Source organism: Cetorhinus maximus, chromosome 38 (genome assembly GCF_964194155.1).
Source record: "Cetorhinus maximus chromosome 38, sCetMax3.hap1.1, whole genome shotgun sequence".
Classification (NCBI taxonomy): domain Eukaryota; kingdom Metazoa; phylum Chordata; class Chondrichthyes; order Lamniformes; family Cetorhinidae; genus Cetorhinus; species Cetorhinus maximus.
In genome coordinates, this window is record NC_135916.1 from 1,224,162 (window position 1) to 1,504,006 (window position 279,845).

At 43.4% G+C, this 279,845-nt stretch overlaps 52 protein-coding genes and 1 long non-coding RNA gene across 53 annotated transcripts; 43 read left to right on the forward strand and 10 right to left on the reverse strand.

The window, feature by feature from the left end:
* The first annotated feature begins 2,020 nt into the window (after positions 1-2,020).
* Positions 2,021-2,674, forward strand: LOC144672421 (histone H1-like). Its single transcript, XM_078534265.1, has one exon. The coding sequence runs from the start codon at positions 2,021-2,023 to the stop codon at positions 2,672-2,674; it is 654 nt and encodes a 217-aa protein (XP_078390391.1).
* Positions 2,675-3,575: 901 nt separating this feature from the next.
* On the forward strand, positions 3,576-3,887 carry LOC144672391 (histone H4). The gene has a single exon (XM_078534237.1). The coding sequence runs from the start codon at positions 3,576-3,578 to the stop codon at positions 3,885-3,887; it is 312 nt and encodes a 103-aa protein (XP_078390363.1).
* Positions 3,888-5,216: 1,329 nt separating this feature from the next.
* Positions 5,217-7,821, forward strand: LOC144672352 (histone H3). Its single transcript, XM_078534199.1, has one exon. The coding sequence runs from the start codon at positions 5,217-5,219 to the stop codon at positions 5,625-5,627; it is 411 nt and encodes a 136-aa protein (XP_078390325.1). The 3' UTR covers positions 5,628-7,821.
* A 12,570-nt stretch (positions 7,822-20,391) lies between these two features.
* Positions 20,392-21,048, forward strand: LOC144672506 (histone H1-like). The gene has a single exon (XM_078534348.1). It carries the CDS (start codon positions 20,392-20,394, stop codon positions 21,046-21,048), a length of 657 nt encoding a protein of 218 aa, XP_078390474.1.
* Positions 21,049-22,203: 1,155 nt separating this feature from the next.
* LOC144672491 (histone H4) lies at positions 22,204-22,515 on the forward strand. The gene has a single exon (XM_078534335.1). The coding sequence runs from the start codon at positions 22,204-22,206 to the stop codon at positions 22,513-22,515; it is 312 nt and encodes a 103-aa protein (XP_078390461.1).
* Positions 22,516-25,318: 2,803 nt separating this feature from the next.
* On the forward strand, positions 25,319-25,630 carry LOC144672396 (histone H4). The gene has a single exon (XM_078534242.1). The coding sequence runs from the start codon at positions 25,319-25,321 to the stop codon at positions 25,628-25,630; it is 312 nt and encodes a 103-aa protein (XP_078390368.1).
* A 1,334-nt stretch (positions 25,631-26,964) lies between these two features.
* On the forward strand, positions 26,965-27,375 carry LOC144672364 (histone H3). The gene has a single exon (XM_078534210.1). It carries the CDS (start codon positions 26,965-26,967, stop codon positions 27,373-27,375), a length of 411 nt encoding a protein of 136 aa, XP_078390336.1.
* Positions 27,376-27,818: 443 nt separating this feature from the next.
* LOC144672441 (histone H2AX-like) lies at positions 27,819-28,278 on the reverse strand. Its single transcript, XM_078534285.1, has one exon. The coding sequence runs from the start codon at positions 28,276-28,278 to the stop codon at positions 27,886-27,888; it is 393 nt and encodes a 130-aa protein (XP_078390411.1). The 3' UTR covers positions 27,819-27,885.
* Positions 28,279-42,595: 14,317 nt separating this feature from the next.
* On the forward strand, positions 42,596-43,252 carry LOC144672469 (histone H1-like). Its single transcript, XM_078534313.1, has one exon. It carries the CDS (start codon positions 42,596-42,598, stop codon positions 43,250-43,252), a length of 657 nt encoding a protein of 218 aa, XP_078390439.1.
* An 863-nt stretch (positions 43,253-44,115) lies between these two features.
* On the forward strand, positions 44,116-44,427 carry LOC144672490 (histone H4). The gene has a single exon (XM_078534333.1). It carries the CDS (start codon positions 44,116-44,118, stop codon positions 44,425-44,427), a length of 312 nt encoding a protein of 103 aa, XP_078390459.1.
* Positions 44,428-46,174: 1,747 nt separating this feature from the next.
* Positions 46,175-46,585, forward strand: LOC144672355 (histone H3). The gene has a single exon (XM_078534201.1). It carries the CDS (start codon positions 46,175-46,177, stop codon positions 46,583-46,585), a length of 411 nt encoding a protein of 136 aa, XP_078390327.1.
* Positions 46,586-61,239: 14,654 nt separating this feature from the next.
* On the forward strand, positions 61,240-61,896 carry LOC144672499 (histone H1-like). The gene has a single exon (XM_078534342.1). It carries the CDS (start codon positions 61,240-61,242, stop codon positions 61,894-61,896), a length of 657 nt encoding a protein of 218 aa, XP_078390468.1.
* A 1,173-nt stretch (positions 61,897-63,069) lies between these two features.
* On the forward strand, positions 63,070-63,381 carry LOC144672489 (histone H4). The gene has a single exon (XM_078534332.1). The coding sequence runs from the start codon at positions 63,070-63,072 to the stop codon at positions 63,379-63,381; it is 312 nt and encodes a 103-aa protein (XP_078390458.1).
* A 1,334-nt stretch (positions 63,382-64,715) lies between these two features.
* On the forward strand, positions 64,716-65,127 carry LOC144672366 (histone H3). The gene has a single exon (XM_078534211.1). It carries the CDS (start codon positions 64,716-64,718, stop codon positions 65,124-65,126), a length of 411 nt encoding a protein of 136 aa, XP_078390337.1. The 3' UTR covers position 65,127.
* Positions 65,128-65,568: 441 nt separating this feature from the next.
* LOC144672468 (histone H2AX-like) lies at positions 65,569-66,028 on the reverse strand. Its single transcript, XM_078534311.1, has one exon. The coding sequence runs from the start codon at positions 66,026-66,028 to the stop codon at positions 65,636-65,638; it is 393 nt and encodes a 130-aa protein (XP_078390437.1). The 3' UTR covers positions 65,569-65,635.
* A 14,924-nt stretch (positions 66,029-80,952) lies between these two features.
* On the forward strand, positions 80,953-81,609 carry LOC144672449 (histone H1-like). The gene has a single exon (XM_078534292.1). The coding sequence runs from the start codon at positions 80,953-80,955 to the stop codon at positions 81,607-81,609; it is 657 nt and encodes a 218-aa protein (XP_078390418.1).
* Positions 81,610-82,472: 863 nt separating this feature from the next.
* On the forward strand, positions 82,473-82,784 carry LOC144672380 (histone H4). The gene has a single exon (XM_078534225.1). It carries the CDS (start codon positions 82,473-82,475, stop codon positions 82,782-82,784), a length of 312 nt encoding a protein of 103 aa, XP_078390351.1.
* A 1,747-nt stretch (positions 82,785-84,531) lies between these two features.
* LOC144672356 (histone H3) lies at positions 84,532-84,942 on the forward strand. The gene has a single exon (XM_078534202.1). It carries the CDS (start codon positions 84,532-84,534, stop codon positions 84,940-84,942), a length of 411 nt encoding a protein of 136 aa, XP_078390328.1.
* A 14,769-nt stretch (positions 84,943-99,711) lies between these two features.
* Positions 99,712-100,368, forward strand: LOC144672497 (histone H1-like). The gene has a single exon (XM_078534341.1). It carries the CDS (start codon positions 99,712-99,714, stop codon positions 100,366-100,368), a length of 657 nt encoding a protein of 218 aa, XP_078390467.1.
* Positions 100,369-101,531: 1,163 nt separating this feature from the next.
* LOC144672392 (histone H4) lies at positions 101,532-101,843 on the forward strand. The gene has a single exon (XM_078534238.1). It carries the CDS (start codon positions 101,532-101,534, stop codon positions 101,841-101,843), a length of 312 nt encoding a protein of 103 aa, XP_078390364.1.
* A 1,333-nt stretch (positions 101,844-103,176) lies between these two features.
* On the forward strand, positions 103,177-103,587 carry LOC144672384 (histone H3). Its single transcript, XM_078534229.1, has one exon. The coding sequence runs from the start codon at positions 103,177-103,179 to the stop codon at positions 103,585-103,587; it is 411 nt and encodes a 136-aa protein (XP_078390355.1).
* Positions 103,588-104,052: 465 nt separating this feature from the next.
* On the reverse strand, positions 104,053-104,551 carry LOC144672400 (histone H2AX-like). Its single transcript, XM_078534245.1, has one exon. The coding sequence runs from the start codon at positions 104,510-104,512 to the stop codon at positions 104,120-104,122; it is 393 nt and encodes a 130-aa protein (XP_078390371.1). The 5' UTR covers positions 104,513-104,551; the 3' UTR covers positions 104,053-104,119.
* A 17,703-nt stretch (positions 104,552-122,254) lies between these two features.
* On the forward strand, positions 122,255-122,911 carry LOC144672507 (histone H1.2-like). The gene has a single exon (XM_078534349.1). It carries the CDS (start codon positions 122,255-122,257, stop codon positions 122,909-122,911), a length of 657 nt encoding a protein of 218 aa, XP_078390475.1.
* Positions 122,912-123,787: 876 nt separating this feature from the next.
* Positions 123,788-124,099, forward strand: LOC144672399 (histone H4). The gene has a single exon (XM_078534244.1). The coding sequence runs from the start codon at positions 123,788-123,790 to the stop codon at positions 124,097-124,099; it is 312 nt and encodes a 103-aa protein (XP_078390370.1).
* A 2,002-nt stretch (positions 124,100-126,101) lies between these two features.
* On the forward strand, positions 126,102-126,512 carry LOC144672389 (histone H3). Its single transcript, XM_078534234.1, has one exon. The coding sequence runs from the start codon at positions 126,102-126,104 to the stop codon at positions 126,510-126,512; it is 411 nt and encodes a 136-aa protein (XP_078390360.1).
* An 815-nt stretch (positions 126,513-127,327) lies between these two features.
* On the reverse strand, positions 127,328-127,787 carry LOC144672451 (histone H2AX-like). The gene has a single exon (XM_078534294.1). The coding sequence runs from the start codon at positions 127,785-127,787 to the stop codon at positions 127,395-127,397; it is 393 nt and encodes a 130-aa protein (XP_078390420.1). The 3' UTR covers positions 127,328-127,394.
* An 11,172-nt stretch (positions 127,788-138,959) lies between these two features.
* On the forward strand, positions 138,960-139,616 carry LOC144672422 (histone H1.5-like). Its single transcript, XM_078534266.1, has one exon. It carries the CDS (start codon positions 138,960-138,962, stop codon positions 139,614-139,616), a length of 657 nt encoding a protein of 218 aa, XP_078390392.1.
* Positions 139,617-140,500: 884 nt separating this feature from the next.
* Positions 140,501-140,812, forward strand: LOC144672379 (histone H4). The gene has a single exon (XM_078534223.1). It carries the CDS (start codon positions 140,501-140,503, stop codon positions 140,810-140,812), a length of 312 nt encoding a protein of 103 aa, XP_078390349.1.
* Positions 140,813-142,381: 1,569 nt separating this feature from the next.
* Positions 142,382-142,792, forward strand: LOC144672388 (histone H3). The gene has a single exon (XM_078534233.1). It carries the CDS (start codon positions 142,382-142,384, stop codon positions 142,790-142,792), a length of 411 nt encoding a protein of 136 aa, XP_078390359.1.
* An 814-nt stretch (positions 142,793-143,606) lies between these two features.
* Positions 143,607-144,072, reverse strand: LOC144672448 (histone H2A-like). Its single transcript, XM_078534291.1, has one exon. It carries the CDS (start codon positions 144,070-144,072, stop codon positions 143,680-143,682), a length of 393 nt encoding a protein of 130 aa, XP_078390417.1. The 3' UTR covers positions 143,607-143,679.
* A 10,396-nt stretch (positions 144,073-154,468) lies between these two features.
* Positions 154,469-155,125, forward strand: LOC144672458 (histone H1-like). The gene has a single exon (XM_078534301.1). It carries the CDS (start codon positions 154,469-154,471, stop codon positions 155,123-155,125), a length of 657 nt encoding a protein of 218 aa, XP_078390427.1.
* Positions 155,126-155,992: 867 nt separating this feature from the next.
* LOC144672397 (histone H4) lies at positions 155,993-156,304 on the forward strand. Its single transcript, XM_078534243.1, has one exon. The coding sequence runs from the start codon at positions 155,993-155,995 to the stop codon at positions 156,302-156,304; it is 312 nt and encodes a 103-aa protein (XP_078390369.1).
* A 2,862-nt stretch (positions 156,305-159,166) lies between these two features.
* On the forward strand, positions 159,167-159,478 carry LOC144672382 (histone H4). The gene has a single exon (XM_078534227.1). It carries the CDS (start codon positions 159,167-159,169, stop codon positions 159,476-159,478), a length of 312 nt encoding a protein of 103 aa, XP_078390353.1.
* A 1,366-nt stretch (positions 159,479-160,844) lies between these two features.
* Positions 160,845-161,255, forward strand: LOC144672450 (histone H3). Its single transcript, XM_078534293.1, has one exon. It carries the CDS (start codon positions 160,845-160,847, stop codon positions 161,253-161,255), a length of 411 nt encoding a protein of 136 aa, XP_078390419.1.
* Positions 161,256-162,140: 885 nt separating this feature from the next.
* On the reverse strand, positions 162,141-162,572 carry LOC144672459 (histone H2AX-like). The gene has a single exon (XM_078534302.1). It carries the CDS (start codon positions 162,531-162,533, stop codon positions 162,141-162,143), a length of 393 nt encoding a protein of 130 aa, XP_078390428.1. The 5' UTR covers positions 162,534-162,572.
* Positions 162,573-166,087: 3,515 nt separating this feature from the next.
* LOC144672381 (histone H4) lies at positions 166,088-166,399 on the forward strand. The gene has a single exon (XM_078534226.1). The coding sequence runs from the start codon at positions 166,088-166,090 to the stop codon at positions 166,397-166,399; it is 312 nt and encodes a 103-aa protein (XP_078390352.1).
* Positions 166,400-180,671: 14,272 nt separating this feature from the next.
* Positions 180,672-181,188, reverse strand: LOC144672529 (uncharacterized). The gene is made up of 2 exons (XR_013574114.1): positions 181,153-181,188; positions 180,672-180,785 (listed from the first exon to the last, which is right to left on the reverse strand). It is a non-coding gene; the product is annotated as an uncharacterized LOC144672529 (long non-coding RNA).
* Positions 181,189-183,296: 2,108 nt separating this feature from the next.
* Positions 183,297-183,968, forward strand: LOC144672423 (histone H1-like). The gene has a single exon (XM_078534267.1). It carries the CDS (start codon positions 183,297-183,299, stop codon positions 183,966-183,968), a length of 672 nt encoding a protein of 223 aa, XP_078390393.1.
* An 862-nt stretch (positions 183,969-184,830) lies between these two features.
* On the forward strand, positions 184,831-185,164 carry LOC144672478 (histone H4). The gene has a single exon (XM_078534321.1). It carries the CDS (start codon positions 184,831-184,833, stop codon positions 185,140-185,142), a length of 312 nt encoding a protein of 103 aa, XP_078390447.1. The 3' UTR covers positions 185,143-185,164.
* Positions 185,165-185,797: 633 nt separating this feature from the next.
* Positions 185,798-186,262, reverse strand: LOC144672340 (histone H2AX-like). The gene has a single exon (XM_078534192.1). The coding sequence runs from the start codon at positions 186,260-186,262 to the stop codon at positions 185,870-185,872; it is 393 nt and encodes a 130-aa protein (XP_078390318.1). The 3' UTR covers positions 185,798-185,869.
* Positions 186,263-217,257: 30,995 nt separating this feature from the next.
* On the forward strand, positions 217,258-217,974 carry LOC144672424 (histone H1.3-like). Its single transcript, XM_078534269.1, has one exon. It carries the CDS (start codon positions 217,258-217,260, stop codon positions 217,972-217,974), a length of 717 nt encoding a protein of 238 aa, XP_078390395.1.
* An 895-nt stretch (positions 217,975-218,869) lies between these two features.
* Positions 218,870-219,181, forward strand: LOC144672385 (histone H4). Its single transcript, XM_078534230.1, has one exon. The coding sequence runs from the start codon at positions 218,870-218,872 to the stop codon at positions 219,179-219,181; it is 312 nt and encodes a 103-aa protein (XP_078390356.1).
* Positions 219,182-220,986: 1,805 nt separating this feature from the next.
* On the forward strand, positions 220,987-221,397 carry LOC144672447 (histone H3). Its single transcript, XM_078534290.1, has one exon. It carries the CDS (start codon positions 220,987-220,989, stop codon positions 221,395-221,397), a length of 411 nt encoding a protein of 136 aa, XP_078390416.1.
* Positions 221,398-222,205: 808 nt separating this feature from the next.
* Positions 222,206-222,665, reverse strand: LOC144672472 (histone H2AX-like). Its single transcript, XM_078534316.1, has one exon. The coding sequence runs from the start codon at positions 222,663-222,665 to the stop codon at positions 222,273-222,275; it is 393 nt and encodes a 130-aa protein (XP_078390442.1). The 3' UTR covers positions 222,206-222,272.
* A 3,554-nt stretch (positions 222,666-226,219) lies between these two features.
* Positions 226,220-226,531, forward strand: LOC144672386 (histone H4). The gene has a single exon (XM_078534231.1). It carries the CDS (start codon positions 226,220-226,222, stop codon positions 226,529-226,531), a length of 312 nt encoding a protein of 103 aa, XP_078390357.1.
* A 17,078-nt stretch (positions 226,532-243,609) lies between these two features.
* On the forward strand, positions 243,610-244,263 carry LOC144672426 (histone H1-like). The gene has a single exon (XM_078534270.1). It carries the CDS (start codon positions 243,610-243,612, stop codon positions 244,261-244,263), a length of 654 nt encoding a protein of 217 aa, XP_078390396.1.
* An 895-nt stretch (positions 244,264-245,158) lies between these two features.
* Positions 245,159-245,562, forward strand: LOC144672488 (histone H4). Its single transcript, XM_078534331.1, has one exon. The coding sequence runs from the start codon at positions 245,159-245,161 to the stop codon at positions 245,468-245,470; it is 312 nt and encodes a 103-aa protein (XP_078390457.1). The 3' UTR covers positions 245,471-245,562.
* Positions 245,563-246,804: 1,242 nt separating this feature from the next.
* Positions 246,805-247,215, forward strand: LOC144672453 (histone H3). The gene has a single exon (XM_078534296.1). The coding sequence runs from the start codon at positions 246,805-246,807 to the stop codon at positions 247,213-247,215; it is 411 nt and encodes a 136-aa protein (XP_078390422.1).
* Positions 247,216-260,090: 12,875 nt separating this feature from the next.
* LOC144672463 (histone H1-like) lies at positions 260,091-260,747 on the forward strand. Its single transcript, XM_078534307.1, has one exon. The coding sequence runs from the start codon at positions 260,091-260,093 to the stop codon at positions 260,745-260,747; it is 657 nt and encodes a 218-aa protein (XP_078390433.1).
* An 893-nt stretch (positions 260,748-261,640) lies between these two features.
* On the forward strand, positions 261,641-261,952 carry LOC144672496 (histone H4). Its single transcript, XM_078534340.1, has one exon. It carries the CDS (start codon positions 261,641-261,643, stop codon positions 261,950-261,952), a length of 312 nt encoding a protein of 103 aa, XP_078390466.1.
* A 4,378-nt stretch (positions 261,953-266,330) lies between these two features.
* On the forward strand, positions 266,331-266,642 carry LOC144672486 (histone H4). Its single transcript, XM_078534330.1, has one exon. It carries the CDS (start codon positions 266,331-266,333, stop codon positions 266,640-266,642), a length of 312 nt encoding a protein of 103 aa, XP_078390456.1.
* Positions 266,643-267,975: 1,333 nt separating this feature from the next.
* LOC144672427 (histone H3) lies at positions 267,976-268,386 on the forward strand. The gene has a single exon (XM_078534271.1). The coding sequence runs from the start codon at positions 267,976-267,978 to the stop codon at positions 268,384-268,386; it is 411 nt and encodes a 136-aa protein (XP_078390397.1).
* A 465-nt stretch (positions 268,387-268,851) lies between these two features.
* Positions 268,852-269,311, reverse strand: LOC144672445 (histone H2AX-like). The gene has a single exon (XM_078534288.1). The coding sequence runs from the start codon at positions 269,309-269,311 to the stop codon at positions 268,919-268,921; it is 393 nt and encodes a 130-aa protein (XP_078390414.1). The 3' UTR covers positions 268,852-268,918.
* Positions 269,312-279,845: the final 10,534 nt, after the last annotated feature.

Genomic DNA, 279,845 nt, shown 5'->3' on the forward strand with positions numbered 1-279,845 from the left:
ACTTAATCTGTACCGTGTTGTATTTGCTATCGCTAAAATACTCACCCACCGTCACCTCAGCCACCTGTCCGGCTTCATTCCCCCGAATTAGGTCCAGCCATGCACCTTCCCTTTTTGGACTCCCGACATATTGACCTAAAAAGTTCTCCTGTACACATTTCAAAAAATCCACTACGTCCGAGCCCTTAACACTATTTATATCCCAATTAATGTTGGGAAAGTTGGAATCACCTGATATAATTACCCTATTGCTATTCTTTTTACACAACTCCACAAACAGTGCACATAGTTGCCCCTCAATTTACCGCTGACTACCTGGGGGTCTATAATTAAAACCTAATAACGTGGTTGCCCACTTTTTATTTCTTAGCTCAACCCACAAAGTTTCATTTGATGCATCGTTACTGCAGTAACTGACTCCTTAATTAATAATTCTAAGCCTCCTCCTCTTTTACCCCCTCCGTTGTCTCACCTGAAATTTCAACATCACGGAATATTGAGCTGCCAATCCTGCCCTTCCCTCAACCACGTCTCAGTGATAGCTACTACACCACAATTCCAAGGGTTGCAATCCACACCCTCAACTCATCCGTTTTATCTGCAATACTCCTGGCACTTAAGTTGAGGCCATCCAGCCTTGCCTTACTCCCTTGAAGCTTATTGCAGCTGTACTTCGTCGCTCATGGTTCTTCTACTGGCTTATGATGTGTCCCCATTCTGCTAAAATTCTGTGTCCCCTCCCCCTGCCGAATTAGTTTAAACTCCTCCCAACAGCACTAGCCTATCGGTGTGTGTGCCTTTCTGTCTCTGCCTCAATCTCCCTCTATCTATCTCTCTCTCACTCACTATTGATTCTTCTCTTTCCTTGCTCTCTTGCTCCCTTTCACACCCACATCTCTCTACTTCTGGTGCTGTGAATGTTACTGATGCTGTTACCCATCCTCCATTGATATGCGTGACACCGTTAGTGTTCATCCTCTCAGAAATTCAGCTCTGAAATTTCATTTGATTATCTCTAATAAAAAATCGAAGTGTGTTTTGAAAATCTCTGTCACTGCCAGGAATGTGACAATCCGCGAATGCGCGTTAACATATAACTGGCCTGCTCTGGTTGTTGAGGTAGGGGTACATTGCAAACTGTGAAATTGTGACCTGTCAGTTCAAGAGGAGCAACATAAACAGGGAGATCCGGAGGGACCGGGAGCAGATAATTTATATTGTCACCTGGAATAAACATCTTGATGTGAGCTATTCAGATAATAGCCTGAAATCACATATGATTGGTTCCTTTACGGAATCTGCGAATCAGACAGTCTGCGGCTCCCATGTCTCAGAGTGTTAGATGTTTTTTTCTGAATTTACAATCTACGGAAAATTAATAGAAAGACGAGCAAAGTTCGAAAAGAGGGGCAATTCTGTCCTGAGACCCTTACATTTGATACTAGTTTCAGCCTGTGAAGGTGCAGATGTGAACATTGTGTAAGGGAGCGTTGGAAATGGGCGGGCGAGTCAAAGGAATGAAACTGTGTTTGTGTGTCCGTGCTGATCATGAGGTTTCCGAGACCCGCTTGCCTAAAATAAAAATATTTCCCTTTCAAAAATTCCACCTGTTCCCCAGCTTAACCCCGAAGTGAGATTTCAAGAGCATTTCTGAGTTGTTTTCTAGATTTCAGTCTAAGAGTAGAGGACATGTCAGAGATCGGGTGAAGGAGCCGCAGTAAATCAGGTTTAAATCGAAACTGGAGCCTTCAATTCGCGTGAAATATTTTCGACAGCAAACATTACAATGTCAGAGATAAGATGGATTTAGTCTGGGACACTGGAGAGCCGGAATTTCCATGGAATTGGGGAGTTTGTGAGGAGAGAAAAACACAGAGAGGCAGCAGCAGCCTGGAGCTGACAGCAGCCTGTCTCCGCCCCGTCCGCTCGCTGCCTTTAAGTTGCTCAGTGCCGCCACCAGCGGCTTCATTTCTGAGCCCGTTCACATTGACAGAGACACTTTTGTGCAGAGTCCCGGAACATGACCGATACTGCAGCCGCCGAAACGGCTCCTCCAGCCGCTCCCGCCGCACAGGTCAAGTCTCCCAAGAAGAAGAAGAAGGCGGCTCCCCGGAGCAGTGCAGCCGGTCCCAAGCTGGGCGAGCAGATCCTCAAGGTTGTGGCGGATTGCAGCGATCGCAAGGGGATGTCGCTGCCCGCGATCAAGAAGGCGCTGCGCGGCAAAGGGCTGGATGTGGAGAAACTCGGCTCCCAGATCAAGCAAAGCATCAAGAGGAATGTGAAGAATGGCTTCCTGGTTCAGGTCAAGGGCACGGGCGCCTCGGGCTCCTTCAAAGTCCCTAAGAACACAACCCCGGGGAAAGTGGGAAAGAAGGCGAAGGCAGCAGCTGGTAAGAAATCTCCAGTGAAGAAAGCGGCAGCCAAGAAGGTGACAGCAAAGAAAGCAACGGCCAAGAAAACAGTCAAGAAAGCAACGGCCAAGAAGACTCCAGTCAAGAAAGCAGCGGCCAAGAAATCCCCAGCGAAGAAAGCAGCGGCCAAGAAAACAGCCAAGAAGGCGGCAACTCCCAAAAAGCCGGTGAAAAAAGCAGCCCCCAAGAAAAAGTCTCCGGCCAAGAAGGTGACGGGCGTCAAAAAAGTGGCGAAAGGGAGGGCCAAGCCCAAAGGGAGATAAGCAAAGACAGGAAAGAATGGAAAGATCCCGAGTAAATTGTAAACCTCTGAACCCAAAGGCTCTTTTCAGAGCCACCCACATTTCACATGAAAGAGTTGATCCCCTAATCATTTGATCTCTGTCTCCGCGCTGCGAGCAGTTTTCAGATGGAAATGTTTCTTTATCCTTCCACTTAAATCCTATTTTCCCGCTCAGTCACTGACACACTCTCCACCCGTCCCCTCCCGCACTGTGCAATAAGACACAGGGATATCCTTACAGCTCCCTAACCGGGATGTGTCCCAGTGCATTCAAAGTTTATCTTTTCTTTATTCACATTTTCAAGGTGAGAGTCTGCAATGGAGTGAGCATCGCTCAAATGTCCCGTCTCACAACTAAGGCCCATACCTGTTGTTTCTATAATTCTGTTGGAAGAGATGTTAGGGAATTTCTCAATCCCTTTTGGCAGCCTGGAGGGGAGGGTTCGGGGGCGAGTCTAGAGTTGTGTTGGTATAGAATAGGAGAGGGATTGAAATAGATGCAAACATTTGACTCTTGATTGAAATGCAGTATCGAGGGGGGAATATTACTGAGAGGATTGGATTTAATAAATTCGATTTTCAAAATAGCTGGTTTATGATGTTGAAATATTTCAGTTACGTTTAAAGTTTTCTGTTCAGCTCTCTTCAGAATTTGATAACTAAATGTATTTCGGGCAGGCAGGAGGAGGGACTGTCTGACCAGAGACATTGCCCTGACTGTCACTCAGGCTGTCTCGCCCCGCCTCTGACACACACACACACACACACTCTCTCTCTCTCTCTCTCTCTCCCTTCCTCAGTCAGGTTGGGGCGGGCTGTATAAAAGCGGAACTTGAAGCAGCTCCCCACTCATTCAGCAGCGATTTGACTGAAGAAGAATCATGTCTGGCAGAGGGAAAGGAGGCAAAGGACTGGGGAAAGGCGGAGCAAAGCGGCACCGCAAAGTGCTTCGCGATAACATCCAGGGCATCACCAAACCAGCCATCCGCCGCCTGGCTCGCCGTGGCGGTGTCAAGCGCATTTCGGGCCTGATCTACGAGGAGACCCGCGGGGTGCTGAAGGTTTTCCTGGAGAATGTGATCAGGGATGCTGTCACCTACACCGAGCACGCCAAGCGGAAGACGGTCACCGCCATGGATGTGGTGTACGCTCTGAAACGCCAGGGCCGCACTCTCTATGGATTCGGCGGCTAAACAAATCGACCCGACTCTCTAACAAAACCCAAAGGCTCTTCTAAGAGCCGCCCACAACCTCACATTGAGAGCAGTGACCTCAGAGCGGGAGAGGGAAAGCGAGATGTAGTTCATAAAAACATCTTTTTCATCTGCGCATTCTCCATTTGGTATTCTATAGTGAGTTACACAAGGTTTCATGGTTTAATTTCGTTCGGTTTTCAGGAATTCACTTCCTTTCAACCTCCAGAAACCCGATTCCCAGCCTGGCTGAGGAACACGACAGATTCCAAACTAACACCGAGTTCACAAGATAAAGGCCATCATTTCTGACACTTTAATCAGGAGTAACTATTTTGGGACCCATCATTCTCGCTTCATCGCCCCATTATTACCCTGTCTTTTTTCTGCGCCATCTGTTCCTGGGTCTTTGAGACATGACAGGGTCTGGGAGGTACCAGTATACCAGCTTTATATGGATCAGCCTGTATCCATGCTGCATGTTGTCTGGTTCCAGGAAGCAATGAACAACTTTACTCTGGCCTGTATCAGGGCGATCAATGAAATAACCCGAATTTAAACGGGAATGTAAGGCGAATATTGAGAGGCTGATTGAAAAATCTGACTACACTTAATCACCTCGATTCTGCAACCCAGGACGGACGGAAGGATGTGGAAGATCTGATTTTGCTGCATGGTTTGGACTGTGAAGATACATTTACGCACGTTGTGTAAGATAGTTCAAATATATAAACTTAAGAGATAAACTTGATTTACAGAAAGGGTGCGCAATCCGCCCACACACATCGCCTCCCCTAGCCATAAAACACTAGAAACAAGAGCCAAGCCATTCTCTCTATAACATCTATAGGGCTTTGACCTGAATTAACCGATAACGTTGATCAGGTTTATATGGGAGTCCAGAATTCCGCCCATCAATAGAAGCTTTATACCAGCCTGCTGTAAACCGATCAGGGAATGAATGAGAATTTCATCCGTGTTCGAAAGCAGGAAGTCGGAGCTGGGACGAAAATGGGTCTCGCGAACATAGAGACATTGTGATATTTGTCCATTCAGATTGATGTTATCAGCATTCAAACTAGGTTTATTTTAATTTCAGTTACTCGTCCCTCTGAAATTGGCGGGCATTTTGAAATTGATGAACTGTCAGTTTCTGCTCCACCAATCAGGGCCCAGGAATCCAGTCAGCCCGCTGCTCTTTTCAAATTTCTGGGCGGGATTGCGCTGCATCCAATCAGGACAGGAGGGAGGTGACGGACATGTCTTAAATAGACAGACACAGAGCGGCTTGATCATTCTCAGAGTCTGTGTTCCACAGCGTTTGTTATCATGGCCAGGACCAAGCAGACAGCGCGCAAGTCGACCGGAGGGAAAGCTCCCCGCAAGCAGCTGGCTACCAAAGCTGCCCGCAAGAGCGCTCCAGCCACGGGCGGCGTCAAGAAGCCCCATCGCTACAGGCCCGGCACTGTGGCTCTGCGGGAGATCCGCCGCTACCAGAAATCCACCGAGCTGCTGATCCGCAAACTGCCCTTCCAGCGCCTGGTGCGAGAGATCGCTCAGGACTTCAAGACCGACCTGCGCTTCCAGAGCTCGGCCGTCATGGCCCTGCAGGAGGCCAGCGAGGCTTACCTGGTGGGGCTCTTTGAGGACACCAACCTGTGCGCCATCCACGCCAAGCGAGTCACCATCATGCCCAAGGACATCCAGCTGGCCCGCCGCATCCGCGGGGAGCGCGCCTAGACTCACCCTACCCGAGTCTAGACTTACACCGAGAACCACAAAGGCTCTTTTAAGAGCCACCAAGTCGGTCAGAGAAAGAACTGCGATCTATTGTTAAAAGACGCCACCTCTTCTGCATATAATTTCCATTTTTTTTCACCCTATACCTTTCCTTTGCTGCCTTTGTTGGGCTTTGGAGAGACGGTTATTTTATTATTCCAGGAACGTTTTCCCAAGTAGTGACAATTGAGGAAAACACACATCCCATTGGCTTCTGCACATTATCAATCACATCTCTGTTTGAGTGACCAATGTGGAGGATCCACGCATTCACTTATTTTATACCTTCGGGAGGAATGGCGGTGCGATCAATGCTTATTGGTCCATTTTATTACAGCTGCTAATGTTCTTCCTATTACCAATCAGATCCCTGCATGATTCACCAACGTGGAGCCGTCACGTGGTTGACGTCCGAAAGTAATGGCGCCAAATCGTCAGTTACCGACCCATTATATATTTCAAATTTGCAAGACCGCCAAAAAAATACGGCACAAAAATCGTAATAGCTAATTCCCTTTTTAAATTATAACAATGCGCGATTCACCCAACTCTCTCCATCTTTTGGACATCCTGCAGTTTACCTGTATCTGTTAGTTTCTGACTTTTGAGTGCGGAGTTTCATGTAGCTGACATGAAGCAGAAATTAAAGGCGCCAATTTTGCAGGAACCGAGCCTTTGTTTTATTGAACATTGAAAAGCCCGCCTAAACGTGTGTAAAACGAATAATTAATTTGATACAGAATATTGCCTTAACATATAACACAGTCATTTCCATAGTTTAAAAGATTGGTCTCCCTTATTGCACTATATCATATTTGATCACAAGCCCCAAATTGGCTATTAAAATCCGGAATCCATTCGGGTTTAATCTCGGACCGTTTTTCCAGTCCTCTTACTTTATGTTCAACAGATTCTGGCATGTGAATATGGGTTTTTTTAGGACTCTCTGCACCTTGTATATCATTGTCCATTCTTTGAATATGATGCTCACTTTTCAACTTTTTAATGTAGCATGTGAACATGGATTTTAATCAGGACTTATCAGTTGTTGACTGTGTATAAGTGTCATATTCCTTCTGTATGTATCAGCCTCTGGTGCTGTGTATGAATCTTGCTAACCTTTGTTATGTGCCTGTTGTGGTTCTGGAAATGGCTGCAGAATTAATACTCTAAATGTAAATTTTGGACACTGTGGGCATTGAATTCGTTTTTTTCTTTCACCATATCTGTTAAGAATTGATGAATTGTGTGTTTTATTATGTGTTTTCACTTAGTTGAGTACTGTGATAGAGTTGAATTAATCCTGTACCCACCAGTGTGTTGTATTGTATGTGGATGAATACATTTTGCCCTCTGTGTAGGACTCTGTACTGCTATGTATGGAAGAGTGCATTCATTCTATCTGCAATATTTTCTGGTACTATCCGTGAGAGAGGGATTCCATCTGAATCTGTCAATATCTGGAACTAAATGTGAGAATGAAGTTGATACGGATCCAGCCAAGCTGTTTGAGAGCAATATTTTTTTGTGTGTCAGTCAATCTGGGCAATTTTATGTCATTGTGGGTTTTTGGCTCTGCGTCCTTAAGACTTTTCTAAAAAGATTTGTGTATGTCTGTGGCTCCTGCTCTCCATTTAATTCCCTGCTACTCTGTATGTGGTTGAATAATGCATTGCTTCCCAATGTATTGTTTGTTTCTTGCTCTATATTTATTAGTCACTTAAATTGATGGAGTGTGTATTCACTCATTTAGCTGACAGTGAGTGTGATTCATTCAAATTATCCCTGTATCTGCTATTGCATGGGAATGTGCCACTCTCTGCATGTCTTTCAGTGCCTGGTACAATGCATGATTTTGGGATTAAATTGTACATGACAGCGTCCGGTAAGGTATGTGTTTGTGGAGTTATTTCTATAATGTTATGGCCTCTATGATTCTATATGAATGAGATTATTTTGGTATACTTCAGTTTCAGGTAGGCTAAGTGAATGTGGGGTTCATTATTTATCTTTCAGCCTTGGTGCTTTCCAAGAGTAAGTGCTAAGGGTAAACAAGAAGTGTTCAGAGAACTTACATTATGATTCTTAGTGAGAATATTGATATGGCACGTGTTGTGTATTAAGGTCTGTATTCATTAAAATTATATTTTACCTTTATTTCAGATATTGTATGAGATCTTTGGTGTGGAATTTAATATGTTGTTCTGTGGGGCGTCTGTGTACATTCTTAGCTTCACATATACAGCTGATTGAAATGCACAGATTTAATGCTAAGACTCCACTCTTGTGAAAGGAATGGATTGTCTTGCAATCTGAAAATGTTTTTGGATAAGATTGATGGGCCTACCATTCTGTGACACTCAATGAGTGTGAATTGGGGATAATATTCTGTCTCCCCTGTCGTGTTTGAATGTTGTATTGAACATGTCTGCCCATTTTTGGTTTAACCTATAACATGGGTTCTACCAATGTTATAGCCATAGGTTATATTCTGTAGTTGCATCGGAGTTCAAGAATGGTACTCAATTTGTAGCTCTGTGAAAACAATTGTGAATAGCTACTTCCCCCTTCAATCAACTATATAGCCTCACATGTAATTGATGCAGTTTGTAGTCAAGGAATTACCATTGTACCTTTATTCATGCAGAGCTTTTCATAGAATCACAGAATCACACAGTGCAGAAGAGGTCCTTCAGCCCATCGAGTCTGCAACAACACGTGAGAAACACCTGACCTACCTACCTAATCCCATTTACCAGCACTTGGCCCATAGCCTTGAATGTGATGATGTGCCAAGTGCTCATCCAAGTACATTTTAAAGGATGTGAGGCAACCCGCCTCCACCACCCTCCCAGGCAGCGCATTCCAAACCGTCACCACCCTCTGGGTAAAAATTTGTTCCTCACATCCTTCATAAACCTCTTGCCCCTCACCTTGAACTTACGCCCCCTCGTGACTGACTCTTCAGCCAAGGGGAACAGCTGCTCCCTATCCACCCTGTCCATGCCCCTCATAATCTTATACACCTCGATCAGGTCGCCCCTCAGTCTTCTCTGCTCCAACGAAAACAACCCAAGGCTATCCAACCTCTCTTCATAACTTCAATGTTTCATCCCAGGCAACATCCTGGTGAATATTTTGTTAGACTGCTATGAAATATATAGCCCTGTCTAAATTCTGAGGCACTGCTTTGCATTTTATTAAGTACCTTACAGTGAGCTATCTTATTTTCTGTTCTGGCTAAGAGCAGTTAAATAATATCTGATGAGAATGAAAGAGTGAATATGATATTTGTTGTGTATTCTGTTAATCCTTTGATATTCTGCTGGATTAGATGCTAGATGGATATATAAAGCAAGTTAATGAAGACTCACCGGATCTGTTTGTCTCTTGGATTGAACAGTTGTCTCTTCCCTTTGAAACAGTGTGGGAATGAATGATTATTTATTTGTGACAGTGGACATAATGACCTGGCAGCATCTCTGTTCTCTGTGAGTGATGCTGCACCTACCTTGTGTTGGAACAAGCTCACTTTTCATCTTGCTTATGTTATAACTTTTATAGTTATCACTATTATGTATCCACCTTAGTTACTAGCCTCATCTGTCAATGCATAGCATTGTTTGTGAGCTGAGATTTGTTCACTTCTTTTTAAATTGATCCTTTCAACCATTTTATGTTTACTATTGTTTCCACTCCATATTAATTTATTAATTTGCAGGCCTGTACTATTATTTGAGTAATGTTTCCATTTTTAAAAATGAGGCTGAATTTCACTTTCATAACACATGGGTGATAAGATTATTTTGTCATCTTATTTGAATTAGGATCCCCTTCTTTTCTGCAATTAATTCTATGAATTGCATGTAAAGTCACTGGGATACATTTAGGTATTTTAACCTGTATCAAATATATTTTTTTCTCTGGAATGGAAGTGTGATGTTGGTCTGTAACTCTCAGGCTGTATTTGCAATTACACTGCACGTTAATTTTGTTGTGAGTGAATGACTTTTTAAAAAATCCATCCATGTCTTTTTTTTTTAGCATAAGATGTGTTTCATTCTCTATTTTCCAGTTTTCTTTTAGATAATGAGTGTAAGTTCTGTATAATTGTGTGCATTTTCAGGTATGTGAGTATGATTAGTTTTTCTCCTCCAGTTGTATTTATTAATTTCTCAGAGGCTAAAATGTGACTTTGCCATGGTACCTGTCAGTTACTGGTAAGTGAGTGCTGGTGTTACACTGTCCCTGTGAATATCTGGTGTATGAGCATTACTTTGTAGCACTTCATTACTTGCAAGTGACTTTTTTTTCTCCCTCTATCTGTCAGTTTGTGGCATGTGAGTTTGAATGTGTGTGTTGGGCTTACTTGGCATTTGACTGTTTTGTTACGTGTCTGCTAAGTTAATGTGAATATACACTTTTTTTTTCAGTTTTTAAAATGTAAACATGTGTTTGAGTCTTATTCCCGGTCTCTGACATGAAAATGAGGAAATACCATAAATGTTTCAGATTTTTTTTCTGTATGTGTCACATATATTCTTTAATCATTCGTCTCTTGTAAAGAAATTCTAAGATTTACTCAGATTCTCTCAGTAAAGTTATGTCATTGTGTGATTGTTGAACTGTGTGTGAGCCTGTCTGTGTGTGTGTGCCTGTCTGTGTGTGTGCGCCTGTCTGTGTGTGTGCGCCTGTCTGTGTGTGTGCGCCTGTCTGTGTGTGTGCGGGGGTGTGTGTGTGTGTGTGCGTGTGTGCGCCTGTCCTTGTGTGTGGGTGTGTGTGCCTCCCTGTGTTTGTGCGCCTGTCTGTCTCTTTGCGTGCCTGTCTGTGTATGCGCTTGTCTGTGTGTGTGCGCCTGTCCTTGTGTGTGGGTGTGTGTGCCTGTTTATGCTCCTTTTGTCTCTCTTATGTGTGAATGGACTTTTCTCTCTATCTGTCATTTTTCAATATGTACTTGTGCACATTGACTGGCACTCACAAGTATCTGGCATGGTGTTAAAGGCTAATTTTGTACATATCCAGTTTTAGCCATTCTCTTAGGATAGCCTTGGCTTTAAGTTGTAATATTCGGCTTCTGGTATGGAAGTGCACATTTTACCTGTACCTGACCCTTTTAGATATGAGATTCTGGTACTGAAATTGTCTGCTCGTTTCTAGCCTCTGATGTGAGCATGATTTTTACTTTTGTTAAAGTTAGCATTTTTAATGAGACTCTGCATTTACTGTGAATTTCAGTATCTGATCTACGATTGTGGATTTTAATCAGTCCTGATTTGTTTCTGTTTGGGATTGATATCTCTGTTATAGGAGTGATATATTCCATTCTGTTATTGTCTCTTTCTAATGAGGTGAACGATCCTTTTTGATCAGAATCTGTTTAATTTGGTGCCTGAATATGGGATTTGCTTTGCAATTGTCAGATTTTGACATGAAGGAATGTTTATAATCTGTAGCAAAAGCAAAAACAAAATATCTACAGGTGGATTCTTGAAATCTCAAGAAAAAGGAAACACAATTGCTGGGAATACTGAGCAGGCCAGACAACATCTGTGGAGACAAGAGCTGAATTACCCTCCACCTGAAAATTCTGATATCAGAAAAGGTCATTGAACTGTGATGTTCACTCTCATCCTGTCTCCACAGGTGTTGGCTTCCTTGCTGAGTATTTCCTGCATTGTTGGTGTTTCTTCCTCCCCCTGTACGTGTTAATTTCCAACAAGTGAATATGGCATCACTGATCACCTGCCAATGTCTGACAAATATGTTTCACTTCTATTCTGACAGGGTTTCAACGTAGAATTTGGTGTGCGTGTGTGCACATGTGCATGTTTCTAGAATGGAAGAAATTTATTTTTTCTGCACTTTACATAGAATGCTATGCGAATGTCAGTTCAGCCTGTATCTGTCACTTTTTAACATGTTACTACGAGTCTTATTCTTTACCTGTCTATGAATGGGGATTTTAAAATGCACCTAGTTATTTGCTGCTGTGTGACTTTTTTCTTTTATAGATGTTTGGAATTAATTATGGGTTTTTAAAAAAAATATATACTTTATTCAAAAATTATCTGAAAGAACATTTCTAAATCGCCATCACAAAAAGTGCAATCAGATTCAACTTTTACACATGGATCAAGAGTTGCTTCTATACAATCAATGAATATTACAATCAATTCAATATGGTCATTACAGGCAGTCAGACAGCGCAATGATATTGGAGTTATCAACATACATCATGTTGCACTTTTGAGGTGTTTCAATACTATTACTATTCAGTGCAGATATTTTTTTGTGAGCCGTACAGCTTTACTCTGGGAATTTAACTCTCTGTAATGCACTTGTGGCTATTACTCTGCACCTGCCAGTGCCTGACATGTGAGGATGCATTTTGCATTCACTGTTGCTGACATGTAAAGCAAATTTTACTACTTAACTCTCAGTTACTGGTATATAGATGTGCAGATTTTATTCTGTATCTGTAATTCTGTGATATGTCAGTTTGATTCATTTTCCTGTTGTTTGGCTCAGGGTCAGAAATATGAGCATGGAAAAAAAATATGTTGAAACACTTAGGCTATTTTAAATGAATGAGAATTTAATTATTTGCTTTCAATCCCCAGAATGAGAATGTGCCCTATGCTTATCATATTCTTGTATGTGAGTATTGTCTTTCCTCCAGGTCTGTATGCACCTTGTAGGTCATGGTCGGTTTTGCTGTGAACATGTCAGCCTGTATTACTTGATTGTGATGTTCACATTGCAGCTTTCAATTTAGTGTGTGAGCATGGACCATTCGCTCCCTCCCCCCAACCCCTCAACCCAAACCTACAGATTTTGATGCATGTTCATGTGTGATTTTACCGTAGCTATCAACGTCTGCTTTCTGGGTATCCATTTTCTTCCTATTTTTAAAATTCTGTTATGGGAAACTTGATTTTATTCTACACCTCTCTATCGCTGGTATGTGTCTGTGGTTTTACAATGTAAGCATCTGCCCCTGTCATGGGAATTCAGGTTTCTTCTGTATCTGTCAGTCTCTCCTACGACAGTGCTGTAATGTTATTTGCCGTACTTGTCAATATCTGCTTTGTCAGTTAAGGTTTAACCTATCTTGTTTGTAGAGATCTGTTGATATAACTATTAGTGAGTATATTGCCTGGCACGTGATGTGTATGTGTGTCTGTCTTAATGAATATGTACTTTATCATTATCAGGGGGAGGCGATGGTGTTGTGATGTTGTCATTGTTGTCACTATTAATCCAAAGACCTAGGGTAATACTCTGGGGACCCGGGTTCGAATCCTGCCGAGGTTTGGCGGATTGTGAATTCAATAAAAATCTGGAATTAAAAGAATAATGGTGACCATTGTCGATTGTTGTAAGAACCCACCTGGTTGACCAATGCCGGAAACCTGTTGTCCTTACTTAGTCTGGTCTACATGTGGTGTTGTGTTAGACCCACTTGGCCACTCACTTGTAATAAACTGCTAAAAAGTCACAAAAATGGAATGGAATCAGATGGACCACCCGACACTGACTGAGGCACCGCAAACAAAAATGACTAAATTCAGCCCTGTCGACCCTGAAGGTAGATGGGAACACCTCCAGCTAGAATTTCCACTCCAAGTCACTGAACGATCCTGACTTGGAAATATATCCTGTTCCTTCACTGTCGCTGGGGAAAAATTTTGGAACTGCCTCCCTAACAGCAGTGTGGGTGTACCTACACCACGTGGACAGCAGGAGTTCAAGAAAGCAGCTCACCACCACCTTCTCAAGGGCAACTAAATGGTGGCACAGCCAGAAAAGCAAACATCCCGTGAATGAATTTAAAAAAAGATATTATATGGGATCTTTGGTGTTGAATTTATGGTGTTGCTTTATGAATGCTGGGTGCACTCAAGGATTAATTCTGTAAATTTCAATCAGCTTTAATACCTGGTATTTAAATTACAGGCGATGTTCTACTCTTGTGACATGAAAGGGCTGCCCTTCAATCTGATAATGGCTGTGATTGTTGACTGCAATTGGTGGACCTGCAATTCAGCAGTACTGAGTAGGAGTGTACTGTAGTAAAATTATTCCACCTCCCCTGAGTGTCTGACCATTGGATGGAGCATTTGTACCTGGGTTTGAGATCAATTTGAGCCTGACTATTTCTGTTCTCAGTGATGGTGGAGCTGATGTTCTGTCTGTATCTCTGCACTCTCGGAGTAACATCGTGCCTGCTGTCAGTTAGAAAGAGGTGGCTAGACGTTTATTTTTCCTGGGATATCATCAGCTTGAAACTGATCCCTTCATTGATTTGCCTGGAGGAAGAAACAAAAGTCTTGTAACACAAAATCAGCAGAGGACATTGAAAGACAATAGGTCAACATAATCTTTCAACTGACAATAAATAAAAAAATATATATCTAGATGCAAAACATAACGATACAATAAATACTACAGTGTCTGATTCCACGTCAGCAACCTGCTTTGGTAGTTTTCAAGCAAATGAGTGACACTCAGAAACAATCCACATCTGTCTGGCTCCAAGGGTGACACTCCCCGAGGATACAAAGACAGTTCAGATATCAATATCCAGCTCTCAGCCGGTGCTAAAATGTTTATATCTTAATAGCTGGTGCTTCCAAAGCGTGACCCCTACGTGGTTACTCTCCTCCTTACTCTCTGCCTGTTACCACTGTTCACTGTCCAAATGCCGACAAGTTGCATGAATCAGCAGCTATACTTGGAATATGCATTACAGGTTTGAGGGGAGAAAATCCCAATAGTTTACAATTGCAGCTTCCTCAGGTTCTGTCTCCCTCAGCAGGGCCACACACAGCCCCAGAAAGGCCTCTCCCCGACCACCCGCTCACTCCAAGTTCCGGAACACGTTCGCGCTCCGCTCCGCCTCTTACAAACAGCCCCCGGTTCCCCCTGAACTTACCCCGAGTCAATGATGATTTCTGTGTCCACACTGACAAACCGGGGCCCTGCTGGAATCAGAACGCTGTTTACTCGCTTACCCGGGCCCTAAGATTTCCATTTCTATCTGTTTGAAACAAAGGTCTCCCGTTCACTGAGTGAAAGGCCCTCAAAGGTCAATTCTTGGGAGAAATGAGGGGCGCATGCGCTCTTCTAGCCATGTCTGAGAAAACTGAGGGCAGCAATGCGCATGCGCTTCCCTGGAACCAACGTCACAGAACAGACGTCTTGTGCTCCGCCCCTCAGTCAATGTTCTCCAGCTTGAGCATCACAATGGGTCTGTGTGGAACGGGCAGAGTTTCAGGCAGGTGGACGATTCCTGTATGAAGCTCAAACTGATATCGCTCCCTGCAGCATCTTAGCTGTTCATTCACCGGTTTAGCAAATCAATCCGCCCAGTGAATCTATGTCAAAAAAAAAACAGAATTACCTGGAAAAACTCAGCAAGTCTGGCAGCATCGGCGGAGAAGAAATCAGTTAACGTTTCGAGCCGTCTCAATTTCTCTGCTCCTCTCACCCATTCTAATCTGTCTCTCTCTGAACTCACTGCACTCCGTTCTCTCAGGTCCAACCCCAACATTGTCATCAAACCCTCTGACAAAGGTGGTACTGTTGTTGTCTTGCGCATGGACCTCTACCTCGCGGAGGCTGAGCGTCAACTCGCAGACGTTTCCTCCTACCTCTCCCTGGACCATGACCCCACCACAGAACATCAAGCCATTGTTTCCAGGACTGTCACTGACCTCATCTCCTCAGGAGATCTTCCTCCCACAGCTTCCAACTTGATAGTCGCCCAACCTCGGATGGCCTGCTTCTACCTCCTACCCAATATCCACAAACAGAACTGTCCTGGCAGACCGATCGTGTCAGCCTGTTCCTGCCCCACGGAACTCATTTCTCGTTATCTTGACTCCCTTCTCTCTCCCCTTGTCCAGTCCCTTCCCACCTACATCCGTGATTCCTCTGACACCTTATGTCACATCAACAATTTCCAGTTCCCTGGCCCCAACCGCTTCCTCTTCACCATGGATGTCCAATCCCTCTACACCTCCATCCCCCACCAGGATGGTCTGAGGGCCCTCAGCTTCTTCCTTGAACAGAGGCCCCAACAATCCCCATCCACCACTACTCTCCTCCGTCTGGCTGAACTTGTTCTCACACTGATCAATTTCTCCTTTAACTCCTCTCACTTCCTCCAAATAAAAGGTGTGGCTATGGGTACCCGCATGGGCCCCAGCTATGCCTGTCTCTTTATGGGGTATGTGGAACATTCCTTGTTCCAGTCCTACTCCGGCCCCCTCCCACAACTCTTTCTCCGGTACATCGATGATTACTTCGGTGCTGCTTCATGCTCTCGTCGGGACCTGGAAAAAATTATTAATTTTGCTTACAATCTCCACCCCTCCATCATCTTCACATGGTCCATCTCTGACACTTCTCTTCCCTTCCTTGACCTCTGTCTCAATTTCTGATGATAGACTGTCCACCAATATCCATTACAAGCCTACCGACTCCCACAGCTACCTCGACTACAGCTCCTCACACCCCGCTTCCTGTAAAGACTCCATCCCATTCTCTCAGTTCCTTCGCCTCCGTCGCATCTGTTCTGATGACGCTACCTTCAAAAACAGCTCCTCTGACATGTCCTCCTTCTTCCTTAACCGAGGTTTTCCATCCACAGTCGTTGACAGGGCCCTCAACCGTGTCTGGCCCATATCCCGCGCATCCTCCCTCACGCCTTCTCCTCCTTCCCAGAAACATGATAGGGTCCCCCTTGTCCTCACTTATCACCCCACCAGCCTCCGCATTCAAAGGATCATCCTCCGCCATTTCCGCCAACTCCATCATGATGCCACCACCAAACACATCTTCCCTTCACCCCCCTTGACGGCATTCCATAGGGATCGTTCCCTCCGGGACACCCTGGTCCACTCCTCCATCACCCCCTACTCCTCAACCCCCACTTATGGCACCTCCCCATGCCCACGCAGAAGATGCAACACCTGCCCCTTCACTTCCTCTCTCCTCACCGTCCAAGGGCCCAAACACTCCTTTCAAGTGAAGCAGCATTTCACTTGCATTTCCCCTAACTTAGTCTACTGCATTCGTTGCTCCCAATGCGGTCTCCTCTACATTGGAGAGACCAAACGCAAACTGGGCGACCGTTTTGCGGAACAACTGCGGTCTGTCCGCAAGAAAGACCCAAACCTCCCTGTCGCTTGCCATTTCAACACTCCACCCTGTTCTCTTGCCAACATGTCTGTCCTTGGCTTGCTGCATTGTTCCAGTGAAGCCCAACGCAAACTGGAGGAACAGCACCTCATCTTCCGACTAGGCACTTTACAGCCCAATGGGCTGAATATTGAATTCAACAACTTTAGATCTTAAACTCCCCCTCCCCCCATCCCCACCCCGTTTCTTTTCCCCCCCCCACCCGCTTTTTTTTCAATAATTTATATAGATTCTTCTTTCCCCACCTATTTCCATTATTTTTAAATCTAAAACTAAAACCTTTAGTCTTTCCACCCCACCCCCACTAGAGCTGTACTTTGAATATCCTGTTTTCCATTCTTAATTAGCACTTTTCTCAGACAAAGACCACCACCTTCAACACCTCTTTGATCCTTTTGTCTGTGACATCTTTTGATTATCTGCTCACACCACACCCTCAATGTGTCTCTTTCCCCCCCCCACCCCACCCACCTTAAACCAATTTATATTTCTCCCTTGTTGAAACTATGCTGCAGTTCTGCCGAAGGGCCATGAAGGCTCAAAACGTTAACTGATTTCTTCTCCGCCGATGCTGCCATACTTGCTGAGTTTTTCCAGGTAATTCTGTTTTTGTTTTGGATTTCCAGCATCCGCAGTAGCTTTTAGCTTTTTGTTTTTATCAGTGAATCTATGTGTTTGCTGTGACCAGGCAGAAGTTAATGTCTGGTCTTAAAAGTCACTGTTTAATATAATCAGTTTGAACCTCTCAGTCACTGAGTGTCAATTCGAACATTTTGTGTCCAAAGTTTAAAGAGAGCTCCAGAGGTTATGGATCATTACATTTCGGATACTATTCACCTCACCCACTGGCATTACTTCTGTTTGTGTGATAGAAATGTGTCTGCCTTTGGCCCAGTAATAGCTGGAGCTGAATCACGTCATCTCTCACCTCTGTGGGTCTGTCAGTTTTAAATTAGTTTTCCCTATCAGGTTCAGAATCTTCGGTGTTTCAAAAAGGAAACCTCTCAATCTTCTAAGTTCCAATGATTAAAAGTTCAACTTGTTTATGATTCCCTCATCAGCCCACAGCATCATTTCAGGAATCTAGTCAGGAAAATTCACTGAATAATTTCAATATAATTATATCCCTCTCTGGTTCTAAAAGATGTTTGGGACAAAATTATTAATTATCATATTTTTATAATCTTTTGAAATAATTATAAAATGTATGCCTCTATCCGATGATAGATGCGAGGGCCACTCATTGCTATATTGACACGTGGTAGCAATGGAGAGAGCGATTTCTCTGTTTCTCCCTCCCTTGCTCCTTTTATCTCCTTCACTCTTGCTCCCTCCCCCCCCCCCCTATCTCGCGACTTCTGTTACTAATGTTAATGATAGGTCAATATACACTGGCAATGTGAACACTCGCCCCGTGTTATGAGTCAGAATGTTACTGTTCCTTCTCCTCTCGGAAATTCAGGCCTGACATTTGATCTGATTACTAAATTGATTTCAGGTGAAGAAGAGTCAGACTGACTCGAAAAGTTAACTCTGTCTTCCTCTCCACAGAGGCTCTCAGACCTGCTGAGTTTTTCCAGCTATTTTTGTTTTTGTTTCAGATTTCCAACACCCGCACTATTTTACTTTTATTTCATCGGATCATCTCCAAACAAAAATCAAAACAAACTCTGAAAACACCTTTCATTTTCAGGAACGTGACTATGCACGTCTTTGTGTTCATATATAACTGGCCAGCTCTGGTTGTTGAGGTTGGGGTACATTGCAAACTGTGAAATTGTGACCTGTCAGTTCAGGAGGAGCAACATAAACAGGGAAGTCTGGAGGGACCAGTTGCAGTAAATTTGTATTGTCACCAGAAATAAACATCTTGATGTGAGCTTTTCAGATAATAGCGTGAAATGACATATCACAGAATCACACAAAGTGCAGAAGAGGCCCTTCGGCCCATCGAGTCTGCACTGACACGTGAGAAACATCTGACCTACCTACTTAATCACATTTACCAGCACATAGCCCATAGGCCTGAATGTTATGACTTGCCAAGTGCTCATCCAGGCACTTTTAAAAGGATGTGAGGCAACCCGCCACGACCACCCTCCAAGGCAGTGCATTCCAGACCCTCACCACCCTCTGGGTTAAAAAAGTTATTCCTCACAGTCGCCATGAACCTCCTGCCCCTCACCTTGAACTTATACCCCCTTGTGACTGACCCTTCAACTAAGGGGAACACCTGCTCCCTATCCATACTGTCTATGTCCCTAATAATCTTGTACACCTCGATCAGGTCGCCCATCAGCCCTCTCTGCTCCAACGTAAACAACACAAGAGAATCCAACCTCTTTTCATAATCTAAATGTTTCATACCAGGCCACATCCTGGTGAATCTCCTCTGCACCACCTCCAGTGCAATCACATCCTTCATATAATGTGGCCACCAGATTGTACTCCAGCTGTAGCCTCACCAAGGCTCTATACAACTCCAACATGACCTCCCTACTTTTGTAATCTATGCCTCGATTGATTAAGGCAAGTGTCTCATGTGCCTTTCCCCCACCCCACTAACATGTCCCTCCACCTTCAGAGATCTAGGGACACACACGCCAAGGTCCCTTTGTTCCTCAGATCTTCCTAGTGTCATGCCGTTCATTGAATACTTCCTTGTCAAATTACTCCTTCCATAGTGTATCACCTCACAGTTTTCAGGGTAAAACTCCATCTGCCACTTATCTGCCAGTTGACCATCCCGTCTATATCTTCCTGTAGCCCAACCCACTCAACCTCGCCGTTAAACACCAATTTGCGAATGAGACCATCTACGGCTCCCATGCCTCAGAGAGCTAAACGTTCGCTGAGTTTACAATCGACAATATTCTTCATAGAAAAGGGCGCAAAGTACGAAAAAGAGGAGGAATTCACGCCTGAGAGATTCACATTATTGACCGTTGTTGCCTGTAAACATGTACATCTGAACATTGTGTAAGAGAGTGTTGGAACTGGGCGGGCGAGTCAGAGGAATTAAACTGTGTTTGTGTGTCCGTTCTGATCATGAGATTTCCGAGTTCTGCTTGCCTAAACTCAAAATATTTTATATTCAAAAGTTCCCTCTTTTCCCCAGCTTGACGTCAAAGTGAGATTTAAAGACAATTTCTTTGTTGTTATCTAGATTTCAGTCGATAAGTAGAGGACATGTCAGAGATCGGGTGAAGGAGCCGCAGTAAATCCGGTTTTAATCGAAATTCGAGTCTTCAGTTCGCGTCAAATCTTTTCAACAGCGAACATTACAATGTCAGAGATAAGAAGGATTCAGTCTGGGACACTGGAGAGCTGGAATTTCCATGGAATTGGGGAGTTTGTGAGGAGAGAAAAACACAGAGAGGCAGCAGCAGCCTGGAGCTGACAGCAGCCTGTCTCCGCCCCGTCCGCTCGCTGCCTTTAAGTTGCTCAGTGCCGCCACCAGCGGCTTCATTTTTGAGCCCGTTCAGATCGACAGAGACACTTTTGTGCAGAGTCCCGGAACATGACCGATACTGCAGCCGCCGAAACGGCTCCTCCAGCCACTCCCGCCGCCCAAGTCAAGACTCCCAAGAAGAAGAAGAAGGCGGCTCCCCGGAGCGGTGCAGCCGGTCCCAAGCTGGGCGAGCAGATCCTCAAGGTTGTGGCGGATTGCAGCGATCGCAAGGGGATGTCGCTGCCCGCGATCAAGAAGGCGCTGCGCGGCAAAGGGCTGGATGTTGAGAAACTCGGCTCCCAGATCAAGCAAAGCATCAAGAGGAATGTGAAGAATGGCTTCCTGGTTCAGGTCAAGGGCACGGGCGCCTCGGGCTCCTTCAAAGTCCCTAAGAACACAACCCCGGGGAAAGTGGGAAAGAAGGCGAAGGCAGCAGCTGGCAAGAAATCTCCAGTGAAGAAAGCGGCAGCCAAGAAGGTGACAGCAAAGAAAGCAGCGGCCAAGAAGACTCCAGTCAAGAAAGCAACGGCCAAGAAGACTCCAGTCAAGAAAGCAGCGGCCAAGAAATCCCCAGCGAAGAAAGCAGCGGCCAAGAAACCAGCCAAGAAGGCGGCAACTCCCAAAAAGCCGGTGAAAAAAGCAGCCCCCAAGAAAAAGTCTCCGGCCAAGAAGGTGACGGGCGTCAAAAAAGTGGTGATCGGGAGGGCCAAGCCCAAAACGAGATAAGCAAAGACAGGAAAGAAGGGAAAGATCCCGAGCAAATTGTAAACCTCTAAACCCAAAGGCTCTTTTCAGAGCCACCCACATTTCACATGAAAGAGCTGATCCCCTGATCATTTGATCCCTGTCTCCGCGCTGGGAGCTGATTTCAGATGGAAATGTTTCTTTATCCTCCCATGTAAATCCAATTTTCCCGCTCACTCACTGACACACTCTCCACCCATCCCCTCCCGCACTGTGCAATAAGACACAGGGATATCCTTACAGCTCCCTAAACGGGATGTGTCTGAGTGCATTCAATGTTTGTCTTCGTTCCTTTATTCACATTTTCAGGGTCTGCAATGGAGTGATAATGGAGTAAAACCCCGTCTCACAACTAATAACCATACCTTTATATTTTCTCCAATTCTGTTGGATGAGGTGTCAAGCGAATTTCCCAATCCCATTTGGGGGTGTGGAAGGAAGGGTGAGGCTTGAGTCTAGAGATTTGTGTGTATAGTATATTACAAGGATTGAAATAGAAGCAATAACAAAAACAAAAATACCTGGAAAAACTCAGCAGGTCTGACAGCATGGGCGGAGAGGAACACAGTTTACGTTTCGAGTCCTCATGACCCTTCAACAGAACTAAGTAAAAGTAGAAAAGGGGTGAAATATAAGCTGGTTTAAGGGAGGGGGGTGGGACAAGAAGAGTTAGGTAGAGGGCCAGTGATACGTGGAGATAACCAAATGATGTCCCAGACAACAGGACAAAGAGGTGTTGAAGGTGGTGATATTATCTAAAGGAATGTGCTAATTAAGGGTAGAAAGCAGGACAAGCAAGGTGCAGATAGCCCTAGTGGGGGTGGGGGTGGAGTGAACGAATCGAAACAGGCTAAAAAGTAGAGATAAAACAATGGATATAAATACATTTAAGAATATTGGAAATATGTGGGGAAAGAAAAATCTATATACATTATTGGATAAATAAATGCGTTTATGGCAGGCAGGAGGTGGAGCTGGTTTACCAAAGACGTTAGTTGTGTCTGTCACTCAGTCTCTCCCGCCCCGCCTCTCTCTATCTCTCTCTCCCTTCCTCAGTCAGGTCGGGGCGGGCTGTATAAAAGCGGAACGTGAAGCCGCTCCCCACTCATTCAGCAGCGATTTGACTGAAGAAGCATCATGTCTGGCAGAGGGAAAGGAGGTAAAGGACTGGGGAAAGGCGGAGCAAAGCGGCACCGCAAAGTGCTTCGCGATAACATCCAGGGCATCACCAAACCAGCCATCCGCCGCCTGGCTCGCCGTGGCGGTGTCAAGCGCATTTCGGGCCTGATCTACGAGGAGACCCGCGGGGTGCTGAAGGTTTTCCTGGAGAATGTGATCAGGGATGCTGTCACCTACACCGAGCACGCCAAGCGGAAGACGGTCACCGCCATGGATGTGGTGTACGCTCTGAAACGCCAGGGCCGCACTCTCTATGGATTCGGCGGCTGAACAAATCGACCCGACTCTCTAACAAAACCCAAAGGCTCTTCTAAGAGCCGCCCACAACCTCACATTGAGAGCAGTGACTTCTGAAGGGGGAGAGGGGAAAACAAATCTTTGTATTTTCTTATTAAGAGGCACTGCTTTGCCACCAATGCATCCTCTTTTCACAATACCATCGTGAGTCCCAAAAATACCTTGGTTTAATTTAGATCCGTTTTAACGAATTACCGTCCTTTCTACCCGAGGACCACGGCTCTACCCAATGTAATGTCGAATTTCATCAGGAGTAACTATTCTTAAACCTTTTATTCCCCCATCGACGCTCTAATTTTATTTTTTTTCCCCATCGGTTTCTGTTCCTGGGTCTTTGACGCATGACAGGACCTGGGAGGTACTAGCTTTATGTGGATCAGCCTGTATCGATTCAGCATGTCTGAACAGAGCTTTATCCTGGCCTGCCTCTGAACAATCAGATAAAGAATCCGAATTCAAGACGGGTTATAAGGCAGACATTGACTGTCTCTTGCTGCCGATTATATTCAGAGCATATTTTACAGCCGGCGTGAATCAGACCAATATCGATTTACAGACTTGAAAAGTAAAACTACCCTTAATCACCTCTATTCTGCAACACGGGCCGAACAGAAGGTTTGAACAGATAGATGTTTGATGGCCGCCCAGGACACGATGGACTTTTTCTATGTTGTACAACTTTATTACTCTATCAGAAGGGAAAACTCTGCTTTTGGCGCTCGGTTTGGACTATACTAAACATGCATTTCTGAATAATTGTGGAAGAGAGTTTGAATGAAAGTGGGGTATTGGATAAATCCATTAAATTGAGGTCCGCCGGGCAACGGCACATGGTTGTGATGTACAGTCAAAGGCCAAATGTTATTCAAACCCAACAAATAATGAAGCCGGAATGAGAGAAGGATCCAATTTCCGCCAGCTCATTTCAGCTAATCCAATAATTAGAACATCAAAGTTCAACAATTTAAATTTCGACAGATACACGGTTTACATAAACGGTCTGCAAGCCCCCCTCCCCCATAAAGACCCCACCGCGCACCCATTCACCAGCAGAAACAGGAACCATACCATTTTCTCTTAAACATCTATAACGCGTTGACATGAATAAACCGAGTCGGTTGATGAGGTTTCTGTGTGAGTGCCAAAATTTCCCCCATCAATAGGAGTTTTATTCCAGCCTGTTGCAAACCGATCAGGGAATGAATTAGAATTTAATCCGAGTTCCAAAGCAGGAAGTCGGAGCTGGGACCGAAATGGGACTTGCAAACATTGAGATATTATGATATTTCTACTTTGAGATTTATTTTATCTGCCTTCAAACTAGGTTTATTTCAATGTCAGTTACTCGTCACTCTGAAATTGGCGGGCATTTTGAAATTGATGAACTGTCAGTTGCTGCTCCACCAATCAGGGCCCAGGAATCCATGCAGCCCGCTGCTCTTTTCAAATTTCTCGGCGGGATTCCTTCTTATAAATCCTTCTTATCTCTAACACTGTAATGTTCGCTGTCGAAAATATTTCACGCGAATTGAAGACTCCCATTTCGATTTAAACCTGATTTACTGCGGCTCCTTCACCCGATCTCTGACATCTCCTCTACTCTTAGACTGAAATATCGAGAACAACAAAGAAATTGTCTTGAAATCTCACTTTGGGGTTAAGCTGGGGAGCAGGGGGTGTATTCCTTTGGAAAATATTTTTATCTTACCCAAGCGGGGCTCGGAAATTTCCTGATCAGAGCGGACACACAAACACAGTTTCATTCCTCTGACTCGCCCGCCCACTTCAAACACTCTCTTACACAAAGTTCACATTTAGAGGTTCATTGGCAACAAGATGAACAATTGTGAATGTCTCGGTAGAGATTTCCTTCTCTTTTCGATCTTTGCTCCGGTTTCTATTTATTTGCTAACATTAAACACTCTGAGGCATTGGATGAAGGGAAAGATCCCGAGCAAATTGTAAACCTCTAAACTCAAAGGTTCTTCTCAGAGCCACCCACATTTCACATGAAAGAATTGATGCCCTGATTATTTGATCCGTGTCTCGGAGCTGGGAGCTGATTTCAGATGGAAATGTTTCGTTTTCCTCCCACGTAAATCCTATTTTCCCGCTCACTCACTGACACACTCTCCACCCGTCCCCTCCCGCACTGTGCAATAAGACACAGGGATATCCGTACAGCTCCCTAACCGGGATGTGTCCCAGTGCATTCAAAGTTTATCTTTTCTTTATTCACATTTTCAGGGTGAGAGTCTGCAATGGAGTAAAACCCCGCCTCACAACTAATACCCATACCAGTATATTTTATCTTATTTTGTTGGATGAGGTGTCAGCGAATTTCTCAATCCCTTTTGGCGGTGTGGAGGGAAGGGTGAGGCGTGAGTCTAGAGATGTGTGAGTATAGAATTTTACAAGGATTGAAATAGAAGCAGGCATCTGACTCTTTATAGAAAGTGTAGTATTGAGGGGGGAATATTGCTGACAGTATTGATTTTAATACGATTTTCTAAATAGCTGGTTTATGATGTTGGCGTGTTTAAGTTACTTTAACAGCTTTCTGTTCAGCTCTCTTCAAAATTTGATAAATAAATGCGTTTTTGGCAGGCAGGAGGAGGAGCTGGTTTACCAAAGACGTTAGTTGTGTCTGTCACTCGGTCTCTTCGCCCCGCCTCTCTCTCTCTCCCTTCCTCAGTCAGGTCGGGGCGGGCTGTATAAAAGCGGAACGTGAAGCAGCTCCCCACTCATTCAGCAGCGATTTGACTGAAGAAGTATCATGTCTGGCAGAGGGAAAGGAGGCAAAGGACTGGGAAAAGGGGGAGCAAAGCGGCACCGCAAAGTGCTTCGCGATAACATCCAGGGCATCACCAAACCAGCCATCCGCCGCCTGGCTCGCCGTGGCGGTGTCAAGCGCATTTCGGGCCTGATCTACGAGGAGACCCGCGGGGTGCTGAAGGTTTTCCTGGAGAATGTGATCAGAGATGCTGTCACCTACACCGAGCACGCCAAGCGGAAGACGGTCACCGCCATGGATGTGGTGTACGCTCTGAAACGCCAGGGCCGCACTCTCTATGGATTCGGCGGCTGAACAAATCGACCCGACTCTATAACAAAACCCAAAGGCTCTTCTAAGAGCCGCCCACAACCTCACATTGAGAGCAGTGACCTCAGAGCAGGAGAGGAAAAGCGATATGTAGTTTTATATAAACACAGCGTTTCCATCTGCGCATTCTCCATTAACAATATAATCGTGAGTCACACAAAATTCATGGTTTAATTTAGTTCGGTTTTCAGGAATTCGCTTCCTTTATACTTGCCGCATCTCGATTCAAAGCTTGACTGAGGAACACGACAGCTCCCAAACTAACACCGAGTTCACAAGATAAAGGCCATCATTTATTACACTTTAATCAGGAGTAACTATTTTGAGACATATCATTCTCGCTTCTTCGCCCCATTATCACCCTGTCTTCTTTCTTCGCCATCTGTTCCTGGGTCGTTGAGACATGACAGGGTCTGGGAGGTACCAGTATACCAGCTTTAAATGGATCAGCCTGTATCCATGCTGCATGTTGTCTGGTTCCGGGGAGCACTGAACAGATTTATTCTGGCCTGTATCAGGGCGATCAATGAAATAACCCAAATTTAAACGGGAATGTAAGGCGAATATTGAGAGGCTGATTGAAAAATCTGACTACACTTAATCACCTCGATTCTGCAACCCAGGACGGACTGAAGGGTGATGTGGAAGATCTGATTTTGGTGCATGGTTTGCACTGCGAAGATGCATTTACGCACATTGTGGAAGATAGTTCAAATATGTAAACTTAGATATTAACTTGATTTACAGAAAGGGTGCGCAATCCGCCCACCCACATCGCCTCCCCCAGCCATAAAACACTAGAAACAAGAGCCAAGCCATTCTCTCTATAACATCTATAGGGCTTTGACATGAATAAACCGATAAGGTTGATCAGTTTTATATGTGAGACCCAAAATTCCGCCCATCAATAGGAGTTTTATTCCAGCCTGCTGTAAACCGATCAGGGAATGAATGAGAATTTAATCCACGTTCAAAAGCCGGAAGTCGGAGCTGGGACCGAAATGGGGCTCGCAAACATTGAGACCTTGTGATATTTGTCCATTCAGATTGATTTTATCTGCCTTCAAACTAGGTTTATTTTAATTTCAGTTTCTCGTCCCTCTGAAATTGGCGGGCATTTTGAAATTGATGAACTGTCAGTTTCTGCTCCACCAATCAGGGCCCAGGAATCCATGCAGCCCGCTGCTCTTTTCAAATTTCTGGGCGGGATTGCGCTGCATCCAATCAGGACAGGAGGGAGGTGACGGAGATGTCTTAAATAGACAGACACAGAGCGGCTTGATCATTCTCAGAGTCTGTGTTCCACAGCGTTTGTTATCATGGCCAGGACCAAGCAGACAGCGCGCAAGTCGACCGGAGGGAAAGCTCCCCGCAAGCAGCTGGCTACCAAAGCTGCCCGCAAGAGCGCTCCAGCCACGGGCGGCGTCAAGAAGCCCCATCGCTACAGGCCCGGCACTGTGGCTCTGCGGGAGATCCGCCGCTACCAGAAATCCACCGAGCTGCTGATCCGCAAACTGCCCTTCCAGCGCCTGGTGCGAGAGATCGCTCAGGACTTCAAGACCGACCTGCGCTTCCAGAGCTCGGCCGTCATGGCCCTGCAGGAGGCCAGCGAGGCTTACCTGGTGGGGCTCTTTGAGGACACCAACCTGTGCGCCATCCACGCCAAGCGAGTCACCATCATGCCCAAGGACATCCAGCTGGCCCGCCGTATCCGCGGGGAGCGCGCCTAGACTCACCCTACCCGACTCAAGACTTACACCGAGAACCACAAAGGCTCTTTTAAGAGCCAACAAGTCGGTCAGAGAAAGAGCTGCGATCCCTTGTTAAAAACTCCAGCACCTAAAACCCTCAAACCTACAATTTATTTTCTTTCCTTCTGTTTACCCGTTTCCCTCCCTCTGATGCATTTGGGGTTATGAGGTGATTCCGTTTATATTTGTTTGTAATTTTACATCATTTAATTGGAAATGGGATGATTTAATTATTCAAGAACGTTTCCCTGAACATTGTCAATTGGTCATATATAGATGCAGCACAGACTCCTCATGTCTGGAAAAGGCAACAGCACCAGCGTCTCGTTGTAAGCAGCGCTTTCACAGATCGCATTAGAAATATAATGTCATTCCGAATCGATAGGGATGTTATCGCACATGCGGATAGACAACAGGTCGCCCCTTTCACTGATTAAGTGAGTGGCTCTGAAAAGAGCCTTTGGGTTCTCAGTTTAAAGAATGGTCGCTTCACTTGGTCTTGGTGGCTGCAGAGGCGCCGCTTTTCTTGGGCAGCAGCACGGCCTGGATATTAGGCAGCACCCCGCCCTGAGCGATGGTCACCCCTCCCAGCAGCTTGTTGAGCTCCTCGTCGTTGCGGACGGCCAGCTGCAGGTGCCTGGGGATGATGCGGGTCTTCTTGTTGTCCCGGGCCGCGTTGCCGGCCAGCTCGAGGATTTCAGCCGTCAGATACTCCAGCACGGCGGCCAGATAGACCGGGGCTCCGGCACCCACACGCTCAGCGTAGTTCCCCTTCCTCAGCAGCCTGTGAACGCGGCCCACCGGGAACTGCAGTCCGGCCCGGGAGGAGCGAGACCTGGCCTTGGACCGAACTTTCCCACCGGTCTTTCCTCTTCCAGACATGGTAACAATCTCACAAGCACTTTCACAGAGAATGCTGATATCCGCCTTCTTTCAGTTCTCTTATACCCTCAGGAGGAATGGTGGTGCGCTCAGAGCTGATTGGGCAATTATATTATAGCTCATAATATTCTTCATGTTACCAATTAGATTTCTGCCTGACTCACCAATGCGGGCAAGCAACGTATGAAGTCGGAAGTTAAGGGCGCCAAATCATCAGTTAAACAAACGATTATATATTTCAAACTGGAAAAGACAGACAAAAAATTAATCGAAGGAAATATCGCACAGAAATCGTCTTAGCTAAACAAAGGACAATTCCTATACAAATCGTTCTAATGCTTAACATTAAAGCAGTTCTCTTACAGAATGTTAGAAGGTTTCTCGCTCTCGTTTCCTCGTCTACAGTTTACCCGTAACTATCAGTTTCTGGTTTTACCTGTGGACAAGAGGACAATAAAGGATCCAATTTACCAGAATCCAAACTTATGTTTTTTTCATGTTCGTGAGTGTCAAGAGCGGAGTGCACATTTTTTGGCGTAAATTTGCCAGTATTGAAACAGAGGCTTCCCACACCGCCAGGGCTGATACGGAATGAATTGATCAAATCAACTTTTATAATGCTGGGGAGGGATAGCATCTTTGAGGGTTCAAAGATAGACTCTGCTTGATTACATTTATACAACAAGGCAGGGTCTACCCTGAAGCAGCAAACATACATTGTATTCCAATCCAGCAATAAAAATGAAAATCCTCTGCAGGCTATGTGATTCTGGGATTAAGCCTAATCATCATTATTTGTTACTTAAATGTAGTTTTCGCTCCCTGAAGCTTTTCTTCCGAAATTGACATCAACGATATATGTTTTTGTTTTTGTCTCTGTAACATTCAGTTTTAAGTCAGTTTGGATTTTATCTGGTGCATGTCAATCCCTGGAGAAAATTTTATATTTCATTCGACATATATTGCTGCCACCATAAGATTATGCTTCTATTCTCATTTTAATCCCGACATTATCTGTTAAACCCTGCTATGGGTGCATGGAATATCTGTCTGTTCATGATAAATAAATGGGAACTTTAATCTGAAATGTATAATTTTCTAAAAAAATAAAGCAGCGTAAAAAACAGGGAATTACAGACTGATTAGCCACCATCAGTGGTAGACTTAATACGAGAGTCCACTCTGTGATAATAAGAGACTTTGAAAATGTCAAATGGATTGGAGAAAGATAGCATGCGTTTATGAAAGGGAAATCATGTTTGACAAACCTATTGTAGCTTTTTTGGGAATTAAATTGCAAAGTAGATAAGGGAAAACCAGATGATGTGGTCTATTTAGATTTTCAGAAAGCTTTTGTTAAATGCCCACTTAACTGGTTTGTGTACCAAATTGAAGTGCATGGGATGGGGGTTTGGATTGGCATGTACTGAGAAAGGATTAGTAAACAGGATAAAGAGAGCAGGAATAAATCAGTCTTTTTGAGAATGGCAGAAGTTGACAAGTGGTGTGCCACAGGGATCAGTGTTTGGGTCCCAGTATTCAGAATAGACAAGAATGATTGTGATGAAGGAAGCAAAGATAATATTTCCAAGGTTGCTGATGACACAAATCTAGGAGGGAATGTGAGAGATGAGGAGGAAGTTAAAATTGCCCAAGGAGATTTAGATAACTTGAGTGAGTGGGAAAAAAACATGGCAGATGGAGTATAAAGTGGCTAGATATGAATTCATCCACTTTGGTACGAAAAACAGAATGGCAGAGTATTATTTAAATAGTGATAGGTTGGGAAATGTTGATTTACGAAGAGACCTGCGTGCAGCACATGATCACCAGGCTGATTCATGGGCTGGCAGGATTGTCACATGAGGGGAGAATGGGCCGATTCGGACTGTATACACTCAGTGATTGTAGAATGAGAGGGCAAGTATTTGAAATACATGAAATAGTGACAGCGCTGGTCAGGCTGGGTGCAGGGATGATGTTTCCTCTGGCTGAAAGGCCTAGCACATGTGTTCAATCTCAGGATACGTTGTAGTCCATTTCGGGCTGTGTTGAGGACAAAGTTGTTGACTCATAGGGTGGTGAACATGTGATTGAGTTGCATTCATTTTGTAACCTCCAGTATCTTGTATGTGAACGTATATATAATTCCCTCCATGTATCCGTGATGTTTGCAAGAGTGGAACTAACTCTATTTTTAATATTTTAATGTGCTATCTCCAAAAGTGAGATTTCGTTCGAATCACTCAAAATCTGGAACCAAATGTGAAGTTCCAATTGATATTCATATAGTCAACTGCTACAAGTATGTTTTCCTTGTGTGTCGATTGGTGACATATTGCCTGACTGTAGATTTGGCCCTGTAACATTCGGATTTTCCTCATTGTTATGTTTTTAGTGTATGTTTGTGGTTTTATCCCTGTATTTCATTCACTGGTACTTTGCATCAGATGGGGATAATTCATTGCTTCTCAGCGTCTTGTATAATCTGTGAGTTTGGCCATGGTTCTATAATTGTCAGTCTCTCAAACTGAATGTGAGTGTGTAATAATTCAGTCTTTAAGAGCAACGAGCTGACAATGAGTGTGTGATTCATTCCACTGAACTGTGCATCTGGTTTGTATGGGTATGTTCCACTCTCTGCATATCTCTCATTGTCCTTTACAGTGCATGATTTGGGGATTAAATTGAACATGACAGTTTCCAATAGACGATGTGATTGTGGGGTTATTTCTGTATTTTTATGGTTTCAGCTATTCTATTTGAATGAGATCTTTTCTGCCTCATTCAGATTCAGGTAGTGTAGTGAGTGTGGGATTTATTATAAAGCTTTCAGACTTGGAAATTTGGGTGATTAACATCTGCATCATGGATTTTTGCTCCCCAGGCACAGTGTATGTGGGGATAATTATGTAGTTGCCGTTCTCTGGTATGCTTTGAATTTATTTTTGTTCTTATAGCTGTATTTGATCTGTGTTTGAATGTGTGAGTAATTTTGCACCTGAGAATTCTGCCCATCTAAGTATATACAACTTCTCTCTCCCCCCGCCCCCCCACCTTAAACCAGCTTATATTTCACCTTTCTCCTAACTATGCTTCAGTTCTGCCGAAGGGTCGTTATGACTCGAAACGTTAACTGATTTCTTCTCCACCGATGCTGCCAGACCTGCTGAGTTTTTCCAGGTAATTCTGTTTTTGTTTTGGATTTCCAGCATCCGCAGTAGCTTTTAGCTTTTTGTTTTTAAGTAGGTATATTATTCAATCTGTATCTGTTTTTCTCCACTGTTGCAGGTAAGTGTGAGATAAGACTATATCTGGACTTTTAATGAAACGTGTTGGAATATATTTTTATGAATCCCTCAACATAGCAGTATTTGTTAACCTTTGGTTTAACCTATAACATTGGCTTCATGTGTTTTGTAGTCACAGGTTATATTCAATAGTTGCCTGGGATTTGTGGAATCACATTTGATTTTTAGCTCTGTGAAAACAATTGTGAATATTTAATCAGATACACAGCCTCATATGTAATTTGTTCATTTTGTATAAAGGGATTGCTGTTGAATCTTTACTGATGCTGCCATTTTTGGTGTGAAATATATAGATATGTCTAAATTCTAAGGGACGGTGCTGCAATTTATTCTGTCCCTTCCAATCAGTTATTTCTTGTCTAATGAGGCTCAGAATAATTAATTAATTTCTGACCAACGCAACACAATATAATTAAATCTGATATTTGGTGTGTTTTCTGTGAACATTTTGATTGATGTATGCTCCTCTCATCTAGGTTACTGGAAATAAAAACAAACAACAACAATAAAATCAGACTCTCCTGCTCAGTTTGTATCTTGCATTGAAAAGTTGTCACTTCCCTTTGAAACAGTGTGGGAATGAACAATTAATTGGTTGTGACTGTGGACATAATGACCTGGAAGTTTCTCTGCTCTCAGTGAATGGTCCTGTACCTAGCTAGTGTTGCAGCTAGCTCACTTTTTAACCTTGTTCATTTTGTGACTTTTGAAGTTGTCACTATTATCTACCTTTGTCACTAACATCATCATGCAGCAGGAATACCCATAGCACAGCTTGTGAGCTAAGATTTGTTTGTCTCTTTTCATGTTGTACCTTTCAACCATTATTCATTCCTGATATTTCGACTGCAGATTGATTTATTAATTTGGAGGCCTGTACTATTATTTCAGTAATTTTTCCATGTAGAAATATGAAGGTGAGTTTCACTTTTGGAACACATGGATGAAAATAGTATTTTGCCATTTTTATTTGAACAGTGATATCCTTCTTTGCTGGACCACTCCTCTGATTGCATTGACAATCACTGGGATGCATTTAAGTATTTTATTCTGTATCTATTGTTTTCTGAGATGAAAAGGTGAAAGCTTTGTAACTGTCAATCTTTAAGTCTCATAACAATGCACATGTCGAATTTTGTTTTGTCTGATTTTTCTCATAAATAGTTAAATGCCAGGTTTGTTGTCATCTAAGGCTGTGTTTCTGTCTCCATCTGCCAGTTTTTTTTATGAGTGTGAGTTTTAAACTGTCGGGTGTGCTTTCACATATGTGAGTATGATTTCCGTTTCTTAATCTGCTGCTGTATTTATCAGTTTCTGGGATTCTTAATGTGACTGTGACTCAGTAACTTTCAGGTTCTGGTAAGTGATTGCTGGTGTTAGAATGTCCATGTGAATGTCTTGTTGTTTTACTTTCTAGCACTTCCTTACTTGCTATTGAGCTTTTTTCCCTCAGTCTCTCCATTAGTTTGTGGCATGTGAATGTGAGTGCTATTCTGTATCTGTCAATAACTGCATTGTGAGCGTGAGTCATAATTGCAATTGCCAGTTTTAGGTATGTGTCTGGAATGCAAATGTGAATTTTACACTGCAGTTCTCACTTTTGAATGTCTGAATGTATGTTTGAGATTACTTCACTGACTTTGACAATGTAACTATGATTATTCTCAGTACATTTTCTATGAGTATAGCCTACATTCTTTATCTATTAGTGTCTTATCAGCAAATGTAAGACTTATTCAAAATCTGTCAGTATTATAGTATTGTCATTGTGCGATTGATGATGTGGCTGTGCATGCCTGCTTTTATCTGTGTTTGGGTCTGTGTGAGAGACAGAGAGAGAGAGCATGTCTGAAGATGTGTGTGTGTGTGTGTGTGTGTGTTCATGGTGTTTTTTTTGTGTTTTCGTTCCTTCTGTCTCTCTAATGTGTTTATGGACTTATCTTTTTATTTGTCATTGTTCAATATAGAAATGTGCATGTTGATTGGTACTCATAATTATCTGGCATGATGGCATGGATTCATTCTGTACATGTCCAATTCTTCCCTTTTCAATTTTGATAGTCTTGGCTGTAAGCAGTAACTGTTAGGTTTGGTGTATGTAAGTTTGCATTTTATCAGTAGTTGACCTTTTCAGATATGAGACTGCGGTATTCAATCTACCCGCTCATTTCCAGTTTGTGTTGTGAGCATGTCTTTTACTTTGTTAAAGTGAACATGTAGTTTCTGAGACTCTGCATTTACAGTGAATCTGTTGTATGAATGCCGATTTTAGTCTGTACCAATTTGATTCAGTTTCTTGTTTTATTTTCGGTGCTCAAATCTCTGTTTTACAAGTGATATATTCCATTCTGCTTGTGTCAATTTTTGATGAACTGAACAATAGTTTTTGTGAGATTCTGTTGATATTTTGTGTCTGAATATGGGATTTCCTTTGTACATGTCAGATTTTAGCATGAAGGAATGTTTATCAACTGCAACTAAGCAAAGCCAAAATATTCTCGGCTGGATGTTGGAAACCTCAAAAAAAGGGAAGAAAATTGCTGAGAATACTGAGCAGGATTGTCAACATCTGTGGAGAAAAAGCTGAACTGCCCGTTATCTGAAATTCCTGATGTGATGGAAGGTCATTTGCCTGTAATGTTCACCCTCAATCTTTCTAAACAGTTGTTGCCGTCCCTGCTGAATATTTCCAGCATTGTCGGTGTTTTTTCCTCCCCCTGTCTGTGTTAATTCCCAGCTGGTAAATATCACTCTGCACCTGACAGAGTCTGATACTTACATTTCACTTTTATTCTGACAGAATCTCCAAGTGCATTTTCCTCTGTGACTCTCATTTATGTGTGTGTCTGAATCATTGTCGATTTTACGGTGAGCCTGTTAGCCGACAATATTTATGAATGATGGCCACCTTTCAGTTTTCCATTTAGTATGATAGCATGAACCTATTTTCCATGTCCCTCTCGGTTTATGGAATGGACTGATTTGTTTTGATCAGCAACTTAAAGTTTTTAATGCATGTTCATGTGTGTTTTTACAGTAGCCATCAAGATCAGCGATGTGTGTAGCCATGCTTCTCCTATTTTGAAAAGGCTTATAGAAAATTTGGTTTTATTCTGCATCTCTATGTCCCTGGAATGTGTCTGTGGTTTTACAATGTAATTGTCTGTCTCTGTTATGGGAATGCAGGATAGTTCCGTGTCGGTCAGACTCTCCTCTGAGAGTGGTGTTATGTTATTCCCTGCTTTGTGAGTTAAGTTTTAACCATTTTTTGTTTGTAGTGATCTGTCGAAGTGAGTGTTTGTGACAATATTCCTCTGGCATGTCTATGCACGCCTCCATTAACAAAAATATACTCTATCTTGATTTCTGATATTGAATAAGATTTTTGGAATGGAATTTAACTTGTTGCTTTGCGAGAACTTTGCATGTATTCATGAATAATTCTGCAAACATTAATTGTCTGATATTTAAGTTGTAGCTAATGATCTACTCTTGTGACATGAATGGACTGCCCTTCAATCTGATAATGTTTGCGATTTTGGACTGAAATTGGTGCTGTTGTGCTTTCTTCTAAGAATCGAATACAGTGACAAAGATACAAGTTTAGGATTGTTTATTAAAGGGAACAACAGGGAGGGTCTGCTCCCTTTGAATGCCTAAAACAGAACTCTACTGATTACAGGATAACAATCTTTTTTAAACACTAAACCGTTCACGTACACATTACACTATTCTAATTCCAATCTTGGCAGTACATAATCACATGACAATCAGATGCCGCCAGTCCGCGGAACATACATTTACTTTCCCAAGCAGGGCCTCTTCATCTCGTTCTAGCCTGGCTCTATCCCTGATACTCTTTGTCATTACACTGATGTGTTTATCTTCATCCCTCTTCTATCTCCTAACCAGTTAATCCCTTATGATCCCAAAGGTCTCCCTAGAGAGAGCTGCTGATACCAGCCCTTATGGTGTACAAGTTTTCACTGGAGAATTTTGCTGACCTTTGGTTTCACTAAAAACATAGAAATCGCTGCTTACCTCTTACAGTGGGTCTACCATTCAGCAGTACCGAGTAGCAGTGTTTTGTGGGGAATATAATTCAGTCTCCCCTGTGTGTTAGCCTACTGGATTGATCATGTGTATCAGGGTTTGAGTTCAATTCGAGTCTGACTATTTCTGCTCTGGGTGATGGTCACAGTGATGTTCTGTCTGTATCTGTGCACTCTTGGAGTAGGATCGTACCTGCTGCCAGTTAGAAGGAGATAGCTGCACCTCTGTGTTGGCTGGTGGAACTTGAGATTGAAACTGACCCCTTCATTAACCTGCCAGAGAGGAAGAAAGATATCTCCAGTAAGGCAAAATCAGCTGAGGTCAGTAAAAGGCAATAGATCAATGTAATATTTCAACTGATAATCAATTTCAAAAATACTGTACATATCATGGCGGACAACGAAAAAACTACAGTGTCTGATTCCACTTCTAACTATTGAGTGAGATTCAGAAACAACCCGCATCTGCACTGCTCCAAGTGTGTCACTACGCGGGCCCAGAGATATTGGTACAGGACAGATTTCAATTTCCAGCTCCCTTTGTAAGAACCGCCAACTCAATCTAACTGTGGAAGGTACAATGTTTCTTTGAGACGCCTCAGCTGAACAGCTGGTGCCTGCAACACGTGTCGTTAACATTACTGCTCCACTCCTTACTCTCCGTCTGTTTCCACGATTCACTGTCCAAAAGCCAACACGTTGTGTGAATCAGCAGCTAAACTTGGAATATGCATTACAGGATTGAGGGGGGATATCCCAATAGTTTTCAATTGCAGCTTGCTCAGGTTCTGTCTCCCTCAGCAGGGCCACACACAGCCCCAGAAAGGCCTCTCCCCGACCACCAGCTCACTCCAAGTTCCGGAACACGTTCCCGCTCCGCTCCGCCTCTTACAAACAGCCCCCCGGTTCCCCCTGAACTTACCCCGAGTCAATGATGATTTCTGTGCCCACACTGACAAACCGGTGCCCTGCTGGAATCAGAACGCTGTTTACTCGCTTACCCGGGCCCCAGTATTTCCATTTCCGTCTGTTTGAAACAAAGGTCTTCCGCTCGCTGAGTGAAAGGACGTCAAGGGCAGTGGTTGGTGGGAAGGGAAGCGCGCATGCGCCCGACTAGTCACCGAGAAATTCCAAAACGCAGGGCTGCAATGCGCATGTGCTGTTGGAAACTAACTAAGAACAAAACCAGGTCATCTGGTCCTTCCCCATGTCAATTTCCTCAGCCTTGAGCATAGGAATTGGAATGTGGGGAACGGGCAGAGACGTTACGAGCAGGAGGGCCATCCCTGTATTAAATCCAAACTGGGCGTCTTTGCTGTTCATTCGACGGTCTCCGCAAATTAATCCACATGTCGAATAGGTCTGTTTGCTGTTATAGCTCAGAACTTAATATCAGATCGTAAAAGTCTCAGGTTAATATAATCAGATTGAAAATGTCAGTCACTGACTGTCGTATTCAACAATTTTAGTCGAAGATTTCCCGAGAGTTCCAGAGTTTATAGAATGTTATATTTCATTATTATTGCCTCAACACCACTCAGTTTCCTGGACTGTGGGACAGAAATGTATCTGCCTCTCCTCCAATGTTAATGAGAGATGAGGCCTGGTATTTCGCACCGCTGGGGGATCTATAAGCCTTATCGATCAGCTTCAGAATATTCAGTGTTTCAAAAAGAAAACCTCTCAATCTTCTAAACTCCAATGACGATTATTCCAACTTGATCATGATTTCCTCACCAGTCAACAACTGGAAGCTGCTCATGAACATTCCCTGAACTGTATCAAGGGATCGATATTATTCAGTTGTCCCCCATCCCTCTACTGCTGTTGATGTGCATGTTACTAATGTTACTGATAGGATTATATAAACTGATACTCACACTCCTCCCATGTGAGGTGAGGGACTGTCACTGTTCATTCTCCTCTCAGAAATTCAAGTATGACATTTCATTAGATTATCTCCAGTCAAACATCGAATTCTGCTCTGAAAAACTCTGTCACTGTCGGGAACGTGACGATGGGAGAAGTCATCGCAGCCAACGCGACTCAGGAGGGAATCGAGGAGGACCCACTGTCAAAGAATGGAATAGTCCCAAGCATTACATTGCTGTAGTGTTTCCATCCCTCCCTCATCCTCAAACCTAAAAAACAGAGAGAGGGGAAGAGGCAGTGTCTCCAGGAGTGCACCAAATCTGCGAGGGATACTCTTCTGAAAGTGGAATTTAAAGAAAAAGCAGCTGATTGCTGAGTAAATCCTGGGAGCAGACTCGGAGGGAGGAGAACCGAAGCGGTGAGTGTAAACCTAGCTTACCTTGAGGATTCGCAGTCTTGTCTCTAGGGAGCAGACTCGGAGGGAGGAGCAGCAGAGTGGTGACCTCGGGGCACAGAGTAACTGAAGCCAAAACTGAAAAAGTGACGTCACATGAAAGCTGTGACCTGATTGGTTGGTAGGAAATCTGCACCAAATTTGAAAAAAAAAACACGGCAAAGCTAATTAATAAATTAATTGTCTAAGTACAGATGGCTGGGCAGGTGATGTGCTGTAGCTGTATGATGTGGGAGCTGGCAGATCCCAATGCGAGCCACAGTGACCACATCTGCAGCAAGTGTTGTTGCTGGAGGAACTCCGGCTCAGAATTGATGAGCTGGAGTCCGAGTTCTGGACACTGCGGCTCCTTCGGGAGGGGGACAGTTACCTGGACGCTTTGTATCAGGAGGCGGTCTTACCTGGTAGATTAAGTACCTCAAATCCGGTCAGTGGTCAGGGTCAGCAGGGTGTGACTGCAATTGAGGCAGGTAGAGGGATCCTGTGTTCAGTAAGTGAGGACCCTCAGCTCTTGACCTTGTCCAACAGGTACGACGTACTTGCTTCCTGTGTGGATGGGGAACAGGGCTGTAGGGAGGATGAGCCAGCTGACCACGGCACCGTGGCACAGGAGGCCCTTCAAGAGGGGGGAGCACAGAGACAAGTGGTAGTTGTAGGGGATTCTATAATTAGGGGAATTGATAGATTCCTTTGTAAGCAGGATCGAGGGTCCCGCATTGTATGTTGCCTGCCCTGTGCCAGGATGAAGGACATCTCTGACCGGCTTGAAAGGATATTGGAGAGGGAGTGGGAGGATCCAGTTGTTGTGGTCCACGTCGTGACAAATAACATAGTTCAGACTAGGAAACAGGACCTGTTTGGGGATTATCAGGAACTAGGAACTAAATTAAAGAACAGGTCCTCAAGGGTTATAATCTCTGGATTACTACCCGAGCAACGTGCAATTTGGCATAGGGACACAAGAATAAGGGAAGTAAACACGTGGCTAAAGGAGTGGTGCGGGAAAGAGGGGTTCCATTTCGTGGGGCACTGGCATCAGTATTGGAACAGGAGGGATCTGTACCATTGGGACAGTCTCCACCTGAACCGATCTGGGACCAATGTTCTAGCGAAAAGCGTAAGTAGAGTATTCAACAGGACTTTAAACTAGAAAGTGGGGGGGGGGAGGGAAGGGTAAAACTGCAAGAAATATGACTAATGGGAAACAGAGCAGCAGGTTAGCATGTGGGGTGGTGGATTCAACTTCATGGAAAATTATGAAAAAACTGAAAAGAAAGGAGAGCCCAGGAGAGGCTATTAAAGTCTCCAGAACACAAAATAGGACAGAGTGTTTGGAAAGGGCTAGGAATCTAACTTCAAGCACATCAGATAAAGGGACGACAATGAGAAAGGGGACGGGAAATACAGGACTGAAGGTGTTGTATCTGAATGCACACAGTATACGAAATAAGGTAAATGAGCTTGTGGCGCAGATTGAAATTGGCAGGTATGATCTGGTGGGCATTACGGAGACATGGCTGCAAGGGGATCAGGGCTGGGAGCTAAATATCCAAAGATATACAACCTATCGAAAAGATAGGCAGATTGGCAGAGGAGGTGGGGTTGCTTTGTTAGTAAGAAATGAAATTAAATCGATAGCAAGAAATGATGTAGGGTCAGAGGATGTAGAATCTGTGTGGTTAGAGTTGAGGAACCACAAAGGTAAAAAAAAACATAATGGGATTTATGTACAGGCCTCCGAACAGTAGTCAGGATGTGGGCCACAAGATACACCAGGAGATAGAAAAGGCGTGTAAGAAAGGCAAGTTTACAGTGATCATGGAGGATTTCAATATGCAGGTAGAATGGGAAAATCAGCTTGGTAGTGGATCCCAAGAAAAGGAATTTGTGGAATGTCTACACGATGGCTTTTTGGAGCAGCTTGTGGTGGAGCCCACTAGGGAACAGGCAATTCTAGATTTAGTGATGTGTAATGAGGCAGATTTGATAAGGGAGCTAAAGGTGAAGGAACCCTTAGGAGGAAGTGACCATATTATGATAGAATTTACCCTGCAATTTGAGAGGAAAAAGCTGGAATCAGATGTAACGGTATTACAGTTGAATAAAGGCAACTACAGAGGCATGAGGGAGGAGCTGGCCAGAATTGACTGGGAGATAAGCCTAGCAGGAAAGACAGTGGAACATCAATGGTAGGAGTTTCTGGGAGTAATTTGGGAGAAAAAGCAAAAATTCATCCCTAGGAAGAAGAAGCATACTAAAGGGAGGACGAGGAAACCATGGCTGACAAGGGAAGTCCGGGACAGCATAAAAGCTGAAGAGAAAGCATACAATGCGACGAAGAGCAGTGGGAAACCAGGGGATTGGGAAGCCTACAAAGACCAACAGAGGACAACTAAAAAAGAAATAAGGAGGGAGAAGATTAAATATGAGGGTAAACAAACAGTAATATAAAAGAAGATTGCAAAAATTTTTTTTACATATATAAAGGGCAAGAGAGAGGCAAAAGTGGATATTGGGCCGCTGGAAAATGACGCTGGAGAAGGATTAGTGGGGAACAAAGAAATGGCGGAGGAACTGAATAGGTACTTTGCGACAGTCTTCACAGTGGAAGACACGAGTGACATGCCCAAAGTTCAAGAGAGTCGGGGGACAGAGGTGAGTATGGTGGCAATTAACAATAAGAAGGGGCTAGGAAAACTGAAAGGTCTGAAGGTGGATAAATGACCTGGACCAGATGGATTACACCCCAGAGTTCTGAAGGAGATAGCTGAAGAGATAGTGGAGGCGTTAGTGGTGATCTTTCAGTAATCACTGGACTCAGGGATGTTCCCAGAGGACTGGAAAATCGCTAATGTAACCCCCTTGTTTAAGAAGGGAGTGAGGCAAAAGTCGGGAAATTACAGGTTTAATAGCCTGACTTCGGTCATTGGTAAGATTTTAGAGTCCATTATTAAGGATGAGATTTCAGAATACTTGGAAGTGCATGGTAAAATCGGGCAAAGTCAGCATGGTTTCATCCAAGGGAGGTCATGCCTGACAAATCTGTTAGAATACTTTGAGGAGGTAACGAGTAGGTTAGACAAAGGAGAGCCAATGGATGTTATGTACTTGGACTTCCAGAAGCCTTTGACAAGGTGCCACACAGCAATTTTGGGCCCCGTATCTCAGGAAGGATGTGCTGGCCCTGGAGAGGGTCCAGAGGAGGTTCATGAGGATGATCCCAGGAATGAAAAGCTCAACATATGAGGAACGTTTGAGGACTCTGGGTCAATACTCGATGGAGTTTAGAAGGATGAGGGGGGATCTGATTGAAACTTACAGAATACTGAAAGGCCTGGATAGAATTGACGTGGGGAAGATGTTTCCATTAGTAGGAGAGACTAGGACCCAAGGGCACAGCCTCAGAGTAAAGGGCAGACCTTTTAGAACAGAAATGATGAAAAACTTCTTTAGCCAGAGAGTGGTGAATCTATGGAATTCAATGCCACAGAAGGCTGTGGAGGCCAGGCCACTGAGTGCATTTAAGACCGAGATAGATAGGTTCTTCATTGGTAAGGGAATCAAAGGTTACGGGGAGAAGGTGGGAGTATGGGGTTGAGAAACTTATCAGCCATGATTTAATGCGGGGCAGACTCGATGGGCCGAATGGCCTAATTTCTGCTACTATGTCTTATGGTCTTATGATGCGCGAAAGTGCCTCCATACATAACTGGACTTCTCTGGGTGTTGAGATTGGGATAAAAGGCAATTGGTGAAATTGTGACGTCTCAGTTCAGGAGGAGCAACGTTAAAAGGGAAATCTAGAGCGACTGGGAGCAGATAATTTGTATTGTCACCAGAAATATACATCTTGATGTGAGCTATTCAGACAATTACTTGAAATCATATATGATTGGCACTACCGCGGAATCTGCGAATCAGACTCTCTGCGGGTCCAATGCCTCAGAGTGTTTAATGTTAGCTGAATTCACAATCGACAGCAAATAAATAGAAACCGGAGCAAGGATCGAAAAGAGAAGGAAATCTCTACCGAGACATTCACAATTGTTCATCTTGTTGCCAATGAACCTTTAAATGTGAACATTGTGTAAGAGAGTGTTTGAAGTGGGCGGGCGAGTCAGAGGATTGAAACTGTGTTTGTGTGACCGTTCTGATCAGGACATTTCCGAGTCCCGCTTAGGTAAAATAAAAATAAATTCCAAAGAAATACACCCCCTGCTCCCCAGCTTGACGCCAAAGTGAGATTTCAAGACAATTTCTTTGTTGTTTTCTAGATTTCAGACTAAATGTAGAGGACATGTCATCGATCGGGTGAAGGAGCCGCAGTTAATCGGGTTTAAATCGAAATTGGAGTCTTCAATTCGAGTGAAATATTTTCGACAGCGAACATTACAGTGTCAGAGATAAGAAGGATTCAGTCTGGGACACTGCAGAGCCGGAATTTCCATGGAATTGGGAAGTTTGTGAGGAGAGAAAAACACAGAGAGGCAGCAGCAGCCTGGAGCTGACAGCAGCCTGTCTCCGCCCCGTCCGCTCGCTGCCTTTAAGTTGCTCAGTGCCGCCACCAGCGGCTTCATTTCTCAGCCCGTTCACATTGACAGAGAAACTTTTGTGCAGAGTCCCGGAACATGACCGATACTGCAGCCGCCGAAACGGCTCCTCCAGCCGCTCCCGCCGCCCAGGTCAAGACTCCCAAGAAGAAGAAGAAGGCGGCTCCCCGGAGCAGTGCAGCCGGTCCCAAGCTGGGCGAGCAGATCCTCAAGGTTGTGGCGGATTGCAGCGATCGCAAGGGGATGTCGCTGCCCGCGATCAAGAAGGCGCTGCGCGGCAATGGGGTGGATGTGGAGAAACTCGGCTCCCAGATCAAGCAAAGCATCAAGAGGAATGTGAAGAATGGCTTCCTGGTTCAGGTCAAGGGCACGGGCGCCTCGGGCTCCTTCAAAGTCCCTAAGAACCCAACCCCGGGGAAAGTGGGAAAGAAGGCGAAGGCAGCAGCTGGCAAGAAATCTCCAGTGAAGAAAGCGGCAGCCAAGAAGGTGACAGCAAAGAAAGCAACGGCCAAGAAGACTCCAGTCAAGAAAGCAACGGCCAAGAAATCTCCAGTCAAGAAAGCAGCGGCCAAGAAATCCCCAGCGAAGAAAGCAGCGGCCAAGAAAACAGCCAAGAAGGCGGCAACTCCCAAAAAGCCGGTGAAGAAAGCAGCCCCCAAGAAAAAGTCTCCGGCCAAGAAGGTGACGGGCGTCAAAAAAGTGGCGATAGGGAGGGCCAAGCCCAAAACGAGATAAGCAAAGACAGGAAAGAAGGGAAAGATCCCGAGCAAATTGTAAACCTCTGAACCCAAAGGCTCTTTTCAGAGCCACCCACATTTCACATGAAAGACCTGATCCCCTGATCATTTGATCCCTGTCTCCGCGCCGTGAGCTGATTTCAGGTGGAAATGTTTTATTTTCCTGTAAATCCAGTATTCCCGCTGAATCACTGAAATGCACTTCAGCCGCACTTCCACTCCCTCCCCCAACTCCGACTCTCATTCCTGCAATAACACACATCGATATCCTTTCCGATTAGTATCCAAGGTGTGTCCGAGAGCACTTAATGTTTATCTTCCTTTATTCACATTTTCAGGGTGGGAGTCTACAATAGAGAAACCAGGTGTAAAGGAAACTCCTCACAGCTGACACCAAAACCCATTATTTTCTCTCATTCGGTTGGGAGAGATGTTGGCAAAATTCCCAATCATAGGAGGGGAGTTGTGGGTGGGGATGGAATTGGAGCTGGGGTTGAAATCGAAGCAGAATTTGACTCGTATGGAAAGTTTATTATTGAGGCGGAAATGATCCGGACAAGACGATGTTTAATAGATTCGAGTTAGTAATTAGCTGCTTCATGATATTCAAGTGTGTAAGTTCTGTTCAAAGCGTCTGTTCAATTCCCTTTAGAATTGGACAAAATACAATTCTGTTTCTGGCAGGCAGGAGGAGGAGCTGGTTTACCAAAGACGTTGTTCTGTCTGTCACTCAGTCTCTCCCGCCCCGCCTCTCTCACACACACTCTCTCCGTTCCTCAGTTAGGTCGGGGCGGGCTGTATTAAAGCGGAACGTGAAGCAGCTCCCAACTCTTTCAGCAGCGATTTGACTGAAGAAGCATCATGTCTGGCAGAGGGAAAGGAGGCAAAGGACTGGGGAAAGGCGGAGCAAAGCGGCACCGCAAAGTGCTTCGCGATAACATCCAGGGCATCACCAAACCAGCCATCCGCCGCCTGGCTCGCCGTGGCGGTGTCAAGCGCATTTCGGGCCTGATCTACGAGGAGACCCGCGGGGTGCTGAAGGTTTTCCTGGAGAATGTGATCAGGGATGCTGTCACCTACACCGAGCACGCCAAGCGGAAGACGGTCACCGCCATGGATGTGGTGTACGCTCTGAAACGCCAGGGCCGCACTCTCTATGGATTCGGCGGCTGAACAAATCGACCCGACTCTCTAACAAAACCCAAAGGCTCTTCTAAGAGCCGCCCACAACCTCACATTGAGAGCAGTGACTTCTGAAGGGGGAGAGGGGAAAATAAATCTTTGTATGTTTTTATTAAGAGGCACTGCTTTGCCACCAATGCATCCTCTTCTCACAATACCATCGTGAGTCCCCAAAATGCCTTGGTTTAATTTAAATCAGTTTTCACGAATTACCGTTCTTTCTACCCGAGGACCACGGCTGTACCCAATGTAACGTCGAATTTCATCAGGAGAAACTATTCTTAAACCTTTTATTCCCCCTTCGTCGCTCAAATATTATTCATTTATTTTTCCCCATCGGTTTCTGTTCCTGGGTCTTTGACGCATGACAGGACCTGGGCGGTACCAGCTTTATATGGATCAGCCTGTATCGATTCAGCATGTCTGAACAGAGCTTTATCCTGGCCTGTCGCTGAACAATCAGATAAAGAATCCGAACTCAAGACGGGTTATAAGGCAGACATTGACTGGCTCTTGCTGCCGATTATATTCAGATCAGATTTTACAGCAGCCATGAATCAGACCAATATCGATTTACAGACTTGAAAAATAAAACTACCCTAAATCACCTCTATTCTGCAACACGGGCCGAACAGAAGGTTTGAACAGATAGCTGTTTGATGGCCGCCCAGGACACGATGGACTGTTTCTATGTTGTACAACTTTATTTCTCTATCAGAAGGGAAAACTCTGCTTTTGGCGCTCGGTTTGGACTATACTAAACATGCATTTCGGAATAATTGTGGAAGAGAGTTTGAATGAAAGTGGGGTATTGGGTAAATCCATTAAATTGAGGTCCACCGGGCAAGGGCACATGGTTGTGATGTACAGTCAAAGGCAAAATGTTATTCAAACGCAACACATAATGAAGCCGGAATGAGAGAGGGATGCAGTTTCCGCCAGTTCATTTTACCTAACACGATAATTAGAACATAATCGTTAATCAATGTAAATTTCGACAGATACACGGTTTAAATAAACGGTCGGCAAGCCCTCCTCCCCCATAAAGACCCCACCGCGCACCCTTTCACCAGCAGAAACAGGAATCACACCATTTTCTCTTTAACATCTATAGCGCGTTGACATTAAAATACCGAGTCGGTTGATGAGGTTTCGATGTGAGTGCCCAAATTTCCCCCATCAATAGGAGTTTAATTCCGCCCTGTTGTAAACCGATCAGGGAAAGAATGAGAATTTAATCCACGTTCCAAAGCAGGAAGTCGGAGCCTGGTTAATTTAAACCGTTATTGTTCTTGAGGTTTACATGTGTCCGAAAAATTTTCGCCCATCAATAGGAGGCTTATTCCAGCCCGTTATCAACCGAGCAGGGAATGAATGAGAATTTAATCCGAGTTCCAAAGACAGGAAGTTGTATCCGGGTGAAAAATGGGGCGCACAGACATCGAGGTTTTATGATATTTTTATATTTTGAGATTGAATTTATCTGCCTTCAAACTCGGTTTAATTAATTTCCTTTTTACTTGTTCCGATGAAATTGGCGGGCTTTTTGAAATTGATTGATTGTCAATTACTGCCCCACCAATCAGATTCTTGGCGACCATCCCTCTATTCGAACGTTGCCAGGGGGAAGTGGAGTTGACCAATCAGGGCAAGTGGGCGTTCCCCATAAGGTCTTAAATAGACAGACACAGAGCGGCTTGATCATTCTCAGAGTCTGTGTTCCACAGCGTTTGTTATCATGGCCAGGACCAAGCAGACAGCGCGCAAGTCGACCGGAGGGAAAGCTCCCCGCAAGCAGCTGGCTACCAAAGCTGCCCGCAAGAGCGCTCCAGCCACGGGCGGCGTCAAGAAGCCCCATCGCTACAGGCCCGGCACTGTGGCTCTGCGGGAGATCCGCCGCTACCAGAAATCCACCGAGCTGCTGATCCGCAAACTGCCCTTCCAGCGCCTGGTGCGAGAGATCGCTCAGGACTTCAAGACCGACCTGCGCTTCCAGAGCTCGGCCGTCATGGCCCTGCAGGAGGCCAGCGAGGCTTACCTGGTGGGGCTCTTTGAGGACACCAACCTGTGCGCCATCCACGCCAAGCGAGTCACCATCATGCCCAAGGACATCCAGCTGGCCCGCCGCATCCGCGGGGAGCGCGCCTAGACTGAACCCTACCCGACTCTAGACTTACACCGAAAACCACAAAGGCTCTTTTAAGAGCCACCAAGTCGGTCAGAGAAAGAGCTGCGATCTATTGTTAAAAGACGCCACCTCTTCTGCATATAATTTCCATTTTTTTTCACCCTATACCTTTCCTTTGCTACCTTTGTTGGGCTTTGGAGAGACGGTCATTTTATTATTCCAGGAACGTTTTCCCAAGTAGTGACAATTAAGGAAAACACACATCCCATTGGCTTCTGCACATTATCAGTCAGATCTCTGTTTGAGTGACCAATGTGGAGGATCCACGCATTCACTCATTTTATACCTTCGGGAGGAATGGCGGTGCGATCAATGCTTATTGGTCCATTTTATTACAGCTGCTAATGTTCTTCCTATTACCAATCAGATCCCTGCATGATTCACCAACGTGGAGACGTCACGTGGTTGACGTCCGAAAGTAATGGCGCCAAATCGTCAGTTACCGACCCATTATATATTTCAAATTTGCAAGACCGCCAAAAAAATACGGCACAAAAATCGTAATAGCTAATTCCCTTTTTAAATTATAACAATGCGCGATTCACCCAATTCTCTCCATCTTTTGGACATCCTACAGTTTACCTGTATCTGTTAGTTGCTGACTTTTGAGTGCGGAGTTTCATGTCTCTGACATGAAGCAGAAATTAAAGGCGCCAATTTTGCAGGAACCGAGCCTTTGTTATATTGAACATTGAAAAGCCCGACGAAACGTGTGTAAAACGAATAATTAATTTGATACAGAATATTGCCTTAACATATAACACAGTCATTTCCATAGTTTAAAAGATTGGTCTCCCTTATTGCACTATATCATATTTGATCACAAGCCCCAAATTGGCTATTAAAATCCGGAATCCATTCGGGTTTAATCTCGGACCGTTTTTCCAGTCCTCTTACTCTATGTTCAACAGATTCTGGCATGTGAATATGGGTTTTTTTAGGACTCTCTGCACCTTGTATATCATTGTCCATTCTTTGAATATGATGCTCACTTTTCAACTTTTTAATGTAGCATGTGAACATGGATTTTAATCAGGACTTATCAGTTGTTGACTGTGTATAAGTGTCATATTCCTTCTGTATGTATCAGCCTCTGGTGCTGTGTATGAATCTTGCTAACCTTTGTTATGTGCCTGTTGTGGTTCTGGAAATGGCTGCAGAATTAATACTCTAAATGTAAATTTTGGACACTGTGGGCATTGAATTCGTTTTTTTCTTTCACCATATCTGTTAAGAATTGATGAATTGTGTGTTTTATTATGTGTTTTCACTTAGTTGAGTACTGTGATAGAGTTGAATTAATCCTGTACCCACCAGTGTGTTGCATTGTATGTGGATGAATACATTTTGCCCTCTGTGTAGGACTCTGTACTGCTATGTATGGAAGAGTGCATTCATTCTATCTGCAATATTTTCTGGTACTATCCGTGAGAGAGGGATTCCATCTGAATCTGTCAATATCTGGAACTAAATGTGAGAATGAAGTTGATACGGATCCAGCCAAGCTGTTTGTGAGCAATATTTTTTTGTGTGTCATTCAATCTGGGCAATTTTATGTCATTGTGGGTTTTTGGCTCTGCGTCCTTAAGACTTTTCTAAAAAGATTTGTGTATGTCTGTGGCTCCTGCTCTCCATTTAATTCCCTGCTACTCTGTATGTGGTTGAATAATGCATTGCTTCCCAATGTATTGTTAGTTTCTTGCTCTATATTTATTAGTCACTTAAATTGATGGAGTGTGTACTCACTCATTTAGCTGACAGTGAGTGTGATTCATTCAAATTATCCCTGTATCTGCTACTGCATGGGAATGTGCCACTCTCTGCATGTCTTTCAGTGCCTGGTACAATGCATGATTTTGGGATTAAATTGTACATGACAGCGTCCGGTAAGGTATGTGTTTGTGGAATTATTTCTATAATGTTATGGCCTCTATGATTCTATATGAATGAGATTATTTTGGTATACTTCAGTTTCAGGTAGGCTAAGTGAATGTGGGGTTCATTATTTATCTTTCAGCCTTGGTGCTTTCCAAGAGTAAGTGCTAAGGGTAAACAAGAAGTGTTCAGAGAACTTACATTATGATTCTTAGTGAGAATATTGATATGGCACGTGTTGTGTATTAAGGTCTGTATTCATTAAAATTATATTTTACCTTTATTTCAGATATTGTATGAGATCTTTGGTGTGGAATTTAATATGTTGTTCTGTGGGGCGTCTGGGTACATTCTTAGCTTCACATATACAGCTGATTGAAATGCACAGATTTAATGCTAAGACTCCACTCTTGTGAAAGGAATGGATTGTCTTGCAATCTGAAAATGTTTTTGGATAAGATTGATGGGCCTACCATTCTGTGACAATCAATGAGTGTGAATTGGGGATAATATTCTGTCTCCCCTGTCGTGTTTGAATGTTGTATTGAACATGTCTGCCCATTTTTGGTTTAACCTATAACATGGGTTCTACCAATGTTATAGCCATAGGTTATATTCTGTAGTTGCATCGGAGTTCAAGAATGGTACTCAATTTGTAGCTCTGTGAAAACAATTGTGAATAGCTACATCCCCTTCAATCAACTATATAGCCTCACATGTAATTGATGCAGTTTGTAGTCAAGGAATTACCATTGTACCTTTATTCATGCAGAGCTTTTCATAGAATCACAGAATCACACAGTGCAGAAGAGGTCCTTCAGCCCATCGAGTCTGCAACAACACGTGAGAAACACCTGACCTACCTACCTAATCCCATTTACCAGCACTTGGCCCATAGCCTTGAATGTGATGATGTGCCAAGTGCTCATCCAAGTACATTTTAAAGGATGTGAGGCAACCCGCCTCCACCACCCTCCCAGGCAGCGCATTCCAAACCGTCACCACCCTCTGGGTAAAAATTTGTTCCTCACATCCTTCATAAACCTCTTGCCCCTCACCTTGAACTTACGCCCCCTCGTGACTGACTCTTCAGCCAAGGGGAACAGCTGCTCCCTATCCACCCTGTCCATGCCCCTCATAATCTTGTACACCTCGATCAGGTCGCCCCTCAGTCTTCTCTGCTCCAACGAAAACAACCCAAGCCTATCCAACCTCTCTTCATAACTTCAATGTTTCATCCCAGGCAACATCCTGGTGAATATTTTGTTAGACTGCTATGAAATATATAGCCCTGTCTAAATTCTGAGGCACTGCTTTGCATTTTATTAAGTACCTTACAGTGAGCTATCTTATTTTCTGTTCTGGCTAAGAGCAGTTAAATAATATCTGATGAGAATGAAAGAGTGAATATGATATTTGTTGTGTATTCTGTTAATCCTTTGATATTCTGCTGGATTAGATGCTAGATGGATATATAAAGCAAGTTAATGAAGACTCACCGGATCTGTTTGTCTCTTGGATTGAACAGTTGTCTCTTCCCTTTGAAACAGTGTGGGAATGAATGATTATTTATTTGTGACAGTGGACATAATGACCTGGCAGCATCTCTGTTCTCTGTGAGCGATGCTGCACCTACCTTGTGTTGGAACAAGCTCACTTTTCATCTTGCTTATGTTATAACTTTTATAGTTATCACTATTATGTATCCACCTTAGTTACTAGCCTCATCTGTCAATGCATAGCATTGTTTGTGAGCTGAGATTTGTTCACTTCTTTTTAAATTGATCCTTTCAACCATTTTATGTTTACTATTGTTTCCACTCCATATTAATTTATTAATTTGCAGGCCTGTACTATTATTTGAGTAATGTTTCCATTTTAAAAAATGAGGCTGAATTTCACTTTCATAACACATGGGTGATAAGATTATTTTGTCATCTTATTTGAATTAGGATCCCCTTCTTTTCTGCAATTAATTCTATGAATTGCATGTAAAGTCACTGGGATACATTTAGGTATTTTAACCTGTATCAAATATATTTTTTTCTCTGGAATGGAAGTGTGATGTTGGTCTGTAACTCTCAGGCTGTATTTGCAATTACACTGCACGTTAATTTTGTTGTGAGTGAATGACTTTTTAAAAAATCCATCCATGTCTTTTTTTTTTAGCATAAGATGTGTTTCATTCTCTATTTTCCAGTTTTCTTTTAGATAATGAGTGTAAGTTCTGTATAATTGTGTGCATTTTCAGGTATGTGAGTATGATTAGTTTTTCTCCTCCAGTTGTATTTATTAATTTCTCAGAGGCTAAAATGTGACTTTGCCATGGTACCTGTCAGTTACTGGTAAGTGAGTGCTGGTGTTACACTGTCCCTGTGAATATCTGGTGTATGAGCATTACTTTGTAGCACTTCATTACTTGCAAGTGACTTTTTTTTCTCCCTCTATCTGTCAGTTTGTGGCATGTGAGTTTGAATGTGTGTGTTGGGCTTACTTGGCATTTGACTGTTTTGTTATGTGTCTGCTAAGTTAATGTGAATATACACTTTTTTTTTCAGTTTTTAAAATGTAAACATATGTTTGAGTCTTATTCCCGGTCTCTGACATGAAAATGAGGAAATACCATAAATGTTTCAGATTTTTTTTCTGTATGTGTCACATATATTCTTTAATCATTCGTCTCTTGTAAAGAAATTCTAAGATTTACTCAGATTCTCTCAGTAAAGTTATGTCATTGTGTGATTGTTGAACTGTGTGTGAGCCTGTCTGTGTGTGTGCGCCTGTATGTGTGTGTGCACCTGTCTGTGTGTGTGCGTGCCTGTCTGTGTATGCGCCTGTCTGTGTGTGCACCTGTCTGTGTGTGTGCGCCTGTCTGTATGTATGGGTGTGTGTGCCTGTTTATGCTCCTTTTGTCTCTCTTATGTGTGAATGGACTTTTCTCTCTATCTGTCATTTTTCAATATGTACTTGTGCATATTGACTGGCACTCACAAGTATCTGGCATGGTGTTAAAGGCTAATTTTGTACATATCCTGTTTTAGCCTTTCTCTTAGGATAGCCTTGGCTTTAAGTTGTAATATTCGGCTTCTGGTATGGAAGTGCACATTTTACCTGTACCTGACCCTTTTAGATATGAGATTCTGGTACTGAAATTGTCTGCTCGTTTCTAGCCTCTGATGTGAGCATGATTTTTACTTTTGTTAAAGTTAGCATTTTTAATGAGACTCTGCATTTACTGTGAATTTCAGTATCTGATCTACGATTGTGGATTTTAATCAGTCCTGATTTGTTTCTGTTTGGGATTGATATCTCTGTTATAGGAGTGATATATTCCATTCTGTTATTGTCTCTTTCTAATGAGGTGAACGATCCTTTTTGATCAGAATCTGTTTAATTTGGTGCCTGAATATGGGATTTGCTTTGCAATTGTCAGATTTTGACATGAAGGAATGTTTATAATCTGTAGCAAAAGCAAAAACAAAATATCTACAGGTGGATTCTTGAAATCTCAAGAAAAAGGAAACACAATTGCTGGGAATACTGAGCAGGCCAGACAACATTTGTGGAGACAGGAGCTGAATTACCCTCCACCTGAAAATTCTGATATCTGAAAAGGTCATTGAACTGTCATGTTCACTCTCATCCTTTCTCCACAGGTGTTGGCTTCCTTGCTGAGTATTTCCTGCATTGTTGGTGTTTCTTCCTCCCCCTGTACGTGTTAATTTCCAACAAGTGAATATGGCATCACTGATCACCTGCCAATGTCTGACAAATATGTTTCACTTCTATTCTGACAGGGTTTCAATGTACAATTTGGTGTGCGTGTGTGCACATGTGCATGTTTCTAGAATGGAAGAAATTTATTTTTTCTGCACTTTACATAGAATGCTATGCGAATGTCAGTTCACCCTGTATCTGTCACTTTTTAACATGTTACTATGAGTCTTATTCTTTACCTGTCTATGAATGGGGATTTTAAAATGCACCTAGTTATTTGCTGCTGTGTGACTTTTTTCTTTTATAGATGTTTGGAATTAATTATGGGTTTTTAAAAAAAATATATACTTTATTCAAAAATTATCTGAAAGAACATTTCTAAATCGCCATCACAAAAAGTGCAATCAGATTCAACTTTTACACATGGATCAAGAGTTGCTTCAATACAATCAATGAATATTACAATCAATTCAATATGGTCATTACAGGCAGTCAGACAGCGCAATGATATTGGAGTTATCAACATACATCATGTTGCACTTTTGAGGTGTTTCAATACTATTACTATTCAGTGCAGATATTTTTTTGTGAGCCGTACAGCTTTACTCTGGGAATTTAACTCTCTGTAATGCACTTGTGGCTATTACTCTGCACCTGCCAGTGCCTGACATGTGAGGATGCATTTTGCATTCACTGTTGCTGACATGTAAAGCAAATTTTACTACTTAACTCTCAGTTACTGGTATATAGATGTGCAGATTTTATTCTGTATCTGTAATTCTGTGATATGTCAGTTTGATTCATTTTCCTGTTGTTTGGCTCAGGGTCAGAAATATGAGCATGGAAAAAAAATATGTTGAAACACTTAGGCTATTTTAAATGAATGAGAATTTAATTATTTGCTTTCAATCCCCAGAATGAGAATGTGCCCTATGCTTATCATATTCTTGTATGTGAGTATTGTCTTTCCTCCAGGTCTGTATGCACCTTGTAGGTCATGGTCGGTTTTGCTGTGAACATGTCAGCCTGTATTACTTGATTGTGATGTTCACATTGCAGCTTTCAATTTAGTGTGTGAGCATGGACCATTCGCTCCCTCCCCCCAACCCCTCAACCCAAACCTACAGATTTTGATGCATGTTCATGTGTGATTTTACCGTAGCTATCAACGTCTGCTTTCTGGGTATCCATTTTCTTCCTATTTTTAAAATTCTGTTATGGGAAACTTGATTTTATTCTACACCTCTCTATCGCTGGTATGTGTCTGTGGTTTTACAATGTAAGCATCTGCCCCTGTCATGGGAATTCAGGTTTCTTCTGTATCTGTCAGTCTCTCCTACGACAGTGCTGTAATGTTATTTGCCGTACTTGTCAATATCTGCTTTGTCAGTTAAGGTTTAACCTATCTTGTTTGTAGAGATCTGTTGATATAACTATTAGTGAGTATATTGCCTGGCACGTGATGTGTATGTGTGTCTGTCTTAATGAATATGTACTTTATCATTATCAGGGGGAGGCGATGGTGTTGTGATGTTGTCATTGTTGTCACTATTAATCCAAAGACCTAGGGTAATACTCTGGGGACCCGGGTTCGAATCCTGCCGAGGTTTGGCGGATTGTGAATTCAATAAAAATCTGGAATTAAAAGAATAATGGTGACCATTGTCGATTGTTGTAAGAACCCACCTGGTTGACCAATGCCGGAAACCTGTTGTCCTTACTTAGTCTGGTCTACATGTGGTGTTGTGTTAGACCCACTTGGCCACTCACTTGTAATAAACTGCTAAAAAGTCACAAAAATGGAATGGAATCAGATGGACCACCCGACACTGACTGAGGCACCGCAAACAAAAATGACTAAATTCAGCCCTGTCGACCCTGAAGGTAGATGGGAACACCTCCAGCTAGAATTTCCACTCCAAGTCACTGAACGATCCTGACTTGGAAATATATCCTGTTCCTTCACTGTCGCTGGGGAAAAATTTTGGAACTGCCTCCCTAACAGCAGTGTGGGTGTACCTACACCACGTGGACAGCAGGAGTTCAAGAAAGCAGCTCACCACCACCTTCTCAAGGGCAACTAAATGGTGGCACAGCCAGAAAAGCAAACATCCCGTGAATGAATTTAAAAAAAGATATTATATGGGATCTTTGGTGTTGAATTTATGGTGTTGCTTTATGAATGCTGGGTGCACTCAAGGATTAATTCTGTAAATTTCAATCAGCTTTAATACCTGGTATTTAAATTACAGGCGATGTTCTACTCTTGTGACATGAAAGGGCTGCCCTTCAATCTGATAATGGCTGTGATTGTTGACTGCAATTGGTGGACCTGCAATTCAGCAGTACTGAGTAGGAGTGTACTGTAGTAAAATTATTCCACCTCCCCTGAGTGTCTGACCATTGGATGGAGCATTTGTACCTGGGTTTGAGATCAATTTGAGCCTGACTATTTCTGTTCTCAGTGATGGTGGAGCTGATGTTCTGTCTGTATCTCTGCACTCTCGGAGTAACATCGTGCCTGCTGTCAGTTAGAAAGAGGTGGCTAGACGTTTATTTTTCCTGGGATATCATCAGCTTGAAACTGATCCCTTCATTGATTTGCCTGGAGGAAGAAACAAAAGTCTTGTAACACAAAATCAGCAGAGGACATTGAAAGACAATAGGTCAACATAATCTTTCAACTGACAATAAATAAAAAAATATATATCTAGATGCAAAACATAACGATACAATAAATACTACAGTGTCTGATTCCACGTCAGCAACCTGCTTTGGTAGTTTTCAAGCAAATGAGTGACACTCAGAAACAATCCACATCTGTCTGGCTCCAAGGGTGACACTCCCCGAGGATACAAAGACAGTTCAGATATCAATATCCAGCTCTCAGCCGGTGCTAAAATGTTTATATCTTAATAGCTGGTGCTTCCAAAGCGTGACCCCTACGTGGTTACTCTCCTCCTTACTCTCTGCCTGTTACCACTGTTCACTGTCCAAATGCCGACAAGTTGCATGAATCAGCAGCTATACTTGGAATATGCATTACAGGTTTGAGGGGAGAAAATCCCAATAGTTTACAATTGCAGCTTCCTCAGGTTCTGTCTCCCTCAGCAGGGCCACACACAGCCCCAGAAAGGCCTCTCCCCGACCACCCGCTCACTCCAAGTTCCGGAACACGTTCGCGCTCCGCTCCGCCTCTTACAAACAGCCCCCGGTTCCCCCTGAACTTACCCCGAGTCAATGATGATTTCTGTGTCCACACTGACAAACCGGGGCCCTGCTGGAATCAGAACGCTGTTTACTCGCTTACCCGGGCCCTAAGATTTCCATTTCTATCTGTTTGAAACAAAGGTCTCCCGTTCACTGAGTGAAAGGCCCTCAAAGGTCAATTCTTGGGAGAAATGAGGGGCGCATGCGCTCTTCTAGCCATGTCTGAGAAAACTGAGGGCAGCAATGCGCATGCGCTTCCCTGGAACCAACGTCACAGAACAGACGTCTTGTGCTCCGCCCCTCAGTCAATGTTCTCCAGCTTGAGCATCACAATGGGTCTGTGTGGAACGGGCAGAGTTTCAGGCAGGTGGACGATTCCTGTATGAAGCTCAAACTGATATCGCTCCCTGCAGCATCTTAGCTGTTCATTCACCGGTTTAGCAAATCAATCCGCCCAGTGAATCTATGTCAAAAAAAAAACAGAATTACCTGGAAAAACTCAGCAAGTCTGGCAGCATCGGCGGAGAAGAAATCAGTTAACGTTTCGAGCCGTCTCAATTTCTCTGCTCCTCTCACCCATTCTAATCTGTCTCTCTCTGAACTCACTGCACTCCGTTCTCTCAGGTCCAACCCCAACATTGTCATCAAACCCTCTGACAAAGGTGGTACTGTTGTTGTCTTGCGCATGGACCTCTACCTCGCGGAGGCTGAGCGTCAACTCGCAGACGTTTCCTCCTACCTCTCCCTGGACCATGACCCCACCACAGAACATCAAGCCATTGTTTCCAGGACTGTCACTGACCTCATCTCCTCAGGAGATCTTCCTCCCACAGCTTCCAACTTGATAGTCGCCCAACCTCGGATGGCCTGCTTCTACCTCCTACCCAATATCCACAAACAGAACTGTCCTGGCAGACCGATCGTGTCAGCCTGTTCCTGCCCCACGGAACTCATTTCTCGTTATCTTGACTCCCTTCTCTCTCCCCTTGTCCAGTCCCTTCCCACCTACATCCGTGATTCCTCTGACACCTTATGTCACATCAACAATTTCCAGTTCCCTGGCCCCAACCGCTTCCTCTTCACCATGGATGTCCAATCCCTCTACACCTCCATCCCCCACCAGGATGGTCTGAGGGCCCTCAGCTTCTTCCTTGAACAGAGGCCCCAACAATCCCCATCCACCACTACTCTCCTCCGTCTGGCTGAACTTGTTCTCACACTGATCAATTTCTCCTTTAACTCCTCTCACTTCCTCCAAATAAAAGGTGTGGCTATGGGTACCCGCATGGGCCCCAGCTATGCCTGTCTCTTTATGGGGTATGTGGAACATTCCTTGTTCCAGTCCTACTCCGGCCCCCTCCCACAACTCTTTCTCCGGTACATCGATGATTACTTCGGTGCTGCTTCATGCTCTCGTCGGGACCTGGAAAAAATTATTAATTTTGCTTACAATCTCCACCCCTCCATCATCTTCACATGGTCCATCTCTGACACTTCTCTTCCCTTCCTTGACCTCTGTCTCAATTTCTGATGATAGACTGTCCACCAATATCCATTACAAGCCTACCGACTCCCACAGCTACCTCGACTACAGCTCCTCACACCCCGCTTCCTGTAAAGACTCCATCCCATTCTCTCAGTTCCTTCGCCTCCGTCGCATCTGTTCTGATGACGCCACTTTCAAAAACAGCTCCTCTGACATGTCCTCCTTCTTCCTTAACCGAGGTTTTCCATCCACGGTCGTTGACAGGGCCCTCAACCGTGTCCGGCCCATATCCCGCGCATCCTCCCTCACGCCTTCTCCTCCTTCCCAGAAACATGATAGGGTCCCCCTTGTCCTCACTTATCACCCCACCAGCCTCCGCATTCAAAGGATCATCCTCCGCCATTTCCGCCAACTCCATCATGATGCCACCACCAAACACATCTTCCCTTCACCCCCCTTGACGGCATTCCGTAGGGATCGTTCCCTCCGGGACACCCTGGTCCACTCCTCCATCACCCCCTACTCCTCAACCCCCATTTATGGCACCTCCCCATGCCCACGCAGAAGATGCAACACCTGCCCCTTCACTTCCTCTCTCCTCACCGTCCAAGGGCCCAAACACTCCTTTCAAGTGAAGCAGCATTTCACTTGCATTTCCCCTAACTTAGTCTACTGCATTCGTTGCTCCCAATGCGGTCTCCTCTACATTGGAGAGACCAAACGCAAACTGGGCGACCGTTTTGCGGAACAACTGCGGTCTGTCCGCAAGAAAGACCCAAACCTCCCTGTCGCTTGCCATTTCAACACTCCACCCTGTTCTCTTGCCAACATGTCTGTCCTTGGCTTGCTGCATTGTTCCAGTGAAGCCCAACGCAAACTGGAGGAACAGCACCTCATCTTCCGTCTAGGCACTTTACAGCCCACTGGGCTGAATATTGAATTCAACAACTTTAGATCTTAAACTACCCCTCCCCCCATCCCCACCCCGTTTCTTTTCCCCCCCCCCCGCCCGCTTTTTTTTCAATAATTTATATAGATTCTTCTTTCCCCACCTATTTCCATTATTTTTAAATCTAAAACTAAAACCTTTAGTCTTTCCACCCCACCCCCACTAGAGCTGTACTTTGAATATCCTGTTTTCCATTCTTAATTAGCACTTTTCTCAGACAAAGACCACCACCTTCAACACCTCTTTGATCCTTTTGTCTGTGACATCTTTTGATTATCTGCTCACACCACACCCTCAATGTGTCTCTTTCCCCCCCCCCCCCCCACCCCACCCACCTTAAACCAATTTATATTTCTCCCTTGTTGAAACTATGCTGCAGTTCTGCCGAAGGGCCATGAAGGCTCAAAACGTTAACTGATTTCTTCTCCGCCGATGCTGCCAGACTTGTTGAGTTTTTCCAGGTAATTCTGTTTTTGTTTTGGATTTCCAGCATCCGCAGTAGCTTTTAGCTTTTTGTTTTTATCAGTGAATCTATGTGTTTGCTGTGACCAGGCAGAAGTTAATGTCTGGTCTTAAAAGTCACTGTTTAATATAATCAGTTTGAACCTCTCAGTCACTGAGTGTCAATTCGAACATTTTGTGTCCAAAGTTTAAAGAGAGCTCCAGAGGTTATGGATCATTACATTTCGGATACTATTCACCTCACCCACTGGCATTACTTCTGTTTGTGTGATAGAAATGTGTCTGCCTTTGGCCCAGTAATAGCTGGAGCTGAATCACGTCATCTCTCACCTCTGTGGGTCTGTCAGTTTTAAATTAGTTTTCCCTATCAGGTTCAGAATCTTCGGTGTTTCAAAAAGGAAACCTCTCAATCTTCTAAGTTCCAATGATTAAAAGTTCAACTTGTTTATGATTCCCTCATCAGCCCACAGCATCATTTCAGGAATCTAGTCAGGAAAATTCACTGAATAATTTCAATATAATTATATCCCTCTCTGGTTCTAAAAGATGTTTGGGACAAAATTATTAATTATCATATTTTTATAATCTTTTGAAATAATTATAAAATGTATGCCTCTATCCGATGATAGATGCGAGGGCCACTCATTGCTATATTGACACGTGGTAGCAATAGAGAGAGCGATTTCTCTGTTTCTCCCTCCCTTGCTCCTTTTATCTCCTTCACTCTTGCTCCCTCCCCCCCCTATCTCGCGACTTCTGTTACTAATGTTAATGATAGGTCAATATACACTGGCAATGTGAACACTCGCCCCGTGTTATGAGTCAGAATGTCACTGTTCCTTCTCCTCTCGGAAATTCAGGCCTGACATTTGATCTGATTACTAAATTGATTTCAGGTGAAGAAGAGTCAGACTGACTCGAAAAGTTAACTCTGTCTTCCTCTCCACAGAGGCTCTCAGACCTGCTGAGTTTTTCCAGCTATTTTTGTTTTTGTTTCAGATTTCCAACACCCGCACTATTTTACTTTTATTTCATCGGATCATCTCCAAACAAAAATCAAAACAAACTCTGAAAACACCTTTCATTTTCGGGAACGTGTCTATGCACGTCTTTGTGTTCATATATAACTGGCCCACTCTGGTTGTTGAGGTAGGGGTACATTGCAAACTGTGAAATTGTGACCTGTCAGTTCAGTAGGAGCAACATAAACAGGGAAGTCTGGAGGGACCAGTTGCAGTAAATTTGTATTGTCACCAGAAATAAACATCTTGATGTGAGCTTTTCAGATAATAGCGTGAAATGACATATCACAGAATCACACAAAGTGCAGAAGAGGCCCTTCGGCCCATCGAGTCTGCACTGACACGTGAGAAACACCTGACCTACCTACTTAATCACATTTACCAGCACATAGCCCATAGGCCTGAATGTTATGACTTGCCAAGTGCTCATCCAGGCACTTTTAAAATGATGTGAGGCAACCTGCCATGACCACCCTCCAAGGCAGCGCATTCCAGACCGTCACCACCCTCTGGGTTAAAAAAGTTATTCCTCACAGTCGCCATGAACCACCTGCCCCTCACCTTGAACTTATACCCCCTTGTGACTGACACTTCAACTAAGGGGAACACCTGCTCCTTATCCATACTGTCTATGTCCCTAATAATCTTGTACACCTCGATCAGGTCGCCCATCAGCCCTCTCTGCTCCAACGTAAACAACACAAGAGAATCCAACCTCTTTTCATAACCTAAATGTTTCATACCAGGCCACATCCTGGTGAATCTCCTCTGCACCACCTCCAGTGCAATCACATCCTTCATATAATGTGGCCACCAGATTGTACTCCAGCTGTAGCCTCACCAAGGCTCTATACAACTCCAACATGACCTCCCTACTTTTGTAATCTATGCCTCGATTTATTAAGGCAAGTGTCTCATGTGCCTTTCCCCAACCCCACTAACATGCCCCTCCACCTTCAGAGATCTAGGGACACACACGCCAAGGTCCCTTTGTTCCTCAGATCTTCCTAGTGTCATGCCGTTCATTGAATACTTCCTTGTCAAATTACTCCTTCCATAGTGTATCACCTCACAGTTTTCAGGGTAAAACTCCATCTGCCACTTATCTGCCACTTGACCATCCCGTCTATATCTTCCTGTAGCCCAACCCACTCAACCTCGCCGTTAAACACCAATTTGCGAATGAGACCATCTACGGCTCCCATGCCTCAGAGAGCTAAACGTTCGCTGAGTTTACAATCGACAATATTCTTCATAAAAGGGCGCAAAGTACGATAAAGAGGAGGAATTCACGCCTGAGAGATTCACATTATTGACCGTTGTTGCCTGTAAACATGTACATCTGAACATTGTGTAAGAGAGTGTTGGAACTGGGCGGGCGAGTCAGAGGAATGAAACTGTGTTTCCGTGTCCGTTCTGATCATGAGATTTCCGAGTTCTGCTTGCCTAAACTAAAAATATTTTATATTCAAAAGTTCCCTCTTTTCCCCAGCTTGACGCCAAAGTGAGATTTAAAGACAATTTCTTTGTTGTTATCTAGATTTCAGTCGATAAGTAGAGGACATGTCAGAGATCGGGTGAAGGAGCCGCAGTAAATCCGGTTTTAATCGAAACTCGAGTCTTCAGTTCGCGTCAAATCTTTTCAACAGCGAACATTACAATGTCAGAGATAAGAAGGATTCAGTCTGGGACACTGGAGAGCCGGAATTTCCATGGAATTGGGGAGTTTGTGAGGAGAGAAAAACACAGAGAGGCAGCAGCAGCCTGGAGCTGACAGCAGCCTGTCTCCGCCCCGTCCGCTCGCTGCCTTTAAGTTGCTCAGTGCCGCCACCAGCGGCTTCATTTCTGAGCCCGTTCAGATCGACAGAGACACTTTTGTGCAGCGTCCCGGAACATGACCGATACTGCAGCCGCCGAAACGGCTCCTCCAGCCGCTCCCGCCGCCCAGGTCAAGACTCCCAAGAAGAAGAAGAAGGCGGCTCCCCGGAGCGGTGCAGCCGGTCCCAAGCTGGGCGAGCAGATCCTCAAGGTTGTGGCGGATTGCAGCGATCGCAAGGGGATGTCGCTGCCCGCGATCAAGAAGGCGCTGCGCGGCAAAGGGCTGGATGTCGAGAAACTCGGCTCCCAGATCAAGCAAAGCGTCAAGAGGAATGTGAAGAATGGCTTCCTGGTTCAGGTCAAGGGCACGGGCGCCTCGGGCTCCTTCAAAGTCCCTAAGAACACAACCCCGGGGAAAGTGGGAAAGAAGGCGAAGGCAGCAGCTGGCAAGAAATCTCCAGTGAAGAAAGCGGCAGCCAAGAAGGTGACAGCAAAGAAAGCAGCGGCCAAGAAGACTCCAGTCAAGAAAGCAACGGCCAAGAAGACTCCAGTCAAGAAAGCAGCGGCCAAGAAATCCCCAGCGAAGAAAGCAGCGGCCAAGAAACCAGCCAAGAAGGCGGCAACTCCCAAAAAGCCGGTGAAGAAAGCAGCCCCCAAGAAAAAGTCTCCGGCCAAGAAGGTGACGGGCGTCAAAAAAGTGGTGATCGGGAGGGCCAAGCCCAAAACGAGATAAGCAAAGACAGGAAAGAAGGGAAAGATCCCGAGCAAATTGTAAACCTCTAAACCCAAAGGCTCTTTTCAGAGCCACCCACATTTCACATGAAAGAGCTGATCCCCTGATCATTTGATCCCTGTCTCGGGGCTGGGAGCTGATTTCAGATGGAAATGTTTCTTTATCCTCCCATGTAAATCCTATTTTCCCGCTCACTCACTGACACACTCTCCACCCGTCCCCTCCCGCACTGTGCAATAAGACACAGGGATATCCTTACAGCTCCCTATGTGTCTGAGTGCATTCAATGTTTATCTTCGTTCCTTTATTCACATTTTCAGGGTCTGCAATGGAGTGATAATGGAGTAAAACCCCGTCTCACAACTAATAACCATACCTTTATATTTTCTCTAATTCTGTTGGATGAGGTGTCAAGCGAATTTCCCAATCCCATTTGGGGGTGTGGAAGGAAGGGTGAGGCTTGAGTCTAGAGATTTGTGTGTATAGAATATTACAAGGATTGAAATAGAAGCAAAAACAAAAACAAAAATACCTGGAAAAACTCAGCAGGTCTGACAGCATGGGCGGAGAGGAACACAGTTTACGTTTCGAGTCCTCATGACCCTTCAACAGAACTAAGTAAAAGTAGAAAAGGGGTGAAATATAAGCTGGTTTAAGGGACGGGGGTGGGACAAGAAGAGTTAGGTAGAGGGCCAGTGATACGTGGAGATAACCAAATGATGTCCCAGACAACAGGACAAAGAGGTGTTGAAGGTGGTGATATTATCTAAAGGAATGTGCTAATTAAGGGTAGAAAGCAGGACAAGCAAGGTGCAGATTGCCCTAGTGGGGGTGGGGGTGGAGTGAACGAATCGAAACAGGCTAAAAGGTAGAGATAAAACAATGGATATAAATACATTTAAGAATATTGGAAATATGTGGGGAAAGAAAAATCTATATACATTATTGGATAAATAAATGCGTTTATGGCAGGCAGGAGGAGGAGCTGATTTACCAAAGACCTTGTTCTGACTGGTACTCAGTGTCTCCCGCCCCGTCTCTCTCACACACACACACACACACTCTGTCTCTCTCTCTCTCTCCCTTCCTCAGTCAGGTCGGGGCGGGCTGTATAAAAGCGGAACGTGAAGCCGCTCCCCACTCATTCAGCAGCGATTTGACTGAAGCAGCATCATGTCTGGCAGAGGGAAAGGAGGCAAAGGACTGGGGAAAGGCGGAGCAAAGCGGCACCGCAAAGTGCTTCGCGATAACATCCAGGGCATCACCAAACCAGCCATCCGCCGCCTGGCTCGCCGTGGCGGTGTCAAGCGCATTTCGGGCCTGATCTACGAGGAGACCCGCGGGGTGCTGAAGGTTTTCTTGGAGAATGTGATCAGGGATGCTGTCACCTACACCGAGCACGCCAAGCGCAAGACGGTCACCGCCATGGATGTGGTGTACGCTCTGAAACGCCAGGGCCGCACTCTCTATGGATTCGGCGGCTGAACAAATCGACCCGACTCTCTAACAAAACCCAAAGGCTCTTCTAAGAGCCGCCCACAACCTCACATTGAGAGCAGTGACCTCAGAGCAGGAGAGGAAAAGCGATATGTACTCTTATATAAACACAGCGTATCCATCTGCGCATTCTCCATTAACAATATAATCGTGAGTCACACAAAATTCATGGTTTAATTTAGTTCGGTTTTCAGGAATTCGCTTCCTTTATACTTGCCGAATCTCGATTCAAAGCTTGACTGAGGAACACGACAGCTCCCAAACTAACACCGAGTTCACAAGATAAATGCCATCATTTATTACACTTTAATCAGGAGTAACTATTTTGAGACACATCATTCTCGCTTCTTCGCCCCATTATCACCCTGTCTTCTTTCTTCGCCATCTGTTCCTGGGTCGTTGAGACATGACAGGGTCTGGGAGGTACCAGTATACCAGCTTTAAATGGATCAGCCTGTATCCATGCTGCATGTTGTCTGGTTCCTGGGAGCACTGAACAGATTTATTCTGGCCTGTATCAGGGCGATCAATGAAATAACCCAAATTTAAACGGGAATGTAAGGCGAATATTGAGAGGCTGATTGAAAAATCTGACTACACTTAATCACCTCGATTCTGCAACCCAGGACGGACTGAAGGGTGATGTGGAAGATCTGATTTTGGTGCATGGTTTGGACTGCGAAGATGCATTTACGCACATTGTGGAAGATAGTTCAAATATGTAAACTTAGATATTAACTTGATTTACAGAATGGGTGCGCAATCCGCCCACCCACATCGCCTCCCCCAGCCATAAAACACTAGAAACAAGAGCCAAGCCATTCTCTCTATAACATCTATAGGGCTTTGACCTGAATAAACCGATAATGTTGATCAGTTTTAAATGTGAGACCCAAAATTTCGCCCATCAATAGGAGTTTGATTCCAGCCTGCTGTAAGCCGATCAGGGAATGAAGGAGAATTTAGTCCGTGTTCGAAAGCAGGAAGTCGGAGCGGGGACCGAAATGGGACTCGCAAACATTCAGACCTTGTGATATTTGTCCATTCAGATTGATTTTATCTGTCTTCAAACTAGGTTTATTTTATTGTCAGTTACTCGTTCCTCTGAAATTGGCGGGCAATTTGAAATTGATGAACTGTCAGTTTCTGCTCCACCAATCAGGGCCCAGGAATCCATGCAGCCCGCTGCTCTTTTCAAATTTCTCGGCGGGATTGCGCTGCATCCAATCAGGACAGGAGGGAGGTGACGGACATGTCTTAAATAGACAGACACAGAGCGGCTTGATCATTCTCAGAGTCTGTGTTCCACAGCGTTTGTTATCATGGCCAGGACCAAGCAGACAGCGCGCAAGTCGACCGGAGGGAAAGCTCCCCGCAAGCAGCTGGCTACCAAAGCTGCCCGCAAGAGCGCTCCAGCCACGGGCGGCGTCAAGAAGCCCCATCGCTACAGGCCCGGCACTGTGGCTCTGCGGGAGATCCGCCGCTACCAGAAATCCACCGAGCTGCTGATCCGCAAACTGCCCTTCCAGCGCCTGGTGCGAGAGATCGCTCAGGACTTCAAGACCGACCTGCGCTTCCAGAGCTCGGCCGTCATGGCCCTGCAGGAGGCCAGCGAGGCTTACCTGGTGGGGCTCTTTGAGGACACCAACCTGTGCGCCATCCACGCCAAGCGAGTCACCATCATGCCCAAGGACATCCAGCTGGCCCGCCGTATCCGCGGGGAGCGCGCCTAGACTCACCCTACCCGACTCAAGACTTACACCGAGAACCACAAAGGCTCTTTTAAGAGCCAACAAGTCGGTCAGAGAAAGAGCTGCGATCCCTTGTTAAAAACTCCAGCACCTAAAACCCTCAAACCTACAATTTATTTTCTTTCCTTCTGTTTACCCGTTTCCCTCCCTCTGATGCATTTGGGGTTATGAGGTGATTCCGTTTATATTTGTTTGTAATTTTACATCATTTAATTGGAAATGGGATGATTTAATTATTCAAGAATTTTTCCCTGAACATTGGCAGTTGGTCATATATAGATGCAGCACAGACTCGTCATGTCTGGAAAAGGCAACAGCGCCAGCGTCTCGTTGTAACCAGCGCTTTCACAGATCGCATTAGAAATATAATGTCATTCGAATCGATAGGGATGTTATCGCACATGCGGATAGACAACAGGTCGCCCCTTTCACTGATTAAGTGAGTGGCTCTGAAAAGAGCCTTTGGGTTCTCAGTTTAAAGAATGGTCGCTTCACTTGGTCTTGGTGGCTGCAGAGGCGCCGCTTTTCTTGGGCAGCAGCACGGCCTGGATATTAGGCAGCACCCCGCCCTGAGCGATGGTCACCCCTCCCAGCAGCTTGTTGAGCTCCTCGTCGTTGCGGACGGCCAGCTGCAGGTGCCTGGGGATGATGCGGGTCTTCTTGTTGTCCCGGGCCGCGTTGCCGGCCAGCTCGAGGATTTCAGCCGTCAGATACTCCAGCACGGCGGCCAGATAGACCGGGGCTCCGGCACCCACACGCTCAGCGTAGTTCCCCTTCCTCAGCAGCCTGTGAACGCGGCCCACCGGGAACTGCAGTCCGGCCCGGGAGGAGCGAGACCTGGCCTTGGACCGAACTTTCCCACCGGTCTTTCCTCTTCCAGACATGGTAACAATCTCACAAGCACTTTCACAGAGAATGCTGATATCCGCCTTCTTTCAGTTCTCTTATACCCTCAGGAGGAATGGTGGTGCGCTCAGAGCTGATTGGTCAATTATATTATAGCTCATAATATTCTTCATGTTACCAATTAGATTTCTGCCTGACTCACCAATGCGGGCAAGCAACGTATGAAGTCGGAAGTTAAGGGCGCCAAATCATCAGTTAAACAAACGATTATATATTTCAAACTGGAAAAAACAGACAAAAAATTAATCGAAGGAAATATCGCACAGAAATCGTCTTAGCTAAACAAAGGACAATTCCTATACAAATCGTTCTAATGCTTAACATTAAAGCAGTTCTCTTACAGAATGTTAGAAGGTTTCTCGCTCTCGTTTCCTCGTCTACAGTTTACCCGTAACTATCAGTTTCTGGTTTTACCTGTGGACAAGAGGACAATAAAGGAACCAATTTTCCAGAATCCAAACTTATGTTTTTTTCATGTTCGTGAGTGTCAAAAGCGGAGTGCACATTTTTTGGCGTAAATTTGCCAGTATTGAAACAGAGGCTTCCCACACCGCCAGGGCTGATACGGAATGAATTGATCAAATCAACTTTTATAATGCTGGGGAGGGATAGCATCTTTGAGGGTTCAAAGATAGACTCTGCTTGATTACATTTATACAACAAGGCAGGGTCTACCCTGAAGCAGCAAACATACATTGTATTCCAATCCAGCAATAAAAATGAAAATCCTCTGCAGGCTATGTGATTCTGGGATTAAGCCTAATCATCATTATTTGTTACTTAAATGTAGTTTTCGCTCCCTGAAGCTTTTCTTCCGAAATTGACATCAACGATATATGTTTTTGTTTTTGTCTCTGTAACATTCAGTTTTAAGTCAGTTTGGATTTTATCTGGTGCATGTCAATCCCTGGAGAAAATTTTATATTTCATTCGACATATATTGCTGCCACCATAAGATTATGCTTCTATTCTCATTTTAATCCCGACATTATCTGTTAAACCCTGCTATGGGTGCATGGAATATCTGTCTGTTCATGATAAATAAATGGGAACTTTAATCTGAAATGTATAATTTTCTAAAAAAATAAAGCAGCGTAAAAACAGGGAATTACAGACTGATTAGCCACCATCAGTGGTAGACTTAATACGAGAGTCCACTCTGTGATAATAAGAGACTTTGAAAATGTCAAATGGATTGGAGAAAGATAGCATGCGTTTATGAAAGGGAAATCATGTTTGACAAACCTATTGTAGCTTTTTTGGGAATTAAATTGCAAAGTAGATAAGGGAAAACCAGATGATGTGGTCTATTTAGATTTTCAGAAAGCTTTTGTTAAATGCCCACTTAACTGGTTTGTGTACCAAATTGAAGTGCATGGGATGGGGGTTTGGATTGGCATGTACTGAGAAAGGATTAGTAAACAGGATAAAGAGAGCAGGAATAAATCAGTCTTTTTGAGAATGGCAGAAGTTGACAAGTGGTGTGCCACAGGGATCAGTGTTTGGGTCCCAGTATTCAGAATAGACAAGAATGATTGTGATGAAGGAAGCAAAGATAATATTTCCAAGGTTGCTGATGACACAAATCTAGGAGGGAATGTGAGAGATGAGGAGGAAGTTAAAATTGCCCAAGGAGATTTAGATAACTTGAGTGAGTGGGAAAAAAACATGGCAGATGGAGTATAAAGTGGCTAGATGTGAATTCATCCACTTTGGTACGAAAAACAGAATGGCAGAGTATTATTTAAATAGTGATAGGTTGGGAAATGTTGATTTACGAAGAGACCTGCGTGCAGCACATGATCACCAGGCTGATTCATGGGCTGGCAGGATTGTCACATGAGGGGAGAATGGGCCGATTCGGACTGTATACACTCAGTGATTGTAGAATGAGAGGGCAAGTATTTGAAATACATGAAATAGTGACAGCGCTGGTCAGGCTGGGTGCAGGGATGATGTTTCCTCTGGCTGAAAGGCCTAGCACATGTGTTCAATCTCAGGATACGTTGTAGTCCATTTCGGGCTGTGTTGAGGACAAAGTTGTTGACTCATAGGGTGGTGAACATGTGATTGAGTTGCATTCATTTTGTAACCTCCAGTATCTTGTATGTGAACGTATATATAATTCCCTCCATGTATCCGTGATGTTTGCAAGAGTGGAACTAACTCTATTTTTAATATTTTAATGTGCTATCTCCAAAAGTGAGATTTCGTTCGAATCACTCAAAATCTGGAACCAAATGTGAAGTTCCAATTGATATTCATATAGTCAACTGCTACAAGTATGTTTTCCTTGTGTGTCGATTGGTGACATATTGCCTGACTGTAGATTTGGCCCTGTAACATTCGGATTTTCCTCATTGTTATGTTTTTAGTGTATGTTTGTGGTTTTATCCCTGTATTTCATTCACTGGTACTTTGCATCAGATGGGGATAATTCATTGCTTCTCAGCGTCTTGTATAATCTGTGAGTTTGGCCATGGTTCTATAACTGTCAGTCTCTCAAACTGAATGTGAGTGTGTAATAATTCAGTCTTTAAGAGCAACTAGCTGACAATGAGTGTGTGATTCATTCCACTGAACTGTGCATCTGGTTTGTATGGGTATGTTCCACTCCCTGCGTATCTCTCATTGTCCTTTACAGTGCATGATTTGGGGATTAAATTGAACATGACAGTTTCCAATAGACGATGTGATTGTGGGGTTATTTCTGTATTTTTATGGTTTCAGCTATTCTATTTGAATGAGATCTTTTCTGTCTCATTCAGATTCAGGTAGTGTAGTGAGTGTGGGATTTATTATAAAGCTTTCAGACTTGGAAATTTGGGTGATTAACATCTGCATCATGGATTTTTGCTCCCCAGGCACAGTGTATGTGGGGATAATTATGTAGTTGCCGTTCTCTGGTATGCTTTGAATTTATTTTTGTTCTTATAGCTGTATTTGATCTATGTTTGAATGTGTGAGTAATTTTGCACCTGAGAATTCTGCCCATCTAAGTATATACAACTTCTCTCTCCCCCCGCCCCCCCACCTTAAACCAGCTTATATTTCACCTTTCTCCTAACTATGCTTCAGTTCTGCCGAAGGGTCGTTAAGACTCGAAACGTTAACTGATTTCTTCTCCACCGATGCTGCCAGACCTGCTGAGTTTTTCCAGGTAATTCTGTTTTTGTTTTGGATTTCCAGCATCCGCAGTAGCTTTTAGCTTTTTGTTTTTAAGTAGGTATATTATTCAATCTGTATCTGTTTTTCTCCACTGTTGCAGGTAAGTGTGAGATAAGACTATATCTGGACTTTTAATGAAACGTGTTGGAATATATTTTTATGAATCCCTCAACATAGCAGTATTTGTTAACCTTTGGTTTAACCTATAACATTGGCTTCATGTGTTTTGTAGTCACAGGTTATATTCAATAGTTGCCTGGGATTTGTGGAATCACATTTGATTTTTAGCTCTGTGAAAACAATTGTGAATATTTAATCAGATACACAGCCTCATATGTAATTTGTTCATTTTGTATAAAGGGATTGCTGTTGAATCTTTACTGATGCTGCCATTTTTGGTGTGAAATATATAGATATGTCTAAATTCTAAGGGACGGTGCTGCAATTTATTCTGTCCCTTCCAATCAGTTATTTCTTGTCTAATGAGGCTCAGAATAATTAATTAATTTCTGACCAACGCAACACAATATAATTAAATCTGATATTTGGTGTGTTTTCTGTGAACATTTTGATTGATGTATGCTCCTCTCATCTAGGTTACTGGAAATAAAAACAAACAACAACAATAAAATCAGACTCTCCTGCTCAGTTTGTATCTTGCATTGAAAAGTTGTCACTTCCCTTTGAAACAGTGTGGGAATGAACAATTAATTGGTTGTGACTGTGGACATAATGACCTGGAAGTTTCTCTGCTCTCAGTGAATGGTCCTGTACCTAGCTAGTGTTGCAGCTAGCTCACTTTTTAACCTTGTTCATTTTGTGACTTTTGAAGTTGTCACTATTATCTACCTTTGTCACTAACATCATCATGCAGCAGGAATACCCATAGCACAGCTTGTGAGCTAAGATTTGTTTGTCTCTTTTCATGTTGTACCTTTCAACCATTATTCATTCCTGATATTTCGACTGCAGATTGATTTATTAATTTGGAGGCCTGTACTATTATTTCAGTAATTTTTCCATGTAGAAATATGAAGGTGAGTTTCACTTTTGGAACACATGGATGAAAATAGTATTTTGCCATTTTTATTTGAACAGTGATATCCTTCTTTGCTGGACCACTCCTCTGATTGCATTGACAATCACTGGGATGCATTTAAGTATTTTATTCTGTATCTATTGTTTTCTGAGATGAAAAGGTGAAAGCTTTGTAACTGTCAATCTTTAAGTCTCATAACAATGCACATGTCGAATTTTGTTTTGTCTGATTTTTCTCATAAATAGTTAAATGCCAGGTTTGTTGTCATCTAAGGCTGTGTTTCTGTCTCCATCTGCCAGTTTTTTTTATGAGTGTGAGTTTTAAACTGTCGGGTGTGCTTTCACATATGTGAGTATGATTTCCGTTTCTTAATCTGCTGCTGTATTTATCAGTTTCTGGGATTCTTAATGTGACTGTGACTCAGTAACTTTCAGGTTCTGGTAAGTGATTGCTGGTGTTAGAATGTCCATGTGAATGTCTTGTTGTTTTACTTTCTAGCACTTCCTTACTTGCTATTGAGCTTTTTTCCCTCAGTCTCTCCATTAGTTTGTGGCATGTGAATGTGAGTGCTATTCTGTATCTGTCAATAACTGCATTGTGAGCGTGAGTCATAATTGCAATTGCCAGTTTTAGGTATGTGTCTGGAATGCAAATGTGAATTTTACACTGCAGTTCTCACTTTTGAATGTCTGAATGTATGTTTGAGATTACTTCACTGACTTTGACAATGTAACTATGATTATTCTCAGTACATTTTCTATGAGTATAGCCTACATTCTTTATCTATTAGTGTCTTATCAGCAAATGTAAGACTTATTGAAAATCTGTCAGTATTATAGTATTGTCATTGTGCGATTGATGATGTGGCTGTGCATGCCTGCTTTTATCTGTGTTTGGGTCTGTGTGAGAGACAGAGAGAGAGAGCATGTCTGAAGATGTGTGTGTGTGTGTGTGTGTGTGTGTTCATGGTGTTTTTTTTGTGTTTTCGTTCCTTCTGTCTCTCTAATGTGTTTATGGACTTATCTTTTTATTTGTCATTGTTCAATATAGAAATGTGCATGTTGATTGGTACTCATAATTATCTGGCATGATGGCATGGATTCATTCTGTACATGTCCAATTCTTCCCTTTTCAATTTTGATAGTCTTGGCTGTAAGCAGTAACTGTTAGGTTTGGTGTATGTAAGTTTGCATTTTATCAGTAGTTGACCTTTTCAGATATGAGACTGCGGTATTCAATCTACCCGCTCATTTCCAGTTTGTGTTGTGAGCATGTCTTTTACTTTGTTAAAGTGAACATGTAGTTTCTGAGACTCTGCATTTACAGTGAATCTGTTGTATGAATGCCGATTTTAGTCTGTACCAATTTGATTCAGTTTCTTGTTTTATTTTCGGTGCTCAAATCTCTGTTTTACAAGTGATATATTCCATTCTGCTTGTGTCAATTTTTGATGAACTGAACAATAGTTTTTGTGAGATTCTGTTGATATTTTGTGTCTGAATATGGGATTTCCTTTGTACATGTCAGATTTTAGCATGAAGGAATGTTTATCAACTGCAACTAAGCAAAGCCAAAATATTCTCGGCTGGATGTTGGAAACCTCAAAAAAAGGGAAGAAAATTGCTGAGAATACTGAGCAGGATTGTCAACATCTGTGGAGAAAAAGCTGAACTGCCCGTTATCTGAAATTCCTGATGTGATGGAAGGTCATTTGCCTGTAATGTTCACCCTCAATCTTTCTAAACAGTTGTTGCCGTCCCTGCTGAATATTTCCAGCATTGTCGGTGTTTTTTCCTCCCCCTGTCTGTGTTAATTCCCAGCTGGTAAATATCACTCTGCACCTGACAGAGTCTGATACTTACATTTCACTTTTATTCTGACAGAATCTCCAAGTGTATTTTCCTCTGTGACTCTCATTTATGTGTGTGTCTGAATCATTGTCGATTTTACGGTGAGCCTGTTAGCCGACAATATTTATGAATGATGGCCACCTTTCAGTTTTCCATTTAGTATGAAAGCATGAACCTATTTTCCATGTCCCTCTCGGTTTATGGAATGGACTGATTTGTTTTGATCAGCAACTTAAAGTTTTTAATGCATGTTCATGTGTGTTTTTACAGTAGCCATCAAGATCAGCGATGTGTGTAGCCATGCTTCTCCTATTTTGAAAAGGCTTATAGAAAATTTGGTTTTATTCTGCATCTCTATGTCCCTGGAATGTGTCTGTGGTTTTACAATGTAATTGTCTGTCTCTGTTATGGGAATGCAGGATAGTTCCGTGTCGGTCAGACTCTCCTCTGAGAGTGGTGTTATGTTATTCCCTGCTTTGTGAGTTAAGTTTTAACCATTTTTTGTTTGTAGTGATCTGTCGAAGTGAGTGTTTGTGACAATATTCCTCTGGCATGTCTATGCACGCCTCCATTAACAAAAATATACTCTATCTTGATTTCTGATATTGAATAAGATTTTTGGAATGGAATTTAACTTGTTGCTTTGCGAGAACTTTGCATGTATTCATGAATAATTCTGCAAACATTAATTGTCTGATATTTAAGTTGTAGCTAATGATCTACTCTTGTGACATGAATGGACTGCCCTTCAATCTGATAATGTTTGCGATTTTGGACTGAAATTGGTGCTGTTGTGCTTTCTTCTAAGAATCGAATACAGTGACAAAGATACAAGTTTAGGATTGTTTATTAAAGGGAACAACAGGGAGGGTCTGCTCCCTTTGAATGCCTAAAACAGAACTCTACTGATTACAGGATAACAATCTTTTTTAAACACTAAACCGTTCACGTACACATTACACTATTCTAATTCCAATCTTGGCAGTACATAATCACATGACAATCAGATGCCGCCAGTCCGCGGAACATACATTTACTTTCCCAAGCAGGGCCTCTTCATCTCGTTCTAGCCTGGCTCTATCCCTGATACTCTTTGTCATTACACTGATGTGTTTATCTTCATCCCTCTTCTATCTCCTAACCAGTTAATCCCTTATGATCCCAAAGGTCTCCCTAGAGAGAGCTGCTGATACCAGCCCTTATGGTGTACAAGGTTTCACTGGAGAATTTTGCTGACCTTTGGTTTCACTAAAAACATAGAAATCGCTGCTTACCTCTTACAGTGGGTCTACCATTCAGCAGTACCGAGTAGCAGTGTTTTGTGGGGAATATAATTCAGTCTCCCCTGTGTGTTAGCCTACTGGATTGATCATGTGTATCAGGGTTTGAGTTCAATTCGAGTCTGACTATTTCTGCTCTGGGTGATGGTCACAGTGATGTTCTGTCTGTATCTGTGCACTCTTGGAGTAGGATCGTACCTGCTGCCAGTTAGAAGGAGATAGCTGCACCTCTGTGTTGGCTGGTGGAACTTGAGATTGAAACTGACCCCTTCATTAACCTGCCAGAGAGGAAGAAAGATATCTCCAGTAAGGCAAAATCAGCTGAGGTCAGTAAAAGGCAATAGATCAATGTAATATTTCAACTGATAATCAATTTCAAAAATACTGTACATATCATGGCGGACAACGAAAAAACTACAGTGTCTGATTCCACTTCTAACTATTGAGTGAGATTCAGAAACAACCCGCATCTGCACTGCTCCAAGTGTGTCACTACGCGGGCCCAGAGATATTGGTACAGGACAGATTTCAATTTCCAGCTCCCTTTGTAAGAACCGCCAACTCAATCTAACTGTGGAAGGTACAATGTTTCTTTGAGACGCCTCAGCTGAACAGCTGGTGCCTGCAACACGTGTCGTTAACATTACTGCTCCACTCCTTACTCTCCGTCTGTTTCCACGATTCACTGTCCAAAAGCCAACATGTTGTGTGAATCAGCAGCTAAACTTGGAATATGCATTACAGGATTGAGGGGGGATATCCCAATAGTTTTCAATTGCAGCTTGCTCAGGTTCTGTCTCCCTCAGCAGGGCCACACACAGCCCCAGAAAGGCCTCTCCCCGACCACCAGCTCACTCCAAGTTCCGGAACACGTTCCCGCTCCGCTCCGCCTCTTACAAACAGCCCCCCGGTTCCCCCTGAACTTACCCCGAGTCAATGATGATTTCTGTGCCCACACTGACAAACCGGTGCCCTGCTGGAATCAGAACGCTGTTTACTCGCTTACCCGGGCCCCAGTATTTCCATTTCCGTCTGTTTGAAACAAAGGTCTTCCGCTCGCTGAGTGAAAGGACGTCAAGGGCAGTGGTTGGTGGGAAGGGAAGCGCGCATGCGCCCGACTAGTCACCGAGAAATTCCAAAACGCAGGGCTGCAATGCGCATGTGCTGTTGGAAACTAACTAAGAACAAAACCAGGTCATCTGGTCCTTCCCCATGTCAATTTCCTCAGCCTTGAGCATAGGAATTGGAATGTGGGGAACGGGCAGAGACGTTACGAGCAGGAGGGCCATCCCTGTATTAAATCCAAACTGGGCGTCTTTGCTGTTCATTCGACGGTCTCCGCAAATTAATCCACATGTCGAATAGGTCTGTTTGCTGTTATAGCTCAGAACTTAATATCAGATCGTAAAAGTCTCAGGTTAATATAATCAGATTGAAAATGTCAGTCACTGACTGTCGTATTCAACAATTTTAGTCGAAGATTTCCCGAGAGTTCCAGAGTTTATAGAATGTTATATTTCATTATTATTGCCTCAACACCACTCAGTTTCCTGGACTGTGGGACAGAAATGTATCTGCCTCTCCTCCAATGTTAATGAGAGATGAGGCCTGGTATTTCGCACCGCTGGGGGATCTATAAGCCTTATCGATCAGCTTCAGAATATTCAGTGTTTCAAAAAGAAAACCTCTCAATCTTCTAAACTCCAATGACGATTATTCCAACTTGATCATGATTTCCTCACCAGTCAACAACTGGAAGCTGCTCATGAACATTCCCTGAACTGTATCAAGGGATCGATATTATTCAGTTGTCCCCCATCCCTCTACTGCTGTTGATGTGCATGTTACTAATGTTACTGATAGGATTATATAAACTGATACTCACACTCCTCCCATGTGAGGTGAGGGACTGTCACTGTTCATTCTCCTCTCAGAAATTCAAGTATGACATTTCATTAGATTATCTCCAGTCAAACATCGAATTCTGCTCTGAAAAACTCTGTCACTGTCAGGAACGTGACGATGGGAGAAGTCATCGCAGCCACCGCGACTCAGGAGGGAATCGAGGAGGACCCACTGTCAAAGAATGGAATAGCCCCAAGCATTACATTGCTGTAGTGTTTCCATCCCTCCCTCATCCTCAAACCTAAAAAACAGAGAGAGGGGAAGAGGCAGTGTCTCCAGGAGTGCACCAAATCTGCGAGGGATACTCTTCTGAAAGTGGAATTTAAAGAAAAAGCAGCTGATTGCTGAGTAAATCCTGGGAGCAGACTCGGAGGGAGGAGAACTGAAGCGGTGATTGTAAACCTAGCTTACCTTGAGGATTCGCAGTCTTGTCTCTAGGGAGCAGACTCGGAGGGAGGAGCAGCAGAGTGGTGACCTCGGGGCACAGAGTAACTGAAGCCAAAACTGAAAAAGTGACGTCACATGAAAGCTGTGACCTGATTGGTTGGTAGGAAATCTGCACCAAATTTGAAAAAAAAAACACGGCAAAGCTAATTAATAAATTAATTGTCTAAGTACAGATGGCTGGGCAGGTGATGTGCTGTAGCTGTATGATGTGGGAGCTGGCAGATCCCAATGCGAGCCACAGTGACCACATCTGCAGCAAGTGTTGTTGCTGGAGGAATTCCGGCTCAGAATTGATGAGCTGGAGTCCGAGTTCTGGACACTGCGGCACCTTCGGGAGGGGGACAGTTACCTGGACGCTTTGTATCAGGAGGCGGTCTTACCTGGTAGATTAAGTACCTCAAATCCGGTCAGTGGTCAGGGTCAGCAGGGTGTGACTGCAATTGAGGCAGGTAGAGGGATCCTGTGTTCAGTAAGTGAGGACCCTCAGCTCTTGACCTTGTCCAACAGGTACGACGTACTTGCTCCCTGTATGGATGGGGAACAGGGCTGTAGGGAGGATGAGCCAGCTGACCACGGCACCGTGGCACAGGAGGCCATTCAAGAGGGGGGAGCACAGAGACAAGTGGTAGTTGTAGGGGATTCTATAATTAGGGGAATTGATAGATTCCTTTGTAAGCAGGATCGAGGGTCCCGCATTGTATGTTGCCTGCCCTGTGCCAGGATGAAGGACATCTCTGACCGGCTTGAAAGGATATTGGAGAGGGAGTGGGAGGATCCAGTTGTTGTGGTCCACGTCGTGACAAATAACATAGTTCAGACTAGGAAACAGGACCTGTTTGGGGATTATCAGGAACTAGGAACTAAATTAAAGAACAGGTCCTCAAGGGTTATAATCTCGGGATTACTACCCGAGCAACGTGCAATTTGGCATAGGGACACAAGAATAAGGGAAGTAAACACGTGGCTAAAGGAGTGGTGCGGGAAAGAGGGGTTCCATTTCGTGGGGCACTGGCATCAGTATTGGAACAGGAGGGATCTGTACCATTGGGACGGTCTCCACCTGAACCGATCTGGGACCAATGTTCTAGCGAAAAGCGTAAGTAGAGTATTCAACAGGACTTTAAACTAGAAAGTGGGGGGGGGGGAGGGAAGGGTAAAACTGCAAGAAATATGACTAATGGGAAACAGAGCAGCAGGTTAGCATGTGGGGTGGTGGATTCAACTTCATGGAAAATTATGAAAAAACTGAAAAGAAAGGAGAGCCCAGGAGAGGCTATTAAAGTCTCCAGAACACAAAATAGGACAGAGTGTTTGGAAAGGGCTAGGAATCTAACTTCAAGCACATCAGATAAAGGGACGACAATGAGAAAGGGGACGGGAAATACAGGACTGAAGGTGTTGTATCTGAATGCACACAGTATACGAAATAAGGTAAATGAGCTTGTGGCGCAGATTGAAATTGGCAGGTATGATCTGGTGGGCATTACGGAGATATGGCTGCAAGGGGATCAGGGCTGGGAGCTAAATATCCAAAGATATACAACCTATCGAAAAGATAGGCAGATTGGCAGAGGAGGTGGGGTTGCTTTGTTAGTAAGAAATGAAATTAAATCGATAGCAAGAAATGATGTAGGGTCAGAGGATGTAGAATCTGTGTGGTTAGAGTTGAGGAACCACAAAGGTAAAAAAAAACATAATGGGATTTATGTACAGGCCTCCGAACAGTAGTCAGGATGTGGGCCACAAGATACACCAGGAGATAGAAAAGGCGTGTAAGAAAGGCAAGTTTACAGTGATCATGGAGGATTTCAATATGCAGGTAGAATGGGAAAATCAGCTTGGTAGTGGATCCCAAGAAAAGGAATTTGTGGAATGTCTACACGATGGCTTTTTGGAGCAGCTTGTGGTGGAGCCCACTAGGGAACAGGCAATTCTAGATTTAGTGATGTGTAATGAGGCAGCTAAGGGAGCTAAAGGTGAAGGAACCCTTAGGAGGAAGTGACCATATTATGATAGAATTTACCCTGCAATTTGAGAGGAAAAAGCTGGAATCAGATGTAACGGTATTACAGTTGAATAAAGGCAACTACAGAGGCATGAGGGAGGAGCTGGCCAGAATTGACTGGGAGATAAGCCTAGCAGGAAAGACAGTGGAACATCAATGGTAGGAGTTTCTGGGAGTAATTTGGGAGAAAAAGCAAAAATTCATCCCTAGGAAGAAGAAGCATACTAAAGGGAGGACGAGGAAACCATGGCTGACAAGGGAAGTCCGGGACAGCATAAAAGCTGAAGAGAAAGCATACAATGCGACGAAGAGCAGTGGGAAACCAGGGGATTGGGAAGCCTACAAAGACCAACAGAGGACAACTAAAAAAGAAATAAGGAGGGAGAAGATTAAATATGAGGGTAAACAAACAGTAATATAAAAGAAGATTGCAAAAATTTTTTTTACATATATAAAGGGCAAGAGAGAGGCAAAAGTGGATATTGGGCCGCTGGAAAATGACGCTGGAGAAGGATTAGTGGGGAACAAAGAAATGGCGGAGGAACTGAATAGGTACTTTGCGACAGTCTTCACAGTGGAAGACACGAGTGACATGCCCAAAGTTCAAGAGAGTCGGGGGACAGAGGTGAGTATGGTGGCAATTAACAATAAGAAGGGGCTAGGAAAACTGAAAGGTCTGAAGGTGGATAAATGACCTGGACCAGATGGATTACACCCCAGAGTTCTGAAGGAGATAGCTGAAGAGATAGTGGAGGCGTTAGTGGTGATCTTTCAGTAATCACTGGACTCAGGGATGTTCCCAGAGGACTGGAAAATCGCTAATGTAACCCCCTTGTTTAAGAAGGGAGTGAGGCAAAAGTCGGGAAATTACAGGTTTAATAGCCTGACTTCGGTCATTGGTAAGATTTTAGAGTCCATTATTAAGGATGAGATTTCAGAATACTTGGAAGTGCATGGTAAAATCGGGCAAAGTCAGCATGGTTTCATCCAAGGGAGGTCATGCCTGACAAATCTGTTAGAATACTTTGAGGAGGTAACGAGTAGGTTAGACAAAGGAGAGCCAATGGATGTTATGTACTTGGACTTCCAGAAGGCCTTTGACAAGGTGCCACACAGGATGCTGATCAGTAAGATAAGAGCCCATGGTGTTAGAGGCAAGGTACTAGCATGGATAGAAGATTGGCTGTCTGGCAGAAGGCAGAGAATGGGCATAGGGGGGTCCACCCCAGGATGGCGGCCGGTGAGTAGTGGAGTTTTGGAGGGGTCAGTGTTGGGACCATAACTTATCACTTTATATATTAATGATCTAGTTGAAGGAACTGAGGGCATCCTGGCTAAGTTTGCAGATGATATAAAGATAGGTGGAGGGACAGGTAGTATTGAGGAGGCGGGGAGGTTGCAGAAGGATTTGGACAGGTTAGGAGAATGGGCAAAGAAGTGACAGATGGAATACAACGTGGGGAAGTGTGAGGTCATGCATTTTGGTAGGAAGAATAGAGGCATAGACTATTTTCTAAATGGGGAGAGAATTCAGAAATCTGGATTGCAAAGGGACTTGGGAGTGCTAGTCCAGGATTCCCTTAAGGTTAACTGCAGGTTGAGTCATTAGTTAGGAAGGCAAATGCAATGTTGGCATTTACTTCGAGAGGACTAGAATATAAAAGCAGGGATGTGGTGCTGAGGGTTTCTAAGGCTCTGGTCAGACCACATTTAGAATATTGTAAGCAATTTTGGGCCCCGTATCTCAGGAAGGATGTGCTGTCCCTGGAGAGGGTCCAGAGGAGGTTCATGAGGATGATCCCAGGAATGAAAAGCTCAACATATGAGGAACGTTTGAGGACTCTGGGTCAATACTCGATGGAGTTTAGAAGGATGAGGGGGGATCTGATTGAAACTTACAGAATACTGAAAGGCCTGGATAGAATTGACGTGGGGAAGATGTTTCCATTAGTAGGAGAGACTAGGACCCAAGGGCACAGCCTCAGAGTAAAGGGCAGACCTTTTAGAACAGAAATGATGAAAAACTTCTTTAGCCAGAGAGTGGTGAATCTATGGAATTCAATGCCACAGAAGGCTGTGGAGGCCAGGTCACTGAGTGCATTTAAGACCGAGATAGATAGGTTCTTCATTGGTAAGGGAATCAAAGGTTACGGGGAGAAGGTGGGAGTATGGGGTTGAGAAACTTATCAGCCATGATTTAATGCGGGGCAGACTCGATGGGCCGAATGGCCTAATTTCTGCTACTATGTCTTATGGTCTTATGATGCGCGAAAGTGCCTCCATACATAACTGGACTTCTCTGGGTGTTGAGATTGGGATAAAAGGCAATTGGTGAAATTGTGACGTCTCAGTTCAGGAGGAGCAACGTTAAAAGGGAAATCTAGAGCGACTGGGAGCAGATAATTTGTATTGTCACCAGAAATATAGATCTTGATGTGAGCTATTCAGACAATTACTTGAAATCATATATGATTGGCACTACCGCGGAATCTGCGAATCAGACTCTCTGCGGGTCCAATGCCTCAGAGTGTTTAATGTTAGCTGAATTCACAATCGACAGCAAATAAATAGAAACCGGAGCAAGGATCGAAAAGAGAAGGAAATCTCTACCGAGACATTCACAATTGTTCATCTTGTTGCCAATGAACCTTTAAATGTGAACATTGTGTAAGAGAGTGTTTGAAGTGGGCGGGCGAGTCAGAGGATTGAAACTGTGTTTGTGTGACCGTTCTGATCAGGACATTTCAGAGTCCCGCTTAGGTAAAATAAAAATAATTTCCAAAGAAATACACCCCCTGCTCCCCAGCTTGACGCCAAAGTGAGATTTCAAGACAATTTCTTTGTTGTTTTCTAGATTTCAGACTAAAAGTAGAGGACATGTCATCGATCGGGTGAAGGAGCCGCAGTTAATCGGGTTTAAATCGAAATTGGAGTCTTCAATTCGAGTGAAATATTTTCGACAGCGAACATTACAGTGTCAGAGATAAGAAGGATTCAGTCTGGGACACTGCAGAGCCGGAATTTCCATGGAATTGGGAAGTTTGTGAGGAGAGAAAAACACAGAGAGGCAGCAGCAGCCTGGAGCTGACAGCAGCCTGTCTCCGCCCCGTCCGCTCGCTGCCTTTAAGTTGCTCAGTGCCGCCACCAGCGGCTTCATTTCTCAGCCCGTTCACATTGACAGAGAAACTTTTGTGCAGAGTCCCGGAACATGACCGATACTGCAGCCGCCGAAACGGCTCCTCCAGCCGCTCCCGCCGCCCAGGTCAAGACTCCCAAGAAGAAGAAGAAGGCGGCTCCCCGGAGCAGTGCAGCCGGTCCCAAGCTGGGCGAGCAGATCCTCAAGGTTGTGGCGGATTGCAGCGATCGCAAGGGGATGTCGCTGCCCGCGATCAAGAAGGCGCTGCGCGGCAATGGGGTGGATGTGGAGAAACTCGGCTCCCAGATCAAGCAAAGCATCAAGAGGAATGTGAAGAATGGCTTCCTGGTTCAGGTCAAGGGCACGGGCGCCTCGGGCTCCTTCAAAGTCCCTAAGAACACAACCCCGGGGAAAGTGGGAAAGAAGGCGAAGGCAGCAGCTGGCAAGAAATCTCCAGTGAAGAAAGCGGCAGCCAAGAAGGTGACAGCAAAGAAAGCAACGGCCAAGAAGACTCCAGTCAAGAAAGCAACGGCCAAGAAATCTCCAGTCAAGAAAGCAGCGGCCAAGAAATCCCCAGCGAAGAAAGCAGCGGCCAAGAAAACAGCCAAGAAGGCGGCAACTCCCAAAAAGCCGGTGAAGAAAGCAGCCCCCAAGAAAAAGTCTCCGGCCAAGAAGGTGACGGGCGTCAAAAAAGTGGCGATAGGGAGGGCCAAGCCCAAAACGAGATAAGCAAAGACAGGAAAGAAGGGAAAGATCCCGAGCAAATTGTAAACCTCTGAACCCAAAGGCTCTTTTCAGAGCCACCCACATTTCACATGAAAGAGCTGATCCCCTGATCATTTGATCCCTGTCTCCGCGCCGTGAGCTGATTTCAGGTGGAAATGTTTTATTTTCCTGTAAATCCAGTATTCCCGCTGAATCACTGAAATGCACTTCAGCCGCACTTCCACTCCCTCCCCCAACTCCGACTCTCATTCCTGCAATAACACACATCGATATCCTTTCCGATTAGTATCCATGGTGTGTCCGAGAGCACTTAATGTTTATCTTCCTTTATTCACATTTTCAGGGTGGGAGTCTACAATAGAGAAACCAGGTGTAAAGGAAACTCCTCACAGCTGACACCAAAACCCATTATTTTCTCTCATTCGGTTGGGAGAGATGTTGGCAAAATTCCAAATCCTAGGAGGGGAGTTGTGGGTGGGGATGGAATTGGAGCTGGGGTTGAAATCGAAGCAGAATTTGACTCGTATGGAAAGTTTATTATTGAGGCGGAAATGATCCGGACAAGACGATGTTTAATAGATTCGAGTTGGTAATTAGCTGCTTCATGATATTCAAGTGTGTAAGTTCTGTTCAAAGCGTCTGTTCAATTCCCTTTAGAATTGGACAAAATACAATTCTGTTTCTGGCAGGCAGGAGGAGGAGCTGGTTTACCAAAGACTTTGTTCTGTCTGTCACTCAGTCTCTCCCGCCCCGCCTCTCTCACACACACTCTCTCCGTTCCTCAGTTAGGTCGGGGCGGGCTGTATAAAAGCGGAACGTGAAGCAGCTCCCAACTCATTCAGCAGCGATTTGACTGAAGAAGCATCATGTCTGGCAGAGGGAAAGGAGGCAAAGGACTGGGGAAAGGCGGAGCAAAGCGGCACCGCAAAGTGCTTCGTGATAACATCCAGGGCATCACCAAACCAGCCATCCGCCGCCTGGCTCGCCGTGGCGGTGTCAAGCGCATTTCGGGCCTGATCTACGAGGAGACCCGCGGGGTGCTGAAGGTTTTCCTGGAGAATGTGATCAGGGATGCTGTCACCTACACCGAGCACGCCAAGCGGAAGACGGTCACCGCCATGGATGTGGTGTACGCTCTGAAACGCCAGGGCCGCACTCTCTATGGATTCGGCGGCTGAACAAATCGACCCGACTCTCTAACAAAACCCAAAGGCTCTTCTAAGAGCCGCCCACAACCTCACATTGAGAGCAGTGACTTCTGAAGGGGGAGAGGGGAAAATAAATCTTTGTATGTTTTTATTAAGAGGCACTGCTTTGCCACCAATGCATCCTCTTCTCACAATACCATCGTGAGTCCCCAAAATGCCTTGGTTTAATTTAAATCAGTTTTCACGAATTACCGTTCTTTCTACCCGAGGACCACGGCTGTACCCAATGTAACGTCGAATTTCATCAGGAGAAACTATTCTTAAACCTTTTATTCCCCCTTCGTCGCTCTAATATTATTCATTTATTTTTCCCCATCGGTTTCTGTTCCTGGGTCTTTGACGCATGACAGGACCTGGGCGGTACCAGCTTTATATGGATCAGCCTGTATCGATTCAGCATGTCTGAACAGAGCTTTATCCTGGCCTGTCGCTGAACAATCAGATAAAGAATCCGAATTCAAGACAGGTTATAAGGCAGACATTGACTGGCTCTTGCTGCCGATTATATTCAGATCAGATTTTACAGCAGCCATGAATCAGACCAATATCGATTTACAGACTTGAAAAATAAAACTACCCTAAATCACCTCTATTCTGCAACACGGGCCGAACAGAAGGTTTGAACAGATAGCTGTTTGATGGCCGCCCAGGACACGATGGACTGTTTCTATGTTTTACAACTTTATTTCTCTATCAGAAGGGAAAACTCTGCTTTTGGCGCTCGGTTTGGACTATACTAAACATGCATTTCGGAATAATTGTGGAAGAGAGTTTGAATGAAAGTGGGGTATTGGGTAAATCCATTAAATTGAGGTCCACCGGGCAAGGGCACATGGTTGTGATGTACAGTCAAAGGCAAAATGTTATTCAAACGCAACACATAATGAAGCCGGAATGAGAGAGGGATGCAGTTTCCGCCAGTTCATTTTACCTAACACGATAATTAGAACATAATCGTTAATCAATGTAAATTTCGACAGATACACGGTTTAAATAAACGGTCGGCAAGCCCCCCTCCCCCATAAAGACCCCACCGCGCACCCTTTCACCAGCAGAAACAGGAATCACACCATTTTCTCTTTAACATCTATAGCGCGTTGACATTAAAATACCGAGTCGGTTGATGAGGTTTCGATGTGAGTGCCAAAATTTCCCCCATCAATAGGAGTTTAATTCCGCCCTGTTGTAAACCGATCAGGGAAAGAATGAGAATTTAATCCACGTTCCAAAGCAGGAAGTCGGTGCCTGGTTAATTTAAACCGTTATTGTTCATAAGGTTTACATGTGTCCGAAAAATTTTCGCCCATCAATAGGAGGCTTATTCCAGCCCGTTATCAACCGAGCAGGGAATGAATGAGAATTTAATCCGAGTTCCAAAGACAGGAAGTTGTATCCGGGTGAAAAATGGGGCGCACAGACATCGAGGTTTACGATTTTTTTTATATTTTGAGATTGAATTTATCTGCCTTCAAACTCGGTTTAATTAATTTCCTTTTTACTTGTTCCGATGAAATTGGCGGGCTTTTTGAAATTGATTGATTGTCAATTACTGCCCCACCAATCAGATTCTTGGCGACCATCCCTCTATTCGAACGTTGCCAGGGGGAAGTGGAGTTGACCAATCAGGGCAAGTGGGCGTTCCCCATAAGGTCTTAAATAGACTGACACAGAGCGGCTTGATCATTCTCAGAGTCTGTGTTCCACAGCGTTTGTTATCATGGCCAGGACCAAGCAGACAGCGCGCAAGTCGACCGGAGGGAAAGCTCCCCGCAAGCAGCTGGCTACCAAAGCTGCCCGCAAGAGCGCTCCAGCCACGGGCGGCGTCAAGAAGCCCCATCGCTACAGGCCCGGCACTGTGGCTCTGCGGGAGATCCGCCGATACCAGAAATCCACCGAGCTGCTGATCCGCAAACTGCCCTTCCAGCGCCTGGTGCGAGAGATCGCTCAGGACTTCAAGACCGACCTGCGCTTCCAGAGCTCGGCCGTCATGGCCCTGCAGGAGGCCAGCGAGGCTTACCTGGTGGGGCTCTTTGAGGACACCAACCTGTGCGCCATCCACGCCAAGCGAGTCACCATCATGCCCAAGGACATCCAGCTGGCCCGCCGCATCCGCGGGGAGCGCGCCTAGACTGAACCCTACCCGACTCTAGACTTACACCGAAAACCACAAAGGCTCTTTTAAGAGCCACCAAGTCGGTCAGAGAAAGAGCTGCGATCTATTGTTAAAAGACGCCACCTCTTCTGCATATAATTTCCATTTTTTTTCACCCTATACCTTTCCTTTGCTACCTTTGTTGGGCTTTGGAGAGACGGTCATTTTATTATTCCAGGAACGTTTTCCCAAGTAGTGACAATTAAGGAAAACACACATCCCATTGGCTTCTGCACATTATCAGTCAGATCTCTGTTTGAGTGACCAATGTGGAGGATCCACGCATTCACTCATTTTATACCTTCGGGAGGAATGGCGGTGCGATCAATGCTTATTGGTCCATTTTATTACAGCTGCTAATGTTCTTCCTATTACCAATCAGATCCCTGCATGATTCACCAACGTGGAGACGTCACGTGGTTGACGTCCGAAAGTAATGGCGCCAAATCGTCAGTTACCGACCCATTATATATTTCAAATTTGCAAGACCGCCAAAAAAATACGGCACAAAAATCGTAATAGCTAATTCCCTTTTTAAATTATAACAATGCGCGATTCACCCAATTCTCTCCATCTTTTGGACATCCTACAGTTTACCTGTATCTGTTAGTTGCTGACTTTTGAGTGCGGAGTTTCATGTCTCTGACATGAAGCAGAAATTAAAGGCGCCAATTTTGCAGGAACCGAGCCTTTGTTATATTGAACATTGAAAAGCCCGACGAAACGTGTGTAAAACGAATAATTAATTTGATACAGAATATTGCCTTAACATATAACACAGTCATTTCCATAGTTTAAAAGATTGGTCTCCCTTATTGCACTATATCATATTTGATCACAAGCCCCAAATTGGCTATTAAAATCCGGAATCCATTCGGGTTTAATCTCGGACCGTTTTTCCAGTCCTCTTACTCTATGTTCAACAGATTCTGGCATGTGAATATGGGTTTTTTTAGGACTCTCTGCACCTTGTATATCATTGTCCATTCTTTGAATATGATGCTCACTTTTCAACTTTTTAATGTAGCATGTGAACATGGATTTTAATCAGGACTTATCAGTTGTTGACTGTGTATAAGTGTCATATTCCTTCTGTATGTATCAGCCTCTGGTGCTGTGTATGAATCTTGCTAACCTTTGTTATGTGCCTGTTGTGGTTCTGGAAATGGCTGCAGAATTAATACTCTAAATGTAAATTTTGGACACTGTGGGCATTGAATTCGTTTTTTTCTTTCACCATATCTGTTAAGAATTGATGAATTGTGTGTTTTATTATGTGTTTTCACTTAGTTGAATACTGTGATAGAGTTGAATTAATCCTGTACCCACCAGTGTGTTGTATTGTATGTGGATGAATACATTTTGCCCTCTGTGTAGGACTCTGTACTGCTATGTATGGAAGAGTGCATTCATTCTATCTGCAATATTTTCTGGTACTATCCGTGAGAGAGGGATTCCATCTAAATCTGTCAATATCTGGAACTAAATGTGAGAATGAAGTTGATACAAATCCAGCCAAGCTGTTTGAGAGCAATATTTTTTTGTGTGTCAGTCAATCTGGGCAATTTTATGTCATTGTGGGTTTTTGGCTCTGCGTCCTTAAGACTTTTCTAAAAAGATTTGTGTATGTCTGTGGCTCCTGCTCTCCATTTAATTCCCTGCTACTCTGTATGTGGTTGAATAATGCATTGCTTCCCAATGTATTGTTAGTTTCTTGCTCTATATTTATTAGTCACTTAAATTGATGGAGTGTGTATTCACTCATTTAGCTGACAGTGAGTGTGATTCATTCAAATTATCCCTGTATCTGCTATTGCATGGGAATGTGCCACTCTCTGCATGTCTTTCAGTGCCTGATACAATGCATGATTTTGGGATTAAATTGTACATGACAGCGTCCGGTAAGGTATGTGTTTGTGGAGTTATTTCTATAATGTTATGGCCTCTATGATTCTATATGAATGAGATTATTTTGGTATACTTCAGTTTCAGGTAGGCTAAGTGAATGTGGGGTTCATTATTTATCTTTCAGCCTTGGTGCTTTCCAAGAGTAAGTGCTAAGGGTAAACAAGAAGTGTTCAGAGAATTTACATTATGATTCTTAGTGAGAATATTGATATGGCACGTGTTGTGTATTAAGGTCTGTATTCATTAAAATTATATTTTACCTTTATTTCAGATATTGTATGAGATCTTTGGTGTGGAATTTAATATGTTGTTCTGTGGGGCGTCTGGGTACATTCTTAGCTTCACATATACAGCTGATTGAAATGCACAGATTTAATGCTAAGACTCCACTCTTGTGAAAGGAATGGATTGTCTTGCAATCTGAAAATGTTTTTGGATAAGATTGATGGGCCTACCATTCTGTGACACTCAATGAGTGTGAATTGGGGATAATATTCTGTCTCCCCTGTCGCGTTTGAATGTTGTATTGAACATGTCTGCCCATTTTTGGTTTAACCTATAACATGGGTTCTACCAATGTTATAGCCATAGGTTATATTCTGTAGTTGCATCGGAGTTCAAGAATGGTACTCAATTTGTAGCTCTGTGAAAACAATTGTGAATAGCTACATCCCCTTCAATCAACTATATAGCCTCACATGTAATTGATGCAGTTTGTAGTCAAGGAATTACCATTGTACCTTTATTCATGCAGAGCTTTTCATAGAATCACAGAATCACACAGTGCAGAAGAGGTCCTTCAGCCCATCGAGTCTGCAACAACACGTGAGAAACACCTGACCTACCTACCTAATCCCATTTACCAGCACTTGGCCCATAGCCTTGAATGTGATGATGTGCCAAGTGCTCATCCAAGTACATTTTAAAGGATGTGAGGCAACCCGCCTCCACCACCCTCCCAGGCAGCGCATTCCAAACCGTCACCACCCTCTGGGTAAAAATTTGTTCCTCACATCCTTCATAAACCTCTTGCCCCTCACCTTGAACTTACGCCCCCTCGTGACTGACTCTTCAGCCAAGGGGAACAGCTGCTCCCTATCCACCCTGTCCATGCCCCTCATAATCTTGTACACCTCGATCAGGTCGCCCCTCAGTCTTCTCTGCTCCAACGAAAACAACCCAAGCCTATCCAACCTCTCTTCATAACTTCAATGTTTCATCCCAGGCAACATCCTGGTGAATATTTTGTTAGACTGCTATGAAATATATAGCCCTGTCTAAATTCTGAGGCACTGATTTGCATTTTATTAAGTACCTTACAGTGAGCTATCTTATTTTCTGTTCTGGCTAAGAGCAGTTAAATAATATCTGATGAGAATGAAAGAGTGAATATGATATTTGTTGTGTATTCTGTTAATCCTTTGATATTCTGCTGGATTAGATGCTAGATGGATATATAAAGCAAGTTAATGAAGACTCACCGGATCTGTTTGTCTCTTGGATTGAACAGTTGTCTCTTCCCTTTGAAACAGTGTGGGAATGAATGATTATTTATTTGTGACAGTGGACATAATGACCTGGCAGCATCTCTGTTCTCTGTGAGCGATGCTGCACCTACCTTGTGTTGGAACAAGCTCACTTTTCATCTTGCTTATGTTATAACTTTTATAGTTATCACTATTATGTATCCACCTTAGTTACTAGCCTCATCTGTCAATGCATAGCATTGTTTGTGAGCTGAGATTTGTTCACTTCTTTTTAAATTGATCCTTTCAACCATTTTATGTTTACTATTGTTTCCACTCCATATTAATTTATTAATTTGCAGGCCTGTACTATTATTTGAGTAATGTTTCCATTTTTAAAAATGAGGCTGAATTTCACTTTCATAACACATGGGTGATAAGATTATTTTGTCATCTTATTTGAATTAGGATCCCCTTCTTTTCTGCAATTAATTCTATGAATTGCATGTAAAGTCACTGGGATACATTTAGGTATTTTAACCTGTATCAAATATATTTTTTTCTCTGGAATGGAAGTGTGATGTTGGTCTGTAACTCTCAGGCTGTATTTGCAATTACACTGCACGTTAATTTTGTTGTGAGTGAATGACTTTTTAAAAAATCCATCCATGTCTTTTTTTTTTAGCATAAGATGTGTTTCATTCTCTATTTTCCAGTTTTCTTTTAGATAATGAGTGTAAGTTCTGTATAATTGTGTGCATTTTCAGGTATGTGAGTATGATTAGTTTTTCTCCTCCAGTTGTATTTATTAATTTCTCAGAGGCTAAAATGTGACTTTGCCATGGTACCTGTCAGTTACTGGTAAGTGAGTGCTGGTGTTACACTGTCCCTGTGAATATCTGGTGTATGAGCATTACTTTGTAGCACTTCATTACTTGCAAGTGACTTTTTTTTCTCCCTCTATCTGTCAGTTTGTGGCATGTGAGTTTGAATGTGTGTGTTGGGCTTACTTGGCATTTGACTGTTTTGTTACGTGTCTGCTAAGTTAATGTGAATATACACTTTTTTTTTCAGTTTTTAAAATGTAAACATGTGTTTGAGTCTTATTCCCGGTCTCTGACATGAAAATGAGGAAATACCATAAATGTTTCAGATTTTTTTTCTGTATGTGTCACATATATTCTTTAATCATTCGTCTCTTGTAAAGAAATTCTAAGATTTACTCAGATTCTCTCAGTAAAGTTATGTCATTGTGTGATTGTAGAACTGTGTGTGAGCCTGTCTGTGTGTGTGTGCCTGTCTGTGTGTGTGCGCCTGTCTGTGTGTGTGCGCCTGTCTGTGTGTGTGCGCCTGTCTGTGTGTGTGCGGGGGTGTGTGTGTGTGTGTGTGTGTGTGTGTGCGGCTGTCCTTGTGTGTGGGTGTGTGTGCCTCCCTGTGTGTGTGCGCCTGTCTGTCTCTTTGCGTGCCTGTCTGTGTATGCGCTTGTCTGTGTGTGTGCGCCTGTCCTTGTGTGTGGGTGTGTGTGCCTGTTTATGCTCCTTTTGTCTCTCTTATGTGTGAATGGACTTTTCTCTCTATCTGTCATTTTTCAATATGTACTTGTGCACATTGACTGGCACTCACAAGTATCTGGCATGGTGTTAAAGGCTAATTTTGTACATATCCAGTTTTAGCCTTTCTCTTAGGATAGCCTTGGCTTTAAGTTGTAATATTCGGCTTCTGGTATGGAAGTGCACATTTTACCTGTACCTGACCCTTTTAGATATGAGATTCTGGTACTGAAATTGTCTGCTCGTTTCTAGCCTCTGATGTGAGCATGGCTTTTACTTTTGTTAAAGTTAGCATTTTTAATGAGACTCTGCATTTACTGTGAATTTCAGTATCTGATCTACGATTGTGGATTTTAATCAGTCCTGATTTGTTTCTGTTTGGGATTGATATCTCTGTTATAGGAGTGATATATTCCATTCTGTTATTGTCTCTTTCTAATGAGGTGAACGATCCTTTTTGATCAGAATCTGTTTAATTTGGTGCCTGAATATGGGATTTGCTTTGCAATTGTCAGATTTTGACATGAAGGAATGTTTATAATCTGTAGCAAAAGCAAAAACAAAATATCTACAGGTGGATTCTTGAAATCTCAAGAAAAAGGAAACACAATTGCTGGGAATACTGAGCAGGCCAGACAACATCTGTGGAGACAAGAGCTGAATTACCCTCCACCTGAAAATTCTGATATCAGAAAAGGTCATTGAACTGTGATGTTCACTCTCATCCTGTCTCCACAGGTGTTGGCTTCCTTGCTGAGTATTTCCTGCATTGTTGGTGTTTCTTCCTCCCCCTGTACGTGTTAATTTCCAACAAGTGAATATGGCATCACTGATCACCTGCCAATGTCTGACAAATATGTTTCACTTCTATTCTGACAGGGTTTCAACGTAGAATTTGGTGTGCGTGTGTGCACATGTGCATGTTTCTAGAAAGGAAGAAATTTATTTTTTCTGCACTTTACATAGAATGCTATGCGAATGTCAGTTCAGCCTGTATCTGTCACTTTTTAACATGTTACTACGAGTCTTATTCTTTACCTGTCTATGAATGGGGATTTTAAAATGCACCTAGTTATTTGCTGCTGTGTGACTTTTTTCTTTTATAGATGTTTGGAATTAATTATGGGTTTTTAAAAAAAATATATACGTAATTCAAAAATTATCTGAAAGAACATTTCTAAATCGCCATCACAAAAAGTGCAATCAGATTCAACTTTTACACATGGATCAAGAGTTGCTTCTATACAATCAATGAATATTACAATCAATTCAATATGGTCATTACAGGCAGTCAGACAGCGCAATGATATTGGAGTTATCAACATACATCATGTTGCACTTTTGAGGTGTTTCAATACTATTACTATTCAGTGCAGATATTTTTTTGTGAGCCGTACAGCTTTACTCTGGGTATTTAACTCTCTGTAATGCACTTGTGGCTATTACTCTGCACCTGCCAGTGCCTGACATGTGAGGATGCATTTTGCATTCACTGTTGCTGACATGTAAAGCAAATTTTACTACTTAACTCTCAGTTACTGGTATATAGATGTGCAGATTTTATTCTGTATCTGTAATTCTGTGATATGTTAGTTTGATTCATTTTCCTGTTGTTTGGCTCAGGGTCAGAAATATGAGCATGGAAAAAAAATATGTTGAAACACTTAGGCTATTTTAAATGAATGAGAATTTAATTATTTGCTTTCAATCCCCAGAATGAGAATGTGCCCTATGCTTATCATATTCTTGTATGTGAGTATTGTCTTTCCTCCAGGTCTGTATGCACCTTGTAGGTCATGGTCGGTTTTGCTGTGAACATGTCAGCCTGTATTACTTGATTGTGATGTTCACATTGCAGCTTTCAATTTAGTGTGTGAGCATGGACCATTCGCTCCCTCCCCCCAACCCCTCAACCCAAACCTACAGATTTTGATGCATGTTCATGTGTGATTTTACCGTAGCTATCAACGTCTGCTTTCTGGGTATCCATTTTCTTCCTATTTTTAAAATTCTGTTATGGGAAACTTGATTTTATTCTACACCTCTCTATCGCTGGTATGTGTCTGTGGTTTTACAATGTAAGCATCTGCCCCTGTCATGGGAATTCAGGTTTCTTCTGTATCTGTCAGTCTCTCCTATGACAGTGCTGTAATGTTATTTGCCGTACTTGTCAATATCTGCTTTGTCAGTTAAGGTTTAACCTATCTTCTTTGTAGAGATCTGTTGATATAACTATTAGTGAGTATATTGACCTGGCACGTGATGTGTATGTGTGTCTGTCTTAATGAATATGTACTTTATCATTATCAGGGGGAGGCGATGGTGTTGTGATGTTGTCATTGTTGTCACTATTAATCCAAAGACCTAGGGTAATACTCTGGGGACCCGGGTTCGAATCCTGCCGAGGTTTGGCGGATTGTGAATTCAATAAAAATCTGGAATTAAAAGAATAATGGTGACCATTGTCGATTGTTGTAAGAACCCACCTGGTTGACCAATGCCGGAAACCTGTTGTCCTTACTTAGTCTGGTCTACATGTGGTGTTGTGTTAGACCCACTTGGCCACTCACTTGTAATAAACTGCTAAAAAGTCACAAAAATGGAATGGAATCAGATGGACCACCCGACACTGACTGAGGCACCGGAAACAAAAATGACTAAATTCAGCCCTGTCGACCCTGAAGGTAGATGGGAACACCTCCAGCTAGAATTTCCACTCCAAGTCACTGCACGATCCTGACTTGGAAATATATCCTGTTCCTTCACTGTCGCTGGGGAAAAATTTTGGAACTGCCTCCCTAACAGCAGTGTGGGTGTACCTACACCACGTGGACAGCAGGAGTTCAAGAAAGCAGCTCACCACCACCTTCTCAAGGGCAACTAAATGGTGGCACAGCCAGAAAAGCAAACATCCCGTGAATGAATTTAAAAAAAGATATTATATGGGATCTTTGGTGTTGAATTTATGGTGTTGCTTTATGAATGCTGGGTGCGCTCAAGGATTAATTCTGTAAATTTCAATCAGCTTTAATACCTGGTATTTAAATTACAGGCGATGTTCTACTCTTGTGACATGAAAGGGCTGCTCTTCAATCTGATAATGGCTGTGATTGTTGACTGCAATTGGTGGACCTGCAATTCAGCAGTACTGAGTAGGAGTGTACTGTAGTAAAATTATTCCACCTCCCCTGAGTGTCTGACCATTGGATGGAGCATTTGTACCTGGGTTTGAGATCAATTTGAGCCTGACTATTTCTGTTCTCGGTGATGGTGGAGCTGATGTTCTGTCTGTATCTCTGCACTCTCGGAGTAACATCGTGCCTGCTGTCAGTTAGAAAGAGGTGGCTAGACGTTTATTTTTCCTGGGATATCATCAGCTTGAAACTGATCCCTTCATTGATTTGCCTGGAGGAAGAAACATAAGTCTTGTAACACAAAATCAGCAGAGGACATTGAAAAACAATAGGTCAACATAATCTTTCAACTGACAATAAATAAAAAAATATATATCTAGATGCAAAACATAACGATACAATAAATACTACAGTGTCTGATTCCACGTCAGCAACCTGCTTTGGTAGTTTTCAAGCAATTGAGTGACACTCAGAAACAATCCACATCTGTATGGCTCCAAGGGTGACACTCCCCGAGGATACAAAGACAGTTCAGATATCAATATCCAGCTCTCAGCCGGTGCTAAAATGTTTATATCTTAATAGCTGGTGCCTCCAAAGCGTGACCCCTACATGGTTACTCTCCTCCTTACTCTCTGCCTGTTACCACTGTTCACTGTCCAAATGCCGACAAGTTGCATGAATCAGCAGCTATACTTGGAATATGCATTACAGGTTTGAGGGGAGAAAATCCCAATAGTTTACAATTGCAGCTTCCTCAGGTTCTGTCTCCCTCAGCAGGGCCACACACAGCCCCAGAAAGGCCTCTCCCCGACCACCCGCTCACTCCAAGTTCCGGAACACGTTCGCGCTCCGCTCCGCCTCTTACAAACAGCCCCCGGTTCCCCCTGAACTTACCCCGAGTCAATGATGATTTCTGTGTCCACACTGACAAACCGGTGCCCTGCTGGAATCAGAACGCTGTTTACTCGCTTACCCGGGCCCTAAGATTTCCATTTCTATCTGTTTGAAACAAAGGTCTCCCGCTCACAGTGAAAAGCCCTCAAAGGTCAATTCTTGGGAGAAATGAGGGGCGCATGCGCTCTTCTAGCCATGTCTGAGAAAACTGAGGGCAGCAATGCGCAAGCGCTTCCCTGGAACAGACGTCACAGAACAGACGTCATTTGCTCCGCCCCTCAGTCAATGTTCTCCAGCTTGAGCATCACAATGGGTCTGTGTTGAACGGGCAGAGTTTCAGGCAGGTAGACGATTCCTGAATGAAGCTCAAACTGATATCGCTCCCTGCAGCATCTTAGCTGTTCATTCACCGGTTTAGCAAATCAATCCGCCCAGTGAATCTATGTCAAAAAAAAACAGAATTACCTGGAAAAACTCAGCAAGTCTGGCAGCATCGGCGGAGAAGAAATCAGTTAACGTTTCGAGCCGTCTCAATTTCTCTGCTCCTCTCACCCATTCTAATCTGTCTCTCTCTGAACTCACTGCACTCCGTTCTCTCAGGTCCAACCCCAACATTGTCATCAAACCCGCTGACAAAGGTGGTACTGTTGTTGTCTTGCGCATGGACCTCTACCTCGCGGAGGCTGAGCGTCAACTCGCAGACGTTTCCTCCTACCTCTCCCTGGACCATGACCCCACCACAGAACATCAAGCCATTGTTTCCAGGACTGTGACTGACCTCATCTCCTCTGGAGATCTTCCTCCCACAGCTTCCAACTTGATAGTCGCCCAACCTCGGATGGCCTGCTTCTACCTCCTACCCAATATCCACAAACAGAACTGTCCTGGCAGACCGATCGTGTCAGCCTGTTCCTGCCCCACGGAACTCATTTCTCGTTATCTTGACTCCCTTCTCTCTCCCCTTGTCCAGTCCCTTCCCACCTACATCCGTGATTCCTCTGACACCTTACGTCACATCAACAATTTCCAGTTCCCTGACCCCAACCGCTTCCTCTTCACCATGGATGTCCAATCCCTCTACACCTCCATCCCCCACCAGGATGGTCTGAGGGCCCTCAGCTTCTTCCTTGAACAGAGGCCCCAACAATCCCCATCCACCACTACTCTCCTCCGTCTGGCTGAACTTGTTCTCACACTGATCAATTTCTCCTTTAACTCCTCTCACTTCCTCCAAATAAAAGGTGTGGCTATGGGTACCCGCATGGGCCCCAGCTACGCCTGTCTCTTTATGGGGTATGTGGAACATTCCTTGTTCCAGTCCTACTCCGGCCCCCTCCCACAACTCTTTCTCCGGTACATCGATGATTACTTCGGTGCTGCTTCATGCTTTCGTCGGGACCTGGAAAAATTTATTAATTTTGCTTCCAATCTCCACCCCTCCATCATCTTCACATGGTCCATCTCTGACACTTCTCTTCCCTTCCTTGACCTCTGTCTCAATTTCTGATGATAGACTGTCCACCAATATCCATTACAAGCCTACCGACTCCCACAGCTACCTCGACTACAGCTCCTCACACCCCGCTTCCTGTAAAGACTCCATCCCATTCTCTCAGTTCCTTCGCCTCCGTCGCATCTGTTCTGATGACGCTACCTTCAAAAACAGCTCCTCTGACATGTCCTCCTTCTTCCTTAACCGAGGTTTTCCATCCACGGTCGTTGACAGGGCCCTCAACCGTGTCCGGCCCATATCCCGTGCATCCTCCCTCACGCCTTCTCCTCCTTCCCAGAAACACGATAGGGTCCCCCTTGTCCTCACTTATCACCCCACCAGCCTCCGCATTCAAAGGATCATCCTCCGCCATTTCCGCCAACTCCATCATGATGCCACCACCAAACACATCTTCCCTTCACCCCCCTTGACGGCATTCCGTAGGGATCGTTCCCTCCGGGAACCCTGGTCCACTCCTCCATCACCCCCTACTCCTCAACCCCCACTTATGGCACCTCCCCATGCCCACGCAGAAGATGCAACACCTGCCCCTTCACTTCCTCTCTCCTCACCGTCCAAGGGCCCAAACACTCCTTTCAAGTGAAGCAGCATTTCACTTGCATTTCCCCTAACTTAGTCTACTGCATTCGTTGCTCCCAATGCGGTCTCCTCTACATTGGAGAGACCAAACGCAAACTGGGCGACCGTTTTGAGGAACAACTGCGGTCTGTCCGCAAGAAAGACCCAAACCTCCCTGTCGCTTGCCATTTCAACACTCCACCCTGTTCTCTTGCCAACATGTCTGTCCTTGGCTTGCTGCATTGTTCCAGTGAAGCCCAACGCAAACTGGAGGAACAGCACCTCATCTTCCGACTAGGCACTTTACAGCCCACTGGGCTGAATATTGAATTCAACAACTTTAGATCTTAAACTCCCCCTCCCCCCATCCCCACCCCGTTTCTTTCCCCCCCCCACCCGCTTTTTTTTCAATAATTTATATAGATTCTTCTTTCCCCACCTATTTCCATTATTTTTAAATCTAAAACTAAAACCTTTAGTCTTTCCACCCCACCCCCACTAGAGCTGTACTTTGAATATCCTGTTTTCCATTCTTAATTAGCACTTTTCTCAGACAAAGAACTCCACCTTCAACACCTCTTTGATCCTTTTGTCTGTGACATCTTTTGATTATCTGCTCACACCACACCCTCAATGTGTCTCTTTCACCCCCCCCACCCCACCCCCCACCCACCTTAAACCAATTTATATTTCTCCCTTGTTGAAACTATGCTGCAGTTCTGCCGAAGGGCCATGAAAGCTCGAAACGTTAACTGATTTCTTCTCCGCCGATGCTGCCAGACTTGCTGAGTTTTTCCAGGTAATTCTGTTTTTGTTTTGGATTTCCAGCATCCGCAGTAGCTTTTAGCTTTTTGTTTTTATCAGTGAATCTATGTGTTTGCTGTGACCAGGCAGAAGTTAATGTCTGGTCTTAAAAGTCACTCTTTAATATAATCAGTTTGAACCTCTCAGTCACTGAGTGTCAATTCGAACATTTTGTGTCCAAAGTTTAAAGAGAGCTCCAGAGGTTATGGATCATTACATTTCGGATACTATTCACCTCACCCACTGGCATTACTTCTGTTTGTGTGATAGAAATGTGTCTGCCTTTGGCCCAGTAATAGCTGGAGCTGAATCACGTCATCTCTCACCTCTGTGGGTCTGTCAGTTTTAAATTAGTTTTCCCTATCAGGTTCAGAATCTTCGGTGTTTCAAAAAGGAAACCTCTTAATCTTCTAAATTCCAATGATTAAAAGTTCAACTTGTTTATGATCCTCTCATCAGCCCACAGCATCATTTCAGGAATCTAGTCAGGAAAATTCACTGAATAATTTCAATATAATTATATCCCTCTCTGGTTCTAAAAGATGTTTGGGACAAAATTATTAATTATCATATTTTTATAATCTTTTGAAATAATTATAAAATGTATGCCTCTATCCGATGATAGATGCGAGGGCCACTCATTGCTATATTGACACGTGGTAGCAATAGAGAGAGCGATTTCTCTGTTTCTCCCTCCCTTGCTCCTTTTATCTCCTTCACTCTTGCTCCCTCCCCCCCCCTATCTCGCGACTTCTGTTACTAATGTTAATGATAGGTCAATATACACTGGCAATGTGAACACTCGCCCCGTGTTATGAGTCAGAATGTCACTGTTCCTTCTCCTCTCGGAAATTCAGGCCTGACATTTGATCTGATTACTAAATTGATTTCAGGTGAAGAAGAGTCACACTGACTCGAAAAGTTATCTCTGTCTTCCTCTCCACAGAGGCTCTCAGACCTGCTGAGTTTTTCCAGCTATTTTTGTTTTTGTTTCAGATTTCCAACACCTGCACTATTTTACTTTTATTTCATCGGATCATCTCCAAACAAAAATCAAAACAAACTCTGAAAACACCTTTCATTTTCAGGAACGTGACTATGCACGTCTTTGTGTTCATATATAACTGGCCCACTCTGGTTGTTGAGGTAGGGGTACATTGCAAACTGTGAAATTGTGACCTGTCAGTTCAGGAGGAGCAACATAAACAGGGAAGTCTGGAGGGACCAGTTGCAGTAAATTTGTATTGTCACCAGAAATAAACATCTTGATGTGAGCTTTTCAGATAATAGCGTGAAATGACATATCACAGAATCACACAAAGTGCAGAAGAGGCCCTTCGGCCCATCGAGTCTGCACTGACACGTGAGAAACACCTGACCTACCTACTTAATCACATTTACCAGCACTTAGCCCATAGTCTTGAATGATAAGACATGCCAAGTGCTCATCCAGGTACTTTTAAAAGTATGTGAGGCAACCCACCACGACCACCCTCCAAGGCAGTGCATTCCAGACCGTCACCACCCTCTGGGTTAAAAAAGTTATTCCTCACAGTCGCCATGAACCACCTGCCCCTCACCTTGAACTTATACCCCCTTGTGACTGATCCTTCAACTAAGGGGAACACCTGCTCCCTATCCATACTGTCTATGTCCCTAATAATCTTGTACACCTCGATCAGGTCGCCCATCAGCCCTCTCTGCTCCAACGTAAACAACACAAGAGAATCCAACCTCTTTTCATAACCTAAATGTTTCATACCAGGCCACATCCTGGTGAATCTCCTCTGCACCACCTCCAGTGCAATCACATCCTTCATATAATGTGGCCACCAGATTGTACTCCAGCTGTAGCCTCACCAAGGCTCTATACAACTCCAACATGACCTCCCTACTTTTGTAATCTATGCCTCGATTGATTAAGGCAAGTGTCTCATCTGCCTTTCCCCCACCCCACTAACATGCCCCTCCACCTTCAGAGATCTAGGGACACACACGCCAAGGTCCCTTTGTTCCTCAGATCTTCCTAGTGTCATGCCGTTCATTGAATACTTCCTTGTCAAATTACTCCTTCCATAGTGTATCACCTCACAGTTTTCAGGGTAAAACTCCATCTGCCACTTATCTGCCACTTGACCATCCCGTCTATATCTTCCTGTGGCCCAACCCACTCAACCTCGCCGTTAAACACCAATTTGCGAATGAGACCATCTACGGCTCCCATGCCTCAGAGAGCTAAACGTTCGCTGAGTTTACAATCGACAATATTCTTCATAGAAAAGGGAGCAAAGTACGAAAAAGAGGAGGAATTCACGCCTGAGAGATTCACATTATTGACCGTTGTTGCCTGTAAACATGTACATCTGAACATTGTGTAAGAGAGTGTTGGAACTGGGCGGGCGAGTCAGAGGAATGAAACTGTGTTTCCGTGTCCGTTCTGATCATGAGATTTCCGAGTTCTGCTTGCCTAAACTAAAAATATTTTATATTCAAAAGTTCCCTCTTTTCCCCAGCTTGACGCCAAAGTGAGATTTAAAGGCAATTTCTTTGTTGTTATCTAGATTTCAGTCGATAAGTAGAGGACATGTCAGAGATCGGGTGAAGGAGCCGCAGTAAATCCGGTTTTAATCGAAATTCGAGTCTTCAGTTCGCGTCAAATCTTTTCAACAGCGAACATTACAATGTCAGAGATAAGAAGGATTCAGTCTGGGACACTGGAGAGCCGGAATTTCCATGGAATTGGGGAGTTTGTGAGGAGAGAAAAACACAGAGAGGCAGCAGCAGCCTGGAGCTGACAGCAGCCTGTCTCCGCCCCGTCCGCTCGCTGCCTTTAAGTTGCTCAGTGCCGCCACCAGCGGCTTCATTTCTGAGCCCGTTCAGATCGACAGAGACACTTTTGTGCAGAGTCCCGGAACATGACCGATACTGCAGCCGCCGAAACGGCTCCTCCAGCCGCTCCCGCCGCCCAAGTCAAGACTCCCAAGAAGAAGAAGAAGGCGGCTCCCCGGAGCAGTGCAGCCGGTCCCAAAATGGGCGAGCAGATCCTCAAGGTTGTGGCGGATTGCAGCGATCGCAAGGGGATGTCGCTGCCCGCGATCAAGAAGGCGCTGCGCGGCAAAGGGCTGGATGTGGAGAAACTCGGCTCCCAGATCAAGCAAAGCATCAAGAGGAATGTGAAGAATGGCTTCCTGGTTCAGGTCAAGGGCACGGGCGCCTCGGGCTCCTTCAAAGTCCCTAAGAACACAACCCCGGGGAAAGTGGGAAAGAAGGCGAAGGCAGCAGCTGGCAAGAAATCTCCAGTGAAGAAAGCGGCAGCCAAGAAGGTGACAGCAAAGAAAGCAGCGGCCAAGAAGACTCCAGTCAAGAAAGCAACGGCCAAGAAGACTCCAGTCAAGAAAGCAGCGGCCAAGAAATCCCCAGCGAAGAAAGCAGCGGCCAAGAAACCAGCCAAGAAGGCGGCAACTCCCAAAAATCCGGTGAAGAAAGCAGCCCCCAAGAAAAAGTCTCCGGCCAAGAAGGTGACGAGCGTCAAAAAAGTGGCGAAAGGGAGGGCCAAGCCCAAAGGGAGATAAGCAAAGATGGGAAAGATCCCGAGCAAATTGTAAACCTCTAAACCCAAAGGCTCTTTTCAGAGCCACCCACATTTCACATGAAAGAGCTGATCCCCTGATCATTTGATCCCTGTCTCGGGGCTGGGAGCTGATTTCAGATGGAAATGTTTCTTTATCCTCCCATGTAAATCCTATTTTCCCGCTCACTCACTGACACACTCTCCACCCGTCCCCTCCCGCACTGTGCAATAAGACACAGGGATATCCTTACAGCTCCCTAAACGGGATGTGTCCCAGTGCATTCAATGTTTATCTTCGTTCCTTTATTCACATTTTCAGGGTCTGCAATGGAGTGATAATGGAGTAAAACCCCGTCTCACAACTAATAACCATACCTTTATATTTTCTCTAATTCTGTTGGATGAGGTGTCAGGCGAATTTCCCAATCCCATTTGGGGGTGTGGAAGGAAGGGTGAGGCTTGAGTCTAGAGATTTGTGTGTATAGAATATTACAAGGATTGAAATAGAAGCAAAAACAAAAACAAAAATACCTGGAAAAACTCAGCAGGTCTGACAGCATGGGCGGAGAGGAACACAGTTTACGTTTCGAGTCCTCATGACCCTTCAACAGAACTAAGTAAAAGTAGAAAAGGGGTGAAATATAAGCTGGTTTAAGGGAGGGGGGTGGGACAAGAAGAGTTAGGTAGAGGGCCAGTGATACGTGGAGATAACCAAATGATGTCCCAGACAACAGGACAAAGAGGTGTTGAAGGTGGTGATATTATCTAAAGGAATGTGCTAATTAAGGGTAGAAAGCAGGACAAGCAAGGTGCAGATAGCCCTAGTGGGGGTGGGGGTGGAGTGAACGAATCGAAACAGGCTAAAAGGTAGAGATAAAACAATGGATATAAATACATTTAAGAATATTGGAAATATGTGGGGAAAGAAAAATCTATATACATTATTGGATAAATAAATGCGTTTATGGCAGGCAGGAGGAGGAGCTGATTTACCAAAGACCTTGTTCTGACTGGTACTCAGTGTCTCCCGCCCCGTCTCTCACACACACACACTCTGTTTCTCTCTCTCTCTCCCTTCCTCAGTCAGGTCGGGGCGGGCTGTATAAAAGCGGAACGTGAAGCCGCTCCCCACTCATTCAGCAGCGATTTGACTGAAGAAGCATCATGTCTGGCAGAGGGAAAGGAGGCAAAGGACTGGGGAAAGGCGGAGCAAAGCGGCACCGCAAAGTGCTTCGCGATAACATCCAGGGCATCACCAAACCAGCCATCCGCCGCCTGGCTCGCCGTGGCGGTGTCAAGCGCATTTCGGGCCTGATCTACGAGGAGACCCGCGGGGTGCTGAAGGTTTTCCTGGAGAATGTGATCAGGGATGCTGTCACCTACACCGAGCACGCCAAGCGGAAGACGGTCACCGCCATGGATGTGGTGTACGCTCTGAAACGCCAGGGCCGCACTCTCTATGGATTCGGCGGCTGAACAAATCGACCCGACTCTATAACAAAACCCAAAGGCTCTTCTAAGAGCCGCCCACAACCTCACATTGAGAGCAGTGACCTTCGAGCGGGAGAGGGAAAGCGAGATGTAGTTTTATAAACACACAGCGTTTCTATCTGCGCATTTTCCATTAACAATATGATCGTGAGTCACACAAGTTTCATGGTTTAACTTAGTTCGGTTTTCAGGAATTCGCTTCCTTTATACCTGCCGAATCTCGATTCAAAGCTTGACTGAGGAACACGACAGCTCCCAAACTAACACCGAGTTCACAAGATAAAGGCCATCATTTATTACACTTTGATCAGGAGTAACTATTTTGGGATCCATCATTCTCGCTTGTTCGCACTGTTTACACCCTGTCTTCTTTCTTCGCCATCTGTTCCTGGGTCGTTGAGACAGGACAGGGTCTGGGAGGTACCAGAATACGAGCTTTAAATGGATCAGCCTGTATCGATGCAGCATGTTGTCTGGGTCCAGGAAGCACTGAACAGATTTATTCTGGCCTGTATCAGGGCGATCAATGAAATAACCCAAATTTAAGCGGGAATGTAAGGCGAATATTGAGAGGCTGATTGAAAAATATGACGACACTTAATCACCTCGATTCTGCAACCCAGGACGGACTGAAGGGTGAAGTGGAAGCTCTGATTTTGGTGCATGGTTTGCACTGCGAAGATGCATTTACGCACATTGTGGAAGATAGTTCAAATATATAAACTTCGAGATAAACTTGATTTACAGAAAGGGTGCGCAATCCGCCCACCCACATCGCCTCCCCCAGCCATAAAACACTAGAAACAAGAGCCAAGCCATTCTCTCTATAACACCTATAGGGCTTTGACATGAATAAACCGATAACGTTGATCAGGTTTATACGGGAGTCCAAAATTCCGCCCATCAATAGAAGTTTTAAACCAGCCTGCTGTAAACCGATCAGGGAATGAATGAGAATTTAGTCCGTGTTCGAAAGCAGGAAGTCGGAGCTGGGACCAAAATGGGGTTCGAAAACATAGAGACATTGTGATATTTGTCCATTCAGATTGATTTTATCTGCCTTCAAACTAGGTTTATTTTTATGTCAGTTACACGTCCCTCTGAAATTGGCGGGCATTTTGAAATTGATGAACTGTCAGTTGCTGCTCCACCAATCAGGGCCCAGGAATCCAAGCAGCCCGCTGCTCTTTTCAAATTTCTGGGCGGGATTGCGCTGCATCCAATCAGGACAGGAGGGAGGTGACGGACATGTCTTAAATAGACAGACACAGAGCGGCTTGATCATTCTCAGAGTCTGTGTTCCACAGCGTTTGTTATCATGGCCAGGACCAAGCAGACAGCGCGCAAGTCGACCGGAGGGAAAGCTCCCCGCAAGCAGCTGGCTACCAAAGCTGCCCGCAAGAGCGCTCCAGCCACGGGCGGCGTCAAGAAGCCCCATCGCTACAGGCCCGGCACTGTGGCTCTGCGGGAGATCCGCCGCTACCAGAAATCCACCGAGCTGCTGATCCGCAAACTGCCCTTCCAGCGCCTGGTGCGAGAGATCGCTCAGGACTTCAAGACCGACCTGCGCTTCCAGAGCTCGGCCGTCATGGCCCTGCAAGAGGCCAGCGAGGCTTACCTGGTGGGGCTCTTTGAGGACACCAACCTGTGCGCCATCCACGCCAAGCGAGTCACCATCATGCCCAAGGACATCCAGCTGGCCCGCCGCATCCGCGGGGAGCGCGCCTAAAAACCCGACCCCCCAGCACCAAGTGCAACAAAGGCTCTTTTAAGAGCCACAAAGTCGGTCAGAGAAAGAGCTGCGATCAATTGTTAAAAGACGCCACCTCTTCTGCATATAATTTTCATTAGGACTAAAACCCGGATTCAGCTCCCAATGCAACAATTCAGCTCTGAAATATTTCATCCGGTTCCTCCCCTCTGCTGCATTTGGCGGATTTGAGGTGATTCCGTGAACAATTGTGTGTAATTTCACATTTAATTGGAATTGGGATCAGTTAATTATTCGAAGAACATTTTCCTGAACATTGTCAATTGATCATATATAGATGCAGCACAGACTCCTGGTGTCTGGTACAGGCAACAGCACCAGCGTCTCGTTGTAACCAGCGCCTTCACAGATCGCATTAGAAATATAATGTCACTCCGAATCGATAGGGATGTTATCGCGCATCCGGATAGACAACAGGTCGCCCCTTTCACTGATTAAGTGAGTGGCTCTGAAAAGAGCCTTTGGGTTCTCAGTTTAAAGAATGGTCGCTTCACTTGGTCTTGGCGGCTGCAGCGGCGCCGCTTTTCTTGGGCAGCAGCACGGCCTGGATATTAGGCAGCACCCCGCCCTGAGCGATGGTCACCCCTCCCAGCAGCTTGTTGAGCTCCTCGTCGTTGCGGACGGCCAGCTGCAGGTGCCTGGGGATGATGCGGGTCTTCTTGTTGTCCCGGGCCGCGTTGCCGGCCAGCTCGAGGATTTCAGCCGTCAGGTACTCGAGCACGGCGGCCAGATAGACCGGGGCTCCGGCACCCACACGCTCAGCGTAGTTCCCCTTCCTCAGCAGCCTGTGAACGCGGCCCACCGGGAACTGCAGTCCGGCCCGGGAGGAGCGAGACCTGGCCTTGGACCGAACTTTCCCACCGGTCTTTCCTCTTCCAGACATGGCAACAATCTCACAAGCACTTTCACAGAGAATGCTGATATCCGCCTTCTTTCAGTTCTCTTATACTCTCAGGAGGAATGGTGGTGCCCTCAGAGCTGATTGGGCAATTATATTATAGCTCATAATATTCTTCATGTTACCAATCAGATTTCTGCCTGACTCACCAATGCGGGCAAGCAACGTATGAAGTCGGAAGTTAAGGGCGCCAAATCATCAGTTAAACAAACGATTATATATTTCAAATTTGAAATGACCGCCAAAAAATTAATCAAAGGAAATATCGCACAGAAATCATCTTAGCTATCAAAGGAAAATTCCTATACAAATCGTGCCAATGCTTAACATTAAAGCAGTTCTGTTACAGAATGTTATAAGATTTCTCGCTCTCTTTTCCTCGATAACATTTTACCTGAAACTGTCAGTTTCTGGTTTTGCCTGTGGACAAGAGGACAATAAAGGCGCCAATTTACCAGAATCAAAACTTTTGTTTTTTACATGTTCGTGAGTGTCAAAAGCGGAGTGCACATTTTTTGGCGTAAATTTGCCAGTATTGACACTGAGGCTTCCTACACCGCCAGGACTTATACGGAATGATTTAATCAAATCAGCTTTTATAATGCTGGGGAGGGATAGCATCTTTGAGGGGGTCAAAGATAGACTCTGTTTGATTACATTTATGCAACACGGCAGGGTCTATTCTGAAGCAGCAAGCATACATTGTATTCACAGTTTTGGTCCCCTCGCTTGAGGAAGGATGTAGTTGCACTGGAGGCGGTTCGGGGGAGGTTCACTAGATTGATTCCAGAGATGCGAGGCTAGTCTAACGAGGAGAGGTTGAGCAGTTTAGGCCTATAGTCGCCCGAGTTTGGAAGGATGAGAGGAGATCTAATTGAGGTACATAAGATGCTAAATGGGATAGACAAAGTTGACATAGAGCGAATGTTTTCCCTCGTGGGGCATTCTAGAACGAAAGGCCATAGTTTTAGGCTAAGAGGTGGTAGATTTTAATCAGAGATTAGGAGGAATTCCTGTTCTCAAAGGGTCATGAACCTGTGGAATTCACTACCTCAGAACGCAATGGATGCCTGGATGCTGAATAAATTTGAGGATGAGGTGGACAGATTTTTAATTAGTAACGGGTTGAAAGGTTATGGGGAGAGGGAGGGAAATTTTCGTTGAGGCCAAAATGAGATCTTAAAGAATGGCAGGGCAGGATCGAGGGATTTAATTGCCTACTCCTGCTCCTTGTTCTTATGTGTTTTATGTATTCCAGACAAAAAATAAAAATAACAATTCTCTGCAGGCTATGTGATTCTGGGGTTAAGCCTACCAATCATTATCTGGTATTTAAATGTAGCTTTCATTCACTAACACTCTATGGTCAATAATAGAGTTTTTCTTCCTAAATTTAAATCCGAAATGTGTTTCTGTTTTTGTTTTTATCTCTGCAAAATTCAGTTTTAAGTCAGTGTGGATTTTACCTGGTGCATGTCAGTCCCTGGACATTATTTTATATTTCAGTCGACATATGTTACTACAAATATCAGAGTATGTTTCTATTGTCATTTTATTTCCCACATTATCTGTCCAATCCTGCTATGGGTGTATGGAATACCTGCCTCTTCATGATATATAAATGTGAACTTTAATCTGTAATGGCAATTATTCCAAAACACATTAGGGAAAAAACAAGGAATGTCAGACCAATTGTCTATTATTACATAACAGGACACTTAGACAATATCAACGAAATTGGACAAAGACAGCATGCATTTATGAAAGGAAATCATGTTGGATAAATCTATTGCAGCTTTTTTGGAGAGGTAACTAGCAAAATAGACAAGGGAGAACCAAATGATATGGTGCATTTGGATTTTCAGAAAGCTGTTGATAAAGCCCCACAAAAGACGTTAGTGTACTACATTGAAGTGCATTGGATGGGAGTAATAATATATGGGCATGGATTGAGAAAAGATTAGCAAACAGGAAACAGAGAACAGGAATAAATCAGTCTTTTTGAGATTGGCAGGAGGTGACAAGTGATGTTGCAAAGAGATCAGTGCCTGGGCCCCAGTATTCAGAATATACAACAATTATTTTGATGATGGAACCAAAGGTAATATTTCTAAGATTGCTGATGACACAAAGCTAGGAGGGAATGTGAGAGATGAGGAGGAAATTAAGAGTGTTCATGGAGATTGAGAGAAGATGCGAGAGTGGACAAAAACAGGGCAGATGCTGTATAACGTGGATAGATGTGAATTTATCCACTTTGGCTGGTAAAAAAAGAATGGCAGAGTTTATTTAAATAGTGATAGGTTGGGTAATTTTGATATATGAGGGTACCTCCGTGCAGCAAATGATCACCAGGTTGATTCAAGGGCTGGCAGGTTTGTTGCATGAGGAGAGATTGAACAGTTTCGGTCTGTATTCACTCAAATTTTGTAGAATGAAAGGGGGATGTATTTGAAATACTGACAGGGCTGGACAGACCTGGTGCAGGGATGATGTTTTTTCTGAGTGCGAAGCCTAGAACAAGTGTTCATAATCTCAGGATAGGGGGTAGGCCATTTAGGACTGTGATGAGCAGAAACCTCTTCACTCGGAGGGTGGTGAACATGTGATCAAGCTGCATTCATTTTGTTACCTCCAGTATCTTGTATTATATGTGAATGAATATATTTTCCCCTCTCTGTATCACTCAGTATCTGTGATTTTTGCATGAGTTGGATTAACTCTATATCTAATATGTTACGCTATCCACAAAAGTGGGATTTCATTTGAATGTCTCAACATCTGGAATTAGATGTGAAGTTCAAGTTGTTATTCATATAGTCAATCAGTTTCTGTGATTCTGTATGTGACTGCGACTCAGTACTTGTCAGGTCTTGGTAAATGATTGCTAGTGTTAGCCTGTCGATTTGATTAATGCATTGAAGAAATAGATTTCACAAACATGCAAGGGATAAAAGTTAGGTAAAGACAAAATCTACACATGTACAATAATGGATTCATATACACAGAGCACAAATTTGAGATACACAATCAGTGCAATAATTGAGATTTATGGAATTAATTCCAACACAGCTGACGGTCAGGAGGTAGACAATTAAATTTCATGTAAATTAATTCCAAAACTACATTCTGTACCAGAGAAAGACAAATGGGAAATTAGCCCTGCCCACTCCCACACAAACACGCACACAACCGCAGAATCATGCACTAACACAAACAGACACACATGCAAAGCATGTAGTTTTATAAAAACACAGCGTTTCCATCTGCGCATTCAACATTCACAAAACTATCGTGAGTCACACAAGTTTTCATGGTTTAATTTAGTTCGGTTTTCAGGAATTCACTTCCTTTCTACCTCTCGATGTTCGACTCCAAGCTTAGCTGACAGCTCCCAAACTAATACCGAGGTCACAAGATAAAGGCCATCATTTATTATAATATGATCAGGAGGAGCTATTTTGAGACGCATTATTCTCGCTTCTTCGCAATATTTTCACCCTGTCTTTTTTTCATTACAAACTGAATCAAACAGATATGACATACATAACATGAATTCCTGAGTCTCATTCACAAAGACTTTGCCGGAGTTGCAGACTGAAGGCTACACCTTAGTTCACACAAAACCAATGAATGAAACCTGTCTTTGATAAAAACAAAGTTTCATGTTTAAATGTGCATCAGAGCCGGGAAACAGTAATAGATTAATTTCTGGCAGAAAATCGTCGTTAAAGTTAACCCAGTCAGTTCCAAACGATTAAAAGATAGGCCTCCCTTATTGTACTATATCATATTTAATTGCAAGTACCACACTCGCTTTTAAAATCAGGAATCCATTCGTGTTTAAACTCGGATCTTTTTGCAGTCCTAACAGCCGGCGGAATTTCACGTTTACCGAGTGCTGCTGTTAAGCAATATCGGCCTGGATGTACAAGTGTGATATTATTATAAAAATAATAAAATTAGATTATAATATTGTATCCAGATTGCAGGTTATTAATTCACTCCAATTTGAAGTGGTTCCGAATGAGTATTTATCTTGTTGCACGACTCGTGTTCGGTCTGCAGATGGAGCCAGGTAACAATAACTTGCACCTTATCGTTACTGAACACATGTCGAGAAGCAACGGGCCTAATGCTGCTCTTGGAAAATGCCTAGCTAGCCCCCCGCCCCCCGTTAAAGAGGCAATGGCAGTGGCCAACTAATCGCCCTCCATACTGATCGGAACAAGCTGTTATATTCTGCACTTGCTGTTTTCTGCAATGGAATAGTGACTTTAGCTCTGAACCTCTCCGTCACTGCAATTGATTTATGCATTTTATTCTATAGCTGTCAGGGCCTGGAAGTGACTGAGAGGTGGACTTTGCTTCTGCTGCCATCAGCTTTTGACAAGCTGCAAAAATGTCAGATTCATTCCGTGTGTATCAGTCTCTGGTGCTACAGACGAAAGGTGTTACCCTTCAGCACCTGTCAGTTTGTGGTACTGTGTATGACTGCAGGATTAATACACTAAATGTCATTTTTGTCAACCTTGCGGTGTAGAATTCATTTCGTTTCACAATGTTTGTTTAGGATTGGGAAATTGTGTATTTCATTATGTCCTCTCGCTATCCGTGTACTGTGATCGAGTTAATTTTGCACTAAGCAGTACTCTTGTATTATAGGTGGATTTAATTGTACCTCTGTGTATCGCTAAGTATCTCTTATGTACTCAAGAGTAGGATTAATTCTATGCCCTGGTGCAATCAGTGAGAGTGAATTCCATCTGAATCTGTCAATATCTGGAACTAAATGTGAGGTTCAAAGAGATACTGATTGATTCAACAACTTTGAGTGAGAGTTGTTTTGTGTTCGTCAATCTGTGGCATGTTATGTGACTGTGGGTTTCCTCTGTGTCTTTTTGACTGTTTTTCCTTTTTTTGTCGTGTGTCTGTATACGTGTTTGTGTGTGTGTGTGTGTTTGTGTGTGTGTGTGTGTGTTTGTGTCTGTGTGTGTGTGTGTGTGTTTGTGTGTGTGTGTTTGTGTGTGTGTGTTTATGTGTGCGCGTGTTTGTGTGTGTGTGGCTCTATCTCTGCATTTAATTTTCTGCTACTCTGTTTGTGATTGGATTAATGCTTTGTTTGTTCTGGGTGTGCCTGTGTTTATATTTTTGTGTGCGTGTGTTTGTGTAAGTATGCAATAGATCTTGTGCGCATGTGTGTTTATGTTTGTGTGTGAGTTTGCTTTGCATGTGTGTCTGTGTGTGTTAGTGCATGAGTCTGCGAGTGTGTGAGTGTTTGTGTGGGAGTGTGCAGGAATCATTTCCCATTTGTCTTCGTCCAGTACAGGATGCAGTTTTGGAATTAATTTACATGAAATTTAATTGTCAATCCCGTGATCGTCACCTATTGTGGAATTAATTCCCTATATCTCAATGATTGTACCGATCGTGTATCTCAAATTTGTGCTCTGTGTATATTTTTCCTTTATTGTACATGTGTAGGTTCCTCCTGTACCCAATATGTATCCCATGCATGTGTGTGAAAACTATTTCTTCAATTCCTTAATCTGTTACTGTTTCCCGGCTCTGTTGCAGATTTAGACATGAAACTTTGCATTTATCAAAGACCGGTTTTATTCATTTGTTTTGTTTGAACTAAGGTATAGCATTCAGGCTGCAACTCGGCAAAAACCTTTGTGAATGATAATGAGACCCTTGAAATTACATGCTTTGTATGTCATATCTGATTGATTCAGTTTGTAACGATTTTACGTTATGAATCATAGTGAGCATATTGACCTGGAACGTGTTGTGTATTCAGGCTGTACTAATTAAAATTACACTTTCTCCTTATTTCAGATATGGCATGAGATCTTTTGAGGGGAATTTAACGTGCCCCCAGACTCTTGGTCTTTGGTACGGGCTGTTATGTTTTAATTATCAACTTACATATTTTGATGCATTTTCACATGTGATTTTACTGTAGTTATCAACACCTGATCTCCCTGTACCCAATCTCTGCCTATTTTGAAAAGTCGGTATTGAAAAATATCATTTTATTCTGCACCTCTCCATCTCTGGTATGTGTCTGTGGCTTTTTAATGTGGGTGTCTGCCCCTGTTACCAGAATCCAGCTTTCTTCTGTGTCTGTCAGTGCCCCCTATGAGAGTGGTGATACGTTATTGACTGTACTTGTCAATATCGGCTTTATGAGTGCGGCAGCGCCCCGAAGCCGAATTTCACACTGGGAATACATCAACGATCGTCCTGATTTATCTCTTTTTATTCGTTAGCAGCGGCCTCCTTCTGTGCAGAGATTAGTTCCCTGATTTGCATGGACAGGATGGTCAATAAGCATCCAGTGCAACAGGCAGTTATCAAACTATGGTCAACTGCTTGTAATGCAGGTATGTTAATCCCTGTCTGACCATCAGACTCTATCCTACGCTACACCATCTGCATGTAGGAACACATTACACTATAGAGTTTTGGAGTTTTGAATTTGATTTTGTCACTTCCCTGTTACATCATCTAATTTAAATTGCTTCTGCTGCGTACGTATGTTGTTGCACGGCTCATCTTCTGTCAGGAGGTGGCAGCAGTTCACTATAACTTGGATCTGGCTCTTTCTGATCAAACATCTAGAAAACAAGATCATGGCTGATTTCTTTGTGTTTCAGTCCCCATATTATCATCTACCCCCATAACCTTTGATTCCCTTGCCTATTAAAAATCTATCTACCTCTGCCTTAAAAGTTCTCAATGACCCTGCCTCCACTACCTTCTGAGGCAGAGATTTCCAAAGTCACACAGCCCTCTGAGAGAGAAAAAAATATCCTCACCCATGTCCAAAGAGGGCGATATCTAATTTAAAAACAGAGCCCCCTATTTGTGGAAACATCCTCTTGGTGTCCACAATTTCAAGGCCATTTAGGATCTTGTATACATCAATCAATCACCCCTCACTCTACTGAGACCCAGTGGAAACAAGCACAGTCTGTCCAACCTTTTCTTATAAGACATCACACTCATTCCAGGTATCTATCTAGTAAATCTCCTCTGAACCACCTCCAATTAGTGTGAAGTTATCCACATCAGTTGAAAAGACAGCATGGGAGAGTGTTATTTAAATGGTGATAGACTGGGAAAGGTTGAAGTAAAAAGTGAGCTGGGTACCCATGCACAACAATCACTGAGAGCAAGCATGCAGGTGCAGGTAGCACTTAAGAAGGCAAATGATATGTTGGCCTTCATCATGACATGGTTGATTGCAGGAGCAAGGATGTCTAACTGCAGCTATACAGGGCCTTGGCAAGACCTCTCCTGGAGTATTGTGTGCAGCTTTGGTCTCCTTGCCTAAGGGAGGATATATTTATCATAAGAGGAGTGCAGCGAACGTTCACCAGAGTGATTCCTGGGATGGCAGGATTGTCCTCTGAGGAGAGTTTGGGTCGAGTAGGCCTGTTTTCACTGGAGTTTAAAAGGATGAGTGGGGGTCTCAATGAAAGGTGTAACATTCTGACAGGGCTGGACAGATTGGGTGCAGGGATGATGATTCCTCTGGCTGGGGGTCTAGAACAAGGGGTCACATTCTCAGGATGCAGGGTAGATGGTTTAGGAAAGAGATGAGGAGAAACTTCTTCAATCAGAGGGTGGTAAACCTGTGCAATTCTCTATGATAGAAGAGTGTGAAAGGCAAGTCACTGAATATATTTAAGAGCGAAATGGATTGATTTCAAGACTCCAAATGGACAAGGCTATGATGCCAGTGTGGTTGGATGGTGTTGAGATATAGGGTCAGCCATGATTGAATTGAATGGCAGCGCAGGCTCAACAGGGCAAATGACCTACTCCTGCTCCTATTTTCTCTCTTTCCATGCCTGATATGTGATAATAGATTTCAGCTGTACCAGTTAGTTCATGTTTGGGATGTGTGTATTTTGTTCTGTATTCATATCTCTGTCTTGCAAGTGGTATATTTTGCTGTGTTCCTGATAATTTCTGATGAGCTGAACGGTGGTTCTGTTTAGAATCTGTTGATTTCTGCTATGTGAATATGGGATTTCCTTTGTCCTTGTCAGTTTATGGCATGAAGGATTAAATCTGCAGCTAATGCAAATTCCAAATACTGTGGATATTGGAAATCTCAAGAAGAAAAGTCAAAAATGCTGGAAATACTGAGCAGCTCTGGCAAGATTTGTGGAGACAGAAACAAAATTGCCATTTGTTTGAAAACTCCGACCTGATGAAGGATCATTGACCTGAAATGTTCAGTCTCATTTTTTTCTCCAGAGATTCTCACAAACTTGCTGATTATTCCTCACATTTTCTTCGCTTTTCCCTCATGTATGTTATTTTCAGCAAGTGCATCTGGCAGTTTCTAATGCTTATGTTTGTCTTTCATTCTGACAGTTTGCAATAATTGAATGGAGATTTTGCTCTGTAACTCTCAGTTGTTTCTTTGTGCGTATCTGTGTTTTCTGTACCTGCCAGTTTCGAGTATGTGAGGATTTATTTGTACTGCAAATTTTATATTGTGCCAAATGGATGTGTATTCATTAGCTTCTCTGAGCTTACTGTGTTTTTTATTCTTTACCTGTCTGTGAACTGGGATTCTGCACTTTTCCCTGTTATTTACTCTTGTGTGACTGTATTTATCCCAACACACTTATAGTTCCTGCTGGCCTTTACTATGCATATGTCAGTCTCTGTAATGTGAGTGTAGCTATTACTCTGCACTTGCTTGTGCCTGATTTGTGAGTATATGTTTGAGTATTTTTGCCTGCATCTTACATGGAATGTGTGTTTTACTATTAACTCTCATTTGCTAAAATGTGTGTATGTGGGTGGGCCTAATCCTGTACCTGTACCTCTGTGATATATCAGCATGATTGTATTTCCCCCCTAACATTTCAGGGTCATCTATGTGATCATGAAAATTATTCTGTGTCCCTTAGTTTACTGTAAATAAGTTTCTCTTTGTGTGTGTGTGTGTGTGTGTGTGTGTGTGTGTGTGTGAGTATTTGTGTCAGCAGGTGTGAATGTTTGTGAATATCTGCGTGACTGTGTATGTTGGATAGAAAGTGCAAGTTTGTTACTGTGTGCATGTATTTATGCATGTGTGTGTTTGTGCTTGTGTGTGTGTGAGGGCCTGTGTGTATGTTTGTGTGCATGTGTGTGATTTTGTGTGTGTGTGTTTTTGTGTATGTGTGCAACAGATGGTGTGCGCATTTGTGTTTATGTATGTTTGTCTGTGTGTTAGTGCATGAGCCTGCGACTGTTTGTGTGGGAGTGTGCAGGGCTCATTTCCCATTTGTCTTTGTCTGGTACAGGATGCAGTTTTGGAATCAATTTTAATGAAATTTAAGTGTCTACCCTGTGACCATCAGCTCTGTTGGAATTAATTCCCTAAATTTCAGTTATTGTACTGTTTGTGTATCTCAAACTTATGCTCTGTGTATATGACTCCATTATTGTACATGTGAAGGTTTCTCCTTTACTTAACATGTATCACATTCATGTTTCTGAAAACTATTTCTCCAATGCATTCATCTATTACTGTTTCCAAGCTGTGTTGCAGATTTTAAAATGAAACTTTGCATTTATCAAAGACAGGTTTTATTCTTTTATTTACTGAGAACTCAGGAATAGCATTCAGGCTGCAACTAGGCAAAAGTCTTTGTGAATGATAATGAGACGCTTGAACTCACATGCTGTGTATGTCATATCTGATTGATTCAGTGTGTAATGATCTTACGTTATGAATCATAGTGAGAATATTAAACCGGCATGTGTTGTGTATCCATGCCGTATTAATTAAAATTTCACTTTCACTTAATTTTAGATATAGTATGAGATCTTTGGAGGGGGATTCAATGTGTTCCTCTGTGAGAAACTAGGTACATTTTACAGATTAATTTGGTACGTTCCAGTCAGTGGTACTATCTGTAGCTAAGACTGCACTCTTCTGAAATGAATGATGTGCCTTTCAATCTGATAGTGTTTGTGGTTTTGGACTGAGATTGATGAACCTACCTTTCTGCGGTGCTCAGTGAGTGTGAATTGGGAAGAAATATTCTGTTTCCCCATTTTTATTTAACTGTTGCGTTGAACACGTCTATCTTAAACTTGAGATCAATGTGAATCTGATTCCTGCTCTCAGTGATGGTGGAACTGCTGTTCTGTCTGTGCTCTTTGAACAATAATGTACCTATGTCAATTCGAAGCAGAGAGCTGCATGATTATTTTAGATGGGAAATCTGTAGCTTGGCGTTGGGGCTCAAGGAGAAATGATGGCCCAATGTTATATAATTTTGAGATTGCAGGTGTGTGTGTGACTGTGCATGTGTGTATGTATGTGCGTGTACATTTACCTGCCGGTCTTTAGTATGGGAGAAATTTATTTCTTGTCCACTATTTATATTCCGCTATGTCAATGTGGGATCACACTGTATCTTTCACTTTTTAACATCTTACTATGGCGTTTATTTGTTTCCTGCCTGTGAATGGGGATTCCAAAATGCACCTAGTTATTTGCTGTTGTGTGACTGTGTGATTTGTATTATGAATGTTTGTAATTGATTCTGGGCTTCACTCTGGATCATTGACTCTCTTTAATGCATTTGTGGCTATTACTCAGCACCTGCCTGTGCCTGATTTGTGAGTAAGCATCTTACTTTCACTGTTTCTGACATGTAATGCATATTTTTACTCATTGCCTCTTAGTTACAGGTATGTGGATTTGCATATTATGATCTGTATCTGCAATGCTGTGAAATGTCAGTGTGATTCATTTCCCTGTTCTTTGTGTCAGGATCAGATATGTGAGCATGGAAAAATTTTGCTGAAACTCAGGTTATTTCAAATGAGTGAGAATTTAATCATTTGCTGTCAATCCCTGGTATGAGAAGGTATGGTCTAGTCTATGCCTATCATATTCTTGTGTGTGAGTTATGTCTTTTCCCATGGTCTGCATGCACCTTGTAGGTCATTGTCGATTTTGCTGTGAACATGTCCGCCTGTATTACTTAAGCGTGATATTCACATTGTAGCTTTCAATTTAGTGTGTGAGCAAGGACCTCTCCCCACACTAACATCCCCCGCGCCACCCCCAGCTGTATCTCTTGGTCTTTCATACAGGCTGTTATGTTTTAATCAGCAGCTTATGGGTTTTGATGCATTTTCAGGTCTGATATTACTGTAGCTATCAACATCTGATTTCTCGGTACCCATTCTCTTCCTATTTTGAAAAGTCTGTCATTGAAAAATTGATTATATTCAACACCTCTCTATCTCTTGTATGTGTCTGTGGTTTCATAATGTGTCTGCCCCTCTTACGGGAATGTAGCTGTATCTGTCAGTCCCTCCTATGAGAGTGGTGTTATGTTATTCACTGTACTTGTCAATATCTGCTTTGTGAGTTAAGTTTTAAAATTTCTTGTTTGTTGAGATCTGTTGATATAATTATTCTGAAAATATTGCTCAGGCATGTGATGTGTATTCACGGCTGTATTAATGAATAAGTACTTTATCATTAACCGGGGGAGGTGATGGCGTAGCTGTATTGTCATTGCACTAATAATCTGGCCAGCCAGGGTAGTGCTTTGGGTTCGAACCCTGACACTGCAGATGGTGTAATTTAAAATCAATAAAAATATGAATTGAATTAATGATCACTACGAAACCATTGTCGATTGTGGTAAAAACCCTTCTGGTTCACTAATACCCTTTAGAGAATGAAATTTGTCGTCAATGTACATGTGACTCAACACCCACACTTAAATGCCCTCTGAAATGGACTAGCTAGCCACTCAGTTGTAACAAATGGCTACAAACAGATAATCGACAACAGTAATCTCAGCCCTGTTGATCCCATGGGACAAGGGATGAGAACACCACCACCTGGAAGTTCCCCTCCAGGTGCCTCACCATTCTGACATGGAAATATGCTGCCATTGCTGGGTCAAAAATTTGGAACTCCATTCCTAACAGCACTGTGGGTGTACCGACACCACAGAGACTGCAGCGGCTCAAGAAAGCAACTCATAAACCAACTTCTCAAGGGCAACTAAATGCTGTCCCAGCCAGCAAAGCAAACGACTCAAGAATGAATAAAAAGTATGATACTGTGTGGGATCTTTGGCGTTGTGTCTAGTGCGTTGCTTTATGAATGCTGGGGAATTTCAAGGATTAATTCAGTGAATTTTAATCAGCTTTATTACCTGATATTTAAATTGCAGCCAATGTTCCACTGTTGTGACATGCATGGAGTGAGTTTCAATTTGAAATTGGTTGTGAGTTTGGACTGAAATTGGTGGACCTGCCATTCAGAGGTACTAAGTAGGAGTGTATTGTGATTATTCCAAACACCTTCCCACCCTCGACCCCCTCTGAGTGTTTGACAATTGGATTCAGCATATGTATCTGTAATGATATCAATTTGACTCTGACTATTTCTGTCCGTGGTGATGGTGGAAATGATGTTCGATCTGTATCTCTGCACTCTGTGAGTAATATCATACCTGCTGTCAGTAAGAATGAGATGGCTGCACTTTTATTTTGGTTGGGAAATCAACAGCTTGAAAACCATCCCTTCATTTATTTGCCTAGAGGAAGAAACATATCTCTTGTAAGTCAAGATCTGCTGAGGTTTTGAAAGAAAATAGGTCAACGTAACCTGTCAACTGATAATCAATTTGATTAATGCGCTACAAATTATAAAGAATAATAAAAAAGTACAGTCCCTGATTCCACTTCAGGAATCTGCTTCGGTACTTTTCAAACATTTGAGTAAAATTCAGAAACAGTCCTGACCTGTCCTCCTCCAAGGATGTCACTACCCGAGGGGACAGGTACATTGATGCAAGTCAGGTTTCAATTTCCAACTCCCATTGTAAGAGCCGTCAACTGAAACTAACAGGCGCTGCGACAGTGTTTCTTTAACACATCACTTGAAAAGCTGGTGCCTGCGATAGGTGATATTTAATTGATTGTTCCCCATCCTCACTGTCCGCCTGTTTCCACTGTTCATTGTCCAAATGCCGACAAGTTTCATGAATCAGCAGCTATACTTGGAATATGCATTACAGGATTGAGGGGAGAAAATCCCAATAGCTTGCTCAAGTTCTGTCTCCCTCAGCAGGGCCACACACAGCCCCAGAAAGGCCTCTCCCCGTCCACCCGCTCACTCCAAGTTCCGGAACACGTTCCCGCTCCGCTCCGCCTCTTACAAACAGCCCCCGGTTCTCCCTGAACTTACCCCTAGTCAATGATGATTTCTGTGTCCACACTGACAAACCGGCGCCCTGCTGGAATCAGAACGCTGTTTACTCGCTTACCCGGGCCCTAAGATTTCCATTTCTATCTGTTTGAAACAAAGGTCTCCCGCTCACTGAGTGAAAAACCTTCAATGGTGGAGTCTGTGAGAAGCGAAGCGCATGCGCTATTCTAGCTATGTCTGAGGAGTTGAATGAGGGCAGGAATGCGCACGCGCTTCTCTGAATTAAACGTCACCGAACAAACGTCATCTGCTCCGCCCCTCAGTCAATGTTCTCCAGCTTGAGCATCACAATGGGTCTGTGTGGAACGGGCAGAGTTTCAGGCAGGTGGACGATTCCTGGATGAAGCTCAAACTGATATCGCTCCCTGCAGCATCTTTGCTGTTCATTCACCGGTTTAGGAAATCAATCCGCCCAGTGAATCTATGTCACAAAAAAAAACATAAAATGCTGGAAAAACTCAGCAGATCTGACGACATCTGTGCAGAGGAAGACTGTCTCCATCCCCGCCTCCCACATATGCTGAGGTTATCCAGTATTTTTTGTTTTTGTTTCAGAATTCCAGCACCCGCAGATTGTTGCCTTTATCCCAGTGAATCTACTTGTTTTTTGTGACCGCGCAGAAATTCATATCTGATCTTAAAGGACCCAGTTTAACAGAATCAGATTGAAACTGTCAGTCACTTAGTGTCATAGCGAACAATTTTAGGCGAATTATTCCAGAGAGCTCCAGAGGTCATCGAAATTACATTTCGGATTCTATTTACCTCACCCTCTGGCATTTCCCTGTTTGTGTGAAAGATATGTGTCTACCTCTGGCCCATTATTAGCTGCAGCTGAATCGCGTCAACTCTCACTATTGGGGATCTGTCAGTTTTAAATTAGTTTTACCGATCAAGTTCAGAATCTTCGGTGTTTCAAAAAGAAAACTTGCCAATCTTCTAAGCTCCATTGATTATAATTCAACTTGCTCAAGATTTCCTCATCAGTCAACAGTATCATTCCAGGAATCTACCATTAACATTCACTGAACTATTTCAATGGAAGTATATCCCTCTATGGTTCCAGCCGATATTTGCAACACAATTATTAATTGTGATGTGCGCATATTCTATTCAAACGTTGATAATATGTCTTCCTCTATCCGATGATAGATACGAAGATCAATCGATGTTATGTTGACACATGGTAGTTACAGAGAGACAGCTCTCTCTCTCTCTTTCTCTCTCTCGCGCAGAATCACAGAATCACAGAGCAAAATAGGCCCTTCGGACCTTCGAGTCTGCACAGACACGTGAGAAACACCTGACCTACTAGCCTAATCCCATTTACCATATATTGGCACCTTGAATGTTATGACGTGCCAAGTGCTCATCCAGGTACCTTTTAAAGGAAGTGAGGCAACCCGCCTCCACCACCTTCCCAGGCAGTGCATTCCAGACAGTCAGCATCCTCTGGGTAAAAAAGTTTTTCCTCTCATTCCCCTAAACGTCCTGCCCCTCACCTTGAACATATGCCCCTTTGTGACCGACCCTTCAAATAAGGGAAACAGCAGCTCCCTATCCACCCTGTCCATGACCCACATAATCTTGTACACCTCGATCAGGTTGCCCCTCAGTCTTCTCTGCTCAAACAAAAACAACACAAGTCCATCCAACCTCTCTTCATAACTTAAACGTTTCATCTATGGCAATATCCTGGTTAATCGCCTTTCCAACCCCTCCAGTGCAATCACATGCTTCATATAATGTGGCGAACAGAACTGCACACAGTACTCCAGCTGTGGCCACACCAAGGTTCCATACAACTCCAATATGAACTCCCTGTTTTTTTAATCTATGCCTCGATTGATAAAGGCAAGTTTCAGATATGCCTTTATCAACATCCCACTAACATGCCCCTCCGCCATCAGAAATCTATGGACACACACGCCAAGGTCCCTTTCTTCCTCAGAACTTCCTAGTGCCATGCAGTTCATTGAATACTTCCTTGTCAAATTACTCCTTCCAAATTGTATATCCTCACAATTTTCAGGCTTAAATTCCAACTGCCACTTATCTGCCCTTTTGACCATCCCGTCTATATCTTCCTGTAGCCCAAGGCACTCAACCCCACTGTTAAACACCTGGCCAATCGTTGTGTCATACGCAAATTTATTAATCCTACCCCCCACATAGTCATCTATATCATTTATATCAATGACAAATAATAGGGGACTGAGCACAGATCCCAGTGCTGCACCACTGGGCACGGGCTTCCAATCACTAAAGCATCCTTCTGTCATCATCCTCTACCTCCCTCAACTCATCCACCTTATCAAATTATCTTTAATCCCATGTGCATTTGTCTTCTTTATAAGTCTCCCATATGGGACCTTGTCAAAGGCTTAGCTGAAGTCCATATAAACTACATCAACTGCACTACCCTCATCTTCACATCTGGTCACCTCCTCAAAAAAGTCAAACAAATTTGTTAGGCATGACCTCCCTCTGACAAAGCCAGATCTCTGATCAAAACTTGCCTCTCCAAGTACAGATAGATATTCTCCTTCAGAAATTTCTCCAATAGTTTCCCTCCCACTGACGTGGACTCACTGGCCTCTTGTTCACTAGCTTATCTCCACCACCCTTCTTAAAAGCAGAACCACATTAGTTGTTCTCCAGTCCTCTGGCACCACCCCCGTGGCCAGAGTGGAATTAAAAATTCGGGTCAGAGCTCCTGCGATCTCCTCCCTTGCCTCCCTCAGCAGTCTGGGACACAGATCATCCGGACCTGGAGATTTGTCCACTTTTAAGCCTCCCAACACCTCCAATGCCTTGTCACTCCAGATATCAATTTGCTTAAGAACCTTGCAGTCTCTTTCACCGAGTTCAACGCATTCAACCTCATTCTCTTGTGTGAAGACGGATGTGAAATATTCATTCAACAGTCTAGCTATGTCCTCTGGCTCCACCCATAGATTGACCCCTTGGTCACGCATGAGCCCTCCACTTACCCTGGTTATCCGCTTTCCATTGATATACTTATAGAATATCTTGGGATTTTCCCTACTTTTACCAGCCAGACCTATCTCACATCCCCTCTTCGTTCTCCTAATTGCTTTTGCAGCTGTCCTCCCTCTGAATTGATTGTTTTACTGGATTGTGATGTGTTTCTATTCTGCTAAAATTCTATGTTCCTTCCCCCTGCCGAATTAGTCTGAACTTCTCCCAGTAGCACTAGCCTAACTGTGTGTGTGCCACTCTCATTCACTATGCCTCTCTCTCTCTCCCACTCTCTATCTCTCTCTCACTCACTATTCCTCCCTCTCTCTCCTTTCACTCTTGCTCCCTTTCGCCCCCCATCTCTCTACTTCTGGTGCTGCGAATGTTACTGAGGCTGTGCTCCATCCTCCATTGATATGCGTGACACTGTCACTGTTCTCACCACTCTCAGAAATTCAGGTCTGGTAATTTCTTCTGATTATCTCTAATAAAAAATCGAAGCGTGTTCACAACATCTCTGTTACTGCCTGAAACGTGACTAACCGCGAGTGCATGTTCACATATAACTGGCCCGCTCTGGTTGTTGAGGTAGGGGTACATTGCAAATTGTGAAATTGTGACCTGTCAGTTCAAGAGGAGCAAAATAAACAGGGAGTTCTGGAGGGACCGGGAACAGATAATTTATATTGTCACCTGGAATAAACATCTTGATGTGAGCTATTCAGATAATAGCCTGAAATCACATATGATTGTCCACGGAATCTGCGAATCAGACAGTCTGCGGCTCCCATGTCTCAGAGTGTTAGATGTTTTTTTCTGAATTTACAATATGCAGCAAATTAATAGAAAGCCGTGCAAATTTCTAAAAGAGGGGCAATTCTCTCCTGAGACCCTTACATTTGATACTAGTTTCAGCCTGTGAAGGTGCAGATGTGAACATTGTGTAAGGGAGCGTAGGAAATGGGCGGGCGAGTCAGAGGAATGAAACTGTGTTTGTGTGTCCGTTCTGATCATGAGGTTTCCGAGACCCGCTTGCGTAAAATAAAAATATTTCCCATTCAAAAATTCCCCCTGTTCCCCAGCTTAACCCCGAAGTGAGATTTCAAGATCATTTCTGTGTTGTTTTCTAGATTTCAGTCCAAAACTAGAGGACATGTCAGTGATCGGGTGAAGGAGCCGCAGTAAATCAGGTTTAAATCGAAACTGGAGTCTTCAATTCGCGTGACATCTTTTCGACAGCAAACATTACAATGTCAGAGATAAGATGGATTGAGTCTGGGACACTGGAGAGCCGGAATTTCCATGGAATTGGGGAGTTTGTGAGGAGAGAAAAACACAGAGAGGCAGCAGCAGCCTGGAGCTGACAGCAGCCTGTCTCCGCCCCGTCCGCTCGCTGCCTTTAAGTTGCTCAGTGCCGCCACCAGCGGCTTCATTTCTCAGCCCGTTCACATTGACAGAGACACTTTTGTGCAGAGTCCCGGAACATGACCGATACTGCAGCCGCCGAAACGGCTCCTCCAGCCGCTCCCGCCGCCCAGGTCAAGTCTGCCAAGAAGAAGAAGAAGGCGGCTCCCCGGAGCAGTGCAGCCGGTCCCAAGCTGGGCGAGCAGATCCTCAAGGTGGTGGCGGATTGCAGCGATCGCAAGGGGATGTCGCTGCCCGCGATCAAGAAGGCGCTGCGCGGCAATGGGGTGGATGTGGAGAAACTCGGCTCCCAGATCAAGCAAAGCATCAAGAGGAATGTGAAGAATGGCTTCCTGGTTCAGGTCAAGGGCACGGGCGCCTCGGGCTCCTTCAAAGTCCCTAAGAACACAACCCCGGGGAAAGTGGGAAAGAAGGCGAAGGCAGCAGCTGGCAAGAAATCTCCAGTGAAGAAAGCGGCAGCCAAGAAGGTGACAGCAAAGAAAGCAGCGGCCAAGAAAACTCCAGTCAAGAAAGCAGCGGCCAAGAAATCTCCAGTCAAGAAAGCAGTGGCCAAGAAATCCCCAGCGAAGAAAGCAGCGGCCAAGAAAACAGCCAAGAAGGCGGCAACTCCAAAAAAGCCGGTGAAGAAAGCAGCCCCCAAGAGAAAGTCTCCGGCCAAGAAGGTGACGGGCGTCAAAAAAGTGGCGATAGCGAGGGCCAAGCCCAAAACGAGATAAGCAAAGACAGGAAAGAAGGGAAAGATCCCGAGCAAATTGTAACCCTCTAAACCCAAAGGCTCTTTTCAGAGCCGCCCACATTTCACATGAAAGAGCTGATCCCCTGATCATTTGATCCCTGTCTCGGAGCTGGGAGCTGATTTCAGATGGAAATGTTTCGTTTTCCTCCCACGTAAATCCTATTTTCCCGCTGACTCACTGACACACTCTCCACCCGTCCCCTCCCGCACTGTGCAATAAAACACAGGGATATCCTTACAGCTCCCTAACCGGGATGTGTCCCAGTGCATTCAAAGTTTATCTTCGTTCCCTTATTCACATTTTCAGGGTGAGAGTATGCAATGGAGTTAAACCCCGCCTCACAACTAATACCCATATCAGTATATTTTATCTAATTCTGTTGGATGAGGTGTCAGCGAATTTCTCAATCCCTTTTGGCGGTGTGGAGGGAAGGATGAGGCGTGAGTCTAGAGATGTGTGAGTATAGAATATTACAAGGATTGAAATAGAAGCAGGCATCTGACTCTTTATAGAAAGTGCAGTATTGAGGGGGGAATATTATTGACAGTATTGATTTTAATACGATTTTCTAACTAGCTGGTGTATGATGTTGGCGTGTTAAAGTTACTTTAAAAGCTCTCTGTTCACCTCTCTTCAGAATTTGATAAATAAATGCTTTTCTGGCAGGCAGGAGGAGGTTGCTGGTTTACCAGAGACATTGCCCTGTCTGTCACTCAGTCTGTCTCGCCCCGCCTCTCACACTCTCTCTCTCTCTCTCTTCTCTCCCTTCCTCAGTTAGGTCGGGGCGGGCTGTATAAAAGCGGAACGTGAAGCAGCTCCCCACTCATTCAGCAGCGATTTGACTGAAGAAGCATCATGTCTGGCAGAGGGAAAGGAGGCAAAGGACTGGGGAAAGGCGGAGCAAAGCGGCACCGCAAAGTGCTTCGCGATAACATCCAGGGCATCACCAAACCAGCCATCCGCCGCCTGGCTCGCCGTGGCGGTGTCAAGCGCATTTCGGGCCTGATCTACGAGGAGACCCGCGGGGTGCTGAAGGTTTTCCTGGAGAATGTGATCAGGGATGCTGTCACCTACACCGAGCACGCCAAGCGGAAGACGGTCACCGCCATGGATGTGGTGTACGCTCTGAAACGCCAGGGCCGCACTCTCTATGGATTCGGCGGCTGAACAAATCGACCCGACTCTATAACAAAACCCAAAGGCTCTTCTAAGAGCCGCCCACAACCTCACATTGAGAGCAGTGACCTTGGAGACGGAAAGCGAGATGTAGTTTTATAAAAACAGCTTTTTCACCTGCGCATTCTCCATTCGCTATACTATAGTGAGTTACACAAGGTTTCATGGTTTATTTTCGTTCGGTTTTCAGGAATTCGCTTCCTTTCAATCTCCAGAAACCCGATTCCCAGCCTGGCTGAGGAACACGACAGATTCCAAACTAACACCGAGTTCATAAGATAAAGGCCATCATTTATTACACTTTGATCAGGAGTAACTATTTTGAGACACATTATTTTCGCTTCTTCGCACTATTTTCAACCCTGTCTTTTTTTTCTTCGCTTTCTCTTCCTGAGTCGTTGAAACACGACAGGACCTGGGAGGTATCTGTAGATGAGCTTTATGTGGATCAGCCTGTATCCATGCAGCATGTTGACTGGATCCAGGAAGCACGTTATTTAAGAACTTTATTCTGGCCTGTTTCAGAGCGATCAATATAATAATGCGAATTTAAACGGGAATGTAAGGCAAATCTCAGCAGGTCTGGCAGCCCTGGCGGAGAAGAGCACAGCTGACGTTTCGGGTCCTCATGACCCTTCAACAGAACTGAGTAATATTAGGAGAGGGGTGAAATATAAGCTGGTTTAAGGTGGGGGTGGGGGGAGAGAATTTGAAGGTGGGGTGGTTGTAGGGACAAGGAAGCAGTGATAGGAGCAGTTAATCAAAAGATGTCACAGACAAAAGAAAAAAGAGGTGTTGAAGGTGATGATATTATCTAAACGAATGTGCTAATTAAGAATGGATGGCAGGACACTCAAGGCACAGCTCTAGTGGGGGTGGGGTGGAAAGACTAACAGGGCATAAAAGGTATAAATTTAAAAATAATGGAAATAGGTGGGAAAAGAAAAATCTATATAAATTAATGGAAAAAACAAAAGGGAGGGGGATGAAACGGGAAAGGGGGTGGGGATGGAGGAGGGAGTTCAAGATCTAAAGTTGTTGAATCCAATATTCATTCCGGAAGGCTGTAAAGTGCCTAGTCGGAAGATGAGGTGCTGTTCCTCCAGTTTGCGTTGGGCTTCACCTGAACAATGCAGCAAGCCAAGGACGGACATGTGGGCAAGAGAGCAGGGTGGAGTGTTAAAATGGCAAGTGACAGGGAGGTTTGGGTCTTTCTTGCGGACAGACCGCAGGTGTTCTGCAAAGCGGTCGCCCAGTTTACGTTTGGTCTCTCCAATGTAGAGGAGACCGCATTTGGAGCAACGAATGCAGTAGACTAAGTTAGGGGAAATGCAAGTGAAACGCTGCTTCACTTGAAAGGAGTGTTTGGGCTCTTGGACGGTGAGGAGAGAGGAAGGGAAGGGGCAGGTGTTGCATCTTTTGCGTGGACATGGGGCGGTGCCATAGGTGGGGGTTGAGGAGGAGGGGAAGGTGGAGGAGTGGACCAGGGTGTCCCGGAGGGAACGATCCCTACGGAATGCCACAAAGGGGGTTGAAGGGAAGATGTGTTTGGTGGTGGCATCATGCTGGAGTTGGCGGAAATGGCGGGGGAATGATGCCTCCGGCCAGCAATCGATCAGGGGATGAAAGAATTTAATCTGCGTTCAAAAGCAGGAAGTCGGAGCTGTTACCGAAATGGGGCTCGCAAACATTGAGACCTTGTGATATTTGTCGCATTGATATTTATTTGAACTGCCTTCAAACTAGGTTTCTTTTAATTTCAGTTACTCGTCCCTTTGAAATTGGCGGGCATTTTGAAATTGATGAACTGTCAGTTTCTGCTCCATCAATCAGGGCCCAGGAATCCATGCAGCCCGCTGCTCTTTTCAAATTTCTGGGCGGGATTGCGCTGCATCCAATCAGGACAGGAGGGAGGTGACGGACATGTCTTAAATAGACAGACACAGAGCGGCTTGATCATTCTCAGAGTCTGTGTTCCACAGGGTTTGTTATCATGGCCAGGACCAAGCAGACAGCGCGCAAGTCGACCGGAGGGAAAGCTCCCCGCAAGCAGCTGGCTACCAAAGCTGCCCGCAAGAGCGCTCCAGCCACGGGCGGCGTCAAGAAGCCCCATCGCTACAGGCCCGGCACTGTGGCTCTGCGGGAGATCCGCCGCTACCAGAAATCCACCGAGCTGCTGATCCGCAAACTGCCCTTCCAGCGCCTGGTGCGAGAGATCGCTCAAGACTTCAAGACCGACCTGCGCTTCCAGAGCTCGGCCGTCATGGCCCTGCAGGAGGCCAGCGAGGCTTACCTGGTGGGGCTCTTTGAGGACACCAACCTGTGCGCCATCCACGCCAAGCGAGTCACCATCATGCCCAAGGACATCCAGCTGGCCCGCCGCATCCGCGGGGAGCGCGCCTAGACTCACCCTGCCCGACACTAGACTTACACCGAGAACCACAAAGGCTCTTTTAAGAGCCACCAAGTCGGTCAAAGAAGGAGCTGCGATCTCTTAACTACACCAGCACTTTAGCATCTCAGGCCTACAATTTATTTTCCTCACTTTGTCACCGGGTAACTGTCCTTTGCTTCAATCACTCGGTGTTTCAGATCATTTGAGATCATTTTCAAAAGGCAAATATTTTAATAATAAAGGCACTTTTTCGCGAATTCTGGAGACTGGATATAAATAGTTGCAGCACATACTACTAATGTCCGTAAGATGTAACAGTGCTAGCAGGATGCGTCTCACTCTAACCCACCCTTTCAGATATCATCAGAAATTACGAAGCGATAGGGATGTTCACACATGCACTAAAACCCGGATTCAGCTTCAAATGCCCCAAAGAGCCACCGAGTCGGTCAGAGAAAGAGCTGCGATATCTTGTTAAACAATCTAGCTCCTAAAACCCTCTGGCCTACAATTTATTTAAGTCCTTTTGTTCATCCGGTCTCTCCCTCTGCTGCATTTGGGGATATGGGGTGATTCCATTTATAGTTGTTTAGCTATTTCACGTCATTGAATTAGAAATGGAATGAATTAATTATTCAATGAATGTTTCCCTGAACATTGTCAGTTGGTCATATGTAGATGCAGCACAGACTCCTGGTGTCTGGAAAAGGCAACAGCGCCAGCGTCTCGTTGTAACCAGCGCTTTCACAGATCGCATTAGAAATATAATGTCATTCCGAATCGATAGGGATGTTATCGCGCATCCGGATAGACAACAGGTCGCCCCTTTCACTGATTAAGTGAGTGGCTCTGAAAAGAGCCTTTGGGTTCTCAGTTTAAAGAATGGTCGCATCACTTGGTCTTGGTGGCTGCAGAGGCGCCGCTTTTCTTGGGCAGCAGCACGGCCTGGATATTAGGCAGCACCCCGCCCTGAGCGATGGTCACCCCTCCCAGCAGCTTGTTGAGCTCCTCGTCGTTGCGGACGGCCAGCTGCAGGTGCCTGGGGATGATGCGGGTCTTCTTGTTGTCCCGGGCCGCGTTGCCGGCCAGCTCGAGGATTTCAGCCGTCAGATACTCGAGCACGGCGGCCAGATAGACCGGGGCTCCGGCACCCACACGCTCAGCGTAGTTCCCCTTCCTCAGCAGCCTGTGAACGCGGCCCACCGGGAACTGCAGTCCGGCCCGGGAGGAGCGAGACCTGGCCTTGGACCGAACTTTCCCACCGGTCTTTCCTCTTCCAGACATTGTAACAATCTCACAAGCACTTTCACAGAGAATGCTGATATCCGCCTTCTTTCAGTTCCCTTATACCCTCAGGAGGAATGGTGGTGCGCTCAGAGCTGATTGGTCAATTATATTACAGCTCATAATATTCTTCATGTTACCAATCAGATTTCTGCCTGACTCACCAATGCGGGCAAGCAACGTATGAAGTCGGAAGTTAAGGGCGCCAAATCATTAGTTGAACAAACGATTATATATTTCAAAATGGAAAAGACAGACAAAAAATTAATCAAAGGAAATATCGCACAGAAATCGTCTTAGCTAAGCAAAGGACAATTCCTTTACAAATCGTTCTAATGATAAATATTAAAGCAGTTCTGTTACAGAATGTTAGAAGGTTTCTCGCTCTCTTTTCCTCGATAACAGTTTTCCCGATACTGTCCGTTTCTAGTTTTGCCTGTGGACAAGAGGACAATAAAGGCGCCAATTTTCCAGATTCAAAACTGTTGTTTTATATATGTTCGTGAGTGTGAAGAGCGGAGTGCATATTTTTGGCGTAAATCTGCCAGTATTGAAACTGAGGCTTCCTACACCGCCAGGACTAATACGGAATGAATTGATCAAATCAACTTTTATAATGCTGGGGAGGGATAGCATCTTTGAGGGATCAAAGATAGACTCTGCTTGATTACATTTATACAACAAGGCAGGGTCTATTCTGAAGCAGCAAACATACGTTGTATTCCAAACCAACAATAAAAATGAAAATCCTCTGCAGGCTATGTGATTCTGGGATTAATCCTAATCATCATTATCTGTTACTTAAATGTAGTTTTCACTCACTGAAGCTTTTCTTCCGAAATTGACATCAACGATATATGTTTTTGTTTTTGTCTCTGTAACATTCAGTTTTAAGTCAGTTTGGATTTTATCTGGTGCGTGTCAATCCCTGGAGTAAATTTTATATTTCATTCGACATATATTGCTGCCAACATAAGATTATGCTTCTATTCTCGTTTTAATCCCCACATTATCTGTTAAACCCAGCTATGGGTGCGTGGAATATCTGCCTGTTCATGAAAAATAAATGTGATCTTTAATCTGAAATGTATAATTTTCCAAAAAAATAAAGCAGGGTAAAAAACAGGGAATTACAGGCTGATTAGTCTACCATCAGTGGTAGACTTAATACAAGAGTCCACTATGTGATAATAAGAGACTTTGAAAATGTCAAATAGATTGGACAAAGATAGCATGCGTTTATGAAAGGAAAATCATGTTTGACAAACCTATTGTAGCTTTTTTTGGGAATTAAATTGCAAAGTAGATAAGGGAAAACCAGATGATGTGGTATATTTAGATTTTCAGAAAGCTTTTGTTAAATGCCCACTTAAGTGTTTTGTGTAACAAATTGAAGTGCATGGGATGGGCGTTTGGATTGGCATATACTGAGAAAATATTAGTAAACAGGATAAAGTGAGCAGGAATAAATCAGTCTTAATGAGAATGGCAGAAGTTGACAATTATTGTGCCTCAGGGATCAGTGTTTGGGCCCCAGTATCCGGAATATACAAGAATGATTGTGGTGAAGGAACTAAAGGTAATATTTCCAAGTTTGACGATGACACAAAGCTATGAGGGAATGTGAAAGATGAGGAGGAAGTTAAGAGTGCCCAAGGAGACTTAGGCAATTTGAGTGAGTGGGCAAAAACATGGCATATGGATTGTGACGTGGATCGGTGTAAACTCACCCACTTTGGTAAGTGAAACAGAATGGCAGAGCATTATTTTAATAGTGATAGGTTGGGAAAAGTTGATATGAGAAGAGACCTACGTTCACCAAATGATCACCAGGCTGCTTCATGGGCTGGCAGGATTGTCACATGAGGAGAGAATGGGCCGATTCAGCCTGTAATCACTCAATGATTGTAGAATGAGAGGGGATGTATTTGAAATATTTGAAATACTGACAGCGCTGGTCAGGCTGGGTGCAGGGATGAGGTTTCCTCTGGCTGAGAGGCCTAGCAATGGATTCACAATCTCAGGATACGTTGTCGGCCATTTAAGGCTGTGTTGAGGAAAAGCTTCAGAGGGTGGTGAACATGTCATCGAGTTGCATTCATTTTGTTACCTCCAGTATTTATAACATATGTGAATGTATATATTTTTCCCTCCGTGTATCACTCAGTATCTGCAACGTTTGCAAGACTGGAATTAACTCAATCTTTAATATTTTAACGTGCTATCTCCTCAAGTGAGATTTCATTTGAATCTCTCAATGTCTGGAAGTTGATGTGAAGTTCAAGTTGATATTCATATAGTCAACTGCTAGAAGTGCGTTTTCCTTGTGTGTCAATCGGTGACATATTGCCTGACTGTGGATTTGGCCCTGTAGCATTCGGATTTTTCTCATTGTTATGTTCTCAGTGTATGTTTGTGGTTTTATCCCTGTATTTCATTCACTGGTACTTTGCATCAGATGAAGATAATTCATTGCTTCTCAGCGTCTAGTATAATCTGTGAGTTTGGCCATGGTTCTATAATTGTCAGTCTCTCAAACTGAATGTGAGTTTGTAATAACTCAGTCTTTAAGAGCAACTAGCTGACAATGACTGTGTGATTTATTCCACTAAACTGTGCATCTGGCTTGCATGGGTATGTTCCACTCTCTGCGTATCTCTCATTGTCCTTTACAGTGCATGATTTGGGGATTAAATTGAACATGACAGTTTCCAATAGGCTATGTGATTGTGGGGTTATTTCTGTAGTTTTATGTTTTCACCTATTCTATTTGAATGAGATCTTTTCTGTCTCATTCAGATTCAGGTAGTGTAGTGAGTGTGGGATTTATTATAGAGCTTTCAGACTTGGCACATTCCGTGACTAACAACTGCATCATGGATTTTTCCTTCCCTGACACTGCGTATGTAGGGATAATTATCTAGTTGCCGTTCTCGTGTACGCTTCGATTTTTTTTTTGTATTTATAGCTGTAATTGACGTGTGTGTGAATGTGGGAGGAATTTTGCACCTGTGTTTATCAGCCCATCTTATTTGGAATATTATTCAATCTGTATCTGTGTTTCACCATTGTTGTAGGTAAGTGAGAGATAAGACTATATCTGGACTTTTAATGAAACGTGTTGGAATATATTTTTATGAAACCCTCAACATAGCAGCATTTGTTAACCTTTGGTTTAACCTGTAACATTGGCTTCATGTGTTTTGTAGTCACAGGTTATATTCAATAGTTCCCTCTGATTTGTGGAATGGCATTTAATTTTTAGCTCTGTGAAAACAATTGTGAATATTACAGCTCCTTTAATCAGATACACAGCCTCATATATATTTTGTGCATTTTTTATAAAGGGATTGCTGGTGACTCTATACTGATGCTGCCATTTTTGGTGTGAAATTTGCAGATCTGTCTAAATTCTAAGGGACTGCATTGCTATTCATTCAGTCCCTTTCCATCAGTTATTTATTGTCTAATGAGGCTCAGAATAATTAATTAATTTCTGACCAACGCAACACAATATAATTAAATCTGTTATTTGGTGTGTTTTCCGTTAACACTTTGATTGATGTACCCTCCTCTCATCTCGGTTACATGGAAATAAAAACAAACAACAACAAAAATCAGACTCTCCTGCTCAGTTTGTATCTTGCATTGAAAAGTTTTCTCTTCCCTTTGAAACAATGTGGGAATTAATAAATATATATTTGTGACTGTGGAGAAAGTGACCTGGAAGTTTCTCTGCTCTCAGTGAATGGTCCTGTACCTACCTTGTGTTGTTGCTATCTCACATTTTCACCTTGTTTATTTTGTGACTTTTGAAGTTGTTACTATTATCTACCTTTGTCACTAACATCATCATGCAACTTTCCTACCCATAGCACAGCTTGTGAGCTGAGACTTCTTTGTCACTTTTAATGTTGTACCTTTCAACCATTATTCATTCCTGATATTTCGACTGCAAATTGATTTCTTAATTTGGAGGCCTGTACTATTATTTCATAAATTTTTCCATGTAAAAATATGAATGTGAGTTTCACTTTTGGAACGCATGGATGAAAAGAATATTTTGCCATTTTACTTGAACAGATATCTCCCTCTTTGCTGGATCAGTTCTATGAATTGCATTGACAGTCACTGGGATTCATTTATGTATTTGATTCTGTATCTATTGTTTCTGGGATGGAAGAGTAACATTGCTTTTTAACTCTCAATCTTTGAATCTCATTACAATGCGTATGTCAAATTTTGTTTTGTCTGATTTTTCTCATAAATATTTAAATGTCATGTTTGTTGTCATCTAAGTCTTTGTTTCTGTCTCCATCTGCCAGTTTTTTTTATGAGTGTGAGTTTTAAACTGCTGGGTGTGCTTTCACATATGTGAGTATGATTTCTATTTCTTAAACTGCTGCTGTATTTATCTGTTTCTGGGATTCTTAATGTGACTGCGACTCAGTACCTGTCAGGTTCTGGTAAGTGATTGCTGTTCTTAGAATGTCCAGTTGTTTTACTTTCTAGCACTTCCTTACTTGCTATTGAGCTTTTTTTCCCTTGCTCTCTCCATTAGTTTGTGGCATGTGAATGTGAGTGCTATTCTGTATCTGTCAATAACTGCATTGCGAGCGTGGGTCATAATTGCAATTGGCAGTTTTAGGTATGTGTCTGGAATGCAAATGTGAATTTTACACTGCAGTTCTCACTTTTGAATGTCTGAACGTGTGTTTGAGATTACTTCACCGACTTTGACAATGTAACTATGATTATTCTCAGTACATTTTCTATGAGTATAGCCTACATTCTTTATCTATTAGTGTCTTATCAGCAAATGTAAGACTTATTCAAAATCTCTCAGTATTATAGTATTGTCATTGTGCGATTGATGATGTGTCTGTGCATGCCTGCTTTTATCTGTGTTTGGGTCTGTGTGAGAGACAGAGAGAGAGAGCACGTCTGAAGATGTTTGTGTGTGTGTGTGTGTGTGTGTGTGTGAGTGTGTTCATGGTGTGTTTTTGTGTTTACGCTCCTTCTGTCTCTCTAATGTTTTTATGGACTTATCTTTTTATTTGACATTGTTCAATATAGAAATGTGCATGTTGATTGGTACTCATAATTATCTGGCATGATGACATGGATTCATTCTGTACAAGACCAATTCTTCCCTTTTCAATTTTGATAGTCTTGGCTGTAAGCAGTAACTGTGAGGTTTGGTGTATGTAAGTTTGCATTTTATCAGTATGAGTTTGTGGTATTCAATCCTTTTCAGATATGAGTTTGTGGTATTCAATCTACCCACTCATTTCCAGTTTGTGTTGTGAGCATGTCTTTTACTTTGTTAAAGTGAGCATTTATTTTATGAGACTCTGCATTTACAGTGAATGTGATGTATGAATGCGGCTTTAATCTGAACCAATTTGATTCAGTTTCTTGTTTTATTTTCGGTGCTCAAATCTCTGTTTTACAAGTGATATATTCCATTCTGCTTGTGTCAATTTTTGATGAACTGAACAATAGTTTTTGTGAGATTCTGTTGATATTTTGTGTCTGAATATGGGATTTCCTTTGTACATGTCAGATTTTTGCATGAAGGAATGTTTATCAACTGCAACTAAGCAAAGCCAAAATATTCTCAACTGGATGTTGGAAAACTCAAAAAAAGGAAAGAAAATTGCTGGGAATACTGAGCAGGCTTGTCAACATCTGTGGAGAAAAAGCTGCACTGCCCGTTATCTGAAATTCCTGATGCGATGGAAGGTCATTTGCCTGCAATGATCACTCTCAATCTTTCTCCACAGTTGTTGCCTTCCCTGCTGAATATTTCCAGCATTGTTAGTGTTTTTTTCCTCCCCGTCTGTGTTAATTCCCAGCTGATAAATATCACTCTGCAACTGACAGAGTCTGATAATTACATTTCACATTTATTCTGTCAGAATCTCCAAGTGCATTTTACTCTGTGACTCTCATTTATGTCTGTGTTTGTGTCATTGTCGATTCTGTCAAACAAAAATATTGATCAATGATGACCACATTTCAGTTTTCCATTTACTATGAAAGCATGAACCTACTTTCCATGTCCCTCTCAGTTTATGGAACGGGGTGATTTGTATTGATCAGCAACTTAAAATTTTTAATTCATGTTCATGTGTGTTTTTACAGTAGCCATCAAGATTAGCGATGTGTGTAGCCATGCTTCTCCTGTTTTGAAAAGACTTATGGAAAATTTGATTTGTTTCTGCATCTCTATGTCCCTGGTATGTGCCTGTGGTTTTACAATGTAATTGTTTGTCTCTGTTATGGGAATCCGGGCTAGTTCTGTTTTGGCAGATTCTCCTCCGAGAGTGGTTTTATGTTATTCTCTGTACTTGTCAATATCTGCTTTGTGAGTTAAGTTTTAACCATTTTTTGTTTGTAGTGATATGTCGAAGTGAGTATTTATGACAATATTCCTCTGGCATGTCTATGCACGCCTCCATTAACAAAAATATACTCTATCTTTATTTCTGATATTGAATTAGATTTTGGAATGGAATTTAACTCGTTGCTTTGAGAGAACTTTGCATGTATTCATGAATAATACTGTAAACATTAATTGCCTGATATTTAAGTTGCTGCTAATCTTCTACTCTTGTGACATGAATGGACTGACCTTCAATCTGATAATGGTTGTGATTTGGGACTGAAATTGGTGGTGTTGTGGTTTCTTCTAATAATCGACCACAGTGACACAGATAAAGGTTAAGAATTGTTTATTAAAGGGAACAACAGGAAGGGTCTGCTCCCTTTGGCTGTCTATAAACAGAACTCTACCGATTACAGGATAACAATCTTTTTTAAACACTAAACAGTTCATGTACACATTACACTATTCTAATTCCAGTCTTGGCAGTACATAATCAAATGACAAGCAGATGTCACCAGTCCGAGGAACATACATTTGCTTTCGCAAGCAGGGCCTCTTCATCTCGTTCTAGCCTGGCTCTATCCTGGGTACTGTTTGTCATTACCCTTATGTGTTTATCTTCGTCCACTTTCTATCTCCTAACCAGTTAATCCCTTTTTATCCTTAAGGTCATCCTGGAGAGAGCTGCTGATACTGGCCCTTATGGTGTACAAGGTTTCACTCGAGAATTTTGCTGACCTTTGGTTTGGCTAAAAACATAGAAATCGCTGCTTACCTCTTACAGTGGGCCTACCATTCAGCAGTACCTTGTAGTAGTGTTTTGTGGGGGTTATAATTCAGTCTCCCCTGTGTGTTAGCCTACTGGATTGATCATGTGTATCAGGGTTTGAGTTCAATTCGAGTCTGACTATTTCTGCTCTGGGTGATGGTCACAATGATGTTTTGTCTGTATCTGTGCACTCTTGGACCAGGATCGTACCTGCTGCCAGTTAGAAGGAGATAGCTGCACCTCTATGTTGGCTGGTGAAACTTGAGCTTGAAACTGATCCCTTCATTAACCTGCCAGAGAGGAAGAAAGATATCTCCAGTAACTCAAAATCAGCTGAGGTCAGTAAAAGGCAATAGATCAATGTAATATTTCAACTGATAATCAATTTCAAAAATACTGTACATATTATGGCGGACAACGAAAAAACTACAGTGTTTAATTCCACTTCTAACTATTGAGAGACATTCAGAAACAACCCACATCTGTACGACTCCAAGGGTGTCACTACGGGGGCCCAGAGATTTTAATTTCAGGACAGATTTTAATTTCCAGCTCCCTTTGTAAGAACCGCCAACTCAATCTAACTGTGGAAGGGACAATGTTTCTTTGAGACGCCTCAGCAGAACAGCTGGTGCCTGCAACACGTGTCGTTAACATTACTGCTCCACTCCTTACTCTCCGTCTCTTTCCACTATTCACTGTCCAAAAGCCAACAAGTTGTGTGAATCAGAAGCTAAACTTGGAATATGCATTACAGGTTTGAGGAGAGAAAAAGAAAATAATAGTTTTCAATTGCAGCTTCCTCAAGTTCTGTCTCTCTCAGCAGGGCCACACAGCCCCAGAAAGGCCTCTCCCCGTCCACCCGCTCACTCCAAGTTCCGGAACACGTTCCCGCTCCGCTCCGCCTCTTACAAACAGCCCCCGGTTCTCCCTGAACTTACCCCGAGTCAATGTTGATTTCTGTGTCCACACTGACAAATCGGTGCCCTGCTGGAATCAGAACGCTGTTTACTCGCTTACCCGGGCCCTAATATTTCCATTTCTATCTGTTTGAAACAAAGGTCTCCCGCTCACTGAGTAAAAGGCCGTCAAGGGTAGTGGTTGGGGGGAGGGGAAGCGCGCATGCGCTCGTCTTGTCACCGATAAATTCCAGAACGCAAAGCTGCAATGCGCATGTGCTTTTGGAAACTAACTCAGAAGAAACCAAAACAAAAACAGAATTACCTGGATAAACTCAGCAGGTCTGGCAGCATTGGTGGAGAAGAAATCAGTCAACGTTTCGAGTCTTCATGACCCTTCGGCAGAACTGAGTATAGTTAGGAGAAAGATGAAATATAAGCTGGTTTAAGGTGGGGGGGCGGGGGGAGAGAGAAGTTGAATGTGTGGTGATTGTGGAGATAAGCAAGCAGTGATAGGAGCAGATAATCAAAAGATGTTACAGACAAAAGGATCAAAGAGGTGTTGAACGTGGTGATATTGTCTAAGAAAGGTGCTAATTAAGAATGGAAGACATGACACTCAAGGTACAGCTCTCGTGGGGGTGGGGTGGAAAGACTAACAAAGTTTTAGTCTTAGATTTAAAAATAATGGAAATAGGTTGGAAAAGAAGAATCTATATAAATTATTGGAAAAAAAAAGGGAGGGGGGAGAAACGGGGTGGGGATGGGGGGAGGGGGAGTTTAAGATCTAAAGTTGTTGAATTCAATATTCAGCCCGGAAGGCTGTAAAGTGCCTAGTCGGAAGATGAGGTGCTGTTCCTCCAGTTTGCATTGGGCTTCACTGGAACAATGCAGCAAGCCAAGGACAGACATGTGGGCAAGAGAGCAGGGTGGAGTGTTAAAATGGCAAGCGACAGGGAGGTTTGGGTCATGCTTGCGGGCAGACCGCAGGTGTTCTGCAAAGCGCTCACCCAGTTTGCGTTTGGTCTCTCCAATGTAGAGGAGACCGCATCTGGAGCAATGAATGCAGTAGACTAAGTTAGGGGAAATGTCAGAACAAACCAGGTCACCTGATCCTTCCCCATGTCAATTTCCTCAGGCTTGAGCATAGGAATTGGAATGTGGGGAACGGGCAGAGACATTACGAGCGGGAGGGCCATCCCTGGATTAAATCCAAACTGGGCGTCTTTGCTTTTCATTCCAGGATTCCGCAAATTAAGCCTCATGTCGAATAGGTGTGTTTGCTGTTATAGCTCAGAACTTAATATCAGATCGTAAAAGTCTCAGGTTAATATAATCAGATTGAAAATGTCAGTCACTGACTGTCGTATTCAACAATTTTAGTCGAAGTTTTCCCGAGAGTTCCAGAGTTTATAGAATGTTTCGTTTCATTATTATTACCTCAACATCTGTCACTTTCCTGGACTGTGGGACAGAAATGTCTCTGCCTCTCGTCCAATGTTAGTGAGAGATGAGACCAGGCATCTCTCACCGCTGGGGGGATTTATAAGTGCCGGTCTTATCAATCAGCTCCAGAATATTGGGTGCTCCAATAAGGAAACCTATTAATCTTCTAAGCTCCAATGATTATAAGTCCAACGTGTTCAAGATTTCCTCACCAGTCAACAAGATAATCGCAGGAAGCTGCTCATGAACATTCCCTGAATTGTATCAAGAGATCGATATTATCCTTTTGTTCTAGCGGATGTTTGAGACACAATTATGAATTGTGATATGTGTATATTCTGTTGAAATAGTGACAGTGTGTCTTTTTTCACCCGATAATGGGTATGATGGTCACTCATTGTTATATTGTCACACGGTAGAGAAATGGAGGCTAATTGTTCTCTCTCTCTCTCTCTCCCACACACTCACACACACGTAGACACGCAATCACAAATACACTTGACCCCGCTCTTTGTCCCCAAACCCTCTACTTCTGTTGATGTGCATGTTACTAATGTTATTGATAGGACAAAGTCAACTGACACTAACAATCCGCCCATGTGATGTGTAGGACTGTCACTGTTTATTCTCTCAGAAATTCAGGTCTGATATTTCATCATATCATCTCCAGTCAAAAATCGAACTGTGCTCTGAAAAACTCTGCGATTGTCAGCAACGTGAACTTGCGCGAAAATGCTTCCATACATAACTGGACTTCTCTGGGTGTTGAGATTGGGATAAAATGCAATTGGTGAAATTGTGAATTCTCAGTTCAGGAGGAGCAACGTTAAAAGGGAAATCTAGAGCGACTGGGAGCAGATAATTTGTATTGTCACCAGAAATAAACATCTTGATGTGAGCTAATCAGACAATTACCTGAAATCATATATAATTGGCTCTACCCCAGATTCTGCAAATCAGACTCTCTGCGGGTCCAATGCCTCAGAGAGTTTTATGTTCGCTGAATTCACACTCGACAGCAAATAAATAGAAACCGGAGCAAAGATCGAAAAGAGATGGAAATCTCTACCGAGACATTCACAATTGTTAATCATGTTACTAATGAACCTTTAAATGTGAAGATTGTGTAAGAGAGAGTTTGAAGTGGGCGGGCGAGTCAGAGGAATGAAACTGTGTTTGTGTGTCCGTTCTGATCAGGAAATTCCCGAGCCCCGCTTGGGTAAAATCAAAATATTTTCCAATGGAAGACAACCCCTGCTCCCCAGCTTAACCCCAAAGTGAGATTTCAAGACAATTTCTTTGTTGTTATCTAGAGTTCGGTCTAAAAGTAGAGGTCATGTCAGAGATCGGGTGAAGGAGCCGCAGTAAATCAGGTTTTAATCGAAATTCGAGTCTTCAATTCGCGTGAAATCTTTTTGGCAGCGAACATTACAGTGTTTGAGATAAGAACGATTTAGTTTGGGACACTGGAGAGCCGGAATTTCCATGGAATTGGGGAGTTTGTGAGGAGAGAAAAACACAGAGAGGCAGCAGCAGCCTGGAGCTGACAGCAGCCTGTCTCCGCCCCGTCCGCTCGCTGCCTTTAAGTTGCTCAGTGCCGCCACCAGCGGCTTCATTTCTCAGCCCGTTCAGATTGACAGTGACACTTTTGTGCAGAGTCCCGGAACATGACCGATACTGCAGCCGCCGAAACGGCTCCTCCAGCCGCTCCCGCCGCCCAGGTCAAGTCTCCCAAGAAGAAGAAGAAGGCGGCTCCCCGTAGCAGTGCAGCCGCTCCCAAGCTGGGCGAGCAGATCCTCAAGGTTGTGGCGGATTGCAGCGATCGCAAGGGGATGTCGCTGCCCGCGATCAAGAAGGCGCTGCGCGGCAATGGGGTGGATGTGGAGAAACTCGGCTCCCAGATCAAGCAAAGCATCAAGAGGAATGTGAAGAATGGCTTCCTGGTTCAGGTCAAGGGCACGGGCGCCTCGGGCTCCTTCAAAGTCCCTAAGAACCCAACCCCGGGGAAAGTGGGAAAGAAGGCGAAGGCAGCAGCTGGCAAGAAATCTCCAGTGAAGAAAGCGGCAGCCAAGAAGGTGACAGCAAAAAAAGCAGCGGCCAAGAAAACTCCAGTCAAGAAAGCACCGGCCAAGAAAACTCCAGTCAAGAAAGCAGCGGCCAAGAAATCCCCAGCGAAGAAAGCAGCGGCCAAGAAAACAGCCAAGAAGGCGGCAACTCCAAAAAAGCCGGTGAAGAAAGCAGCCCCCAAGAAAAAGTCTCCGGCCAAGAAGGTGTCGGGCGTCAAAAAAGTGGCGATAGCGAGGGCCAAGCCCAAAGGGAGATAAGCAAAGACAGAAAAGAAGGGAAAGATCCCGAGCAAATTGTAAACCTCTAAACCCTAAGGCTCTTTTCAGAGCCGCGCACATTTCACATGAAAGAGCTGATCCCCTAATCATTTGATCCCTGTCTCGGAGCTGGGAGCAGATTTCAGATGGAAATGTTTCTTTTTCCTTCCACTTAAATCCCATTTTCCCGCTCAGTCACTGACACACTCTCCACCCGTCCCCTCCCGCACTGTGCAATAAAACACAGGGATATCCTTACAGCTCCCTATCCGGGATGTGTCCTAGTGCATTCAATGTTTATCTTTTCTTTATTCACATTTGCAGGGTGAGAGTCTGCAATGGAGTGAGCATCGCTCAAAATTCCGCCTCACAACTAAGGCCCATACCTGTTGTTTCTCTAATTCTGTTGGAAGAGATGTTAGGGAATTTCTCAATCCCTTTATTTCATTGTGGAGGGGAGGGGTCGTGGGCGAGTCTAGAGTTGTGTTGGTATAGAATAGGAGAGGGATTGAAATAGACGTAAACATTTGACGCTTAATAGAATTGCAGTATCGAGGGGGGGATATTACTGAGAGGATTGGATTTAATAAATTCGATTTTCGAGCTAGCTGGTTAATGATGTTGAAGTATTTCAGTTACGTTTAAAGCTCTTTGTTCAATTCTCTTCAGAATTTGATAAATAAATGTATTTCGGGCAGGCAGGAGGAGGAGCTGGTTTACCAGAGACATTGCCCTGTCTGTCACTCAGTCTGTCTCGCCCCGCCTCTCACACTCTCACTCTCTCTCTTCTCTCCCTTCCTCAGTCAGGTCGGGGCGGGCTGTATAAAAGCGGAACGTGAAGCAGCTCCCCACTCATTCAGCAGTGATTTGACTGAAGAAGCATCATGTCTGGCAGAGGGAAAGGAGGCAAAGGACTGGGGAAAGGCGGAGCAAAGCGGCACCGCAAAGTGCTTCGTGATAACATCCAGGGCATCACCAAACCAGCCATCCGCCGCCTGGCTCGCCGTGGCGGTGTCAAGCGCATTTCGGGCCTGATCTACGAGGAGACCCGCGGGGTGCTGAAGGTTTTCCTGGAGAATGTGATCAGGGATGCTGTCACCTACACCGAGCACGCCAAGCGGAAGACGGTCACCGCCATGGATGTGGTGTACGCTCTGAAACGCCAGGGCCGCACTCTCTATGGATTCGGCGGCTGAACAAATCGACCCGACTCTATAACAAAACCCAAAGGCTCTTCTAAGAGCCGCCCACAACCTCACATTGAGAGCAGTGACCTCGGAGAGGGAAAGCGAGGTTTTTGTATTTTGCCATTAGTTCCTTCTCCTTTCTGAATACAATCATCAGTCACACAAATTTCACTGTTTAATTTGGTTCGGTTTTCATGAATTTACTTCATTTCTTCCTCCCGAGACTAGATTCCAATCTTGGCTCCCAAAATAACACCGAGTTCACAAGAAAAAAAATCATCATTTATTGCACTTTGATCAGTAGCAACTATTTTGAGACACATCATTCTCGCTTCTTCGCTCTGTTTTTACCCTGTCTTTTTTAGCCGCTTCTCTTCCTAGGTCTCTGACGAATGAAAGGACCTGGGAGGTACCAGTAGATGAGCTTTACATGGATCAGCCGGTATCGATGCAGCATGTTGCCTGGTTCCAGGGAGCACTGAGCAGAGCTTTATCCTGATAAAAGCAAAAAAACAGCGGATGCTGGAAATCCAAAACAAAAACAAAAATACCTGGAAAAACTCAGCAGGTCTGACAGCATCTGCGGAGAGGAACACAGTTAACGTTTCGAGTCCGTATGACTCTTCAACAGAATTAAGGAAAAATAGAAAAGAAGTGAAAGATAAGCTGGTTTAAGGGGGTGGGACATGTAGAGCTGGATGGAGGGCCACTGGCCTGTTTCAGGACGATCAATGAAAGAATCCGGATATAAACGGGAATGTACGGCAAATATTTAGTGGCCCTTGACGCGAAATACTTTTAAAACAGATGTTGCAGCAAACATGACACAGAATATTACCGATTCATTGATTGAAGGATAAAATGCTGTTGATCACGAAGGATCTGCATCCTATACCGTACGGAAGGGTGAAGTGGAATCTCCGCTTTTGGTGCATGGTCTGGACTGTGAAGATGCATTTACGCACATTGTGGAAGATCTTTCAAATATATAAAGTTAGAAATAAAGATGGTTTACACAAAGTGTCCGCAAGCTCCTCACCCACAATCGCCTCCCCCAGTCATAAAACACTGGAAACAGGGCCCACACCATTCTCTCTATAACATCTATAGCGATTTGACATGAATAAACCGATACCGTTGATCAGGTTTATATGTGAAACCCAAAATTCCGGCCATTAATAGGAGTTTTATTCCAGCCTGCTGTAAGCCGATCAGGGAATGAATCCGTGTTCGAAAGCAGGAAGTCGGTGCAGGGACCGAATTGGGGATCGAAAAGATTGAGAGCTTATTATAATTTTCATTGAGATTGATTTTACCTGCTTTCAAACTAGGTTTATTTTAATGTCTGTTACTCGTCCCTCTGAAATTGGCGGGCTTTTTGAAATTGATGAACTGTCAGTTGCTGCTCCACCAATCAGGGCCCAGGAATCCATGCTGCCCGCTGCTCTTTTCAAATTTCTCGGCGGGATTGCGCTGCATCCAATCAGGACAGGAGGGAGGTGACGGACATGTCTTAAATAGACAGACACAGAGCGGCTTGATCATTCTCATAGTCTGTGTTCCACAGCGTTTGTTATCATGGCCAGGACCAAGCAGACAGCGCGCAAGTCGACCGGAGGGAAAGCTCCCCGCAAGCAGCTGGCTACCAAAGCTGCCCGCAAGAGCGCTCCAGCCACGGGCGGCGTCAAGAAGCCCCATCGCTACAGGCCCGGCACTGTGGCTCTGCGGGAGATCCGCCGCTACCAGAAATCCACCGAGCTGCTGATCCGCAAACTGCCCTTCCAGCGCCTGGTGCGAGAGATCGCTCAGGACTTCAAGACCGACCTGCGCTTCCAGAGCTCGGCAGTCATGGCCCTGCAGGAGGCCAGCGAGGCTTACCTGGTGGGGCTCTTTGAGGACACCAACCTGTGCGCCATCCACGCCAAGCGAGTCACCATCATGCCCAAGGACATCCAGCTGGCCCGCCGCATCCGCGGGGAGCGCGCCTAGACTCACCCTACCCGTCACTAGACTTACACCGAGAACCACAAAGGCTCTTTTAAGAGCCACCAAGTCGGTCAGAGAAAGAGCTGCGATCTCTTAACCAAACCGACACTTTAGCCTCTCAGGCCTACAATTTATTTTCCTCACTTTGTCACCGGGTAACTGTCCTTTGCTTCCTTTACTGGCTGTTTCGGATGATTTGAGATCATTTAAAAGGCAATTATTTTAATAAAAAGAGAACTTTTTCGCGAATTCTGGAGACTGGATATAAATAGTTGCAGCACGTACTACTGATGTCCGCAACATGTAACAGTGCTAGCAGGATGCGTCTCACTCTAACCCACCCTTTCACAGATATCAGAAATGTTGTCATTACGAAGCGATAGGGATGTTCACACAAGCACAAAAACCCGGATTCAGCTCCAAATGCACCAAAGAGCCACCGAGTCGGTCAGAGAAAGAGCTGCGATCTCTTGTTAAACAATCTAGCTCCTAAAACACTCGGGCCTACAATTTGTTTAAGTCCTTTTGTTCATCCGGTCTCTCCCTCTGCTGCATTTGGGGATATGGGGTGATTCCATTTATAGTTCTTTAGCTATTTGACGTCATTGAATTAGAAATGAAATGAATTAATTATTCAATGAATGTTTCCCTGAACATTGGCAATTGGTCATTTATAGATGCAGCACAGACTCCTCATGTCTGGAAAAGGCAACAGCACCAGCATCTCGTTGTAACCAGCGCTTTCACAGATCGCATTAGAAATATAATGTCATTCCGAATCGATAGGGATGTTATCGCGCATCCGGATAGACAACAGGTCGCCCCTTTCACTGATTAAGTGAGTGGCTCTGAAAAGAGCCTTTGGGTTCTCAGTTTAAAGAATGGTCGCTTCACTTGGTCTTGGCGGCTGCAGAGGCGCCGGTTTTCTTGGGCAGCAGCACGGCCTGGATATTAGGCAGCACCCCGCCCTGAGCGATGGTCACCCCTCCCAGCAGCTTGTTGAGCTCCTCGTCGTTGCGGACGGCCAGCTGCAGGTGCCTGGGGATGATGCGGGTCTTCTTGTTGTCCCGGGCCGCGTTGCCGGCCAGCTCGAGGATTTCAGCCGTCAGATACTCCAGCACGGGGGCCAGATAGACCGGGGCTCCGGCACCCACACGCTCAGCGTAGTTCCCCTTCCTCAGCAGCCTGTGAACGCGGCCCACCGGGAACTGCAGTCCGGCCCGGGAGGAGCGAGACCTGGCCTTGGACCGAACTTTTCCACCGGTCTTTCCTCTTCCAGACATTGTAACAATCTCACAAGCACTTTCACAGAGAATGCTGATATCCGCCTCCTTTCAGTTCCCTTATACCCTCAGGAGGAATGGTGGTGCGCTCAGAGCTGATTGGGCAATTATATTATAGCTCATAATATTCTTCATGTTACCAATCAGATTTCTGCCTGACTCACCAATGCGGGCAAGCAACGTATGAAGTCGGAAGTTAAGGGCGCCAAATCATCAGTTAAACAAACGATTATATATTTCAAACTGGAAAAGACAGACAAAAAATTAATCAAAGGAAATATCGCACAGAAATAGTCTTAGCTAAACAAAGGATAATTCCTTTACAAATCGTTCTAATGCTTAACATTAAAGCAGTTCTGTTACAGAATGTTAGAAGGTTTCTCGCTCTCTTTTCCTCGATAACAGTTTACCCGAAACTGTCAGTTTCTGGTTTTGCCTGTGGACAAGAGGACAATAAAGGCGCCAATTTTCCAGAATCAAAACTTTTGTTTTATACAAGTTCGTGAGTGTCAAAAGCGGAGTGCACATTTTTTGGCTTAAATCTGCCAGTATTGAAACTGAGGCATCCTACACCGCCAGGGCTGATACGGAATGAATTGATCAAATCAACTTTTATAATGCTGGGGAGGGATAGCATCTTTGAGGGATCAAAGATAGACTCTGCTTGATTACCTTTATGCAACAAGGCAGGGTCTATTCTGAAGCAGCAAACATACGTTGTATTCCAAACCAACAATAAAAACGAAAATCCTCTGCAGGCTCCGTGATTCTGGGATTAAGCCTAATCTTCATTATCCGTTACTTAAATGTAGTTTTCACTCACGGACAATCTATGGTCAATAATATTAAGCTTTTCTTTTGAAATTGAAATCACCGATATATGTTTCTGTTTTTGTTTTTGTCTCTGTAACATTCAGATTTAAGTCAGTTTGGATTTTATCTGGTGCATGTCAATCCCTGGAGAAAATTTTATATTTCATTCGACATCTAATGCTACCAACATAAGATTATGCTTCTATTCTCCTTTTAATCCCCACATTATCTGTTAAACCCTGCTATGGGTGCATGGAATATCTGTCTGTTCATGATAGATAAAATGTGAACTTTAATCTGAAATGTATATTTTTCCAAAAAAAATAAAGCAGGGTAAAAAACAGGGAATTACAGACTGATTAGTCTACCCTCAGTGGTAGACTTAATACTAGAGTCAACTATGTGATAATAAGAGACTTAGAAAATGTCAAATATATTGGACAAAGATTGCATGCATTTATGAAAGGAAAATCATGTTTGACAAACCTATTGTAGCTTTTTTTGGGAATTAAATTGCAAAGTAGATAGGGGAAAACCAGATGATGTGGTCTATTTAGATTTTCAGAAAGCTTTTGTTAAATGGCCACTTAACTGGTTTGTGTACCAAACTGAAGTGCATGGGATGGCGGTTTGGATTGGCATGTACAGTGAAAGGATTAGTAACAGGATAAAGAGAGCAGGAATAAATCAGTCTTTTTGAGAATGGCAGAAGTTGACAAGTGGTGCGCCACAGGGATCAGTGCTTGGGTCCCAGTATTCAGAATAGACAAGAATGATTGTGATGAAGGAAGCAAAGGTAATATTTCCAAGGTTGCTGATGACACAAAGCTTTGAGGGAATGTGAGAGATGAGGAGGAAGTTAAGAGTGCCCAAGGAGATTTAGATAATTTGAGTGAGTGGGAAAAAACATGGCAGATGGAATATAATGTGAGTAGGTGTGAATTCATCCACTTGGGTACGAAAAACAGAATGGCAGAGTATTATCTACATAGAGATACGTTGGGAAATGTTGATATATGAAGAGACCAGTGTGCAGCACATGATCACCAGGCTGATTCATGGGCTGGCAGGGTTGTCACATGAGGGGGGAATGGGCCGATTCGGACTGTATACACTCAATGATTGTAGAATGAGAGGGGATGTATTTGAAATATATGAAATAGTGACAGCGCTGGTCAGGCTGGGTGCAGGGATGATGTTTCCTCTGGCTGAGAGGCCTAGCACATGTATTCACAATCTCAGGATCCATTGTCGTCCATTTTGGGCTGTGTTGAGCAGAACGTTCTTCACTCAGAGGGTGGTGAACATGTGATTGATTTGCATTCATTTTGTAACCTCCAGTATCTTGTATTATATGTGAATGTATATATTTTTCCCTCCGTGTATCAGTCAGTATCTAAGACGTTTGCAAGAGTGGAATTAACTCTATCTTTAATATTTTAACGTGCTATCTCCAAAAGTGAGATTTCATTTAAATCTCTCCATATCTGGAACTAGATGTGAAGTTCAAATTGATATTCATATAGTCAACTGCTACAAGTATGTTTTCCTTGTGTGTCAATCGGTGATATATTGCCTGACTGTGGATTTGGCCCTGTAGCATTCGGATTTTTCTCATTGTTATGTTCTCAGTGTATGTTTGTGGTTTTATCCCTGTATTTCATTCACTGGTACTTTGCATCAGATGGGGATAGTTCATTGCTTCTCAGCATCTAGTATAATCTGTGAGTTTGGCCATGGTTCTATAATTGTCAGTCTCTCAAACTGAATGTGAGTGTGTAATAAATCAGTCTTTAATACCAACTAGCTGACAATGAGTGTGTGATTCATTCAGCTGAACTGTGCACCTGGTTTGTATGGGAATGTGTCACTCTCTGCATCTCTCTCAGTGCCCTTTACAGTGCATGATTTGGGGATTAATTTGAACACGACAGTTTCCAATAGGCGATGTGATTGTGCGGTTATTTCTGTATTTTTATGGTTTCAGCTATTCTATTTGAATGAGATCTTTTCTGCCTCATTCAGATTCAGGTAGTGTAGTGAGTGTGGGATTTATTATAAAGCTTTCAGACTTGGAAATTTGGGTGATTAACATCTGCATCATGGATTTTTCCTCCCCTGGCGCAATGTGTGTGGAGATAATTATGTAGTTGCCGTTCTCTGGTGTGCTTTGAATTTATTTTTGTTAATATAGCTGTATTTGGTCTGTGTTTGAACGTGTGAGTAATTTTGCACCTGAGAATTCTGCCCATCTAAGTAGGTATATTGTTCAATCTGTTTCTGTTTTTCAACACTGTTGCAGGTAAGTGTGAGATAAGACTATATCTGGACTTTTATTGTAACGTGTTGGAATATATTTTTATGAAACCCTCAACATAGCAGTATTTGTTAACCTTTGGTTTAACCTATAACATTGGCTTCATGTGTTTTGTAGTCACAGGTTATATTCAATAGTTGCCTGGGATTGCCATTTGATTTTTAGCTCTGTGAAAACAATTGTGAATATTACAGCTCCTTTAATCAGATACACAGCCTCATATGTAATTTGTGCATTTTGTATAAAGCGATTGCTGTTGAATCTATACTGATGCCAGCATTTTTGGTGTGAAATATATAGATATGTCTAAATTCTAAGGGGCTGTGCTGCAATTTATTCAGTCCCTTCCAATCAGTTATTTCTTGCCTAATGATGCTCAGAATAATTAATTAATTTCTGACCAACGCAACACAATATAATTAAATCTGATATTTGGTGTGTTTTCTGTGAACATTTTGATTGATGTATGCTCCTCTCATCTAGGTTACATGGAAATAAAAACAAGCAACAGCAAAAAAATCAGACTGCTCAGTTTGTATCTTGCATTGAAAAGTTGTCTCTTCCCTTTGAAACAGTATGGGAATGAACAATTAATTGGTTGTGACTGTGGACATAATGACCTGGAAGTTTCTCTGCTCTCAGTGAAAGATGCTGTACCTACCTTGTGTTGCAGTTGGCTCACTTTTTAACCTTGGTCATTTTGTGACTTTTGAAGTTGTCACTATTATCGACCTTTGTCACTAACATCATCATGCACCAGGAATAACCATAGCACAGCTTGTGAGCTAAGATTTGTTTGTCTCTTTTCATGTTGTACCTTTCAACCATTATTCATTCCTGATATTTCGACTGCAGATTGATTTATTAATTTGGAGGCCTGTACTATTATTTCATTAATTTTTCCATGTAGAAATATGAAGGTGAGTTTCACTTTTGGAACACATGGATGAAAATAGTATTTTGCCATTTTTATTTGAACAGTGATATCCTTCTTTGCTGGACCACTCCTCTGATTGCATTGACAATCACTGGGATGCATTTAAGTAGTTTATTCTGTATCTATTGATTTCTGAGATGCAAAGGTGAAAGCTTTGTAACGGTTAATTTTTAAGTCTCATTACAATGTAAATGTCGAATTTAGTTTTGTCTGATTTTTCTCATAAATATTTAAATGCCAGGTTTGTTGTCCTCTAAGGCTGTGTTTCCGTCTCCATCTGCCAGTTTTTTTTATGAGTGTGAGTTTTAAACTGTCGGGTGTGCTTTCACATATGTGAGTATGAATTCCGTTTCTTAATCTGCTGCTGTATTTATCAGTTTCTGGGATTCTTAATGTGACTGCGACTCAGTACCTGTCAGGTTCTGGTAAGTGATTGCTGGTGTTAGAATGTCCATGTGAATGTCCAGTTGTTTTACTTTCTAGCACTTCCTTACTTGCTATTGAGCATTTTTTCCTCACTCTCTCCATTAGTTTGTGGCATGTGAATGTGAGTACTATTTTGTATCTGTCAATAACTGCATTGTGAGCATGGGTCATAATTGCAATTGACAGTTTTAGGTACGTGTCTGGAATGCAAATGTGAATTTTACACTGCAGTTCACACTTTTGAATGTCTGAACTTGTGTTTGAGATTACTTCACTGAGCCTGACAATGTAACTATGATTATCTCGTAATATTCTCAGTACATTTCCTATGAGTATAGCCTACATTCTTTATCTATTAGTGTCTTAGAAGCAAATGTAAGACTTATTCAAAATCTCTGAGTATTACAGAATTGTCATTGTGCGATTGATGATGTGTCTGTGCATGCCTGCTTTTATCTGTGTTTGTGTGTGTGTGAGAGACAGAGAGAGAGCACGTCTGAAGATGTGTGTGTGTGTGTGTGTGTTCACGGTGTGTTTTTGTGTTTACGCTCATTCTGTCTCTCTAATGTGTTTATGGACTTATCTTTTTATTTGTCATTGTTCAGTATAGAAATATGCATGTTGATTGGTACTCATAATTATCTGGCATGATGGCATGGATTCATTCTGTACATGTCCAATTCTTACCTTATCATTTATGACAGACTTGGCGTGTAAGCAGTAACTGTGAGGTTTGGTGTATGTAAGTTTGCATTTTATCAGTAGCTGACCTTTTCAGATATGAGAGTGTGGTATTCAATCTACCCACTCATTTTCAGTTTTTGTTGTGAGCATGTCTTTTACTTTGTTAAAGTGAACATGTAGTTTCTGAGACTCTGCATTTACAGTGAATGTGTTGTATGAATGAGGATTTTAATCTGTACCTATTTGATTCGGTTCCTTGTTTTATTTTCGTTGCTCAAAATCTCTGGTTTACAAGTGATATGTTCCATTCTGCTTGTGTCAATTTTTGAAGAACTGAACAATAGTTTTGCTGAGAATCTGTTGATTTTTTGTGTCTGAATATGGGATTTCCTTTGTACATGTCAGATTTTAGCATGAAGGAATGTTTATCAACTGCAACTAAGCAAAGCCAAAATATTCTCAGCTGGATGTTGGAAACCTCAAAAAAAGGGAAGAAAATTGCTGGGAATACTGACCAGGATTGTCCACATCTGTGGAGAAAAAGCTGAACTGCCCGTTATCTGAAATTCCTGATGTGATGGAAGGTCATTTGCCTGCAATGATCACTCTCAATCTTTCTCAACAGTTGTTGCCTTCCCTGCTGAATATTTCCAGCATTGTTAGTGTTTTTTGCCTTCCCCCTGTCTGTGTTAATTCCCAGCTGGTAAATATCACTCTGCAACTGACAGAGTCTGATAATTACGTTTCACATTTATTCTGTCAGAATCTCCAAGTGCATTTTACTCTGTGACTCTCATTTATGTGTGTGTCTGTGTCATTGTCGATTCTGTCAAACAAAAATATTTATGAATGATGGCCACATTTCAGTTTTCCATTTAGTATGAAAGCATGAACCTATTTTCCATGTCCCTCTCGGTTTATGGAACGGGGTGATTTGTTTTGATCAGCAACTTAAAATTTTTAATTCATATTCATGTGTGTTTTTACAGTAGCCATCAAGATCAGCGATGTGTGTAGCCATGCTTCTCCTGTTTTGAAAAGACTTATAGAAAATTTGATTTGTTTCTGCATCTCTATGTCCCTGGTATGTGCCTGTGGTTTTACAATGTAATTGTTTGTCTCTGTTATGGGAATCCGGGATAGTTCTGTTTTGGCAGATTCTGCTCTGAGAGTGGTTTTATATTATTCTCTGTACTTTTCAATATCTGCTTTGTGAGTTAAGTTTTAACCATTTTTTATTTGTAGTGATCTGTGGAAGTGAGTATTTATGACAATATTCCTCTGGCATGTCTATGCACGCCTCCATTAACAAAAATATACTCTATCTTTATTTCTGATATTGAATAAGATTTTTGGAATGGAATTTAACTTGTTGCTTTGCGAGAACTTTGCATGTATTCATGAATAATTCTGCAAACATTAATTGTCTGATATTTAAGTTGTAGCTAATGATCTACTCTTGTGACCTGAATGGACTGCCCTTCAATCTGATAATGGTTGCGATTTTGGACTGAAATTGGTGGTGTTGTACTTTCTTCTAAGAATCGACCACAGTGACACAGATACAGGTTTAGGACTGTTTATTAAAGGGGACAGAGGGAGGATCTGATCCCTTTGATTGTCTATAAACAGAACTCTACTGATTGCAGGATAACATTCTTTTTTAAACACTAAACCGTTCACGTACACATTACACTATTCTAATTCCAATCTTGGCAGTACATAATGACATGACAATCAGATGTCACCAGCCCGAGGAACATACCTTTGCTTTCGCAAGCAGGGCCTCTTCATCTCGTTCTAGCCTGGCTCTATCCCTGATACTTTTTGTCATCACACTGATGTGTTTACCTTCATCCCCCTTCTATCTCCTAACCAGTTAATCCCTTATGATCCCGAAGGTCTTCCTAGAGAGAGCTGCTGATACCGGCCCTTATGGTTTACAAGGTTTCACTGGAGAATTTTGCTGACCTTTGGTTTCACTAAAAACATAGAAATCGCTGCTTACCTCTTACAGTGGGTCTACCATTCAGCAGTACCGAGTAGTAGTGTTTTGTGGGGATTATAATTCAGTCTCCCCTGTGTGTTAGCCTACTGGATTGATCATGTGCATCAGGGTTTGAGTTCAATTCGAGTCTGACTATTTCTGCTCTGGGTGATGGTCACAGTGATGTTCTGTCTGTATCTGTGCACTCTTGGACCAGGATCGTACCTGCTGCCAGTTAGAAGGAGATAGCTGCACCTCTATGTTGGCTGGTGGAACTTGAGCTTGAAACTGATCCCTTCATTAACCTGCCAGAGAGGAAGAAAGATATCTCCAGTAACTCAAAATCAGCTGAGGTCAGGAAAAGGCAATAGATCAATGTAATATTTCAACTGATAATCAATATCAAAAACACTGTACATATCATGGCGGACAACGAAAAAACTACAGTGTCTGATTCCACTTCTAATTATTGAGAGACATTCAGAAACAACCCGCATCTGTACGGCTCCAAGGGTGTCACTACGCGGGCCCAGAGATATTGGTGCAGGACAGATTTCTATTTCCAGCTCCCTTTGTAAGAACCGCCAACTGAATCTAACTGTGGAAGGTACAATGTTTCTTTGAGACGCCTCAGCTGAACAGCTGGTGCCTGCAACACGTGTCGTTAACATTACTGCTCCACTCCTTACTCTCTGCCTGTTTCCACTATTCACTGTCCAAAAGCCAACAAGTTGTGTGAATCAGCAGCTAAACTTGGAATATGCATTACAGGGTTGAGGAGAGAAAAAGAAAATAATAGTTTTCAATTGCAGCTTGCTCAGGTTCTGTCTCCCTCAGCAGGGCCACACACAGCCCCAGAAAGGCCTCTCCCCGTCCACCCGCTCACTCCAAGTTCTGGAACACGTTCCCGCTCCGCTCCGCCTCTTACAAACAGCCCCCGGTTCTCCCTGAACTTACCCCGAGTCAATGATGATTTCTGTGCCCACACTGACAAATCGATGCGCTGCTGGAATCAGAACGCTGTTTACTCGCTTACCCGGGCCCCAGTATTTCCATTTCCGTCTGTTTGAAACAAAGGTCTTCCGCTCAGTGAGTAAAAGGCCGTCAAGGGCAGTGGTTGGGGGTGGAAGGGAAGCGCGCATGCGCTCGTCTTGTCACCGAGAAATTCCAGAACGCAGGGCTGCAATGCGCATGTGCTTTTGGAAACTAACTCCGAACAAACCAGGTCACCTGGTCCTTCCCCAAGTCAATTTCCTCAGGCTTGAGCATAGGAATTGCAATGTGGGAAAAGGCAGAGACGTTACGAGCGGGAGGGCCATCCCTGTATTAAATCCAAACTGGGCGTCTTTGCTGATCATTCCAGGATTCCGCAAATTAATCCTCATGTCGAATAGGTGTGTTTGCTGTTATAGCTCAGAACTTAATATCAGATCGTAAAAGTCTCAAGTTAATATAATCAGATTGAAAATGTCAGTCACTGACTGTCGTATTCAACAATTTTAGTCGAAGTTTTCCCGGGAGTTCCAGAGTTTATAGAATGTTACATTTCATTATTATTGCCTCAACATCTGTCACTTTCCTGGACTGTGGGACAGAAATGTCTCTGCCTCTCGTCCAATGTTAGTGAGAGATGAGACCAGGCATCTCTCACCGCTGGTGGGATCTATAAGTGCCGGTCTTATTGATCAGCTCCAGAATATTGGGTGCTCCAATAAGGATAACTCTCAGTCTTCTAAGATCCAATGATTATAAATTCAACGTGTTCAAGATTTCCTAACCAGTCAACAAGATAATCGCAGGAAGCTGCTCATGAACATTCCCTGAACTGTACCAAGGGATCGATATTATCCTTTTGTTCTAGCGGATGTTTGAGACACAATTATGAATTGTGATATGTATATATTCTGTTGAAATAGTGACAGTGTGTCTTGTTTTCCCTCGATGATGGGTATGAGGGTCACTCATTGTTATATTGTCACACGGTAGAGAAATAGAGGCTAATTGCTCTCTCTCTCTCTCTCTCTCTCCCACACAATCACACACACTTACACACAGAATCACACACACACACTTGAACCCGCTCTTTGTCCCCCAACCCTCGAATTCTGTTGATGTGCATGTTACTAATGTTGTTGATAGGACAATGTCAACTAACACTCACACTCCATCCATGTGATGTGTAGGACTGTCACTGTTCATTCTCCTCTCAGAAATTCAGGTCTGATATTTCATCAGATTATCGCTAGTCAAAAATCGAAATGTGCTCTGAGAAAATCTGTCACTGTCAGTAACGTGACGAGGCAGAACGTGCCTCCATTCATAACTGGACGTTGAGATTGGGGTTAAATGCAATTGGTGAAATTGTGGCTTCTCAGTTCAGGAGGACCAACGTTAAAAGGGAAATCTAGAGCGACTGGGAGCAGATAATTTGTATTGTCACCAGAAATAAACATCTTGATGTGAGCTATTCAGACAATTACCTGAAATCATATATAATTGGCTCTACCCCAGATTCTGCAAATCAGACTCTCTGCGGGTCCAATGCCTCAGAGAGTTTAATGTTCGCTGAATTCACAATAGACAGCAAATAAATAGAAATCGGAGCAAAGATCGAAAAGAGAAGGAAATCTCTACCGAGACATTCACAATTGTTCATCTTGTTACCAATGAACCTCTAAATGTGAACATTGTGTAAGAGAGTGTTTGAAGTGGGCGGGCGAGTCAGAGGAATGAAACTGTGTTTGTGTGTCCGTTCTGATCAGGACATTTCCGAGTCCCGCTTAGGTAAAATAAAAATATTTTCCAAAGAAATACACCCCCTGCTCCCCAGCTTGACGCCAAAGTGAGATTTCAAGACAACTTATTTGTTGTTTTCTAGATTTCAGTCTAAAAGTAGAGGAGATGTCAGTGATCGGGTGAAGGAGCCGCAGTTAATAGGATTTAAATCGAAATTGGAGTCTTCAATTCGAGTGAAATATTTTCGACAGCGAACATTACAATGTCAGAGATAAGAAGGATTTAGTCTGGGACACTGCAGAGCCGGAATTTCAATGGAATTGGTGAGTTTGTGAGGAGAGAAAAACACAGAGAGGCAGCAGCAGCCTGGAGCTGACAGCAGCCTGTCTCCGCCCCGTCCGCTCGCTGCCTTTAAGTTGCTCAGTGCCGCCACCAGCGGCTTCATTTCTCAGCCCGTTCAGATTGACAGAGACACTTTTGTGCAGAGTCCCGGAACATGACCGATACTGCAGCCGCCGAAACGGCTCCTCCAGCCGCTCCCGCCGCCCAGGTCAAGACTCCCAGGAAGAAGAAGAAGGCGGCTCCCCGGAGCAGTGCAGCCGGTCCCAAGCTGGGCGAGCAGATCCTCAAGGTGGTGGCGGATTGCAGCGATCGCAAGGGGATGTCGCTGCCCGCGATCAAGAAGGCGCTGCGCGGCAATGGGGTGGATGTGGAGAAACTCGGCTCCCAGATCAAGCAAAGCATCAAGAGGAATGTGAAGAATGGCTTCCTGGTTCAGGTCAAGGGCACGGGCGCCTCGGGCTCCTTCAAAGTCCCTAAGAACACAACCCCAGGGAAAGTGGGAAAGAAGGCGAAGGCAGCAGCTGGCAAGAAATCTCCAGTGAAGAAAGCGGCAGCCAAGAAGGTGACAGCAAAGAAAGCAGCGGCCAAGAAGACTCCAGTCAAGAAAGCAGCGGCCAAGAAATCCCCAGCGAAGAAGGCAGCGGCCAAGAAATCCCCAGCGAAGAAAGCAGCGGCCAAGAAAACAGCCAAGAAGGCGGCAATTCCAAAAAAGCCGGTGAAGAAAGCAGCTCCCAAGAAAAAGTCTCCGGCCAAGAAGTTGACGGGCGTCAAAAAAGTGGCGATAGGGAGGGCCAAGCCCAAAACGAGATAAGCAAAGACAGAAAAGAAGGGAAATATCCCGAGCAAATTGTAAACCTCTAAACCCAAAGGCTCTTTTCAGAGCCACCCACATTTCACATGAAAGAGCTGATCCCCTGATCATTTGATCCCTGTCTCCGCGCCGTGAGCTGATTTCAGGTGGAAATGTTTTATTTTCCTGTAAATCCAGTATTCCCGCTGAATCACTGAAATGCGCTTCACCCGCACTTCCACTCCCTCCCCCAACTCCGACTCTCATTCCTGCAATAACAGACATCGATATCCTTTCCGATTAGTATCCGGGGTGTGTCCGAGAGCAGTTAATGTTTATCTTCCTTTCTTTATTCAAATATTCAGGGTGGGAGTCTGCAATAGAGAAACCAGGTGTAAAGGAAACTCCTCACAGCTGACACCCAAAACCCATTATTTTCTCTCATTCGGTTGGGAGATGTTGGCAAAATTCCCAATCACCCTGGGAGGGGAGTTGTGGGTGGGGATGGAATTGGAGCTGGGGTTGAAATCGAAGCAGAATTTGACTCGGATAGAAAGTTCAGTATTGAGACGGAAATGATACGGACAAGACGATGTTTAATCGATTCGAGTTGCTAATTAGCTGCTTCATGATATTCAAGTGTGTAAGTTCTGTTCAAAAGACTCTGTTCACTTCCCTTTAGAATTTGACAAATACAATTCTGTTTCTGGCAGGCAGGAGGAGGAGCTGGTTTACCAAAGAGGTTGTTCTGTCTGTCACTCAGTCTCTCCCGCCCCGCCTCTCTCTCTCTGTCTCTCCCTTCCTCAGTCAGGTCGGGGCGGGCTGTATAAAAGCAGAACGTGAAGCAGCTCCCCACTCATTCAGCAGCGATTTGACTGAAGAAGCATCATGTCTGGCAGAGGGAAAGGAGGCAAAGGACTGGGGAAAGGCGGAGCAAAGCGGCACCGCAAAGTGCTTCGCGATAACATCCAGGGCATCACCAAACCAGCCATCCGCCGCCTGGCTCGCCGTGGCGGTGTCAAGCGCATTTCGGGCCTGATCTACGAGGAGACCCGCGGGGTGCTGAAGGTTTTCCTGGAGAATGTGATCAGGGATGCTGTCACCTACACCGAGCACGCCAAGCGGAAGACGGTCACCGCCATGGATGTGGTGTACGCTCTGAAACGCCAGGGCCGCACTCTCTATGGATTCGGCGGCTGAACAAATCGACCCGACTCTATAACAAAACCCAAAGGCTCTTCTAAGAGCCGCCCACAACCTCACATTGAGAGCAGTGACTTCTGAAGGGGGAGAGGGGAAAATAAATCTTTGTATTTTTTTATTAAGAGGCACTGCTTTGCCACCAATGCATCCTCTTTTCACAATACCATCGTGAGTCCCAAAAATGCCTTGGTTTTATTTAGATCAGTTTTCACGAATTACCGATCTTCCTACCCGAGGACCACGGCTGCACCCAATGTAATGTCGAATTTCATCAGGAGAAACTATTCTCAAACCTTGTATTCCCCCTTCGTCGCTCTAACTTTATTTTTTTTTCCATCGGTTTCTATTTCTGGGTCTTTGACGCATGACAGGACCTGGGAGGTACCAGCTTTATACGGATCAGCCTGTATCGATGCAGCATGTTGTCTGAACAGAGCTTTATTCTGGCCTCCCTCTGAACAATCAGAAAAATAATCCGAATTCAAGACGGGTTATAAGGCAGACATTGACTGGCTCTTGCTGCCGATTCTATTCAGATCAGATTTTACAGCCGGCATGAATCAGACCAATATCGATTTACAGACATGAAAAATAAAACTACCCTTAATCACCTCTATTCTGCAACACGGGCCGAACAGAAGGTTTGAACAGATAGCTGTTTGATGGCCGCCCAGGACACGATGGACTGTTTCTATGTTGTACAACTTTATGACTGTATCAGAAGGGAAAACTCTGCTTTTGGCGCTCGGTTTGGACTATACTAAACAGGCATTTCGGAATAATTGTGGAAGAGAGTTTGAATGAAAGTGGGGTATTGGATAAATCCATTAAATTGTGGTCCGACGGGCAACGGCACATGGTTGTGATGTACTGTCAAAGGCCAAATGTTATTCACACCCAACACATAATGAAGCCGGAATGAGAGAGGGATGCAGTTTCCGCCAGTTCATTTTACCTAATACAATAATAAGAACATAATCGTTCATCAATGTAAATTTCGACAGATACACGGTTTAAATAAACGGTCTGCAAGCCCCCCTCCCCCATAAAGACCCCACGGCGCATCCATTCACCAGCAGAAACAGGAATCACACCATTTTCTCTTGAACATCTATAGCGCGTTGACATGAATAAACCCAGTCAGTTGATGAGGTTGATGTGTGAGGGCCAAAATTTCCCCCATCAATAGGAGTTTTATTCCAGCCTGTTGCAAACCGATCAGGGAATGAATGAGAATTTAATCCGAGTTCCAAACCAGGAAGTCGGAGCTGGGACCGAATTGGGGCTCTCAAACATCGAGATTTTATGATATTTCTACTTTGAGATTGATTTTATCTGCCTTCAAACTAGGTTTATTTTAATGTCAGTTACTCGTCCCTCTGAAATTGGCGGGCATTTTGAAATTGATGAACTGTCAGTTTCTGCTCCACCAATCAGGGCCCAGAAATCCATGCAGCCCGCTGCTCTTTTCAAATTTCTCGGCGGATTTCCTTCTTATAAATCCTTCTTATCTCTAACACTGTAATGTTCGCTGTCGACAATATTTCACGCGAATTGAAGACTCCCACTTCGATTTAAACCTGATTTACAGCGGCTCCTTCACCCGATCGCTGACATGACCTCTACTTTTAGACCGAAATCTTGAAAACAACAAAGAAATTGTCTTGAAATCTCACTTTGGGGTTAAGCTGGGGAGCAGGGGGTGTATTTCTTTGGAAAATATTTTAACCTTACCCAAGCGGGGCTCGGAAATTTCCTGATCAGAGCGGACACACAAACACAGTTTCATTCCTCTGACTCGCCCGCCCACTTCAAACACTCTCTTACACAATGTTCACATTTAGATGTTCATTGGCAACAAGATGAACAATTGTGAATGTCTCGGTAGAGATTTCGTTCTCTTTTCGATCTTTGCTCCGATTTCTATTTATTTGCTGTCGATTGTGAATTCAGCTAACTTTAAATACTCTGAGGCATTGGAAGAAGGGTAAGATCCCGAGCAAATTGTAAACCTCTGAACCCAAAGGCTCTTTTCAGAGCCACCCACATTTCACATGAAAGAACTGATCCCCTGATCATTTGATCCCTGTCTCCGCGCTGGGAGCAGTTTTTAGATGGAAATGTTTCTTTATCCTTCCACGTAAATCCTATTTTCCCGCTCACTCACTGACACACTCTCCACCCGTCCCCTCCCGCACTGTGCAATAAGACACAGGAATATCCTTACAGCCCCATATCCGGGATGTGTCCCAGTGCATTCAATGTTTATCTTTTCTTTATTCACATTTGCAGGGTGAGAGTCTGCAATGGAGTGAGCATCGCTCAAAATTCCGCCTCACAACTAAGGCCCATACCTGTTGTTGCTCTCATTCTGTTGGAAGAGAGGTTAGGGAATTTCTCAATCCCTTTATTTCATTGTGGAGAGGACGGGTCGGGGGCGAGTCTAGAGTTGTGTTGGTATAGAATAGGAGAGGGTTTGAAATAGACGTAAACATTTGACGCTTAATAGAATTGCAGTATCGAGGGGGGGATATTACTGAGAGGATTGGATTTAATAAATTCGATTTTCGAGCTAGCTGGTTAATGATGTTGAAGTATTTCAGTTACGTTTAAAGCTCTTTGTTCAATTCTCTTCAGAATTTGATAAATAAATGTATTTCGGGCAGGCAGGAGGAAGAGCTGGTTTAACAAAGAGGTTGTTCTGTCTGTCACTCAGTCTCTCCCGCCCCGCCTTTCACACACACACTCTCTCTCTCTCTCTCACTCTCCCTTCCTCAGTCAGGTCGGGGCGGGCTGTATAAAAGCGGAACCTGAAGCCGCTCCCCACTCATTCAGCAGCGATTTGACTGAAGGAGCATCATGTCTGGCAGAGGGAAAGGAGGCAAAGGACTGGGGAAAGGCGGAGCAAAGCGGCACCGCAAAGTGCTTCGTGATAACATCCAGGGCATCACCAAACCAGCCATCCGCCGCCTGGCTCGCCGTGGCGGTGTCAAGCGCATTTCGGGCCTGATCTACGAGGAGACCCGCGGGGTGCTGAAGGTTTTCCTGGAGAATGTGATCAGGGATGCTGTCACCTACACCGAGCACGCCAAGCGGAAGACGGTCACCGCCATGGATGTGGTGTACGCTCTGAAACGCCAGGGCCGCACTCTCTATGGATTCGGCGGCTGAACAAATCGACCCGACCCTATAACAAAATCCAAAGGCTCTTCTAAGAGCCGCCCACAACCTCACATTGAGAGCAGTGACTTCAGAGCGGGAGAGGGAAAGCGAGATGTAGTTTTATATAAACACAGCGTTTCCATCTGCTCATTTTCTATTCACAAAACTATCGTGAGTCACACAAGGTTTCATGGTTTAATTTAGTTCTGTTTTCAGAAATTCACTTCCTTTCTAACTCTCGAAGCTCGACTCCAAGCTTAGCTGACAGCTCCCAAACTAACTCCGAGTCCACAAGATAAAGGCCATCATTTATTACACTTTGATCAGGAGTAACTATTTTGAGACCCATCATTCTCGCTTCATCGCCCCATTATCACCCTGTCTTTTTTCTTCGCCATCTGTTCCTGGGTCGTTGAGACATGACAGGGTCTGGGAGGTACCAGTATACCAGCTTTATATGGATCAGCCTGTATCCATGCTGCATGTTGTCTGGTTCCTGGGAGCACTGAACAGATTTATTCAGGCGATCAATGAAATAACCCGAATTTAAACGGGAATGTAAGGCGAATATTGAGAGGCTGATTGAAAAATGTGACTACACTTAATCACCTCGATTTCGCATCCCAGGACGGTCGGAAGGGTGAAGTGGAAGCTCTGATTTTGCTGCATGGTTTGCACTGCGAAGATGCATTTACGCACATTGTGGAAGATAGTTCAAATATAAAAACTTAGAGGTAAACATTGTTTACATAAAGGGTGCGCAATCCGCCCACCCACATCGCCTCCCCCACCCATAAAACACTAGAAACAAGAGCCAAGCCATTCTCTCTATAACATTAATAGAGCTATAAACCGATACGGCTGATCAGTTTTATATGTGAGACACAAAATTTCGCCCATCATTAGGTGCATCATGAAGGGAAGATGTGTTTGGTGGTGGCATCATGCTGGAGTTGGCGGAAATGGCGGGGGAATGATGCCTCCGGCCAGCAATCGATCAGGGGATGAAAGAATTTAATCTGCGTTCAAAAGCAGGAAGTCGGAGCTGTTACCGAAATGGGGCTCGCAAACATTGAGACCTTGTGATATTTGTCGCCTTGATATTTATTTGAACTGCCTTCAAACTAGGTTTCTTTTAATTTCAGTTACTCGTCCCTCTGAAATTGGCGGGCATTTTGAAATTGATGAACTGTCAGTTTCTGCTCCACCAATCAGGGCCCAGAAATCCATACAGCCCGCTGCTCTTTTCAAATTTCTCGGCGGGATTGCGCTGCATCCAATCAGGACAGGAGGGAGGTGACGGACATGTCTTAAATAGACAGACACAGAGCGGCTTGATCATTCTCAGAGTCTGTGTTCCACAGCGTTTGTTATCATGGCCAGGACCAAGCAGACAGCGCGCAAGTCGACCGGAGGGAAAGCTCCCCGCAAGCAGCTGGCTACCAAAGCTGCCCGCAAGAGCGCTCCAGCCACGGGCGGCGTCAAGAAGCCCCATCGCTACAGGCCCGGCACTGTGGCTCTGCGGGAGATCCGCCGCTACCAGAAATCCACCGAGCTGCTGATCCGCAAACTGCCCTTCCAGCGCCTGGTGCGAGAGATCGCTCAGGACTTCAAGACCGACCTGCGCTTCCAGAGCTCGGCAGTCATGGCCCTGCAGGAGGCCAGCGAGGCTTACCTGGTGGGGCTCTTTGAGGACACCAACCTGTGCGCCATCCACGCCAAGCGAGTCACCATCATGCCCAAGGACATCCAGCTGGCCCGCCGCATCCGCGGGGAGCGCGCCTAGACTCACCCTACCCGACTCTAGACTTACCCCGAGAACCACAAAGGCTCTTTTAAGAGCCACCAAGTCGGTCAGAGAAAGAGCTGCGATCTCTTAACCACCAGCACTTTAGCCTCTTTGGCCTACAAATTATTTTCCTCACTTTGTCACCGGGTAACTGTCCTTTGCTTCCTTTACTCGGTGTTTGGGATGAATTGAGATCATTTAAAAGGCAAATATTTTAATAATAAGGGAAGTTTTTCGCGAATTCTTGAGACTGGATTTAAATAGTTGCAGCACATACTACTGATGTCTGTAACATGTAACAGTGCTAGCAGGATGCGTCTCACTCTAACCCACCCTTTCACAGATATCATCAGGAATGTTGTCATTACGAAGCGATAGGGATGTTCACACATGTACTAAAACCCGGATTCAGCTCCAAATGCACCAAAGAGCCACTAAGTCGGTCAGAGAAAGAGCTGCGATCTCTTGTTAAACAATCTAGCTCCTAAAACCCTCGGGCCTACAATTTATTTAAGTCCTTTAGTTAATCCGGTCTCTCCCTCTGCTGCATTTGGGGATATGGGGTGATTCCATTTATAGTTGTTTAGCAATTCACGTCATTGAATTAGAGATGGGATGAGTTAATTATTCAATGAACGTTTCCCTGAACATTGTCAATTGGTCATATATAGATGCAGCACAGACTCCTGATTTCTGGAAAAAGGCAACAGCACCAGCGTCTCGTTGTAACCAGCACTTTCACAGATCGCATTAGAAATATGTCATTCCGAATCGATAGGGATGTTATCGCGCATACGGATAGACAACAGGTCGCCCTTTTCACTGATCAAGTGAGTGGCTCTGAAAAGAGCCTTTGGGTTCTCAGTTTAAAGAATGGTCGCTTCACTTGGTCTTGGTGGCTGCAGAGGCGCCGCTTTTCTTGGGCAGCAGCACGGCCTGAATATTAGGCAGCACCCCGCCCTGAGCGATGGTCACCCCTCCCAGCAGCTTGTTGAGCTCCTCGTCGTTTCGGACGGCCAGCTGCAGGTGCCTGGGGATGATGCGGGTCTTCTTGTTGTCCCGGGCCGCGTTGCCGGCCAGCTCGAGGATTTCAGCCGTCAGATACTCCAGCACGGCGGCCAGATAGACCGGGGCTCCGGCACCCACACGCTCAGCGTAGTTCCCCTTCCTCAGCAGCCTGTGAACGCGGCCCACCGGGAACTGCAGTCCGGCCCGGGAGGAGCGAGACCTGGCCTTGGACCGAACTTTCCCACCGGTCTTTCCTCTTCCAGACATGGCAACAATCTCACAAGCACTTTCACAGAGAATGCTGATATCCGCCTTCTTTCAGTTCTCTTATACCCTCAGGAGGAATGGTGGTGCGCTCAGAGCTGATTGGTCAATTATATTATAGCTCATAATATTCTTCATGTTACCAATCAGATTTCTGCCTGATTCACCGATGCGGGCAAGCAACGTATGAAGTCGGAAGTTAAGGGCGCCAAATCATCAGTTAAACAAACGATTATATATTTCAAATTTGAAATGACCGCCAAAAAATTAATCCAAGGAAATATCGCACAGAAATCGTTTTAGCTAAACAAAGGAAAATTCCTTTACAAATCGTCCTAATGCTTAACATTAAAGCAGTTCTGTTACAGAATGTTAGAAGCTTTCTTGCTCTCTTTTCCTCGATAACAGTTTACCCGAAACTGTAGGTTTCTGGTTTTGCCTGTGGACAAGAGGACAATAAAGGCGCCAATATTCCAGAATCCAAACTTTTGTTTTATACAATTTCGTGAGTGTGAAGAGCGGATTGCACATTTTTTGGTGCAAATTTGCCGGTATTGAAACTGAGGCTTCCTACACCGCCAGGACTTATACGGAATGAATTGATCAAATCAACTCTTATAATGCTGGGGAGGGATAGCATCATTGAGGGGTCAAAGATAGACTCTGTTTGATTACATTTATGCAACAAGGCAGGGTCTATTCTGAAGCAGCAAGCATACGTTGTATTCACAGTTTTGGTCCCGTCGCTTGAGGAAGGATGTAACTCTTTCGAGTACAATCACAGTTCTTGGTTTCCGGGAGTGGGACATGAACCCACAACCCTCTGATTCAAAGGCGAGGGTGCTATTAACTGAGCCACAGCTGACACCTTGAGGAAGGCTGTAGTTGCACTGGAGGCGGTTCGGAGGATGTTCACTAGATTGATTCCAGAGATGCGAGGCTAGTCTAATGATGAGAGATTGAGCAGTTTAGGCCTATAGTCGCCCGAGTTTGGAAGGATGATAGGAGATCTAATTGAGGTATATAAGATGCTAAATGGGATAGACAAAGTCGACATGGAGCGAATGTTTTCCCTCGTGGGGCATTCTAGAACGAAAGGCCATAGTTTTTGGCTAAGGGGTGGTAGATTACAATCAGAGATTAGGAGGAATTCCTGTTTTCAAAGGGCCATGAACCTGTGGAATTCACTACCTCAGAGTGCAATGGATGCCGGGGCGCTGAATAAATTTAAGGGTGAGGTGGACAGATTTTTTAATTAGTAACGGGTTGAAAGGTTATGGGGAGAGGGCTGGAAATTGTCGTTGAGGCCAAAATGAGATCAGCCATGATCGTAATGAATGGCAGAGCAGGATCGAGGGGTTTAATTGCCTACTCCTGTTCCTTGTTCTTATGTTTTTTATGTATTCCAGACAAAAAATAACAATTCTCTGCAGGCTATGTGATTCTGGGGTTAAGCCTACCCATCATTATCTGGTATTTAAATGTAGCTTTCATTCACTGACACTCTTTGGTCAATAATATTGTGTTTTTCTCACTAAATTGAAAACACCGAAATATGTTTCTGTTTTTGTTTTTATCTCTGCAACATTCAGTTTTAAGTCAGTGTGGATTTTACCTGGTGCATGAAAATCCCTGGACATTATTTTATATTTCAGTCGACATATGTTGCTGCTAATATCAGAGTATGTTTCTATTGTCATTTTATTCCCCACGTTATCTGTTAAATCATTCTATGGGTGCATGGAATACTTGTTTCTTCATGATATATAAATGTGAACTTTAATCTGTAATGGCTATTATTCCAAACAAAATTAGGGAAAAACAATGAATGACAGACCGATTGTCTATTATGTCATAACAGGACACTTAGACAATATCAACGAAATTGGACAAAGACTGCATGCAGTTGTGAAAGGAAATCATCTTGGACAATCCTATTGGAACTTTTTTGGAGAGGTAACTAGCAAAATAGACAAGGGAGAATCAAATGATATGGTGTATTTGGATTTTCAGAAAGCTGTTGATAAAGGCCCACAAAAGAGGTTTGTGTACTACATTGAAGTGCATTGGATGGGGGTAATATATGGGCATGGATTGAGAAAAGATTAGCAAACAGGAAACAGAGAGCAGGAATAAGTCAGTCTTTTTGAGAATGGCAGGAGGTGACAAGTGATGTAGAAAAGATATCAGTGCCTGGGCCCCAGTATTCAAAATATTCCACAATTATTTTGATGAAGGAACCAAAGGTAATATTTCGAAGATTGCTGATGACACAAAGCTAGGAGGGAATGTGAGAGATGAGGAGGAAATTAAGAGTGTTCATGGAGATTGAGAGAAGATGAGAGAGTGGACAGAAACAGGGCAGACGCTGTATAACGTGGATAGATGTGAATTTACCCACGTTGGCAGGTAAAAAACAATGGCAGAGTTTATTTAAGTAGTGATAGGTTGGGTAATTTTGATATATGAGGGTACCTCCGTGCAGCAAATGATGACCAGGCTGATTCTTGGGCTGGCAGGGTTGTTGCATGAGGAGAGATTGAAAAGTTTTGGTCTGTATTCACTCAAATTTTGTAGAATGAAAGGGAGATGTAGTTGAAATACTGACAGGGCTGTACAGACCTGGTGCAGGGATGATGTTTCCTCTGAGTGGGAAGTCTAGAACAAGTGTTCATAATCTCTGGATAGGGGGTAGGCCATTTAGGACTGTGATGAGCAGAAACATCTTCACTCGGAGGGTGGTGAACATGTGATCAAGCTGCATTCATTTTGTTACCTCGAGTATCTTGTATTATATGTGAATGAATATATTTTCCCCTCTGTGTATCAATGAGTATCTGTGATATTTGCATGAGTTGGATTAACTCTATATCTAATATATTACGCTATCCACAAAAGTGGGATTTCATTTGAATGTCTCAACATCTGGAATTAGATGTGAAGTTCAAGTTGTTATTCATATAGTCAATCAGTTTCTGTGATTCTGAATGTGACTGTGACTCAGTACTTGTCAGGTTCTGGTAAGTGATTGCTAGTGTTAGCCTGCCGACTTGATTAATGCATTGAAGAAATAGTTTTCACAAACATGCAAGGGATAAAAGTTAGGTAAAGACAAAACCTACACATGTACAATAATGGATTCATATACACAGAGCACAAATTTGAGATACACAATCAGTACAATAATTGAGATTTATGGAATTAATTCCAACACAGCTGACGGTCAGGAGGTAGACAATTAAATTTGATGTAAATAAATTCCAAAACTACATTCTGTATCAGAGAAAGACAAATGGGAAATTAGCCCTGCACACTCCCACACAAACACTCAAACACCCGGATAATCATGCACTAACACACACAGACACACACGCAAAGCATGTGTGGCTGTTTTCTCAGAGACATTGCCCTGACTGTCACTCAGGCTGTTTCGCCCCGCCTCTCACTCTCTCTCTATCTCTCTCTCCCTTTCTCAGTCAGGTCGGGGCGGGCTGTATAAAAGCGGAACGTGAAGCAGCTCCCAACTCATTCAGCAGCGATTTGACTGAAGAAGCATCATGTCTGGCAGAGGGAAAGGAGGCAAAGGACTGGGGAAAGGCGGAGCAAAGCGGCACCGCAAAGTGCTTCGTGATAACATCCAGGGCATCACCAAACCAGCCATCCGCCGCCTGGCTCGCCGTGGCGGTGTCAAGCGCATTTCGGGCCTGATCTACGAGGAGACCCGCGGGGTGCTGAAGGTTTTCCTGGAGAATGTGATCAGGGATGCTGTCACCTACACCGAGCATGCCAAGCGGAAGACGGTCACCGCCATGGATGTGGTGTACGCTCTGAAACGCCAGGGCCGAACTCTCTATGGATTCGGCGGCTGAACAAATCGACCCGACTCTATAACAAAACCCAAAGGCTCTTCTAAGAGCCGCCCACAACCTCACATTGAGAGCATTGACCTCAGAGCGGGAGAGGGAAAGCGAGATGTAGTTTTATATAAACACAGCGTTTCCATCTGCTCATTCTCCATTCACAAAACTATCGTGAGTCACACAAGGTTTCATGGTTTAATTTTGTTCGGTTTTCGGGAATTCACTTCCTTTCTACCTCTCGAAGCTCAACTCCAAGCTTAGCTGACAGCTCCCAAACTAACACCCAGTCCACAAGATAAAGGCCATCATTTATTATACTTTGAACAGGAGGAGCTATTTTGAGACACAACATTCTCGCTTCTTCGCACTATTTTCACCCTGTCTTTTTTTCATTACAAACTGAATCAAACAGATATGACATACATAACATGAGTTCCTGAGTCTCATTCACAAAGACTTTGGCGGAGTTGCAGTCTGAAGGCTGCACCTTAGTTCACACAAAACCAATGAATGAAACCTGTCTTTGATAAATGCAAAGTTTCATGTTTAAATGTGCATCAGAGCCGGGAAACAGTAATGGTTTAATTTCTTGCAGAAAATCGCCGTTAAAGTGAACACAGTTCCGAACGATTAAAAGATAGGCCTCCCTTATTGTACTATATCATATTTAATTGCAAGTCCCACACTCGCTTTTAAAGTCAGGAATCCATTCGTGTTTAAACTCAGACCTTTTTGCAGTCCTAACAGCCGGCGGAAATTCACGTTTACCGAGTGCTGCGGTTAAGCAATATCGGCCTGGATGTACAAGTGTGATATTATTTTAAAATAATAAAATTATATTATAATATTGTATCCAGATTGCAGGTTATTAATTCACTCCAGTTTGAAGTGGTTCCGAATGAGTATTTATCTTGTTGCACGACTCGTGTTCGGTCTGCAGATGGAGCCAGGTCACAATAACTTGCACCTTATCGATTATGAACTCATCGCCCTCCATACTGATCGGAACAAGCTGTTATATTCTGCACTTGCTGTTTTCTGCAATGGAATAGTGACTTTAGCTCTGAACCTCTCCGTCACTGCAATTCATTTATGCATTTTATTCTATAGCTGTCAGGGCCTGGAAGTGACTGTGAGGTGGACTTTGCTTCTGCTGCCATCAGTTTTTGACAAGCTGCAAAAATGTCAGCTTCATTCCATGTGTATCAGTCTCTGGTGCTACACACGAAAGGTGTTACCCTTCAGCATCTGTCAGTTTGTGGTACTGTGTATGACTGCAGGATTAATACTCTAAATGTCATTTTTGTCAACCTTTCGTTGAAGAATTCATTTCGATTCACAATTTTCCTTTTAGGATTGTGAAATTGTGTATTTCATTATGTCCTGTCGCTATCCGTGTACTGGGATCGAGTTAATTTTGCACTAAGCAGTACTCTTGTATTATAGGTGGATTTAATTGTAGCTCTGTGTATCGCCAAGTATCTCTTATGGATTAAGAGATTAATTCTATGCCCTGGTGCAATCAGTGAGAGTGAATTCCATCTGAATCTGTCAATATCTGGAAATAAATGTGTGGTTCAAAGAGATACTGATTGATTCAACAACTTTGAGTGAGAGTTGTTTTGTGTTCGTCAATCTGTGGCATGTTATGTGACTGTGGGTTTCCTCTGTGTCTTTTTGACTGTTTTTCCTTTTTTTGTCGTGTGTCTGTGTGCTTGTTTGTGTTTGTGCGTGTGTGTTTGTGTGTGTGTGTGTGTGTGTGTGTGTTTGTGTGTGCGCGTGTTTGTGTGTGTGTGCCTCGACCTCTGCATTTAATTTTCTGCTACTCTGTTTGTGATTGGATTAATGCTTTGTTGGTCCTGGGTGTGCCTGTGTTTAAGTTTTTGTTTGCGTGTGTTTGTGTATGTATGCACAAAATCTTGTGCGCATGAGTGTTTATGTATGTGTGTGAGTTTGCTTTGCATGTGTGTCTGTGTGTGTTAGTGCATGAGTCTGCGAATGTGTGAGTGTTTTTGTGGGAGTGTGCAGGGCTCATTTCCCATTTGTCTTCGTCCGGTACAGGATGTAGTTTTGGAATTAATTTACATGAAATTTCAGTGTCAACCCTGTGACCGTCAGCTGTGGTGGAATTAATTCCCTCTATCTCAGTTATTGTACTGATTGTGTATCTCAAATTTGTGCTCTGTGTAGATGACTCCATTATTGTATATCTGTAGGTTTCTTCTGTACTTAATATGTATCCCATGCATGTGTGTGAAAACTATTTCTTCAATGCGTTAATCTATTACTGTTTCCCGGCTCTGTTGCAGATTTAGACATGAAACTTTGCATTTATCAAAGACAGGTTTTATTCATTTGTTTTGTTTGAACTAAGGTATAGCATTCAGGCTGCAACTTGGCAAAAGTCTTTGTGAATGATAATGAGACGCTTGAACTCACATGCTGTGTACCTCATATCTGATTGGTTCAGTTTGTAACGAACTTACGTTATGAATCATAGTGAACATATTGACCTGCAACGTGTTGTTTATCCTTGCTGTATTAATTAAAATTACTCTTTCTTCTTATTTCAGATATAGCATGAGATCGTTAGAGGGGAATTTAACGTCTTCCACTGTGGGAACCCAGGGTACATTCTTAGTTTTAATTTTGTACATTTCATTTAGTTGCTCTACCTGTAGCTAAAACTGCACTCTCCTGAAATAAATGAGCTGCCTTTTAACCTGATAATGTTTGTGATTTTGGACTGGGATTGATGGACCTACCATTCTGCCGTGCTCAGTGGATGTGAATTGGGGAGAAATATTCTGTCTCCCCTGTTGTATTTGACTGTTGCATTGAACACGTCTATCTGAAACTTGAGATCAATGTGAATCTGATTCCTGCTCTCAGTGATGGTGGAACTGCTGTTCTGTCTGTGCTCTTTGAACAATAATGTGCCTATGGCCATTCGAAGCAGAGGGCTGCATGATTATTTTAGCTGGGGAATCAGTAACTTGGCGCTGGTGCACAAGGGGAGATGGTGGCCCAATGTTATATCATTATCAGATTGCAGGCGAGTGTGTGTCTGTGTGTATATATTTACCTGCCGGTCTTTACTATGGGAGAAATTTATTTATTCTGCACTGGTTATATTACGCTATGTGAATGTGGGAACACACTGGATCTTTCACTTTTTAACTATGGGATTTATTCATTTCCTGCCTGTGAATTGGGGTTTTAAAATGCACCTAGTTATTCGCTGCTGTGTGAATGTGTGTTTTAATTTATAAATGTTTGTAATTGATTCTGGGCTTTACTCTGTATCTTTTACTGTCTGTAATGCACATGTGGCTATTTCTCAGCACCTGCCTGTGACTGAATTGTGAGTATGTTTCTTACTTTCACTGTTTCTGACATGTAATGCATATTTTACTCATTGCCTTTCCGTCACTGGTATGTGGATTTGCAGATTTTATTCTGTATCTGTAATTCTGTGATATGTCAGTGTGATTTATTATCCTGTTGTTTGTGTCAGGGTCAGAAATGTGAGCATGGAGAAGTTATGCAGAAACTCTTAGGTTATATTAAATGAATGAGAATTTAATCATTTGCTGTCAATCCCTGGTATGAGAAGTTGCGGTTCCCTCTATGCCCATCATATTCTTGTGTGTGAGTATTGACTTTTCTCTAGGTCTGTATGCACCTTGTAGGTCATTGTTGATTTTGCTGTGAACATGTCAGTCTGTATTACATGAGTGTAATGTTCACATTGCAGCTTTCAATATAGTTTGTGGGCATGGACCTCCCCCCACCCTAACAGCCCCCACACCACCCCCGACTGTATCTCTTAGTCTTTGGTACGGGCTGTTATGTTTTAATTAGCAACTTACACATTTTGATGCATTTTCACGTGTAATTTTACTGTAGTTATCAACATCTGATCTCTCTGTTCCCAATCTCTTCTTATTTTCAAAAGTCGGTTATGGAAAAATTGATTTTATTCTGCACCTCTCCATCTCTGGTATGTGTCTGTGGTTTTATAATGTTGGTGTCTGCCCCTGTTACGAGAATCCAGCTTTCTTCTGTATCTGTCAGTCCCCCCTATGAGAGTGGTGTTATGTTATTGACTGTACTTGTCAATATCGGCTTTATGAGTGCGGCAGCGCCCCGAAGCCGAATTTCACATTGGGAACACATCAATGATCCTCCGGATTTATCTCTTTTAATCGTTAGCAGCGGCCTCCTTCTGTGCAGGGATTAGTTCCCTGATTTGCATGGACAGGATGGTCAATAAACATCCAGTGCAACAGGCAGTTATCAAACTATGGTCAACTGCTTGTAAGGCAGGTATGTTAATCCCTGTCAGACCATCAGACTCTATCCTACGCTACACCATCTGCATGTAGGAACACATCACACTGCAAAGTTTTGAATTTGATATTGTCATTTCCCCGTTACATCATCCAATTTCAAGTGCTTCTGCTGCGTACGTATGTTGTTGCAGGGCTCATCTTCTGTCAGGAGGTGGCAGCAGTGCACTATAACTTGGATCTGGCCCTTTCTGATCAAACATCTAGAAAACAATAGCCCTGATGCTGCTCCTGAACCTGGCCAAGCTCACCTGGTTAAAAAGACTACGACAGCGGCCAAATACTTCCGCTCCATACAGATCGACACAAGGTGTTTTGTTCTGCACTTGATGGTTTTTGCAATGCAATATTCACCCTAACTACATCTCGGTCACTGGGATTCACTGATGTGTTTTATGCCATACCTGTTGTTTTCAAGCAAGGGACAGAGATATTGCTCTGTAATTGACGGTCTTTGAGTCTCATTTCACTGCAGGTGTTGACTGTTGCTGTGTGAGTGCACTTTTTGTTCAATACTTGTCAGGTTTTTTCACATTAGAGACAGTGTCTTTTTCGTTACCTACCAGTTTTTTGATATTGAGTGTTAGTTCTATACAGCTGTGTGCTTATTCAGGTACGTGAATTAGATTCCCCACCAACAGCTCCCCACCCACCCCCAAACCCCGCCCCACCTGTATCTATAGGTCTCCGGCGTGTGTAAAAATGACTTTGCCACGATCTCTGTCAGTTCCTGGTAAATGTGTGCCCGTGTTAGACTGCCCCTGTGAATTTCTGGTGTGTGAGCATTGATTTTATTACGTAGCAGTTCGTTGCTTGGAAGTGATTGGCGCTTTTCTTTTCTCTCCCCCTCTATTCGTCAGTGTGTAGCATGAGAATGTGAGTTTTTATTCTGCATCTGTCAATAACTGACATGTGAGTGTGGGTCTCTCTTGACATTTGTCAATGTTTGGAATGTGTGTGGTGTGTGAATGTGAATATTACATTGGGTTTTTCAGTGTCAAATCGGTCATCGTGTGTTTGAGTCTAACTCTCAGTTTCTGACATTTAAATGTGAACATACCTTAAAATTATCAGTTCTTTAGTATGTCAACTACATTCTGTACCTAATAATATATTTTAAGCCAATCTAAGATTTACTCATTCTCTCAGTAATGTTATGTGGTTATGTAATCTCTGTTATGACTGAATGGACTTTTCTCTCTATCTGTCAATTTTCAATGTATGAAAGTGCCAGTTGATCAGTCCACATCAGTTTCGGTCATCGATGTATTGCTTCATTCTGTACCTATCCAATTTTGCATGAAAGTTTTTTTATTAACCACTTCTCACATGATTGTCTTCGATTTAACCTGTATCTGTGAGTCTCTGGTATGTAATTGTGGGTTTAATTTGTACCTGATGCTTTCAAGTTTGTGTGTGCGGTATTCATTCCAACAGCAGAATAGATATGGAAGTAATTCCATGGGATACCACAGGGATCAGTGTTTAGGCCTCAACTATCCACAATCTATAACAATAATTTGCATGAGGAAACCAGAAGTATTGTTTCCAAGTTTGCTGACGACATGAAACTTGGTGGGAATGTGAGTGGTGGGGAGGGTGTCAAGTGGATTCAAGGCCATTTAGACAAGTTGATTGAGTGGGCAAATATATGGCAGATGCTTTAAAACATCGATTATGAACATAAGAACTGAAGAAATAGGAACAGGAGTGGGCCAATTGGCCCCTGGAGCCTGCCTCATCATTCAATAAGATCATGGCTGATTTCTTTGTGTTTCAATCCCCACATTATCATCTACCCCCATAACCTTTGATTCCCTTGCCTATTAAAAATCTATCTAACTCTGCCTTAAAAGTTCTCAATGACCCTGCCTCCACTACCTTCTGAGGCAGAGATTTCCAAAGTCACACAGCCCTCTGAGAGAGAAAAAAATATCCTCACCCATGTCCAAAAAAGGGCGATATCTAATTTAGAAACAGTGCCCCCTATTACTGGAAACATCCTCTTGGTATCCACAATTTCAAGGCCATTCAGGATCTTGTATACATCAATCAATCACCCCTCACTCTTCTAAGACCCAGTGGAAACAAGCACAGTCTGTCCAACCTTTTCTTATAAGACATCCCACTCATTCTAGGTAACTATCTAGTAAAGCTTCTCTGAACCACCTCCAATTAGTGTGAAGTTATCCACATCAGTTGAAAAGACAGCATGGGAGAGTATTATTTACATGGTGATAGACTGGGAAAGGTTGAAGTAAAAAGGGAGCTGGGTACCCATGCACACCAATCACTGAGAGCAAGCATGCAGGTGCAGGTAGCACTTAAGAAGGCAAATTAAATGTTGGCCTTCATCTTGACATGGTTGATTGCAGGAGCAATGATGTCTAACTGCAGCTATACAGGGCCTTAGCAAGACCACTCCTGGAGTATTGTGTGCAGCTTTGGTCTCCTTGCCTAAGGAAGGATATATTTATCATAAGAGGAGTGCGGCGAAGATTCACCAGAGTGATTCCGGAGATGGCAGGATTGTCCTCTGAGGAGAGTTTGGGTCGAGTAGGCCTGTTTTCACTGGAGTTTAAAAGGATGAGAGGGGGTCTCAATGAAAGGTGTAACATTCTGACAGGGCTGGACAGATTGGGTGCAGGGATGATGATTCCTCTGGCTGGGGCTCTAGAACAAGGGGTCACAATCTCAGGATACGGGGTAGATGGTTTAGAACTGAGATGAGGAGAAACTTCTTCAATCAGAGGGTGGTAAACCTGTGCAATTCTCTATGATAGAAGAGTGTGAAAGCCAAGTCACTGAATATATTTAAGAGCAAAATAGATAGATTTCAAGACTCCAAAGGGACAAGGCTATGATAACAGTGTGGTTGGATGTTGTTGAGATATAGGGCAGCCATGATTAAATTGAATGGCAGAGCTGGCTCAACAGGGCAAATGACCTACTCCTGCCCCTATTTTCTCTCTTTCCATGCCTGATATGTGATAATGGATTTCAGCTGTACCAGTTAGTTCATGTTTGGGTTGTGTGTAATTTGTTCTGTATTCATATCTCTGACTTGCAAGTGGTATATTTTGCTCTGTTCCTGATCATTTCTGATGAGCTGAACGGTGGTTCTGTTTAGAACCTGTTGATTTCTCCTATGTGAATGTGGGATTTCCTTTGTCCTTGTCAGTTTATGGCATGAAGGTTTAAATCTGCAGCTAATGCAAATTCCAAATACTGTGGATATTGGAAATCTCAAGAAGAAAAATTAAAAATGCTGGAAATACTGAGCAGCTCTGGCAAGATTTGTGGAGACAGAAACAAAATTGCCATTTGTTTAAAAACTCCGACCTGATGAAGCGACATTGATCTGAAATGTTCAGTCTTGTTTTTTTCTCCACAGATGCTCCCAAACTCGTTGATTATTCCCCACATTTTCTTTGTTTGTCCCCGAATATGTTATTTCCAGCAAGTTCATCTGGCAGTTTCTAATGGTTAATTTTGTCTTTCATATTGACAGGTTGCAATAATTAAATGGAGATTTTGCTCTGTAACTTTCACTTGTTTCTTTTTGTGTATCTGTGTTTTCTGTACCTGCCAGTTTCGAGTATGTGAGGATTTATTTGTACTGCAAATTTTATATTGTGCCAAGTGGATGTGTATCCGTTAGGTTCTCTGAACTTACTGTGTTTTTAATGCTTTACCTGTCTGTGAATTAGGATTCTGCACTGTTCCCTGTTATTTGCTCGTGCGACTGTATTGTTCCCAACATACGTGTAATTGCTGCTGGCCTTTACTATGCATATGTCAGTCTCTGTAATGTGAGTGTAGCTATTACTCTGCACTTGTTTGTGCCTGATTTGTGAGTATATGTTTGAGTATTTTTGCCTGAAACTTAAATGGAATGCGTGTTTTACTATTAACTCTCATTTGCTGAGATGTGTGTATGTGGGTGGATCTAATCCTGTACCTGTACCTCTGTGATATATCAGCGTGACTGTATATCCCCCCCTATCATTTCAGGGTCACATATGTGAAAATGATTCTGTGTCCCTTAGTTTATTGTAAATGAGTGAGGATTTAATCATTTAATGTGTGTCCTCTGTATGAGAATGTTTTTTGAATTGCATTTTCACTAATATCTCTCATTATCCAGTATAATTTATGCAATTTAGTTTCATGCCAGTCAGTTTCTAGTATTTGAGTGTGATTTCACTCGATATCTTTCTGTCTCTTGCATGCATGCCTTGGTGAAACTTATTTTCAACCTGTCACTGTCTGGTATGTTTTATACTTATATGTCAGCCATTTTTCAGTGAATGTGACTTTTATTTTGTGTGTTTTTAGTGCTTTTACTTTTATATATGTTTGTAAATTAGGTAACTGGAACAGAATCTTAACCTGCAGTCAATCAGTTGTGTGTCACTATCTTGTTACATTTGACTAAGTGTCTAAAGTTTACTGCACCTTCAGTAGAGAAAATAACTGAGCAAACTATTGGGATTAAAGGGTGACAAGTCCCCAGGACCTGATGGGCTAAATCCCAGGGTCTTAACGGAAGTGGCAGCATAGATAGTGAATGCATTGGCTATAATATTACAAAATTCCCTGGATTCTGGAAAGGTTCCAGTGGTTTGGAAAGATGCTTATATAACGCCCTTATTCAAAAAGGGGGGGAGGGAGAAAGTAGTAAACTATAGACCAGTTAGTATAACGTCTGACATTGGGAAATTGTTGGAATCCATTATTGAGGAAGAAGTAATGGGGCATTTGGAAAGTCAAAATGCATCCATCAGAGTCAGCATGGTTTTATGAAGAGTAAATCGTGTTTGTCTAATTTGATAGATTTCTTTCAAGATGTGAGAAGCAAAGTGGGTAATGGGGATCCTGTAGATGTTGGATATCTGGACTTCCAGAAGGCCTTTGATAAGGTGCTGCACAAAAGATTAATACGCAAGGTAAGATTACACAAGGTTAGGGGTAATGTATTAGTTTGGATAGAGGATTGGCTAACCAACAGAAAGCAGAGATTCGGGAAAAATGTGTATTTTTCTGGATGGCAATCTGTAACTAGTGGGGTTCCACAGGGTTTGGTCAATGATCCCCATTTATTTACAATCTATATTAATGATTTGGATTCAGGGATAGAAGGTCCGATAGCTAAATTTGCAGATGACACCAAAATAGGTGGGAAAGTAAGTTGCAATGAAGAAATAAGAAATTTACAAATGGATATGGACAGGTTAGCTGAATGGGCAGATGGAGTTTAACGTGGATAAGTGTGAGTTTATCCATTTCGGTTGGAAGAATAAAAAGGTGACTTATTATTTAAATTGAGAGAAACTGCAGAATGCTTCAGTACAGAGGGATCTGGATGACCTCACGCATGAATCGCTAAAAGCTAATATGCAGGTACAGCAAGTAATTAGGAAGGCAAATGGATTTTTGGCATTTATTGCTAAAGGAAACGAGTATAAAAATAGACAAGTATTGTTGCAACTGTCCAAGGCATTGGTGAGACCGCACCTGGAGTACTGTGCACAGTTTTGGTCCCCATACTTGAGGAAGGATGTAGTTGCATTGGAGGCAGTTCAGAGGAGGTTCATTAGATTGATTCCAGAGATGTGGGGCTTGTCTTATGAGGAGAGATTGAGTAGTTTAGGCCTATACTCGCTCGAGTTTAGAAGGATGAGAGGAGATCTAATTGAGGTATATAAGATTCTAAAGGGAATCGACAAAATAGACGAGGAGTGGATGATTCCCCTTGAGGGGCACTCTAGAACGAGAGGCCATAGTTTTAGGCTAATGGGTGGTAGGTTTAAATCAATGATGTGGAGGAATTACTTTTCTCAAAGGGTCATGAATCTGTGGAATTCACTACCTCAGAGTGCAATAGATGCCGGGACGCTGATAAAATTAAAGGAGGAGATAGACAGATTTTTATTTAGTAACGGGTTGAAAGGTTCTGGGGAAAGGGCAGCAAATTGGCGTTGAGGCCAAAATGAGATCAGCCATGATGGTAATGAATGGTGGGGTAGGCTCCAGGGGCTGAATTGCCAACTCCTGCTCCTAGTTCTTATGTTCTTGTGTGCTACCAATGCATATGATCCTGCTAATTTTCAGCTGTGTATGTTTAAAGTACTACCGCAATATCTGCTTCTTAACTATCAGGACAGCATTGAATTACTTAGATGCTGTCAAAGTTCCATGTATATACTCATAGATGCTTCTTGTGTGTTTGTGTGTATGTGTGTTTGTGTCTGTAGGTGTAAATGTTTGTGAATATCTGCGTGACTGTGTGTGTCGGAGAGAACGTGCATATTTGTTACTGTGTGCATGTATTTATGCATGTATGTGTTTGTGCTTCTGTGTGTGTGAGGGCCTGTGTGTAAGTTTGTGCGCATGTGTGTGATTTTTTTTGTGTGTGTGTGTTTGTGTATGTGTGCAACAGATGGTGTGCGCATTTGTGTTTATGTATGTTTGTCTGTGTGTGTTAGTGCATGAGCCTGCGAGTGTGTGAGTGTTTGTGTGGGAGTGTGCAGGGCTCATTTCCCATTTGTCTTTCTCCGGGACAGAATGCAGTTTTGGAATTAAATTTAATGAAATTTAAGTGTACAAGCTGTGACCGTCAGTAATGGTGTAATTAATTCCCTATATCTCAGTTATTGTACAGTTTGTGTATCTCAAGTTCATGCTCTGTGTATATGACTCACTTATTGTACATGTGATGGTTTCTTCTGTGCATAATATGTATCCCATGCATGTGTGTGAAAACTATTTCTTCAATGCGTTAATCTATTACTGTTTCCTGGCCCTGTTGCAGATTAAAACATGAAACTTTGCATTTACCAAAGAGAGGTTTTCTTCTTTTATTTACTGTGAACTAAGGTATAGCATTCAGGCTGCAACTCAGCAAAGTCTTTGTGAATGATAATGAGATGCTTGTACTTACATGTTGTGTATGTCATATCTGATTCATTCCATGTGTAGTGATCTTAAGTTATGAATCATAGTGAGGATATTAAACCGGCATGTGTTGTGTATCCATGCCATATTAATTAAAATTACACTTTCTCTTTATTTTAGATATAGTATGAGATCTTTGGACGGGGATTCAATGTGTTCCTCTGTGAAACCCAGGTACATTCTTCAGATTAATTTTGTACATTTCAGTCAGTTGCACTATCTGTAGCTAAGACTGCACTCTTCTGAAATGAATGAGCTGCCTTTCAATCTGATAGTGTTTGTGATTTTGGACTGAGATTGATGGACCTGCCATTCTGCGGTGCTCAGTGAGTGTGAATTGGGGAGAAATATTGTTCTGTTGTGCTCTTTGAACAATAACGTGCCTATATCCATTCGAAGCACGGGGCTGCATGATTATTTTAGATGGGGAATCAGTACCTTGGGGCTGGTGCACTACGGGAGATGTTGGCGCAATGTTATATCATTATGAGATTGCAGGTGAGTGTGTGTCTGTGCATGTGTGTGTGTGAGTACATTTACCTTCTGGTCTTTACTGTGAGAGAGATTTATTTCTCCTGCACTATTTATATTACATTATGTGAATGTGGGATCGCACTGTACCTTTCACTTTTTAACATCTTAATTTGGGGTTTATTCATTCCCTGTCTGTGCATGGGGATTTCAAAATGCACCTAGTTATTTGCTGCTTTGTCATTGTGTGTTTTATAGTATAAATGTTAGTAATTGATTCTGGGCTTTACTCTGGATCATTGACTCTCTGTAATGCATTTGTGGCTATTACTCAGCACCTGCCTGTGCCTGATTTGTGAGTATGCATCTTACTTTCACTGTTTCTGACATGTAATGCATATTTTTACTCATTGCCTCTCAGTTACAGGTGTGTGGATTTGCAGATTTTATTCTATATCTGTAATTCTGTGATATGGCAGTGTGATTTATTTTCCTGTTGTTTGTGTCAGGATTAGAATTGTGAGCGTGGAAACATTTTGCTGAAACTCAGGTGATTTTAAATGAGTGAGAATTTAATCATTTGCTGTCAATCCCTGGTATGAGAAGGTATGGTTTAATCTATGCATATTGTATTATTGTATGTGAGTATTGTCTTTTCCCAGGGTCTGCATGCACCTTGTAGATCATTGTCGATTTTGCTGTGAACATGTCAGCCTGTATTACTTGAGTGTGATGTTCACATTGCACCTTTCAATTTAGTGTGTGACCAACAACCTCCCCCAACACTAACATCCGCTGCACCACACCCAGCTGTATCTCTTGGTCTTTGGTGCGGGCTTTTAAGTTTTACTCGGCAGCTTACGGATTTTGATGCATTTTCAGGAGTGATTTTACTGTAGCTATCAACATTTGATTTCTCGGTACCTATTCTCTACCTATTTTGAAAAGTCTGTCATGGAAAAATTGACTATATTCAACACCTCTCTTTCTCTGGTATCTGTCTGTGGTTTTACAATGCAAGTGTCTGCCCCTGTTATGGAAATCTAGCTTTATTCTGTATCTGTCAGTCCCTCCTATGAGAGTGGTGTTATGTTATTCACTGTAATTGTCAATATCTGTTTTGTGAGTTAAGGTTTAAACTTTCTTGTTTGTAGAGATCTGTCAATATAACTATTCTGAAAACACTGTTCTGGCATGTGATGTGTATGCGTGTCTGTATTAATGAATAAGTACTTTATCATTACCAGGAGGAGGTGATGGCGTAGTTGTATTGTCATTGGACTAGTAATCTGGAGACCCAGGGTAATGCTCTGGGTTCGAACCCTGACACTGCAGATGGTGGAACTTAAAATCAATAAAAATATGAATTGAATTAATGATCACCATGAAACCATTGTTGATTGAGGTAAAAACCCTTCTGGTTAACTAATATCCTCTAGAGAATGAAGTTTGTCGTCCATGTACATGTGACTCTACACCCACACGTAAATGACCTAGCTAGCCACTCAGTTGAAACAAGCAGCTACAAAGAGATCATTGACAATGGCAATCTCAGCCCTGTCAACCCTGAGGGACAAGGGCAGCAGATCGATGAAAACACCAAAACCTGGAAGTTCTCCTCCAGGTGCCTCACCATTCTGACATGGAAATATGTTGTCATTGCTGGGTCAAAAACTAGGAACTCCCTTGCTCTCAGCACTGTGGGTGTATCAACACCACAGGGACTGCAGTGGCTCAAGAAAGCAGCTCACAAACCACCTTCTCAAGGGCAACTAAATGATGGCACAGCCAGCGAAGCAAACAACTCAAGAATGAATAAAATAAAAGTATGATTCTGTGTGAGATATTTGGTGTTGAATCTATTGTGCTGCTTCATGAATGCTGGGTACATTCAAGGATTAATTCAGTGAATTTCAATCAGCTTTATTACCTGATATTTAAATTGTAGCCAATGTTCCACTCTTGTGACATGCATGCAGTGAGCTTCAATCTGATATTGGTTGTGAGTTTGGACTGAAATTGGTGGACCTGCCATTCAGAGGTTCTAAGTAGGAGTGTATTGAGATTATTCCAACCATCTCGCCACCTCCGCCCCCCTCTGAGTGTTTGACTATTGGATTGAGCATATGTATCTGGTATGACTTCAACTTGACTCTGACTATTTCTGTTCGTGGTGATGGTGGAAATGATGTTCTGTCTGTATCTGTGCACTCTGTGAATAATATCATACCTGCTGTCAGTTAGAATGAGATGGCTGCACTTTTATTTTGGTTGGGAAATCAACAGCTTGAAAACGATCCCTTCATATATTTGCCTAGAGGAAGAAACATATCTCTTGTAAGTCAAGATCAGCTGAGGTTTTGAAAGAAAATAGATCAACGTAACCTGTCAACTGATAATCAATTTTTATAATGCTCGACAAATCATCAAGAACAATTATAAAGTACAGTCCCTGATTCCACTTCAGCAATCTGCTTCGTTACTTTTCAAACAATTGAGAAACATTCAGAAACAATCCTGGCCTGTCCTCCTCCAAGGATGTCACTACCCGCGGGGACAGAGACATTGATGCAGGTCAGTTTTCAATCTCCAGCTCCCACTGTAAGAGCCGTCAACTGAAACTAACAGCCGCTGCGACAATGTTTCTTTAACATTTATCACTTGAAATGCTGGTGCCTGCGATGGGTGATATTTAATTGATTCTTCCCCATCCTCACGGTGCGCCTGTTTCCATTGTTCACTGTCCAAATCCCGACAAGTTGCATGAATCAGCAGCTATACTTGGAATATGCATTACAGGATTGAGGGGAGGATATCCCAATAGTTTTCAATTGCAGCTTGCTCAAGTTCTGTCTCCCTCAGCAGGGCCACACACAGCCCCAGAAAGGCCTCTCCCCGTCCACCCGCTCACTCCAAGTTCCGGAACACGTTCCCGCTCCGCTCCGCCTCTTACAAACAGCCCCCGGTTCCCCCTGAACTTACCCCGAGTCAATGATGATTTCTGTGTCCACACTGACAAACCGGGGCCCTGCTGGAATCAGAACGCTGTTTACTCGCTTACCCGGGCCCTAAGATTTCCATTTCTATCTGTTTGAAACAAAGGTCTCCCGCTCACTGAGTGAAAAACTTCAAGGGCGGAGTCTGGGATAAGGGACGCGCATGCGCTCTTCTAGCCATGTCTGAGGAGCTGAATGAAAACAGGAATGCGCATGCGTTTTTCTGAATTAAACGTCACCGAACAAACGTCATTTGCTCCTCCCCTCAGAAAATGCTCTCCAGCTTGAGCATCACAATGGGTCTGTGTGGAACGGGCAGAGTTTCAGGCAGGTGGACGATTCCTGTATGAAGCTCAAACTGATATCGTTCCCTGCAGCATCTTTGCTGTTCATTCACCGGTTTAGCAAATCAATCCGCCCAGTGAATCTATGTCACAAAAAAAACATAAAATGCTGGAAAAACTCAGCAGATCTGACTACATCTGTGCAGAGGAAGAATGTCTCTCCCCGCTCCACCCCCTTGAGGTTTTCCTGCATTTTTTGGTTTTGTTTCCTCCTCCTCTTTTACCCTGTCCGCTGTTTAGCCTGAAGATTCTATAGACCGGAATGTTGTGCTGCCAATCCTGCCTTTCCCTCAACCAATGATGGCTTCTATATCACAATTCCTCGTGGCAATCCTCACCCTTAACTTATCCGTTTTACCTTCAATACGCCTGGCACTAAAGTTGAGGCCATCCAACCTTGCCTTACTTCATTGAAGATTATTGCAGCTGTACTTCCTCTGTCTTGATTGTTTTACTGGATTATGATGTGTCCCTATTCTTCTAACATTCTGTGTCCCCACCACCTCCCGAATTATTTAAACCCCTCCCAGTAGCACTAGCCTATCTGTGTGTGTGCCTCTCTCTCTCTCTGCCTCTCTATCCCAATCTCTATCTCTCTTTCACTCACTATTGCTCCCTCTCGTCCTTTCTCTCTTGCTCCCTTTCGCCCCCCACCCCGATCTCTCTACTTCTGGTGCTGTGAATGTTACTGAAGCTGTGATCCGTCCTCCATTGATATGCGTGACACCGTTAGTGTTCATCCTCTCTCAGAAATTCAGCTCTGACATTTCATTTGATTATCTCTAATAAAAAATCGAAGTATGTTTTGAAAATCTCTGTTACTGCCAGGAATGTAACAATCCGCGAATGCGCGTTAACATATAACTGGACCGCTCTGGTTGTTGAGGTAGGGGTACATTGCAAACTGTGAAATTGTGACCTGTCAGTTCAGGTGGAGCAACATAAACAGGGAGTTCTGGAGGGACCGGGAACAGATAATTTATATTGTCCCCTGGAATAAACATCTTGATGTGGGCTATTCAGATAATAGCCTGAAATCACATATGATTGGTTCCTCCACGGAATCTGCGAATCAGACAGTCTGCGGCTCCCATGTCTCAGAGTGTTAGATGTTTTTTCTGAATTTACAATATGCAGCAAATTAATAGAAAGACAAGCAAAGTTCGAAAAGAGGGGCAATTCTCTCCTGAGACCCTTACATTTGATACTAGTTTCAGCCTGTGAAGGTGCAGATGTGAACATTGTGTAAGGGAGCGTTGGAAGTGGGCGGGCGAGTCAGAGGAACGAAACTGTGTTTGTGTGTCCGTTCTGATCATGAGGTTTCCGAGTGCCGCTTGCGTAAAATAAAAATATTTCCCATTCAAAAATTCCCCCTGTTCCCCAGCTTAACCCCGAAGTGAGATTTCAAGATCATTTCTGTGTTGTTTTCTAGATTTCAGTCCAAAACAAGAGGACATGTCAGCGATAGAGTGAAGGAGCCGCAGTAAATCAGGTTTAAATCGAAACTGGAGCCTTCAATTCGCGTGACATCTTTTCGACAGCAAACATTACAATGTTAGAGATAAGAAGGATTTAGTCTGGGACACTGGAGAGCCGGAATTTCCATGGAATTGGGGAGTTTGTGAGGAGAGAAAAACACAGAGAGGCAGCAGCAGCCTGGAGCTGACAGCAGCCTGTCTCCGCCCCGTCCGCTCGCTGCCTTTAAGTTGCTCAGTTCCGCCACCAGCGGCTTCATTTCTGAGCCCGTTCACATTGACAGAGACACTTTTGTGCAGAGTCCCGGAACATGACCGATACTGCAGCCGCCGAAACGGCTCCTCCAGCCGCTCCCGCCGCCCAGGTCAAGACTCCCAAGAAGAAGAAGAAGGCGGCTCCCAGGAGCAGTGCAGCCGGTCCCAAGCTGGGCGAGCAGATCCTCAAGGTTGTGGCGGATTGCAGCGATCGCAAGGGGATGTCGCTGCCCGCGATCAAGAAGGCGCTGCGCGGCAATGGGGTGGATGTGGAGAAACTCGGCTCCCAGATCAAGCAAAGCATCAAGAGGAATGTGAAGAATGGCTTGCTGGTTCAGGTCAAGGGCACGGGCGCCTCGGGCTCCTTCAAAGTCCCTAAGAACACAACCCCAGGGAAAGTGGGAAAGAAGGCGAAGGCAGCAGTTGGCAAGAAATCTCCAGTGAAGAAAGCTGCAGCCAAGAAGGTGACAGCAAAGAAAGCAGCGGCCAAGAAAACTCCAGTCAAGAAAGCAGCGGCCAAGAAATCCCCGGCCAAGAAATCCCCGGCCAAGAAAGCAACGGCCAAGAAATCCCCAGCGAAGAAAACAGCGGCCAAGAAAACAGCCAAGAAGGCGGCAACTCCCAAAAAGCCGGTGAAGAAAGCAGCCCCCAAGAAAAAGTCTCCGGCCAAGAAGTTGACGGGCGTCAAAAAAGTGGCGATAGGGAGGGCCAAGCCCAAAGGGAGATAAGCAAAGACAGCAAAGAAGGGAAAGATCCCGAGCAAATTGTAAACCTCTGAACCCAAAGGCTCTTTTCAGAGCCACCCACATTTCACATGAAAGAGCTGATCCCCTGATCATTTGATCCCTGTCTCCGCGCTGGGAGCTGATTTCAGGTGGAAATGTTTTATTTTCCAGTAAATCCAGTATTCCCGCTGAATCACTGAAATGCGCTTCACCCGCACTTCCACTCCCTCCCCCAGCTCCGACTCTCATTCCTGCAATAACACACATCGATAACCTTTCCGATTAGTATCCGGGGTGTGTCAGAGAGCAGTTAATGTTTATCTTCCTTTCTAAATTCAAATATTCAGGGTGGGAGTCTGCAATAGAGAAACCAGGTGTAAAGGAAACTCCTCACAGCTGACACCCAAACCCATTATTTTCTCTCATTCGGTTGGGAGATGTTGGCTAAATTTCCAATCACCCTGGGAGGGGAGATGTGGGTGGGGATGAAATTGGAGCTGGGGTTGAAATCGAAGCAGAAATTGACTCGTATGGAAAGTTTATTGTTGAGGCGGAAATGAGACGGACAAGACGATGTTTAATAGATTCGAGTTGCTAATTAGCTGCTTCATGATATTCAAGTGTGTAAGTTCTGTTCAAAGCGTCTGTTCACTTCCCTTTAGAATTGGACAAAATACAATTCTGTTTCTGGCAGGCAGGAGGAGGAGCTGGTTTACCAAAGACGTTGTTCTGTCTGTCACTCAGTCTCTCCCGCCCCGCGTGTCTCTCTCTCTCCCTTCCTCAGTCAGGTCGGGGCGGGCTGTATAAAAGCGGAACGTGAAGCAGCTCCCCTCTCATTCAGCAGCGATTTGACTGAAGAAGTATCATGTCTGGCAGAGGGAAAGGAGGCAAAGGACTGGGGAAAGGCGGAGCAAAGCGGCACCGCAAAGTGCTTCGTGATAACATCCAGGGCATCACCAAACCAGCCATCCGCCGCCTAGCTCGCCGTGGCGGTGTCAAGCGCATTTCGGGCCTGATCTACGAGGAGACCCGCGGGGTGCTGAAGGTTTTCCTGGAGAATGTGATCAGGGATGCTGTCACCTACACCGAGCACGCCAAGCGGAAGACGGTCACCGCCATGGATGTGGTGTACGCTCTGAAACGCCAGGGCCGCACTCTCTATGGATTCGGCGGCTGAACAAATCGACCTGACTCTGTAACAAAACCCAAAGGCTCTTCTAAGAGCCGCCCACAACCTCACATTGAGAGCATTGACCTCAGATCGGTAGAGGGAATCTAGTTCTATAAATACACAGCTTTGCCATCAGTGAATTTTCCATTCACAATATAATCGTCAGTCAAACAAGTTTCATGGAATAATTTAGATCGGTTTTCAGGATTTCGCTTCCCAGCTGAGGAACACGACAGATTCCAAAATTACCCCGAGAACCACAAAGGCTCTTTTAAGAGCCACCAAGTCGGTCAGAGAAAGAGCTGCGATCTCTTGTTAAAAACTCCAGCACCTAAAACCCTCAAACCTACAATTTATTTTCTTTCCTTTTGATTACCCGGTTCCCTCCTTCTGCTGCATTTGGGGTTATGAGGTGATTCCGTTTATATTTGTTTGTAATTTTACATCATTTAGTTGGAAATGGGATGAGTTAATTATTCAAAGAACATTTCCCTGAACATTGGCAATTGGTCATATATAGATGCAGCACAGACTCCTCATGTCTGGAAAAGGCAACAGCACCAGCGTCTCGTTGTAAGCAGCGCTTTCACAGATCGCATTAGAAATATAAAGTCATTCCGAATCGATAGGGATGTTATCGTACATACGGATAGACAATAGGTCGCCCCTTTCACTGATCAAGTGAGTGGCTCTGAAAAGAGCCTTTGGGTTCTCAGTTTAAAGAATAGTCGCTTCACTTGGTCTTGGTGGTTGCAGCAGCGCCGGTTTTCTTGGGCAGCAGCACGGCCTGGATATTAGGCAGCACCCCGCCCTGAGCGATGGTCACCCCTCCCAGCAGCTTGTTGAGCTCCTCGTCGTTGCGGACGGCCAGCTGCAGGTGCCTGGGGATGATGCGGGTCTTCTTGTTGTCCCGGGCCGCGTTGCCGGCCAGCTCGAGGATTTCAGCCGTCAGATACTCCAGCACGGCGGCCAGATAGACCGGGGCTCCGGCACCCACACGCTCAGCGTAGTTCCCCTTCCTCAGCAGCCTGTGAACGCGGCCCACCGGGAACTGCAGTCCGGCCCGGGAGGAGCGAGACCTGGCCTTGGACCGGGCTTTCCCACCGGTCTTTCCTCTTCCAGACATTTTAATAACCTCACAAGCACTTTCACAGAGAATGCTGATATCCGCCTTCTTTCAGTTCCCTTATACCCTCAGGAGGAATGGTGGTGCGCTCAGAGCTGATTGGTCAATTATATTATAGCTCATAATATTCTTCATATTACCAATCAGATTTCTGCCTGACTCACCAATGCGGGCAAGCAACGTATGAAGTCGGAAGTTAAGGGCGCCAAATCATCAGTTAAACAAACGATTATATATTTCAAACTGGAAAAGTCCGCCAAAAAATTAATCAAAGGAAACATCGCACAGAAATCGTCTTAGCTAAACAAAGGACAATTCCTTTACAAATGGATGTGGTGTACGCTCTGAAACGCCAGGGCCGCACTCTCTATGGATTCGGCGGCTGAACAAATCGACCCGACTCTATAACAAAACCCAAAGGCTCTTCTAAGAGCCGCCCACAACCTCACATTGAGAGCAGTGACCTTCGAGCGGGAGAGGGAAAGCGAGATGTAGTTTTATATAAACACAGCGTTTCCATCTGCGCATTCTCCATTCACAAAACTATCGTGAGTCACACAAGGTTTCATGGTTTAATTTAGTTCGGTTTTCAGGAATTCACTTCCTTTCTTCCTCTCGAAGCTCAACTCCAAGCTTAGCTGACAGCTCCCAAACTAACACCGAGTCCACAAGATAAAGGCCATCATTTATTATAATATGATCAGGAGGAGCTATTTTGAGACACAACATTCTCGCTTCTTCGCACTATTTTCACCCTGTCTTTTTTTCATTACAAACTGAATCAAACAGATATGACATACATAACATGAGTTCCTGAGTCTCATTCACAAAGACTTTGGCGGAGTTGCAGACTGAAGGCTACACCTTAGTTCACACAAAACCAATGAATGAAACCTGTCTTTGATAAATGCAAAGTTTCATGTTTAAATGTGCATCAGAGCCGGGAAACAGTAATGGTTTAATTTCTTGCAGAAAATCGCCGTTAAATTTAACCCAGTCAGTTCCAAACTATTAAAAGATAGGCCTCCCTTATTGTACTATATCATATTTAATTGCAAGTACCACACTCGCTTTTAAAATCAGGAATCCATTCGTGTTTAAACTCGGACCTTTTTACAGTCCTAACAGCCGGCGGAATTTCACGTTTACCGAATGCTGCGGTTAAGCAATATCGGCCTGAATGTACAAGTGTGATATTATTTTAAAAATAATAAAATTATATTATAATATTGTATCCAGATTGCAGGTTATTAATTCACTCCAATTTGAAGTGGTTCCGAATGAGTATTTATCTTGTTGCACGACTCGTGTTCGGTCTGCAGATGGAGCCAGGTCACAATAACTTGCACCTTATCGTTTCTGAACACACGTCGAGAAGCAACGGGCCTGATGCTGCTCTTGGAACTTGCCGAGCTCGCCTCCCGCCCCCCGTTAAAGAGGCAATGGTAGTGGCAAACTCACCGCCCTCCATACTGATCGGAACAAGCTGTTATATTCTGCACTTGCTGTTTTCTGCAATGGGATACTGACTTTAGCTCTGAACCTCTCCGTCACTGCAATTCATTTATGCATTTTATTCTATAGCTGTCAGGGCCTGGAAGTGACTGTGAGGTGGACTTTGCTTCTGCTGCCATCAGCTTTTGACAAGCTGTAAAAATGTTAGATTCATTCCGTGTGTATCAGTCTCTGGTGCTACACACGAAAGGTGTTATCCTTCAGCATGTGTCAGTTTGTGGTACTGTGTATGACTGCAGGATTAATACTCTAAATGTCATTTTTGTCAACCTTGCGGTGTAGAATTCATTTCGTTTCACAATTTTTGTTTAGGAATGAGAAATTGTGTATTTCATTATGTCCTGTCGCTATCCGTGTACTGTGATCGAGCTAATTTTGCACTAAGCAGTAATCTTGTATTATAGGTGGATTTAATTGTACCTCCGTGTATCGCTAAGTATCTCTTATGTAGTCACGAGTGGGATTAATTCTATGCCCTGGTGCAATCAGTGAGAGTGAATTGCATCTGAATCTGTCAATATCTGGAAATAAATGTGAGGTTCAAAGAGATACTGATTGATTCAACAACTTTGAGTGAGAGTTGTTTTGTGTTCGACAATCTGTGGCATGTTATGTGACTGTGGGTTTCCTGTGTCTTTTTGACTGTTTTTCCTTTTTTTGTCTTGTGTGTGCGTGTTTGTGTGTATGTGTGTTTGTGTGTGTGTGTTTGTGTGTGTTTGTGTGTGTGTGTGTGTGTGTGTTTGTGTGTGTGTGTTTGTGTTTGTGCGTGTGTGTTTGTGTGTGTGTGTGCGTGTTTGTGTGTGCGCCTGTTTGTGTGTGTGTGGCTCTATCACTGCATTTAATTTTCTGCTACTCTGTTTGTGATTGGATTAATGCTTTGTTTGTCCTGGGTGTGCCTGTGTTTAAGTTTTTGTGTGCGTGTGTTTGTATATGTATGCAAGAAATCTTGTGCGCATGTGTGTTTATGTATGTGTGTGTGAGTTTGCTTTGCATGTGTATCTGTGTGTGTTAGAGCATGAGTCTGCGAGTGTGTGAGTGTTTGTGTGGGAGTGTGCAGGGCTCATTTCCCATTTGTCTTCGTCCGGTACAGGATGTAGTTTTGGAATTAATTTACATGAAATTTAAGTGTCAATCCTGTGAACGTCACCTATGGTGGAATTAATTCCCTATATCTCAGTGATTGTACCGATCGTGTATCTCAAATTTGTGCTCTGTGTATATTTTTCCTTTATTGTACATGTGTAGCTTTCTCCTGTACCTAATATGTATCCCATGCGTGTGTGTGAAATCTATTTCTTCAATGCGTTAATCTATTACTGTTTCCCGGCTCTGTTGCAGATTTAGACATGAAACTTTGCATTTATCAAAGACAGGTTTTACTCATTTGTTTTGTTTGAACTAAGGTATAGCATTCAGGCTGCAACTCGGCAAAAGCCTTTGTGAATGATAATGAGACCCTTGAAATAACATGCAGTGTATGTCATATCTGATTGGTTCAGTTTGTAACGATTTTACGTTATGAATCATAGTGAGCATATTGACCTGGAACGTGTTGTGTATTCATGCTGTACTAATAAAAATTACACTTTCTCCTTATTTCAGATATGGCATGAGATATTTTGAGGGGAATTTAACGTGCCCCCAGACTCTTGGTCTTTGGAAGGGGCTGTTATGTTTTAATTATCAACTTACTTATTTTGATGCATTTTCACATGTGATTTTACTGTAGCTGTCAACATCTGATCTCTCTGTACCCAATCTCTTCCTATTTTCAAAAGTCGGTTATGGAAAAATTGATTTTATTCTGCACCACTCCATCTCTGGTATGTGTCTGTGGTTTTATAATGTGGGTGTCTGCCCCTGTTACGAGAATCCAGCTTTCTTCCGTATCTGTCAGTACCCCCTATGAGAGTGGTGATATGTTATTGACTGTACTTGTCAATATCGGCTTTATGATTCCAGCAGCGCCCCGAAGCCGAATTTTACATTGGGAACACATGAACGATCGTCCTGATTTATCTCTATTTAATCGTTAGCAGTGGCCTCCTTCTGTGCAGGGACTAGTTCTCTGATTTGCATGGACACTATGGTCAATAAGCATCCAGTGCAACAGGCAGTTATCAAACTATGGTCAACTGCTAGTAAGGCAGGTATGTTAATCCCTGTCTGACCATCAGACTCTATCCTAAGCTACACCATCTGCATGTAGGAACACATCACACTATAGAGATTTGAATTTGATTTTGTCACTTCCCTGTTACATCAACTAATTTAAAGTGCTTCTGCTGCGTACGTATGTTGTTGCACGGCTCACCTTCTGTCAGGAGATGGCAGCAGTTCACTATAACTTGGATCTGGCCCTTTCTGATCAAACATCTAGAAAACAATAGGCCTGACGCTGCTCTTGAACCTGGCCAAGCTCACCTGGTTAAAAAGACTACGACAGGGGTCAAATACTTCCGCTCCATACAGATCGACACAATGTGTTTTGTCTGCACTTGATGGTTTTCGCAATGCAATATTCACCCTAACTGGGTACATCTCGGTCACTGGGATTCATGTATGTGTTTTATTTCATACCTGTTGTTTTCAAGCAAGGAAGTGAGATATTGTTCTGTAATTGACGGTCTTTGAGTCTCATTTCACAGCACGTGTTTACTGTTGCTGTGTGAGTGCGCTTTTTATTCAATACTTGTCAGATATTTTGACATAAGAGACTGTGTCTTATTCGTTCCCTACCAGTTTTTTGACATTGAGTGTAAGTTCTATACAGCTGTGTGCTTATTCAGGTACGTGAATTAGATTGCCCACCAACAGCTCCCCACCCACCCCCAAACCCCGACCCACCTGTATCTATAGGTCTCCGGCGTGTGTAAAAATGACTTTGCCACGATCTCTGTCAGTTCCTGGTAAATGGGTGCCGGTGTGAGACTGCCCCTGTGAATTTCTGGTGTGTGAGCATTGATTTTATTACATAGAATTTCGTTGCTTGGAAGTGATTGGCGCTTTTCTTTTCTCTCCCCCTCTATTCGTCAGTGTGTAGCATGAGAATGTGAGTTTTTATTCTGCATCTGTCAATAACTGACATGTGAGTGTGGGTTTCTCTTGGCATTTGTCAATGTTTGGAATGTGTGTGGTGTGTGAAGGTGAATATTACATTGGGTTATTCAGTGTCAAATCGGTCATCGTGTGTTTGAGTCTACCTCTCAGTTTCTGACATTTAAATGTGAAAATACCTTAAAATTATCAGTTCTTTTGTATGTCAACTATATTCTGTACCTATTCATCTATTTTAGGCCAATCTAAGATTTACTCATTCTCTCAGTAATGTTATGTGGTTATGTAATCTCTGTTATGACTGAATGGACTTTTCTCTCTATCTGTCAATTATTAATGTATGAAAGTGCCAGTTGATCAGTCCACATCAGTTTCGGTCATCGATGTATTGCTTCATTCTGTACCTATCCAATTTTGCATGAACGTTTTTTTTATTAACTACTTCTCACATGATAGTCTTCGATTTAAACTGTATCTGTGAGTCTCTGGTGTGTAATTCTGGGTTTAATTTGTACCTGATTATTTCAAGTTTGTGTGTACGGTATTCATTCCAACAGAAGAATAGATATGAAAGTGACTCCATGGGGTACCGCAGGGATCAGTGTTTCGGCCTCAGCTGTTCACAATATATTACCATAATTTGCATGAGGAAACCAGAAGTATTATTTCCAAGTTTGCTGACGACATGAAACTTGGTGGGGATGTGAGTGGTGGGGAGGGTGTCACGTGGATTCAAGGCCATTTAGACAAGTTGATTGAGTGGGCAAATATATGGCAGATGCTTTAAAACATCGATTATGAACATAAGAACAGAAGAAATAGGAACAGGAGAAGGCCATTTGGCCCCTCGAGCCCGCCTCATCATTCAATAATATCATGGCTGATTTCTTTGTGTTTCAATCCCCATATTATCATCTACCCCCATAACCTTTGATTCCCTTGCCTATTAAGAATCTATCTACCTCTGCCTTAAAAGATCTCAATGACCCTGCCTCCACTACGTTCTGAGGCAGAGATTTCCAAAGTCACACAGCCCTCTGAGAGAGAAAAAAATATCCTCACCCATGTCCAAAAAGGGCGATATCTAATTTAGAAACAGTGCCCCCTATTTCAGGAAACATCCTCTTGGTATCCGCAACTTCAAGGCCACTCAGGATCTTGTATACATCAATCAATCACCCCTCACTCTTCTGAGACCCAGTGGAAACAAGCACAGTCTGTCCAACCTTTTCTTATAAGACATCCCACTCATTCTAGGTAACTATCTAGTAAAGTTCCTCTGAACCACCTCCAAGTAGTGTGAAGTTATCCACATCAGTTGAAAAGACAGCATGGGAGAGTGTTATTTACATGGTGATAGACGGGAAATGTTGAAGTAAAAAGTGAGCTGGGTACCCATGCACAACAATCACTGAGAGCAAGCATGCAGGTGCAGGTAGCACTTAAGAAGGCAAATGATATGTTGGCCTTCATCATGACATGGTTGATTGCAGGAGCAAGGATGTCTAACTGCAGCTATACAGGGCATTGGCAAGACCACTCCTGGAGTATTGTGTGCAGTTTTGGTCTCCTTACCTAAGGGAGGATATATTTATCATAAGAGGAGTGCAGCGAAGATTCACCAGAGTGATTCCGGAGATGGCAGGATTGTCCTCTGAGGAGAGTTTGGGTCAAGTAGGCCTGTTTTCACTGGAGTTTAAAAGGATGAGAGGGTGTCTCAATGAAAGGTGTAACATTCTGACAGGGCTGGAATGATTGGGTGCAGGGATGATGTTTCCTCTGGCTGGGGGTCTAGAACAAGGGGTCACAATCTCAGGATGCAGGGTAGATGGTATAGAACTGAGATGAGGAGAAACTTCTTCAATCAGAGGGTGGTAAACCTGTGCAATTCTCTATGATAGAACACTGTGAAAGCCAAGTCACGGAATATATTTAAGAGCGAAATGGATTGATTTCAAGACTCCAAAGGGACAAGGCTATGATAACAGTGTGGTTGGATGGTGTTGAGATATAGGGCAGCCATGATTAAATTGAATGGCAGAGCAGGCTCAAGAGGGCAAATGACCTACTCCTGCTCCTAATTTCTCTCTTTCCATGCCTGATATGTGATAATGGATTTCAGCTGTACCAGTTAGTTAATGTTTGGGATCTGTGTATTTTGTTCTGTATTCATATCTCTGATTTGCAAGTGATATATTTTGCTCTGTTCCAGTTAATTTCTGATGAACTGAACAGTGCTTCTGGTCAGAACCTGTTGATTTCTCCGATTTGAATATGGGATTTCCTTTGTCCTTGTCAGTTTATGGCATGAAGGTTTAAATCTGCAGCTAATGCAAATTCCAAATACGGTGGATATTGGAAATCTCAAGAAGAAAAATCAAACATGCTGGAAATACTGAGCAGATCTGGCAACATTTGTGGAGACAGAAACAAAATTGCAATTTTTTTGAAAACTCCGACCTGATGAAGCGTCATTGACCTGAAATGTTCAGTCTTGTTTTTTTCTCCACAGATGCTCCCAAACTCGCTGATTATTCCCCACATTTTCTTTGTTTGTCCCCCATATATGTTATTTCCAGCAAGTGCATCTGGCAGTTTCTAATGGTTAATTTTGGCTTTCATTTTGACAGTTTGCAATAATTGAATGGAGATTTTGCTCTGTAACTCTCAGTTGTTACTTTGTGTGTATCTGTGTTTTCTGTACCTGCCAGTTTCGAGTATGTGAGGATTTATTTGTACTGCAAATTTTATATTGTGCCAAGTGGATGTGTATCCCTTAGCTTTTCTTCAATTACTGTGATTTTAATTCTTTACAGTCTGTGAATTAGGATTCAACACTGTTCCCTGTTATTTGCTCGTGTGACTGTATTGTTCCCAACATACGTGTAATTGCTGCTGGCCTTTACTATGCATATGTCAGTCTCTGTAATGTGAGTGTAGCTATTACTCTCTACTTGCTTGTGCCTGATTTGTGAGTATATGTTTGAGTTTTTTTGCCTGCTTCTGACATGGAATGTGTGTTTTACTATTAACTCTCATTTGCTAAGATGTGTGTATGTGGGTGGATCTAATCCTGTACCTGTACCTCTGTGATATATCAGCGTGACTGTATATCCCCCCCTAACATTTCAGGGTCACATATGTGAGCATGAAAATGATCCTGTGTCCTTAGTTTATTGTAAATGAGTGAGGATTTAATCATTTAATGTCTGTCCTCTGTATGAGAATGTAGGGTTCATTCTGTCCTTAACAGATTCTAGTACTGGATAATTGTCTTTTTTCTCTGTCTGTCTGCCTGTCATGTGTCTTGTCAGTTTTCTTGTGAACCCGTCAGGCACCGTTATTTGAGCCTGAGTCTGAGGTTGCATTTTCAATTTTATTTGAGCTCCTGACCTTTACTTCCCTGTATCCCTCCGTTTTTGGTATGTGATGAGTAGTTTTATTCAGGACCTTACACATTTGAAGTCATGTTTATGTGTGTTTTTCCTGTATCTATCAATGTCTGTTATTTGAGTAAGAGTGCTCCTCCCTTTTTAACAGTTCAGTTCTGGAAGAGTTGGTTTAATTCTGTATCACTCTGTCTTGAATGTGTTGTTGATGATACATTATCACTCTCGGTCTCTGTTATGGAAATCCATATTTTTTGTGTTTCTAGCAGTCTCTGCTAAGTGAGAGGTGTTAATATGTTCTCTGTACTTGTCATTATGTATTTGGTGACATAAGGTTTAATATCTTTTCGTTTTTTGAATTGCATTTTCACTAATATCTCTCATTATCCAGTATAATTTATGCATTTTAATTTCATGCCAGTCAGTTTCTAGTATTTGAGTGTGATTTCACTCGGTATCTTTCTGTCTCTTGCATGCGTGCCTTGGTGAAACTTATTTTCAACCTGCCAGTGTCTGGTATGTTTTATATTTATATGTCAGCCATTTTTCAGTGAATGTGACTTTTATTTTGTGTGTTTTTAGTGCTTTCACTTTTATATATTTTTGTAAATTAGGTAACTGGAACAGAATCTTAACCTACAGTCAATCAGTTGTGTGTCACTATCCTGTTACATTTGACTAAGTGTCTAATGTTTACTGCACCTTCAATAGAGAAAATAACTGAGCAAACTATTGGGATTAAAGGGTGACAAGTCCCCAGCACCTGATGGCCTACATCCCAGGGTCTTAATGGAAGTGGCAGCATAGATAGTGAATGCATTGGCTATAATATTCCAAAATTCCCTGGATTCTGGAAAGGTTCCAGTGGTTTGGAAAGATGCTCACATAACGCCCTTATTCAAAAAGGGGGGGAGGGAGAAAGTAGTAAACTATAGACCAGTTAGTATAACGTCTGTCATTGGGAAATTGTTGGAATCCATTATTAAGGAAGAAGTAATGGTGCATTTGGAAAGTCAAAATGCAATCCATCAGAGTCAGCATGGTTTTATGAAGAGTAAATCGTGCTTGACTAATTTGCTAGAGTTCTTTGAAGATGTGTCAAGCAAAGTGGGTAATGGGGATCCTGTAGATGTTGTATATCTGTACTTCAAGAAGGCCTTTGATAAGGTGCTGCACAAAAGACTAATACGCAAGGTAAGATCACAGAAGATTAGGGGTAATGTATTAGTTTGGATAGAGGATTGGCTAACCAACAGAAAGCAGAGATTCGGGAAAAATGTGTATTTTTCTGGATGGCAAGTTGTGGGGTGCCACAGGGTTTGGTCAATGGGCCCCATTTATTTTCAATCTATATTAATGATTTGGATTCAGGCATAGAAGTTCCGATAGCTAAATTTTTCAGACGACACCAAAATAGGTGGGAAAGTAAGTTGCAATGAAGAAATAAGAAATTTTCAAATGGATATGGACAGGTTAGCTGAAAGGGCAATTTGAATTTAACGTGGATAAGTGTGAGTTTATCCATTTTTGTTGGAAGAATAAAAAGGCGACTTATTATTTAAATGGAGAGAAACTGCAGAATGCTTCAGTGCAGAGGGATCTGGGTGACCTCGTGCATGAATCGCTAAAAGCTAATATGCAGGTACAGCAGGTAATAAGGAAGGCAGATGGAATATTGGCATTTATTACTAAAGGAAAAGAGTATAAAAATAGGCAAGTATTGCTGCAACTGTACAAGGCATTGGTGAGACCGCACCTGGAGTACTGTGCTCAGTTTTGGTCCCCTTACTTGAGGACCGATGTAGTTGCACTGGAGGCAGTTCAGAGGAGGTTCACTAGATTGATTCCAGAGATGTGGGGCTGGTCTTATGAGGAGTGATTAAGCAGTTTAGGCCTATACTCGCTGGAGTATAAAAGGATGAGAGGAAATCTAATTGAGGTATATAAGATTCCAAAGGGAATCGACAAAATAGACGAGGAGTGGTAGATTCACCTTGTGGGGCACTCTAGAACGAGAGTCCATAGTTTTAGGCTAAGGGGTGGTAGATTTAAATCAGTGATGTGGAGGAATTACTTTTCTCAAAAGGTCATGAATCTGTGGAATTCACTGCCACAGAGTGCAATGGAAGCCGGGGCACTGAATAAATTAAAGGAGGAGATAGACAGATTTTTAATTAGTAACGGGTTGAAAGGTCATGAGGAGAGGGCGGGAAATTGGAGTTGAAGTCGAAATAAGATCAGCCATGATTGTATTGAATGGTGGGGCAGGCTTGAGGGGCTGAATTGCCTACTCCTGCTCCTAGTTCTTATGTTCTTATGAACTACCAATGTATATAGTCCTGCTAATATTCAGCTGCGTATGTTTAAATTACTACCGTAATACCTGCTTCTTAACTACCAGACCAGCACTTAATTACTTAGATGCTGTCAATGATCCATGTATATACTCACAGATGATTCTTGTGTGTTTGTGTGTGTGTGTGTGTGTAAGTATTTGTGTCTGCAGGTGTGAATGTTTGTGAAACTCTGCATGACTGTGTGTGTCGGAGAGAAAGTGCAAGTTTGTTACTGTGTGCATTTATTTATGCAAGTGTGTGTTTGTGCGTCTGTGTGTGTGAGGGCCTGTGTGTATGTTTGTGTGCATGTGTGTGATTTTTTATGTGTGTATGTTTGTGTATGTGTGCAACAGATGGTGTGTACATTTGTGTATATGTATGTTTGTCTGTGTGTATTAGTGCAAGAACCCGCGAGTGTGTGAGTGTTTGTGTGGGAGTGTGCAGGGCTCATTTCCCATTTGTCTTTCTCTGGTACAGGATGCAGCTTTGGAATTAATTTTAATGAAATTTAAGTGTCTACCCTGTGACCATTACCTATGTTGCAATTAATTCCCTAAATCTCAGTTATTATACTGTTTGTGTATCTCAAATTTATCCTCTGTGTATATAACTCCATTATTGTACATGTGAAGGTTTCTTCTGTACATAACATGTATCACATTAATAATTCTGAAAACTATTTCTCCAATGCATTAATCTATTAATGTTTCCTAGCTCTGTTGCAAATTTTAAAATGAAACTTTGCATTTATCAAAGACCGGTTTTATTCTTTTATTTAATGTGAACTAAGGTATAGCATTCAGGCTGCAACTCAGCAAAAGTATTTGTGAATGATAATGAGACGCTTGAATTCACATGCTGTGTATGTCAAATCTGATTGATTCAGTGTGTAATGATCTTACGTTATGAATCATAGTGAGAATATTAAACCGGCATGTGTTGTGTATCCATGACGTATTAATTAAAATTACACTTTCTCTTTATTTTAGATATAGTATGAGATCTTTGGAGAGGGATTCAATGTGTTCCTCTGTGAGAACCTATGTACATTCTACAGATTAATTTTGTACATTTCAGTCAGTTGCACTATCTGTAGCTAAGACTGCACTCTTCTGAAATGAATGAGGTGCCTTTCAATCTGATAGTATTTGTGGTTTTGGACTGAGATTGATGGACCTACCATTCTGCGGTGCTCAGTGAGTGTGAATTGGGGAGAAATATTCTGTCTCCCCTGTTGTATTTGACTGTTGCGTTGAACACGTCTATCTGAAACTTGAGATCAATGTGAATCTGATTCCTGCTCTCAGTGATGGTGGAACTGCTGTTCTGTCTGTGCTCTTTGAACAATAATGTACCTATGTCAATTCGAAGCAAAGAGCTGCATGATTATTTTAGATGGGAAATCTGTAGCTTGGCGTTGGGGCTCAAGGAGAAATGGTAGCCCAATGTCATATAATTTTGAGATTGCAGGTAAGTGTGTGTCTGTGCATGTGTGTGTGTGTGTGTGTGCGTGTACATTTACCTGCCGGTCTTTAGTATAGAAGAAATTTATTTCTTCTCCACTATTTATATTCCGCTATGTGAATGTGGGATCACACTGTATCTTTCACTTTTTAACATCTTACTATGGGGTTTATTTGTTTCCTGCCTGTGAATGGGGATTCCAAAATGCACCTAGTTATTTGCTGCTGTGTGACTGTGTGATTTGTTCTATGAATGTTTGTAATTGATTCTGGGCTTTACTCTGGATCATTGACTCTCTGTAATGCATTTGTGGCTATTACTCAGCACCTGCCTGTGCCTGATTTGCGAGTAAGCATCTTACTTTCACTGTTTCTGACGTGTAATGCATATTTTTACTCATTGCCTCTTAGTTACAGGTATGTGGATTTGCATATTAGGTTCTGTATCTGCAATGCTGTGAAATGTCAGTGTGATTCATTTTCCTGTTCTTTGTGTCAGGATCAGAAATGTGAGCATGGAAAAATTATTTCAAATGAGTGAGACTTTACTCATTTGCTGTCAATCCCTGGTATGAGAAGGTTTAGTCTATGCCTATGATATTCTTGTGTGCGAGTATTGTCTTTTCCCATGGTCTGCATGCACCTTGTAGGCCATTGTCGATTTTGCTGTGAACATGTCAGCCTGTATTACTTAAGTGTGATATTCACATTGCAGCTTTCAATTTAGTGTGTGAGCAAGGACCTCCCCCCACACTAACATCCCCTGCACTACCCCTGACTGTATCTCTTGGTCTTTCATACAGGCTGTTATGTTTTAGTCAGCAACTTATGAGTTTTGATGCATTTTCAGGTCTGATATTACTGTAGCTATCAACATCTGATGTTCCTATTTTGAAAAGTCTGGCATGGCAAAATTGATTATATTCAACACCCCTCTATCTCTGGAATGTGTCTGTGGTTTTATAATTTAAGTGTCTGCCCCTCTTACGGGAATGTAGCTTTCTTCTGTATCTGTCAGTCCCTCTTATGAGAGTGGTGTTATGTTATTCACTGTACTTGTCAATATCTGCTTTGTGAGTTAAGTTTTAAACTTTCTTGTTTGTAGAGATCTGTCGATATAACTATTCTGAAAATATTGCTCTGGCATGTGATGTGTATTCATGACTGTATTAATGAATAAGTACTTTATCATTACCAGGAGCAGGTGATGGCGTAGTTGTATTGTCATTGGACTAGTAATCTGGAGAGGCAGGGTAATGCTCTGGGTTCGAACCCTGACACTGCAGATGGTGTAATTTAAAATCAATAAAAATATGAATTGAATTAATGATCACTATGAAACCATTGTCGATTTTGGTAAAAACCCTTCTGGTTCACTAATATCCTTTAGAGAATGAAATCTGTCGTCCATGTACATGTGACTCTACACCCACAATTAAATGCTCTCAGAAATGGCCTAGCTAGCCACTCAATTGTAACAAATGGCTACAAAAAGATCATCGACAATGGCAATCTCAGCCCTGTCCTCCCTGAGGGACAAGGGCAGCAGATCGATGATAACACCGCCACCTGGAAATTCCCCTCCAGGTGCCTCACCATTCTGAGATGGAAATATGCTGCCTTCCCAAGGGCAACTAAATGCTGTCCCAGCCAGCAAAGCAAACAACTCAAGAATGAATAAAATAAATGTATGATACTGTGTGAGATCTTTGGTGTTGAGTCTATTGCATTGCTTTATGAATGCTGGGTACATTCAAGGATTAATTCAGTGAATTTCAATCAGCTTTATTACCTGACATTTAAATTGCAGCCAATGTTCCACTCTTGTGACATGAATGGAGCGTGCTTCAATCTGATATTGGTTGTGAGTTTGGACTGAAATTGGTGGACCTGCCATTCAGAGGTACTGAGTAGGAGTGTATTGTGATTATTCCAACCATCTCCCCAACCCCGCCTGCCTTCTGAGCGTTTGACTATTGGATTAAGCACATGTATCTGGTATGACTTCAATTTGACTCTGACTATTTCTGTCCGTGGTGATGGTGGAAATGATGTTCTGTCTGTATCTCTGCACTCTGTGAGTAATATCATACCTGCTGTCAGTAAGAATGAGATGGCTGCACTTTTATTTTGGTTGGGAAATCAACAGCTTGAAAACCATCCCTTCATGTATTTGCCTAGAGGTAGAAACATATCTCTTGTAAGTAAAGATCTGCTGAGGTTTTGAAAGAAAATAGATCAACGTAACCTGTCAACTGATAATCAATTTTATTAATGCGCTACAAATTATAAAGAATAATAAAAAAGTACAGTCTCTGATTCCACTTCAGCAATCTGCTTCGGTACTTTTCAAACATTTGAGTAAAATTCAGAAACAGTCCTGACCTGTCCTCCTCCAAGGATGTCACTACCCGAGGGGACAGGTACATTGATGCAGGTCAGGTTTCAATCTCCAGCTCCCATTGGAAGAACCGTCAACTGAAACCAACAGCCGCTGCGACAATGGTTCTTTAACACTTATCACTTGAAAAGCTGGTGCCTGCGATGGGTGATATTTACATGATTGTTCCCCATCCTCTCTGTCCGCCTGTTTCCACTGTTCACTGTCCAAATGCCGACAAGTTGCATGAATCAGCAGCTATACTTGGAATATGCATTACAGGATTGGGGGGAGAAAATCCCAATAGTTTTCAATTGCAGCTTCCTCAGGTTGTGTCTCCCTCAGCAGGGCCACACACAGCCCCAGAAAGGCCTCTCCCCGTCCACCCGCTCACTCCAAGTTCCGGAACACGTTCCCGCTCCGCTCCGCCTCTTACAAACAGCCCCCGGTTCCCCCTGAACTTACCCCGAGTCAATGATGATTTCTGTGTCCACACTGACAAACCGGGGCCCTGCTGGAATCAGAACGCTGTTTACTCGCTTACCCGGGCCCTAAGATTTCCATTTCTATCTGTTTGAAACAAAGGTCTCCCGCTCACTGAGTGAAAAGCTTCAATGGCGGAGTCTGGGAGAAGCGAAGCGCATGCGCTCTTCTAGCCATGTCTGAGGAGTTGAACGAGGGCGGGAATGCGCACGCGCTTCTCTGAATTAAACGTCACAAAACAAACGTCATTTGCTCCACCCCTCAGTCAATGTTCTCCAGCTTGAGCATCACAATGGGTCTGTGTGGAATGGGCAGAGTTTCAGGCAGGTGGACGATTCCTGGATGAAGCTCAAACTGATATCGCTCCCTGCAGCATCTTTGCTGTTCATTCACCGGTTTAGGAAATCAATCCGCCCAGTGAATCTATGTCACAAAAAAAAACATAAAATGCTGGAAAAACTCAGCAGATCTGACGACATCTGTGCAGAGGAAGACTGTCTCCACCCCCGCCTCCCACATATGCTGAGGTTATCCAGTATTTTTTGTTTTTGTTTCAGATTTCCAGCACCCGCAGATTGTTGCCTTTATCCCAGTGAATCTACTTGTTTGCTGTGACCGCGCAGAAATTCATATCTGATCCTAAAGAACCCAGTTTAACAGAATCAGATTGAAACTGTCAGTCACTTAGTGTCATATCGAACAATTTTAGGCGAATTATTCCAGAGAGCTCCAGAGGTTATCGAAATTACATTTCGGATTCTATTTTCTCACCCTCTGGCATTTCCCTGTTTGTGTGAAAGGAATGTGTCTACCTCTGGCCCATTATCAGCTGCAGCTGAATCGCCTCAACTCTCCCTATTGGGGATCTGTCAGTTTTAAATTAGTTTTACCGATCAGCTTCAGAATCTTCGGTTTTTCAAAAAGAAAACCTGTCAATCTTCTAAGATCCAATGATTATAATTCAACTTGCTCATGATTCCCTCATCAGTCAACAATATCATTCCAGGAATCAACTCATTAACATTCACTGAACTATTTCAAGGGAAGTATATCGCTCTATGGTTCCAGCCGTTATTTACAACACAATTATTAATTGTGATGTGCGCATATTCTATTGAAACTCTGATAATATGTCTGCCTCTATCCGATGATAGATATGAGGGCCAATCGATGTTATGTTGACACATGGTAGTTACAGAGAGACTGCTCTCTCTCTCTTTCTCTCTCTCTCACAGAAACACAGAATCAAAGTGCAAAATAGGCCCTTCGTACCCTCGATTCTGCACAGACACGTGAGAAACACCTGACCAACCAACCCTATCCCATTTACCATAAATTAGCACCTTGAATGTTATGACGTGCCAACTTATGCCCCTTTGTGACTGACCCTTCAAGTAAGGGGAACAGCTGCTCCCTATCCACCCTGTCCATGACCCTCAAAATCTTGTACAACTAGATCAGGTCGATCCTCTGGCTTCTCTGCTCCAACGGAAACAACACAAGTCTATCCAACCTCTCTTCATAACTTAAATGTTTCATCCCAGTCAACATCCTGGTGAATCTCCTCTCCAACCCCTCCAGTGCAATCACATCCTTCCTATAATGTGGCGACCAGAACTGCACACAGTACTCCAGCTGTGGCCACACCAAGGTTCCATACAACTCCAACATGACCTCCCTACTTTTGTAATCTCTGCCTCGATTGGTAAAGGCAAGTGTCCCATATGCCTTTCCCCCACCCCACTAACATGCCCCTCCGCCTTCAGAGATCTATGGACACACACGCCAAGGTCCCTTTCTTCCTCAGAACTTCCTAGTGCCATGCTGTTCATTGAATACTTCATTGTCAAATTACTCCTTCCAAAGTGTATATCCTCACAATTTTCAGGGTTAAATTCCATCTGCCAATTATCTGCCCTTTTTACCATCCCATCTATATCTTCCTGTAGCCCAAGACACTCAACCCCACTGTTAACCACCCGGCCAATCGTTGTCTCATCTGCAAACTTACTAATCCTACCCCCCACATAGTCATCTATGTCGTTTATATAAATGACAAATAATAGGGGACTGAGCATAGATCCCTGTGCTACGAAACTGGAAGCTGGTTTCCAGTCACTAAAGCATCCTTCTGTCATCATCCTCTGCCTCCCACAACTAAGCCAATTTTGAATCCGTCTTATCAAATTATCTTTTATCCCATGTGCATTTGTCTTCTTTATTAGTCTCCCATGTGGGAATTTGTCAATGGCTTTGCTGAAATCCATGTAAAGTGCATCAACTGCACTACCCTCATCTACACACCTGGTCACCTCCTCAAAAAAGTCAAACAAATTTGTTAGGCATGACCTCCCTCTGACAAAGCCATGCTTACTATCCCTGATCAAACCTTGCCTCTCAAAGTGCAGATAGATATTCTCCTTCAGAAATTTCTCCAATAGTTTCCCTACCATTGACGTGAGTTTCACTGGCCTTTTGTTCACTAGCTTATCTCCACAACCCTTAAAAGCAGAACCACATTAGCTGTTCTCCAGTCCTCTGGCACCACCCCGTGGCCAGAGAGGAATTAAAAATTCGGGCCAGAGCCCCTCTCCTCCCTTGCCTCCCTCAGCAGTCTGGGACACAAATCAGCCGGACCTGGATATTTGTCCACTTTTAAGCCTGCCAACACCTCCAATGCCTTGTCACTCCCTATATCAATTTGCTCAAGAACCTCGCAGTCTCTCTCCCTGAGTTCGATACCTTCATCCTCATTCTCTTGTTTGAAGATGAATGTGAAGTATTCATTCAACACTCTAGTGATGTCCTCTGGCTCCACCCATAGATTGCCCCCTTTGTCAGATATGGGCCCTACTCATCCCCTGTTTATCCTCTTCCCATTGATATACTTATAGAATATCATGGGATTTTCCCTACTTTTGCCAGCCAGAGCTTTCTCATATCCCCTCTTTGTTCTCCTAATTGCTTTCATAATCTCCACCCTGCACTGTCTGTACTCCACTATTGCCTCTGTTGATTTGCTCCCCTTGTACCTGCTAAAAGCCTCTCTTTTCCTTCTCATCGTAACCTGAAGAACTCTGGTCACCCATAGTTCTCTGGGCTTGGTAATCCTTCCTATCACCATAGAGGGAACGTGTCGAGCCAGTACCCTCCCCATTTCATTTTTGAATACCCCCCTCCGTTCCTCTGTACATGTCCCCACAACTAACTCTTCCCAGTTTGCCTTGGCCAGATCATGCCTTATTTTACTAAAATCCACTCTCCTCCAATTCAAAACATTTTTTTTTTGCAACTTGACGATTTCTATTTCCATAACAAACTTAATGTGTACCATGTTGTAGTCACAATCGCTAAAATGCTCGCCCACCACCACTTCAGCCTCCTGTCCGACTTCATTCCCCTGAATTAGCTCCAGCTATGCACCATCACTTGTTGGACCATCTTCATATTGACCTAAAAAGTTCTCCTGTACACATTTCAAGAAATCCACTCCGTCCAAGCCCTTAAGACTATGTCTATCCCAATTAATTTTGGGAATGTTGAAATCACCTAATATAATTACCCTATTGTTATTCTTTTTACACACCTTCCCAGATTGTGCACATAGTTGCTCCTCAATTTAACGCCAACTATCTGGGGGTCTATAATTAACACTTAATAACGTGGTTGACCCTGTTTAATCCTAAACTCTACCAACAAAACCTCATTTGATGCATGCATTCTGCAGTAACTGACGCCTTATTTAATAATGCAACACCTCCTCCTCATTGACCACCTCCCCTCTCTCGTCTGAAGATGCTATATCCCGGAATATTGAGCTGCCAATCCTGCCCTTCCCTCAACCACGTCTCAGTGATGGCTACTATATCACAATTCCACGTGTCAAACCTCACACTTAACTCATCCGTTTTACCTGCAATATTCCTGGCACTAAAGTAGAGGCCATCCAGCCTTGCCTTACTCCCTTGAAGCTTATTGCAGCTGTACTCCCTCTGACTTGATTGTTTTACTGGATTGTGCTGTGTTCTTATTCTGCTAAAATTCTGTGTTCCATCCCCCTGCCGAATTAGTCTGAACTTCTCCCAGTAGCACTAGCCTAACTGTGTGTGTGCCACTCTCACTCACTCTGCCTCTCTCTCTCCCACTCTCTATCTCTCTCTCACTCACTATTCCTCCTTCTCTTTCCTTTCACCCTTGCTCCCTTTCGCCCCCCCCCATCTCTCTACTTCTGGTGCTGCGAATGTTACTGATGCTGTCCTCCGTCCTACATTGATATGCGTGACAATGTCACTGTTCTCACCCCTCTCAGAAATTCAGGTCTGGCATTTCTTCTGATTATCTCTAATAAAAAAGCGAAGCGTGTTCACAACATCTCTGTTACTGACAGGAACGTGACTACACGCGAGTGCATGTTCACATATAACTGGCCCGCTCTGGTTGTTGAGATAGGGGTACATTGCAAATTGTGAAATTGTGACCTGTCAGTTCAGGAGGAGCAACATAATCAGGGAGATCTGGAGGGACCGGGAACAGATAATTTATATTGTCACCTGGAATAAACATCTTGATGTGAGCGATTCAGATAATAGCCTGAAATCACATACGATGGGTTCCCCCACGGAATCTGTGAATCAGACACTCTGCGGCTCCCATGTCTCAGAGTGTTAGATGTTTTTTTTCTGAATATACAGTATGCAGCAAATTAATAGAAAGACGTGCAAATTTCGAAAAGAGGGGCAATTCTCTCCTGAGACCCTTACATTTGATACTAGTTTCAACCTGTGAAGGTGCAGAAGTGAACATTGTGTAAGAGAGCGTTGGAAATGGGCGGGCGAGTCAGAGGAATGAAACTGTGTTTCATTCTAATCCTAACATAAAGCACAGTCAATTCCATAGTTTAAAAGATTGGTCTCCCTTATTGCACTATATCATATTTGGTCACAAGCCCCAAATTCGCTTTTAAAATCCGGAATCCATTCGGGTTTAATCTCGGACCTTTTTTCCACTCCTCTTACTCTATGTTCAACATATTCTGGCATGTGAACATGGGCTTTTGTTAGGACTCTCTGCACCTTGTATATCATTGTCCGTTCTTTGAATACGATGCTCCCTTTTCACTTTTTTAATTTAGCATGTGAACATGGATTTTAATCAGCACTTATCAGTTGTTGACGGTGTATAAGTTTCATAATCATTCTGTATGTATCAGCCTCTGGTGCTGTGTATGAATCTTGCTAACCTTTGGTATGTGCCTGTTGTGGGACTGTATATGGCTGCAGAATTAATACTCTAAATGTCATTTTTGGACACTGTGGGCATTGAATTCGTTTTTTTTCTTTCACCATATCTGTTAAGAATTGATGAATTATGTGTTTTATTATGTGTTTTGACTTACTTGCACACTGTGATAGAGTTGCATTCATTCTGTACCCACCAGTGTCTTGTATTGTATGTGGATGTGTATATTTTGCCCTCTGTACAGGACTCTGTATCTGCTATGTATGGAAGAGTGCATTCATTCTATCTGCAATATTTTCTGGTACTATCTGTGAGAGCGGGATTCCATCTGAATCTGTCAACATCTGGAACTACATGTGAGAATGAAGTTGATACGGATCCAGCCAACCTCTTTGAGAGCAATATCTTTTTGTGTGTCAGTCAGTCTGTGGAATGTTATGTCATTGTGGGTTTTTTGGCTCTGCGTCCTTTAGACTTTTCTAAAAAGGTTTGTGTATGTCTGTGGCTCTTGCTCTTCATTTAATTCCCTGCTACTCTGTATGTGGTAGGATTAATGCATTGCTTCCCAATTTATTGTTAGTTTCTGGCTCCATATTTATTAGTCCCTTAAATTGATGGAGTGTGTATTCACTCATTTACCTGACAGTGAGTGTGCGATTCATTCAAATTATCGCTGCATCTGCTATTGCATGGGGATGTGCCACTCTCTGCATGCCTTTCAGTGCCTGGTACAATGCATGATTTGGGGATTAAATTGTACATGACAGTGTCTGGTAAGCTATATGTTTGTGGGGTTATTTCTATACTGTTATGGCCTCTATAATTCTATATGAATGAGATTATTTTGGTATCCTTCAGTTTCAGGTAGGCTAAGTGAATGTGGGGTTAATTATATAGCTTTCAGCCTTGGTGCTTTCCATGACTAAGTGCTAAGGTTAAACAAGAAGTGTTCAGAGACCTTACATTATGTTTCTTAGTGAGAGAATTGATATGGCACGTGTTGTGTATTAAGGTCTATATTCATTAAAATTATATTTTACCTTTATTTCAGATATTTTTTGGAGTGGGATTTAATGTGTTGCTCTGTGGGGCGTCTGGGTACATTCTTAGCTTCAGATATACAGCTGATTGAAATGTACAGATTTAATGCTAACACTCCACTCTTGTGAAAGGAATGGATTGTCTTTAAATCTGAAAAAGTTTTGGGCTAGGTTTGATGGGCCTACCATTCTGTGACACTCAATGAGTGTGAGTTGGGGATCATATTCAGTCTCCCCTGTCGTGTTTGAATGTTGTATTGAACATATCTGCCCACTTTTGGGTTAACCTATAACATGGTTTCTACCAATGTTGTAGCCATAAGTTATATTATGTAGTTGCATAGGAGTTCAAGAATGGTACTCAATTTGCAACTATGTGAAAACAATTGTGAAGAGCTTCATCCCCTTCAATCAACTATATAGCCACACATGTAATTGATGCAGTTTGTAGTCGAGGAATTATCATTGTACCTTTATTCATGCAGAGCTTTTCATAGAATCACAGAATCACACAGTGCAGAAGAGGTCCTTCAGCCCATCGAGTCTGCACCAACACGTGAGAAACATCTGAGCCACCTACCTAATCCCTTTTACCAGCACTTGGTCCATAGCCTTGAATGTTATGATGTGCCAAGTGCTCATCCGAGTACTTTTTAAAGGATGAGAGGCAACCCGCCTCGACCACCCTCCCAGGCAGTGCATTCCAAACCGTCACCACCCTCTGCATAATATTTTTTTCTTCACAACTCTCATAAACCTTTTGCCCCCCACCTTGTACTTATGCCCCCTCTTGACTGCCGCTTCAACCAAGGGGAACAGCTGCTCCCTATCCACCCTGCTCATGCCCCTCATAATCTTGCACACCTCGCTCAGGTCGCTCCTCAGTCTTCTCTGCTCCAACGAAAACAACCCAAGTCTATCCAACCTCTCTTCATAACTTCAATGTTTCATCCCAGGCAACATCCTGGTGAATATTTTGTTAGACTGGTATGACATATATAGCCCTGTCTAAATTCTGAGGCACTGCTTTGCAATTTATTAAGTATCTTACAGTGAGCTATCTTGTTTTCTGTTCTGGCTAAGACCAGTTAAATAATATCTGATTAGAATGAAAGAGAGAGTATGATATTTGTTGTGTATTCTGTTAATCCTTTGATTACTCTGCTGGATTAGATGGTAGATGGAAATATAAAGCAAGTTAATTAAGACTCTCCGGAGCAGTTTGTCTCTTGGATTGAAAAGTAGTCTCTTCCCTTTTAAACAGTGTGGGAATGAATATTTGTGACAGTGGACATATTGACCTGGCAGCATCTCTGTTCTCTGTGAACGTTGCTGCACCTACCTTGTGTTGGAACAAGCTCATTTTCGTCTTGCTTATGTTATAACTTTTATAGTTGTCACTATTATGTATCCACCTTAGTTACTAGCCTCATCTGTCAATGCATAGCATTGTTTGTGAGCTGAGATTTTTTCACTTCTTTTTAAATTGATGCTTTCAACCATTTTATGTTACTAGTGTTTCCACTGCATATTAATTTATTAATTTGCAGGCCTGTACTATTATTTGAGTAATGTTTCAATTTTAAAAAATGATGCTGAATTTCACTTTCATAACACATGGGTGAAAAGATTATTTTGTCATCTTATTTGAATTGGGATCCCCTTCTTTGCTGCAATTAATTCTATGAGTTGCATGTAAAGTCACTGGGATCCATTTAGGTATTTTAACCTGTATCAATTATTTTTTTTCTGGAATGGAAGTGTGATGTTGGTCTGTAACTCTCAGGCTGTGTGTATAATTACAATACACATTAATTTTTGCTGTGAGTGACTGATTTTTTAAAAAATCCATCCATGCCATTTTTTTTTCAGCATAAGATGTGTTTCATTCTCTAATTTCCAGTTTTGTTTTATAAATGAGTGTAAGTTCTGTATAATTGTGTGCATTTTCAGGTATGTGAGTATGATTAGTTTTTCTTCTCCTGTAGTATTTATTAGTTTCTCAGATGCTAAAATGTGACTTTGACATGGTACCTGTCAGTTACTGGTAAGTGAGTGCTGGTGTTACACTGCCCCTGTGAATATCTGGTGTATGAGCATTACTTTGTAGCACAGAGATAAAAACAAAAAGCTAAAAGCTACTGCGGATGCTGGAAATCCAAAACAAAACAAAAACAGAATTACCTGGAAAAACTCAGCAAGTCTGGCAGCATCGGCGGAGAAGAAATCAGTCAACGTTTACTTTTCGAGCCTCCATGGCCCTTCGGCAGTTCTGCCGAAGGGCCATGGAGGCTCGAAACGTTGACTGATTTCTTCTCCGCCGATGCTGCCAGACTTGCTGAGTTTTTCCAGGTAATTCTGTTTTTGTTTTATTACTTTGTAGCACTTCATTACTTGCAAGTGACTTTTTTTCTCCCTATTTGTGGCATTTGAATGTGAATATGTGTGTTGCTCTTACTTGGCATTTGACAGTTTTGTTACGTGTCTGGTAAGTTAATGTGAATTTACACTCTTTCTTTTTCAGTTTTTAACATGTAAACATGTATTTGAGGCTTATTCCCAGTCTCTGGCATGAAAATGAGGAAATACCATAAATGTTTCAGTTTTTTATTCTGGATGTGTCACAAATATTCTTTAATCATTCTTCTCTTGTAAAGAAATTCTAAGATTTACTCAGATTCTCTTAGTAATGTTATGTCATTGTGTGATTATTGAACTGTGTGTGAGCCTGTCTATGTGTGTGCACCTGTCTATGTGTGTGTGCGCCCCTGTCTGTGTGTGGGTGTGTGTGCCTGTTTATGCTCCTTTTGTCTATCTTATGTGTGAATGGACGTTTCTCTCTGTCCGTCATTTTTTAATATGTACATGTGCACATTGACTGGCACGCACAAGTATCTGGCATGCTGGTAAAGGTACATTTTGAACATATCTAGTTTTAGCTTTTCCCTTAAGATAGCCTTGGCTTTAAGTTGTAATGTTCAGCTTCTGGTATGGAAGTGTGCATTTTACCTTTACCTGACCCTTTCAGATATGAGAGTGTGGTATTCAAATTGTCTGCTCGTTTCTAGCCTCTGATGTGAGCATTTTTACTTTGTTAAAGTTAGCATTTTTAATGAGACTCTGCATTTACTGTGAATTTCAGTATCTGATCATCGATTGTAGATTTTAATCAGTACTGTTTTGTTTCTGTTTGGGATTGATATCTCTTATAGGAGTGATATATTCCATTCTGTTATTGTCTCTTCCTAATGAGCTGAATGATCCTTTTTGAACAGAATCTGTTTAATTTTGGTGCCTGAATATGGGATTTCCTTTGCAATTGTCAGTTTTGACATGAAGAAATGTTTATAAACTGTAGCAAAAGCAAAAACACAATATCTACAGGTGGATGCTTGAAATCTCAAGAAAAAGGAAACACAATTGCTGGGAATACTGAGCAGGCCAGACAACATCTGTGGAGACAGGAGCTGAATTACCCTCCACCTGAAAATTCTGATATCAGAAAAGGTCATTGAACTGTGATGTTCACTCTCCGCCTTTCTCCACAGGTGCTGGCTTCCTTGCTGAGTATTTCCTGCATTGTTGGTGTTTCTTCCTCACCCTGTACGTGTTATTTTCCAGCAAGTGAATATGGCATCACTGTGCACCTGCCAATGTCTGACACTTTTGTTTCACTTCTATTCTGACAGGGTTTCAACGTACAATTTGGTGTGCGTGTGTGCACGTGTGCATATTTCTAGAATGGAAGAAATTTATTTTTTCTGCACTTTTCATAGAATGCTATGCGAATGTCAGTTCACCCTGGATCTGTCACTTTTTAACATGTTACTATGAGTCTTATTCTTTACCTGTCTGTGAATGGGGATTTTAGAGTGCACCTAGTTATTTGCTGCTGTGTGACTGTTTTCTTTTATACATGTTTGGAAATAATCATGGGTTTTTAAAAAAAATATATGCTTTATTCATAAAATATCTGAAAGAACATTTCTAAATCGCCATCACCAAAAGTGCAATCAACTTTTACACATGGATCACAAGATGCTTCAATACAATCAATGAATATTACAATCATTTCAATATGGTCATTACAGACAGTCGGACAGTGCAATGATATTGGAGTTATCAACATACATCATGTTGCACTCTTGAGGTGTTTCAATACTATTACTATTCAGTGCAGATATTTTTTGTGAGCAGTACAGCTTTACTCTGGGTATTTAACTCTCTGTAATGCACTTGTGGCTATTACTCTGCACCTGCCAGTGACTGGCATGTGAGGATGCATTTTGCATTCACTGTTGCTGACATGTAATGCATATTTTACTACTTAACTCTCAGTTACTGGTATATAGATGTGCTGATTTTATTCTGTATCAGTAATACTGTGATATGTCAGTGTGCTTCATTTTCCTGTTGCTTGGCTCAGGGTCAGAAATATGAGCATGGAAAAAAAAAATGTTGCAACTCTTAGGCTATTTTAAATGAATGAGAATTTAATTATTTGCTTTCAATCCCCGGCATGAGAATGTGCCCTATGCTTATCATATTCTTGTGTGTGAGTATTGTCTTTCCTTCAGGTATCTATGCAGCTTGTAGGTCATTTTCGGTTTTGCCGTGAACATGTCAGCCTGTATTACTTGAGTGTGATGTTCACATTGCAGCTTTCAATTTAGTGTGTGAGCATGGACCATTCGCTCCCTCCCCCCAACCCCTCAACCCAAACCTACAGATTTTGATGCATGTTCATGTGTGATTTTACCATAGCTATCAACGTCTGCTTTCTGGGTGCCCATTTTCTTCTTATTTTGACAATTCTGTTATGGAAAAAATGATTTTATTCTGCACCTCTCTATCACTGGTATGTGTCTGTGGTTTTACAATGTAAGGATCTGCCCCTGTCATGGGAATTCTGGCTTCTTCTGTGTCTGTCAGTCTCTCCTATGAGAGTGGTGTAATATTCTTTGCTGTACTTGTCAATATCTGCTCTGTCAGTTAAAGTTTAACCTTTCTTGTTTGTAGAGATCTGTTGATATAACTATTAGTGAGAATATTGCTCTGGCACGTGATGTGTATGTGTGTCTGTCTTAATGAATATGTACTTTATCATTATCAGGGGGAGGCAATGGTGTTGTGATGTTGTCATTGGGCTATTAATCCAAAGACCTAGGGTAAAACTCTGTGGACCCAGGTTCGAATCCTGCCGAGGTTTGGCGGATTGTGAATTCAATAAAAATCTGGAATTAAAAGAATAATGGTGACCATTGTCGATTTTTGTAAGAACCCATCTGGTTCACTAATGCAGGAAACCTGTTGTCCTTACCTGGTCTGGCCTACATGTGGTGTTGTGTTAGACCCACTTGGCCACTCAGTTGTAATTATCTGCTAAAAAGTCACAAAAATGCAATGGAACCAGATGGACCACCCAACACTGACTGAGGAACCGCAAACAAAAACACAAAAACGACTAAACTCAGCCCTGTCGACCCTGAAGGTAGATGGGAACACCTCCAGTTAGAATTTCCCCTCCAAGTCACTGCACCATCCTGACTTGGAAATATATCCTGTTCCTTCACTGTCGCTGGGGAAAAATTTAGGAATTGACTCCCTAACAGCACTGTGGGTGTACCTACACCACGTGGACAGCAGGGGTTCAAGAAAGCAGCTCACCACCACCTTCTCAAGGGCAACTAAATGGTGGCACAGCCAGCAAAGCCACATCCCATGAATGAATTTAAAAAAAAGATATTATATGGGATCTTTGGTGTTGAATTTATGGTGTTGCTTTATGAATGCTGGGTGCACTCAAGGATTAATTCTGTAAATTTCAATCAGTTTTATTACCTGGTATTTAAATTGAAGGCGATGTTCACTCTTGTGACATGAAAGGGATGCCCTTCAATCTGATAATGGCTATGATTGTTGACTGCAATTGGTGGACCTGCAATTCAGCAGTACTGAGTAGGAGTGTACTGTGGTAAAATTATTTCACCTCCCCTGAGTGTCTGACCATTGGATGGAGCATTAGTACCTGGGTTTGAGATCAATTTGAGTCTGACTATTTCTGTTCTCGGTGATGGTGGAGCTGATGATCTGTCTGTATCTCTGCACTCTCGGAGTAACATCGTACCTGCTGTCAGTTAGAAAGAGGTGGCTACATTTTTATTTTTTCCTGGGGGAACATCAGCTTGAAACTGATCCCTTCATTGATATGCCTGGGGGAAGAAACATAAGTCTTGTAACTCAAAATCAGCAGATGACATTGAAAGACAATAGGTCAACGTAATCTTTCAACTGACAATAACTTTTAAAAAATATATATCCAGATGCAAAATATGAAGAAAAATAAAAACTACAGTGTCTGATTCCACGTCAGCAACCTGCTTTGGTAGCTTTCAAGCAATTGATTGACACTCAGAAACAATCCACATCTGTATGGCTCCAAGGGTCACACTCCCCGAGGATACAAAGACAGTTCAGATTTCAATATCCAGCTACAATCCGGTGCTAAAATGTTTATATCTTAATAGCTGGTGCCTCCAATACGTGACCCCTACATGGTTTCTCTCCTCCTTACTCTCTGCCTGTTTCGACCGTTCCCTGTCCAAATGCCGACAAGTTGCATGAATCAGCAGCTATACTTGGAATATGCATTACAGGTTTGAGGGGAGAAAATCCCAATAGTTTTCAACTGCAGCTTGCTCAGGTTCGGTCTCCCTCAGCAGCGCCACAGACAGCCCCAGAAAGGCCTCTCCCCGTCCACCCGCTCACTCCAAGTTCCGGAACACGTTCCCGCTCCGCTCCGCCTCTTACAAACAGTCCCCGGTTCTCCCTGAACTTACCCCGAGTCAATGATGATTTCTGTGTCCACACTGACAAACCGGCGCCCTGCTGGAATCAGAACGCTGTTTACTCGCTTACCCGGGCCCTAAGATTTCCATTTCTATCTGTTTGAAACAAAGGTCTCCCGCTCACTGGGCGCATGCGCTCTTCTAGTCATGTCTGGGGAAACTGGAGGAGGGAAGCAATGCGCACGCGCTTCCGTGAAACTGACGTCACTGAAAAACGTCATTTACTCCTCCCCTCAGTCAATGTTCTCCAGCTTGAGCATCACAATGGGTCTGTGTGTAACGGGCAGAGTTTCAGGCAGGTGGACGATTCCTGTATGAAGCTCAAACTGATATAGCTCCCTGCAGCATCTTTGCTGTTCATTCACAGGTTTAGGAAATCAATCCGCCCAGTGAATCTATGTGTTTGCTGTGACCAGGCAGAAGTTAATGTCTGGTCTTAAAAGTCACTCTTTAATATAATCAGTTTGAACCTCTCAGTCAATGAGTGTCAATTCGAACATTTTGTGTCCAAAGTTTACAGAGAGATCCAGAGGTTATGGATCTTTACATTTCGGATACTATTCACCTCAACCACTGGCATTACTTCTGTTTGTGTGATAGAAATGTGTTTGCCTCTGGCCCAGTATTAGCTGGAGCTGAATCACGTCATCTCTCACCTCTGTGGGTCTGTCAGTTTTAAATTAGTTTTCCCGATCAGGTTCAGATTCTTCGGTGTTTCAAAAAGGAAACCTCTCAATCTTCTAAGTTCCAATGATTAAAAGTTCAACTTGTTTATGATTCCCTCATCAGTCCACAGCATCATTTCAGGAATCTAGTCAGGGAAATTCACTGAACTATTTCAAGATAATTATATCGCTCTCTGGTTCTAAATGATGTTTGGGACAAAATTATTAATGATCATATTTGTATATTCTATTAAAATACTGATGATATGTATGCCTCTGTCCGATGATAGATATGAGGGCCACTCATTGCTATATTGACACACGGTAGCAATAGAGAGACCGATTTCTCTGCCTCTCCCTCCCTTGCTCCTTCTATTTCCTTCACTCTTGGTCCCTCTACCCCCTATCTCGCGAATTCTGGTGCTGTGCACGTTACTAATGTTAATGATAGGTCAATACACACTGGCAATGTGAACACACCTCCAGTGTTATGAGTCAGAATCTCAATGTTCATTCTCCTCTCGGAAATTCAGGCCTGACATTTGATCTGATTACTAAATTGATTTCAGGTGAAGAAGAGTCACACTGACTCGAAAAGTTGACTCTGTCTTTCTCTCCACAGAGGCTCTCAGACCTGCTGAGTTTTTCCAGCTATTTTTGTTTTTGGTTCAGATTTCCAACACCCACACTATTTTGCTTTAATTTCATCGGATCATCTCCAATCAAAAATCGAAGCGAGCTCTGAAAAGCCCTTTCATTTTCAGGAACTTGACTTTGTGTTCATATATAACTGGCCCGCTCTGGTTGTTGAGGTAGGGGTACATTGCAAACTGTGAAATTGTGACCTGTCAGTTCAGGAGGAGCAACATAAACAGGGAAGTCTGGAGGGACCAGGAGCAGTTAATTTGTATTGTCACCAGAAATAAACATCTTGATGTGAGCTTTTCAGATAATAGCGTGAAATCACATATCACAGAATCACACAGTGCAGAAGAGGCCCTTCGGCCCATCGAGTCTGCACTGACACGTGAGAAACACCTTACCTACCTACTTAATCACATTTACCAGCACTTGGCCCATAGGCTGGAATGTTATGATGTGCCACGTGCTCATCCAGGTACTTTTAAAAGGATGTCAGGCAACCCGCCTCCACCACCCTCCCAGGCAGTGCATTCCAGACCGTCACCACCCGCTGGGTTAAAAAAGTTATTCCTCACAGTCGCCATGAACCACCTGCCCCTCACCTTGAACTTATACCCACTTGTGACTGACCCTTCAACTAAGGGGAACACCTGCTCCCTATCCATACTGTCTATGTCCCTCATAATCTTGTACACCTCGATCAGGTCGCCCCTCAGCCCTCTCTGCTCCAACGTAATCAAGACAAGACTATCGAACCTCTTTTCATAACCTAAATGTTTCATACCAGGCAACATCCTGGTGAATTTGCTCTGCATCCTCTCCAGTGCAATCACATCCCTCCTATAATGTGGCCACCAGACTGTACTCCAGCTGTAGCCTCACCAAGGCTCTATACAACTGCTACATGACCTCCCTACTTTTGTAATCTATGCCTCGATTGATTAAGGCAAGTGTCTCATATTCCCTTCCCCCACCCCACTAACATGCCCCATCCGCCTTCAGAGATCTAGGGACACACACGACAAGGTCCCTTTGTTCCTCAGAGCTTCCCAGTGTCATGTCGTTCATTGAATACTTCCTTGTCAAATGACTCCTTTCAAAGTGTATCACCTCACACTTTTCACGGTAAAACTCCATCTGCCTCTTATCTACCCATTTGACCATCCCGTCTATATCTTCCTGTAGCCCAACACACTCAACCTCGCTGTTAAACACCAATCTGCGAATGAGACCATCTACGGCTCACATGCCACAGAGAGCTAAACGTTCGCTGAGTTTACAATCGACAATATTCTTCATAGGAAAGGGAGCAAAGTACGAAAAAGAGGAGGAATTCACACCTGAGAGCTTCACATTATTGACCGCTGTTCCCTGTAAACATGTAGATGTGAACATTGTGTAAGAGAGTGTTGGAACTGGGCGGGAGAGTCAGAGGAATGAAACTGTGTTTGTGCGTCCGTTCTGATCATGAGATTTCCGAGTTCTGCTTGCCAAAACTAAAAATATTTTCTATTCATAAGTTCACTCTTTTCCCCAGCTTGACGCCAAAGTGAGATTTAAAGACAATTTCTTTGTTGTTATCTAGATTTCAGTCGAAAAGTAGAGGACATGTCAGAGATCGGGTGAAGGAGCCGCAGTAAATCCGGTTTTAATCGAAACTCGAGTCTTCAATTCGCGTCAAATCTTTTCAACAGCAAACATTACAATGTCAGAGATAAGAAGGATTTAGTCTGGGACACTGGAGAGCCGGAATTTCCATGGAATTGGGGAGTTTGTGAGGAGAGAAAAACACAGAGAGGCAGCAGCAGCCTGGAGCTGACAGCAGCCTGTCTCCGCCCCGTCCGCTCGCTGCCTTTAAGTTGCTCAGTGCCGCCACCAGCGGCTTCATTTCTGAGCCCGTTCAGATCGACAGAGACACTTTTGTGCAGAGTCCCGGAACATGACCGATACTGCAGCCGCCGAAACGGCTCCTCCAGCCGCTCCCGCCGCCCAGGTCAAGACTCCCAAGAAGAAGAAGAAGGCGGCTCCCCGGAGCAGTGCAGCCGGTCCCAAGCTGGGCGAGCAGATCCTCAAGGTTGTGGCGGATTGCAGCGATCGCAAGGGGATGTCGCTGCCCGCGATCAAGAAGGCGCTGCGCGGCAAAGGGCTGGATGTGGAGAAACTGGGCTCCCAGATCAAGCAAAGCATCAAGAGGAATGTGAAGAATGGCTTCCTGGTTCAGGTCAAGGGCACGGGCGCCTCGGGCTCCTTCAAAGTCCCTAAGAACACAACCCCGGGGAAAGTGGGAAAGAAGGCGAAGGTAGCAGCTGGCAAGAAATCTCCAGTGAAGAAAGCGGCAGCCAAGAAGGTGACAGCAAAGAAAGCAGCGGCCAAGAAGACTCCAGTCAAGAAAGCAGCGGCCAAGAAGACTCCAGTCAAAAAAGCAACGGCCAAGAAGACTCCAGTCAAGAAAGCAGCTGCCCAGAAGTCCCCAGCGAAGAAAGCAGCGGCCAAGAAGTCCCCAGCGAAGAAAGCAGCGGCCAAGAAAACAGCCAAGAAGGCGGCAACTCCAAAAAAGCCGGTGAAAAAAGCAGCCCCCAAGAAAAAGTCTCCGGCCAAGAAGGTGACGGGCGTCAAAAAAGTGGCGATAGGGAGGGCCAAGCCCAAAGGGAGATAAGCAAAGACAGGAAAGAAGGGAAACATCCCGAGCAAATTGTAAACCTCTGAACCCAAAGGCTCTTTTCCGAGCCACCCACATTTCACATGAAAGAGCTGATCCCCTGATCATTTGATCCCTGTCTCCGCGCTGGGAGCAGTTTTTAGATGGAAATGTTTCTTTATCCTTCCACTTAAATCCTATTTTCCCGCTCACTCACTGACACACAGTCCACCCGTCCCCTCCCGCACTGTGCAATAAGACACAGGGATATCCTTACAGCTCCCTATCCGGGATGTGTCCCAGTGCATTCAATGTTTATCTTTTCTTTATTCACATTTTCAGGGTGAGAGTCTGCAATGGAGTGAGCATCGCTCAAAATTCCACCTCACAACTAAGGCCCATACCTGTTGTTGCTCTCATTCTGTTGGAAGAGATGTTAGGGAATTTCTCAATCCCTTTTGGCAGCCTTGAGGGGAGGGGTCGGGGGATAGTCTAGAGTTATGTTGGTATAGAATAGGAGAGGGAATGAAATAGATGCAAACATTTGACTCTTAAGTGCAGAATCGAGGGGGGAATATTACTGAGATGATTGGATTTAATACCTACGATTTTCAAAATAGCTGGTTTATGATGTTGAAGTATTTCAGTTACGTTTAAAGATTTCTGTTCAGCTTTCTTCAGAATTTGATAACTAAATGTATTTCGGGCAGGCAGGAGGAGGGGCTGTCTGACAAGAGACATTGCCCTGACTGTCACTCACGCTGTCTCGCCCCGCCTCTCACACACACACACACACACACACACTCTCTCTCTGTAATTCTCCCTTTCTCAGTCAGGTCGGGGCGGGCTGTATAAAAGCGGAACGTGAAGCAGCTCCCCACTCATTCAGCAGCGATTTGACTGAAGAAGCATCATGTCTGGCAGAGGGAAAGGAGGCAAAGGACTGGGGAAAGGCGGAGCAAAGCGGCACCGCAAAGTGCTTCGTGATAACATCCAGGGCATCACCAAACCAGCCATCCGCCGCCTGGCTCGCCGTGGCGGTGTCAAGCGCATTTCGGGCCTGATCTACGAGGAGACCCGCGGGGTGCTGAAGGTTTTCCTGGAGAATGTGATCAGGGATGCTGTCACCTACACCGAGCACGCCAAGCGGAAGACGGTCACCGCCATGGATGTGGTGTACGCTCTGAAACGCCAGGGCCGCACTCTCTATGGATTCGGCGGCTGAACAAATCGACCCGACTCTATAACAAAACCCAAAGGCTCTTCTAAGAGCCGCCCACAACCTCACATTGAGAGCAGTGACCTTCCAGAGGGAAAGCGAGATGTAGTTTTATATAAACACAGCGTTTCCATCTGCGCATTTTCTATTCACAAAACTATCGTGAGTCACACAAGGTTTCATGGTTTAATTTAGTTCTGTTTTCAGAAATTCACTTCCTTTCTAACTCTCGAAGCTCGACTCCAAGCTTAGCTGACAGCTCCCAAACTAACTCCGAGTCCACAAGATAAAGGCCATCATTTATTACACTTTGATCAGGAGTAACTATTTTGAGACCCATCATTCTCGCTTCATCGCCCCATTATCACCCTGTCTTTTTTCTTCGCCATCTGTTCCTGGGTCGTTGAGACATGACAGGGTCTGGGAGGTACCAGTATACCAGCTTTATATGGATCAGCCTGTATCCATGCTGCATGTTGTCTGGTTCCTGGGAGCACTGAACAACTTTATTCAGGCGATCAATGAAATAACCCGAATTTAAACGGGAATGTAAGGCGAATATTGACAGGCTGATTGAAAAATGTGACTACACTTAATCACCTCGATTTCGCATCCCAGGACGGTCGGAAGGGTGAAGTGGAAGCTCTGATTTTGCTGCATGGTTTGCACTGCGAAGATGCATTTACGCACATTGTGGAAGATAGTTCAAATATAAAAACTTAGAGGTAAACATTGTTTACATAAAGGGTGCGCAATCCGCCCACCCACCCACATCGCCTCCCCCAGCCATAAAACACTACAAACAAGAGCCAAGCCATTCTCTCTATAACATTAATAGAGCTATAAACCGATACGGCTGATCAGGTTTATATGTGAGACACAAAATTTCGCCCATCATTAGGTGCATCATACCAGCCTGCTGTAAACCGATCAGGGAATGAATGATATTTGAATTCGTGTTCGAAAGCAGGAATTCGGACCGAAATCGACTCGCAAACATTGAGACCTTGTGATATTTGTCCATTCAGATTGATTTTATCTGCCTTCAAACTAGGTTTATTTTAATTTCAGTTACTCGTCCCTCTGAAATTGGCGGGCATTTTGAAATTGATGAACTGTCAGTTTCTGCTCCACCAATCAGGGCCCAGAAATCCAGTCAGCCCGCTGCTCTTTTCAAATTTCTCGGCGGGATTGCGCTGCATCCAATCAGGACAGGAGTGTGAGTGCCAAAATTTCCCCCTTCAATAGTTTTATTCCGCCCTGTTGTAAAACGATCAGGGAATGAATGAGAATTTAATCCACGTTTTAATCCAAAACAGGATCTCGGAGCCTGCTTAATTGAAACCGTTATTGTTCATGAGGTTTATATGTGTCCGAAAAATGTTCGCCCATCAATAGGAGGCTTATTCCAGCCCGTTATAAACCGAGCAGGGAATGAATGAGAATTTAATCCGAGTTCCAAAGACAGGAAGTTGTATCCGGGTGAAAAATGGGGCGCACAGACATCGAGTTTTTATGATATTTTTATATTTTGAGATTGAATTTATCTGCCTTCAAACTCGGCTTAATTCATTTCATTTTTACTTGTTCCTATGAAATTGGCGGGCTTTTTGAAATTGATTAACTGTCAGTTGCTTCTCCACCAATCAGGCAACAGAGATTCTTGGCGCCCATCGCTCTATTCGAACGTTGCCAGGGGGATGTGGCGGTAGCCAATCAGGGCAAGTGGGCGTCCGGCATAAGGTCTTAAATAGACTGACACAGAGCGGCTTGATCATTCTCAGAGTCTGTGTTCCACAGCGTTTGTTATCATGGCCAGGACCAAGCAGACAGCGCGCAAGTCGACCGGAGGGAAAGCTCCCCGCAAGCAGCTGGCTACCAAAGCTGCCCGCAAGAGCGCTCCAGCCACGGGCGGCGTCAAGAAGCCCCATCGCTACAGGCCCGGCACTGTGGCTCTGCGGGAGATCCGCCGCTACCAGAAATCCACCGAGCTGCTGATCCGCAAACTGCCCTTCCAGCGCCTGGTGCGAGAGATCGCTCAGGACTTCAAGACCGACCTGCGCTTCCAGAGCTCGGCCGTCATGGCCCTGCAGGAGGCCAGCGAGGCTTACCTGGTGGGGCTCTTTGAGGACACCAACCTGTGCGCCATCCACGCCAAGCGAGTCACCATCATGCCCAAGGACATCCAGCTGGCCCGCCGCATCCGCGGGGAGCGCGCCTAAAAACCCGACCCCCCAGCACCAAGTGCAACAAAGGCTCTTTTAAGAGCCACAAAGTCGGTCAGAGAAAGAGCTGCGATCTCTTAACCACCAGCACTTTAGCCTCTTTGGCCTACAAATTATTTTCCTCACTTTGTCACCGGGTAACTGTCCTTTGCTTCCTTTACTCGGTGTTTGGGATGAATTGAGATCATTTAAAAGGCAAATATTTTAATAATAAGGGAAGTTTTTCGCGAATTCTTGAGACTGGATTTAAATAGTTGCAGCACATACTACTGATGTCTGTAACATGTAACAGTGCTAGCAGGATGCGTCTCACTCTAACCCACCCTTTCACAGATATCATCAGGAATGTTGTCATTAGGAAGCGATAGGGATGTTCACACGTGCACTAAAACCCGGATTCACCTCCAAATGCACCAAAGAGCCACTAAGTCGGTCAGAGAAAGAGCTGCGATCTCTTGTTAAACAATCTAGCTCCTAAAACCCTCGGGCCTACAATTTATTTAAGTCCTTTAGTTAATCCGGTCTCTCCCTCTGCTGCATTTGGGGATATGGGGTGATTCCATTTATAGTTGTTTAGCAATTCACGTCATTGAATTAGAGATGGGATGAGTTAATTATTCAATGAACGTTTCCCTGAACATTGTCAATTGGTCATATATAGATGCAGCACAGACTCCTGATTTCTGGAAAAAGGCAACAGCACCAGCGTCTCGTTGTAACCGGCACTTTCACAGATCGCATTAGAAATATGTCATTCCGAATCGATAGGGATGTTATCGCGCATCCGGATAGACAACAGGTCGCCCCTTTCACTGATCAAGTGAGTGGCTCTGAAAAGAGCCTTTGGGTTCTCAGTTTAAAGAATGGTCGCTTCACTTGGTCTTGGTGGCTGCAGAGGCGCCGCTTTTCTTGGGCAGCAGCACGGCCTGGATATTAGGCAGCACCCCGCCCTGAGCGATGGTCACCCCTCCCAGCAGCTTGTTGAGCTCCTCGTCGTTTCGGACGGCCAGCTGCAGGTGCCTGGGGATGATGCGGGTCTTCTTGTTGTCCCGGGCCGCGTTGCCGGCCAGCTCGAGGATTTCAGCCGTCAGATACTCGAGCACGGCGGCCAGATAGACCGGGGCTCCGGCACCCACACGCTCAGCGTAGTTCCCCTTCCTCAGCAGCCTGTGAACGCGGCCCACCGGGAACTGCAGTCCAGCCCGGGAGGAGCGAGACCTGGCCTTGGACCGAACTTTCCCACCGGTCTTTCCTCTTCCAGACATGGCAACAATCTCACAAGCACTTTCACAGAGAATGCTGATATCCGCCTTCTTTCAGTTCTCTTATACCCTCAGGAGGAATGGTGGTGCGCTCAGAGCTGATTGGTCAATTATGTTATAGCTCATAATATTCTTCATGTTACCAATCAGATTTCTGCCTGACTCACCAATGCGGGCAAGCAACGTATGAAGTCGGAAGTTAAGGGCGCCAAATCATCAGTTAAACAAACGGTTATATATTTCAAATTTGAAATGACCGCCAAAAAATTAATCCAAGGAAATATCGCACAGAAATCGTCTTAGCTAAACAAAGGAAAATTCCTTTACAAATCGTTCTAATGCTTAACATTAAAGCAGTTCTGTTACAGAATGTTAGAAGCTTTCTCGCTCTCTTTTCCTCGATAACAGTTTACCCGAAACTGTAGGTTTCTGGTTTTGCCTGTGGACAAGAGGACAATAAAGGCGCCAATTTTCCAGAATCAAAACTTTTGTTTTATACAATTTCGTGAGTGTGAAGAGCGGATTGCACATTTTTTGGTGCAAATTTGCCTGTATTGAAACTGAGGCTTCCTACACCGCCAGGACTTATACGGAATGAATTGATCAAATCAACTCTTATAATGCTGGGGAGGGATAGCATCTTTGAGGGATCAAAGATAGACTCTGTTTGATTACATTTATGCAACAAGGCAGGGTCTATTCTGAAGCAGCAAGCATACGTTGTATTCACAGTTTTGGTCCCGTCGCTTGAGGAAGGATGTAACTCTTTCGAGTACAATCACAGTTCTTGGTTTCCGGGAGTGGGACATGAACCCACAACCCTCTGATTCAAAGGCGAGGGTGCTATTAACTGAGCCACAGCTGACACCTTGAGGAAGGCTGTAGTTGCACTGGAGGCGGTTCGGAGGAGGTTCACTAGATTGATTCCAGAGATGCGAGGCTAGTCTAATGATGAGAGATTGAGCAGTTTAGGCCTATAGTCGCCCGAGTTTGGAAGGATGATAGGAGATCTAATTGAGGTATATAAGATGCTAAATGGGATAGACAAAGTCGACATGGAGCGAATGTTTTCCCTCGTGGGGCATTCTAGAACGAAAGGCCATAGTTTTTGGCTAAGGGGTGGTAGATTACAATCAGAGATTAGGAGGAATTCCTGTTTTCAAAGGGCCATGAACCTGTGGAATTCACTACCTCAGAGTGCAATGGATGCCGGGGCGCTGAATAAATTTAAGGGTGAGGTGGACAGATTTTTTAATTAGTAATGGGTTGAAAGGTTATGGGGAGAGGGCTGGAAATTGTCGTTGAGGCCAAAATGAGATCAGCCATGATCGTAATGAATGGCAGAGCAGGATCGAGGGGTTTAATTGCCTACTCCTGTTCCTTGTTCTTATGTTTTTTATGTATTCCAGACAAAAAATAACAATTCTCTGCAGGCTATGTGATTCTGGGGTTAAGCCTACCCATCATTATCTGGTATTTAAATGTAGCTTTCATTCACTGACACGCTTTGGTCAATAATATTGTGTTTTTCTCCCTAAATTGAAAACACCGAAATATGTTTCTGTTTTTGTTTTTATCTCTGCAACATTCAGTTTTAAGTCAGTGTGGATTTTACCTGGTGCATGAAAATCCCTGGACATTATTTTATATTTCAGTCGACATATGTTGCTGCTAATATCAGAGTATGTTTCTATTGTCATTTTATTCCCCACGTTATCTGTTAAATCATTCTATGGGTGCATGGAATACTTGTTTCTTCATGATATATAAATGTGAACTTTAATCTGTAATGGCTATTATTCCAAAAAAAATTAGGGAAAAACAATGAATGACAGACCGATTGTCTATTATGTCATAACAGGACACTTAGACAATATCAACGAAATTGGACAAAGACTGCATGCAGTTGTGAAAGGAAATCATCTTGGACAAACCTACTGGAACTTTTTTGGAGAGGTAACTAGCAAAATAGACAAGGGAGAATCAAATGATATGGTGCATTTGGATTTTCAGAAAGCTGTTGATATAGGCCCACAAAAGAGGTTTGTGTACTACATTGAAGTGCATTGGATGGGGGTAATATATGGGCATGGATTGAGAAAAGATTAGCAAACAGGAAACAGAGAGCAGGAATAAATCAGTCTTTTTGAGAATGGCAGGAGGTGACAAGTGATGTAGAAAAGAGATCAGTGCCTGGGCCCCAGTATTCAAAATATTCCACAATTATTTTGATGAAGGAACCAAAGGTAATATTTCGAAGATTGCTGATGACACAAAGCTAGGAGGGAATGTGAGAGATGAGGAGGAAATTAAGAGTGTTCATGGAGATTGAGAGAAGATGAGAGAGTGGACAGAAACAGGGCAGACGCTGTATAACGTGGATAGATGTGAATTTACCCACGTTGGCAGGTAAAAAACAATGGCAGAGTTTATTTAAATAGTGATAGGTTGGGTAATTTTGATATATGAGGGTACCTCCGTGCAGCAAATGATGACCAGGCTGATTCTTGGGCTGGCAGGGTTGTTGCATGAGGAGAGATTGAAAAGTTTTGGTCTGTATTCACTCAAATTTTGTAGAATGAAAGGGAGATGTAGTTGAAATACTGACAGGGCTGGACAGACCTGGTGCAGGGATGATGTTTCCTCTGAGTGGGAAGTCTAGAACAAGTGTTCATAATCTCTGGATAGGGGGTAGGCCATTTAGGACTGTGATGAGCAGAAACATCTTCACTCGGAGGGTGGTGAACATGTGATCAAGCTGCATTCATTTTGTTACCTCGAGTATCTTGTATTATATGTGAATGAATATATTTTCCCCTCTGTGTATCAATGAGTATCTGTGATATTTGCATGAGTTGGATTAGCTCTATATCTAATATATTATGCTATCCACAAAAGTGGGATTTCATTTGAATGTCTCAACATCTGGAATTAGATGTGAAGTTCAAGTTGTTATTCATATAGTCAATCAGTTTCTGTGATTCTGAATGTGACTGTGACTCAGTACTTGTCAGGTTCTGGTAAGTGATTGCTAGTGTTAGCCTGCCGACTTGATTAATGCATTGAAGAAATAGTTTTCACAAACATGCAAGGGATAAAAGTTAGGTAAAGACAAAACCTACACATGTACAATAATGGATTCATATACACAGAGCACAAATTTGAGATACACAATCAGTACAATAATTGAGATTTATGGAATTAATTCCAACACAGCTGACGGTCAGGAGGTAGACAATTAAATTTGACGTAAATAAATTCCAAAACTACATTCTGTATCAGAGAAAGACAAATGGGAAATTAGCCCTGCACACTCCCACACAAACACTCAAACACCCGGATAATCATGCACTAACACACACAGACACACACGCAAAGCATGTGTGGCTGTTTTCCCAGAGACATTGCCCTGACTGTCACTCAGGCTGTTTCGCCCCGCCTCTCACTCTCTCTCTATCTCTCTCTCCCTTTCTCAGTCAGGTCGGGGCGGGCTGTATAAAAGCGGAACCTGAAACAGCTCCCAACTCATTCAGCAGCGATTTGACTGAAGAAGCATCATGTCTGGCAGAGGGAAAGGAGGCAAAGGACTGGGGAAAGGCGGAGCAAAGCGGCACCGCAAAGTGCTTCGTGATAACATCCAGGGCATCACCAAACCAGCCATCCGCCGCCTGGCTCGCCGTGGCGGTGTCAAGCGCATTTCGGGCCTGATCTACGAGGAGACCCGCGGGGTGCTGAAGGTTTTCCTGGAGAATGTGATCAGGGATGCTGTCACCTACACCGAGCACGCCAAGCGGAAGACGGTCACCGCCATGGATGTGGTGTACGCTCTGAAACGCCAGGGCCGCACTCTCTATGGATTCGGCGGCTGAACAAATCGACCCGACTCTATAACAAAACCCAAAGGCTCTTCTAAGAGCCGCCCACAACCTCACATTGAGAGCATTGACCTCAGAGCGGGAGAGGGAAAGCGATATGTAGTTTTATATAAACACAGCGTTTCCATCTGCGCATTCTCCATTCACAAAACTATCGTGAGTCACACAAGGTTTCATGGTTTAATTTTGTTCGGTTTTCGGGAATTCACTTCCTTTCTACCTCTCGAAGCTCAACTCCAAGCTAAGCTGACAGCTCCCAAACTAATACCCAGTCCACAAGATAAAGGCCATCATTTATTATACTTTGATCAGGAGGAGCTATTTTGAGACACAACATTCTCGCTTCTTCGCACTATTTTCACCCTGTCTTTTTTTCATTACAAACTGAATCAAACAGATATGACATACAAAACATGAGTTCCTGAGTCTCATTCACAAAGACTTTGCCGGAGTTGCAGTCTGAAGGCTACACCTTAGTTCACACAAAACCAATGAATGAAACCTGTCTTTGATAAATGCAAAGTTTCATGTTTAAATGTGCATCAGAGCCGGGAAACAGTAATAGATTAATTTCTTGCAGAAAATCGCCGTTAAAGTGAACACAGTTCCGAACGATTAAAATATAGGCCGCCCTTATTGTACTATATCATATTTAATTGCAAGTCCCACACTCGCTTTTAAAATCAGGAATCCATTCGTGTTTAAACTCGGACCTTTTTACAGTCCTAACAGCCGGCGGAATTTCACGTTTACCGAGTGCTGCGGTTAAGCAATATCGGCCTGAATGTACAGCTGTGATATTATTTTAAAAATAATAAAATTACATTATAATATTGTATCCAGATTGCAGGTTATTAATTCACTCCAATTTGAAGTGGTTCCGAATGAGTATTTATCTTGTTGCACGACTCGTGTTCGGTCTGCAGATGGAGCCAGGTCACAATAACTTGCACCTTATCGTTTCAGACACACGTCGAGAAGCAACGGGCCTGATGCTGCTCTTGGAACTTGCCGAGCTCGCCTCCGCCCCCCGTTAAAGAGGCAATGGTAGTGGCCAACTCATCGCCCTCCATACTGATCGGAACAAGCTGTTATATTCTGCACTTGCTGTTTTCTGCAATGCAATAGTGACTTTAGCTCTGAACCTCTCCGTCACTGCAATTCATTTATGCATTTTATTCTATAGCTGTCAGGGCCTGGAAGTGACTGTGAGGTGGACTTTGCTTCTGCTGCCATCAGCTTTTGACAAGCTGTAAAAATGTCAGCTTCATTCCGTGTGTATCAGTCTCTGTTGCTACACACGAAAGGTGTTATCCTTCAGCACCTGTCAGTTTGTGGTACTGTGTATGACTTCAGGATTAATACTCTAAATTTCATTTTTGTCTACCTTGCGGTGTAGAATTCATTTCGTTTCACAATTTCTGTTTCGGATTGAGAAATTGTGTATTTCATTATGTCCTGTCGCTATCCGTGTACTGTGATCGAGCTAATTTTGCACTAAGCAGTAATCTTGTATTATAGGTGGATTTAATTGTACCTCTGTGTATCGCTAAGTATCTCTTATGTACTCAAGACTGGGATTAATTCTATGCCCTGGTGCAATCAGTGAGAGTGAATTCCATCTGAATCTGTCAATATCTGGAAATAAATGTGAGGTTCAAAGAGATACTGATTGATTCAACAACTTTGAGTGAGAGTTGTTTTGTGTTCGTCAATCTGTGGCATGTTATGTGACTGGGTTTCCTCTGTGTCTTTTTGACTGTTTTTCCTTTTTTTGTCGTGTGTCTGTGTGCGTGTTTGTGTGTGTGTGTGTGTGTGTGTTTGTGTCTGTGTATATGTGTGTTTGTGTGTATGTGTGTTTGTGTGTGTGTGTGTGTTTGTGTGTGCGCGTGTTTGTGTGTGTGTTTGTGTATATGTGTGTTTGTGTATATGTGTGTTTGTGTGTGTGTGTGTGTGTGTGTTTGTGTGTGCGCGTGTTTGTGTGTGTGTGGCTCTATCTCTGCATTTAATTTTCTGCTACACTGTTTGTGATTGGATTAATGCTTTGTTTGTCCTGGGTGTGCCTGTGTTTATGTTTTTGTGTGCGTGTGTTTGTGTATGTATGCAAGAGATCTTGTGCGCATGTGTGTTTAAGTATGTGTGTGTGTGTTTGCTTTGCTTTGCATGTGTGTCTGTGTGTGTTAGAGCATGAGTCTGCGAGTGTGTGAGTGTTTGTGTGGGAGTGTGCAGGGCTCATTTCCCATTTGCCTTCGTCCGGTACAGGATGTAGTTTTGGAATTAATTCACATGAAATTTAAGTGTCAACCCTGTGAACGTCACCTATGGTGGAATTAATTCCCTCTATCTCAGTGATTGTACCGATCGTGTATCTCAAATTTGTGCTCTGTGTATATTTTTCCTTTATTGTACATGTGTAGCTTTCTCCTGTACCAAATATGTATCCCATGCATGTGTGTGAAAACTATTTCTTCAATGGGTTAAACTATTACTGTTTCCCGGCTCTGTTGCAGATTTAGACATGAAACTTTGTATTTAACAAAGACAGGTTTTATTCATTTGTTTTGTTTGAATTAAGGTATAGCATTCAGGCTGCAACTCGGCAAAAGTCTTTGTGAATGATAATGAGACCCTTGAAATTACATGCTGTGTACCTCATATCTGATTGATTCAGTTTGTAACGATTTTACGTTATGAATCATAGTGAGCATATTGACCTGGAATGTGTTGTTTATTCATGCTGTACTAATTAAAATTACACTTTCTCCTTATTTCAGATATGGCATGAGATCTTTTGAGGGGAATTTAACGTGCCCCCAGACTCTTGGTCTTTGGTACGGGCTGTTATGTTTTAATTATCAACTTACATGTTTTGATGAATTTTCACGTGTAATTTTACTGTAGTTATCAACATCTGATCTCTCTGTACCCAATCTCTTCTTATTTTGAAAAGTCGGTTATGGAAAAATTGATTTTATTCTGCACCTCTCCATCTCTGGTATGTGTCTGTGGTTTTATAATGTGGGTGTCTGCCCCTGTTACGAGAATCCAGCTTTCTTCTGTATCTGTCAGTGCTCCCTATGAGAGTGGTGATATGTTATTGACTGTACTTGTCAATATCGGCTTTATGAGTGCGGCAGCGCCCCGAAGCCGAATTTCACATTGGGAACACATCAATGACCGTCCTGATTGATCACTTTTTAATCGTTAGCAGTGGCCTCCTTCTGTGCAGGGATTAGTTCTCTGATTTGCATTGACAGGATGGTCAATAAGCATCCAGTGCAACAGGCAGTTATCAAACTATGGTCAACTGCTTGTAAGGCAGGTATGTTAATCCCTGTCTGACCATCAGACTCTATCCTACGCTACACCATCTGCATATAGGAACACATCACACTATAGAGTTTTGGACTTTTGAATTTGATTTTGTCAATTCCCCGTTACATCATCTAATTTAAAGTGCTTCTGCTGCGTACGTATGTTGTTGCACGGCTCATCTTCTGTCAGGAGATGGCAGCAGTTCACTGTAACTTGGATCTGGCTCTTTCTGATCAAACATCTAGAAAACAATAGGCCTGATGCTGCTCTTGAACATGGCCAAGCTCACCTCCGTTAAAAAGACTACGACAGCGGCCAATTACTTCCGCTCCATACAGATCGACACAATGTGTTTTGTTCTGCACTTGATGGTTTTTGCAATGCAATATTCACCCTAACTGGGTACTTCTCGGTCACTGGATTCACTGATGTGTTTTATGCCATACCTGTTGTTTTCAAGCAAGGGACAGAGATATTGCTCTGTAATTGACGGTCTTGGAGTTTCATTTCACAGCATGTGTTGACTGTTGCTGTGTGAGTGCGCTTTTTATTCAATACTTGTCAGATATTTTGACATAAGAGACTGTGTCTTTTTTGTTACCTGCCAGTTTTTTGATATTGAGTGTAAGTTCTATACAGCCGTGTGCTAATTCAGGTACGTGAATTAGATTCCCTACCAACAGCTCCGCACCCACCCCCAAACCCCGCCCCTCCTGTATCTATAGGTCTCCGGGTTGTGTAAAAATGACTTTGCCACGATCTCTGTCAGTTCCTGGTAAATGTGTGCCGGTGTTAGACTGCCCCTGTGAATTTCTGGTGTGTGAGCATTTATTTTATTATGTAGCAGTTCGTTGCTTGGAAGTGATTGGCGCTTTTCTTTTCTCTCCCCCTCTATTCGTCAGTGTGTAGCATGAGAATGAGAGTTTTTATTCTGCATCTGCCAATGTCTGACATGTGAGTGTGGGTCTCTCTTGGCATTTGTCAATGTTTGCAATGTGTGTGGTGTGTGAATGTGAATATTACATTGGGTTATTCAGTGTCAAATCGATCATCGTGTGTTTGAATCAACCTCTCAGTTTCTGACATTTAAATGTGAAAATACCTTAAAATTATCAGTTCTTTTGTATGTCAACTACATCCTGTACCTATAAATCTATTGTAAGCCAATCTAAGATTTACTCATTCTCTCAGTAATGTTATGTGGTTATGTAATCTCTGTTATGACTGAATGGACTTTTCTCGCTATCTGTCAGTTTTCAATGTATGAAAAGCAAATACATGGCAGATGCTTTAAAACATCGATTATGAACATAAGAACAGAAGAAATAGGAACAGGAGGCGGCCATTTGGCCACTCGAGCCTGCCTCATCATTCAATAAGATAATGGCTGATTTCTTTGTGTTTCAATCCCCACATTATCATCTACCCCCATAACCTTTGATTCTCTTGCCTATTAAGAATCTATCTGCCTCTGCCTTAAAAGATCTCAATGACCCTGCCTCCACTATCTTCTGAGGCAGAGATTTCCAAAGTCACACAGCCCTCTGAGAGAGAAAAAAATATCCTCACCCATGTCCAAAGAGGGCGATATCTAATTTAAAAACAGTGCCCCCTATTTGTGGAAACATCCTCTTGGTATCCACAATTTCAAGGCCACTCAGGATCTTGTATACATCAATCAATCACCCCTCACTCTCCTGAGACCCAGTGGAAACAAGCACAGTCTGTCCAACCTTTTCTTATAAGACATCACACTCATTACAGGTATCTATCTAGTAAAGCTCCTCTGAACCACCTCCAATTAGTGTGAAGTTATCCACATCAGTTGAAAAGGCAGCATGGGAGGGTACTATTTAAGTTGTGATGGATTGGGAAATGTTGAAGTAAAAAGGGAACTGGGTACCCGTGCACACCAATCACTGAGAGCAAGCATGCAGGTGCAGGTAGCACTTAAGAAGGCAAATGATATGTTGGCCTTCATCGTGACATGGTTAATTGCAGGAGCAAGAATGTCTAACTGCAGCTATTCAGGGCCTTGGCAAGACCACTCCTGGAGTATTGTGTGCAGTTCTGGTCTCCTTCCTAAGGGAGGATATATTTATCATAAGAGGAGTGCAGCGAAGGTTCACCAGAGTGATCCCTGGGATGGCAGGATTGTCCTCTGAGGAGAGTTTGGGTCGAGTAGGCCTGTATTTACTGGAGTTTAAAAGGATGAGAGGGGGTCTCAATGAAAGGTGTAACATTCTGACAGGGCTGGAATGATTGGGTGCAGGGATGATGTTTCCTCTGGCTGGGGGTCTAGAACAAGGGGTCACATTCTCAGGATACAGGGTAGATGGTTTAGAACTGAGATGAGGAGAAAGTTCTTCAATCAGAGGGTGGTAAACCTGTGCAATTCTCTATGATAGAAGAGTGTGAAAGCCAAGTCACTGAATATATTTAAGAGCAAAATAGATAGATTTCAAGACTCCAAATGGACAAGGCTATGATAACAGTGTGGTTGGATGGTGTTGAGATATAGGGTCAGCCATGATGAAATTGAATGGCAGAGCAGGCTCAACAGGGCAAATGACCTACTCCTGCTCCTATTTTCTCTCTTTCCATGCCTGATATGTGATAATGGATTTCAGCTGTACCAGTTAGTTCATGTTTGGGATGTGTGTGTATTTTGTTCTGTATTCATATCTCTGTCTTGTAAGTGGTATATTTTGCTCTGTTCCTGATAATTTCTGATGAACTGATCGGTGGTTCTGTTTAGAACCTGTTGATTTCTGCTATGTGAATATGGGATTTCCTTTGTCCTTGTCAGTTTATGGCATGAAGGTTTAACTCTGCAGCTAATGCAAATTCCAAATACCGTGAATATTGGAAATCTCAAGAAGAAAAATCAAAAATGCTGGAAATACTGAGCAGCTCTGGCAAGATTTGTGGAGACAGAAACAAAACTGCCATTTGTTTGAAAACTCCGAACTGATGAAGCGCCATTGAGCTGAAATGTTTTGTCTTGTTTTTTTCTCCACAGATGCTCCCAAACTCGCTGATTATTCCTCACATTTTCTTTGTTTGTCCCCCATGTATGTTATTTCCAGCAAGTTCATCTGGCAGTTTCAAATATTTAATTCTGGCTTCCATTCTGACAATTTGCAATAATTGAATGGAGATTTTGCACTGTACCTCTCAGTTGTGTGTATCTGTGTTTTCTGTACCTGTCAGTTTCGAGTATGTGAGGATTTATTTGTACTGCAAATTTTATATTGTGCCAAGTCGATGTGCATCCGTTAGCTTCTCTGAACTTACTGTGTTTTTAATTCTTTACCTGTCTGTGAATGGGGATTCTGCACTGTTCCCTGTTATTTACTCTTGTGTGACTGTATTTTTCCCAACACACTTATAGTTCCAGCTGGCCTTTACTATGCATATGTCAGTCTCTGTAATGTGAGTGTAGCTATTACTCTGCACTTGCTTGTGCTTGATTTGTGAGTATATTTTTGAGTATTTTTGCCTGCATCTTAAATGGAATGTGTGTTTTGCTATTAACTCTCATTTGCTAAGATGTGTGTAAGTGGGTGGAACTAATCCTGTACCTGTACCTCTGTGATATATCAGCGTGATTGTATATCCCCACTAACATTTCAGGGTCACATATGTGAGCATGAAAATGATTTTGTGTCCCTTAGTTTACTGTAAATGAGTGAGGATTTAATCATTTAATGTCAGTCCTCTGTATGAGAATGTCGGGTTTATTCTGTCCTATTACTGGATAATTGTTATTTTTCTCTGTCTGCCTGTCATATGTCTTGTCAGTTTTCCTCTGAACCATCAGGCACCATTATTTGAGCCTGAGTCTGAGGTTGCATTTTCAATTTTATTTGTGATCCTGACCTTTACTTCCCTGTATCCCTCTGTTTTTGGTATGTGACGAGTAGTTTTATTCAGGACCTTACACATTTGAATTCAGGTTTATGTGTGTTTTTCCTGTAGCTATCAAAGTCTGTTATTTGAGTAAGAGTGTTCCTCCCTTTTTAACAGTTCAGTTCTGGAAGAATTGGTTTAATTCTGTATCTCTCTGTCTTGAATGTGCTGTTGATGATACATTATCACTCTCGGTCTCTGTTATGGGAATCCATATTTTTTGTGTTTCTGGCAGTCTCTGCTAGGGGAGAGGTGTTAATATGTTCCCTGTACTTGGTCAATATTAATTTGGTGAGATAAGGTTTAATATATTTATGTTTTTTGAATTGCATTTTCACTAATATTTCTCATTATCCAGTATAATTTATGCATTTTAATTTCATGCCAGTCATTTTCTAGTATTTGAGTGTGATTTCACTTGATATATTTCTGTCTCTTGCATGCGTGCCTTGGTGAAACTTATTTTCAAGCTGTCAGTGTCTGGTATGTTTTATATTTATATGTCAGCCATTTTTCAGTGAATGTGACTTTTATTTTCTGTGTTTTTAGTGCTTTTACTTTTATATATTTTTGCAAATTAGGTAACTGGAAGAGAATCTTAACCTGCAGTCAATCAGTTGTGTGGCACAATCTTGTTACATTTGACTAAGTGTCTAACGTTTACTGCACCTTCAACAGAGAAAATAACTGAGCAAACTATTGGGATTAAAGGGTGACAAGTCCCCAGGACCTGATGGCCTAAGTCCCAGTGTCTTAAAGGAACTGGCAGTGTAGATAGTGAATGCATTGGCTATAATATTCCAAAATTCCCTGGATTCTGGAAAGGTTCCAGTGGTTAGGAAAGATGCTCACATAACGCCCTTATTCAAAAAGTGGGGGAGGGAGAAAGTAGGTATCTATAGACCAGTTAGTATAACATACGTCTTTGGGAAATTGTTGGAATCCATTATTAAGGAAGAAGTAATGGGGCATTTGGAAAGTCAAAATGCAATCCATCAGAGTCAGCATGGTTTTATGAAGAGTAAATCATGTTTGACTAATTTGCTAGATTTCTTTGAAGATGTGAGAAGCAAAGTGGGTAATGGGGATCCTGTAGATGTTGTATTATCTGGACTTCCAGAAGGCATTTGATAAGGTGCTGCACAAAAGATTAATACGCAAGGTAAGATCACACAAGGTTAGGGGTAATGTATTAGTTTGCATAGAGGATTGGCTAACCAACAGAAAGCAGAGATTCGGGAAAAATGTGTATTTTTCTGGATGGCAAGCTGTAACTAGTGGGGTGCCACAGGGTTTGGTCAATGGGCCCCATTTATTTACAATCTATATTATTGATTAGGATTCAGGGATAGAAGGTCCGATAGCTAAATTTGCAGATGACACCAAAATAGGTGGGAAAGTAAGTTGCAATGAAGAAATAAGAAATTTTCAAATGGATATGGACAGGTTAGCTGAAAGGGCAAATGGAGTTTAACGTAGGTAAGTGTGAGATTATCCATTTTGGTCGGAAGAATAAAAAGGCGGTTTATATTTAATAGAGAGCAACTGCAGAATGCTTCAGTGCAGAGGGTTCTGGGTGATCTCGTGCATGAATCGCTAAAAGCTAATATGCAGGTACAGCAGGTAATAAGGAAGGCAAATGGAATTTTGGCATTTATTGATAAAGGAAAAGTGTATAAAAATAGGCAAGTATTGTTGCAACTGTACAAGGCATTGGTGAGACCGCACCTGGAGTACTGTGCACAGTATGGGTCCCCATTCTTGAGGACCGATGTACTTGCACTGGAGGCGGTTCAGAGGAGGTTCATTAGATTGATTCCAGAGATGTGGGGCTTGTCTTATGAGGAGAGATTGAGCAGTTTAGGCCTATACTCGCTAGAGTTTAAAAGGATGAGAGGAGATCTAATTGAGGTATATAAGATTCCAAAAGGAATCGACAAAATAGACGAGGAGTGGTAGATTCCCCTTGTGAGACACTCTAGAACGAGAGGCTATACTTTTAGGCTAAGGGGTGGTAGATTTAAATCAGTGATGTGGAGCAATTACTTTTCTCAAAAGGTCATGAATCTGTGGAATTCACTACCTCAGAGTGCAATGGATGCCGGGACACTGAATAAATTAAAGGAGGAGATAGACAGATTTTTAATTAGTCATGTGTTGAAAGGTCATGGGGAGAGGGCGGGAAATTGGAGTTGAGGTCGAAATGAGATCAGCCATGATTGTATTGAATGGAGGGGCAGGCTCGAGGGGCTGAATTGCCTACTCCTGCTCCTAGTTCTTATGTTCTTATGCATTACCAATGTATATAGTCCTGCTAATTTTCAGCTGCATATGTTTAAATTACTACCGTAATACCTGCTTCTTAACTACCGGGCCAGCATTTAATTACTTAGATGCTGTCAATGTTCCATGTATATACTCACAGATGCTTCTTGTGTGTTTGTCTGTGTGTGTGTGTGTGTGTGTGTGTGTGTGAGTATTTGTGTCTGCAGGTGTGAATTTTTGTGAAAATCTGCATGACTGTGTGTGTCGGAGAGAAAGTGCAAGTTTGTTACTGTGTGCATTCATTTATGCATGTGTGTGTTTGTGCTTCTGTGTGCGTGAGGGCCTGTGTGTATGTTTGTGTGCATGTGTGTGATTTTTTGTGTGTGTGTGTTTGTGTATGTGTGCAACAGATGTTGTGCACATTTGTGTATATGTATGTTTGTCTGTGTGTGTTAGTGCAAGAGCCTGCGAGTGTGTGAATGTTTGTGTGGGAGTGTGCAGGGCTAATTTCCCATTTGTCTTTCTCTGGTACAGGATGCAGCTTTAGAATTAATTTTAATGAAATTTAAGTGTCTACCCTGTGACCATTACCTATGTTGGAATTAATTCCCTAAATCTCAGTTATTATACTGTTTGTGTATCTCAAATTTCTCCTCTGTATATATAACTCCATTATTAGACATGTGAAGGTTTCTTCTGTACATAACATGTATCACATTCATGTTTCTGAAAACTATTTCTCCAATGCATTAATCTATTACTGTTTCCTAGCTCTGTTGCAGATTTTAAAATGAAACTTTGCATTTATCAAAGACCGGTGTTATTCTTTTATTTAATGTGAACTAAGGTATAGCATTCAGGCTGCAACTCGGCAAAAGTATTTGTGAATGATAATGAGACGCTTGAACTCACATGCTGTGTATGTCATATCTGATTGATTCAGTGTGTAATGATCTTACGTTATGAATCATAGTGAGAATATTAAACCGGCATGTGTTGTGTATCCATGACGTATTAATTAAAATTACACTTTCTCTTTATTTTAGATATAGTATGAGATCTTTGGAGGGGGGTTTAATGTGTTCCTCTGTGAGAACCTAGGTACATTCTACAGAATAATTTTGTACATTTCAGTCTGTTGCACTATCTGTAGCTAAGACTGCACTCTTCTGAAATGAATGAGGTGCCTTTCAATCTGATAGTATTTGTGGTTTTGGACTGTGATTGATGGACCTACCTTTCTGCGGTGCTTAGTGAGTGTGAATTGGGGAGAAATATTCTGTCTCCCCTGTTGTATTTGACTGTTGCGTTGAACACGTCTATCTGAAACTTGAGATCAATGTGAATCTGATTCCTGCTCTCAGTGATGGTGGAACTGCTGTTCTGTCTGTGCTTTGAACAATAATGTACCTATGCCTACTCGAAGCATAGAGCTGCATGATTATTTAAGATGGGAAATCTATAGCTTGGCATTGGGGCTCAAAGAGAAATGGTGGCGCAATGTTATATAATTTTGAGATTGCAGGTAAATGTGTGTCTGTGCATGTGTGTATGTGTGTGTGTGTGTGTGCGTGTACATTTACCTGCCGGTCTTTAGTATGGGAGAAATTTATTTCTTCTCCACTATTTATATTCCACTATGTGAATGTGGGATCACACTGTATCTTTCACTTTTTAACATCTTACTATGGCGTTTATTTCTTTCCTGCCTGTGAATGGGGATTCCAAAATGCACCTAGTTATTTGTTGCTGTGTGACTGTCTGATTTGTTTTATGAATGTTTGTAATTGATTCTGGGCTTTACTCTGGATCATTGACTCTCTGTAATGCATTTGTGGCTATTATTCAGCACCTGTCAGTGCCTGATTTGTGAGTAAGCATCTTACTTTCACTGTTTCTGACATGTAATGCATATTTTTACTCATTGCCTCTTAGTTACAGGTATGTGGATTTGCATTTTATGTTCTGTATCTGCAATACTGTGAAATGTCAGTGTGATTCATTTTCCTGTTCTTTGTGTCAGGATCAGAAATGTGAGCATGGAAAAATTTGCTGAAACTCAGGTTATTTCAAATGAGTGAGACTTTACTCATTTGCTGTCAATCCCTGGTATGAGAAGGTATGGTTTAGTCTATGCCCATCATATTCTTGTGTGTGAGTATTGTCTTTTCCCATGGTCTGCATGTACCTTGTAGGTCATTGTCGATTTTGCTGTGAACTTGTCAGCCTGTATTACTTAAGTGTGATATTCACATTGCAGCTTTCAATTTAGTGTGTGAGCAAGGACCTCCCCCCACACTAACATCCCCCGCACTACCCCTGACTGTATCTCTTGGTCTTTCATACAGGCTGTTATGTTTTAGTCAGCAACTTATGGGTTTTGATGCATTTTCAGGTCTGACATTACTGTAGCTATCAACATCTGATTTCTCGGTACCCAACCTCTTAATATTTTGAAAAGTCTGTCATTGAAAAATTGATTATATTCAACACCTCTCTATCTCTGGTATGTGTCTGTGGTTTTATTATGTAAGTGTCTGCCCCTCTTACAGGAAGGTAACTTTCTTCTGTATCTGTCAGTCCCTCCTATGAGAGTGGTGTTATGTTATTCACTGTACTTGTCAATATCTGCTTTGTGAGTTAAGTTTTAAACTTTCTTGTTTGTAGTGATCTGTCGATATAACTATTCCGAAAATATTGCTCTGGCATGTGATGTGTATGCGCGTCTGTATTAATGAATAAGTACTTTATCATTACCAGGAGCAGGTGATGGTGTAGTTGTATTGTCATTGGACTAATAATCTGGACAGCCAGGGTAGTGCTCTGGGTTCAAACCCTGACACTGCAGATGTTGGAATTTAAAATCAATAAAAATATGAATCGAATTAATGATCACCACGAAACCATTGTCGATTGTGGTAAAAACCCTTCTGGTTTACTAATATTCTTTAGAGAATGAAATCTGTCGTCCATGTACATGTGACTCTACACCCACCATTAAATGCCCTCTAAAATGGCCTAGCTAGCCACTCAATTGTAACAAATGGCAACAAAAAGATCATCGACAAAGGCAATCTCAGCCCTGTTGATCCTGAGGGACAAGGGCAGCAGATCGATGAGAACACCACCACCTGGAAATTCCCCTCCAAGTGCCTCACCATTCTGAGATGGAACTATGCTGTCATTGCTGGGTCAAAAACCTGAAACTCCATTCCTAACAGCACTGTGGGTGTATCAACACCACAGGGACTGTAGCGGCTCAAGAAAGCAGCTTGTAAACCAACTTCTCAAGGGCAACTAAATGCTGTCCCAGCCAGCGAAGCAAACAACTCAAGGATGAATAAAATAAATGTATGATACTGTGTGGGATCTTTGGTGTTGAGTCTATTGCATTGCTTTATGAATGCTGGGTACATTCAAGGATTAATTCATTGAATTTCAATCAGCTTTATTTCCTGATATTTAAATTACAGCCAATGTTCCATTCTTGTGACATGCATGGAGTGAGCTTCAATTTGATATTGGTTGTGAGTTTGGACTGAAATTGGTGGACCTGCCATTCAGAGGTACTGAGTAGGAGTGTATTGTGATTATTCCAACCATCTCCCCAACCCCCGCCTCCCTTCTGAGCGTTTGACTATTGGATTGAGCACATGTATCTGGTATGAATTCCATTTGATTCTGACTATTTCTGTCCGTGGTGACGGTGGAAATGATGTTCTGTCTGTATCTCTGCACTCTGTGAGTAATATCATACCTGCTGTCAGTAACAATGAGATGGCTGCACTTTTATTTTGGTTGGGAAATCAACAGCTTGAAACCGATCCCTTCATGTATTTGCCTAGAGGAAGAAACATATCTCTTGAAAGTCAAGATCAGCTGAGGCTTTGAAAGAAAATAGATCAACGTAACCTGGCAACTGATAATCAATTTTTATAATGCTCTACAAATCGTAAAGGACAATAAAGAAGTACAGTCCCTGATTCCACTTCAGCACCCTGCTTCGGTACTTTTCAAACATTTGAGTAACATTCAGAAACAGTCCTGTCCTGTCCTCCTCCAAGGATGTCACTACCCGAGGGGACAGGTACATTGGTGCAGGTCAGGTTTCAATTTCCAGCTCCCATTGTAAGAGCCGTCAACAAAAACCAACAGCCGCTGCGACAATGTTTCTTTAACACTTATCACTTGAAAAGCTGGTGACTGCGATAGGTGATATTTACATGATTGTTCCCCATCCTCACTGTCCGCCTGTTTCCACTGTTCCCTGTCCAAATGCCGACAAGTTGCATGAATCAGCAGCTATACTTGGAATATGCATTACAGGTTTGAGGGGAGAAAATCCCAATAGTTTTCAATTGCAGCTTTCTCAGGTTCTGTCTCCCTCAGCAGGGCCACACACAGCCCCAGAAAGGCCTCTCCCCGTCCACCCGCTCACTCCAAGTTCCGGAACACGTTCCCGCTCCGCTCCGCCTCTTACAAACAGCCCCCGGTTCCCCCTGAACTTACCCCGAGTCAATGATGATTTCTGTGTCCACACTGACAAACCGGGGCCCTGCTGGAATCAGAACGCTGTTTACTCGCTTACCCGGGCCCTAAGATTTCCATTTCTATCTGTTTGAAACAAAGATCTCCCGCTCACTGAGTGAAAAACTTCAATGGCGGAGTTGGTAGAAGGGCAGCGCATGCGCGCTTCTAGTCAGGTCTGAGGAGTTGAATGAGGGCAGCAATGCGCATGCGCTTCTCTGGAATTTTACGTCACAGAATCAACATCATTTGCTCCTCCCCTCAGTCAATGTTCTCCAGCTTGAGCATCACAACTGGGGCTGTGTGGAACGTTTCATCTAAGGCAGCATCCTGGTTATCTGAATATCCCTGGTCACCCTTGGTTCTCTGGGCTCGTTACTCCTTCCTCCTTCCTTTCTATTAATTTTCCGTAGATTGTAAATTCAGAAAAAAACATCTAACACTCTGAGACATGGGAGCCGCAGACTGTCTGATTCGCAGATTCCGTGGAGGAACCAATCACATGTGATTTCAGGCTATTATCTGAATAGCTCACATCAAGATGTTTATTCCAGGTGACAATATCAATTATCTGCTCCCGTTCCCTCCGGATCTCCCTGTTTATGTTGCTCCTCTTGGAGCCATTTACTAGCAAAAATTTGCCATGGTGATTGACTTGATTTGGGGGTATGAGCATTTTTATGGGCAGGGTCAGTTTTCAGCATGATGTTATTTAAATGAGGGCAAAAGTTTGTGGTAAAACACAATTTACGCTTGAAATTCCTTGGTCATTTGTACTGAATTGGGTGAATTGTGTTGGAAATAGCAGTGAAAGTGAGTGAGGAGAATGCTGAGGCAGCTTGGAGAGGACATGTTGAGCCTGTACCGGCCCCATTTCAATTTTGAACACCCCCCATAGTCCCTCTGTATGTTTCACCACAAACAGGTCTTCCAAGTCTAAATTGGCCATTTCCTGCCTTATTTCACTAAAATCCACTCTCAACCAATCCAAAACATTTTTATTTGCAACTTGTCGATTTCTTTGTCCATAACAAACTTAATCTGTACCGTGTTGTATTTGCTATCGCTAAAATACTCACCCACCGTCACCTCAGCCACCTGTCCGGCTTCATTCCCCCGAATTAGGTCCAGCCATGCACCTTCCCTTTTTGGACTCCCGACATATTGACCTAAAAAGTTCTCCTGTACACATTTCAAAAAATCCACTACGTCCGAGCCCTTAACACTATTTATATCCCAATTAATGTTGGGAAAGTTGGAATCACCTGATATAATTACCCTATTGCTATTCTTTTTACACAACTCCACAAACAGTGCACATAGTTGCCCCTCAATTTACCGCTGACTACCTGGGGGTCTATAATTAAAACCTAATAACGTGGTTGCCCACTTTTTATTTCTTAGCTCAACCCACAAAGTTTCATTTGATGCATCGTTACTGCAGTAACTGACTCCTTAATTAATAATTCTAAGCCTCCTCCTCTTTTACCCCCTCCGTTGTCTCACCTGAAATTTCAACATCACAGAATATTGAGCTGCCAATCCTGCCCTTCCCTCAACCACGTCTCAGTGATAGCTACTACACCACAATTCCAAGGGTTTCAATCCACACCCTCAACTCATCCGTTTTATCTGCAATACTCCTGGCACTTAAGTTGAGGCCATCCAGCCTTGCCTTACTCCCTTGAAGCTTATTGCAGCTGTACTTCGTCGCTCATGGTTCTTCTACTGGCTTATGATGTGTCCCCATTCTGCTAAAATTCTGTGTCCCCTCCCCCTGCCGAGTTAGTTTAAACTCCTCCCAACAGCACTAGCCTATCGGTGTGTGTGCCTTTCTGTCTCTGCCTCAATCTCCCTCTATCTATCTCTCTCTCACTCACTATTGATTCTTCTCTTTCCTTGCTCTCTTGCTCCCTTTCCACCCACATCTCTCTACTTCTGGTGCTGTGAATGTTACTGATGCTGTTACCCATCCTCCATTGATATGCGTGACACCGTTAGTGTTCATCCTCTCAGAAATTCAGCTCTGAAATTTCATTTGATTATCTCTAATAAAAAATCGAAGTGTGTTTTGAAAATCTCTGTCACTGCCAGGAATGTGACAATCCGCGAATGCGCGTTAACATATAACTGGCCTGCTCTGGTTGTTGAGGTAGGGGTACATTGCAAACTGTGAAATTGTGACCTGTCAGTTCAAGAGGAGCAACATAAACAGGGAGATCCGGAGGGACCGGGAGCAGATAATTTATATTGTCACCTGGAATAAACATCTTGATGTGAGCTATTCAGATAATAGCCTGAAATCACATATGATTGGTTCCTTTACGGAATCTGCGAATCAGACAGTCTGCGGCTCCCATGTCTCAGAGTGTTAGATGTTTTTTTCTGAATTTACAATCTACGGAAAATTAATAGAAAGACGAGCAAAGTTCGAAAAGAGGGGCAATTCTGTCCTGAGACCCTTACATTTGATACTAGTTTCAGCCTGTGAAGGTGCAGATGTGAACATTGTGTAAGGGAGCGTTGGAAATGGGCGGGCGAGTCAAAGGAATGAAACTGTGTTTGTGTGTCCGTGCTGATCATGAGGTTTCCGAGACCCGCTTGCCTAAAATAAAAATATTTCCCTTTCAAAAATTCCACCTATTCCCCAGCTTAACCCCGAAGTGAGATTTCAAGAGCATTTCTGAGTTGTTTTCTAGATTTCAGTCTAAGAGTAGAGGACATGTCAGAGATCGGGTGAAGGAGCCGCAGTAAATCAGGTTTAAATCGAAACTGGAGCCTTCAATTCGCGTGAAATATTTTCGACAGCAAACATTACAATGTCAGAGATAAGATGGATTTAGTCTGGGACACTGGAGAGCCGGAATTTCCATGGAATTGGGGAGTTTGTGAGGAGAGAAAAACACAGAGAGGCAGCAGCAGCCTGGAGCTGACAGCAGCCTGTCTCCGCCCCGTCCGCTCGCTGCCTTTAAGTTGCTCAGTGCCGCCACCAGCGGCTTCATTTCTGAGCCCGTTCACATTGACAGAGACACTTTTGTGCAGAGTCCCGGAACATGACCGATACTGCAGCCGCCGAAACGGCTCCTCCAGCCGCTCCCGCCGCCCAGGTCAAGTCTCCCAAGAAGAAGAAGAAGGCGGCTCCCCGGAGCAGTGCAGCCGGTCCCAAGCTGGGCGAGCAGATCCTCAAGGTTGTGGCGGATTGCAGCGATCGCAAGGGGATGTCGCTGCCCGCGATCAAGAAGGCGCTGCGCGGCAAAGGGCTGGATGTGGAGAAACTCGGCTCCCAGATCAAGCAAAGCATCAAGAGGAATGTGAAGAATGGCTTCCTGGTTCAGGTCAAGGGCACGGGCGCCTCGGGCTCCTTCAAAGTCCCTAAGAACACAACCCCGGGGAAAGTGGGAAAGAAGGCGAAGGCAGCAGCTGGCAAGAAATCTCCAGTGAAGAAAGCGGCAGCCAAGAAGGTGACAGCAAAGAAAGCAACGGCCAAGAAAACAGTCAAGAAAGCAACGGCCAAGAAGACTCCAGTCAAGAAAGCAGCGGCCAAGAAATCCCCAGCGAAGAAAGCAGCGGCCAAGAAAACAGCCAAGAAGGCGGCAACTCCCAAAAAGCCGGTGAAAAAAGCAGCCCCCAAGAGAAAGTCTCCGGCCAAGAAGGTGACGGGCGTCAAAAAAGTGGCGAAAGGGAAGGCCAAGCCCAAAGGGAGATAAGCAAAGACAGGAAAGAAGGGAAAGATCCTGAGCAAATTGTAAACCTCTGAACCCAAAGGCTCTTTTCAGAGCCACCCACATTTCACATGAAAGAGCTGATCCCCTGATCATTTGATCCCTGTCTCCGCGCTGGGAGCTGATTTCAGATGGAAATGTTTCTTTATCCTTCCACTTAAATCCTATTTTCCCGCTCACTCACTGACACACTCTCCACCCGTCCCCTCCCGCACTGTGCAATAAGACACAGGGATATCCTTACAGCTCCCTATCCGGAATGTGTCCCAGTGCATTCAAAGTTTATCTTTCCTTTATTCACATTTTCAAGGTGAGAGTCTGCAATGGAGTGAGCATCGCTCAAATGTCCCGTCTCACAACTAAGGCCCATACCTGTTGTTTCTCTAATTCTGTTGGAAGAGATGTTAGGGAATTTCTCAATCCCTTTTGGCAGCCTGGAGGGGAGGGTTCGGGGGATAGTCTAGAGTTGTGTTGGTATAGAATAGGAGAGGGATTGAAATAGATGCAAACATTTGACTCTTGATTGAAATGCAGTATCGAGGGGGGAATATTACTGAGAGGATTGGATTTAATACATTCGATTTTCAAAATAGCTGGTTTATGATGTTGAAGTATTTCAGTTACGTTTAAAGTTTTCTGTTCAGCTCTCTTCAGAATTTGATAACTAAATGTACTTCGGGCTGGCAGGAGGAGGGACTGTCTGACCAGAGACATTGCCCTGACTGTCACTCAGGCTGTCTCGCCCCGCCTCTGACACACACACACACACTCTCTCTCTCTCTCTCTCTCCCTTCCTCAGTCAGGTCGGGGCGGGCTGTATAAAAGCGGAACGTGAAGCAGCTCCCCACTCATTCAGCAGCGATTTGACTGAAGAAGTATCATGTCTGGCAGAGGGAAAGGAGGCAAAGGACTGGGGAAAGGCGGAGCAAAGCGGCACCGCAAAGTGCTTCGCGATAACATCCAGGGCATCACCAAACCAGCCATCCGCCGCCTGGCTCGCCGTGGCGGTGTCAAGCGCATTTCGGGCCTGATCTACGAGGAGACCCGCGGGGTGCTGAAGGTTTTCCTGGAGAATGTGATCAGGGATGCTGTCACCTACACCGAGCACGCCAAGCGGAAGACGGTCACCGCCATGGATGTGGTGTACGCTCTGAAACGCCAGGGCCGCACTCTCTATGGATTCGGCGGCTGAACAAATCGACCCGACTCTATAACAAAACCCAAAGGCTCTTCTAAGAGCCGCCCACAACCTCACATTGAGAGCAGTGACCTCAGAGCGGGAGAGGGAAAGCGAGATGTAGTTTTATATAAACACAGCCTTTCCATCTGCGCATTTTCCATTAACAATATAATCGTGAGTCACACAAGTTTCAAGGTTTAATTTAGTTCGGTTTTCAGGAATTCGCTTCCTTTATACTTGCCGAATCTCGATTCAAAGCTTGACTGAGGAACACGACAGCTCCCAAACTAACACCGAGTTCACAAGATAAAGGCCATCATTTATTACACTTTAATCAGGAGTAACTATTTTGAGACCCATCATTCTCGCTTCATCGCCCCATTATCACCCTGTCTTCTTTCTTCGCCATCTGTTCCTGGGTCGTTGAGACATGACAGGGTCTGGGAGGTACCAGTATACCAGCTTTAAATGGATCAGCCTGTATCGATGCAGCATGTTGTCTGGTTCCTGGGAGCACTGAACAACTTTATTCTGGCCTGTATCAGGGCGATCAAAGAAATAACCCAAATTTAAACGGGAATGTAAGGCGAATATTGAGAGGCTGATTGAAAAATCTGACTACACTTAATCACCTCGATTCTGCAACCCAGGACGGACTGAAGGGTGATGTGGAAGATCTGATTTTGGTGCATGGTTTGGACTGCGAAGATGCATTTACGCACATTGTGGAAGATAGTTCAAATATGTAAACTTAGATATTAACTTGATTTACAGAAAGGGTGCGCAATCCGCCCACCCACATCGCCTCCCCCAGCCATAAAACACTAGAAACAAGAGCCAAGCCATTCTCTTTATAACATCTATAGGGTTTTGACATGAATAAACCGATAAGGTTGATCAGTTTTATATGTGAGACCCAAAATTCCGCCCATCAATAGGAGTTTTATTCCAGCCTGCTGTAAACCGATCAGGGAATGAATGAGAATTTAATCCACGTTCAAAAGCCGGAAGTCGGAGCTGGGACCGAAATGGGGCTCGCAAACATTGAGACCTTGTGATATTTGTCCATTCAGATTGATTTTATCTGCCTTCAAACTAGGTTTATTTTAATGTCAGTTACTCTTCCCTTTGAAATTGGCGGGCATTTTGAAATTGATGAACTGTCAGTTTCTGCTCCACCAATCAGGGCCCAGGAATCCATGCAGCCCGCTGCTCTTTTCAAATTTCTCGGCGGGATTGCACTGCATCCAATCAGGACAGGAGGGAGGTGACGGACATGTCTTAAATAGACAGACACAGAGCGGCTTGATCATTCTCAGAGTCTGTGTTCCACAGCGTTTGTTATCATGGCCAGGACCAAGCAGACAGCGCGCAAGTCGACCGGAGGGAAAGCTCCCCGCAAGCAGCTGGCTACCAAAGCTGCCCGCAAGAGCGCTCCAGCCACGGGCGGCGTCAAGAAGCCCCATCGCTACAGGCCCGGCACTGTGGCTCTGCGGGAGATCCGCCGCTACCAGAAATCCACCGAGCTGCTGATCCGCAAACTGCCCTTCCAGCGCCTGGTGCGAGAGATCGCTCAGGACTTCAAGACCGACCTGCGCTTCCAGAGCTCGGCCGTCATGGCCCTGCAGGAGGCCAGCGAGGCTTACCTGGTGGGGCTCTTTGAGGACACCAACCTGTGCGCCATCCACGCCAAGCGAGTCACCATCATGCCCAAGGACATCCAGCTGGCCCGCCGCATCCGCGGGGAGCGCGCTTAGACTGACCCTACCCGACTCTAGACTTACACCGAGAACCACAAAGGCTCTTTTAAGAGCCACCAAGTCGGTCAGAGAAAGAGCTGCGATCTCTTGTTAAAAACTCCAGCACCTAAAACCCTCAAACCTACAATTTATTTTCTTTCCTTCTGTTTACCCGTTTCCCTCCCTCTGATGCATTTGGGGATATGAGGTGATTCCGTTTATATTTGTTTGTAATTTTACATCATTTAATTGGAAATGGGATGAGTTAATTATTCAAAGAACGTTTTCCTGAACATTGTCAATTGATCATATATAGATGCAGCACAGACTCCTGGTGTCTGGTACAGGCAACAGCACCAGCGTCTCGTTGTAACCAGCGCTTTCACAGATCGCATTAGAAATATAATGTCATTCCGAATCGATAGGGATGTTATCGCGCATCCGGATAGACAACAGGTCGCCCCTTTCACTGATCAAGTGAGTGGCTCTGAAAAGAGCCTTTGGGTTCTCAGTTTAAAGAATGGTCGCTTCACTTGGTCTTGGTGGCTGCAGAGGCGCCGCTTTTCTTGGGCAGCAGCACGGCCTGGATATTAGGCAGCACCCCGCCCTGAGCGATGGTCACCCCTCCCAGCAGCTTGTTGAGCTCCTCGTCGTTGCGGACGGCCAGCTGCAGGTGCCTGGGGATGATGCGGGTCTTCTTGTTGTCCCGGGCCGCGTTGCCGGCCAGCTCGAGGATTTCAGCCGTCAGGTACTCGAGCACGGCGGCCAGATAGACCGGGGCTCCGGCACCCACACGCTCAGCGTAGTTCCCCTTCCTCAGCAGTCTGTGAACGCGGCCCACCGGGAACTGCAGTCCGGCCCGGGAGGAGCGAGACCTGGCCTTGGAACGAACTTTCCCACCGGTCTTTCCTCTTCCAGACTTTTTTTTTTTTTTTTTTTTTTTGTAAAAATATACTTTATTCATAAAAATCTTCAATCACATTCAAAACCATTTCAAAAACAACATTACAAGGGTACAATCCAGGTTAAACTTTTACAAAATGTATCACCAGGTGCATCAGTACAAACAATATTACAGTCATTTACAGCCTTTCATTTTGATCTGTACAGCCCGAGGGGCTCTAAACAGTTCCCAGTCTCTCGGTGCGCTGTGGTAGAAAGGTCTTAGACAGCGACCCTTCCCCATTGCGCCTTTGCGGCAGCTGCCCCAAGCTTTAGTGCGTCCCTCAGCACGTAGTCCTGGACTTTGGATTGTGCCAGTCCGCAACAATCGGTCGGGGACAACTCTTTGTGCTGGAAGACCAACAAGTTTCGGGCAGACCAAAGCGCGTCTTTCACCGAGTTGATGATCCTCCAGCTGCAGTTGATGTTTGTCTCGGTGTGTGTCCCTGGGAACAGCCCGTAGAGCACAGAGTCCTGTGTCACAGAACTGCTCGGGATGAACCTCGACAGCAACCACTGCATCTCTCTCCAGACTTTCTTTGCAAAGGCACAATCCACCAGGAGGTGAACAACGGTCTCTTCCCCACCACAGCCACCTCGAGGGCATCGTGCAGAGGGGGTGAGACTCCTGGCGTGTAGGAAGGATCTGACGGGGAGGGCCTTTCTCACCACCAGCCAAGCTACGTCTTGGTGCTTGTTGGAAAGTTCTGGCGATGAGGCATTCTGCCAAATGACTTTGACAGTCTGCTCGGGGAACCATCCCACAGGGTCCACCCTCTCCTTATCCCTCAGGGCCTCTAGGACGTTACGTGCTGACCACTGCCTGATGGACTTGTGGTCAAAGGTGTTTTTCTGCATAAATTTTTCCACCAGGGACAGGTGGTACGGTACGGTCCAACTACTTGGAGCGTTCCGCGGCAGCGTGGCCAGACCCATCCTTCGCAACACCGGGGACAGGTAGAACCTCAGCACGTAGTGACACTTGGTGTTTGCGTACTGAGGGTCTACGCACCGCTTGATGCAGCCGCACACAAAGGTGGCCATCAGTATGAGGGCGATGTTGGGCACGTTTTTTCCCCCTTTATCTAGAGGCTTGTACATCGCGTCCCTGCAGACACGATCCATTTTCGACCTCCAGATAAAGCGGAAGATGGCTCGAGTGATCGCCATCGCGCAGGAGTGTGGAATGGGCCAGACCTGCGCCACGTACAGCAACAGCGAGAGTACCTCACACCTGATGACCAGGTTCTTACCCGCAATGGAGAGGGAGCGTCGCTCCCACATGCCCAGTTTCCTTTTCACCATAGCCACTCGCTCCTTCCAGTTTCTAACGCATGCCCCGGTCCCTCCGAACCATATCCCCAGCACCTTCAGGCCGTCAGCCCTGACAGTGAAGGGGACAAAGGATCGGTCAGCCCAGTTCCCAAAGAACATGGCCTCGCTCTTCCCACGATTTACCTTGGCTCCCGAGGCCAGTTCGAACTGGTCGCAGACGTGCATCAGTCTGCGCACCGACAGCGGATCCGAGCAGAAGACGACGACGTCGTCCATGTACAGGGAGGCATTAACAATCTCACAAGCACTTTCACAGAGAATGCTGATATCCGCCTTCTTTCAGTTCTCTTATACCCTCAGGAGGAATGGTGGTGCGCTCAGAGCTGATTGGTCAATTATATTTTAGCTCATAATATTCTTCATGTTACCAATCAGATTTCTGCCTGACTCACCAATGCGGGCAAGCAACGTATGAAGTCGGAAGTTAAGGACGCCAAATCATCAGTTAAACAAACGGTTATATATTTCAAATTGGAAAAGACAGACAAAAATTTAATCAAAGGAAATATCGCACAGAAATCGTCTTAGCTAAACAAAGGACAATTCCTTTACAAATCGTTCTAATGCTTAACATTAAAGCAGTTCTCTTACAGAATGTTAGAAGGTTTCTCGCTCTCTTTTCCTCGATAACAGTTTACCCGAAACTGTCAGTTTCTGGTTTTGCCTGTGGACAAGAGGACAATAAAGGATCCAATTTTCCAGATTCAAAACTGTTGTTTTATACAAGTTCGTGAGTGTCAAAAGCGGAGTGCACATTTTTTGGCTTAAATCTGCCAGTATTGAAACTGAGGCATCCTACACCGCCAGGGCTGATACGGAATGAATTGATCAAATCAACTTTTATAATGCTGGGGAGGGATAGCATCTTTGAGGGATCAAAGATAGACTCTGCTTGATTACATTTATGCAACAAGGCAGGGTCTATTCTGAAGCAGCAAACATACGTTGTATTCCAAACCAACAATAAAAACGAAAATCCTCTGCAGGCTCCGTGATTCTGGGATTAAGCCTAATCTTCATTATCCGTTACTTAAATGTAGTTTTCACTCACGGACAATCTATGGTCAATAATATTAAGCTTTTCTTTTGAAATTGAAATCACCGATATATGTTTCTGTTTTTGTTTTTGTCTCTGTAACATTCAGATTTAAGTCAGTTTGGATTTTATCTGGTGCATGTCAATCCCTGGAGAAAATTTTATATTTCATTCGACATCTAATGCTACCAACATAAGATTATGCTTCTATTCTCCTTTTAATCCCCACATTATCTGTTAAACCCTGCTATGGGTGCATGGAATATCTGTCTGTTCATGATAGATAAAATGTGAACTTTAATCTGAAATGTATATTTTTCCAAAAAAAATAAAGCAGGGTAAAAAACAGGGAATTACAGACTGATTAGTCTACCCTCAGTGGTAGACTTAATACTAGAGTCAACTATGTGATAATAAGAGACTTAGAAAATGTCAAATATATTGGACAAAGATTGCATGCATTTATGAAAGGAAAATCATGTTTGACAAACCTATTGTAGCTTTTTTTGGGAATTAAATTGCAAAGTAGATAGGGGAAAACCAGATGATGTGATCTATTTAGATTTTCAGAAAGCTTTTGTTAAATGGCCACTTAACTGGTTTGTGTACCAAACTGAAGTGCATGGGATGGCGGTTTGGATTGGCATGTACAGTGAAAGGATTAGTAACAGGATAAAGAGAGCAGGAATAAATCAGTCTTTTTGAGAATGGCAGAAGTTGACAAGTGGTGTGCCACAGGGATCAGTGCTTGGGTCCCAGTATTCAGAATAGACAAGAATGATTGTGATGAAGGAAGCAAAGGTAATATTTCCAAGGTTGCTGATGACACAAAGCTTTGAGGGAATGTGAGAGATGAGGAGGAAGTTAAGAGTGCCCAAGGAGATTTAGATAATTTGAGTGAGTGGGAAAAACATGGCAGATGGAATATAAAGTGGCTAGATGTGAATTCATCCACTTGGGTACGAAAAACAGCATGGCAGAGTATTATCTACATAGAGATACGTTGGGAAATGTTGATATATGAAGAGACCAGTTTGCAGCACATGATCACCAGGCTGATTCATGGGCTGGCAGGGTTGTCACATGAGGGGGGAATGGGCCGATTCGGACTGTATACACACAGTGATTGTAGAATGAGAGGGGATGTATTTGAAACATATGAAATAGTGACAGCGCTGGTCAGGCTGGGTGCAGGGATGATGTTTCCTCTGGCTGAGAGGCCTAGCACATGTATTCACAATCTCAGGATCCATTGTCGTCCATTTTGGGCTGTGTTGAGCAGAACGTTCTTCACTCAGAGGGTGGTGAACATGTGATTGATTTGCATTCATTTTGTAACCTCCAGGATCTTGTATTATATGTGAATGTATATATTTTTCCCTCCGTGTATCAGTCAGTATCTAAGACGTTTGCAAGAGTGGAATTAACTCTATCTTTAATATTTTAACGTGCTATCTCCAAAAGTGAGATTTCATTTAAATCTCTCCATATCTGGAACTAGATGTGAAGTTCAAATTGATATTCATATAGTCAACTGCTACAAGTATGTTTTCCTTGTGTGTCAATCGGTGATATATTGCCTGACTGTGGATTTGGCCCTGTAGCATTCGGATTTTTCTCATTGTTATGTTCTCAGTGTATGTTTGTGGTTTTATCCCTGTATTTCATTCACTGGTACTTTGCATCAGATGGGGATAGTTCATTGCTTCTCAGCATCTAGTATAATCTGTGAGTTTGGCCATGGTTCTATAATTGTCAGTCTCTCAAACTGAATGTGAGTGTGTAATAAATCAGTCTTTAATACCAACTAGCTGACAATGAGTGTGTGATTCATTCAGCTGAACTGTGCACCTGGTTTGTATGGGAATGTGTCACTCTCTGCATATCTCTCAGTGCCCTTTACAGTGCATGATTTGGGGATTAATTTGAACACGACAGTTTCCAATAGGCGATGTGATTGTGCGGTTATTTCTGTATTTTTATGGTTTCAGCTATTCTATTTGAATGAGATCTTTTCTGCCTCATTCAGATTCAGGTAGTGTAGTGAGTGTGGGATTTATTATAAAGCTTTCAGACTTGGAAATTTGGGTGATTAACATCTGCATCATGGATTTTTCCTCCCCTGGCGCAATGTGTGTGGAGATAATTATGTAGTTGCCGTTCTCTGGTGTGCTTTGAATTTATTTTTGTTCATATAGCTGTATTTGGTCTGTGTTTGAACGTGTGAGTAATTTTGCACCTGAGAATTCTGCCCATCTAAGTAGGTATATTGTTCAATCTGTTTCTGTTTTTCAACACTGTTGCAGGTAAGTGTGAGATAAGACTATATCTGGACTTTTATTGTAACGTGTTGGAATATATTTTTATGAAACCCTCAACATAGCAGTATTTGTTGACCTTTGGTTTAACCTATAACATTGGCTTCATGTGTTTTGTAGTCACAGGTTATATTCAATAGTTGCCTGGGATTGCCATTTGATTTTTAGCTCTGTGAAAACAATTGTGAATATTACAGCTCCTTTAATCAGATACACAGCCTCATATGTAATTTGTGCATTTTGTATAAAGGGATTGCTGTTGAATCTATACTGATGCCAGCATTTTTGGTGTGAAATATATAGATATGTCTAAATTCTAAGGGGCTGTGCTGCAATTTATTCAGTCCCTTCCAATCAGTTATTTCTTGCCTAATGATGCTCAGAATAATTAATTAATTTCTGACCAACGCAACACAATATAATTAAATCTGATATTTGGTGTGTTTTCTGTGAACATTTTGATTGATGTATGCTCCTCTCATCTAGGTTACATGGAAATAAAAACAAGCAACAACAAAAAAATCAGACTGCTCAGTTTGTATCTTGCATTGAAAAGTTGTCTCTTCCCTTTGAAACAGTATGGGAATGAACAATTAATTGGTTGTGACTGTGGACATAATGACCTGGAAGTTTCTCTGCTCTCAGTGAAAGATGCTGTACCTACCTTGTGTTGCAGTTGGCTCACTTTTTAACCTTGGTCATTTTGTGACTTTTGAAGTTGTCACTATTATCGACCTTTGTCACTAACATCATCATGCACCAGGAATAACCATAGCACAGCTTGTGAGCTAAGATTTGTTTGTCTCTTTTCATGTTGTACCTTTCAACCATTATTCATTCCTGATATTTCGACTGCAGATTGATTTATTAATTTGGAGGCCTGTACTATTATTTCATTAATTTTTCCATGTAGAAATATGAAGGTGAGTTTCACTTTTGGAACACATGGATGAAAATAGTATTTTGCCATTTTTATTTGAACAGTGATATCCTTCTTTGCTGGACCACTCCTCTGATTGCATTGACAATCACTGGGATGCATTTAAGTAGTTTATTCTGTATCTATTGTTTTCTGAGATGCAAAGGTGAAAGCTTTGTAACTGTTAATTTTTAAGTCTCATTACAATGTAAATGTCGAATTTAGTTTTGTCTGATTTTTCTCATAAATATTTAAATGCCAGGTTTGTTGTCCTCTAAGGCTGTGTTTCCGTCTCCATCTGCCAGTTTTTTTTATGAGTGTGAGTTTTAAACTGTCGGGTGTGCTTTCACATATGTGAGTATGAATTCCGTTTCTTAATCTGCTGCTGTATTTATCAGTTTCTGGGATTCTTAATGTGACTGCGACTCAGTACCTGTCAGGTTCTGGTAAGTGATTGCTGGTGTTAGAATGTCCATGTGAATGTCCAGTTGTTTTACTTTCTAGCACTTCCTTACTTGCTATTGAGCATTTTTTCCTCACTCTCTCCATTAGTTTGTGGCATGTGAATGTGAGTACTATTTTGTATCTGTCAATAACTGCATTGTGAGCATGGGTCATAATTGCAATTGACAGTTTTAGGTACGTGTCTGGAATGCAAATGTGAATTTTACACTGCAGTTCACACTTTTGAATGTCTGAACTTGTGTTTGAGATTACTTCACTGAGCCTGACAATGTAACTATGATTATCTCGTACTATTCTCAGTACATTTCCTATGAGTATAGCCTACATTCTTTATCTATTAGTGTCTTAGAAGCAAATGTAAGACTTATTCAAAATCTCTGAGTATTACAGAATTGTCATTGTGCGATTGATGATGTGTCTGTGCATGCCTGCTTTTATCTGTGTTTGTGTGTGTGTGAGAGACAGAGAGAGAGCACGTCTGAAGATGTGTGTGTGTGTGTGTTCACGGTGTGTTTTTGTGTTTACGCTCATTCTGTCTCTCTAATGTGTTTATGGACTTATCTTTTTATTTGTCATTGTTCAGTATAGAAATATGCATGTTGATTGGTACTCATAATTATCTGGCATGATGGCATGGATTCATTCTGTACATGTCCAATTCTTATCTTATCATTTATGACAGACTTGGCGTGTAAGCAGTAACTGTGAGGTTTGGTGTATGTAAGTTTGCATTTTATCAGTAGCTGACCTTTTCAGATATGAGAGTGTGGTATTCAATCTACCCACTCATTTTCAGTTTTTGTTGTGAGCATGTCTTTTACTTTGTTAAAGTGAACATGTAGTTTCTGAGACTCTGCATTTACAGTGAATGTGTTGTATGAATGAGGATTTTAATCTGTACCTATTTGATTCGGTTCCTTGTTTTATTTTCGTTGCTCAAAATCTCTGGTTTACAAGTGATATGTTCCATTCTGCTTGTGTCAATTTTTGAAGAACTGAACAATAGTTTTGCTGAGAATCTGTTGATTTTTTGTGTCTGAATATGGGATTTCCTTTGTACATGTCAGATTTTAGCATGAAGGAATGTTTATCAACTGCAACTAAGCAAAGCCAAAATATTCTCAGCTGGATGTTGGAAACCTCAAAAAAAGGGAAGAAAATTGCTGGGAATACTGACCAGGATTGTCCACATCTGTGGAGAAAAAGCTGAACTGCCCGTTATCTGAAATTCCTGATGTGATGGAAGGTCATTTGCCTGCAATGATCACTCTCAATCTTTCTCAACAGTTGTTGCCTTCCCTGCTGAATATTTCCAGCATTGTTAGTGTTTTTTGCCTTCCCCCTGTCTGTGTTAATTCCCAGCTGGTAAATATCACTCTGCAACTGACAGAGTCTGATAATTACGTTTCACATTTATTCTGTCAGAATCTCCAAGTGCATTTTACTCTGTGACTCTCATTTATGTGTGTGTCTGTGTCATTGTCGATCCTGTCAAACAAAAATATTTATGAATGATGGCCACATTTCAGTTTTCCATTTAGTATGAAAGCATGAACCTATTTTCCATGTCCCTCTCGGTTTATGGAACGGGGTGATTTGTTTTGATCAGCAACTTAAAATTTTTAATTCATATTCATGTGTGTTTTTACAGTAGCCATCAAGATCAGCGATGTGTGTAGCCATGCTTCTCCTGTTTTGAAAAGACTTATAGAAAATTTGATTTGTTTCTGCATCTCTATGTCCCTGGTATGTGCCTGTGGTTTTACAATGTAATTGTTTGTCTCTGTTATGGGAATCCGGGATAGTTCTGTTTTGGCAGATTCTGCTCCGAGAGTGGTTTTATATTATTCTCTGTACTTTTCAATATCTGCTTTGTGAGTTAAGTTTTAACCATTTTTTATTTGTAGTGATCTGTGGAAGTGAGTATTTATGACAATATTCCTCTGGCATGTCTATGCACGCCTCCATTAACAAAAATATACTCTATCTTTATTTCTGATATTGAATAAGATTTTTGGAATGGAATTTAACTTGTTGCTTTGCGAGAACTTTGCATGTATTCATGAATAATTCTGCAAACATTAATTGTCTGATATTTAAGTTGTAGCTAATGATCTACTCTTGTGACCTGAATGGACTGCCCTTCAATCTGATAATGGTTGCGATTTTGGCCTGAAATTGGTGGTGTTGTACTTTCTTCTAAGAATCGACCACAGTGACACAGATACAGGTTTAGGACTGTTTATTAAAGGGGACAGAGGGAGGATCTGATCCCTTTGATTGTCTATAAACAGAACTCTACTGATTGCAGGATAACATTCTTTTTAAAACACTAAACCGTTCACGTACACATTACACTATTCTAATTCCAATCTTGGCAGTACATAATGACATGACAATCAGATGTCACCAGCCCGAGGAACATACCTTTGCTTTCGCAAGCAGGGCCTCTTCATCTCGTTCTAGCCTGGCTCTATCCCTGATACTTTTTGTCATCACACTGATGTGTTTATCTTCATCCCCCTTCTATCTCCTAACCAGTTAATCCCTTATGATCCCGAAGGTCTTCCTAGAGAGAGCTGCTGATACCGGCCCTTATGGTTTACAAGGTTTCACTGGAGAATTTTGCTGACCTTTGGTTTCACTAAAAACATAGAAATCGCTGCTTACCTCTTACAGTGGGTCTACCATTCAGCAGTACCGAGTAGTAGTGTTTTGTGGGGATTATAATTCAGTCTCCCCTGTGTGTTAGCCTACTGGATTGATCATGTGCATCAGGGTTTGAGTTCAATTCGAGTCTGACTATTTCTGCTCTGGGTGATGGTCACAGTGATGTTCTGTCTGTATCTGTGCACTCTTGGACCAGGATCGTACCTGCTGCCAGTTAGAAGGAGATAGCTGCACCTCTATGTTGGCTGGTGGAACTTGAGCTTGAAACTGACCCCTTCATTAACCTGCCAGAGAGGAAGAAAGATATCTCCAGTAACTCAAAATCAGCTGAGGTCAGGAAAAGGCAATAGATCAATGTAATATTTCAACTGATAATCAATATCAAAAACACTGTACATATCATGGCGGACAACGAAAAAACTACAGTGTCTGATTCCACTTCTAACTATTGAGAGACATTCAGAAACAACCCGCATCTGTACGGCTCCAAGGGTGTCACTACGCGGGCCCAGAGATATTGGTGCAGGACAGATTTCTATTTCCAGCTCCCTTTGTAAGAACCGCCAACTGAATCTAACTGTGGAAGGTACAATGTTTCTTTGAGACGCCTCAGCTGAACAGCTGGTGCCTGCAACACGTGTCGTTAACATTACTGCTCCACTCCTTACTCTCTGCCTGTTTCCACGATTCACTGTCCAAAAGCCAACAAGTTGTGTGAATCAGCAGCTAAACTTGGAATATGCATTACAAGGTTGAGGAGAGAAAAAGAAAATAATAGTTTTCAATTGCAGCTTGCTCAGGTTCTGTCTCCCTCAGCAGGGCCACACACAGCCCCAGAAAGGCCTCTCCCCGTCCACCCGCTCACTCCAAGTTCTGGAACACGTTTCCGCTCCGCTCCGCCTCTTACAAACAGCCCCCGGTTCTCCCTGAATTTACCCCGAGTCAATGATGATTTCTGTGCCCACACTGACAAATCGATGCGCTGCTGGAATCAGAACGCTGTTTACTCGCTTACCCGGGCCCCAGTATTTCCATTTCCGTCTGTTTGAAACAAAGGTCTTCCGCTCAGTGAGTAAAAGGCCGTCAAGGGCAGTGGTTGGGGGTCGAAGGGAAGCGCGCATGCGCTCGTCTTGTCACCGAGAAATTCCAAACGCAGGGCTGCAATGCGCATGTGCTTTTGGAAACTAACTCCGAACAAACCAGGTCACCTGGTCCTTCCCCAAGTCAATTTCCTCAGGCTTGAGCATAGGAATTGCAATGTGGGAAAAGGCAGAGACGTTACGAGCGGGAGGGCCATCCCTGTATTAAATCCAAACTGGGCGTCTTTGCTGATCATTCCAGGATTCCGCAAATTAATCCTCATGTCGAATAGGTGTGTTTGCTGTTATAGCTCAGAACTTAATATCAGATCGTAAAAGTCTCAAGTTAATATAATCAGATTGAAAATGTCAGTCACTGACTGTCGTATTCAACAATTTTAGTCGAAGTTTTCCCGAGAGTTCCAGAGTTTATAGAATGTTACATTTCATTATTATTGCCTCAACATCTGTCACTTTCCTGGACTGTGGGACAGAAATGTCTCTGCCTCTCGTCCAATGTTAGTGAGAGATGAGACCAGGCATCTCTCACCGCTGGTGGGATCTATAAGTGCCGGTCTTATTGATCAGCTCCAGAATATTGGGTGCTCCAATAAGGATAACTCTCATTCTTCTAAGATCCAATGATTATAAATTCAACGTGTTCAAGATTTCCTAACCAGTCAACAAGATAATCGCAGGAAGCTGCTCATGAACATTCCCTGAACTGTACCAAGGGATCGATATTATCCTTTTGTTCTAGCGGATGTTTGAGACACAATTATGAATTGTGATATGTATATATTCTGTTGAAATAGTGACAGTGTGTCTTGTTTTCCCTCGATGATGGGTATGAGGGTCACTCATTGTTATATTGTCACACGGTAGAGAAATAGAGGCTAATTGCTCTCTCTCTCTCTCTCTCTCCCACACACTCACACACACTTACACACAGAATCACACACACACACTTGAACCCGCTCTTTGTCCCCCAACCCTCGAATTCTGTTGATGTGCATGTTACTAATGTTGTTGATAGGACAATGTCAACTAACACTCACACTCCATCCATGTGATGTGTAGGACTGTCACTGTTCATTCTCCTCTCAGAAATTCAGGTCTGATATTTCATCAGATTATCGCTAGTCAAAAATCGAAATGTGCTCTGAGAAAATCTGTCACTGTCAGTAACGTGACGAGGCAGAACGTGCCTCCATTCATAACTGGACGTTGAGATTGGGGTTAAATGCAATTGGTGAAATTGTGGCTTCTCAGTTCAGGAGGACCAACGTTAAAAGGGAAATCTAGAGCGACTGGGAGCAGATAATTTGTATTGTCACCAGAAATAAACATCTTGATGTGAGCTATTCAGACAATTACCTGAAATCATATATAATTGGCTCTACCCCAGATTCTGCAAATCAGACTCTCTGCGGGTCCAATGCCTCAGAGAGTTTAATGTTTGCTGAATTCACAATAGACAGCAAATAAATAGAAACCGGAGCAAAGATCGAAAAGAGAAGGAAATCTCTACCGAGACATTCACAATTGTTCATCTTGTTACCAATGAACCTCTAAATGTGAACATTGTGTAAGAGAGTGTTTGAAGTGGGCGGGCGAGTCAGAGGAATGAAACTGTGTTTGTGTGTCCGTTCTGATCAGGACATTTCCGAGTGCCGCTTAGGTAAAATAAAAATATTTTCCAAAGAAATACACCCCCTGCTCCCCAGCTTGACGCCAAAGTGAGATTTCAAGACAACTTATTTGTTGTTTTCTAGATTTCAGTCTAAAAGTAGAGGAGATGTCAGTGATGGGGTGAAGGAGCCGCAGTTAATAGGATTTAAATCGAAATTGGAGTCTTCAATTCGAGTGAAATATTTTCGACAGCGAACATTACAATGTCAGAGATAAGAAGGATTTAGTCTGGGACACTGCAGAGCCGGAATTTCAATGGAATTGGGAAGTTTGTGAGTAGAGAAAAGCACAGAGAGGCAGCAGCAGCCTGGAGCTGACAGCAGCCTGTCTCCGCCCCGTCCGCTCGCTGCCTTTAAGTTGCTCAGTGCCGCCACCAGCGGCTTCATTTCAGAGGCCGTTCACATTGACAGAGACACTTTTGTGCAGAGTCCCGGAACATGACCGATACTGCAGCCGCCGAAACGGCTCCTCCAGCCGCTCCCGCCGCCCAGGTCAAGACTCCCAAGAAGAAGAAGAAGGCGGCTCCCCGGAGCAGTGCAGCCGGTCCCAAGCTGGGCGAGCAGATCCTCAAGGTTGTGGCGGATTGCAGCGATCGCAAGGGGATGTCGCTGCCCGCGATCAAGAAGGCGCTGCGCGGCAAAGGGCTGGATGTGGAGAAACTGGGCTCCCAGATCAAGCAAAGCATCAAGAGGAATGTGAAGAATGGCTTCCTGGTTCAGGTCAAGGGCACGGGCGCCTCGGGCTCCTTCAAAGTCCCTAAGAACACAACCCCAGGGAAAGTGGGAAAGAAGGCGAAGGCAGCAGCTGGCAAGAAATCTCCAGTGAAGAAAGCGGCAGCCAAGAAGGTGACAGCAAAGAAAGCAGCGGCCAAGAAGACTCCAGTCAAGAAAGCAACGGCCAAGAAGACTCCAGTCAAGAAAGCAGCGGCCAAGAAATCCCCAGCGAAGAAAGCAGCGGCCAAGAAAACAGCCAAGAAGGCGGCAACTCCAAAAAAGCCGGTGAAAAAAGCAGCTCCCAAGAAAAAGTCTCCGGCCAAGAAGGTGACGGGCGTCAAAAAAGTGGCGATAGGGAGGGCCAAGCCCAAAACGAGATAAGCAAAGACAGAAAAGAAGGGAAAGATCCCGAGCAAATTGTAAACCTCTAAACCCAAAGGCTCTTTTCAGAGCCACCCACATTTCACATGAAAGAGCTGATCCCCTGATCATTTGATCCCTGTCTCCGCGCCGTGAGCTGATTTCAGGTGGAAATGTTTTATTTTCCTGTAAATCCAGTATTCCCGCTGAATCACTGAAATGCGCTTCAGCCGCACTTCCACTCCCTCCCCCAACTCCGACTCTCATTCCTGCAATAACACACATCGATATCCTTTCCGATTAGTATCCGGGGTGTGTCCGAGAGCAGTTAATGTTTATCTTCCTTTCTTTATTCAAATATTCAGGGTGGGAGTCTGCAATAGAGAAACCAGGTGTAAAGGAAACTCCTCACAGCTGACACCCAAACCCATTATTTTCTCTCATTCGGTTGGGAGATGTTGGCAAAATTCCCAATCACCCTGGGAGGGGAGTTGTGGGTGGGGATGGAATTGGAGCTGGAGTTGAAATCGAAGCAGAATTTGACTCGGATAGAAAGTTCAGTATTGAGGCGGAAATGATACGGACAAGACGATGTTTAATAGATTCGAGTTGCTAATTAGCTGCTTCATGATATTCAGGTGTGTAAGTTCTGTTCAAAAGACTCTGTTCACTTCCCTTTAGAATTTGACAAATACAATTCTGTTTCTGGCAGGCAGGAGGAGGAGCTGGTTTACCAAAGACGTTAGTTGTGTCTGTCACTCAGTCTCTCCCGCCCCGCCTCTCTCTCACACACACACACTCTCTCTCTCTCTCTCTCTCTCTCCCTTCCTCAATCAGGTCGGGGCGGGCTGTATAAAAGCGGAACGTGAAGCAGCTCCCCTCTCATTCAGCAGCGATTTGACTGAAGAAGCATCATGTCTGGCAGAGGGAAAGGAGGCAAAGGACTGGGGAAAGGCGGAGCAAAGCGGCACCGCAAAGTGCTTCGCGATAACATCCAGGGCATCACCAAACCAGCCATCCGCCGCCTGGCTCGCCGTGGCGGTGTCAAGCGCATTTCGGGCCTGATCTACGAGGAGACCCGCGGGGTGCTGAAGGTTTTCCTGGAGAATGTGATCAGGGATGCTGTCACCTACACCGAGCACGCCAAGCGGAAGACGGTCACCGCCATGGATGTGGTGTACGCTCTGAAACGCCAGGGCCGCACTCTCTATGGATTCGGCGGCTAAACAAATCGACCCGACTCTATAACAAAACCCAAAGGCTCTTCTAAGAGCCGCCCACAACCTCACATTGAGAGCAGTGACTTCTGAAGGGGGAGAGGGGAAAATAAATCTTTGTATTTTTTTATTAAGAGGCACTGCTTTGCCACCATTACATCCTCTTCACACAATACCATCGTGAGTCCCAAAAATGCCTTGGTTTTATTTAGGTCAGTTTTCACGAATTCGCGTTCTATCCATCCGAGGACCACGGCTTTACCCAATGTAATGTCGAATTTCACCAGGAGTAACTGTTCTGAAACCTTGCATTCCCCCTTCGTCCATCTAATTTTATTTTTATTTTTCCATCGGTTTCTATTCCTGGGTCTTTGACGCATGACAGGACCTGGGAGGTACCAGCTTTATTTGGATCAGCCTGTATCGATGCAGCACGTTGTCTGAACAGAGCTTTATTCTGGCCTGTCGCTGAACAATCAGATAAAGATTCCGAATTCAAGACGGGTTATAATGCAGACATTGACTGGCTCTTGCTGCCGATTATATTCAGATCAGATTTTACAGCAGGCATGAATCAGACCAATATCGATTTACAGACTTGAAAAATAAAAATACCCTTAATCACCTCTATTCTGCAACACGGGCCGAACAGAAGGTTTGAACAGATAGCTGTTTGATGGCCGCCCAGGACACGATGGACTGTTTCTATGTTGTACAACTTTATTTCTCTATCAGAAGGGAAAACTCTGCTTTTGGCGCTCGGTTTGGACTATACTAAACATGCATTTCGGAATAATTGTGGAAGAGAGTTTGAATGAAAGTGGGGTATTGGGTAAATCCATTAAATTGAGGTCCGCCGTAGCAAGGGCACATGGTTGTGATGTACAGTCAAAGACAAAATGTTGTTCAAACCCAACACATAATGAAGCCGGAATGAGAGAGGGATGCAGTTTCCGCCAGTTCATTTTACCTATTACAATAATTAGAACATAATCGTTCATCAATGTAAATTTCGACAGATACACGGTTTAAATAAACGGTCTGCAAGCCCCCCTCCCCCATAAAGAACCCACCGCGCACCTATTCACCAGCAGAAACAGGAACCACACCATTTTCTCTTTGACATCTATAGCGCGTTGACATGAATAAACCGAGTCAGTTGATGAGGTTTATGTGTGAGGGCCAAAATTTCCCCCATCAATAGGAGTTTTATTCCAGCCTGTTGCAAACCGATCAGTGAATGAATGAGAATTTAATCCACGTTCCAAACCAGGAAGTCGGAGCTGGGACCGAAATGGGGCTCCCAAACATCGAGATATTATGATATTTCTACTTTGAGATTTATTTTATCTGCCTTCAAACTAGGTTTATTTTAATGTCAGTTACTCGTCCCTCTGAAATTGGCGGGCATTTTGAAATTGATGAACTGTCAGTTTCTGCTCCACCAATCAGGGCCCAGAAATCCATGCAGCCCGCTGCTCTTTTCAAATTTCTCGGCGGGATTCCTTCTTATAAATCCTTCTTATCTCTAACACTGTAATGTTTGCCTTCGAAAATATTTCACGCGAATTGCAGACTCCCACAACTCTTTCTCCGGTACATCGATGATTACTTCGGTGCTGCTTCATGCTCTCGTCGGGACCTGGAAAAATTTATTAATTTTACTTCCAATCTCCACCCCTCCATCATTTTCACGTGGTCCATTTCTGACACTTCCCTTCCCTTCCTTGACCTCTCTGTCTCAATTTCTGATGATAGACTGTCCACCAATATCCATTACAAGCCTACCGACTCCCACAGCTACCTCGACTACAGCTCCTCACACCCCGCTTCCTGTAAGGACTCCATCCCATTCTCTCAGTTCCTTCGCCTCCGTCGCATCTGTTCTGATGATGCTACCTTCAAAAACAGTTCCTCTGACATGTCCTCCTTCTTCCTTAACCGAGATTTTCCACCCACGGTCGTTGACAGGGCCCTCAACCGTGTCCGGCCGATCTCCCGCGCATCCGCCCTCACGCCTTCTCCTCCCTCCCAGAAACATGATAGGGTCCCCCTTGTCCTCACTTATCACCCCACCAGCCTCCGCATTCAAAGGATCATCCTCCGCCATTTCCGCCAACTCCAGCATGATGCCACCACCAAACACATCTTCCCTTCACCCCCCTTGACGGCATTCCGTAGGGATCGTTCCCTCCGGGACACCCTGGTCCACTCCTCCATCACCCCCTACTCCTCAACCCCCACTTATGGCACCTCCCCATGCCCACGCAGAAGATGCAACACCTGCCCCTTCACTTCCTCTCTCCTCACCGTCCAAGGGCCCAAACACTCCTTTCAAGTGAAGCAGCATTTCACCTGCATTTCCCCTAACTTAGTCTACTGCATTCGTTGCTCCCAATGCGGTCTCCTCTACATTGGAGAGACCAAACGCAAACTGGCGACCGTTTTGCGGAACACCTGCGGTCTGTCCGCAAGAAAGACCCAAACCTCCCTGTCGCTTGCCATTTTAACACTCCACCCTGTTCTCTTGCCCACATGTCTGTCCTTGGCTTGCTGCATTGTTCCAGTGAAGCCCAACGCAAACTGGAGGAACAGCACCTCATCTTCCGACTAGGCACTTTACAGCCTTCTGGGCAGAATATTGAATTCAACAACTTTAGATCTTAAACCTCCCTCCCCCCATCCCCACCCCGTTTCTTTTCCCCCCCCCCACCCGCCTTTTTTTCAATAATTTATATAGATTCATCTTTCCCCACCTATTTCCATTATTTTTAAATCTAAAACTAAAACCTTTAGTCTTTCCACCCCACCCCCACTAGAGCTGTACTTTGAATATCCTGTCTTGCATTCTTAATTAGCACTTTTCTCAGACAAAGACCACCACCTTCAACACCTCTTTGATCCTTTTGTCTGTGACATCTTTTGATTATCTGCTCACACCACACCCTCAATGTGTCTCTTCCCCCCCACCCACCTTAAACCAATTTATATTTCTCCCTTGTTGAAACTATGCTTCAGTTCTGCTGAAGGGCCATGAGGGCTCGAAACGTTGACTGATTTCTTCTCCGCCGATGCTGCCAGACTTGCTGAGTTTATCCAGGTAATTCTGTTTTTATTTTGCAGACTCCCATTTCGATTTAAACCTGATTTACAGCGGCTCCTTCACCCGATCGCTGACATGACCTCTACTTTTAGACCGAAATCTAGAAAACAACAAAGAAATTGTCTTGAAATCTCACTTTGGGGTTAAGCTGGGGAGCAGGGGGTGTATTCCTTTGGAAAATATTTTCATTTTACCCAAGCGGGGCTCGGAAATTTCCTGATCAGAACGGACACACAAACACAGTTTCATTCCTCTGACTCGCCCGCCCACTTCAAACACTCTCTTACTCCATGTTCACATTTAAAGGTTCATTGGCAACAAGATGAACAATTGTGAATGTCTCGGTAGAGATTTCCTTCTCTTTTCGAACTTTGCTCCGGTTTCTATTTATTTGCTGTCGATTGTGAATTCAGCTAACTTTAAACACTCTGAGGCATTGGAAGAAGGGAAAGATCCCGAGCAAATTGTAAACCTCTAAACCCAAAGGTTCTTCTCAGAGCCACCCACATTTCACATGAAAGAATTGATGCCCTGATTATTTGATCCGTGTCTCGGAGCTGGGAGCTGATTTCAGATGGAAATGTTTCGTTTTCCTCCCACGTAAATCCTATTTTCCCGCTGACTCACTGACACACTCTCCACCCGTCCCCTCCCGCACTGTGCAATAAAACACAGGGATATCCGTACAGCTCCCTAACCGGGATGTGTCCCAGTGCATTCAAAGTTTATCATTTCTTTATTCACATTTTCAGGGTGAGAGTCTGCAATGGAGTAAAACCCCGCCTCACAACTAATACCCATATCAGTATATTTTATCTTATTTTGTTGGATGAGGTGTCAGCGAATTTCTCAATCCCTTTTGGCGGTGTGGAGGGAAGGGTGAGGCGTGAGTTTAGAGATGTGTGAGTATAGAATTTTACAAGGATTGAAATAGAAGCAGGCATCTGACTCTTTATAGAAAGTGTAGTATTGAGGGGGGAATATTGCTGACAGTATTGATTTTAATACGATTTTCTAAATAGCTGGTTTATGATGTTGGCGTGTTTAAGTTACTTTAAAAGCTTTCTGTTCAGCTCTCTTCAAAATTTGATAAATAAATGCGTTTCTTGCAGGCAGGAGGAGGAGCTGGTTTACCAAAGACGTTAGTTGTGTCTGTCACTCGGTCTCTCCCGCCCCGCCTCTCTCTCTCTCTGCCTTCCTCAGTCAGGTCGGGGCGGGCTGTATAAAAGCGGAACGTGAAGCAGCTCCCCTCTCATTCAGCAGCGATTTGACTGAAGAAGCATCATGTCTGGCAGAGGGAAAGGAGGCAAAGGACTGGGGAAAGGCGGAGCAAAGCGGCACCGCAAAGTGCTTCGCGATAACATCCAGGGCATCACCAAACCAGCCATCCGCCGCCTGGCTCGCCGTGGCGGTGTCAAGCGCATTTCGGGCCTGATCTACGAGGAGACCCGCGGGGTGCTGAAGGTTTTCCTGGAGAATGTGATCAGGGATGCTGTCACCTACACCGAGCACGCCAAGCGGAAGACGGTCACCGCCATGGATGTGGTGTACGCTCTGAAACGCCAGGGCCGCACTCTCTATGGATTCGGCGGCTGAACAAATCGACCCGACTCTATAACAAAACCCAAAGGCTCTTCTAAGAGCCGCCCACAACCTCACATTGAGAGCAGTGACCTTCGAGCGGGAGAGGGAAAGCGAGATGTAGTTTTATAAACACACAGCGTTTCTATCTGCGCATTTACCATTAACAATATGATCGTGAGTCACACAAGTTTCATGGTTTAATTTAGTTCGGTTTTCAGGAATTCGCTTCCTTTATACCTGCCGAATCTCGATTCAAAGCTTGACTGAGGAACACGACAGCTCCCAAACTAACACCGAGTTCACAAGATAAAGGCCATCATTTATTACACTTTGATCAGGAGTAACTATTTTGGGATCCATCATTCTCGCTTGTTCGCACTGTTTACACCCTGTCTTTTTTCTTCGCCATCTGTTCCTGGGTCGTTGAGACAGGACAGGGTCTGGGAGGTACCAGAATACGAGCTTTAAATGGATCAGCCTGTATCGATGCAGCATGTTGTCTGGGTCCAGGAAGCACTGAACAGATTTATTCTGGCCTGTATCAGGGCGATCAATGAAATAACCCAAATTTAAGCGGGAATGTAAGGCGAATATTGAGAGGCTGATAGAAAAATATGACGACACTTAATCACCTCGATTCTGCAACCCAGGACGGACGGAAGGGTGAAGTGGAAGCTCTGATTTTGGTGCATGGTTTGCACTGCGAAGATGCATTTACGCACATTGTGGAAGATAGTTCAAATATATAAACTTCGAGATAAACTTGATTTACAGAAAGGGTGCGCAATCCGCCCACCCACATCGCCTCCCCCAGCCATAAAACACTAGAAACAAGAGCCAAGCCATTCTCTCTATAACACCTATAGGGCTTTGACATGAATAAACCGATAACGTTGATCAGGTTTATACGGGAGTCCAAAATTCCGTCCATCAATAGAAGTTTTAAACCAGCCTGCTGTAAACCGATCAGGGAATGAATGAGAATTTAGTCCGTGTTCGAAAGCAGGAAGTCGGAGCTGGGACCAAAATGGGGCTCGAAAACATAGAGACCTTGTGATATTTGTCCATTCAGATTGATTTTATCTGCCTTCAAACTAGGTTTATTTTAATTTCAGTTACTCGTTCCTCTGAAATTGGCGGGCATTTTGAAATTGATGAACTGTCAGTTGCTGCTCCACCAATCAGGGCCCAGGAATCCAAGCAGCCCGCTGCTCTTTTCAAATTTCTGGGCGGGATTGCGCTGCATCCAATCAGGACAGGAGGGAGGTGACGGACATGTCTTAAATAGACAGACACAGAGCGGATTGATCATTCTCAGAGTCTGTGTTCCACAGCGTTTGTTATCATGGCCAGGACCAAGCAGACAGCGCGCAAGTCGACCGGAGGGAAAGCTCCCCGCAAGCAGCTGGCTACCAAAGCTGCCCGCAAGAGTGCTCCAGCCACGGGCGGCGTCAAGAAGCCCCATCGCTACAGGCCCGGCACTGTGGCTCTGCGGGAGATCCGCCGCTACCAGAAATCCACCGAGCTGCTGATCCGCAAACTGCCCTTCCAGCGCCTGGTGCGAGAGATCGCTCAGGACTTCAAGACCGACCTGCGCTTCCAGAGCTCGGCCGTCATGGCCCTGCAGGAGGCCAGCGAGGCTTACCTGGTGGGGCTCTTTGAGGACACCAACCTGTGCGCCATCCACGCCAAGCGAGTCACCATCATGCCCAAGGACATCCAGCTGGCCCGCCGCATCCGCGGGGAGCGCGCCTAAAAACCCGACCCCCCAGCACCAAGTGCAACAAAGGCTCTTTTAAGAGCCACAAAGTCGGTCAGAGAAAGAGCTGCGATCAATTGTTAAAAGACGCCACCTCTTCTGCATATAATTTTCATTAGGGCTAAAACCCGGATTCAGCTCCCAATGCAACAATTCAGCTCTGAAATATTTCATCCGGTTCCTCCCCTCTGCTGCATTTGGCGGATTTGAGGTGATTCCGTGAACAATTGTGTGTAATTTCACATTTAATTGGAATTGGGATCAGTTAATTATTCAAAGAACATTTTCCTGAACATTGTCAATTGGTCATATATAGATGCAGCACAGACTCCTGGTGTCTGGTACAGGCAACAGCACCAGCGTCTCGTTGTAAGCAGCGCTTTCATAGATCGCATTAGAAATATAATGTCACTCCGAATCGATAGGGATGTTATCGCGCATCCGGATAGACAACAGGTCGCCCCTTTCACTGATTAAGTGAGTGGCTCTGAAAAGAGCCTTTGGGTTCTCAGTTTAAAGAATGGTCGCTTCACTTGGTCTTGGCGGCTGCAGCGGCGCCGCTTTTCTTGGGCAGCAGCACGGCCTGGATATTAGGCAGCACCCCGCCCTGAGCGATGGTCACCCCTCCCAGCAGCTTGTTGAGCTCCTCGTCGTTGCGGACGGCCAGCTGCAGGTGCCTGGGGATGATGCGGGTCTTCTTGTTGTCCCGGGCCGCGTTGCCGGCCAGCTCGAGGATTTCAGCCGTCAGGTACTCGAGCACGGCGGCCAGATAGACCGGGGCTCCGGCACCCACACGCTCAGCGTAGTTCCCCTTCCTCAGCAGCCTGTGAACGCGGCCCACCGGGAACTGCAGTCCGGCCCGGGAGGAGCGAGACCTGGCCTTGGACCGAACTTTCCCACCGGTCTTTCCTCTTCCAGACATGGTAACAATCTCACAAGCACTTTCACAGAGAATGCTGATATCCGCCTTCTTTCAGTTCTCTTATACCCTCAGGAGGAATGGTGGTGCGCTCAGAGCTGATTGGTCAATTATATTATAGCTCATAATATTCTTCATGTTACCAATCAGATTTCTGCCTGACTCACCAATGCGAGCAAGCAACGTATGAAGTCGGAAGTTAAGGGCGCCAAATCATCTGTTGAACAAACGATTATATATTTCAAACTGGAAAAGACCGACAAAAAATTAATCAAAGGAAATATCGCACAGAAATCGTCTTAGCTATCAAAGGAAAATTCCTATACAAATCGTGCCAATGCTTAACATTAAAGCAGTTCTGTTACAGAATGTTATAAGATTTCTCGCTCTCTTTTCCTCGATAACATTTTACCTGAAACTGTCAGTTTCTGGTTTTGCCTGTGGACAAGAGGACAATAAAGGCGCCAATTTACCAGAATCAAAACTTTTGTTTTTTACATGTTCGTGAGTGTCAAAAGCGGAGTGCACATTTTTTGGCGTAAATTTGCCAGTATTGACACTGAGGCTTCCTACACCGCCAGGACTTATACGGAATGATTTAATCAAATCAGCTTTTATAATGCTGGGGAGGGATAGCATCTTTGAGGGGGTCAAAGATAGACTCTGCTTGATTACATTTATGCAACACGGCAGGGTCTATTCTGAAGCAGCAAGCATACATTGTATTCACAGTTTTGGTCCCCTCGCTTGAGGAAGGATGTAGTTGCACTGGAGGCGGTTCGGGGGAGGTTCACTAGATTGATTCCAGAGATGCGAGGCTAGTCTAACGAGGAGAGGTTGAGCAGTTTAGGCCTATAGTCGCCCGAGTTTGGAAGGATGAGAGGAGATCTAATTGAGGTACATAAGATGCTAAATGGGATAGACAAAGTTGACATAGAGCGAATGTTTTCCCTCGTGGGGCATTCTAGAACGAAAGGCCATAGTTTTAGGCTAAGAGGTGGTAGATTTTAATCAGAGATTAGGAGGAATTCCTGTTCTCAAAGGGTCATGAACCTGTGGAATTCACTACCTCAGAACGCAATGGATGCCTGCATGCTGAATAAATTTGAGGATGAGGTGGACAGATTTTTAATTAGTAACGGGTTGAAAGGTTATGGGGAGAGGGAGGGAAATTTTCGTTGAGGCCAAAATGAGATCTTAAAGAATGGCAGGGCAGGATCGAGGGGTTTAATTGCCTACTCCTGCTCCTTGTTCTTATGTGTTTTATGTATTCCAGACAAAAAATAAAAATAACAATTCTCTGCAGGCTATGTGATTCTGGGGTTAAGCCTACCAATCATTATCTGGTATTTAAATGTAGCTTTCATTCACTAACACTCTATGGTCAATAATAGAGTTTTTCTTCCTAAATTTAAATCCGAAATGTGTTTCTGTTTTTGTTTTTATCTCTGCAAAATTCAGTTTTAAGTCAGTGTGGATTTTACCTGGTGCATGTCAGTCCCTGGACATTATTTTATATTTCAGTCGACATATGTTACTACAAATATCAGAGTATGTTTCTATTGTCATTTTATTTCCCACATTATCTGTCCAATCCTGCTATGGGTGTATGGAATACCTGCCTCTTCATGATATATAAATGTGAACTTTAATCTGTAATGGCAATTATTCCAAAACACATTAGGGAAAAAACAAGGAATGTCAGACCAATTGTCTATTATTTCATAACAGGACACTTAGACAATATCAACGAAATTGGACAAAGACAGCATGCATTTATGAAAGGAAATCATGTTGGATAAATCTATTGGAGCTTTTTTGGAGAGGTAACTAGCAAAATAGACAAGGGAGAACCAAATGATATGGTGCATTTGGATTTTCAGAAAGCTGTTGATAAAGCCCCACAAAAGACGTTAGTGTACTACATTGAAGTGCATTGGATGGGAGTAATAATATATGGGCATGGATTGAGAAAAGATTAGCAAACAGGAAACAGAGAACAGGAATAAATCAGTCTTTTTGAGATTGGCAGGAGGTGACAAGTGATGTTGCAAAGAGATCAGTGCCTGGGCCCCAGTATTCAGAATATACAACAATTATTTTGATGATGGAACCAAAGGTAATATTTCTAAGATTGCTGATGACACAAAGCTAGGAGGGAATGTGAGAGATGAGGAGGAAACTAAGAGTGTTCATGGAGATTGAGAGAAGATGCGAGAGTGGACAAAAACAGGGCAGATGCTGTATAACGTGGATAGATGTGAATTTATCCACTTTGGCTGGTAAAAAAAGAATGGCAGAGTTTATTTAAATAGTGATAGGTTGGGTAATTTTGATATATGAGGGTACCTCCGTGCAGCAAATGATCACCAGGCTGATTCAAGGGCTGGCAGGTTTGTTGCATGAGTAGAGATTGAACAGTTTCGGTCTGTATTCACTCAAATTTTGTAGAATGAAAGGGGGATGTATTTGAAATACTGACAGGGCTGGACAGACCTGGTGCAGGGATGATGTTTTATTCTGAGTGCGAAGCCTAGAACAAGTGTTCATAATCTCAGGATAGGGGGTAGGCCATTTAGGACTGTGATGAGCAGAAACCTCTTCACTCGGAGGGTGGTGAACATGTGATCAAGCTGCATTCATTTTGTTACCTCCAGTATCTTGTATTATATGTGAATGAATATATTTTCCCCTCTCTGTATCACTCAGTATCTGTGATTTTTGCATGAGTTGGATTAACTCTATATCTAATATGTTATGCTATCCACAAAAGTGGGATTTCATTTGAATGTCTCAACATCTGGAATTAGATGTGAAGTTCAAGTTGTTATTCATATAGTCAATCAGTTTCTGTGATTCTGTATGTGACTGCGACTCAGTACTTGTCAGGTCTTGGTAAATGATTGCTAGTGTTAGCCTGTCGATTTGATTAATGCATTGAAGAAATAGATTTCACAAACATGCAAGGGATAAAAGTTAGGTAAAGACAAAATCTACACATGTACAATAATGGATTCATATACACAGAGCACAAATTTGAGATACACAATCAGTGCAATAATTGAGATTTATGGAATTAATTCCAACACAGCTGACGGTCAGGAGGTAGACAATTAAATTTCATGTAAATTAATTCCAAAACTACATTCTGTACCAGAGAAAGACAAATGGGAAATTAGCCCTGCCCACTCCCACACAAACACGCACACAACCGCAGAATCATGCACTAACACAAACAGACACACATGCAAAGCATGTAGTTTTATAAAAACACAGCGGTTCCATCTGCGCATTCAACATTCACAAAACTATCGTGAGTCACACAAGTTTTCATGGTTTAATTTAGTTCGGTTTTCAGGAATTCACTTCCTTTCTACCTCTCGATGTTCGACTCCAAGCTTAGCTGACAGCTCCCAAACTAATACCGAGGTCACAAGATAAAGGCCATCATTTATTATAATATGATCAGGAGGAGCTATTTTGAGACGCATTATTCTCGCTTCTTCGCAATATTTTCACCCTGTCTTTTTTACATTACAAACTGAATCAAACAGATATGACATACATAACATGAGTTCCTGAGTCTCATTCACAAAGACTTTGCCGGAGTTGCAGACTGAAGGCTACACCTTAGTTCACACAAAACCAATGAATGAAACCTGTCTTTGATAAAAACAAAGTTTCATGTTTAAATGTGCATCAGAGCCGGGAAACAGTAATAGATTAATTTCTGGCAGAAAATCGTCGTTAAAGTTAACCCAGTCAGTTCCAAACGATTAAAAGATAGGCCTCCCTTATTGTACTATATCATATTTAATTGCAAGTACCACACTCGCTTTTAAAATCAGGAATCCATTCGTGTTTAAACTCGGACCTTTTTGCAGTCCTAACAGCCGGCGGAATTTCACGTTTACCGAGTGCTGCGGTTAAGCAATATCGGCCTGGATGTACAAGTGTGATATTATTATAAAAATAATAAAATTAGATTATAATATTGTATCCAGATTGCAGGTTATTAATTCACTCCAATTTGAAGTGGTTCCGAATGAGTATTTATCTTGTTGCACGACTCGTGTTCGGTCTGCAGATGGAGCCAGGTAACAATAACTTGCACCTTATCGTTTCTGAACACATGTCGAGAAGCAACGGGCCTAATGCTGCTCTTGGAACTTGCCTAGCTAGCCCCCCGCCCCCCGTTAAAGAGGCAATGGCAGTGGCCAACTAATCGCCCTCCATACTGATCGGAACAAGCTGTTATATTCTGCACTTGCTGTTTTCTGCAATGGAATAGTGACTTTAGCTCTGAACCTCTCCGTCACTGCAACTGATTTATGCATTTTATTCTATAGCTGTCAGGGCCTGGACGTGACTGAGAGGTGGACTTTGCTTCTGCTGCCATCAGCTTTTGACAAGCTGCAAACATGTCAGATTCATTCCGTGTGTATCAGTCTCTGGTGCTACAGACGAAAGGTGTTACCCTTCAGCACCTGTCAGTTTGTGGTACTGTGTATGACTGCAGGATTAATACACTAAATGTCATTTTTGTCAACCTTGCGGTGTAGAATTCATTTCGTTTCACAATGTTTGTTTAGGATTGGGAAATTGTGTATTTCATTATGTCCTCTCGCTATCCGTGTACTGTGATCGAGTTAATTTTGCACTAAGCAGTACTCTTGTATTATAGGTGGATTTAATTGTACCTCTGTGTATCGCTAAGTATCTCTTATGTACTCAAGAGTAGGATTAATTCTATGCCCTGGTGCAATCAGTGAGAGTGAATTCCATCTGAATCTGTCAATATCTGGAACTAAATGTGAGGTTCAAAGAGATACTGATTGATTCAACAACTTTGAGTGGGAGTTGTTTTGTGTTCGTCAATCTGTGGCATGTTATGTGACTGTGGGTTTCCTCTGTGTCTTTTTGACTGTTTTTCCTTTTTTTGTCGTGTGTCTGTATACGTGTTTGTGTGTGTGTGTGTGTTTGTGTGTGTGTGTGTGTGTTTGTGTCTGTGTGTGTGTGTGTGTGTGTGTGTGTGTTTGTGTGTGTGTGTTTGTGTGTGTGTGTTTGTGTGTGCGCGTGTTTGTGTGTGTGTGTCTCTATCTCCGCATTTAATTTTCTGGTACTCTGTTTGTGATTGGATTAATGCTTTGTTTGTTCTGGGTATGCCTGTGTTTATATGTTTGTGTGCGTGTGTTTGTGTAAGTATGCAATAGATCTTGTGCGCATGTGTGTTTATGTTTGTGTGTGAGTTTGCTTTGCATGTGTGTCTGTGAGTGTTAGTGCATGAGTCTGCGAGTGTGTGAGTGTTTGTGTGGGAGTGTGCACGAATCATTTCCCATTTGTCTTCGTCTAGTACAGGATGTAGTTTTGGAATTAATTTACATGAAATTTAATTGTCAATCCTGTGATCGTCACCTATTGTGGAATTAATTCCCTATATCTCAATGATTGTACCGATCGTGTATCTCAAATTTGTGCTCTGTGTATATTTTTCCTTTATTGTACATGTGTAGGTTCCTCCTGTACCCAATATGGATCCCATGCATGTGTGTGAAAACTATTTCTTCAATTCCTTAATCTGTTACTGTTTCCCGGCTCTGTTGCAGATTTAGACATGAAACTTTGCATTTATCAAAGACCGGTTTTATTCATTTGTTTTGTTTGAACTAAGGTATAGCATTCAGGCTGCAACTCGGCAAAAACCTTTGTGAATGATAATGAGACCCTTGAAATTACATGCTTTGTATGTCATATCTGATTGATTCGGTTTGTAACGATTTTACGTTATGAATCATAGTGAGCATATTGACCTGGAACGTGTTGTGTATTCAGGCTGTACTAATTAAAATTACACTTTCTCCTTATTTCAGATATGGCATGAGATCTTTTGAGGGGAATTTAACGTGCCCCCAGACTCTTGGTCTTTGGTACGGGCTGTTATGTTTTAATTATCAACTTACATATTTTGATGCATTTTCACATGTGATTTTACTGTAGTTATCAACACCTGATCTCCCTGTACCCAATCTCTGCCTATTTTGAAAAGTCGGTATTGAAAAAAATCATTTTATTCTGCACCTCTCCATCTCTGGTATGTGTCTGTGGCTTTTTAATGTGGGTGTCTGCCCCTGTTACCAGAATCCAGCTTTCTTCTGTGTCTGTCAGTGCCCCCTATGAGAGTGGTGATACGTTATTGACTGTACTTGTCAATATCGGCTTTATGAGTGCGGCAGCGCCCCGAAGCCGAATTTCACACTGGGAATACATCAACGATCGTCCTGATTTATCTCTTTTTATTCGTTAGCAGCGGCCTCCTTCTGTGCAGAGATTAGTTCTCTGATTTGCATGGACAGGATGGTCAATAACCATCCAGTGCAACAGGCAGTTATCAAACTATGGTCAACTGCTTGTAATGCAGGTATGTTAATACCTGTCTGACCATCAGACTCTATCCTACGCTACACCATCTGCATGTAGGAACACATTACACTATAGAGTTTTGGAGTTTTGAATTTGATTTTGTCACTTCCCTGTTACATCATCTAATTTAAATTGCTTCTGCTGCGTACGTATGTTGTTGCACGGCTCATCTTCTGTCAGGAGGTGGCAGCAGTTCACTATAACTTGGATCTGGCCCTTTCTGATTAAACATCTAGAAAACAAGATCATGGCTGATTTCTTTGTGTTTCAGTCCCCATATTATCATCTACCCCCATAACCTTTGATTCCCTTGCCTATTAAAAATCTATCTACCTCTGCCTTAAAAGTTCTCAATGACCCTGCCTCCACTACCTTCTGAGGCAGAGATTTCCAAAGTCACACAGCCCTCTGAGAGAGAAAAAAATATCCTCACCCATGTCCAAAGAGGGCGATATCTAATTTAAAAACAGAGCCCCCTATTTGTGGAAACATCCTCTTGGTGTCCACAATTTCAAGGCCATTTAGGATCTTGTATACATCAATCAATCACCCCTCACTCTACTGAGACCCAGTGGAAACAAGCACAGTCTGTCCAACCTTTTCTTATAAGACATCACACTCATTCCAGGTATCTATCTAGTAAATCTCCTCTGAACCACCTCCAATTAGTGTGAAGTTATCCACATCAGTTGAAAAGACAGCATGGGAGAGTGTTATTTAAATGGTGATAGACTGGGAAAGGTTGAAGTAAAAAGTGAGCTGGGTACCCATGCACAACAATCACTGAGAGCAAGCATGCAGGTGCAGGTAGCACTTAAGAAGGCAAATGATATGTTGGCCTTCATCATGACATGGTTGATTGCAGGAGCAAGGATGTCTAACTGCAGCTATACAGGGCCTTGGCAAGACCACTCCTGGAGTATTGTGTGCAGCTTTGGTCTCCTTGCCTAAGGGAGGATATATTTATCATAAGAGGAGTGCAGCGAACGTTCACCAGAGTGATTCCTGGGATGGCAGGATTGTCCTCTGAGGAGAGTTTGGGTCGAGTAGGCCTGTTTTCACTGGAGTTTAAAAGGATGAGTGGGGGTCTCAATGAAAGGTGTAACATTCTGACAGGGCTGGACAGATTGGGTGCAGGGATGATGATTCCTCTGGCTGGGGCTCTAGAACAAGGGGTCACAATCTCAGGATGCAGGGTAGATGGTTTAGGAAAGAGATGAGGAGAAACTTCTTCAATCAGAGGGTGGTAAACCTGTGCAATTCTCTATGATAGAAGAGTGTGAAAGGCAAGTCACTGAATATATTTAAGAGCGAAATGGATTGATTTCAAGACTCCAAATGGACAAGGCTATGATGCCAGTGTGGTTGGATGGTGTTGAGATATAGGGTCAGCCATGATTGAATTGAATGGCAGAGCAGGCTCAACAGGGCAAATGACCTACTCCTGCTCCTATTTTCTCTCTTTCCATGCCTGATATGTGATAATAGATTTCAGCTGTACCAGTTAGTTCATGTTTGGGATGTGTGTATTTTGTTCTGTATTCATATCTCTGTCTTGCAAGTGGTATATTTTGCTGTGTTCCTGATAATTTCTGATGAGCTGAACGGTGGTTCTGTTTAGAATCTGTTGATTTCTGCTATGTGAATATGGGATTTCCTTTGTCCTTGTCAGTTTATGGCATGAAGGATTAAATCTGCAGCTAATGCAAATTCCAAATACTGTGGATATTGGAAATCTCAAGAAGAAAAGTCAAAAATGCTGGAAATACTGAGCAGCTCTGGCAAGATTTGTGGAGACAGAAACAAAATTGCCATTTGTTTGAAAACTCCGACCTGATGAAGGATCATTGACCTGAAATGTTCAGTCTCATTTTTTTCTCCAGAGATTCTCACAAACTTGCTGATTATTCCCCACATTTTCTTCGCTTTTCCCTCATGTATGTTATTTTCAGCAAGTGCATCTGGCAGTTTCTAATGCTTATGTTTGTCTTTCATTCTGACAGTTTGCAATAATTGAATGGAGATTTTGCTCTGTAACTCTCAGTTGTTTCTTTGTGCGTATCTGTGTTTTCTGTACCTGCCAGTTTCGAGTATGTGAGGATTTATTTGTACTGCAAATTTTATATTGTGCCAAATGGATGTGTATTCATTAGCTTCTCTGAGCTTACTGTGTTTTTTATTCTTTACCTGTCTGTGAACTGGGATTCTGCACTTTTCCCTGTTATTTACTCTTGTGTGACTGTATTTATCCCAACACACTTATAGTTCCTGCTGGCCTTTACTATGCATATGTCAGTCTCTGTAATGTGAGTGTAGCTATTACTCTGCACTTGCTTGTGCCTGATTTGTGAGTATATGTTTGAGTATTTTTGCCTGCATCTTACATGGAATGTGTGTTTTACTATTAACTCTCATTTGCTAAAATGTGTGTATGTGGGTGGGCCTAATCCTGTACCTGTACCTCTGTGATATATCAGCGTGATTGTATTTCCCCCCTAACATTTCAGGGTCATCTATGTGATCATGAAAATTATTCTGTGTCCCTTAGTTTACTGTAAATAAGTTTCTCTTTGTGTGTGTGTGTGTGTGTGTGTGTGTGTGTGTGAGTATTTGTGTCAGCAGGTGTGAATGTTTGTGAATATCTGCGTGACTGTGTATGTTGGATAGAAAGTGCAAGTTTGTTACTGTGTGCATGTATTTATGCATGTGTGTGTTTGTGCTTGTGTGTGTGTGAGGGCCTGTGTGTATGTTTGTGTGCATGTGTGTGATTTTGTGTGTGTGTGTTTTTGTGTATGTGTGCAACAGATGGTGTGCGCATTTGTGTTTATGTATGTTTGTCTGTGTGTTAGTGCATGAGCCTGCGACTGTTTGTGTGGGAGTGTGCAGGGCTCATTTCCAATTTGTCTTTGTCTGGTACAGGATGCAGTTTTGGAATCAATTTTAATGAAATTTAAGTGTCTACCCTGTGACCATCAGCTCTGTTGGAATTAATTCCCTAAATTTCAGTTATTGTACTGTTTGTGTATCTCAAACTTATGCTCTGTGTATATGACTCCATTATTGTACATGTGAAGGTTTCTCCTTTACTTAACATGTATCACATTCATGTTTCTGAAAACTATTTCTCCAATGCATTAATCTATTACTGTTTCCAAGCTGTGTTGCAGATTTTAAAATGAAACTTTGCATTTATCAAAGACAGGTTTTATTCTTTTATTTACTGAGAACTCAGGAATAGCATTCAGGCTGCAACTAGGCAAAAGTCTTTGTGAATGATAATGAGACGCTTGAACTCACATGCTGTGTATGTCATATCTGATTGATTCAGTGTGTAATGATCTTACGTTATGAATCATAGTGAGAATATTAAACCGGCATGTGTTGTGTATCCATGCCGTATTAATTAAAATTTCACTTTCACTTAATTTTAGATATAGTATGAGATCTTTGGAGGGGGATTCAATGTGTTCCTCTGTGAGAAACTAGGTACATTTTACAGATTAATTTGGTACGTTCCAGTCAGTGGTACTATCTGTAGCTAAGACTGCACTCTTCTGAAATGAATGATGTGCCTTTCAATCTGATAGTGTTTGTGGTTTTGGACTGAGATTGATGAACCTACCTTTCTGCGGTGCTCAGTGAGTGTGAATTGGGAAGAAATATTCTGTTTCCCCATTTTTATTTAACTGTTGCGTTGAACACGTCTATCTTAAACTTGAGATCAATGTGAATCTGATTCCTGCTCTCAGTGATGGTGGAACTGCTGTTCTGTCTGTGCTCTTTGAACAATAATGTACCTATGTCAATTCGAAGCAGAGAGCTGCATGATTATTTTAGATGGGAAATCTGTAGCTTGGCGTTGGGGCTCAAGGAGAAATGATGGCCCAATGTTATATAATTTTGAGATTGCAGGTGTGTGTGTGACTGTGCATGTGTGTATGTATGTGCGTGTACATTTACCTGCTGGTCTTTAGTATGGGAGAAATTTATTTCTTGTCCACTATTTATATTCCGCTATGTCAATGTGGGATCACACTGTATCTTTCACTTTTTAACATCTTACTATGGGGTTTATTTGTTTCCTGCCTGTGAATGGGGATTCCAAAATGCACCTAGT

Excerpts from the sequence above, each read along its gene's own strand:
- LOC144672458 (XM_078534301.1), top strand. The coding sequence starts at position 154,469 with ATGACCGATACTGCAGCCGCCGAAACGGCTCCTCCAGCCGCTCCCGCC.
- LOC144672441 (XM_078534285.1), bottom strand. The coding sequence starts at position 28,278 with ATGTCTGGAAGAGGAAAGACCGGTGGGAAAGTTCGGTCCAAGGCCAGG.
- LOC144672449 (XM_078534292.1), top strand. The coding sequence starts at position 80,953 with ATGACCGATACTGCAGCCGCCGAAACGGCTCCTCCAGCCGCTCCCGCC.
- LOC144672489 (XM_078534332.1), top strand. The coding sequence starts at position 63,070 with ATGTCTGGCAGAGGGAAAGGAGGCAAAGGACTGGGGAAAGGCGGAGCA.
- LOC144672490 (XM_078534333.1), top strand. The coding sequence starts at position 44,116 with ATGTCTGGCAGAGGGAAAGGAGGCAAAGGACTGGGGAAAGGCGGAGCA.
- LOC144672486 (XM_078534330.1), top strand. The coding sequence starts at position 266,331 with ATGTCTGGCAGAGGGAAAGGAGGCAAAGGACTGGGGAAAGGCGGAGCA.
- LOC144672388 (XM_078534233.1), top strand. The coding sequence starts at position 142,382 with ATGGCCAGGACCAAGCAGACAGCGCGCAAGTCGACCGGAGGGAAAGCT.
- LOC144672340 (XM_078534192.1), bottom strand. The coding sequence starts at position 186,262 with ATGTCTGGAAGAGGAAAGACCGGTGGGAAAGCCCGGTCCAAGGCCAGG.
- LOC144672399 (XM_078534244.1), top strand. The coding sequence starts at position 123,788 with ATGTCTGGCAGAGGGAAAGGAGGCAAAGGACTGGGGAAAGGCGGAGCA.
- LOC144672389 (XM_078534234.1), top strand. The coding sequence starts at position 126,102 with ATGGCCAGGACCAAGCAGACAGCGCGCAAGTCGACCGGAGGGAAAGCT.
- LOC144672385 (XM_078534230.1), top strand. The coding sequence starts at position 218,870 with ATGTCTGGCAGAGGGAAAGGAGGCAAAGGACTGGGGAAAGGCGGAGCA.
- LOC144672366 (XM_078534211.1), top strand. The coding sequence starts at position 64,716 with ATGGCCAGGACCAAGCAGACAGCGCGCAAGTCGACCGGAGGGAAAGCT.
- LOC144672468 (XM_078534311.1), bottom strand. The coding sequence starts at position 66,028 with ATGTCTGGAAGAGGAAAGACCGGTGGGAAAGTTCGGTCCAAGGCCAGG.
- LOC144672381 (XM_078534226.1), top strand. The coding sequence starts at position 166,088 with ATGTCTGGCAGAGGGAAAGGAGGCAAAGGACTGGGGAAAGGCGGAGCA.
- LOC144672356 (XM_078534202.1), top strand. The coding sequence starts at position 84,532 with ATGGCCAGGACCAAGCAGACAGCGCGCAAGTCGACCGGAGGGAAAGCT.
- LOC144672451 (XM_078534294.1), bottom strand. The coding sequence starts at position 127,787 with ATGTCTGGAAGAGGAAAGACCGGTGGGAAAGTTCGGTCCAAGGCCAGG.
- LOC144672379 (XM_078534223.1), top strand. The coding sequence starts at position 140,501 with ATGTCTGGCAGAGGGAAAGGAGGCAAAGGACTGGGGAAAGGCGGAGCA.
- LOC144672392 (XM_078534238.1), top strand. The coding sequence starts at position 101,532 with ATGTCTGGCAGAGGGAAAGGAGGCAAAGGACTGGGGAAAGGCGGAGCA.
- LOC144672478 (XM_078534321.1), top strand. The coding sequence starts at position 184,831 with ATGTCTGGCAGAGGGAAAGGAGGCAAAGGACTGGGGAAAGGCGGAGCA.
- LOC144672386 (XM_078534231.1), top strand. The coding sequence starts at position 226,220 with ATGTCTGGCAGAGGGAAAGGAGGCAAAGGACTGGGGAAAGGCGGAGCA.
- LOC144672423 (XM_078534267.1), top strand. The coding sequence starts at position 183,297 with ATGACCGATACTGCAGCCGCCGAAACGGCTCCTCCAGCCGCTCCCGCC.
- LOC144672426 (XM_078534270.1), top strand. The coding sequence starts at position 243,610 with ATGACCGATACTGCAGCCGCCGAAACGGCTCCTCCAGCCGCTCCCGCC.
- LOC144672506 (XM_078534348.1), top strand. The coding sequence starts at position 20,392 with ATGACCGATACTGCAGCCGCCGAAACGGCTCCTCCAGCCACTCCCGCC.
- LOC144672469 (XM_078534313.1), top strand. The coding sequence starts at position 42,596 with ATGACCGATACTGCAGCCGCCGAAACGGCTCCTCCAGCCGCTCCCGCC.
- LOC144672453 (XM_078534296.1), top strand. The coding sequence starts at position 246,805 with ATGGCCAGGACCAAGCAGACAGCGCGCAAGTCGACCGGAGGGAAAGCT.
- LOC144672355 (XM_078534201.1), top strand. The coding sequence starts at position 46,175 with ATGGCCAGGACCAAGCAGACAGCGCGCAAGTCGACCGGAGGGAAAGCT.
- LOC144672352 (XM_078534199.1), top strand. The coding sequence starts at position 5,217 with ATGGCCAGGACCAAGCAGACAGCGCGCAAGTCGACCGGAGGGAAAGCT.
- LOC144672424 (XM_078534269.1), top strand. The coding sequence starts at position 217,258 with ATGACCGATACTGCAGCCGCCGAAACGGCTCCTCCAGCCGCTCCCGCC.
- LOC144672382 (XM_078534227.1), top strand. The coding sequence starts at position 159,167 with ATGTCTGGCAGAGGGAAAGGAGGCAAAGGACTGGGGAAAGGCGGAGCA.
- LOC144672384 (XM_078534229.1), top strand. The coding sequence starts at position 103,177 with ATGGCCAGGACCAAGCAGACAGCGCGCAAGTCGACCGGAGGGAAAGCT.
- LOC144672445 (XM_078534288.1), bottom strand. The coding sequence starts at position 269,311 with ATGTCTGGAAGAGGAAAGACCGGTGGGAAAGTTCGGTCCAAGGCCAGG.
- LOC144672427 (XM_078534271.1), top strand. The coding sequence starts at position 267,976 with ATGGCCAGGACCAAGCAGACAGCGCGCAAGTCGACCGGAGGGAAAGCT.
- LOC144672497 (XM_078534341.1), top strand. The coding sequence starts at position 99,712 with ATGACCGATACTGCAGCCGCCGAAACGGCTCCTCCAGCCGCTCCCGCC.
- LOC144672380 (XM_078534225.1), top strand. The coding sequence starts at position 82,473 with ATGTCTGGCAGAGGGAAAGGAGGCAAAGGACTGGGGAAAGGCGGAGCA.
- LOC144672421 (XM_078534265.1), top strand. The coding sequence starts at position 2,021 with ATGACCGATACTGCAGCCGCCGAAACGGCTCCTCCAGCCGCTCCCGCC.
- LOC144672507 (XM_078534349.1), top strand. The coding sequence starts at position 122,255 with ATGACCGATACTGCAGCCGCCGAAACGGCTCCTCCAGCCGCTCCCGCC.
- LOC144672391 (XM_078534237.1), top strand. The coding sequence starts at position 3,576 with ATGTCTGGCAGAGGGAAAGGAGGCAAAGGACTGGGGAAAGGCGGAGCA.
- LOC144672472 (XM_078534316.1), bottom strand. The coding sequence starts at position 222,665 with ATGTCTGGAAGAGGAAAGACCGGTGGGAAAGTTCGGTCCAAGGCCAGG.
- LOC144672463 (XM_078534307.1), top strand. The coding sequence starts at position 260,091 with ATGACCGATACTGCAGCCGCCGAAACGGCTCCTCCAGCCGCTCCCGCC.
- LOC144672499 (XM_078534342.1), top strand. The coding sequence starts at position 61,240 with ATGACCGATACTGCAGCCGCCGAAACGGCTCCTCCAGCCGCTCCCGCC.
- LOC144672364 (XM_078534210.1), top strand. The coding sequence starts at position 26,965 with ATGGCCAGGACCAAGCAGACAGCGCGCAAGTCGACCGGAGGGAAAGCT.
- LOC144672422 (XM_078534266.1), top strand. The coding sequence starts at position 138,960 with ATGACCGATACTGCAGCCGCCGAAACGGCTCCTCCAGCCGCTCCCGCC.
- LOC144672488 (XM_078534331.1), top strand. The coding sequence starts at position 245,159 with ATGTCTGGCAGAGGGAAAGGAGGCAAAGGACTGGGGAAAGGCGGAGCA.
- LOC144672400 (XM_078534245.1), bottom strand. The coding sequence starts at position 104,512 with ATGTCTGGAAGAGGAAAGACCGGTGGGAAAGTTCGGTCCAAGGCCAGG.
- LOC144672397 (XM_078534243.1), top strand. The coding sequence starts at position 155,993 with ATGTCTGGCAGAGGGAAAGGAGGCAAAGGACTGGGGAAAGGCGGAGCA.
- LOC144672450 (XM_078534293.1), top strand. The coding sequence starts at position 160,845 with ATGGCCAGGACCAAGCAGACAGCGCGCAAGTCGACCGGAGGGAAAGCT.
- LOC144672496 (XM_078534340.1), top strand. The coding sequence starts at position 261,641 with ATGTCTGGCAGAGGGAAAGGAGGCAAAGGACTGGGGAAAGGCGGAGCA.
- LOC144672459 (XM_078534302.1), bottom strand. The coding sequence starts at position 162,533 with ATGTCTGGAAGAGGAAAGACCGGTGGGAAAGTTCGGTCCAAGGCCAGG.
- LOC144672491 (XM_078534335.1), top strand. The coding sequence starts at position 22,204 with ATGTCTGGCAGAGGGAAAGGAGGTAAAGGACTGGGGAAAGGCGGAGCA.
- LOC144672448 (XM_078534291.1), bottom strand. The coding sequence starts at position 144,072 with ATGTCTGGAAGAGGAAAGACCGGTGGAAAAGTTCGGTCCAAGGCCAGG.
- LOC144672396 (XM_078534242.1), top strand. The coding sequence starts at position 25,319 with ATGTCTGGCAGAGGGAAAGGAGGCAAAGGACTGGGAAAAGGGGGAGCA.
- LOC144672447 (XM_078534290.1), top strand. The coding sequence starts at position 220,987 with ATGGCCAGGACCAAGCAGACAGCGCGCAAGTCGACCGGAGGGAAAGCT.